At 35.3% G+C, this 214,941-nt stretch overlaps 7 protein-coding genes across 13 annotated transcripts; 3 read left to right on the forward strand and 4 right to left on the reverse strand.

Moving 5' to 3' along the window:
- Nucleotides 1–37,541: 37,541 nt before the first annotated feature.
- Nucleotides 37,542–80,460, reverse strand: Pcyt2 (Phosphocholine cytidylyltransferase 2). Of its 3 annotated transcripts, none has more exons than XM_069820404.1 (9): nucleotides 80,130–80,460; nucleotides 76,104–76,234; nucleotides 54,505–54,613; nucleotides 54,292–54,408; nucleotides 52,478–52,629; nucleotides 47,656–47,877; nucleotides 42,618–42,785; nucleotides 41,909–42,027; nucleotides 37,542–38,332 (listed from the first exon to the last, which is right to left on the reverse strand). In XM_069820404.1, exons 1-9 carry the CDS (start codon nucleotides 80,269–80,271, stop codon nucleotides 38,206–38,208), a joined length of 1,287 nt encoding a protein of 428 aa, XP_069676505.1. In that variant the 5' UTR covers nucleotides 80,272–80,460; the 3' UTR covers nucleotides 37,542–38,205. The 3 variants fall into 3 exon arrangements, with proteins under 3 accessions (XP_069676505.1, XP_069676507.1, XP_069676508.1); XM_069820406.1 differs by lacking the exon at nucleotides 80,130–80,460 and adding an exon at nucleotides 79,691–79,844; XM_069820407.1 differs by lacking the exons at nucleotides 76,104–76,234; nucleotides 80,130–80,460 and adding an exon at nucleotides 66,720–66,863.
- Nucleotides 80,461–94,293: 13,833 nt separating this feature from the next.
- Nucleotides 94,294–105,153, forward strand: LOC138695977 (uncharacterized). Its single transcript, XM_069820408.1, has 2 exons — nucleotides 94,294–94,548; nucleotides 100,300–105,153. The coding sequence occupies exons 1-2, from the start codon at nucleotides 94,364–94,366 to the stop codon at nucleotides 100,436–100,438; spliced, it is 324 nt and encodes a 107-aa protein (XP_069676509.1). The 5' UTR covers nucleotides 94,294–94,363; the 3' UTR covers nucleotides 100,439–105,153.
- A 3,227-nt stretch (nucleotides 105,154–108,380) lies between these two features.
- On the reverse strand, nucleotides 108,381–143,618 carry LOC138695978 (putative inorganic phosphate cotransporter). Of its 2 annotated transcripts, none has more exons than XM_069820409.1 (9): nucleotides 143,414–143,618; nucleotides 140,960–141,171; nucleotides 135,314–135,547; nucleotides 133,424–133,511; nucleotides 131,731–131,942; nucleotides 122,369–122,521; nucleotides 120,076–120,208; nucleotides 111,436–111,677; nucleotides 108,381–108,894 (listed from the first exon to the last, which is right to left on the reverse strand). In XM_069820409.1, the coding sequence occupies exons 1-9, from the start codon at nucleotides 143,616–143,618 to the stop codon at nucleotides 108,769–108,771; spliced, it is 1,605 nt and encodes a 534-aa protein (XP_069676510.1). In that variant the 3' UTR covers nucleotides 108,381–108,768. The 2 variants fall into 2 exon arrangements, with proteins under 2 accessions (XP_069676510.1, XP_069676511.1); XM_069820410.1 differs by lacking the exon at nucleotides 143,414–143,618 and adding an exon at nucleotides 141,755–141,805.
- A 3,607-nt stretch (nucleotides 143,619–147,225) lies between these two features.
- Nucleotides 147,226–174,268, reverse strand: Ctps (CTP synthase). 3 transcript variants are annotated; one of them, XM_069820411.1, is made up of 14 exons: nucleotides 173,863–174,268; nucleotides 171,980–172,150; nucleotides 169,012–169,097; nucleotides 168,799–168,930; nucleotides 168,329–168,493; nucleotides 168,057–168,211; nucleotides 166,225–166,357; nucleotides 162,450–162,538; nucleotides 161,962–162,099; nucleotides 160,717–160,877; nucleotides 160,500–160,607; nucleotides 159,882–160,094; nucleotides 158,683–158,744; nucleotides 147,226–151,792 (listed from the first exon to the last, which is right to left on the reverse strand). In XM_069820411.1, the coding sequence occupies exons 1-14, from the start codon at nucleotides 174,026–174,028 to the stop codon at nucleotides 151,658–151,660; spliced, it is 1,914 nt and encodes a 637-aa protein (XP_069676512.1). In that variant the 5' UTR covers nucleotides 174,029–174,268; the 3' UTR covers nucleotides 147,226–151,657. The 3 variants fall into 3 exon arrangements, with proteins under 3 accessions (XP_069676512.1, XP_069676514.1, XP_069676513.1); XM_069820413.1 differs by having other exon boundaries at nucleotides 147,226–147,852; nucleotides 158,652–158,744; XM_069820412.1 differs by having other exon boundaries at nucleotides 147,226–147,852; nucleotides 173,863–174,267.
- Nucleotides 174,269–174,413: 145 nt separating this feature from the next.
- On the forward strand, nucleotides 174,414–179,445 carry Rpe (ribulose-phosphate 3-epimerase). The gene is made up of 4 exons (XM_069820418.1): nucleotides 174,414–174,978; nucleotides 175,068–175,175; nucleotides 175,314–175,535; nucleotides 179,206–179,445. The coding sequence occupies exons 1-4, from the start codon at nucleotides 174,739–174,741 to the stop codon at nucleotides 179,326–179,328; spliced, it is 693 nt and encodes a 230-aa protein (XP_069676519.1). The 5' UTR covers nucleotides 174,414–174,738; the 3' UTR covers nucleotides 179,329–179,445.
- LOC138695980 (putative methyltransferase C9orf114) lies at nucleotides 179,336–186,874 on the reverse strand. 2 transcript variants are annotated; one of them, XM_069820415.1, is made up of 3 exons: nucleotides 186,448–186,874; nucleotides 183,387–183,631; nucleotides 179,336–180,024 (listed from the first exon to the last, which is right to left on the reverse strand). In XM_069820415.1, the coding sequence occupies exons 1-3, from the start codon at nucleotides 186,745–186,747 to the stop codon at nucleotides 179,463–179,465; spliced, it is 1,107 nt and encodes a 368-aa protein (XP_069676516.1). In that variant the 5' UTR covers nucleotides 186,748–186,874; the 3' UTR covers nucleotides 179,336–179,462. The 2 variants fall into 2 exon arrangements, with proteins under 2 accessions (XP_069676516.1, XP_069676517.1); XM_069820416.1 differs by having other exon boundaries at nucleotides 186,826–186,842.
- Nucleotides 186,875–188,561: 1,687 nt separating this feature from the next.
- Nucleotides 188,562–214,337, forward strand: LOC138695981 (uncharacterized). Its single transcript, XM_069820417.1, has 3 exons — nucleotides 188,562–189,177; nucleotides 189,287–189,732; nucleotides 194,116–214,337. The coding sequence occupies exons 1-3, from the start codon at nucleotides 188,976–188,978 to the stop codon at nucleotides 194,278–194,280; spliced, it is 813 nt and encodes a 270-aa protein (XP_069676518.1). The 5' UTR covers nucleotides 188,562–188,975; the 3' UTR covers nucleotides 194,281–214,337.
- Nucleotides 214,338–214,941: the final 604 nt, after the last annotated feature.

Raw genomic sequence — 214,941 nt, forward strand, 5'->3', positions numbered from 1 at the left:
TAAACACAATTGTTCGTTTTGTCTCTGGTGTTTTTAGTGAACAGTTTGAAAGTAATGGCAATAGAATTTTGAAAGATGATAAATATTATCGCCGCGGACTCATGCTTAACATGTCGGCATCATACAATAACGTGCGGTGTGCTTTTAAAACAATTTTGCCGACCGATTGTTGCTCTGTAGGTTTCACTCTAAGCGTCACGTCTACTTCCTCGATAAGAATAAGCACTAGTTTGTTATATTGTTAAATGGCTATTATTAGTATAATTATTATATCATATACGAGTACGCTGGCTTTCTTAACTCTTAATAATAACTCTTTAATAATAATTTTTAATCACATACCTTAATGTTCGTCCTCAGCACAAGACATTGCAACCTCGGTTTTAGTCCACGTGGATTAGACAAGTAAGTGTCATTTAATAATGGAAGCAGCTTATTGGTTGCAATATTGAAATTGAGACGAGTGATTGGAGCGGCGACACAAGAAATTGAAAACAATAATGCAATTAAATTTCAAAGACCTGCCGAATGTTATGCACGAGGCCGCTCAAAGACCTGCCGAATGTTAACCACGAGAGCGCGGCGATAATACTATCCCTGTTTAATTTTCCAAGCCATTTGCAAAAGGTACGATATAATATTATCTCTGTTGTTACAATATCAATATCATTAAAAATCAATCAGTAGTTTACGACAATAAAGAATACTTATCAGACTGTAGAGAAATCCCACTGGGTGAATTATTTAGACTAACACATCAGATGTTAAAACATTAGTGGAAAGATAAATTTTTGTTTTTATTATGTAAATGAATTTATCTGCAATATTATAAACTTTCATTCAATATCCATAAATGGATAAATAAATATACAGATAATAAATAAATAAATAGCTATAATAGCTAAGCCGTCTTTGTGAACTTATGATTCAGAGTTCACCTATAAGTAACTCTTTTACATTTTGCCGGACATATATTTTATTAACAAAAGCAAGGAATGGCATTTTATTGATATTACATATGTGCATAAAAATTATGTACCATCACTCCGCACGCAATTATAATATATCTATTTTATTTATTTAAAATAAAAATACAATACCGATATGTAAAAAATCCATACATGAAAAGTATGTGGTTTTTTTTATCTTGCATAAAGTGATTGTTTAGTTTTTAGGTCTTCACATTACCTATTGTTTGCAATTTATTAGGTACCGGTACCGATACTTTTTATAATTGATAGCATTCCCTTTATTAATTGAAGAATGAATTCAATGTAATTTGGCTAACTTCGCACATTATATTTTGCCAGATTACCTAATGTTCTGTGGTCTAGAAGTATCGGTAATATAATTTTCGATTCTCTAAAACTTAACAACAGGTCTATACTGATTATCACATATTTATTTCACTTAAGAATTTGATTATAATAAAAACTTGTGTAATCAAGGTGCATATATTTATGTCTTGTGATCTAAGAGTAATGTATGTTAATATAATATTAGAGTCTCTGAAACCTAACAATTTGCTGATTATCGTAAAATTATACAATCTATAAGTTTAATGTGTATTGTGTAGGCCTATTTATGGATGTATGAGTATGTTTTCTATAAATTGCTGCGTACGTATTTTCTTTTCTTTAATGTTCTAATGCATATCAATGAAACTTTGAAAATGTTTATTTCGTCCTAATTTTACGTTAAATGTCGAAAATGGCCATAATCTGTCAATTTTAGATCATCACAGCATTAAATTGCGTGATTTACGTACTAATCTTATGCGTCTGCTCTCCAACAAATGGCGGCAAGCGCAGCGTTCAATTTGCCCCGGTTTCCTCGTTTCGCGCAGCCGAGACTGTAGGGGCTTGGTGTGATAGGGGCTGATATTTCTATATTGTTATCTATTGTGATTCTGTTGTATTCTAGTATATTTGTGATTATGCTCGTGAGGTAGTTGTTTGGCCACATCATTTCTGCCATTTTGTCTTTTACAATCTTCCGGTCTATTAGATCGAAGGCCTTGCTATAGTCGATGAAGACTGCATATAGTTTTCCCTTGGGGTGTCTTAGTTCATTCTGGATGTCAGCATTTAGGTTCGCAACAGCTTGTAGTGTCGATCTACCTTTTCGGAAACCGAACTGTTCTTCCGGGATAAGGTTGAGGTTATCGGCTTCTTCATTGAGTCAGTCCGTGAGCATCGTTGTAAAGAGCTTGAAAACTGTATTTTTAGTGCGATGCCTCTGTATGAGTCCGGGGCCTCTGTGCCCCCTTTTCCTTTGTAGATGACTTTGACGGTCTAGGATCTCTATCCCGTGGGGATACTGTTTGTTTCTATACATTATTGAAGAGGCTGGGTCATAATATATATCCGCTAGTATTTGCGCCGAGTCTTTCAGTTGTTCATTTGGTATGGAGTCCGGGCCCGCTGCTTTCTTTGGTTTCAATTTTTGTATTGCCATTGTTACTTCTTCTTTTGAGAAAGCTTTGAAGTTCTGCATCCCCATTTTTCCCCCACGTTGTACGCCTTGTCCCCGCTTACTTTGTTTAGGATATTCTTGAAATGTGTTTCCCATTCTTCTATTGAGCGTGTATAGCTACGCAGAAGGCTACCAACATCGAAACACGGACGAGTCACGTGACTTTGGAACGGACGGAGCCGATTTCTGTTGACTGACATAGGCGAGAAAGATTTTTCATAGGAAATATTGTGATTTTTTTCGATCTAGCAAACTAGGTAGAAATATTACGTTGTTCCTATTATATAATGAAGTTCACTGATTGTCTAAACTCCCGCTATTCGTCCGAAAATGTATTAGCCTATTTATTAAACTATGAATGCCCGCGCAAGATAATTCGGATTTCAGAACTGGCTATTTTTCATATTAAATTTTCTCTAGCTTCGTCCATCCATTTCCTCCAATTTTTTAATCATTTTGCTGCCACTGAGATCGCCCTTGCTCCTATGTAAGTGATTCTTAACATCAGTATGATTTTAGGACTAAAAATATTTGGGATTATTGTAAAAGCGAAAAATTCACTAAGTACATTCGTACAATAAAAAAAATGCTGTGCTCTATCAGGGATACATAGGCACGTATAATACATCACCTAGTCTAGAGAATAAAACTAAATTTATTGGTTTTGTTGGTTCTATTGGTAAAATTGTTGGTTTAAATTTTATATTTTGTCTTTGGTTTACAAATGGAAGGGATTTATGCTCAGTGATGTCCATTTTGAACTTATAAATTACAAGAACTAAAGAAAAATAGGGATCAAGGAAGATTAACTGCAAAAAAAAACAGATAAAGACCTTCAGAAGTGGAAGAAAAATCAGCAATCTTTTAGAAAAGCATCACGTAAGAGAAAAATAAATTCTAGTATAAATTCACAAAGAACTATAAGAACTATTAAAATGAAGGATAAATGATTATGATAAATCATTTAGTTTATGTGAGAACTAGAAACTAGTCTTCAATATGAAATTTACAAGTAAGGTTACGTGTGTGCAATATTTTAAGAATGAAACGATATGTTTCTTCCTTTCACGTATTTTTCTTTGTATCCAAAGCAACAGCAGTAATTTGCCATCAAATCGGTACATAATAGCTCATTAATTATTATCTTACTTTGAATACATTTAATTAATAAATCACAAGCAAAATACCACGTATAAAAACACTACAGAATCGTCTGGAGCATACCAAAGTCACTGACTTACGTTTCCAATGTTGATACCCTGCGCAGTAGACCAAGAGCTCTCTATCTGTAGTCTACTTACCTTATGGTCCAAACTCACCACACTAACGCCCGTCCATCTCTGTTTCGTCCGTATTCACCGATATCCACCGTCACAAATAGGCTATCCGCATCTGCTACTGCTAGCAGTACTACAGAAAAAATCCTTTATAGTTCACAAAGGCAGAACCTGAATTTGGTGGCGCTTTCATTCGAATGTGCTTTCCATCTATACTCTCAGTACAATTGGGTAAATTCCACAGTGTGTAGAAACCTTGAGCTATGTCCACCCATATCTCTCTAGTAGTGTAGGAATGAATTCTGCCTGTAATTTGTCCCAAATAACCTTAGAGGTTTCATGCACAATGTTTCGTATCGTGGAGTGTCCTTTCGGAAAATAGAATGATAATGCTGTAAATGAACATCCAGTCACATAGTACCTGCAAAGGAACAAATTATTAATTTAATTATTTACTAACACATTTTAAAATTTTAAACTTTATTGATGTGTTATTTTGGCAAATTGATATTTAAATTATTAATTGTCGATTTCTAAGTGGATTGCATTTGTTTTCAGTAAGCGATTGCAAGGAGCGCTGGAAAAATATTAGAGGACGGTACTCCAAGTATAATAAGAAAAGAGCTCAGCCCTCAGATTCTGGAGTTAAACCAGTTAAAGAGTATTATCTGGCACCATATCTGCAATATTTGAACAACTTTCTTAAATCTCGCCCTTCCAAAGGCAACAAAATGGCAAAACAAATCCAAGAGAAACAAAACGACGAAGAAGATGACCATGCAGTCTCCCACGACGACGACGGTGATGATAATGATGATGATGAACATGAACATGATCCGTTGCCCCAATCTCCTCTTCCAGCAACATCATCTCTTTCTCTTCGTATCGATCCTCCTAGAAAGCCGTCTCCACCAGTAGCCAGTGATAAGTATAGGAAGAAAAGGACACGAACTTTGAGTGATGTAAATGATGCCGACTATGATTACTTTGAAGACAGAAGAAAGAGTTTGTTTAACAAGAACTTTACCGAACATGACCCAGATATGGCATTCTTACAAAGTGTTTTACCAGACATGAAAGCCATGAATTGTCATCAAAAACGGAAATTTAAAATGGGAATCCTGCAATTAGCAGAACAAATTCTTGAACAAAATGCATCTAACTAATCCTCAGACAACTGTTCTCTTAGCAGGAAAGTGATCACTCCATCCAGGTGTAGCGTCATAAGTTTGGAATGAGTCAACGCAACTCCAACATATACCACTTCATCAACATCGTCTGCAAACAGCACTGCTTCAGGTCAGTCACCAAAAGAGGCACCGATTTCTATGAGGGAGAATATGGCAGAAAATAGTTTCAATTGAAGTGAATTTTTAATTTATAAACAATAAAACAAAATACCAGTAAGAGGTGTGACAGTTTACTCCTCAGGATATTTGTTTCTTCCAGGATGTTCCAAAAAATATGACGTGAGACTTATAATTTGTAGAAGGTGATATATTCCGAAATATGCAACTTTTCTTGTCAAAAGAATGGAATAACTAAAATAAATATTAGGCTGATAGTAATATAAATATGTTAACTCTTATAGTAATGTTTTGTTTAAAAATTCACACCTCTTCCCAAACAAATCTAGAAACTAGGAATTTTACCCATCATCTTCCTTAAATGGGTTTTCAAACGTTTCTTGTATTCATTCATATGTAATAATAAAAAAATCTAAAAATTAAGGGTTCTGTTTAACTTACTGTACCTCATTGTTATCAAACTTCTCTCCTCTGGACATATAGGCTGTCTCCAATTTGAAGCTTTTTTTTTAGGCTCTCCTTTAATTTGTGTAATATGGTATAGAAACATTTATGGGACGTTCTATAAAAAATTCCAGAAACGGTCCGGATACATGTTCAATTCTTTCATCACTTCGAATACAACATACTTCCTTCCCCTTTTCAATCATAAAGGGTGCACCTAAAAACTTAATTGTGTTTGAATATTTGGGAGTTGTACGAGAGCCAAGGCATCCTCATCTTACGAAAGCTGTGCGACGCGCAAGTGTCACAAAGGTTTTTTTACTCTTCAGTATGCTTTGCTCACGTCATGTCCGCGTCATGTCTCCGCCCGACATCCGAGCCCCGTCCTGTTTACGTCTTCTCTGTGTGTATTGCGCCTGCAGGGATTGCCAAGTCAGCCCAATTATGGAGTCAGTCTTTGATTACGTGAGTCCAGAGTTACAACGCAGGAAACTAGTGAAGATAGCAGTGGCGTATTACTCATTCTTTCTCTCTCCCCAAATACTCGATAAAACACTTGTCATACCCTGTTAATTTAATGTTTAATCAATATGCCAATTACATACAGGACAATAATTGCCAAAGATGCTAGTGTTCTCGATTTTAAATGAAAAAAAAAAAAAAAAAAAACTATCCATAATATACAAAGAACATCCTTTTTGAACTTAATATCTCTCGTTTACGAATATAACACAGAATTAAGACGGAATTAAAGGAAAATACACAATGTAATAAATTGGAATATGTGAACTTAAACTGACATTTTTAAATTGACGACATCTACCAACCGGTAGATGAACCGGTTGCCTGGACTGGGCACGCTCTTTCCTCGGGAAAAATTGACACCTTTTCCCTAACACCAATGTATCCAAATTAGGCTTCAACACGTGTGATATAGAATCTCTCATAACTTCATAAGACTACAAATATGTTTAAAGCTTTTGTGCTTTGTTTTGTTCGAATTCATTACCGAGAAAACTTGTTCGCACAGATGTGGAAACGAACTTAGCTAGTATAATCTTTGCAGCAAGTTTATTAATTTTATGAAACTCTGTCGAAAAATTGAAAATTACAATGACATGTGATATGATGTGACGCATAGGCGGAGAGAAAACCGTTTCCTTGGGGAGTCAAAGCAAAACCACAGAATCCCGATATAACGAGATTATGGGGGACATAATTTATATCCTCCCCCCGTTATAGCTTGACCTTGGTACAGTATGTCGGAATATGATCATTTAATAAAGGTATTGTAAAATAAAATAAAATTGTAACAAAATATACAGACAATTTTACTTTTTTTTTTTCCCTCTTGTACGGAGGAGGGACCTGAAGGCTTGCACTGCAGCCTGAGGCTTATTGTGCGTACCATTCTTATTCTGGGAATGATTGGATAGCCGAACGGCCACTCTCTTGTACAAGTACAGCACGCCGCACCGTAAACTTAATCCAGCCTATTGTATGGATGATATGTAAATTAATGATGGCGAAATGAGTCCGAGGTCCAAAACCGAAAATTACCCAATAATTCTGCTTCAATTGGTTGAGGAAAAATCAGGAAAAACCCCAAACAAGTATCTTGTTGCAACGAAGATTTGAATCTGGGTCCACTCGTTTCATGGTCAGACGTGCTAACCATTACTCTACAGCGATGGACCAATTTTACATTTACTTTATTTGTTTATTTAAAAAAAGCAAGATATCGTACGAAATGTAAATTCTGATTATTTTATTTAATCTCGTCTTTAAGTTTATAAATTATACCGGGATCACTTTCCTTTTTTCTGCATTGTTTTGCAGTAGCCTATGTTATTCATATTTCTCTAAGTGGCTGCTTGGACACCTGTAGAGTTTTAACACATCAGTACAGGCTGTTACAAAAAACATTACAGTGCTTCCATTCCATAAATGAGGCATAGAAATTCTTATACATTCAGAAATTTAAAATAAGTATTACCCTATAGTCCAGACACATGGTCTGAAGACATTAATTCGTCAATTTAAGCACAGAAGCTTAATCATAAACAAAAGCAAGAAAAATCTTTTGAATTCAATGCCTAGGTGTCATGAGACGGTAATAATAATATATTATTATTGTTATACTAATATTGTTATAATATAATAATAATGTCCTGTTTTTAATCCCTGAAGCAAATCAAGTCTTTCGTTTCCAAGTACATGCCCATATTCAGACTATCATAGAGGAAGAAATTTTCGGTACCCTTTATAAAACGTTGGTCAATAATTATGGTGGACATCATCGAGGATCAGTGACAGGTTAGGTTGTTGAGGTTTTTGGTATGCCTACCAAAATACGTATAATATGCAAATACGTAAAATCTAGTCATAACCTGTCTTCTAATGTAGGGCCCCAAGACGCTCAATTTAGTCATTTTTCAGTAAGATGTTCACGTATTAATAATTCTATCGCGATACATTTTAATAATGTACAACTCCTACGAAATTACAAAAATATTTCCATGAGTGCGAATGTTTAAGAAACGAATTCAAGAACATAAAAAATCATCTCTATCATGCCATAATATAATCTCGAGTTTAAGCAACTTCAAACTGTTCTTTCATACCAATAATTTCTATACAGTTACAGTATAAGTTAACTTTTAATTTATTATTACTTAACAAATAACAAACATACGTATAACACAACTACAGTACATAAGTCGTCATAATTAGGCCTACCTTATCAAATCCAAGACCTGTTCTGCACCACACACCAACAAATCCAACTTTCTTCAATCCGCAAGAAACGTCAAGTAGGCACAGAGCAGTCAGAGTTTGGGCACATTCATTCAATTGGAATGCATGTGGAACTGCGTACGAGTAATAAAGACCGGTTTGCATTAGGATAGTGGTAGCACAGTCTAGTATATACAGTCACGAAGCTCGAGTTGTGAGGGTGCTAGGAACGATAGACTGTGCCGGAACTATTTCGCATTGTCTGTAATGACGCGATAGTAGCGATCCTAGTGGTTAGTAACTATCTATGGATGCATATTTATTACGTATTGACCTTCGTGACTGTATATATTAGACTGTGGTGGTAGAGTACATTCCACCTTTTCTCCATAAAAAAAAGAGAGAGCAAGCTTTGGTTGTTCTTCCACAGTCCACTGGCATTGAATGACGTCTCCATAATCCGTCCATTACCATGTGGCAGATTACGACAAATTGGTGTTTAAGAACAAAATGACGAAAATAGGCCTATATCCTACCACAGTAATAATTATACGTTATAACTAGACCGCGGAACTTTATGCACAAAAAAAAAAAAAAACAGAAAATATGCATTTAAGTATGCAGTAAAAACTATTGAAATATGCACTAAAAATTGAGGTTAGCCTATGCAGTAAAAAAATGCACTTGAGGTTTATTTAGTCTGATAATTAAATATAGGACTATAGTGTAAAATAATAATTGTCATCAAGTCATCACTTTTATTAAATCCAATTTTTTTTCTTTCTTCAAATGTACTAATTACTAATTGTACAAAACTATTTGAATTCACATAATTTTAATTTTCCAATCTTTTTAAACTTCGTTTGCCTTTATGCGTGGAGCATTTAATTTATTTTTTTCCAATAATGATATATTGCAAATTGTATTGGCACTCTCCCACGAAGGCACAAGATGCGCGTAGAAGAGCAAATTAATGATAACGGACATTTTCGCGAAATAGGTGCCCACTTAACATTCCGCGTTAATGTCGGTAGGACATGCTTTCTTTTAATTAGGTGTGGTCTAAGGCAACAGTTCTCAACCTTTTTCGACTCGCGAACCCCTTCCACAATGATCTGAGTTGGGCGAACCACTGACTTTTAAATATACATACAGTAGACATGCATAAAATTTAATTCCAAGCAAAAGGTTTAATAACCTTAAATTAACTTAACCCTTAACGGTTAAAACCTATAGTTACTCTAGTTACGGCTTAAAAGTTACACAACGTGTAGGCCTAGTTGCAATAATAAAAACAAGTTTTCATTGTAATTACTCACCTCTTCCTTGGAATTCAGTGAGAAGGATGCGCCTGCTTTCCATGGCACAGAGCTTTGAAGTTAGGAACAACAGAAGTTAAAGTCTCAAATCACTTTCAGCACAAAGTCTGTTTCTGTATTTATTTTTTAAATAGGCATATGAAGAAAACGACTTTTCACACAAATATGTGGATAAAAGGGTAATAAAGCCGTTATGGCTTTATTTGCTAATACTGGGAACTCCTTTAAACTCAACCAAAAACCAATTAATGACAAAAATTTATAAATTTTCCGTAACTGAAAATCGGTGGAAACTTCAAGAAGCTGCACTTTTTCATCTACGCTTAATGTGGATTCTAAAATTGTTGACTCTTCGAAGGGATTGCGAATCCAATTGTTATTATTGGACATAGCAGGGAAATATTCTCTGAAGGTTTTTCCAAGTCCCTTCAAATGTTCTTTAACCATGTTCTTGATATTTTCGTCCAAAGATGATTTTCCACCAGGAAGTCGTGAAGGGTATCAAAGCACTCTATTTGATTGAAACAAGTTTTCCAAAAATTAAGTTTTTTAATGAATGATTCGATACAGTCTTGCATAATATAAACGTTTATATTTGACCCCTGGATAGATAAGTTCACTGTTAATTTTTTAGAAAATGTCTGCCAAATAAGTTAAAGTCTGAAGCCAAATTTGATCTTCCATGCAATTTGCTTATGAAAGGCATGGCTGGTGAAAAAAACTTAAACTTCGTTTTTAAGCTCATACAGTCTGGAAATAGTTTTACCTCGAGATAGCCACCTAACTTCAGTGTGAGACAATAAACACTTATAAATGCTTCCCATTTCTTCACAAAGCACTGCAAAGATGCGGGAATTTGTAGGGCGAGTCTTAATGAAATTAATTTTCACTGCATCGTCCAGCACATATTTCAATCCATTGGGCATGCGTTTAGAAACAACAGCCTGTCTATGAATGCAACAAATTGTCCAAGAAGCATTCGGCACTACAGATTTCACTTTGGCAACAAACCCAGCCTAACACCCTGTCATAGATTTCGCACCATCTGAACAAATGACTACACAGCGAGTCCAGTCTATTGAATTTTCGCGAAAGTGTTCGTCGGTGAACTTAAATACATCTCCTCCCATAGTTCTCTCTTTTAAGGGTTTGCAGAATAGTAGCTTCTCTTCTGAAGACTCCCCATTAATATAACGGACGAAAAGTAATAAAATGGCTAAATTGGCAACATCAGTCGATTCGTCAAGTTGAATCACAAAAGGACTGGCACAAACTCTTTCCAAAATGTCATTTTCGACATAATTTGTCATGTCTTTAATCCGGCGGTTGATCATATTGTCGGACAATGGTACCATATTGACTTTTTTTGTGAAATATTCTCCAAGCATGCACTGTACTACATCATTTATACCTGGCCGCACTAATCTTCAGCTATTGAATGAGGTTTTGGAGTTTTAGCAATTCTGTAGCTAATGCGATAAGACGCTTCAAGAGCATTCTCATTGTCACTGTTTGCAGCAGATATAAAAGTAGTTAATCATTTTTCCACTCATTAGCTTTTCGTGTAAAAAATCAGCAGATTTGTTTACGTGGGTGGGATGTTTAGTTTCTAAATGGCGTTTAAGTAGAGAAGGTTTCAGACTACTGCTAGCAAGAACGTCGCCACAAACAACACACTGTGGTCTTGGACAGTCCTTGTCACCTATATATGAAAATCCAAACCTAATGTAATTATCATCGTACTTTCTTTTCTTTACACAAGGTTCACTTTTGTCGGATTGCACACATCACTAGAAGCTGAATGACCTGTTGACACAACACTAACTTGCGATTTTGTTAAACCCTGTTTCCCTTTCAAACTTCCACTTTTCAACCAGTTATCCATTTTAATGTGAACGGAAACGATTCTGATACACAACTGACAACTTACTGCATTTGCCACAAGGAAAGAAGAAGTAGGCTATTGTTGAAAATACCAAATTAAATATAAGTTTGTTGAAATTCCACATTAATAACTAAAAACAAAGGCCTGACCACCATGTAACCATTCCTTAGTCGGGTCGCGGTACTGTTGTTAGTATTGTTAGAACAGAAAGAAGCTGGCAGACTAAATTTCCATTGTAGTGAAATCAAATGCATTCCTAATGTTGTTACATAATTGTAAATCAGGCATTCGCGGTAAATATTAATTTATTGTGGAAATAATGTGATAAATTCCCGATGTTACACATATGTAACAAGGGGCATTATAGGGTTAATTTAATTTAAAAATAATAATAATAATACAATGACGCAGAAATGAAAGAAAAAATAATAGGCCTAACCTCGAAACCCGCCATTACGGAAAAGTTTTGGCAAACCCCTTGAAATATTTTGCGAACCTCCTGGAAAACGATGGTCTACCTAGGACTCGCGTTACAAAATGCACGCTGGTTCGAGTCCTCATGGGGAAGAAAATTTTCTCATAAAATTTCGGCCAGTATATGGGATTGGTGCCAACCCAGCATGGTGATGCACTTGAGTTAGACTAGGTAATGAAATCCGGTTACGAAAACCAGTTATAACGGCGAGGCGGGATCATCGTGCTAACCATACGATACCTTCATTCTAGCTGGATGATCGTCTGCCTCTGCTTCGGCATGTGGACGTGAGGCCAGCAGCCGGCTAGTCGGTCTGGGCTCTTAAAGGGCTCTAGCGTGATTATTATTATTCTTGATTTCCAGTTCACTCACATCAATGTCTATTATTAGAAAAACTATTAACATAGATCTAAGGAGATCCAAATTCTCTATGAAACCGGGGGAATATAAGCCTACTGTCCCCTAGCGTAATTAGATTAGTCTGAATTTTGTATTCCTGATTACATTTCAAATTTTACACCATAGTATAAAGTTCTCATACTGCGTACTGCTCAGCTTGTTTGCGAATATTAAGCCCATGGATGTTGTGAGGGCAGTATTATTTCCTGCCTGACACTAGCTTCAGTTGAGTATTGAAAACTACCAGTCTAAGCCACTATTTCTCCTTCGCTATCTCGGCCTCTCTCTTCCCTTTCCCAGTCATAGAATGCCCGCTAGGACACTCAGCTGAATCGAGCTTCAGTAGCAATGTGAAAACGCAGATTTTAAATTGCCACATCTGTGTGCAGTTTGAAATATAGTATAAAGGAGCTTTTGACAATAATGCTTTTAGTATTTAATGTTTATATTTAGCGGCAATTACTGTGAAGCAAAGCTTCAGTAGCTTCATCCTAATGCTCGCCACTGGAAGCACAAATAAGCACTAATGTGGAAAAATTATCTGCAGACGAAGATAAACAATTAAAAAAATAGAAGTATGTTCTGAGATTCATTAACTTTTCCTATTAGGCCAAGGACTTATCAATATTTTCTCGTATTATCCTAATTTATAATATTTTTCTATTTACCAAAACCTGCCTTAAGAAGTGTGTTGTTGCAAAGTCAACCATTTATAAGACTTTAAGTATAATTGCTTTCTTTTCATTCGAAAACTTGAAGAACTTCTGCGAAAATTCATTCTCGCAAAACAAAGCTGTTTATAATACAGGCAACCAATAATAAAAGAGAAGGGTGTACACCTCTACCTGTTAGCAATATGGCTGCAAGGGGTAAAAATTATTTTAAAATCGCAACGAAAAATAGAAAATTATATTGCACAATAGAGCGTCAGATAATTCTACATATTTATATCACAATTTTTTTTCGATCATTGACATACTTGAATACTTATACCCGAGTACTATCTTTAGGGATTTCGAACAGTTAACGGTCCAGCAGGATATTTGCTGCAGGAATTCCACAGACTTAGTGTCATTGGAGCATGGTTAGCAGATGACTACCATTAATCATTAATCATTAATCGGATCATTAAGGGGAAATTCGACTAGAACTATGTGCAGTGCTGTCTCTTGAGATTGCTGTAAGGGCATGGGTTACTGTAGACCAACTCAGCTGCTCTTATGAAGCATTGTGTGCACTCACGAGCAAAAAAAAAAAGCAACGTTAGCTGCTTTCACATACTGTTTGTGTGCAGCGAAGATTGTCTTTCACAAAGAGCATGAGTTGGTCATCAATGTTGTAGAGCAGGAGCCCACCCCTCATTGTCTGGAGGATTAGTGAGGTCTTAAGAATTCTAGAAATGTATCAAGCTGCTTTCCCTAGGCTCTCATTCTGTCTGTTAGGAAACAAATTGCACTGGATTGTCGATTTTGAAGGTCTTTTTATATTTTCAGGTACGGGCTTTCCAATCTCGAATGCTCTCAACACATACCGTCCACTTTCTGGCCTCTTGGTAGCCCTTTATCCACGGTAACATTATTGTATACAACGGGATGTGGGTTTGATAGCAGGACAGGGAAAGAGCAATTAAGCATTACCACTGTTTGTATGAATAGTGTCGGTTATTAAAACTGAAGCTAAGCACAAGAAAGAATAAACTGAATATACTAAATAGAATACACAACACATTTATTTTTTTATCATCATTTCAAAATCTAGTACAAGGCTTATCAAATGTGAACAAATACGTTTTTTTCATCACATGATAAGCAGGGCATGTCACCAATCCATAGGAATGTCACCTGCTTCTAACAATTCTTGTGAAGCATCGAAACTTCAAAATACATGACAATATTATTCTATGCAAAGGAAGAAAATACCGTAGTTATCAGAGAGACCATCTGCATTTTATACACCTCTTAAAGCACCTAATTCCCACAAAGAATCCCTAGAATGAGACCGAGGGGGACATACAAATTGAGCAACTGTAATAATACTATGTAAATCAGTCAGTCTCTGAAGAAATGTTCAAGTCTACTACATTAAACAATTAAGTAGACCAATTAATAACATAAGTTATAATGTGAATAAATTTCATTAAAATCTTATATGCTTAACAAATGCAAAGTTTATATAGGGGAACAACTTACAAAACTCCGTTGGTCTGCACATGAGTCAATCTTAAAGAGTGACACAATATACTATTCACCTCCTCCTTCCTAATTGTCAGCCAATAGTAAAGCGAACTGACAGAAGTGATGCATAAGATGACTTGTCAATCAGTAGTGACAATGGTTCAGATTAATGAAGGGAAAGTCCAGACTCTGCCTCCAGCAAAGCGGTAAGGTTTAATAACCTCCTACAACAGAGTTTTGCCAGTTGTTAACCTATAATATGTCTTCAACTAAAGTGTACAGAACCAAATGTACCATATATAAAACATATATGCATAACTTTTTATTGCAAAATATTAAGCTGAGGAATGAATTAAATTAAATATACTTGTGTGTGTCTGTTGAGTATATCACTGAATGTTTACAGAACGCATCTTATTATCAGTGTTTTTAGAAACAGGGGCATCTATCATTTACTGATTTATATGGTGCAGTTTCCTTTCTTGATGGGGAAATCCTCTGCATTACTTTTCACTTTAATTTTCATAATTTAATGAGTAATGCATTCACATCAATCTTGACACGACATTTTTAAATGAAGGTAAGATTTACATGAAAACAGAGGGGGGGGGGGGTAGCAGAAAAGTAGTACATGTAGCATACATGGTAACATTAGCAAGCTCAGCAGAAATAATTGTACATGGCATTCTGTTAATATTATTTAATTTAATACCAATTTATATTGTTATACTGTACCTGATATGCATAATGCAAACTCTTCTTTGCCATAATGCATGCCACTATGAAAGTATTAAAATTATTGTATTGTATGTCATTTTGAAATTAATTAAAACAATTTACATTTATGTACACAATACAGTTAAAAATTTATGTATTAGATTACAAATGAATAAATTTTGATAAATAAAAGTTAAGTTACTATATCTTACAATTATTATTATTATTATTATTATTATTATTATTATTATTATTATTATTATTATTATTATTATTAAGATTTATTTTAATCGATTTTACTGCAAGACAGTGTACAAAAGTGGATTCAGTATGTGTTATATTTATTTGTGGTGGAAGTGGGAACTAATCCGGCATTTGTCTTTCTAAAGAACTAGAATCCTAGTTATTTATGGTCGAGGAACCACTGAAAACAATCGTATTGGTTAACCCAGGAATTAACCCAAGATCTTCCTAGTCTTCTACCACTGAGCAACCATGCTCAATAGTATTTATCTTTCTTTTTTAAGAAGAAAATTATTAGGTTTCAATTTCAGTTAAAACTTTGATAATATTCACAATGTGGACAAAAGAAAAAGCTAAAAACAAATATTAATTGCGAGCAAATCAGCTGACCAGTGCAAAGCATTTTTCAAAAGGACACTGTATTTCATAATCTAAATATTTCGTGTTAAAAAACAGCCTGTATCCCTGTTGAGTCCAAAGTAAAGCACTGTATTTTTCATCCTATAAGACGGACATTATTTTCCCTAAAAATCTGTCTCAAAAATAGGGCATATCTTATGTAACAAAAGCCGAAATTTCGGCAGGAATTTCGATCAGCAGAAGTTTGCTAGTCTGTGTTTATATAAGTACTACCAGTATGTATGATAAAGAGTCTTAGTGAACATTGAAATAATGTACATCTGTCAGCCACATCTGTAGCTCAAGTGTTACCACACTAGACTTTCATCCAGGCAGCCCGAGTTCGATCCTCTGCCAGGTCACGATGGAATCTATGGTGAAAAAATCAGATGTTGCAGAGGGTTTTTTAGGGTACTCCCATTTCACTTCCCTCTCATTAAAAAATTATGGTTTATTTAACGATGCTCGCAACTACAAAGGTTATATCAGCATTGCCGTTGTGCTGGAATTTTGTCCTGCAGGAGCACACTTAAATGCCATAGACCTGGACCAGGATCGAACGCGCAACCTCGAGTACAGAAGGCCAGCGCTATACCGACTATGCTACCAAAGCTGACCCTTCCTCTCATTTCAGCTGTCATCTGCAATATTAAAAATAGTCTGAGGTGACGTAATGGGGGTAGTATGGGCTTCTGATGATGATATAGGAAGGACAGCACTCCGGTCCCCTGGGGCTTATCAGGCTACTCGAGGGCACATGGGACTCGGTTCTATCAGGGACTGAGGCAAGATGGCCCATCTGTCAGCACTGGCTGACCAGGAAGAGCTTGGGGCTCCAGATATATGGGGCTTATCAGGCTACTTGTCCGTGAAATGTGATCTGACTCTATCAGGGACTAAGACAGGCTAGTCCACCTGTCAGTGTCGGATTCATAAATGCCACCCAGGCCACCTATCAGACTCGGACAATCATCGCACAATGGCCAAAGCATGTATGTGTATGTGGACCTAAAAGCTAATCCAAAAAGCCAAAGTGCATCAGTCAACCAGTGGTAAGACCCTCATGCTACAACCAATATTCGCCTCTGTGAACACTCAGCTTCACCAGATTAAAACTTAGGTACTACATATTAAATAACACAATTCAGTGCTCATCCTCCTTACAGTAACTGCTGGAAGTGTTGCCCATTTTCTCTGAAATTACATAAGGTTTTAATTTTAGTAATTTTGTTGTTCGTCCTTCAGAGGCTTTAGAAATTCCTGTATTCTATGCTAGAAGTGTAAGGGGACTTTCACGAACTACATTTCAAGACAGCTCCTTTCATCAAGTTTTTCTTGAGTAAGCACAAGAGGTTATTCACAGAGACTGTTTTGTTAAATCAAGCTACTTTTTTTTTAACACAAATGAACTGTCAAGAAATTGACGTCTAAGTTTTTGCCCTGCTTTGCGACACGATTGCTTTTCTTTAAGTAAGTTTTGAAACTGTATACACGTTCATGCAGTGAATATGAAACCATTGCACAACAAATCAGAACAGACGAAAACAAACTGCACATGTCTCTACCTGCCAACAGTACAGCTTGCAGAGGCAAGCACATATGCAACGATCCACCTGCAAATGTACATTAGGTCAAAGTTCGCAGACTCTCTTACAGTATACGTACACTAAAATTACCTTTTTCTGAGGGGGTGGGGGGGGAAGGCCATGGGAAATGAGAAGCATACTATATGTCAATGCCTCTTATAATATTCTGCACTCAGAATTTCTGTGTTCAACTTGCAATGTCTCTATTTGAGACAGCTATGCTCGAAATCTTAAGTAAAAAAATCCTTAGTGACATAATGCTTGCAAATCAATTATTATCAATGTAGGCTGTATAAAGTGAATTGTTTTTTTTTATACATACAGTAGGATGGAGCCAAAATTCTTGCAAGTCCTTTCCCTCAATGGAAATGCTGGTAAGATAGAAGGAAACAGAAATTATGAGTGCAGTTCTAAAATTGTAACTCCCATGTCGAGTGACTCTTTCTTCCGTCTGTCAAAATGAATGTACCAAAAATGTGTCCCCCCTTCTAAAATGAACTGGTCCAAACATCTTTACATCTTGTATGTTGTAAACTCATTTATCAATAGAACCTAATACTCTGAAAAGGAAACCAAACATCTCTTTTCATCCATAATTGTCATGAAATGCACTCAAGAACCAGCATTTCTTCAGAATGCTGTGACTTAATGCACAGAGTAAAGCACTACCATATCAGATCAGCCTTTTTATCATTATTAGTTACTGAATGAAAAAAATTATTTACTATTGAAGAAATGTTCTATTTGTCTTAAGTGCACTATGAGATAAATATGATGGACCCATGTAATATACGATGATATTTTCCCATCTGGCACGAAGGCAGGCTGAGCACAAAACAAAACAAGGCATCACAATGTGCACTTCAAATTTCAAAACTAAGGTAAATGAAATTGGTAATACAGCTATTGGGCAGAAAGTGAACATTTGTCACTTGCTTTATACGGTATAACCACTAAACTATGCATTCATTATAATTAATAGTTACAATAGTAAAACATCTGATGCTGTTACACTTCTAAGTGACATTATTCGGATGGTAATTTGTTAAGGGGAGAGGATGGTATTTTTTTAAAACTTTTTTCCTATTTGGTGTAAAATATTAATTTTTTGTATGTAGAGAGTTCATATTGTGGCAACTCAACCAAATAAAAATATTTTGAAAAAAAAAAAAAAAATTATTTGGCGGCCCGAATTTGAAAAAAAATATACCCAATGCAGAATTGTACTAAAACCAATATATCTAAACCGTTTTTAAAGATAGATTCAAACAATTTTTTGCAATGTACTTGCAAAAGCATGTTCTACAAACTGTCTGTAACAGAATTTTGATATTAGTCCCTACGTTAGTAAAATAAACAATTAAAATGTAATAACAATTTTCTGATTTCCTTTCTTGCAAACAAACGGACGTATTTTTAAAATGAAATCAATTAACAAAATTCTGTTACAGAGAAAAGTTTCCTAACAGTCTAAAGAATGCGTGCTTTAAATTTCATGCATGTATCTTTAATAGTTCAGAAATTATATCCATTTTTGTCTGGCAATGTAGCAAAAAAAAAAAAAAAAAAAACTGAAGTTACTGGAAACCGATAAAAGTGGGCGTGTGATTTAAAAATCCATAGCGCAGGAAGTTTAAAAATGACGTCTCAACATCCGATAAGGACACAAATACCCACAAAATGTTATGCAATGCATTCCACACATATCAAAGGGTATTTTAAAGAAAAAAAAAAACTTTTTTTTTTTAATTTAATTTACCGGAAACAACAATAAAATTGGCGAGTGATTTAAAAATCCATAACGCAGGAAGTTTAAAAATGGCGACTCAACATCCGATAAGGGCACAAATACCCACAAAATGTTATGCTATGCATTCCACACATATCACAGGGTATTTTAAAGAATTTTTTTTTTAATTTAATCATTTTTCACCAAAAAATACCATCCTCTCCCCTTAAGTTAATAAAAATCGCTGTATGATTACTGACGAACCCACTGTAGTAGTGGAGAATTAAAATTAAATATGTACAATCGAATACAGAATTATAGAAAAGCTTGAGATTTTTGTTCAGGCAAAACATAAGACCAATGAATGTAAAAGCCTGGTTATGTTTGTCAGATCTCATAAAGCTATTATAATTGCGTGTGAAAATAATAGATTTTTTCCTACACTTTTACAAGACCACTTCTTCATCTCTGGGTGCCATCTTGCAACCTTTTCGTGACACTTCCCCCTGGTCCCATTTACAAGATCAAGAAAATATTTATAGAAATATACACATGAAGTAGATTACAATGTCAAAGGTAACTAGGCAATAGAAGAGATCTAATTGTCATTTAAAGCCAGAGAAGTGTGAGGTTCCTACTCTCATCAAAAAGTACAATGTAAACCCAAGTCAGCAAACATAGAACATTGCCACCAAGCAGAAATCTACAAAAATATATTCTCAAATAAAAGCAACATTATTATCACAACTGTATGTGCTCCAGACTAGCTGCAAACACAAGAGAGACGAGTCTTTGTGCAGCAATGGAAGTAATCACACAGAGTCCAGTCACTATACAGTCAACTGCAAAGTTCTCAGCCATATTCTCTTTCAACTTAACATACAGAGCAGAAAAAAACCTATAAAAATAAACTATCTCAATATTTCTGCTGTTGCCAAAATAAGAGTTATTTGTTACTTTTGGACGATATAAAAGGTAAATGATCCGGAAGTTCGATTTTTGACTGTCAAATGCATGTCTACATTTACACAACCCAGTTTCTCATATTTAGCAACTCAAAACTAGCAACTTGCAAAGGGATTCTTATTTGACAATTTTCATTCGATTGCAGTTTTGAAGCAGCAGAAAAAAATCTTCAATCTCTGTTAGTTTAGTTTTATCAATTTTATAACAGAAATACAACAGAATAAAATTTTAAAAGTTTGATTTTAAAGCTATTTTGATAAGAAGGAGGTACTGAATTTCTGAGAACTGCTTTACGATGAGTTTGTTACAACAGTTTTCTTTTTAACATATTATAGAAAATAAAGTTACAAATGTCATATACAAATCAAATTACAGAAACTTGGAATATAAATTCACATTAACTTCAATCGTAAAATCTCAACTTGTGCAAAGCTCACACAATAATTAAATTATCTAGTGAAAATAAAGAAATTACTTAAAACTGTTCCTAAGCAAACTGCATATCCATAATGACTTGTGAAAATAACAATATGATTTACTATTACAACAGTGTAAATGAAAGGATGACCTAGGAAATAGTATAAACCTGAAGTATGCATTAACAAAATAACAAACCATACTTCACAGTACCTCAACATTTCATCATCACAGCAACTTCCTAGCTCTACAATAGTCTTGCCATTTCAAAAATGCACTAAAGGCTCATTTATACAAACTTAGCATGGCATTAATTTTGGGGCACTGTTTACTCAGAGCTTACAAATACATGTGCTATGATAATAACCTGAACCAAGAGAGATAAGAAAAAAATATCTAATGAAGATTTATATGCAAATTCATTGGTTATATATGATTCCATAAATATAGAACCATTGAAGAACTAATTTACAGTCTAATATACGAGACGCGTCCAAAAAGTAAGTTTCCACGGGGACATTTAGAGAAATAAAACACAAATTCATAGTAAGATTTATTGGAACAGATACAGCAATTGTTGATCTATTTGCAAGGAACTGAGACATTTGTCATACCGTGGAATCAACTTTTGTATCCCTGTGTCATAGAAGTCTGCTGCCTGGGATCTGCACCTCTCTGTCACTGTGAAAATGCTGACCAGACAGGAATTTCTTAAGATGTAAGAAAAGATGATAATCGTTGGAAGTGAGATCTGGGCTGTAAGGTGGATGTTGAAACACCTCCCAACAGAATTCCTGCAGAAGACCTGTTTTGTACCGAGCCATATGTGGCCAAGTGTTATTGTACAGCAAGACAACACCGACACTAAGCGCCCTGCATCACTTGTCACAGTGACAAAGAAGTGCAGACGGCTGTCACACACTGGTTCCAATCCAAGGCAGCAAACTTCTACGACACAGGGATACAAAAGTTGATCCCACAGTATGACATATGTCTCAATTCCAGTCGGGAATATATTGAAAAATAGCTCAACAATTGTTGTATCTGTTCCAATAAATCTTTTCTTGAAATTGTGTTTTCTTTCTCTAAACGGCCCAAGAGAAACTTACTTTTTGGATGCGCCTCGTATATCATCTTGGCCCTTGTACAAGTTTTGGACCTGATATCACTTCTGATGTACTTCCCTTATGATCATGTCTATTGCACAAAGTGAAAGATAAACACTCACTATCGTGTTACATAAAGGTAAGTTTATAAAAAAATTAAAATTCCAGTGCTCTTAGAGTGCACTAACTTTATATAAATGAACCTCAAGTAATCAAACATTATTGGTTTAAAAGCCATTTTCTAACCAGCCTGATGTAAGAAATACAGTGGAAGCTTCCTGGTGGCATGGGACAATTTATACAGTTCATACATCACCATATAACAATTTAAATTATATAATATCCTTTTCACAGCCTGTTAGAATGGTGAAAGAATTTTTAAGCACATTTTCTACAGTCACCTTATGTTGGACTGCAAAGAACATCGGTACTGCTTCAGTGATTTCCAAGTTCTTTTAATATTTTCTTAAATTAAAACACTTACACAATGTTTAATTTTTTTTATAGGAAGGGATGCCAACACAAATACAGCTGTTCAAGTGATAGTTACAATGGTCTGGGTATAGTACATGCCAAAAGACTACAATGGGCAGGTGTGCATGGATGATAGCAGAAGTGTAAAGAAGGCATATTAAAAGAATTTCAAAAGAAAAAACCCTCCAGGAAGACCAAGGAGTAGATGGAAGGATGAAATCATGAAAGAATGTCTGAAGATGGTGTTGACAACTGAGATGATCTGGCCATGGACAGAACAGAATGAAGGTGCTTTGTGAAAATGGCATCGAGTCGAAATATTCCATAATGTCGGACTGATTAATAGATAGATATTGCCAAAAGCAATTACTTCTCCAAGTTTATTTGCAATTGAACTTTTAATAATTATATAAAATATTGGTCTTACACATAAAAATGAAAAATATTTAATAAAAAAGGATCATTTTAGAGGAATGATGTATTTTGTTTCACTGAGAATCTGAGAACAAGCTTATATCTGTGGTATATTCGAATCTGTATACCAGGCTGAGTTATAGTAAACTTCCATTGTACTTACTTCATACAGCCCATGAGAAAAGATATGGCAAAGAATAATGTAAGCAAGTTAAAACTATACGCTGCGGCAAACTTCCTGCATAAGGTGAGAACCAATAGCAGATAATGTGATGTTATATCACTGTCTTTTAAGAGAAAGAGTCGGAGATAGATAGAGAGAGAGAGACGGATAAAGAAATCAGTTCCCCATTACATTGTATGACAGCATTTTTAATGTGCTGAGACATGCAATTCATAAGATTCATATGAAGCTGTTAATAAGCTAAGATAAAATGAACATACCTGACCATGATTACTTCAGAGGGAGAGCTAGGGGCTCTTCGTCACTTCCATTGTCACTGACCAAACTGCTTTCGTCCTCTGTGTCACTATCTTTTAAATTGGTTCTAAAATAACAAGTCCTATAGCTTTTACGAAATCACCTTCCTGTAATTGTTCTGCATGTTTTACGCAGGAAGCTCATTGTTGCTGCATTGCATTGTCAAGTTTTTCATGAACAAGTCTTTCAACATGCACAATAATTTTATTTTAAATGTACTGTTTCTCATGGAAACTTGACACTTTTTAACACACACGCTCAATGGTGCTGGATTGACAATGGTATGAAGTTAATCATATTATCTGATGGCTTCTTTCATTAGCAAGTTTGTCCAGCTATTAATCCTTTGTGAATTTTTGAACAGCTGTATGTATAAATAACAGCTCAAATTTAGTTTCCCCTTGTAAAAGATAAATTCATTTTTGTTGTAACCATTCTTGAATTTCGTTTTATCTAGAAGAGGTATTCCGAATTTTATTAACAATTACTGAATGATAATTTGCGTTGTCCATAATAATTACACTTCCTTATTCCAAATAATGAATCCATTAAAAAACCAGTCTTTAAATGTAGATGCTGTGTGTGTGTGTGTGTTTCTTTTCTTTTTTCTTTCGGTAAAATGGCAGGGCTATTTGCTCTGACTATACATGCGTGCACATAGATGTTACTAGTGCTGAGAAGCATAGACCACTTAAGCCCAGTTCCCAAAGTGCGTTTTTCTGTGATACATGATGGGAGTGCTGACGGCAGTTCTGCATGCTTGCTTGCTGGAAATCCTGCCCACTGCTGACTGCTTTGATAACTAGCTTGAATTTCCAGGGTAGGTTCCTTGTTATTTTCTGTGCATGCTTCTGTACTACGTCAATGTTACCAAGTTAGTTGTTTTCCAATTAAATCTGGTTTCTTTTCTATATTTATCAATATTTATTAGTTTCTAATAATATAACAACCAAATTTAGGACTTCAGTTGTTTCACACTTCTTATTTATTTTATTACAACATTTACTATTGGTAATGTAGAGCTTCAGTTGTTTTCCATTTATGGTTTAGTTTCTTATTCATTTTGAGTAGGGTCCGGATTTCCATGCACTATCAAATCTTAAAACATGCATGCATTCATGCACTATCATATGACAAAACATGCACAATTAAGCGAAAAACAGTAAAAATATTAACCATTAAAACTGAGTTCTACACTGTTACATTTTTATTTCATTTTGACACAACTAACTACAAGTAATTTCTCCAAATTTTCTTCACTCGTGTATTCATCTGAAGCACGTTCTGAACACAGAAAATGGCCTTTCTACATCACAAAAAGTAACAGGTGCATATTATGTGAAGAAATTTGGGCAATTGTAAGTCTTCGACATTTCCACATACCATGATCCCATCAGGAATCGAACCTGCAACCTTCTGACTTTCCAGTATTACGCTTTAACCATGACACTATCTTATGCCCCAAAATACACATGTACTTCGTCGCACCAGTACTATACTGCACTATCTCAAAAATCATGATTTCAAGACATCGAGAGAAAACACTTTGTATTGCCTCAAACAAATATTCTAAATACAATTAGAAATTAAATATGTGTTTTCTCTCGATTTCTTGAAACCAAGATTTTTGAGATAGTGCAGTATATTACTTCAATAGTGAATGACGAAAACAATATCGAGGAAGAAATAAACAATAGAACTGTTATGGCAAATAAAGCATACTTTGCAAATCTCAACCTATTCAAAAGCAAATACGCATCCAAACAAGCAAAATTAAGACTATATTTAACAGTAATAAGACCAATTGTAACATATGCAAGTGAAACCTGGACCCTAACTAAATTGTCTAAGCAAAAGCTCCTGGTTTTTGAAAGGAAAATATTACGGAGGATATTTGGCTCAATAAAAGATGCAAACGATGAGTGGAGAATTAGAAATAATAAAGAGTTAAATATTAATACAAAACCAACACATAGTAGACTATATCAAAGCGCAAAGGATGACATGGTTTGGCCATATCAATTGTATAGACGAAGGTAAAACAGTTAAGAAAAAATATAAATGGAACCCCATCAATAAAACAGCAAAAGGAAGACCAAAAAGTAGATTGGAGGAAAACATAACCAACGATTTGAAAACACTAAATGTAAAGAATTGGCCAAATCTTGTTCATAACAAAAAAGAATGGCGTAAATTAATTGAGAAGATCAAAACTTCGACGAAGTTGTAGCACCTACTGAAGAAGAAGAAGAAGAAGAAGAAGAAGAGCAGTATATTACTGGGGCGACGACTTATCTTTATTACAGCAACAGATACATTAAACTATATTACCATCAGTCTTTAGAATTTCCTTCCCTCAATCCATTCTGATACAATATCTCTTCTTGCAATCCTAAAAGGAGCTATAGCAACACTTTGCAATTCGACACAAAAGTATACTAAATTGCAGTTTGCAAGCATGCTGCTTCTACCTTGCTTTCTTTCAATATTTTGGCCTCTGGCTTGTAACGAGTGAGAGTTGGAGGCTGGAAATTCCAGTGTAACAAAGGAAGGCTTTAGCAGAAAGTTCAAAGACCAGCTGACAGGTAGGATGCCATGAAACCATATTAACAGTAGCTTCCTTTATATATTTTTTTCTCAATAGACAAATGTGGAAATATCAGTTTCTACGAAGTAACATTCATAAAAGGAACTACTATGCAACTTAACATAATATATGTACTAAAGCCAGAAAAAAGGATGTAATATACAATATAAAAGTCTAAATATGTGCTATTTTTTATTTTTGTAGGTTATTTTACGATGCTTTATCAACATCTAGGTTATTTAGCATCTGAATGAGATGAAGGTGATAATGCCGGTAAAATGAGTTCGGGGTCCAACACCGAAAGTTACCCAGCATTTGCTCATATTGGGTTGAGGGAAAACCCCGGAAAAAACCTCAACCAGGTAACTTGCCCCAACCGGGAATCGAACCCGGGCCACCTGGTTTTGCGGCCAGACGAGCTAACCGTTACTCCACAGGTGTGGACAATATGTGCTATTAAATCTAAAATCTTTAAAATATGCATTATACATGAATTTACTCCCAAAAAAGGCCAAAACATGCATGAAAAAAGTACGGTTATTTGGAGTCAGTAAGTCATAAAACGAATATGTGCAAAGTTTGAGAGGTGTAACGAGCTGATGAATTGGCACGGAAATCATGAGTGTTGCCTACACCGTGCTGGGAGTGAAAGAACAGCAGAGTAATATGATATTACAATTTGAGCAGAAGAGAGTAACTGAAAAGTTTTGATTCGAAATGAGTTATGGATATGGATGGACCAAAAATCAATTAGAACTCTAATTGAGGCATACAGGAAAGAATCTTGTTTCTATCACAGCTTCCATGTTTGATGTTTACGAAATTTCATGTCCCAGCATGCAAGACAGCCTACTCTGTATGAATAATAACCGTAACCGAACCAAACACAGGAGCCAACAAGGAAACGCACACCATGGGCTTTAGTTTGTCAGAGACTATTCAGAATGCACCATAGGCTGTGGATCTATGAAGAGCTGTCATTTCATCATGATAATCTGACGTCAATTTAGATCAAATACCCACTTGCTTTCTAGTGAAATTACTTTTTTCCCGAACCTATATGGCACACAATAAGTCGGCTCCCCATCCCTATTGATACCTTTAATCCACCATTTCTTTAGGAGTCTTGCCAAAAATATTTTCATATGTGGTTTTGATTTATCTACTGTAGGTTTCATCTCAGCAAAATATTCGGCTCGAATTTCGTGCAATATTTGAAATAAAGTGTACCTTCAGCAACAATACCATTCTCTCCATAAATAATTTCTGTCTTCCCATCATTTCTCTAAGTCTTAACTTTTCAATATTCCCGAGGTAAAAGTAGTGGAACATATATCAGAAATTTTGTCCCATAGAGAATAAGTAATCTTTTTAGCAGTTGAAAATTCGCCATGATCATAAAATTGAATAATAGTTCTACATACTACATCTTTCTCAAAGTCGTCTTCAGGAGCGTACATACATAGCGAACAAACAACGAATGAATGATGAAGCAAAACTTCGTTGTTCGTTCACTGTTCGGAGCAACGTACAAATCATCAGCAAATGGTCAGAGAACATTCACGTTTGCTGATTATTCACAGTAATGGCAGACAAAGATATAATTATAGCAAGTGTAACCACTGTTATTATAGGCAGTTTAACAAAAAGAGTTAAAAAAACAAAAGGTGATGGTGGCAGACGTCATTCTACAAAAGCTGCAATCGATATAGAGGCACTGACTTGCTTCATGATTTACGTCGAATTGAATCAGGACACAATGAAAGAGTAATGGAACGGAGAAAAATTCTCTCCAGCGCCGGGATTTGAACCCGGGTTTTCAGCTCTACATGCTGATGCTTTATCCACTAAGCCACACCAGATACCCACCCCAGCGTCGGACAGAATCGTCTCAGATTAAGTTTCAACTCTTGGGTTCCCTCTAGTGGCCGCCCTCTGCACTACGTCATAGATGTCTATGAACGCAGGACTGAAGTCCACACATGTGCTGAGGTGCACTCGTTATGAGTGACTAGTTGGCCGGGATCCGACGGAATAAGCGCCGTCTTAAATCACGAAGTGATTTACGCATATCATATTATTTTAAGACGGCGCTTATTCCGTTGGATCCCGGCCAACTAGTCACTCATAACGAGTGCACCTTAGCACATGTGTGGACTTCAGTCCTGCGTTCATCGACATCTATGACGTAGTGCAGAGGGCGGTCACTAGAGGGAACCCAACAGTTGGAACTTAATCTGAGACGATTCTGTCCAAAGCTGGGTGGGTATCTGGTGTGGCTTAGTGGATAAAGCATCAGCACGTAGAGCTGAAAACCCGGGTTCAAATCCCGGATAGAGAATTTTTCTCCATTCCATTACTCTTTTATCGTATGATGACGCAGAATATCTGCATGGAAATATCATATGTACTTCGGTACATTAAAATAATATATGAATCAGGACAGTTTCACAACTTTTGTCGCATTTCAGAACAGATCGAGTTTCGACATCCTGTTGGTGAAATTAAAATAACTGCTGCGTTTTGCTACGAATTACAAACAAGTGGCAAATCCGGTCCATGAAACCACTTCCTTTGATGTACCGACAAGCAAGAGATCACTACCGAGGGCAAACCGAGGGCCTTTGCTGCATCATCCACATATTCCGATTTCAATCAGCAAATGCATTCATTTGTCGTTCATTCGTTGTTTGTTCGGTACATGTGTATGCATCTTTAAGTTTGTCAATCTCTTAGTACATTTTTATGTTTTCTAGCTGACAGAAAAATTGGAACCCCTGGACTAAATTATTTTGCTTCTGAACATATCTGGGACACTGTAGATTGGTTCACACCACATGCTTCTGAAGTTTAAACCTGACACTTTTTGAAGTCACGTTTAATTCTTTGTTCAGTGCTGAAAAATTAAGTACAAAAAAAACTTATATGCTCTAAATATCACTTATCGTGCATGGCTGTGTAAAACATAAAACTTTGTGTCTCTTTTTTACCACTACCACTTGCTTTATTCAGTGACATGCTGTAACAGAAATATTCCTTCACACGAGAAAAAACGTGCTAACTAACACATGCCAAGCTTCAGGTACAACTAACAGCAGGGACCAAACATAACAGCGAATCACTCAACTATGTGTATTTGTTTTTTTATAACTAGTACATATCTGGTTAATAGGCATTCTAAACAATAGTGCTCTTGTTTTGGAATGTGATAAACCTGAACAATGTGCTACAACCCCACATCTTTGTAATAACAATTGTACAGAGGAAACGGTCTGACCTATTCACTCCCCCAAAAGTATACTTAGAAATTCATTCTCTTTACACCTGAAAATTACTGATTTCAGAATTAAATGCCTGAGCGCCAATTCCCCCCTTGATAGCAATACTTCTTGACTAGGCAATACTGTGCTCCTATGATTCAAGGGAGCCGTGAAGACATAGAAGCTCATATGCAGGAGGTTTGCCGCTAAGTATAGTCTTGTTTCTAGTGCTGATAAGCATAATTATGCTATATTTGTAAATAATCTACTACCACACATAAACACCCTGAAAAGGCCAAGCAAAACAGATGAATAATGTAATGAGAAGCAAATTCACAAACCTTTTCTTAACTCAACATTGACCTAAAACGGATGCAAGAGATACTTCTTAAAACTATAGAACTTTACACTTAAGCTGATTACAAAATAATTTTACCACATATGCTCAACACAAATAAGATACATCACATGAACGGAGTGATGAACTGTGTCAGTCAGTACTGTTGTCATTAACAACTGCAGATAATGGTCATATATAGTATGAAAGATCCTAGTGTGACCTAAATGTCTGCTTGTTCTTATATTTACAAGTGTATAATGTACAATGGCGAAGCTCTTGAGAGGCTTTTGTGGTTTAGCATATAATTAAAGACCCATGTATCGTACACCAGTATAAATTTGTAATATCGGTACTGTAACACTTGGTTTTGCTGTAATCCTTCCTTAAGTTAAAAGCCTTGCTCACTTGCAACTGTGACCAAGCTGTCTTTATTGTGCAATGGGATATAAGAGAAGCTACATTCATTCTGCTGAGACCTTGAAGCTAGCCACAACAGCTGGAGAAGCGTGCTGTTGCTGACGCGATTTTGTGATTCGTTGAATGTTGGTTTAGCAGGTTTATTTAATTACTGTAGTTTAAAATTTTATTATTTTGTATATAATGGCTCAAACTGAGAGAACACTTACGTCTTTATTTAGTAAATTTAATGAGAAACCATGTTCATGTTGGTCTTACAAAACAAAATCTGCTTACAAAGATAAGAGACTGTCACCACATTTAGATATTAAAATAGCAGATGGAAAACAAAACAGGAAATTTCAGTTTTCTTGGTATAAGAAGTATCCATGGCCAACAAGAGTGATGTGAGAGAAATCATATTGTTGTACTTGAATTGTGTATAGGGATAAAAAATACAAAAAATACATTAGGTTCCTACAGAGTATGTGTGACAAAAAATTTTGATAGAAAGGCCAAAAAATATCAGAGTTCAAGAAGGGACCTTCAAGAAGAAGAGAGTTTTCACTCGTTAGGTCGTGAAAGAATTGAACATTCAATTTCTGAAGGAGCTACACTTCAATCCATAAAACATAACGAAATTATGAAACAAAATAGGTCTGTAATTTAGAGACTTAGTGACTTTTATGCTTCTTAGGTAAGCAAGAAGCTTGCTTTCAGAGGTCACTTTGAAGATGAAACTTCTGACAATGAAGAGAATTATCTTGAGTTATCGGAACTTCTATATAGACAAGAAAAATTTATTCGTGATCTGCCGAGCACTTCCAGCTTTAAAGGTATATCCAGCACCATTCAACATAAGCCAAATGAATCAGTAACCGATGTTATTAATGACCACATTAAAGAAGAGCTACGTTTGCAAGTTTGTTAGTGTGTAAGCAGACGTAACCCTTGATCTTTATTGTAAATCACAAATGAGGATTATTCTAAGGTTTTGTATAGAAGAAGGTCCCAAAGAATTGGTTTTTTATGATGTTTCAAATGACTACTACACTTTTACTACGTCATACTACCTTTGACCAATAAAACGGTAGGAAAGGACGTCTTTCAACCAATCATGGCTGTTTATTTTACAATTTTATCACTTCCCTAGCATTTGTTTCTTTGTTTTCCAACATTTCAAAGTGCAAATTCTTTATGGTACTATAAAACATGTTTTGCGATCGTCACTTATTTCCCGCATAGATAGTCGACTGAAAATGGCGGTTCCGTTCAAACTTTTTGGTGAAGCTAACATTAGTGAAATATAATTTTAGTAAGTCAATTAATACCTATTTTATTGTATTAGATTACTTTATTTTTTCTAATCTTTATATACTTTCTTCTGTTTTTATCATCACCTTAGCATTTTGTTTCTTTGTTTGTCAACATTTCAAACTGCAAATTCTTTATGGTACCACAGTCTAGTACATACAGTCACGAAGATCAATACATAGGGAATATGCATCCAATGACAGTTGAACTTACTAGCCACTAGGATCGCTATGATTGCCTCATCACAGACCTCTTCCCTAGCAGATGACAATATGTATTATAATTTCGTCATCATGTTCCTTTGGAAAAATTAACACCTTTCTTCTACTATTGAAATATTAAATACATAAGGTTTATTTATTATTTTCATTAAGTATACAGTATGTTTTATAAACTCACCTTGCTGAATCTTTAGGAAGAAGAATAACTCTGGCCTCTTTTCCTTTCAATTTATAGCAATACAACAGTCTCCTCCTTGTCCCATATTATTATTCCAATTATTGTATTTTAGCCATTAACATTTATTAATCCTCTGATTGAGATTCTGGCTGATATGTACATCTATTATCAGGTAGTACATCTCACCTGACAATATGTGTCAGAGAAAGAACAATTGTTTGCATGCATCTGAAGTTTGACTAGTGTAATATGTAGCTAGTGGGTGATGTATGCAATGGAGGGAGAAAGGAACTAGCCACCCTACCCCATTATCTTCTGGCCTACTTGCCTCATAAGTGGTGCCTTCTTGGTATCACTTGTGAGGTTCAGACCTGTCTTCGGACAGTTGACTGAACAAAAACATTTATTACAACTGATAACGAACATTTCACAGTTTACACAAATTTTCTTTTTTTTTTTCACAACAATGCGAAATACAGCACAGTCTATTGTTCCTAGTACTCCTAGTCACTAGCTGCTTGGAGCGCTATATCACGAGAAATTAAAAATAAAATCACCTCAAACTTCGTGACTGTATGTACTAGACTGTGACAGTCCTATAAAATATGCTTTGCGATCGTCATTTGTTTACCGCATATTCAACTGAAATGGTGGCTCCGTTCAAATGGCCAACATTAGTGAAATAGAATTTGAGTACTTTAGTTCTTCTAATCTTTATATACTTTTTCTAATCGTGTAATAGTAAATTAAATCCCACTCGAGTTTTGATTTTCTCTAGATAAATCAAAATCTATAGCGAGATTACTGTTGATAAAACAGCTCCAGGCTTATCAGAAAATTATTATTAATGTGTTTAATTCTTGGGAAGTTACTGATAAAAATAGTGAGCCAAACTTATGATGAGGCCTCTGTAACAAATGGTGATTGTGGAGTGTCAAGCATTTTGTTAAACAAGTATGTCCATGAGCAGTATTTTTACATTGTTCTGCTCATAAACTACATCTATTGCTCAAGAACTATCGAACAAAGATCTTCATTTATAACTTTGCAGGTTTCAATATATTTTCAGCAAGTCCTCAAAGAGAACACAATTCTTAGAAAGTAAAGGATTCAGTTTACACCAAACATGTGTCACTGGTCACTGGAATTTAAATTCTCGAGCTGTTCATGTAATTCATGTCAAGTACAAGAATATGAAACACATTTTCCGAAATATTACAATGATGAAGACTGGAATGCAATCATTTAATTGTGCTTCTGGCCTACTTAACATCCTTAATAAAAGTCAATTGCCTTTCCTGCTTTGCCTTTATAGATATATTTGTATATATTGACAATCTTTTTCAATTCTTTCAACATAAAACTATATCTGAAGGAAATACTGAAATCAAATATTGAATATGAGATCAGAAAAAACTGTGACCTCTTGTGTTTAAAGCTATAAAACATTTTGCAATGGAGTGACTGTAAGTGAACAAGATGTTCAGTCTCAAATTATTGATATATGAAATCCTAGATACTCTGATTATGCAAATGGAAATGAGTTTTGCAGATCTTTAAAATATCCGATTTATTGACCTGCTAGATCGAAATAACTTCGGAAATTATAAATTAAATTTCCCATCCATGACATTAAATTACATTCTGAATGCTTATACTTTCTTCAGCAAAGAGCAATTGGAAAATGAATTAAGAAACACTTATTGTGACAGACAAAAATATTTATCTCCTGCAGATCTAATGAAATTCATCATAACAACGATCTTCAGAATATCTAAAGACAGGTAACAAAACTTATCAAGTTGATTCTTAATTCCCTATCACTACAGCTTCATCTGAATGAAGTATCAGCAAACTGAAAAGGATAAGAAATTGTCCTCGTAATTCAATGACAAATGAAAGACAAAGTTCTCTCAGCATATTTGGCATTGAAAGAAAAATGGTTAAGTAACTTGTGAATAACCAGAAATTTAAGGAACAAGTAACTGACAATTCTGTAACGAAGAACAATCAAAGCATAGAACTGCTGTATAATAAAATATAAGGTAAGCAGGAAAATTAATTTTAGCCTACCCAAAATTAGCCCATTAGCTTCGCCACTGATAACATACATCACAACACTTTGCACTGCAAAGCTGAAAATAACACAAAAGTATGACAGAAGCCGAAATATCTATTTAAAAATACTTTGTGACAAATATATTCACTCAACATAATTAAAAAATACTAACAAGAGTCACCCATGAAGTTAAAGTAAATTGCGTCAAAAGTAAAATTAAGTTACACTGCACTCTGTTCATTATGGAGTGTGAACTTAACACATTTTCTATAAAATCTTCTAGGTTTTGATCACAGTCAATGCAGAACTTAAAACAGCTTGGTCACTTCACATCTCCGGGTATCATCTGCAGTGGCACTAGTTATGTAAATGGTAATGACTTATAGCTGGTCGTCGTCGTTCTTGTGGTGCTGAAAGTTCTGTCATATCCAAGTAATTCGTAAATGTATATGTGGAATATTTGAGCTTCTACTTTTTTTTAAAGAATGTTTGTTTGTTCAGAATTTTGTTTTGCCATTGAAATTTTATTCCCTTTTCAATGTCAATTTCCTTGTAATCCAAAATGTGGAAGTATCCATTAACTCTATGTTTTCTACGGTAGACTTTTTAGTGTTTTGATCAGTTTTCTTATTTAAATTGTCACTTAAACCCGAGTCACACGGGGATAGTTTACAGGAGTCAAGTGCTTGAAGCCTCTAAACTTGATGCTATATTTGTGATCACACGGAGACATTAAACTTGAAACCATCCAAAAAAAAAAAAAGCGCACGCTGAATGTTGTATTCGTAGTGGTGTTTGAATTCTTGTATTCTGTTATAGTTAATAAAAATCAATAGTGAACTGGCATTTTTAGTTTGGTGAAACTGAAGATGCCACCAGCACTTATTCAAGCATGTGTGCAGCTACTTGGCGCCTTGTTATTGTATGAATTACAAAATATTCTTGAAAAAAAAGAAAAGAGAACATTGGTTAAGAAATGGATTCATAGAAGAATTATGCATGGTGCATCTAATACCGTATTTGCTCACGTAATTTGCGCAATTTTTAATTAACTTTGGCCACTGAAAAATTGGGGTGCGTAAAATATGCGGATTTTTCAAATAAGAGGTCCTGTTCTGAGTTTATCTCAATTAGTATATGTATAGGTAAGTATTTACGGTAGGGCTAATTTTCTATACTGGTAACTTGTCTCTACAAAGGACAAGCATTGTTAAAGTAGCGGGACTTTGGGGTTTCTTTCTGAAGCAGGTACTTCAGTTGCTGGTGAATGACCTACGATGGACTGTAGGGAAGGAAAATCCCTACTACACTGGAAAAAATATGTACGTAATCTCTACTACACTGAAAAAAATATGTACGTAAAATATGTGCGCAAAATACACGGAGCAAAAATAAAGTTTAAAATAATCCCTTAAAAATTAGGGTGCGCAAAATACGCGGGGGCGTAAATTACGCGAGCAAATATGGTACCTTGTTGAAAGAATTAGCTGAAGAAGGTCCTGCAGAATACAGGAAACATCTCAGAATGAGTCCTGTTTTAAGGGTTTTTAACTTTTTTCGAACCACTTCTACATCTATGTTTTCGAAACCCTGTTCCATGAGTTCATTGACTAGTTTCTGGAATAATAATTCCCGCTTGTTTTTATTGAGGTATTCTTTGTCACGCATATTCCACAGAAGTTCATACTTCTCATACACTTCCAAAAACTTTATACCGTTGGAATTCCACTTAGGGGAGCTCATTATTAATTATTATTATTATTAATTTACTTCGACAATAGGCCTAAAACTACAAACTTTCTACTTGCCAAGTTGTTACAAGTTCGCATTCACACGCGGGAAGTGGTGGAGTCAAGTTGGTCACGTGACGGGAAAGTGGACACAAAAGTTGACAGGTCATCAACTCAAATTCTGCTTGACCGCCAAGTCACAACTTGACTGTTTCGACCATATCACACGGGGAAAGTTGAAGGAAAGTCGACTTGCTCCAAGCACTTGACTCCTGTAAACTACGGTATCCCCATGTGAATTGGCCTTTATGTAGTTTTGCTAGTGTGTGAGGTTATAATTGCCTTTGACTGTAACAGAATGATGACACTGTTAAACTTGTTTGTTTTTTTTTTTTTAATTAGTTGCTTTACGATGATTTATCAACTGCTATGATTATTTAGCATCTGAATGAGATGAAGATGATAATGCTAGCAAAATGAGTTCAGGGTCCAGTGTCGGAAGTTACCCAACATTTGTTCTTAATGGGCTGAGGGAAAACCCTGGAAAAACCTCAACCAGGTAACTTGTCCCAACCAGGATTTGAACCCAGGCCCATTAGTTTCACGGTCATATGTGCTAACCATTACTCCACAGTGGTGGACAAACTTGTTTGTTCTGAGTGTATGTTTTATACAGGAAAAAGTGTGGCATCCATTTGGTTTTGCTGTGTCCTAGCTGATCTGTCCATCAGGAAAAGATTTCTTCTAGTTAATTATAAATACAAGTATAATATGATAGAGCTTATGAACTGTTCTCACAAATCAAGTTATTTAAAATATTATCCTTAATAGATGTATTCACTGTATTTACAAGTTGCATAAATAATGCCACTACGAGGAAAAAAAAAAAGAGTAGGAACAAAAACATTGCTTAACATGGGAAAGCATTAAGATTGACTAGGCTGTGTTAAGTTGTAGCTGACTGTGTAAACACTGTATATTGTTCGTTATACAGTATAGACAATATATTTTCTGATCTAAATGAGGGGTTGGAAAGCAATGGTGGATCATTAATGTTTAGGTGAGGGGTTTGGACTTTTTCCATTGCTGGTTGTCACAATCAAAAAATTAAGACACAACGTTTCGAAGGATGGTTCTCCCTTCGTCTTCAGGTGGAAAGGAGGAGGAAAGGAAAAAACCTACTGTTGGGATCGTTACATACAGCTATTCTGTATGACTGATCGATTGATTCCTGGCTTCGGTGGAGATTCTAATTAAGAAAAACCCAAAGTCATTAGCAGTATGTTGGCACTAAACCAAACGGTTTGTCTGCTACCGCTAGGTGGCAGTAGTAGTTTTTTATCATGTCCTTGTTACTAGTTTTTTTCCATTTTTACCTTCTTTTATTTTCTATCGAGGTATCATAACACTTGTTCATTTTTGTAGTTCCCCGCCCCCTCCTTTTGTGTGTCTTTCATCAATTTTTTAGCCGCTTCACGCCCATCTTTTTTATTCCGTTTGGTTTAGTGCCAACATACTGCTAATGACTTCGGGTTTTTCTTAATTAGAATCTCCACCGAAGCCAGCAATCAATCAATCAGTCATACAGAATAGCTGTACATAACGATCCCAACAGTAGGTTTTTTCCTTTCTCTCCTTCCTTCCACCTGAAGACGAAGGGAGAACCACCCTTCGAAACGTTGTGTCTTAATTTTTTGATTGTGACAACCAGCAATGGAAAAAGTCCAAACCCCTCACCTAAACATTAATATATTTTCTATAAAACATTATGTTTTCAAAGAATAATATGCAAATCCGGCTTTCAGGTATAGCTCATTGAGAAGCTGACTACAATAATTTCAAGGGAAAAATTGTTTCGGGATCAGTCATGGAACCCGGGACCTTTGGCCGAGTGCTCCAACACTCCACCGATTGAGAGCTACCCAGGAACTTTACCAGACACCGGCTCTATTTTTCCCCATGTCGGGTCTCTGACATCTTGTCAACCCACTGGAGGTATGTGTATATAAAGGAAAAAAATTGAGTCGGTGTCAAGTACAGTTTCTGGGTAGCTCAGTCGGTAGAGCATTGGCGTGCTCAGCCAAAGAATAATATTTTTACAGAAATGTATGTGCCATATATAAATATGACAGTTTAATATAAAATTCATGGAAACTGTCTTACACCTTAAATGAACACTCAAGATGGTGTAATAACATGTCTGAAGAGCACCAGCAGCCAACTTGAAGATTTACTATGTCAAGTGTTGGAGTTTTGACATAATCTTAAAATAAATATCTACAATGACTTGCAACTCATGTGCCTTTCCTCTTGCAGCATCAACCTTTTCACAGTAAACAAGCAGAATACATGACAACGAAGCTGTACACACCCATCGAGCACGCCTTATGTCTACAACACACCCTCCTGTGCATGAATATAGCAACATCAACATCTGTACTAAAATAAATAATGTATTTACATATCACTACATTTACAACATGGACAGTTCACTCTGTCCTTAGGCAACAAATTCCTTTTGTATAGGAACAAAATAAAATTAAAAACGCAACATGATAATAAAACAAAAGTATAATCTAAAATTATAAGTGACTCAACAATATATCAATAAATATATTTCATAAATATGAGAAAAGAATAAACCTTGAAAATAATGTACAGACATAAGAAATTTCGCATTAATATCATGCTCGTATTGTGTGAAGTCAGTTGCGGATTTAGGACCTTTTACAAATTGATTTCTAAATCTCTATTATAAAATATTTTGAGGAAATCTTTGATATAAAATTCCAGTTGTGCGGGAAAATAAGGCCATAATACATGGAAACCTGGGACAAAAAAAGGAAAGTATTACTCATAATTTTAAATGCACTATTGTGAATATGTCAAATGTAAATAATAATCCTAGGAATATCTAGCTTAATCAGAAGCAGCACTTTATCCACGCTACTCCTCCGTGCCATCAAACATACTTAATTTAAACCAATCGTAACTTTTGTCTTACACCAACTGCAGAGTTGCTGAACGGGTTTATGTTACAAAGTTCACATCCTGTGCTGATCCCATACAAATTCTTGGTCTGAGCTCAATGAGCCGCTCACTTTGATTGGCGCTCATCATCATCGTCATCAGAAAAGTCTTCTGGGCTGGCACTGTTACTGAATTTGGCATTGGCTGATGAACTCGGTGAAAAATCATAACGTCCAGCCTTTGGTGGGGGGGGACTGCAACAGATTTCAGTCAATCACACTGCATAAAATATACAGCACACTTCTCTAGCATATATAATTGGTGATTCTGGATTTCATTAAGTCATTTTTACAAATTTATTTCAACTGTGACATAATATCGAGGGTATATGCATTGTTAACAAAAGTGTTGCTGAGAAGCATTACTGTGATTCAGCTATACAGATAAGAGTCATGCAATGTTCGAATATATGAGGGAATATCAAGATATTACAACTTCGCCCTACTCCATATGCATCCAACAATACATAAAGTGAAGCATGTAAACTATAGTCGCGACGATGTTATTCCCGACGTGACTCCTCCTCTTTGCTTACATCTTAGGAAGTGGAGGCTCTATAAAGTCTAGGTAGGTAGTATCGTTCGCCATTTTTGTTCTTTCGTTGCCGAGTTACCAGACGAGGAATCTATTTGCCACACCGTTAAACATTATCATGTCGTACCTCCTATGATAATAAATCAAACGTAATGTAATTCAGCAAATAACGTCTTCGTGTGCTTTCTGCGAGCGCCAACGAAAGAGCCAAAATGGCGGGCGATTATATTAAGTATTTATCGAGCCTTAGGAAATGCATAACGTCTTCATCAGCAAATCACAAGACGCAGACGTTTAAATGTAGCCAACCTGCAACGTGATTGGCTGCCGGAAATTAGAGTGACGGGACTATAAAATAAAGGGCTTTGTTAAGAACCAGTAAATGGCCTTATGTTCAGTTCATATTTGCCAAGACCCTGTAGAACCTTTCCCCTTCCTAATGTTCGGTGCCTTTCTCCTTAGTTCCTCTCCTCCTGCCCCTTTATACTTTAGCTGCATAAGAATGTCAGGCAGATATCTTGCGAAGTGATGCATAGTAAAGAGTACAAGTAATTTTTGTTGTTATTAATATGATTAACTATTCACAAAAATATATGTATAAGTAAATCGAGAAAAAAATATCTTTTTAAACATACATATGTTCCATTCTCAAAATGAGAGTCCAAATTTCACAACCATACAGAAAAACCGGTAATATAATTGTTTTATAAAATCTAAGTTTCAGTTTCTTTGAGAGCAGACTGGATGACAAAAGCTTTTTAACCGAATAATAACAGGCATTTTCCATATTTAATCTGTGTTTAATTTCCTCTCGAGTGTCATTTATATTTGTTACTATTGCTCCAAGGTACTTGAATTTTTCTACTTTTCAAAGGATAAACTTCCAGTTTTTATATTTCCATTTCGTACTATGTTCTGACCATGAGATATAATCATATATACTTCGCACGAAAACATGACGACCTTCCCTCATCCCCTTCACCAGTTAACTGCAGGCACGCGCAAGGGATAAACACTTAGCTGAGTTGCCAATTCTTGAAGTCATTGTGATTTGCGAACGTTTTTCAAGCTCTGTTCCGTGAAACCGCAATTTTCAGCGAGACTATATTAGTGAATATACCTTCATTTATAAATTAATAAAACAAAATTGGTATAAAAATGAACAAACTTATTTTAAAAATACTTTATATTTATATTTTCACTAACATGTTTTGCCTAAATAAACAAAGAAATGCAGAATGATATAATAAGTGTTAAATTCTCATGTTATTGAAGTTCCAGAATTTTATACTTAATTAAGGATGTTACGCTGGTAAAATTTTCGGAAACTGTGATCATTGAATAGCAATTTATAGTACAAGAGAGTAAAATTAGATTTTATCCGCTTCGCCTTGGGTGATAATTTCCACAAGCAATTAAAATGTTTACTCTAGTGTGCTATACAATATTTTATTCATTACTGGTATGTAAATTTAATTTTAAATTGTAGGTCTTTTCTTTGTAATGTGTTGTTGGCAAAGAAGTTCGTATATATTCATTTTAATTAATGCTAATATGTTGGTTGTCATATAGAGAGTGATTTAAAAACATTTAATTCACTGCTGTAAGTTAGAAAACTTTTAAGCACTGCTGTGAATAATGTCATTATTTAGGTTGCTAAGGACGGTGAAATAAAGACCAGTTTAGATACCAGTCATGGATAAATGTATTCCTTTTAGATCATTTTTTCATAACACGAAAATCATATTAAAGCACAAAAAAGAATATATTTGTTTCTCTGCCAGTTTAGTTGCTGATTCGATGCAAATTTTCTGTAGGCCTAAGGAACGTTATAAGATACGAAATATGATTGAATTAATTAAGGATGCATATACACTTCTTATACCTTAAAATTCTGTTATGTAAAATATAGGCGTAAGTTAATATAAAATTTAAATTTCTACACCAACTATTGAAGTTCATTCAGGTAAAACAACCTGTATTAGTTTTTTTAGTTATTTAACGACACTGTATCAATTACTAAGTTATTTAGTGTCGATGGGATTGGTAATAGCAAAATGGTATTTGGCGAGATGAGGTCGAGGATTCGCTATAGATTACCTGACATTCGCCTTACTGTTGAGAAAAACCTCGAAGAAACCCCAATCAGATAAATCAAAGGGGGAACTGAACCCACGCCTGAGTGCAACTTCGGATCGGTAGTCAACTCAGCCAACTGAGCTACGCCAGTGGCTCTGTATTAGTTCTGAAGTTATGATTTTAATGTAAAGTGCGGCATTGGCTATAATAGCTGTTAAGTGGAAAACGGCATGAGCTTTTTTTTCCTCTTCGCAAACTATATTCCTTAAAAACCCTTTTCCTGGTAATTCCGAAAGTGCTGGATAGAATCGAATGAAATTTTTTCTGTATTCTTAAACACAATGTACAAATCAGGCCAGAATATTTCCGTAAGTTTATTTGCTGTTGGCGATATCTTTTTCGCGTACTGTTCACATACTGTTCGACGAAGTAAATCACGTATAAAATCGTCTATCTTACCGAATTCTGTTTTAGTTTATTTTCTCTTCAGTTGGTGAATCGTAATTCTTAATTTATATGCCCCATATATAATTTTTTTACCAACTCCGCCGGTTGCGTCCGATGTTAAGTGATTAAGATTTGTACTTATCAAACTGCCTTAACTTTCGATTACAATATGGATAGAATTTCTAACGTTAGAATAATTTTAACACTTTGTTTTTTTAGCTACACTCCTCTACAAATAAGATATTCTGTTTTTTTCGACGGTGTTATTTGTTCTTGTGATGGTCCTGGATCTTCAGGTGAATCAGGAGGCCTGGCTGCAGATCATCTGCTACAACACTCATTAATCATGGCCGGAATAAATAGACATATTGAAGCGCACAACGGTATAAAACAACACGTCGACAAATGTCTAAAAAGATACTGAAAACGGGTGAAACCCAACAGGTAGAGGCAATGACTGCTAGATTTGGCAATGCTGGGATCTATTGTATTCCTGCCACGCGGCTAGGGGTTGAGTAGAGGATGGGGGTTTATGAGGGATTACCAATTCCAAGAAGAGAGGCCGTCATGTTTTCGAGTCAAGTATACTTCGTTTTTTCGGGGTTTACTTCCAAACCTAACTTCTTACTTGTTTCGAGTACAATTCCCGGTTTTCCCTGCAATATATATATAAAATATACACAGCGTGTGCCTACTTCAATGCAGCTCACCTGACTGACTCATCATGGTCATTGCTATTGGATGAAGTGGGGCTTCCATCTCGTCGAGGACTCGCAGGTGGTGACAACGCTTGCATTAGCCGTCCTTTTCCTTCATTCCATATGTGCGACTGTAAGTATCCAAAAACGTACAGAGATTATAAACCTAGAAGCATTCGAGAGATGGAGGCACAAACATAAAAACAAGAAAAAAGTCAATTTCTGTTCCGAAATCATCACAACCTGAAGGCTATTGGTGGATTTAGTGATAACGAGATTGTATCTGGTGAGATAAGTCGAAGGATTCGCCACAGGATTACTTGACATTCATTTTGCAGTGGGGGTAAATCTTGGAAGAATGCAACCAGTTAATCAGCCCAAGTGGGGTTTGAACCCATGCCAGAGTACAACCTCAGATCTTGAATACAACTTGCTACTATAAGTTAATAAAATAAATGCTTATTTTAATTTCAGGGAAATATGATTATATTCATTGCAGTAGCAAAAATCATATGTATTCATTTGCCATCGTTTCTAAAACTGACTAAGATTTGCTCAAAACTTCATTTTCTTACTTAACTCGTTAGTCCACCCATGTCCTTAATTGTCAGCCGACACATTTATGTACATAAAGTAAGTTGATCAGTGGAGGAGGGAAGGAGGCATTAAGTTTTTTTAGTTTCTTTTCAGCAAAAGACGACCCTGCACAAATCTAACTTACCAGACGACCTTCCCTCCCAAAGAGCAGCAAGAAGGCATCAATGAAGTCACGGGACTTCTCTTCCCACTTCTGGATCATGTCCACTCGTTTTTCTCCAATGTTCTCCATCACACGCTTTCCTTTGTCCTTCAGTTCATCCATTTTATTTTGTAGACGGAATTTCTTCTCCTAATAAAACAAATTGTGAAGTTACACACACAGAAATGTAAAACAAATGAAGTAATATTTCGTTTAAAATGTAAACAACAAGCAATCAACTAGTGATGATGGAATGAAAATGGGAGAAGAAACAGAAGTATTCGAAAAAATCTAACCTGTAGCAGTTTCTTACAGTAGTTATCAAGACTCAAGCCTTGACCTCTACAGCGTGAAGTCATCAGCTGACTCAATTGCTTGGATATTAATGAATTCCAAGAATCAAAATCAATTATATTTAAAATGAATATAACAAGAATGAAGTGAATACAGAACAGATAAAACCATAAAAGACAGACAATTAACATACAGTATGACAATGATGCTAATGGTAAAAAAGTGGAAAAAAAGATAAATAACCAACGACATGTAAGAATGATTCAGGATAAAGCACGCCAGAGTGAGATTATTCCTTAAAAAAGTAAAATGCAAAGGTATTACATATATATATATATATATATATATGCAACAAAGGCGCTTGGACAGCACGCTTTCTTGACCTCAGCACTAGAATGAGGTGATGTGATTAGCACTACGCTCCAACTACCTTTTACTCCCTGAAAAGACTCGATACCCAATTTGATAGGAGGCTGAGTGAACCTTTAGAGCCAGTTTTGGCAATGACAAAATATGTCACCAACAAGCACTGAACCCAGGACCTTCCAGTTCGTAGCTAGTTGCTATACCAACTGAGCTATCTAGCTTCCCAGACTATTTCTTAAGAGTTACTTATATTGGTGTACAATCTGTGCTTCCCAGACTATTTCTTAAGAGTTACTTATATTGGTGTACAATCTGTACAATTAATTTCCCTTCCTGTGCGCAATTCTTGTGGAAGCAAAATATTACCTAGCTAAGCACAATGTCTTCAGAAACAAAGCCAAAGCATCGACGTGACGAAGGGCTCTATTCAGAATTACAAGAATTTGACTGTTCAATTAGCATGCTATTTTATGGTAACTGTACAGTTACATAGTCTTCAACTTTGCCAACCCTTACCACTTGCTCACAGCACTCTTACATCTCTCAAGGGACTGAATGTTAATGTGAAGAGGCAGTAGAAGCTAGAAAGTTACAAGGATGTAATCAAATTGCAAGCATACATATGTTAGATTTTTTAAGTCCAGAAACAGACAAATTATGAAAGAAACTGGAGAATCTGCCTAACAGAGGATAATGAGTGATGTAAAAGTTTTAACTTCACTTTACGAAGAATATGAATAGGTAGATACTGCAGTGTTTTCCGAGTTACATAAAATGAATCAGCAATTCAGGTCATGCCATAAGTGAACAAATGAGATAAATCTTCAGCAGCCTATCATTAGAAGAATCAGGTGAACAGGAATATGGCAAAGAGAAAGGATAAGACAAAGAGGAGGATGAAGCAAATAGTAAGAAGGATGAGTCAAAGAAGAAGGATGAGGCAAAGAGAAAAAAAAGAGGACACAAAGAGGAAGAAGCATGGGACAAAGAAGAAGAAACATGATGCAAAAAGGAGGAGTATAAGACTTATATTTATACTTCTTCCTTTTAAAGTACGGATTATCAGATTCTTTCGATTAACCTTTCATAACCACAGATAATAGAGGTTCTACTGTAGTTAACAAAAATTTCGGAAAAAAAAAAAAAAACAAACAAACAAACAAACAAACAAACAAACAAACAAAAAAAAAAAAAACGAATCGGGTTTTATCAGCCCAAGCTGGATTCGAACTCATGCCCAAGTGCAGACTTGAAGCCCAAGTCAAACTTGCTAAACTCTAGGCCTGCACTCCGTTACAGAAAGTGTAAAATATCTGATTCTCTGGACTATGTCACAGCTTCAATCAGAGGAGAGGGCTGTACAGCTGTACAATGCATAATGAAAACATTAACCGTATTTATTTAAAAGAAGCACTTTACAAATTTGATTTATACTCAGGTGTATACACACTGGTGCACTACAGCTATAGTGCAACATGGGTCGAGCAGAATTCGCCATGGGGTCAAGTGTGAACGGTGCTTGAAGCACGTGCTGTGCACCCTAAGAACTGTCGGTTCTTTTGACGAACACAAAGGAATTTACCATGTCAGTTTGGACGTGGTCAGACATACTTGTACTTCACAGTAAGTGGATGATAAAATGAAGTGGACTGGGGATAACATGTTCAGCTTGTGATAAGCTGTAATTATCATAGAACCACTGCACCAAAATACAGCTTTGTTTTCCTCGTTGCACAGGACGAACCCGAGAAAAGCGCGCACGCACACACATCGAAGACAAAGTTGATGCAGGAGTAGCAATATATGTAAATACAATTCTGACAAAGAAATTTAAGTACAGACTATATCAAAATTGCTCAAACAATCAAGTCGAGGTTATAACCATTTTGAAGTCCCTGGAACAGCTACAATCTCTCCTCAACTGTACTAACAACAAAAAAAACAGCAACCATTCACACTGATAGCATTCACTGAAAAATAATGTTATACATAGCCCAATTATAGAAGATATTCGAAGGAAGATTCGTCAACTTAAGGACCTCAACTGGACAATTCACTTTGGATGGGTAGAGGCACATATTGGTATAGAAGGCACCGAATTTGCAGACAGACTTGCCAAAGAAGCAGCCAAAGATAGTGAACTACCTATAATCTATAACAGGAAACCTGTTAACATCAGTCGTCACTGAGCTGACGAAAGAATGTCTTGAAAAGTGGCAGAGTCAATGGCAAAACACACAGGTGCTACATGCAAATTATTCTTTCCAACGATAGAACGACTAAAACTCAAAATCCCCATATCACCAGAGTTCACAGCACTTGTTACAGGGCACTACACCCCAACTCTGGCAACTAGCAACAGGCATCTATAATGAACATCGATCAAAATACCCCTCATTTCTCGTGAAAAACAACAACTGAATAGACTACAGTGGACTATAGTGGACTTTACTCGTATGTTGTCAGCAAACAACTGGATACATTAAGAAGATTGATTGTTACAGGGCACGGGAAAACAAAAGCTTACCTTCATAGGTTTAAACTAGCAAACGATCCATTGTGCCCCTGCAGTCTAGGAGAGCAAACTACACACCATCGCATCCATGAATGCAAAATATTGGAAAGACAACGGAAAATTCTGAAGAACCTGATTGTATCTAGCGGAGGGAATTGGCCAACCACCTACAGTAACCTCATAGCAAATTATACAAATGCGTTCTGAAGATTCATTAAATAGATAAGACTTCGACAAATTGCAGTAATACCAGGAGTCAGATGAGATGCAAATATAATATGTGTGTGTGTGTGTATGTATATATATATATATATATATATATATATATATATATATATATATATATATTTTATATTTTATTTGAAGGCTGTAGAATTAGCATTTCAATATAAAAGAAAAAGACTCAACATTACACTTGTATGTAAGTACTGTATGGTGTATATATATATATCAAATGATAACTGATGTAAATATGTTATAGTTTTACTTTTACTTTATGGGATTAGACACATATATATATATATATATATATATATATATATATATATATCCATAAATTAGAGAAAGATTAGAAAAAAAAAATCAAACAACATCAACAATAAGTGAAAGTCTCAGGAATCTTCTATGTCACATCAATAAATTTAAGAATGCAGTTATATTGTCAGACTTCAAAGCAGCTATTCTATCAATCGTCTCTAAACACACACCTTCATCTCAAACAGCAGAAATAACTAAAATGCTCTCTCGATTAATATCACTCAATAAAAGAATTGTATTCCAATGGATACCGTCCCATTGTGGAATCCTGGGAAACGAGGATGCGGATGCTTTAGCAAAGAAGGGCAGCACTGCTACTTACAGGCCAGTTACTAAATCTACGTATTACGCTGTGAAAAGATTTATTAAATCTACATACTTAGACTTCAACAAACAAAATTTGATAACACAATCTCAAGGGAAAAAATGGAACTCTCTGCATCAAAATCCACAGTTAATTCCCGATTTACCACGAAAATCGTCTGTAGCTGCATTTAGATTGGCAACAGGCCATGATTGTTTGGCCAAACACCTGCATAGAATTGGAATATATCAGTCCCCTAACTGCCCATTGTGCAACTCAAACCAAGAAATGGATTCGGAAAACCTCAAAATCTGTGTTTCAGTGGCTGGCCATGATAATATCTTTGAAAAATATTGGAGTGCAAGAGGTCAAATGACTTTACTGTCAAACGCCTGGCATTAGAAAACAACAACATATCAACATTAAATAAATCAATCACCTTCATCTTCGAAAATGAATAAACTTTAACCACTTCTGGTAAGCTAGAACATACAGCTAAAAGAAAACTAAAACATGTAGTATTACTTTGTAATGGGACAGAGAAGAGGACATGGAGATGGAGCACCTGGCTAATTGTGAAACTCTTAGGACATTTGTGGACCTTCCACCAAAATATTGGGAAGCAAGAAGAATCTCTCTCTCTCTCTCCCCCCCCCCTCTCCCTCTCTGTAATGGGACATGTTGTGGGAAGAGGAAAAAAAACGCACGCATGCACTCACTCTTCACTCAGACAAAATCCGTCTGGCATATATTACCAATGAAAGCAACTGCTTCTCAATTGGGGTCGATATACAGTATTTAGCTGAATCTCTCATTCATCACAGTTGCTTAGGACTTAAACTTCTTGTGTCTACTCCACTCCCATGACAAAATATTGATTAAAAGGGAGTATGAAACAGATGTAAATCAGTTACCTACAAAAGTATTTCCATAAACAGAACACTTCCTAAGCAGCGGAATGTAAACAACTACGTAGAAAGAGAGGCATAAGACTGATGACTTACGTTAAGGAATGAAACATTCAGATCTTTAGCACTGTAGCCTCTTGCCAGGTTGCGACGGACATAAATGTCATAGTCTCGAACAATTCGTGCTACAATGTCTGATGTTGATACGCCTTCTGTGCGTTCAGTGGCTACGAACATGCCCTTTGCTTTGAGCCATGCATATACATCTGTTCCTTCATCAGAGATGTAGGGGATCTCGTCATGTGCAACAAAGTCAATCTGCAACAGTCAAAGATTTCAGCATACACATGAGACACACACACACATACAGAGAAAATTTGCAAATTATTGCAGTTCTTTTGGAAAAATATTATATCTTTTGATGGGGTAACTAATTCTGCCGAAATACACCCAGTTTTCAACATTACGTATGTCCCTATGTTATAAGAAAATGCACAGAACATTCATAATATCCTGGTTTTCTAATGGAAGTCTTATTGTGTGAAATTACGCTCCTAATTCTTTTACAGACAAATGAAATTGTAGAACTGTTAGTAAAAACATTAATTTACATAGTACTTAAGTGGGCCTTTAATAATTGAAATTGGCTTTACCTAAACTATCTGTTCTGGCCCACATAATATGCATTACTTTCCATTATCATTTGTTAAAAAGAAATAAACTTCATTCTGAAGTTTTCTGCGAGTATCAGAGTGAGGAAAGGGATTTAAATTGCAGACACCAATAGCAATCACCTCAGTCTATTTAACAACTTCAAAACAAATGCAAGTGCTTCAAAGGTTTGTTGAGCGCAACACATCCATGTAAAAAGGATATGTCCTAGATTTTCTTTTTATGAACTAAACATCTGGCACTGATATGTCGAATATTACGAGTATAATGCATTGATGGTTTGTGTTCAATATTAATTCCTAGAATTGTACAAAAATAATGCCTTACATAAAAATGGATTATTAAAAAATATAAATATCTAATATTTATATAAAATATATATTACTATTAATAAGTATAAAGTTTTCATTACATGGGTCTGAAAAGCACAATTTACAATGCTAGTGAATTTAATTTCTCTCAGAGTTATTTGAAATTTATTTAGGAATTTTCAATCTAAAAGACTAATCTAGTTTTATTAACGTACTATAAAATGTCTCTTGACATCATCAGGTTTCACATTGGTTTTATAATATGTGATACATAATAACTATAGTACAAAGCAAAGAAATACTTCAAAACATTTTACATCTTATACATTTAAATTTATACAATAACTAGAACATTAATACCAAATATGGAATGTCAGGGCTAATTACACATGAGTTCATCACTTTGTATTGGTTATGATATGAAGTGGGTGTACAATCATGAATTTGTATATAATTAATTAAATTGATGATCATCATTATTTTGCTAAAAGAGGAAATAAAATTGTATTATTAAAATCAGTTAAGTTGAAGAATTATCTATGGACAGAGCCGGGTAGCTCAGTTGGTAGAGCAGCTGGCTACGGACTGGAAGGTCCGGGGTTCGATCCCAGGTGGTGACAGGATTTTTTCTCGTTGCCAATCTTCCAGAACGGCCCCGAGGTTCACTCAGCCTCCTACAAAAATTGAGTACCGGGTCTTTCCCGGGGGTAAAAGGCGGTCAGAGCGTGGTGCCGACCACACCACCTCATTCTAGTGCCGAGGTCATGGAAAGCATGGGGCTCTACCTCCATGCCCCCCAAGTGCCTTCATGGCATGTTACGGGGATACCTTTACCTTTTTTTTACCTTTTTCAGAGATAACATTTTTAAGATATAGATAGCCATTAGATATTTGAATTGATATAATAATATACAGATTGCATAATCATGAGATTATCAAAGCCTGTTTATCTGATCTTATTAAATGTTGCGTGTTACTCTTGACCCTATTAATTACGATAACTATTGAGAGATCTATTTAATTAAATAAACAGAGATTAGTTACCAGTATTAAAAACAACTGGATAAAAAACTAAGATGTGCTATCATCAACTGTTATGGTTTTATGATATATATATACCGTATTTGCTCGCGTAATTTGCGCCCCGCGTATTTTGCGCCCCCTAATTTTTAAGGGATTATTTTGAACTTTATTTTTGCTCCGTGTATTTTGCGCACACATTTTACGTACATATTTTTTTCAGTGTAGTAGGGATTTTCCTTCCCTACAGTCCATCGCAGGTCATTCACCAGCAACTGAAGTACCTGCTTCAGAAAGAAACCCCAAAGTCTCGCTATTTTAACAATGCTTGTCCTTGGTAGAGACAAGTTACCGGTATAGAAAATTAGCCCTACCGTAAATACTTTATTTATACAGTATTTCAAGATGGGAAAGAAAAATAACAATTACGGTACACCGCGTCATATAAATTGAAAGTGATAAGTTTCGCGGAACAGTTCGGCAATCGTGCAGCTCAGAACTCAGAACAGGACCTCTTATTTGAAAAATCCGCATATTTTACGCACCCCAATTTTTCAGTGGCCAAAGTTAATTAAAAAGTGCACAAATTACGCGAGCAAATACGGTATATATATGACTGTTCTGTTAAGTTGTTTGTTGTCTATGTCTTGATGTATCTCATTTTTGGCATATACAGAGTGTAACTCTTGCCCCTTCTTTTTGAAGTTATATAGTGCCGCACATTCACAGTCAGTGTAGTAAATACGAAACTGTACTCCTTGAGCCAGTGTGTGTATCACTTGCAGAGGCAGTTTCGTACCTACAACTAATTGTTTCCTTGTTTATCAAAATCATCAGTAGAGTAGGGGTAAAACATTTTGATTGTGTACAGGGAGATTTCCCTATACAAAGGTCACCTGAATTCCCATGGCACCTCATTAAATACAGTGTTGCCTACATTCCAAAAAATAGAAGCAAGAGATACACCTGGTATATGCAACGCCTTATGTTATCTATTTAAAGTTAATTTCATTAATTTCACAGAGGTACATTTAATAAGCTGGTGAACGATGTATTATGGTATCTAGAATTATATAGTTTTCGATGGGTTCTTCCAAATCAATGTGTTAATGTCGGTATGCATATGTAATTGAGGTGGGTTCTTCACAAATTGACTTGTTGTTAATGTCGGTTATGTATGTCCTGTGATGTGCATGTTGTTTCGTTTGCTATTCGACTCTAGAAACTAGACGCATTTGACGAAAGTGTAGTGCGAAGAATATATGATTTATACATCACCTAGAAATGCGTTCCAGTAGCTACTGCATTAAGTATGAAACTGAAAGACGCAATTGGCTTTAATAGAGGCAATAATAGTGTTACAATACTGCTAAGAAAACTGGAATTTTCACAGAAGAAAAGGGAAACAAATAGGTCGTTATTAATTGAAAAATATGATATTAGGCAAGAGAAGATATCTGAGACGAATTTCTAATCGAGCTGTAAGAAGAAATAATGTGTATCTCGGTGATCATACATTTTGTCATCCCATCTGCACAGCAAGTCTTGGAACAACGACTCAGCACACGGACTTCTAGCATCAGCATCAAAGGGACAGCGTCTAATAATCATACACGCTGGAGATGAGCGAAGGTTTGTTTCAACTGCCCTCCTACTTTGGAAAGCTCGGCAGAGATCTGGAGATTAAAATTCTTAAATGCATCAAATTGCCGTTCTCTTTGTGAAAATGTTAAAATAAAATTGAAAATGATTATATGGAATGCAAGTTCTTTTCTGATGATGTCATAGACCTCGGTGATATCAGTGATGATGATGACGATGATGGTGATTCCAGCTGTGACAATGAAATGGATAAGATGGCAGAGCTTGAGGACTCTGACTGTGGTAAGAGTCCATGTTTTCAATGAAATGTTTAATGCACACCTTTTGTCATTTTCACTTAGATCACCCCTTCCAAGTGACGTCAACTAGGCTTTCAGATCTTCTGTGCGAACTGTACTTCATTTTTTCCAAAAGTAACCAAGAAAAAAAAAATGTTACATTACTTACTGAACATCTCTCATATTATAAATAACTAAGGATGAAAATAACTAGCACATTCTTGCTTTTGAACAATTACAATCCAATAGGTTAGGATTAAATGGGTCCATCTAATGCTTATCCATTAATATTGTATTGATATATTACAATTTATTAATGGATAAGCATTAGACGGACCCATTTAATCCTAACCTATTGTACTTTGCTTATCGGTCAAACTTCAACAAAATGAAATTACAATCCAATTTTTTTTTTGTAACAGATGTTTTTCATTTTGTTTGTTTTTATGCTTCTTCTTTCCAATCCTTTCTATCTCTCTCTCTTTCTTCTTCCCTCCCACTCAGACATGGAAATACAGAAGCAGAAGCATACACATGCGCACATACACAAAATAATTAATTCTTACATTGATAATATGAGCAGAAAACTTTCGCCTTCATTTCCAAGTAACTTTTCACAATTTAAACCCTTTAAAATACGCAACTGTAACTGTGTATCATACAAAATTATACAAGAAGACACAAATACCAAACTGCACAAGTTTTTTCATCATTCCAGGTGTCTTATTTGTGTGCACAGTGGAATAAAATATATAGAAAATTACTTTTTATATATCTTAAAAGCGTTCTAAAACTTAATGATGAATTTCTGATTGATAATATTTTCTCCATGTTTTGAACAGAAATAAATAAAGGTAATATGCAAAAACAAGCAAATTGGAGGTGGGGGGAGGGAATCTTGCAAACTTATTTATTAAAAGCCATTACTAATCTACGAATTTATTTAATTCTTTTTTTATGGGTTCTTATTCTGGCTTACTCAAAAATATCAAGTATTTTAAGAGAATCAAAGGTCTCATGCAGGTGAATGCTTACCTTATGTCGACTAACAAATTCCTCATCAAGCTCCCAAGGGGCTTCTCTCACAACCTCATCGACATATCGACAATGCCGAACTGCTTCATACCTCTCTGAATCAGTCATGACAGTTCTCCCTTTCTTGCTGTGCGTCAGGGCATCGCTGCATACTAGATAACAGAACACAATACTCTTTAAGTTATGCAGGGCAGTAAAGTGAAATGTAATAACAAACTCTGACACTGACTTTTAATTATCTAAACCCCTATTCCATTATACTAATTAGAAGAAAAGACTGATGTCTGATACAGTATGGGAAAATGATTCTAAAAAAATGTACGATACTGATGAAAAATAAGCAATTAAGTATTACATATTAAAATTAAACTAGAAATTATGGTTAAGACTTTCTTCTCGTCTGGTTACTCTCAACCAATTCCATAATTTTATCTGATACGAAATTCTGTGCCATAGCATCATGGTCTAAAGCATCATGCCTAGGACTGGCTTTATGGAATGCATGCTGGTTTGAGTTCTTGTGGGAAAGGAGTTTTCTCATGAAATTTCGGCCAGTGTATTGGACCAGTGCCCACCCAGTATCACGATGAATTTGGACAACTACAATAGGTAGCCAAATTCAGTTATGAAAACCAGCTATAACAGCTGGAGGATCAATGTCCTAACCACACTATACCTCCAGTCTGATTGGATGATTGTCCACCTCTGCTGAGGCATGTGGAGGTGAGGCCAAAAGCCAGCTGCTCAGTCTTGGCCCTTACTGGGCTGTTGTGCCACAGATTTAAAAAAATGTATATGAAGACATCCAAAAGTAATGTACCATATTCAACACAATTTTTTATTCACAGCTTTGCTACTTATATAGTGTGTAGATACATCCTTCCTGCTTCTTTTCCAATTTAATTCATCCTCTCCATGCAAGAGACGCATTGCAGTTCTGGTTCAAAATGGCTGCTAAATGGTAGGAAATGTTCATAAGAGGTTACAGCAAAAGTACGGGGAAGAAACTGTCAATCGCAATACAGTTAATCATTAGGCACAAAAAATATCAGAGCAAAATGGACGTGCTGATAGCTATGATTCACCTTGCAATGACAGTCTATGGTCAATGTGACCTTATCATGTGCCATGGCTATATAAGATCACAGGTATTTTGTGTAATTCAGATAACAAAAATTCATGTTTGGATGCATATTAAATGATTATATCTGCATATGTCTTTGAATAATAGTTAAAAAAAAAATGAACTGTAAATGATAATTTGTAGCATGATAAAAGAATCGAATTGTCGCAAAATGTGTAAAATGTACGTACACCTAATGAGACAGTATGTCAACTTCATAACACATTTTTTAATTGTTTAAAAAATATATGAGAAATATACATGATATTGTTTTCATAAACAATGTTATTTTTAAATATCACCAAACCTCCATACAACATAATTATGATGATATCAAATTTTTAAGAAATTGTATGTAACAACAACAACTATTCTAAAATGGCGTTTCATTTCATATGCATCTATCTTTGTTAATAAGTTGATTAAATAACTATTCTATTTACGAAAAAAGAAGTTTGTCACAGAACACTTTCATTTTCTGTCTCTAAACTTCTGCAAGTTGACTTTCCCTTCAGTTACTTGCAACTTACTTTCAACATAACAATAAATATGTACTTGATCATTATAATATCACAGAATTTCCGCTAATTTTCTCAACTGCAAATGAGCTCCCAAGTGTGGGTTTTAGGTTCTGAGAAAAAAATATGACATTGTAACACAACAGATAAACTACATAATAAATATATCTCACCTCCAACTATGAGGTAGACGTTAGGGAACAGACTCTTAGCTTGCATCAGTTGTCGTGCATGTCCTTGATGAAACAGATCATAAATTCCATCTGCATACACCCGAATTGGTCGAGGAACTGCAACAAGCACAACATACAGCACATATAAAGCAATTTTACAGTGTTGTAAAAATATGTGTAGATGTGTAAACAAGAACGAGAAGCCAATACTACCTCTTCCTGACTTGGCCAGTTTGTACGTAATGCGAGAAGTGTAATCACAGCGCTCCCGTTCCAATATGGCATCGGGTTCATCGCTGAAGGGTGCCGCCTTGCAAATAGACTGGAAGTACAGAAAAACAAGTTCTATGGTATATGCCATATGTAAATGATTTGTAGTAAATTGGAATCAGTTTATAATGCTAATAGGCCTTACCACAGTTCGCAAATGTGAACTGTTTTATACAGAGTGAGTAAGCCAGGGCTAGACTGGCATCAGCGGAAAGTCATATGCATAGTAACTGCTGCACCATCACAATGATCGGACCTCTTGCTCGCGTACGTTTCGTGTTTAGTTATGTAAACACGTTCACACAGTGAGGGAGCAGCTGTATACCGTACATTTAGAGTGCAGTAGTGTGTCCATTATGAAATACAGCCTTGAACAATGAGTGTTTATTTACGGCAACTTTGTGAAATACGAATCCTGGAGAACAGTTTTAACAAAATTTCGTCAGTCATTCCCTGATTCGCCAGAGTCTTCTAAAGCAATTATTTACAACTTAGTGAAGAAATTTCGTACAACTAGATCAGTACTGGATAAGAAACGAACATATGTGAAGCATGATCTCACTGAGATCATCATCGTCCTTGCAGGTATTAGGCCTAGTGGCCTGTTATGGTCTCCGTCCATCTTTTCAGAGGGCATCCCAAAGATCGTCTTCCATGTGGTATATAGCAGAGAATTTGTCTTGGGAATCTGGAACGGTCCATTCTATTGGCATGGTTAAGCCATTTTTGTCTATAGTGGTTGAGATGTTCATAAATAGGTGTAATTTTCAATTCTTTTGTAATTACTTCATTCCTTTTGTAATCAAGCAAGCTGTAGCTGGCAGTCCTCCTTAGAAATCTCATTTCCGCAGTTGTTAGGCACATAAATGTCCTACTAATCGGTTGCTAGCTGAGGAGTAGTAAGTTCAGTGGTAGGGTTGCCATCTTATAGCCTCTGAACCGGCTTTGGGATCTCACTGAGATGTTAGATGAAATTGGCCACCAACTAGAGAGAACTCCTACAACATCACCCCACCATGTAGCTCAGCAGGTATGGGTGTCACAGTCTTCAGTGATAAGAGGTAACAAACAATTAAAATCAAAACCTTACAAAATTTGTGTAGTACAGAAGTTAACGGAATCCGATTATTATTAGAGCAGACTTAGGTTTTGCATGTGGTTCCAACAGTCAGAGTATGATGGACTACTTGATCCCACCTTAATTTTTTATAGCATGGTTCTACCTCAGTGGTTAAAAGTAAAAAGTAAATAACTCATATTCACTTGAACTCAAAATATCCTGTACGAAATTTGGGCCATTTCGGACAATGAACTGCGGCAAGTTGTTGGACATGTATTCAGGAAATGTACAGCCTGCCAGATATCACAAGGACACCTTTTCGAACATGAATTGTGAATTCGGTAAGTACATAATTACGCAATACTAACCGCAAAAGCGTGGAACAAATCCTCCACATATGGTAGCGTCGTTACATGTTAATCAGCCACCGTGAGTGTGATTAGAAATCTAGCCCTGGCTGGTTTACCCTGTATCAGCTCTTTTTACAATAGGCTATATTCAGATCTGTACAGTCGAATTAACAAAGTGTTGGTCTCCCACAAAGATAAGCTGCAAGACTCCCTCACCAGTGCTTTCAATAACACTTGTGTAAATAACAAATGACATTCTTCCAAACAACAACGATGATGATGATGATGATGATGATGATGATGATGATGATGATGAACTAATTCTTTAAACCACAAGGAAGGAGAAAAATGTGGACACACCAAGACTGAGATGGTTAGACCAATAATGTTCCAATGGGGACAGAATGGACCAATTGGCTCATGTTCTGCTAATAATGATGATGATGTTTAATGGTAATAATTTGTCTCACTATCATCCCAACATCACTGTAAACAGCTGATGGATAAACACCATATCTGTACCTTCTCTTCTGGTCACATTCTGTCTCTTCTTATAATTTATTGTAAAAATTTGGCAGCTTTTTCAATGACACTTGAAATAATTATTTATAATGCCCTAACAAATGACTTAAAAAATAATAATGTAATGAACAGTACACCAATGTATGATCTCTGTTAATAACCCGAAATGCGAATGGAAGTCATCCCAGATCTCAAGCATTAGAAACATCACATATTTTATAAATATTACAGACTTCAGAATAATACTTTTCGACTACAGAAATATTAGGGTGTTCTGTCCTTCTTAGACCAATTTATTCAAGCTGGCGTCCTGAATGGATGAATGACTGACTTAATAAACAAGATAGAGTGGAAAACTTCTGTCTGTTCAATTCATTAACATCCGACTCTTCTAACAAACATGTTTCATGTGTTACTACAGTGTAATGGTACTGGATGTCGTGATCCTCAGGTCACAAGTTCAAGTTCTTTAGAGATAAGTGTTACTCTTATCATAAAATTTGTCACTACAACATGACAGAAATTTCTCATGGACTTTTTAACCCTTTATCCCGACCTTTAGTAAGAAAGGAAGCTATTACCAAGTGAGACTTAAGTCTACGAAGCCATAAAATCAGTTTTAAAATCACTTTCCTAAGTATTCTGATACATGCATTGTGTGAAACTTCCGGGAAACTTTACCTATTCCACACGCACAGAAAGAGGAGTCAGGTACATCATATGAAGTTAAAGGCGTATTCAACAGATAGTAAACACGTGGCTATCGTAAACAAGTATGAAAACAAATGTCATGCAGTGTACACAGTTCTAAAAATTCACCTGTCACCGTGGAACCTGTGCCAAGACAACAATGTAACATTGTAAACATCAACAGGCGTAATACGCGCATTAACCCCCATTACCAGTGCACCACACGACTTCTGCCAGAGGTCAAACACACAAACAGTTAAGGCACTAGTATTTTTAATTTGTGGGATGAGAGGTCAGTTCGGTAGGGAGAGCTTTTAATCAAAACGAGTAGTTTCCTTTCTTCCTTCCTCACACCACTGAAATTCATTTCGAAATTAATTTTATTAGTAGAAAAGAAAAATATATACACAGCATACAATTCACTTATATTTGTGTCCCATCAAGACACCAAGTAAACATACACAAAATGAAAACGAAATTTAAGAAATTAATTCTAAAAAATAGTCAGTTTAACAGTGACAAGAGAAGTTGTGGAGTGATTGCTAAGAGAAAATTGTAAGCTAAATATAATAATTAAAATAATGAGTGAATTGGATTGGAAGTAACCTGAAACGAATTTAGTTGGATTTTCAATATTTGTATTGGGAGGGAGTGGCAGAAGAGTGACAACTTTCATGGGCCCTAGTCCATCTTATAGAGAAATTATTTTCTACGAAATAAAGTTTCAGGATAATTTTTAAGAACACAATCAAAGCAAATGCCCATTCAGCTTTTTAATCTGTCAAGTCATTCATAAGACATAATGGCTCCTACTTGGTAAAAGGTAAAGTTATCTCCTTTAGACGCCATGAAGGCATATGGGGACATGACTTCGGCACTAGAATGAGGTGGTATGATTGGCACCATGTTCGGACAGACTTTTACCCCTGAGAAAAACTCGGTATCAGTACTCAATCTAACAGTATAATGAATGAATCCTGGGCTTATTCCGGAAGTTTCGTAAAAGAGAAAAATTTCGTCACTACCCAATATTGAACCCAGAACCTTCCAGTGCGTAACCAGATGCTCTACCAACGGAACTATCCAGTTGCCCCTATTCCGAATATTACTATTTATTTTTATTGTGAGGAACAAGTACTAAGAGACTAATTTTGTCAAATAAATTTTTATGTCTGTACTTTGTTCATACCTTGCATAGTTGATTATCACTAAACGCGGAACTTCATGCAACTGCATGTTTTTATTGATTTAGCATAATGAAAAAGTGATCATGACTTTAATGTTTGAATGAAGCCAACTTTATTTTGCATAAATGCATATTTCGAGGGTGTTCCCTTTTAAATGCATATAATAACATCTTTCCTTGTTTTGACCGATTTATCTAATTTCAAAATTTCTTTATGATAAAAATAAGAATAATTTCCAAGAAATATAAAAATTATCAAAAAGAAAACCAATAATTATTTAATTACTGTTGAGGGCATCAAATTGCTGCGCTAACAATGAATACTTGTCCCTAGTGCATAAGTTGGGTCGTTTTCCACTTCAACATGAGGCTGGCTGCTCTCTATGTACATACTAGTCGTGTTTTTTTTTTTTTTTCTGGAGCTAGAGCAAAAGTACACATCGCCTAGATGTTATTCAGACTTTTATCACCTTTTACTGTGATTTAGTATAACTAAAAATGAATGTATTTTTATACACCTGCGATAATAAAGTCACGTATTGTTGAGGTAATGGAACTGCTGCTAAGACAATGCGCTCTGCTTTCATAGAAACAAAACTGAATGTATTTAAACACTGCGACAATTAAGTCTCGTGGAGTGTAAATAATAAACAATAAATAATAAATAATAGACAATAAAGTCACGTATTGTTGAGGTAATGGAACTGCTGCTAAGACAATGCGCTCTGCTTTCATAGAAACAAAACTGAATGTATTTAAACACTGCGACAATTAAGTCTCGTGGAGTGTAAACAATAAATAATAAATAATAGACAATAAAGTCACGTATTGTTGAGGTAATGGAACTGCTGCGAAGACAATGCGCTCTGATATCATAGAAACAAAACTGAATGTATTTAAACACTGCAACAATTAAGTCTCTTGGGGTGTAAATTTTCATTTCAACAAATTTTTCTGCACAATCAAGCAGAGAACCAGTACATGATCGATCTGCTTACAAGTTTAACTGCCGACATGCCAAAGGGAAAAAAGTAGCAGAAAAGATTTATTGAAGAAATGGGCTTCTGAAGACAAATGTTCCGTCGCGCGGGGTGACTTTGTGCCATGAGGGTGACTTTGTGCCATTCGCGCATTTCATAAAAAAAAACGTAAGGAAGTAGTCTTTAAAACCGTCACAAGGTTTTAAAGACTACTAAATGTAAGGAAGTAGACCTTAAAACCTTGCCACGGTCTTAAAGAATACTTCCATACGTTTTTCGCGAATGGCACAAAATCACCCTCATGGCACAAAGTCACCCCTCACGACGGTTTTTCTATTTATGGGAAAATTGTCTTCTGTGCCATATGGCTTCTTAACACGTATTACTTTAAATTATTTTCATTTATGATGTACTATTAAACTCCTACTGCATATACTTCAATTTTTAGCGCATATTTTAATAGTTTTAGTGCATAGTTGCATGCATATTTTCAGGTTTTTAGTGCATAAAGTTCCGTGGTCTAATTATTACATTTGAATGTTCCTATATACAATTTCTTAAAAATTTCACATCATCATAATTGTTGTATACAATATCATGTATATTTCTCATATATTTTTTAAGCAATAAAAAAAATGTGTTATGAAGGTGACATACTGTCTCATTAGGTGTACGTACATTTTACACATTTTGCGACAATTCAATTCTTTTATCATGTTACAAATTATCATTTACAGTTCATTTTTTTAACTATTATTCAAAAGGCATACGCAGATATAATCATTTAATAAGCATTCAAACATGAATTTTTGTTATCTGAATTACACGAAATACAGTAGAGGAGGCAAGATCTGTCCTGTGACCTTATCATGTGCCATGGCTAAGATAAGTTCTAGACGGAACTTCCGTGTTGGTAGATTCGTATAATATTAACCTTCATGAAACAAACTCTTTCTGATAGCTCATTTTTTCTCCTCTCGTACAGTTCACACACCAGGTCTCGCCTCCTAGCTATATATTATTATGCATTCTTTACAATCCCAAAATTAAGACATCTGACTTATTATACGGAGTAAGTAGACGAACATACATAATTTTTTTACAAATTAAAAGAAAATATGAAAGTGAGACAAGATTATAGGTGGAATCAATATTAGACAAAATAATGTCAAATAATAGGAGATGGAGTGAACATTTAGAAAGGATGGCAGAAAATAGACTATCCTCAGCAACTATAAGATACACTCTGAAGGGAGAAAATGGATTTGGTAGGCCCAGGAAGAAATGGACATTGGAAAATGCAAAGTAGCCTACACCTTGAAGAGAAGATGAAGAAGAAATACTTTGATTTTTAAAAATCGGAATTTAAAAGTGATGTAAATATTAAAGTGTATGAGTAACGTACTGAAATTCCTTCCATTCTAAACCTTTAACACCTTGCTTCAGTGAATCATCACGCATAACAAACATGTTTACAAGATATGGCAAATCCCTGAACAATGCACACTCTTTTCCCTGTTCCTTAATGTAGTTGCTCTGCTATATAGACTCGAGCTTTAAAAATTTGAAAAACTTGTAGCAAAAATAGAAACAATTCTATATATAATGCTTCACTTCCCTTAGCTACAAACTTTTCCACTGATACTAAGTGATTCGTCTCATTTATCAGATTATTCTATGTACTATAGTCACGAAGAAAATTGTCTGACGATTATTTCACTGTGTACTATGATAAAAAAGAGAGCCATTCACTTTTTACTAAAATTATTCCATGTAAGTTAGTGTAAATCATTCCCAGATATGAACAATGAACATGAACAAAATCCATCCAAAAGTTTATGAGAAACTGCTATAGACAGACACATATCCAAACAATTTTTTCAATGTGGCATGTTAAAAACGCGTATTTCCGCAAAAATCTCAAACAGATTTTTTGCAGCATCACAATATCTCTTCTTACGACAAAAAAGACTAATATAGCACATCAAGTTCTGTCAAAATTAATTCTATTGCCCATGATCAATTTTATATGTAACAATACATGGAACGTTTACTAAAATAAGAAACAAAGAACTTATTTAAAAAATGAAATTAACGCCACAAAATGAACAAGTTACTGGAATACAGTAGCGGAATTTGAAGTCATCATTGGTAAAATAAGCACTTCTTCCTCTGAATGATGCACTCATATAGAAGCCTCCCCATCCAATTAACACTGATCAAGGCCAAGTGCATAAGTGACGTGAATTTACTGCGTCTCGTCCATAGCCAATTACACCCTGTCAGAACATCTGGACGTTAGTGAAGGCACAATCGCTTTCTGCCCAACCTTATAACAAATGTGTTCCTGAAAGACTGTGCGGACATTTGTACAAAACGGGAATTTTGAATTCAACTACATGCACCCTCTGCAAAAAAAAAAATAAATAAATAAATAAAATAAAGAATCCACTATGAACAAGGGTCACCTACTGATATGTGAAGTTTAACCAAGCAGTAGTGACACCAGCAATCTCATTTTTTTTTCTGGGATGGGAGGGATATTCAGGTGTGCAAAACTTCAACAAGATGGTCAAGCACAGTGACATTACATGGGTGAGAATGGCCCACAAATTTTACATGAAGTCCCCTACCAGAGACAGAGTCGTCTTCTTCTTCTTCTTCCTCATCGTTTGGACTATTTAATCAGTTCCGTCTCCATGTACTCCAGACCATCTGTTCTTTGGCCTACTCAGGTTTCTTCTGCCTTTAAATAGATATTTTTAGGCCATTTCAGGGATTCTCATTTCCTTCATCCTGTCTATATGTTGTCAATTTTTCCTGTTCTTGTTCATTATTTCATTCAGTTCTCCTATTTCTAATTCTTGTAGAATATTGCTATTTTTTTTTCTCAAGTTTTGTATATGTAGATTTGAGGTATCTCATTTCTGCTGGTTGTATTCTGGATTAAGTTCCATGTTTCTGATCCATACATAGGAGTTGGTATTACCTTAGACATTTTTTTTAACTTTGTTATATAACGACATTGTATCAACTACGAGGTTATTTAGCGTCGATGGAATTTTGCGAGATGAGGCCGAGGATTCGCCATTGATTACCTGACATTTGCCTTACACTTAGGGAAAACCTCGGAAAACACCCAACCAGGTAATCAGCCCAAGCGGGAATCGAACCCGCGCCCGAACGCAACTCCGGATCGGCAGGCAAGCGCCTCAGCCGACAGAGCTACGCCGGTGGCCATTACCATAGATTTATAAAGCTTTACTATAGTCTTTCCTTGCTTAAGGTTTAAGTGTGAGTTATAATGTTCCTGTTATGTGATTAAATTTACTTATTTTATTATTTAAATCAATTTAATTTTGGTACGAAACACTGCACCCTAAATATTTTTAATGTGACACCTGATCAATTGAGTATCTAAGACACAGGCCTCCCATATTACTTCTCTAGCAGAGGACCATCCATTGTCTTCGGTTTGAAACCACAAACCTAAATTTCAACAGTCAGCATGGTGAATGCAAAACTATTGAGAATAATCAAATTGCCTCAAACTATAAGCCTGATGCCACTGGGAAATAAACAGTTACGATGAAGAAAATGTATAAAATGTTCATATTTTAGTCTCAATCACTCCCTCAAAAGGAAACATGCAACATTTTAGGATGCTTCTCTATTATACTAGGGAGACTATTGTTGAAAATAAAGTTATTTCAACTCCATGATGAATGTTTATATTCTAATCAAAGCAATTCAAGGTCATAAGAAATGAAGATTAGAGATCATTCAATGCTAAAATTTTTAAAATTAACACACAGAAACAAGATGCCGGAGGGAACTATATGTACAGATTCAGAAACAAAATTTGGGCCACTTGAATATTTCGAAAATTCAGGTGACCCAAATTTTGTTTCTGGATCTATACAAGGACTCTTACTCTTTTTATTCAATATCATATTTCTCATGTTAGTGGGGTTTCATAAGAAAGAAAATATATCTTCAGCACAAACTATGATCATGTTTAATATATATACAGAGCATTAACAACATCAAAATAACTGTTTTTACTACTTAATGATTTTATACATAGGTAAAACCAGGAGAGACCAAATACGAAATGAACGCATCAGAGAGGAATTGCAACAAGAACCAGTAGTCAAAAGAATAGAAGAACAGCAGTTGAGGTGGTATGGACATGTCCAAAGGATGGAGGAAGGAAGGAAGACAAGGCAGTTTGCAGAAGCTAAACCCCAGGGAAGTCGCCCGAAAGGGAGGCCAAGAATAATGTGGGAAGAAGTTATCAAGAAGATAGTCGAAAAAAGGGGAAAGTCAATTGCACAAATAGAACTTCTTACAGCTGACCGGGATCAATATAAGAAATGGATCAGAGGCAACCCCTCCACGCTGCTTAGGCAGCAATAAGGAGGTAGTGAAAGAAGAAGATTTCATATATATGACAGTGCAAGAACCCAAGAAGTTCGGAGCATATTTAATTAGTTACGTAAAAAAAAAAATAAATGTACCAAATATATTATAAATAACTGACAACTTCTGGACACACATCATTAGTGGCATTCAAATGCCAGAAAATAATACGACTTTTAAGAGAAAAAAATAAAGGTTACTTCAACATGTTTCTGTTGCTGATATTTAAAATTGTATCACTGATGTTATGTGTCTGAGGAAGAACAATATTGTTACATACCTACATATTAAGTCTGAGTAGTGAAATATGTTACTATGTATGCACTGGAGGGGAAAGAAACTGGCCGAACTACCCGATTATCTCCTGGCTCAGTTGCCTCACAAATGATGCCTTATTGGTGTCACGAGATTCCAACCAGTCTTCAGACTGTTGACTGAGCATACATGTTGATTAAATGAACACTGATTTTAACTATATCATTCATTTCCTGACTTGAACGAGGAAATGTGCAAGGTAGTGGTTGCTGATTATCTGAACATTTGAACCTCATAACCTTCAGAATGGTCGGCCTCAAGCGACTAGCCTTGAACCTCATTAAAAAAAAAAGCAAATAGTCTGCCACAGCACAGATGTTTCACTAAAATATGTTAGACATACTTTCTTATTAATTTATTTTAAAATAAATTTAAAATTGGAGCACTTTTTTAGTCTATTTCTATCAAGCAGGCCTATCAGACAACTGTTTTACAAAAGACCAAATAAAATGTGCTGATAATGCATGTTCTGTCTGAAAATTAAAATAGCCTATTTTGAAATTAACACACGTTTATAAAATGTTATAACTTCTCTTGCCTTTTTTCTATAATTCTACTATTTGATGTCGTCTTTGGTGGCGTAACAGTTACCATGCTAGCTGTTGAATCCGAGGTTCATGGGTTCAAAACTAGCCAAGAGTGATGGAATTTAATGTGTGATAAAATCCTTAGCATGGCTTCTAGGGAGGAAGTAAAATTGGAAGTCTGTATCACAGATTTACTGAATAACCTATGCAGTTCAAAGTGTCATTAAGAAACTACAACCACCACTATCAATAATTCTGCAATGCTTGGGAAGAGTGGCATAAGTCAGTTTCCGCAAACATTTTTTATTAATTTATTGACAACTTACAGAACATCTGCTCGTTTAGGAAAAGAAACATAAGTATTTCTCCCATTAAAATAATTCATACAGAAGAAAATCAAATCGACATAAACCAGTGTGAAGACAGTTTTTTTCCTTCTCCTGTAAAATTAACATTTTTGACTTGTGCCACTTTTCCCGAGCATTACAGAATTATTCTTTAATATGATAAAGTATTTACTGTATCTTAATTTTATTCAGCATGTTTTACACTCTTATATGCTCTACTGAAGAACCTGTTGTTTAAAAACATACTATTTTATTTTATTTTATTTTAATATATAATAATATTTTAAACTAAGAATTTCTTAGTAGATTCGGCCTACATATATTATTCAAGACAAACTGTAACGTGAAGAAAAATGCTGCATTGCATTACTTTTGTCTAACAACTTCAAAGTACTGATACAGTATGAGCAAAAATTCTAACACGTCGCTGCATATTTCCTGATTAAATGATTTCAGAATACTGAATACAAGTCTACCAAGTAGTTTAGATGGTATGCCGAAATTTTCAATATCAAGGATGATAAAAGAGTGATTTCTATCAAGTTCTCGAAATAATTTACTTTGCAGCATAACAGATATGCTACCGGTACTTTGTCGTCGTCGTCATCATCATCATCATCATCATGATCATCATGAGCCGTCATGTATTAGACCCCAGTGAATCTATTATGGTCTCGTGCCAGCATTCTTTAGGTTATCCTAAATTTCTTCGTCCTTTTGGAACATAAGATTTGTTTAGGCCATCTGGTACAATTCATCATATTAACATGCTCTTTCCATTGGAGCCTATTTTGCTGTTGATAATAGACGATAGGATCAAATTTAAGTTCTTTGAGGATATCTTCATTCTAACAGTGGTCAAGTAATGAACATCCTGCAGTTCTTTGCATGAAACACATTTCGGCTGTTGTTAATCATCTCTCATCACATTTTCTTATCATCTATGCCTCACTGCCATAAACTAGAACTAGCTCTGCAAGGGTTTTATATATCTTCAGTCTTGTATGTCTCTGTACTTGGGACTGTTTGAATACACTGTTAATAGTTCCGGTAATTTTTACAAATTTAGAAATTTTTAATCGTATCATTATCATTTATATATGATAAATTATAACCTAAATAATTAAATGAATTCACACGTTCTTACTTATTTATGGTTTTTAAGGAACCTGGAGGTTCATTGCCACCCTCACATAAGTCCACCATTGGTCCCTATTCACACGTTCTACTAATGAATTATTTATAATAATTATGCATGGAATTGAAACTTTTTCTAAAAACGCCATCACTTTACTTTCTTCAGTTGATATTTCTATGTTCAATTTTGAAGTGGTTATCCGTTAGTTATAAACTGCTCATCTTCTGATTTGGCAATAACAACTTGGTCATCAGCAAAAAGTAAAGTATCGAGACAAGTGTATCAGTTAAGTTGTATTCCAGCATGATGGCTTTGCCTCCAGATGTTGAGAATGTGGTTCATATATATAATAAACAATAGGGGTGAGAGGTCATAACCTTGTCGAACATCTTGATTTATCGAGATCCAATTAGAGAAGACTATAAAATTATTTATAAAAAAATCTTAATGTTCCTAACAAAACTGCATAAATTCCTAAATAAATACCACACAGTTGAGATTTTTATAGTTAACACATTTTTCTGTTAAACTACACGAGATTGACACATGCAAGACCAGGTGCCCATTAAACTGAATAACACAGTAGCTACGTACATATAGTGATGATACCCTAAAGCTTACCAGCAATCTTACTGAAGCTGCTCTCTTGCAAGGTCTCCTGGACTCGACTACAGAGTTATGCATCTTCAGGGACATTATCTTGGACAAACTATCACACCCACTACTACAACCCTTGCACACAGCATAAGTGAAACAATTCTCTGTGATAGCTGAGACATCTCTGGCCCCACCACATCGTCAATCAGAGGAGGGGCAAGATGAGTAAAGTGTAATCATATCACCATGCACTTTGACCCAACCCATATCTGTAACCACTGTTAGGGGACAAGCATATTATTTGCAATGACAATGTCTGTAAGGTAAACAATTAATAGGCCTTTAAAGTATAACCTTTCACCTTAATTAACTATGTGATTACTACACTTATGTAAACTCATTACATCAATATGCTTGGAATACAAAACTTATATATTTAACTAGTTTTCCTCCCATTTCTCTCCCAGATCATTTAAAGTAGCTAAAGTCTTGAAGATAGTAGAATTTCCTCCAGAACAGATTCCAAGCCAGGCAATCTAGTAATCGAGCTACATCTTATAGTATTTAGATAGATATGTCTAGAACATTTCCTCTATAAAAGTAGAACAGTTATTTTGCTGAGATTAAAGACTTTTAGCCTTGTTAGTAAACATCACGTAGATTATTATCACGTAAAGGTTAAGGTTGGAAAAACAGGGAGAAGGGGTTGTAAGTAGAAGTTGCCAGAATTTCTAACGCTCAAAACAGAACACTTAAAACTTCTTATACATTTTTTCACACTTATAAGCTTTTTCTGAAGTCCCAGCAAAATTCCTATACATTCCATGTTAATTTATTTCGGTTATATATTTTTCGTTTATATGTTTCTACACTTATACGATCGCATTTTAAACCCAGGAGATACAAAACACCAATTACACATTCTAAACTAATTTTGTTCGAAATTAGGTCTGCCATGATAATGTAAGAACGCGGAAATACAGCAAGATACTCTATTTTATTTCAAGGAGTGCAGTTCGGTGGCTCCTTTGAACACCCACTTACAGATGTATGACTTCCTACATAATCACCTCTGACAATTCCATCCTGTCCCCTCGTCTCAACATTGCACAGTAGCCAAAAATTCGCAAATGTCTGATGTCGGTAAAGCAAATCTAGGTAGGTACACTGGATTCCATTAATGCCATCTCGTTCTTAGCCGTACTGACAACGAAATTATATTCCCTATCTCCACCCCTACTGTGCACAAGTGGCTTGACTCGCCAGACTTGAGTATTCCAGTTTTCAGAAGTGGTGTTCATGATAGAGTAGTAGCTACACTATTGAGCTAGTTTGCGAAGTATGACAACATTTTAGAGTGCCACTGTTCGTAGGAATGTCTGTGTGGCTGTTGTATACATACTTACTAGCATAGCAATGGAAGGGGAATGAAGTACCGTCTGTAAACGCAACTTCAAAACTTGACGGCATTAACGGAATTGACTGTACATAATACAGGGTGCGTCAGAAAGAATGGATGGATTTCACAGGGCAAGAAAATTGTAAGGATTCATGAAATCAAACATTTATTGTTATCAACGGACTCACCAATACGCGCAGTTTATTTATGAAATACATCATCCATATGATGTCCTTGGCTTTCGATACAGGTATCGAGGTGTTTTCTGAAGTTCGCCATCACTTTCACAGTCATAGCTGATGGGATTGCCGCGATTTCTTTGCGAATCTCCGTCTTTAGTTCGTCCAGTGTATGTGGTCGATGTTTACAAACTTCCGCTTTCAAATGGCCCCAGAGAAAGAAGTCGCAGGGGGCGAGATCTGGCGAACATGCGGCCAAGGAATGTCGCCACGATGCGAGATGTGCCCTGGAAAGAGCTCTTGTAGGAGATTTATTGTTGGACACGCGGTGAGAAGAGTAGCCCCAACATGTTGAAATCAAATATCCTCATCATCAACAGTAAGCTTGTTCAAACTTGGTTGCAGGAAAATTCTTAGCGTATCAAGCACCTGTAATGATTACTGTACGGCCGTCGTCATCCTAAAAAAAGTAAGGCCCCCAAACACCAAATTCTGCTACAGCACACCAAACCGTAACTCTCTCACTGTGAAGAGATTTTTCGTGCAATTCATTAGGATTGGTTCCTGCCCAATAACGGAAATTCTGTTTATTGACACAGAAGGAGAGGTGAAAATGGGCTTCGTCACTGGTCAACAGAACGGTGGTAGGAGTCACGTTCGATAATACGCTAACAATAATCAACACGGTTCTTCCAATCTTCTGCATTAAATTGCTGCACAGCTGTCATCTTTAAAAATTGTGAAAATTAAGGTCTAGATGCAAAATGCATCTCACCGTAGTATTGAACAATCTCAGTGCAATAGCATGTTTGCAGGCTGATCGTTGAGGTGTCCGGACAACTGACTGTCTTACTGTCTCCACATTTGCAAGTGTATACGTGCTCCGTGGTCGTCCAGGTGATTTATTCTTTAATGTTGAACCTGTAGTACGAAATGAATGCGCTCACTGCAAAATTGTATTCCAAGTTGGAATCCTAGCGTGAAGTCCGATCTCGAAATGAGTTCTGAGCGGCGGTCACAGACTCTTCATTTTTTAAAAAATGTCTCTGCGATGAACGCATGTCGTACACAAGACCACTCCATGTTCTCAACTGAAACTGCATTCTCTTGCTGACATAACAGTCACAGTACCGTCCATTCCATCCCTCCCCTCGCTGAGTATCGATAGTTTTAAATCCATCCATTCTTTCTGACGCACTCTTTATAAGATTAATACTTGAAAAGGAAGGAAATTAGGGGAGGGGAGAAGGGGAAGATGGATTAAAGGGAGGACATAGAGGTTACTATACGACAAACGGATCTGAAATCTTGACCCAAATAACTTAGCTGTCCTTAGCAAACCTACTCCACACCACTCATACCCCACCCTTACTCAGCTCACTACAGAGGTCTAAAGGTCCTGCCAAGGAAAAGATAAGGACACCAAAGAAATAGGTGTTGTCACATTTCATAACTTCAAATTCTCACATTTATTCTGAGCAATTCTTAAAATATAATTGTTTTTTTTTATTACTAATGAACATATATTTTACTAATATTACATACAGATGCACACACCACGGATTCATAAGTGACATCAAAAGTGGAAGATTTAGCAAATTGGCAATCACTAAGTAGTATCTCAATTTGTGAACTAAACAGATAGTCAGGCTCAGGAAGGAGGTGGTGGTTCTGGATGGGGACAGTTCAGGGGAAGAAATGGTTGCAGAAAAGGAAGCAAATCAAGCAGTTTCGTTCACATATTTTCCAGGGTTTCAGATCCGTTTGTCATATAGTATGACGATGATTCACTTTCATTCACATCTGACACCATGCATTAATATGTAGTAATAAGTATTAATTTAGTGAATATTTCTTTAAAAAAATCTCCAACTGCAACAATATACATATATCACAAACACAACTCTCATAACAACCATGGTCATCTCTGTAATCTCTATAGTCGTATTATTATTATTTTATTTATTCATTAAAGACATCAGCTCAAAGAATTTGAGTGACCACAAGAGTCCTGAATACAATAAACATTTACAGTATAATGTGATTTGAAATATTAAAGAAAAAAGAAAGTTAATTGTTGAAGGCAAATAATATAAGTGGATTAATTGAAATAAAGATGAAGATGTAATATTTGAAGAGAATCCTTGATAATATTTATAAGAATAGACATTACATAATCGAAAGGAATGTGAAGTTCCTTAAGATAATTTCATGTGAATTTTGTAATTGAACCTCTACTGCCAAACAGCAAACCAATGACAGACCATTATTTAAGAGAGACATTGTACTTTTGAGAAAGATACGGCAGACAAGGTTTATATATAGACTTCTTCTCAATATCAACTTCGGTGGCTTGATTTAGGTTCCTTTCGAAACGGATAGTAGGGTCAAGAACAAGAGCCCCATTTTAAGCGTCCATTAATAGCAATAATGTCTGACCATCTGAAAGAACCATCTGATGATACACAATGTACTTCCTCATGAATCTCCCAATTTAAAGTTTTTAACGATGTTGCCAAAGCATGTCATACATGATGATGTCTAGCATTGATCAGCAGCTCGCCGTTACGGCATTGTCCAAGAACGTGTCCAAGTGTTTCAAGCTCACTACAGTCTGGATGACGGAAGCGGGTTGTGCTTAGAGTTCTGCCCAGTATTACGCGAACCGCCATAATATTGCTTGATATTTTTAAAGCACTGGTCCATTCTGAGGAAGATAGGCCCTTTCGATTGCTTACCCATGAGTTAGCTTTGGGGAGATCACTATAAACAATAACCCCTTTACTACGCAAGGTATGGTTTGTCCAAGCGTGGACTGCTTCATTTCTTAAGTGTTTACGAATTTTACGACCTGACCAGTTGATAGCATCAATAGTGGTGATATTCAATTTTGACAGAGCAGAAACTTTTTCGCTTACAAGGTCCCTAACGATGTGGAGATGGCGGTCATCAACACGAAGAAGAGTTTATTATTATTATTATTATTATTATTATTATTATTATTATTATTAGTGTTATTATTATTATTATTATTATTATTATTATTACTACTACTACTACTACTATTAACATCGTCTTATTTTCTATATTTCCGGTATACAAGTAGATATTTAGCTACCTTGGCTAGCATATGCACTTCCCAACCAAGAAGTATGTGGATCGACTCCCAATACAGGCAATGGAAGGGATTTAACTTCTGTTCACGAGACTGGGTGTTTGTCCCTTGTCATGTGCTGTCCTGTGTTGTCTCAGAGGTGGCCCTGTGTCATGGTGGTCACACGGACAAGGAGGCCCATAATGTGTCTTTCTAGTATTGGTCAATATATTCCCTCTTCTACATCGCACTGCATTGTAAATTGGTACGGAAGGAAGAGGTGAAATATGACGAAGAAAGAAAGCATAAGGAATATGTCGTCTTGCTATGATGGCAATGTCAGTATCAATGTGACCACTCAATATTCAAAGCTACTACTACTATTACTACTTAATGAGTCGCACAATATTGACTCAATTGCATGTCATCGCAATGTCTGACCTCCAGAAGGTCAGCACTTCATTTGATTGTGTGCCCTAGTTCATCAAAGAGCAACAAACTCGCATATCAGAGCATCAGTTCCACTACTGTTCTCAACCCTAACCATCATTCATTAACCTCATAGCAACCAGCCAATTTCAACACAGCAGCAGACAAATAATTGTGTAAGCACGAAAGGAAAAATTAATCATCTTGGCTATTTTCATTGCACTTAGGGTATTAGTTGAAATATCTGAACTGAGTTCTTCAGTAAGAATGTACGTAAACTAACCAATAGTCAAAATAAACAGTCACTTTTTTTAGTATGCCCATAAACCATATTCACCATCACCATTGTCATACTCGAAAAAAAAAAGTATGCTACATAAAAAACTTCAAGATTTGACAAACATTTCCTGTATTCAAGCAAGATAGTTTACAAAATAAATACAGTAGAACCTCAATTATCCATCACCCTATCAACCAATTGGTGGATTATCTGACTCTTTCTCTCCTTCTTTCTTTCTTTTTCTTTTTTTGCTGTAGAACAAAATATGAAGTCCTGTAGGCCTACATCATTAGTATTTTTTCTATAGAGAGATACTGCAAGCCTTTACTGTTACAGTCCACACCTGTGGAGTAATGGTTAGCGAGTCTGGCAGCGAAACCAGGTGGCCCGGGTTCGAATCTCTGTCGGGGCTAGTCATTTGGTTGAGGTTTTTTCCGGGGGTTTCCCTCAACCCAATATGAGCAAATGCTGGGTAACTATCAGTGCTGGTCCCTAGACTCATTTCACTGGCATTATCACCTTCATCTCATTCAGACGCTAAATAACCTAAGATGTTGATACAGTGTCGTAAAATAACCTACTAAAAAAAATTACCGTTATGCAGTACATGTACAGTAGTAGAAACGCTTTTGCCACTAGCAAGAGAAAAAGTTACTTGTGGGAGTGGGTGTTTTTCCCCTTACCTGCTTTCAAAGAAAAGTCCCAAGAACTTCCACACAATTGCAAATCCATGTACCATTCAGTCCTTATCCTTTGGACGTACTGTTTAAATTCTACGCAAAATGTCTTTCAAGATTGTCAGAAGAAAACATGTTGTGCTAAGTATCGAAAAGAAAAGTACAAACAATTGAGAGATTTGGAAAAGGAAAAACTGTGGCTCATGTCGCATCACAATACGAGATTTACAGTACAACTGTGCGCAATTTAATAAATAAATAAATAATAATAAAAAAAAAAACAAAATAAAGTTTATAAAATAAATAAATCTACAACAAGAGAACTCTACTAGTTCTATCTTTCTGCAGACAACAATCACAAAGACAACCAGATATAAATTAGTGAACTTCTGATCCAATACCTAGCATGTTAAACACAAGAACACGAAGGAAATTACAAAACTGCAAGCCTAGGTAGTATGTGCTTCATTTACGAAACTGGTTTATAATGCAGCTTATCCGATTTTTCCAACTAACCAATCAGTCCATCCCTTTCATTACCATGGATAATAGAGATTCTACTGTACAATTTATGGATAATCATATTTTTATTCTTCAAGAACTTTCACTATGCTCGATCAATGGCTGCCTCTGCCTTTCTCCAGTGTGTCAACCCATCATGTTTCTGTCTTCCTACATTCCTTTTGTCTACTGTCGAATTCCATGTAGTCTAGTTAATCTCAAAGTCCATAATTTCTGATTCAATCGTCGCATATTTAACAAGCCTACTTCACAATGTCCAAACCATTTCCATTTCAGATTTTTGGTCAAATTAACAGAGTCTTTTGACCTCTGTTCTATTTCCGACTTCATTCATTATTTAATCTAGTCTTTTAATGATTTACTCAACATTTTTCTCTTCATTTGAAATTTGTAAAATCTTAATATACAGTAGAATCTCTCTTATCCGGCACCAAAGGGACCAGGCTAGTTCCGGACATGAGATTTTGCCAGATAATTGAATAAATACCGGTACATACAAAAAAAAGTTCGTATTTCATGATGCCAAATGTTGAAACTCCAGCCATGTGAAGCTTATTTCTCTATCACTTACTCATAACTGAATAAACAAAAATTGTGTGTATTTTCCTTATTAAAACAAATTACACAACACAAATAATACACTAATTTTAGGTTCGAATATTCTCTGAAAACGAAAATTCGGGTGAACTTCCTAATGTGGCAACAGTGACAGCCCGAACATAACTAAATAAACGTAAAAACTATGTGGATTTTATTAATTAAACACATCATAGGCCTATAACACAAATTAATGGTAGACTGATTTTAGGTTCGAATATTCTCTGAAAACGAAAATTGATGCGAACTTCCTAATGTGACAACACTGACAGCCCGAACATAATCAAATAAACATAAACACTGTATGGATTTTTTTATTAAAACATATCACATAGGCCTAACACAAATATTCACTGAAAATATGAAAGTTCGTGCAAAGTTCTTAATGTGGCAAAACTGATGGCCCAGATTGTGGCAACATGGCAGATTTAAACTTTTTTTTTTGACCAGCCAAAAGTGCCGTTGTTTTGGATTGCCGGTTATTTGGGTACCGGTTATGAGGGATTTTACTGTATTTCGTTCCTTCCATGTTAGGAAAGATTATCTCTGCTTCATTCAAGAGAACAAAGAGGATGTAATTGTTCATGCCTTGTCCCTTAATTGTCATATTATATTATGAATCTAAGAATACAGAAATTTCTCTCAATAATTTTGGCCCAAATGCTGATATTCATATTCTTATAGGCCTAGACAAAGTTGATTACTATTGTGATTTCAATTCCTGCATTGTTGTTGTTAATGAAGAATTTTAAGTTTCTGTGGATTCGCATATTTTCATTACTGCAAATGAGACATTTCTTTCCTCCCATATACAGGGTGATTCACGGAAAGGTAAAAAATTTAGGATGTGAATTCTGAAGTCATTCTGAGTCAAAAAGTTCATATGATTATAGGTCCGTTTTCGAGTAGTTACGGAGATATGGCTCTTTGATTTCACAAAAACTTCTGGGATTCCATTGTACTAACTCGCATTTAGAGACAGATAATGGGCAAATTTAAAGTTTATATTCACGTATGCATCCTACCTAAAATTCTAGACGTCAGGGGTCGATGTTTTTGCACATTTTCAAAGGTACCTCCTTCTGCTTCAATGCATGTTGCGCTCGGGAGTGAATCGCGCTCGTTGCTCGGAGTCGCACGTGGCTGTTCTTTATGCCACATCCAAAATATGATCGATTAGCGCCTCTCTCGTTTCCCCCTTCCTTTGCTATACGAAGTCTTTCATCCAATCCCATAGACAGTAAGTACTCTTCGATATGGTACCCTTCTGTTCGGAAAGCATCGTTCATATTCAGCGATGGCACACAAGGAACTTCCATCGCACAAACCATAAACGTACACAATATCGGCATATTCTGTAGTCGAAAATTTATAAGGCATCTTGAAAAACACAACTTAACACTTCAGATAACTGTACGTGTATAACTACTGTATACTGTAGGTAACTGACTGAACTGTTGTCAATTAATGATAGTGTATTTGTGTTATCTGCGGGTTCTGTGTTATTACATCAGACAAGGGCAGGCGATTGGACATTTGTAATGCCCCACCACCCGGTTTCTTTCTCTTATCTACATCGCTCACAATGCAGATTCCAATGTTACGTCATTCATTGCGATCAGTGACCTTGTCTTACGTTCTCACGTAAGTAGCATATGGTAACGTCTGATTCACATTGGGGCGAGACGTTTTACCAAAAAAATGCATTTAGTTCCGCCATTGTTAGAAAACGGACCTATGTTCATGTGAACTTTTTCACTCAAAATGGCCTAAGTATCGTACCCTAAATTTTTTACCTTTCCTCGTGAATCATCCTGTATAAGAAATCTTCCCTGCGATAAGTTTTTAGAACTGGTCTCTCCATCCTTCATCTACTTTTCCGCATCCTTTCAGTTTATAGAACATTGCTCTCCAAGGATATCCAAAAGCAATCATTCTCAAAATGTGATCTTTCTGGACCTGTTTTTGATAACACTGCCTAATCTGTTGATGGTTGGTTGCCTGTAAAACGTCTTCAACTGTTCACAGCTCACATAATTACCATTACATTTCTTAAGATTCGAATTATTACAGTACTGCAATTAGTGAGAATCGAACCCACGTTCACATGAAGTTAATTACGTACTAAAATTAACCCAAAAGTAAGTGCAAATGTAACGCCATGAATCACTCTGTGTAAGAATGTCAGAACCCAGCATTGTAGTACACTACTAATTACATCAATAACTCACCATTTGTCTGAACAAAGATTGAGTTGGTGAAGGTGGGGCACAATCGTCGTCGTCTTCTTCTCTAGGACGCTTTCTCGACATTGTACGAGTATTCACTGGGGGCTTCCATGCAGACTGCTGAGGAGAAGTACCTGCAAGAGAACCAACACCATTTGAAATGAACAGCAGCCTACTACAAATTGTGTGGGAAAGGGAGTGACGCTGTAACACAGCATATATGCCTATACCAGTGGTCATCAGCACTCGCTGAAATGGGTAGAGTGCATGGAGGGTAAGGAAATAAGCTCCGTCATGCACAAGGGATAGAGGGACAGCATACCCGCCAACAGCCACGAATGCACACTAGGGCAGTGTCTTGTCCGCAGGTAAGAGATGCTAGCCTGAGAATACAGTGTTCTGATGACCGCTGGCCTATGCAGTTATGAGAGATAAAATAAAAAAGTAGTGGACAAACAAACATGATAGATCCTACAGTTTCCTTAAAGAGAAAGTAGGTCTAGGCCTATTTTTACAACCAATTTACATAAAACAATTGCAGATCCAATGATTCTCATAGCTATAGGTAGAGAATTGTGTAATAATTCAAACTATAGTCCTGTCACTCTTATTTCCGGCAGCCAATCACGTTGCAGGTCAGCTACATTTAAACGTGTACATCTTGTCATTCGCTATTGATGATGTAATGAATTTCCTGTGGCTTGATAAATACTTAATATAATCGCCCGCCATTTTGGGTCTCTGTTGGCGTTCGCAGAAATCACACGAGGACGTTATTTGCCGCTCAATTATTTGCTCAATTACAGTGCGTTTGATTTATTATCATAGGAGCTACAGCACGATAATGTTTAACGGTGAAACAAATAGATTCCTCGTATGGTAGCTCGGGAACGAAAGAACAAAAATGGCGAACGATACTACCTACCTAGAGTTTATAGAGTCGTCACTTCCTAAGACGTAAGCAAAGGGAAATAACAGCGACACGACTATAGTACCTAATTAATAAAGAGGAAATTTAAATTTAAATTTTCAGATTTCTTCTACCCATCTTTTTTACATATTTGGAGAAAATAAAAAAAAGTGCTTCTCAGATATTTTTTAAAATTTAATTGTTATTTAATTGATTATTTTACGACGCTTTTTCAACTGTTATGGTTCTATATCGTCTGAATGAGATGAAGGTGATAATGCCAGTGAAATAAGTCCAGAGTCCAATGCCGAAAGTTACCCAGCATTTGCTCTTATTGGGTTGAGGGAAATCCCCTGGGAAATCCCAACCAGGATTTGAACCAGGGCCTGCTCGTTTCATGGTCAGGTATGCTAACCGTTACTCCACAGTGGTGGACTGCTTCTCAGATAGTTATACTGCAAATCATCATCATCATCATCATTGACTTAACAGCCCTAAGCGGGCCGCAGCCTCCCTCAAAACTGATTTCCAGGCATCACTATCATTGTCATACTAATATGTGACGCAGTGCATGAGGGTAGGCCACTAGAGGGAACCAAAGAGGTGGAACTTAAATTGAGAGGATTCATTCCGACATCAGGATGGGAATCCGGTGTGGCTTAGTGGCTTAGTGGATAGAGCATCAGCACGTAGAGTTGAAAACCCAGGTTCGAATCCCGGTGCCGGAGAGAATTTTTCTCTGTTCCACTCATCTTTCATCGTATGATGACGCAGAATTTCTGCACGGAAATATAGGTACTTCGGTACATCATTATAATATATCCCTATCCCTGGCGACCTGCCACCAATTCCTGATCCCCAACCATTTCACATCCTCCTCGACCCCATTCATCCATCCATCCAAGTTTCGATCTCCCAACAGCTGCAAATAATAATAGTAGCCTAATAGTGATAACACCGTACAAATAATAATAGTGAGTAGAAATGTCGTCTATTAGATACTGAGTGGTAATTCTTTCAAGGTTAATACATTATTACTTATGATTATGCTTGATCTATAAAACTAAAAACTGCAGATAAAGTAAGTCTCAGTCATCCCAAAAGACTTCTGTGGCGAAAATTAAGTAGGCTACTTCCCTGATATTACAAAAAATACTCGGAAAAATTATTTCACAATGTATCCTTTATTCATTAACCCTCTCTTTGGATTATCAACATCGAATTCTCTGAGTAAGCACTGAGCTTGCGCAGTATGTTATAACTGGAACTTGGAAAATTCAGGTGGCCCAAATTTTGTTCCTAGGTCTGTACTACTGTTACGCTACCTTCATGGCATACGTATTTTAAATGGTTGTAGGCCTATAATAAAGTTGGCCCTATGTTGCTGTCTTTCACTTTCTCGTAATCACTGTCATTAAATGTTACATGCTTCCTGTTCAGTCCCCTCTAGTCTGAATATAATTATAAACAGTAGACCCAGACTGCTTACAATTACAGTAGTTTTAATTGCAGAAACTTTGTCTCTCGTGACACGTAACACCTATTTCGTCCACACCAGCTGAGTAACGGTTAGCGCGTCTGGCCGCGAAACCAGGTGGCCCGGGTTCGATTCCCAGTCGTGGCAAGTTACCTGGTGACCCCCGGACTCATTTCACCGACATTATCACCTTCCTCTCATTCAGACGCTAAATAACCTAAGATGTTAATAAGGCGTCGTAAAATAACTTACTAAAATAAAAAAACACCTCTTTCATTACTATAGATGGAAACAAATCAGTGGTATAATTAAAAAAAAAAGCAGTGCGAGCAGATCTCTGAAACATGGGATAAAAATTTTCTGTTCCAGTTATTTCTTATTGTGGGCTTTCTAGATATGAACTAAGGGTGTGGTCACATGTCCTAATACTAGGTCCATTCTTTCTGTGAAATTACCAACTCTCAGATCCGGAAGCATGAATCATTCCTATCAGTAAATAAAAAAAAAACAACAAAACGATTTAAACAATTACAGACAACTCTGCTCTGGAGGAACTTGAAATAATTAAAAATGATGAGACGCGGATACACATCGATTTGTCACATTTTGGGGTTATTCTGACAGATAAACAAGTAAACGGCAATTACGATTAATCGAGAAAAAGAGAAAGACCACACTTATAACCTCAAATTGTTACAACTACAGTATTATACCGCATATACTATTTATAATGATTTTATCTCACACAATATTATCTTACACAATATTTCTGAAAATGTCAGTGGAAGATTTGCTAGTCCAGATTAAATATAACATGAGAATTTGAAATTCTTACGAAAAATATATGAACGAGTGATAGAATCTTGCACAAGCAAATTACAACGGTTCAAATTTATTTTATTCGCTCAGAAACATAACCTAGTATCTTCTAAAATATGTTTACATTCATATTTTTAAACAAAACTAATGCAAACAGGCAATTACAGCTGTTTCTACTACATGTACAATGACAACACAACAAACCTCATTACTTCATAAGTAATAAATAATTTACTTTATCGAACAGCTAATCGTTTATTATCTTAAAAATTACCACAATTTAATTCCCAACCCCAACTATTAAATACCATATGCGCAAAAACAAATGCACATGAATGTGCCAACGTAGAATATTTCCAGTATTGATCATGCAACAAAACCAACCTCCAAGCCATTAAGCATGTCCAATTATCTACAACCACAACCCATGTTTATTTCACAGTCCATCAGCCGGCCGGCAAATATAGAGGAAAATTACAGATTGTTTAAATCACTTCATATCAACAACATTCCTCACATTCCATGTAACAGTTAGTACTACAAATTCAAAACAGGGGGCAACATTGTAAGCATCGCATGATGCGCAATGTACCGTTGCTCATATGCATGACAAAAACACGTGTACTTCGTACACAAAGACAAGTTACGTCACATCGTACGATGGTGACGTTAAGTGACGTGTACGTCCGACAAACAGTGCATGAATATTTAACTAAATATTGTAAATTATGTAAATAAACAATTAATATACACCGTATCCAAGTCAATTCATACAATATAAATGCATATAAAATAGCGTACAATTTATCATAGAATAAATTACCTGATTTAGGATTTATTTCATGCTTCTCACCGATGTTTTGGAAATAATCTGCAAATTCCTTCACGAGGTTTTCTTTGTAAACACCATTGATTTCTTCAATCCTTCGGCTTTGCTTTGAGGATACTATTCCGTTAGAAGACATGTTTTGCGTCTCAAATGCGCTTTAGAATTGCCAAAAATATCACTCAGATGTGCTTTTGTGGACGTGTGTTCTCACGCGTACGCTGCGAAGCAGTGTCGAGTTTACTGTAATCACATCACAGCTGGTTGGTGGGCTGGACCAATCCGACCACGTGTCAATCGACTCACGCGGACTCACCTGATGCATTCGAAAGGGCGAACCTTTGACGATCTATGGACTGAATAGACTTTTTGATTGCACTGTTGCATTACAGAATAACTGTGGTCATAGCTGACGATCAGCTTCATGTCTTTATTTTGGGGACTGTCTTAGCTGGCTCATACCGTGCCCAGCAAGGACGAATATAAATAAATCCACCTTCGTTTATGTTTTTTTTTTATGTATTTTAAATTTAAACGTGTGATAAAACGAGGATATTAATTTCAGCAACCACATGAAATGAACCCAATATTTAAGTTTTAGTCCCAGTATTAAAAGGTATATATTATGATCAATGACAACAGTGCACATGAAAGATTTTACAGAAATAAAAATATACAGTACGTACTGTACTGTATATACCGATACTGTATAATTTTATTATTCTCCTGCTTTGATCCACGTTCTTCAGCGCTAAATCTGTAATCGTTTCCATAATCATATGTTTTGTACTGGCCTACTATCTTTATTATGGAATTATGTATGTTACAGTAATTTAGGAAAATGGAATCTGCGCCGCATAAAATAGTATAACGGCAATTTAAATATAATTAAACAGGGTGCAAAATGACAGGGGGGATTCCTGGGATCGTCCTTCCTGGAGAATCTGTTATCCCTTGCTGAAAAGGTAGTAATTTGTCCGTCAGAGACAACATATTTATCCCCTTCATGTGCATAATTTATAATAACCGTATTTTATAATTATGTTATTAATGCAGTGCTCAAGAACTCTTCTCATTTCTTATTTAATATAGTCGAGCGCACATTACCGAGTCAGCCAAAACTGCAAATTATTATGCACAGTATTTTTATCGGCAATTACAATTTTAATATCCTACCTCGGAGAAAATATTCAATTCGCTCCTAGGAATTAAATAAGAATAGGTAAGGCTATGTCGTTCTTTTTTCCACGGTGACTGCAATTTATCCTTCTTTTCATCTTTTCATCCATGTTACATATCTATACTAATAATAAATCTGTAGCCGAAATTTTTCTGGTAATTTTCGATTTTCCAAAAATAATTGGTCCTAACATATATAATTAACCACCCTGAAACCGAAAATCGCATTTTTGACATTTTTGTTTGTATGTCTGTCTGTATGTTTGTTACCTTTTCACGCGGTAATGGCTGAACCGATTTATATAAAAATTGGAATATAAATTAAGTTCGTTGTAACTTAGGTTTTAGGCTATATGGTATTCAAAATACTTGATTTAAAAGGGGGGTTATAAGGGGGCCTGAATTAAATAAATCGAAATATCTCGCTTATTATTGATTTTTGTGAAAAATGTTACATAACAAAAGTTTCTTTAAAAATGATTTCCGATAAGTTTTATTCTTTACACAATTTTGATAGGACTGATATTTAATGAGATAAATTAGTTTCAAAATTACAATAACAACGCCATCTAAGGCGATGTAATGAAATAAAAAACAAATGACTTCGTCTATAAGGGGCCTTGTACAACAACAATCGAAACAGGGGCCTTGGACATCAACAATCGAAAGCTATTAAACATAGCCTACAGAGAATGTTTCTGTGTTTGTATGAAGTAATATCAGAAGCTAAATTAACCGATTTGTATAATTAATTATTATTTCACCATTGGAAAATGTAGTTTCTCTAGATGGACATAATGCTATAATGTTATTACAGTAACGTCTGAGTAAATCGAGGACAGGTAAGATTAAAATAACTTCTTATGCACAGAAAATTTGATAGGCTATTTTGTACATTCGTTTTCTGTATTTCTTAAAATAACATTTATGTACACTCATTTTAATCTCAGAGAATTAACGAACAACATGAGTGTATTGATTTAGTATGCAGTAATAGTACGTTAGCTTAGCAATCCATTATTTTATAATTCAAATTTTAACTATGCTCAATTGAATCGTGTTAAAATACATAAAATATATATATGCAATAAATGCAATGCAAAAAAAAAATTGGGTAATGAGCGAAGCAGATTATCTTGCGCTGTTGTAAAAGTTGTTCCCTGGATCAAACGTCCTATTTTAATTATGTAATTACTTTATATTTATTTCTAACAGGTGCAGCGGAGCGCACTGGTATGGCTAGTAATGTAATAAAGATTTCACTAACAATAATGCTGTCTTTCGGCTACCCAATCATTCACAGAATAGGGGTGGTAAGCACAATAAGCCTCAGGCTGCGGTGAAGGCTTTCGGGTCCCTCCTTCATACAAGAAAACGTTCTTGTGCAAACACCACTGCCTGCTGGAACATATCCTATGCCTGCTTACACTGCCTGCCCAATCAACTCTTATGTGCGAGTAAAAGCTAGGCGGCAGGTAGTAACTTTCCATATACCTGAGAAGATATTCTATTCTCGAAGCCGTATACTGATATTTATTTGGTGGTGTCAAGTGCCAGGTCACATGGACCCTTGCCTTAACAATATATATATATATATATATATATATATATATATATATATATATATATACTGATAACATTAATAGCGGTGGACACTGCCTCCCATCTAGCGGCAAAATAACTTTGATTGAGTAGGCAGTTTACGCAGCTACAGGACGCGATCCAGCAGGCAGTGGCGCACGCAAGCAGTGCACGCACGCCCGCCCACAACAGTGGCTTACTGACGGAGGGTTTAGAGTTAAACCCCTCCCTCAATGGCCAAATAGAAAAGAGGAAAGAAAGAAAGAATTTAAATATTGATGTAGTCCACTGCTGTGGAGTAACATTCAGCACATTTGGCAGTAAAAGGAATGGAGTCGAGTTCAAAACCTGGTTAGGACAAGTTACCTGGTTGGAGTTTTTTTCCGGGGTTTTCCAATTGAAACAGAATTACTGGGTAACTTTCGACGTTGGACCTCGGACTCATTTTGCCATAATTAATTCACTTATCAGCATCATCCATACCATAGTTCGGGTTAAGTTAACTGTGCAGAGTGTTGTACTTGTACAAGAGCACAGCCATTCGGCTACCCAATCATTCACAAAATAGGAATGGTAAGCACAATAAGCCTCAGGCTACAGTGTAAGCCTTCGGGTCCCTCTCCTGTACAAGAGAAAAAAAAATATTGATGTACCTGATTCCCAAATTTGAGTTGGGAACAACCCTCAGTCAGAGTAAAAAAAATCGGGGTAGGTTGTATCGGAGACACAGATGCTAGTCTTATTCGTGAATACATCGCTGATCGAATTGCTGTCAAGGTAAATATCAGCAGTGACAATCAACATCTCTTTTTACCAGATACTGTATCTTGAAAATCCAGTATATTTTTGTTGTGCTGAGACTCCTGGGAGTAGCCATCTTGTATGCTTGAAGAGTAAACATGTCAGTTCAGCTGTAGCATTTGCTAGAGCCCGATTGCAAACTCGTGGCACCTGCGCGAAAGACAAATTGGCATTTACATGGACTCGCCCAAGAGTCTTGCTGGGGCGATGTTTGAACAGTTGCTTGCCTATTGTGAGAGGAGTTGCTTGTTGCTGCACACACCCCACTCTGTTCGCAGCAGAAGCCTCAGAAAGAAGCTCGCGCATTTTGATGCCACGATTTTGCGATTAGGCTATACTTGTTGCTTGTACATCCACTCCCATTTGCACTGCATATCAATATGCCTCGACAGTGTGAGTTTTCTCACGAATTTTTTCAATTTAACTTTCGACTGCTGATTACTGCTTTTGAGATCATAGACTGGTTCGTTACGAATCGTTTGGCACCACTGCGAACGTTCTATAGCTTCGCATTCTCAAGTTACACTGCCTCGGCTTCCATGCAACCTGCCAATTCATGGCTCAAATGACCCTCTCCCACATATCGTTAAACGATGCCATCTGCTGGAACTCAAGGTCACGTTGGATACATTGATCCTATGTCTGTCAATTGCCGTTTGCTTCGTTTGATAAAAATATGTTATAGTTTAGAAATTATAGGCAATGCTGTCATTCAGTTGGTTTGCACCAATTCATCCTGATCCATTGTTAAATTTGTCGCAGTTCATAGAACCGGTTATTAAATGTTTTAAGTTTAAAAATTAGCTTTTGTATAGAAAGGAATAACATTAATATAACACGAAATTAACGAAATATAGTAGCTTTTAATATTGCAGTAAACATAATGCAAAAATAAAGAATACAGCTCGATGCATTCATTATTATTTATTACATTACTATAATATGTTGTTTCCTGTTCAAGTGTATAGGCAATCAGGACAAGAATATGACATGCCTGCTACCTTGATACTCATTTGTGATTACTTCAGCAGTTGTCTACCCTTTCTCTTTTCAATACTAATATCGCATACACAACAAAGAAAAGTAGTACTCAAAAATCTAATTAAAAAAAGTAAATGGACTTTCAACTACAAAATACACTATTAAGCATATTAATAAACTTCGTTTTCCTCTTTCAATATTCTCCCACTCTCCCTATAATTTCTTATTCCATTTGAATGAAATAAATGGCCAAGCAGTAGAACCATTGCGGAGTTCAGGCTATGTACTGGACACGATTGCCTGGCGAAGGACCTGCACAGGATAGGAGTATACTCTCAATCATCGTGCCCTCTGTGTGACTGAGAGAAGAAATGTATAGGAACCGCTTGATGCGATGTTCAGCACTGCATAAAACCACTGTAACCTACAGATACTGGGAAGCTAGAGGCCGACTTATAGGCTAATGACTGTTGTCACAATACCTGCCATTTATTTAAATAAATACTTTTTTTTTTTAAGAGCAGGCATAGACAAAACCCCAAAATTTTCAGGTGTCAGACCCTTTTTTTTCAGGAGGCACCACATTTTACCCATACATGCAATGAGAAAATAATTTGAGCTAAGATAAATATACTTTACTAAAATATGTTAAATGGTACTTATTTACTTACTTATGGCTTTTAAGGAACCCGGAGGTTCATTGCCACCTGCCATCGGTCCCTTTCCTGAGCAAGATTAATCCAGTCTCTACCATCATATAATGTCTCCCTGAAATCCATTTTAATATTATCTTCCCATCTATGTCTCAGCCTCCCCAAAGGTCTTATTCCCTCCGGCCTCCCAACAATAGTCACGACGCTGTTATTTCCGGCGTGACTCCTCCTCTTTGCTTACGTCTTAGGAAGTGAAGGCTCTATAAAGTCTAGATAGGTAGTATTGTTCGCCATTTTTGTTCTTTCGTTGCCGAGCTACCATACGAGGAATCTATTTGCCACGCCGTTAAACATTATCATATCGTAGCTTCTATGATAATAAATCAAACGCACTGTAATTCAGCAAATAATTGAGCAGCAAATAACGTCTTCGTGTGCTTTCTGCGAACGCCAACGAAAGAGCCAAAATGGCGGGCAATTATATTAAGTATTTATCGAGCCTTAAGAAATGAATAACATCTTCATCAGCGAATCACAAGACGCACACGTTTAAATGTAGCTGATCTGCAACGCGATTGGCTGCCGGAAATTAGAGCGACGAGACTATAACACTCTATATGCATTTCTGGATACATGCTACATGCCCTGCCCATCTCAAACGTCTGGATTTAATGTTCCTAATTATGTCAGGTGAAGAATAAAATGCATGCAGTTCTGCGTTTTATATAACTTTCTCCATTCTCCTGCAACTTCATCCCTCTTAGCCCCAAATATTTTCCTAAGCACCTTATTCTCAAACACACTTAACCTCCGTTCCTCTCTCAAAGTGAGAGTCCAAGTTTCACAACCATACAGAAGAACCGATAATATAACTGTTTTATAAATTCTAACTTTCAGCTTTTTTGAGAGCAGACTGGATGATAAAAGCTAAATAATAACAAGCATTTCCCATGTTTATTCTGCGTTTAATTTCCTCCCGAGTATCATTTATATTTGTTACTGTTGCTCCAAGATATTTGAATTTTTCCACTTCTTCAAAGGATAAATTTCCAATTTTTATATTTCCATTTCGTACAATATTCTAGTCACGAGACATAATCATATACTTTGTCTTTTCTGGATTTACTTCCAAATCTATCTCTTTACTTGCTTCAAATAAAATCCTGTGTTTTCCCTAATAATAATAATAATAATAATAATAATAATAATAATAATAATAATAATAATAAATAATAATAATAATCTATAGCGCTAAAGCCTGTGAAGGGCCTAGACCGACCAGCCAGCTGCTGGCCTCACGCCGCATGCCGAAGCAGAGGTCAACGATTATCCAACCAAAATGGAGGTATCATGTGGTTAGCACGATGATCCCCCCCCAGCCGTTATAGCTGGCATTCGCAACCGGATTTTGCTACCTATCATAGCTTCCCAAGTACATCACGATGCAGGGTAGGTATCAGTCCCATACACTGGCCGAAATTTCATGAGAAAATTTCTTCCCCCATGAGGGCTCGAAGCAACGCGCATTCCGTAATGCAAGTCCTAAGCAGGATGCCTTAGACCACGATGCCACGGCGTGGGACGTTTTCCCTAATAGTTTGTGAATTTTCTCCTAACATAGTCATGTCATCATCATAAACAAGGAGCTGATGCAACCCATTCAGTTTCAAACCCTCTTTCTTATCCTGAACTTTCCTAATGGCATATTCTAGAGCGAAGTTAAAAAGTAAAGGTGATAGTGCATCTCCTTGCTTTAGCCTGCAGTGAAATGGAAAAGCATCTGACAGAAACTGGCCTATACAGACTCTGTTGTACGTTTCAATGAGACACGTTTTAATTAATCGAACTAGTTTCTTGGGAATTCCAAATTCAATAAGAATATTACATAAAAGTTCTCTCTTAACTGAATCATATCCCTTTTTGAAATCAATGAATACTGGTAACTGATGTACTGTACTCTTATACTCCCATTTTTTCTCCAATATCTGTCGAATACAAAAAATCTGATCAATAGTCGATCTATTACGCCTAAAACCACACTGATGATCCCCAATAATTTCATCTACATATGGAGTTAATTTTCTCAAAAGAATATTGGACAAAATTTTGTACGACGTCAACAAAAGTGATATGGTGTTAACTTTTAAGAGTAACAAGAATCTGTGCTGATTATCTCTCACCCAATATATTGTAACGAAATCAACGCATATGGAAAATATACAGTAGGCCTACATAGTCGTCCATAATATGTTTTAAAAAACTATAATAATATACTAGTATTAAAAAGTAAAGAAGTCTGATTTCTCAGTAGGAATGATTGCCTCTATTGAACCTCCCTGTGGGAGCTCCTAAGTCAGGGCCGGCTCGTCCATAAGAGCTGCGGAGCTGCAGCACTCCCTGCTTTGACAGGAAAATAAAAATAATATTTATTTTAATTTTTAGAAGAATTGTTACAGCTTTTATTGGTAAATTGCTTTATATTTCATCTGGCCGGGAATATGTACTATTATCTTATGCATAATCTTTTTGCGCGTCGACTGTATTGGAATTGACACTGCATTCAAAGTCGTCCTGGGATCTGCAGGTTGGGACAGCTCTTAAGAGAGTGTGTCTTGAGGGTCGAGGGGTAGAGAGGTGAAGGGAAGCAGAGGGAAACTGCCGCTGTTTAAAACCCATATTTCGCTGCAGTGGCTTGCAGAGCCAGGCCACAAGGGAAGACCTTTCTTCCCCTCCCACACCGCTATTGTAATGCTGCGTCAAATGGATTCTCTATTCCCTTGAAACTTAATGAAAACATTTTTATTTTCTTTTCACATACTTATTGTTGTAGAATCTTATCGAGTTAATGTAACGAAATTAATATTCTCTTTTGCCTTATTATTACGTATATAACCAGCCTCCAGCAGAACCTAATATTTGCCTTAACTCAAAATGATTGCACGAGTAGAATCCTTTTGATATAGGACGTAAAATACGAAAAAGACTTATTTTCCAGTTTTAGAAAATTGTTGACCATCAGTATATCTGAGTGTTGCTTTGGTGTGATGTCTCAGTACCGTAACTTAACTGGTGCAAATTTGCAAGCATGAGTGTGTGTGAATTACAGAATATTCATTTTATTTTTCTCAACTTTCCCTTGCGGAGAAGATTGATGTAATGAAGTGAAATTAAAGGGTCGTCCGTTACCCGACTTAAATCTTACTCAAGCTTCATCCAGCCGAAATAGTACATATATGTAAGGAAGTATAACAATGAAATTTACACTAAACATTTGTGGTTACGTGGATGTGAACAAAAAAAAAAAAAATCTGTATTTTGTTTTCCTAGCCTCATCTTCGGTGGTGATGCTGCATGGACCATAGTACAGGCAGACTCAATAGGCGGGTTTTTGGTTTGGTACGGAAACAACTCACTCTACACTTTCCCTAGCGGTTTATGACCTGAACAAAGAAACCTTTCTGTCGCTCCGTTCGAATGTTAGTTATTGACAAGTGCTTGTCTGTGATGCTACTGTGCTACAGTTTGTTCGTAAATACAATATATCTTATAATAAACAGTATTTTTAAACAGCTACTAATCATCCAAGTACTGTAATCGCTATCATGTCTCAATCGGGCCCTGATATCAGAAGCCTTAACTAAAGGTGGTGTTTATCAACTTCACTGTTTCTTGAAAGAACTGTGAGGACATTAAAAATGTCCTATCATTAATGCAGAGAGTCACTGTTAAAGGCCAGTGGCGCTTCTTTACGATCGGTCCAGAGAGTTTATGCAAAAGGGAGACGAATAGCAGTAAAACTATCATCCTATGGAGCCTAATTTTACATATATTTATTTAAAGAATACACGGACAAATGTAGGTAATATGGAATTTTACATTTAAATTAATAATATTTTTTATGGATATTGTAACATTTTATTTTATGCTATATTAAGTTGCTTATTTAAGACATTAACAATGAAAAATTGTTTCATTATTTAGATTGTTGAAGGCCATTATTTAGTTAATTCAATTTTTTTAGAAATTGTTCACGGAATAAGGTAAATTTCTTACTTGATATGCTAATTATATCTCTGTCAAATGGAGTATTATATTGTAGTCTACTACATGTTCTTGCTAAATTTTTAGGAGCTCCACTGTTAGTTATAATTAGGTAAAATATATTACGTTTGGGAATATAATATTATTGGGATCATAAAATGAAATAATACTTAATAGCTTGTAAATAATACATTAACTTGAGTAGATATAACTGTGACTGGCGACTATTTTATCGACTTTTTTCATTGAATATATACTATTTCAACACTTCTTGTATAGAATTGTTGATGGACTTCAATAATACAGACGCATAAATAAGACTAAATGAAACTCACCGCATAGAATCAGAATCGTGATGAGTGCCCAATTTATGAAACGATTTTTTGTGTCATACTTATTATGTTACTTATTTAATTAAGCTAAGCCATTCATAAGTGTGCTTTCATTACGAAACTCGTTCATGTTATAATAATATACATATTCACAAACAGTAAACATACATTAATATTTTGTATTCCAATGTTTAATTTTATCGTGATTTATAAAGTTGGTAAGTATACTGCATAAACATTATTTAGTATTTACTATTTCAACACAACATTCTGAAAATACATATATAAAAAGTATTTATGTAATGATAAATATTTGATTTATATTAGATTTACATTACACTTTATTACATTTGTGAAATGGCTTAACTTGTAAAATATTATAATGATAATATTCGGTAAAGAACGTAGGCCCTATTTGTAATTACTACAAACCACGTTATTATTTTATTTATTTTCTTAGTTTTCCTGTAGTGAAAAAGTATCAATGGAGGAGAAAGTTATTTGGGACAGGGCCATACACCAAGCAGATTCTGAGGGGTGTAGGAGTCGGGGTAGAGAAGTAGGGGTTTGCCAGACCCGCCGATTTCTTCTGCCTCTAGTATAGGAGTGGTGTGACAGATTTAGGACATTTGCCCCTAAAAAGCAAAATGCACGAATCTTCGCAGTCTCACCTGAAAAATGTTGTTCCATTGGCTATGTTACGCAAAACTAATATTACTGTGCAATGAAGTGAAATGAGCAGAACAAACATTCTCAAACATAATCAAGAAGTGAGAAAAAATCCTGAAATTATTTAAAAAAAAAATTGATTGTATCAAATTTTGTGGCCAATATGAACTTCCCCTTAGGGGACATGATGAAAAAACGATTCGAAGAACCCTGGTGTATTTCGTGGGTTGCTACAGTTCGCGAGTAATCTAAATGAGCCTCTCAAAAATCATTTGGAACATACTACTGTTGAAAGGTAATTCTAAGACAATTCAGAATGCACTGGTAGATTGCAAGTTGAGTATCTGCCGATCTGAAATTCAGACTGAAATCGATGATATTAGTTTTTTTTAGCAATTAGCAAATGATGCCACTGACATCTCCCAACTAAGTCAGGAAGTTTTGGTTTTTCGATATATAGTGCATTTATTTTTGTCCTATACTTATTAGTAATGGTATCAAGAAGTGAAATTTGTATGTACCAAAATCTAATGCAGCTCTCCCAATCCACAAGTTCACGAGCCACCACTGTCCTAAGTACATAAAAATATTTAAGCTACCGGAACATGAAAGTGGGATAGAAATTAGTACTACGAGTACAATAATTGAGGCAGCTGTGTAAACACCAATGTTGAACTCTCAGAGAAAATAACAATGATATTTATATTATCATGTCACAACTTACAGTTGCCAAGCAATGCACAGTGCTGTGTTACAAATTTGATCAAGAATGATTAATCGTTAAAATGATTAGTAAATTACAAGTTTCAATTGAAATTAATAGTTTTTAATATTCTGTTTAGTAAGTTGTTCAGTTGATAACAATTAGATAGTAGTTTGCTGAAGAATGCTAATGGGATACAACGGAAGTTCTGAAATTTTATTTTTTGTATCACTGAAAATATAAAAATGTAAAGTCATCTTTTCCAATTCACATATAGAAATACAAATCCTTTCGTTTTCTATCCTGCTAAGATGATTTATCCAGTGACCTCTGTATTCTTAATTTACTTTTAATGATAGAAAAGATAACTTTCTTTGTATCATCATCTTTGATTTTATCCATTATTAAACAGCTTCTTACTTTTAGGAGGAATTTCATATCAGTTGCTTTCATTCTTTAGATATCTTTTCTTCTTGTCATCCACTATTCACACCCTTATAATAAAACATGAGGTGATATATCACCATAAAACGTTTTTATTATAAACGCATACATAAATTGTAGTTTTAAAATATTTCCTTCAGTACGATAAATAGCAAAGGGAGATAATACGAATTACAAATTTCTATTACCGGAATATACAGATGATAAGAAGGACTTTCCATCACTCAGAAAACAACCTTCCTCTGCTTACATAGTGCTTGTTGTAGCAAAGGAAGATAATTCACCTTCCTCATTGCATTTTCTTAGGAACGACTTTGAAATTATTATTATTATTATTATTATTATTATTATTATTATTATTATTATTATTATTATTATTATTATTACATATTAATCAATAGTCAATTTTTAGGACTACACTTTCCAGTCTTTACACTCCCGTTTTGTGTTACATGGATACATAGCCTGTTTTTTATGTTGTGCAGAGAAACTGAAAGGTAAAGTCAATTTTCTTCTGGGAAAATAAATAGCACACTAATTACCGGTATACATCAATTTAATAATATGTGGAATATTTTTGAGAATACTTACATTTCAGTAACTACCATTCTTACAGTTAAATACCTACCTATTTGGAAGGAAAGTTCATTAAAACTGTTGTAAGTAATGTGTTGATGGAATATAGTTTTGCAAGTTTTTATTTAAGTAAATATGAAGAACAGATTATATTATGTAGGCAGATACATTATTTACGTATAACCTATATACAGTGCATATATTTCATCTTTCCACACTTGAGGAAGTAGAGTGGAAGTGGCAGTGCACAGCACATCTGCCCACACATGGCCAACTGAATGCTCGGTTATGAGCAGAGCTAGGAAGTTCGTACCAAAGCAGTAGATTTCAGTTGAGTACAGCGAGGAGTATACGTAGATATCACCCACGCCTTGTCCTGCTGCCACTCGCTACAGATGATACACAATATGTTCACATAAACAACGCATAAGGGCATTCTGTGGATCTGTGTAGAGTCGTGACTAGTTTGAAGAATATTGTTAATTTATATTAATATTTTAGGTTCTGAACAAAGTGAGCTATTCTATTGTATTATTTACGTAATATGAATATTATGCAGGATTCCAAAAAAGTAAACTCATCTGTTATTAAATAATTATGCAAACAGGAGTGTGTAACACGTTTATTTTTTTTCCCCTCCGATTATTCTTCGTTAAATGTTGAGGTCTCATGCTGCTATGCATTCTGTTGCTTTACAATCCAAGTTCAACATCAGAATTATGATACGAACTTCCTAGCTGTCATTACAATAGAAATTAAAAATTTTCTTGAAAACAATTATGGGTTTAATATTATGTCCAACATACAAGATACCGGTACACTATTAGATTCACAAAGTAGTTATTCACCTGATTATACTAATAAATACTGTATCATATTTCAGATTTGCTCCAGTAACGTCTTGTGACGTAGAACGAATATTTTCAGAGTACAAATATTGTTTTTTTTTCGAACATAAAAGGAGTATTTCTTTTGATAAAATGAAAATGTTCATTGTTATTTGTTATAATGAGGCTAGAATCATAATTGTATACTTTGCATGTTATTTTTATATGTATGGGCAATATTATTTTAGTTTGGGAGTTACGAAGTTTATAAATACAAATCATTGTTTTTTTTTTATATTATTCGTTTATTATTTTCTTGTTCTAAGGCTGTGGACGATTGGAGCACATGTTTGGTTACCACCTGGCTGTACATGTTAGTCGTTCTGCTTCACTGACACTGAGAGACGCTCTATTACTTTTCGCTCGGTAGAGATATTGTCCAAGCTCACACAACTTAACAGTTTTGGTACGAACTTCCTAGCTCTAGTTATGAGCCTAGAACACTCGAATAAACCGTAGAAGGGATAGTTTTTTATAATTTGAATTGTGTACAGGACCAGAGTCAGCAGTAAGTAGCTGCCTGCAGTGCCATTCAAGGACATGAATAGTCAATAATGAGATGGTTGTCTGTTATTGTGTGCAATGTTGACTTTTATTTCTCGATTTATGTCTGTTGCTTGAGTCACGGTTCGGAGGTTTAATACAATAACTTAAAAAAAAAATTAATGCTCAGTGTCATAGAAAATTTCAAGAACGTTTTCCTGGGATTGATCCACCGGAAAGGACTAGAGTTCATAAAATCGTGAATAAATTCAAAACTACAGGGTCAGTATTGGACTAGAAAAGTGGACGAAGGCATCATGTTTCAACAGAGAAAAAATTGAATGATATCAGTGATTGACTAGAACAACTGCCGCAATAATCTCTCTCAAAGTTAGCACAACAAATGGAGATCAGTCGTACATTAGCACATAATGCTACAAAATTACTAAAAATGGGAAGAACTGGCTAATATTTCGGAAGTAGAGCTGTAGTGTATGAATCAATGTTTAGATGCTACAATATCTATCTTGCAACAAATCAGGAACACTTTCAACATAACTTTTGAAAAGGTAAACATATTTTTTTAAACACTTTCACAATTTCAAATCAAGTTGTAAAAAAAAAAACTGTCCGTTCTATGGTTAATCTCGCGTGTTCTAGACTCATAATCGAGTGCTCAGCAGGCTGCACATAGGCAGCTATGCTGCACACAGCCACTTCCACTCTACTTCTGCTAGTGTGGAAAGATAAAATGAATGCACTGTATTTCTTCTCATACACTGTAACCCGTTCTATATCAGTCATCTGTATATTTTGTGTAATGAGAAAAAAATTAAACCCAGAATCTTCTAAGAGATTTTATTAGAATAAAAATGATTGTTTGTTCAGAGATGACAGCAACATGAGGGGCGACTGCAAAAGTCCTCATGAAGGGTCATTTCTATTTCCACGTACAATCAATTTGGTGACAGAAGCTTCCCAAATCGAGTCTCCAACCTCCACACAGATTGGAACGTCGCGCCCTGTAACCAGAATGAACGGGAATTCACATCATCACCATCTCCGCCACCAGTTAAACCAACGCAGGTAATGCAAGGCTGCAGCTTGTCATTAATATGCGAAATAATTTAATCAGTTTAGTTATGTTTAAGGGCATTTGACATAGGTCGTGTGTGTGTTATTTAGGTTTCATGCTTTTATTAGCGCTTGGTGTTAGCAATTCCACCCACGAATTCACTATAGTATATGTAGGAAAATAACAGCAGGCTTACACAAGGACGAACGCCGAATTGTTGCAATCACTTCAAATAACGTACCATAACTGTGTTATACACTAAATACAAAATAAACTATGACATCTTCTAAAATATCTTAAATAACACAATTTTTTCTTTATTTATTACTAAACTATTTACTTACTGCGTGTGTTTCATAGAACTTAAGCTTATGTATCTGTTTTAGTGTTATTAAACAATATATAGAGTATTTCAAAAGTCAGTTCAAACATTAAACTGCTATAACTATTGTAATATTTGAGATAGGGAAAAAAACAAAAACATCACAGTGTTAGGCAAACAACGGAGTTTACGAAACATTGGGAAAAAGTCCGCAGTTCTCTTGTTCAAAGTACAGCATTCTGTCTGCGACACCATGCACAGCATTTTGTAGATGTCTTGGAATATTGGCAATTTCTTGCGAGATGACATCTTTCAGTTGCAGTAGGGTTGTTGTATGTGCCAGGAAAACTCGTTCTTTAAGATAACCCCACAACCAAAAGTCGGCTAGATTGAAATCTGGAGATCGCGGAGGCCACATTTTTTTGGAAAGTGTCTACTGATGACTTTGGTCGGAAAACGAACCTCAATTACGCGTGTTAACCCAACCATTAATTTTTTAATAGGTTATTTTACAACGCTTTATCTACATCTTAAGTTATTTAGCATCTGAATGAGATGAAGCTGATAATGCCGGTTAAATGAGTCCGGGGTCCAGCACCGAAAGTTACCCAGCATTTGCTCATATTGGGTTGAGGTAAAACACCGGAAAAACGTCAACCAGGTAACTTGCTCCGACCAGGAATCGAACCCGGGCCACCTGGTTTCCCGACCAGATGCGCTAACCGTTACTCTACAGGTGTGGATAATAATGGAATAAGACAAACTGTTGCAGTAAACGGGGAGTGCTATTACAGCATGTTACAGAACTTCGTCATCCCTAGACTGAGGAATCACGATATGGAAAACATAATCTTCATGCAAGATGGCGCACCACCCCACATTTTTATCCCTGCAAAACAATTAATTACGCAGATGTTTGGCGATCGTGTCATCAGTAGGCACTTTCCAACAGTGTAGCATCCACGATCTCCAGATTTCAATCTGACCGACTTTTGGTTGCAGGGTTACCTTAAAGAACGAGTTTTCCTGACACATCCAACAACCCTACTGCAACTGAAAGATGCAATCTCGCAAGAAATTGCCAATATTCCAAGACATTATCTGCAAAATGCTGTGCATAGTGTCGCAGACAGAATGCTGTATGTTGAACAAGAGAATGGCGGACATCTTCCCAATGTTTTGTAAACCCCATTGTTTGGCCAACACTGTGATATTTTTGTTTTTTTTCCCCCTACCTCAAATATTATAATATTTATAGCAGTTTAATGTTTGAACTGACTTTTGAAATACCCTATACATTCCAATCCATCAGGCACCAACATCATCACAATTTACAAGAGAAGAGAGTCATTGGAAGAGAAAATAATCCTGCAAGAGCATTTGGTTTAAAAGGCAGTATTGAGAATGGAGAACAGAATGGAGACAACAGCAGCAACTCCTCTCTGCAGGGCAGAAATGTGACAAGAAGACGGCGACCAGCAGGCATGTTCAGACATTTCCTTTGGAAAACATATTACATAGGTCACCATCGCCACTGCCAATAATAACAGCAAACTGTACACCTATATTAGTTCTTATTGTCTCTTTCATCAAGGCTCAAGGTGTTGTCGATTGTAGCACCTATTCGTAAGTCCGTAAGTTGTTTCAATCGAAATTGGAATGCTAGTCTAGGAAATATATTCTTGTCCATGTAATGTGACCAGAATTTTTTAAGCTCAAAACAGGATGCTTACTAATACTACTACTACTTCGCAGAAAACTCTCTTTCCTGATCATATAACATTCTGTACCGGATAAAGAAATTTAATCCTTTAATTTTTTTATTGGTTGTTATATGACGCTTTATCATCTGCTATGGTTAGGTATCTAGCATCTGAGTGAGATGAATGTGATAATCAGTGGCGATTTCTCTTAAGGAGCACAGGAGCAGTGCACCACCTCTTCAAATAACGCATGTGTTTTAATTTATATCAATGGGCTGCAGTAGACTATGTGAGCGACAATATTCTTTATTATAATACTATGTAAAAATAACACTGCAAGACTGTGTACTGTTCTTGTTTACGCCTGTGACTTACCTTTACCGCTTGACACTTGCGACACACTGCTCCATTCGAGCATGCGCAGTAGTACTGTTTCACTGGCAGGCTTTGGAGCATGGTAGGGAGGTTTATACAGTGTGCGTAGGAGGGGTTAGGAGCACTTTCAGATGTGTTCTCAAGCTCGTTCCATCATAAATGTTACTATTAATAGTGTGATAAATCTTTTAAATGTGTAATTTTCTATAAGACCTTTACACGAAAAGATCAAAATAAAGAAGATGGGTAGACCTACACATGAATTAAAATTATAAGTGACGAAGAACAGTAATAGAGAAGTGACAAGAAAATTCAACATTCTGACTTACGAAAAATGCAATATGCGGCTGCAATATAAAAGACGCTGTATTTTGTTTTCCTTGCCTATTGTTCGACGGCGAACATTTATTGGCAAAAATAAGTACGTTTTATGAATTTTATTTATTTTTCTGTTTGAATTTAGGACTGTGCGTAGTAACTACGTAATTTTTATTATCGTTCTGCAGATATGATTGATATGAAGCACATGAATGAAAGAATTTAAAAACACGATTCTTCAGCTGCACACATCAACAATAATGTTAAATTAGCAGTGTTGGGTCAAACAAACATACAGACACAATTGGATTCAATTGGATTGTTGAACTTCACAATGATAAAGTTACCAAGAACAGATATGTGCGTGCGGTTTTGTGGAGCTTTTGAGTTGGCTTTAAGAGGTCACGAAGACGGAAACTCATCTTTAAACGCTAGTATTTTTCTTGGTCTAATCAATTTCAGTTCTGAATTAGACGCACTCTTAAGGAACATTTGGAAAGAGGAACAGTGTTTAAGAGCACATCAAACACTATACAGAACGAAGTCCTTCAAGCCATTTTGATGTATGCCATGATGAGATTTCAAAGAAATAAAAAAAGCTGCTGACTTTTTAGCAGTTAAGGCTGATGAGACGACACACATATCGAATGCTTGTGATCGTGTGAACTGTGTTATAAAACGCAATATAGCGAAAACAATATCATTTACGGTGTGCTGCAATAGAAATTGAACACTTTGCTATTACTGGACCTACATAGGAAACTGATTAACTGCAATTTCTTGACTAAGAAAATTATGTAAATCTATACCTACGTAACATATGTTAATAGTTATGTAGTAGTTAGTACCTATAATAATAATAATAATAATAATAATAATAATAATAATAATAATAATAATAATATGATAATCATAATCATAATAAATATCTGTGCACCACCAGGATTATTTATCACCACACGCCACTGGTGATAATGCCAGCGAAATGAGTCCAGGGTCCAGCGCCGAAAGTTACCCAGCATTTATTCTTATTGGGTTGAGGGAAAATCCCAGAAAAACTTCAACTAGATAACTTGTCCCAACCAGGACTTGAACCCGGGTCTGCTTGTTTCATGGTCAGGCATGCTGACCGTTACTCCACAGCAGTGGACAATCCTTTAATTTAAAAATAATGTGAACACAATGTAGGCTTTAAGCCTGTTTTAATATTTATCACACGCACGCACACATGCATGCGCACACACACACATAAATTGATGTAATTGAAATACAAAGCTTTCTTGCAAATGTGTTATGAAGTGCTTAAGAGAGGGTGATGAATTATTATAGCAATCTTTTACTCTACCCTCCTGTCCTCAATAAACTTCTGTATAACCTCTTCATAAAACGTCTACTGTATCGAATTTTTAAATCAACAAGTAAAGCTTTCTCAATTGACAACACTACTAGCAAAGATAATCTTTCTTTTCCTTCAGTTGACCTGCAGTACATTTTTATCCTCCGCAAAGCAGAAAATGTTCCTTCAGCTGTAGGTGTTATAGTAGGAGTTGTGACAATCAGTTTAGCAAATTTCTAGGTACATCCTTTTTAGTCCTATTTGCAGCTTTTTTTCACCCATAAACTTAACCAATTCAAAAACAGGCTTATCTTTAAACTCTTGCGAATAATAATGAACAGATAATTCATTCCTCAAATGGATGATATCAAAAAATGTACCACACTGCATCTTCCGGATTTTTTAAATGTTTTCAGAAAAATGTTTGTTGTGTTTGTCATACATATTACTATTCAGTAAGCAGAAGAAGTTAAGTTTTCCCATGGGCTGAAATTTATTCTTTATTTGAATTAATAGTACATTATCTAAAATCTCCACGAAGAGACATTTGTATTCTGTGACATCTTGTGTAATATGCAACCAGAGCTTTTTGAGAGGTGAATCATCATCTTCCTCTCTTTCTGTGACTTCTTCAAAAGCTTTCCAGCCACGAGCGTAGCTCAGTCAGCTAAGCCACGTGCTTGCCTATCCGGAGTTGCGTTCAGGCGCGGGTTCGATTCCCGCTTGGACTGATTACCTGGTTGGTTTTTTCCGAGGTTTTCGCCACCTTAAGGCGAATGCCAAGTAATCTATGGCGAATCCTAGGCCTCATCTCGTCAAATACTATTTCGCTATCACCAATCCCATCAACTCTAAATAACCTAGTAGTTGATGCAGCGTCATTAAATAACCAACTAAAAAAAAAAAGCTTTCCTGAAATTATGTTACCTTATTTCTTCCAGTTTCTTGGTTGTTTCTTCCACCTTTTAGCACAGTGTGTAACAAATATACATGCTTTTTGTATGGAAAATATTGGAGAGATCATATCATCATCATCATCATCATGAACAGGTTCGTTTTAGGTCAAAATGGTCTGTGACGGTGAACTTAGCGAAGATGGTCTTGGTCTTTCCACCGATGTTTTGGTCGTCCTTGATCTCGATGTCCTGCTGGAGCGTACTGGAATGCTAATTTTGGGAGTCTAGTTCTTTCCATTCTCCGCAGATGCTGTTTCCATTCTTGTTGGTATCTTGTTATCTCCTCGTTTAAACTGGGTACTCCAAGTTTTTCTGTTGGCAGTATTCCTTTGGTGGTCTAATCTAGTGACTCCTAACAATGCTCGCAAGAAACGCATTTGGCTACTTCAAGTTTACGAGAGTTTCTATTATTTAAAATCCAAATTTCACTTCCGTATTTGAGCGCAGATTTTGATGTAATGTTATGTAATCTTAATTTAGTGTCTGTCATCATCTGTTTACTAAAATATCTTTGTATTATACCGTTCAATTTATTATATTTTTGTAATTTAATATCAATATCACTCTTATGTTCTGCAAATACACTTCCTAAATATGAAAAGTCAGACACTTGTTCAATAATTTTGCCATCAATTTCAATTTTCACATGTTGTATATTTTTTCCACACATTGCCATTGTTTTGGATTTTGATGTAGAGATTTTCATATCATGAGATCATATTATGTGAATGAAAATACTTGTGATATTGCAGGCGTGACGCATGTGGAGCTTGTATGGCCAAAGCAATACCCACGACCACGCACGCGCACAGTGAGATTGATGGTCTGCCTGCTATGGTGGACGGCTCACGTCTTGGACTGGCTCTCGTTGCTCAACCTGTGGCCCAGTGACAGCACGCTCCTCTTCAAAAGCATACCATGGAACGTGGTCCCTCCAACGCCTCCTCGACGACCAAAGTACAACATCATTGAACCAGACTGGTGAGCTTCTCTCAAATGTGTTGTGTACATGTCTGAGCATCTCCTTCTTAAGGAATTATGTACCGTACTTCATCTTTAAGGAAAATCTAATCTCATCTATGATGAAACACTGCAATAGTTTATAACACTGATTCAACTGGAAGAATTTGTACAGTACAAGTCAACTCAGCACATAGGTGTGAGTTAAATGGCATATAATCAAAAAATAAACTATTTCAATAGTTCAACTTTTACTGAGTTATACAGAATTATTCGAAAGAGAAGATACTTTTGAAATTGCTGAAACTTTGTTCGAAATAAGATGTACATACAAACAGTGAGGGAAGTGAGACGGTATGCGTCGGTATGGAATACCACCACTGGTTTCTATGGCCAGAAGATATCGTCGCCTGAATGCAAAAACTCGAAATTTGCGTTTTTTAGTTAACTCTTTTATAGCATAGCAAAAATCGCACAAAATGTAATCCAGGATCTAGGTAACTGATCGAACGATACCAGGGACATATATTTTCCAATATAATATATAGGTAAAAGAAAACGAGACGTATTCCTTAGAGGAATAAATAAGTAAATGGGCAATGTCACAAAATATGAAAAATCAAGTTATCTAGTTCTTGCATTCAGGCGACGATATACTGTTAGTGAAAAATTACATACCGTCATGAAAAAAATGTGATCCATAAAAATTTGTTTATACATTTCTTCACAACAAAGGGTACTATCGGTCTACTTCGTAAATCTAAACCACAGCCTTCAGGAACTGTAGTCAATGTGTATTTATTTATTTGATAAATCAACCCCTGGAATGTTTACAAGTATAGAAGGCTGTGGTCTGTAGTTTGTGGTGGCCATTGTTGCCAATTTAGTGAATGTGTCATTTTTGTTGTTGCACTTTTTATTAATAATTAAGTAAGGCACTTTGAAGTTTTAACATTATTTTAAATGATAAGTCTCAATGGACATTGCAAAATAATCTAGTAAATAACTAAAATTACTTGAAATTATTTTATTAAGAAATTTAATGTGTTGCGTAAGCTTCAAATATTTACGTTGCTGACTGCACGAAACAATTTATTGCATACATCATGTATGTGTATATTATAAGGAAGGGGGTATGTCTTTTTTAAGTCGAGGTATGCCAGGGAAAAATCTTGGTGTAACATTTTGCCTCTGGTTTTTTCCCCACTTCCCTTACTGCATACAAATAAAGACACCATTTCATTCAGTGATGATTTCAAGGAACAGTTTGGACAGAAAATTTCCTCCAATTTTTGGGGAATTTTAGGGGCATATTTAAGCTATTTTTATAACAAGTATAACTGAATTAAAAAATACCTAATCCCTTATCTTCAGTCATATGAAGATGAGCCTAAGTAATAGAGATTCTCTCTTACAGATAAGAGGCACTATACTTTACAAACTGTGTATGAATACAAGATGATCAGTTGGGAATGAGTTCATGGCACAGTGTTTTTGCCCTCCATATACATTATAATCTTCGTGTACTGGGAGCCATCTGATACGGTGCTGATATTCTAGAAATAGCTCTGCGCAGCAAATAACAAATAACTTTCATTTGATCTGCACCAATTACCTTCTAAACACAATCTTTAGTGCCTGACCTACACTAGCAATATGAGTAAGATAAATTTCAACGAGTTCTGATAATACTTGTTTATGTTACTTTGATATAAGTTAAGAAAATTGAATTGTTCTTTCAGTTAAAAAAGAAATGTGTTCATATACGATTCCTACATACTGACAGAATCTGCCCGAGAGGTACGAAGGCAATTTTAGCAACAATCCTGATGTTGATGTTCCAAGTCATTCAACTGTTCATCACTTAATATACAAATTTCGGGAGAACTGAAGTATTACAGGCAAAAAATCCAACAGTCTAGGTCGAGTGCTTACTGAGGAAACTTTGGAGACGATACTAAATTTCAATTAGAAAATTCTCATAAAAAATCTTTTATGCAGCTTTCTTAGTAAACAAATCTCCTATGGTTTATTCAGAAAGTAACAAGCCACTGTCGCCACCACCGGCATCGCCGCCGCTGCTGCCACCACCACCACCACCACCACTACCATCACTACCACCACTACTGTATCGTGGCAAGACAAACAAGCATTAGCACCTTATAAAAATCCTCACAATACATCAACGTAAAGAATAATAAGGAATAAAATACCAGTAAGAATATTTTAATAATCTCTGAGCTAATCATCTATAAAATTCGTATTATTAAAGATTTAAAACTAATTGACATTTTTTCTTCAACTGATTATACTGGTATATCATTTTTAAAGATCTGATATCACAATTGTTTCTGATAACTCTCCGACCTTGACATACAAGTAGCTATATGTGAAGTGGTATTCTTAATGAAGCACCTCTTAAAACAGACAAGTACCAGTAACTATTTTCTATCATGAGAACATGTCGAACTTGGAGTCAGGCCACAAATGGAAAAAAACACTGGAGGAGGGGGATTCGATCTGGTGCCGTGGATTGGACTTCAGTGTAGCTCAGTGGTTAGAGCACTTGGTACATAGAACCAAGGACCCGGGTTCGATCCCTGGCACTGGAAGAAATTTTTCTCCTCTAATAATAATTTTCACTGTACTTGCTTTTGTATCTCTAATCTCAGAACTTATTTTGGTCTAATAATAAAGAATGTTATTAAGGAATATGTCTTATATAACATATTTCACTTATTTTACATCTCAGCTTCTGTTTCCGAGTCTGTAAAATATTAAATACCAGTAAGTTATATTAAAGGAATGTTCAATAAATAAAAACTGCACTAAGGAACGACAACACTCACATTGTGCATGCAAATGTACTGGTATTAAATTTCTCTTAATAACACTTATATAGGATATGCATAAAAAGCTGAACAATTAAATTTATACAGGATTGAGACGTTCCTGCACACATCCATGAAATTTTGTTGCACTTGTATCATGCTTTTTGTCTCTATAAATCACTTAACAGGCCTTCTTTTGTACATTTGCCAATTTGTAATAAAATAAAAATTGAACATCTCTGCGTGTTGATGACTCAACAGCAGTTGAAAACTACCAACTCTTGTGAATATTATGCAGCAAACAAAATAAAAATATGTTCAGTAGTTGTCATATTATTGTAGTTAATTTTTTTAATGTTACTTTATAAACACATTGTAAGTATATATTTCTGAGGTAATGAATAATGAGGACCGTTTTTGCAAAACTTGCTAACTGAAAAAACTAAATTTTACAGGAGAGAAAAAACATTATAGTAAGCAAGTTTTGCTGCATCTCTCACTTATAGCAGAAAGCAAGTTTTGAAAAAACGATCACACTTTGACACACTACAATGAAGACAAATGACCCAATTTTACTAACACACTTTGAACATCATGTAGAGGCCTGCCTTATGTTAACGAATCCATCAAAATTTGCAGTTGGCAAGTTTTGCAAAACCAGTCCTCATTATTACAAGATAGAATAAAACCCTACTGAACCAGTAATTTTAATATCTATTTGGTAGCAAAAGGTCTAAAGTAGTTCTGAAATGAAGTCTCAGCAAATATAAGGACAAATTCCACACAGGTAGAGAATATTTAGTGATTTATTTATTTTCAATATAAACGCACTTATTATATAACTTCTACACAATATTATTCGTACAGTACTGTATTCTTTAAATTATACTAGGTAGGTACCATTAATATAAAAATATACGGTATGTTATTAAATCTATGAAACTAAATATGTTCCACGCAATCATAATATCAAAATATCCTTTGATTATTGTATTCCGAAGATTTTCAGATAGAAGAAAATTGTGTGCAAATATACAATAATTCAGTTAATAAAAATAATAACATGAACAATATAGTCATATGCCATATACGAAGTAATATAATAATAATATAAAAGTACCTATGAAGAACGCAATTCTTTTTTTATAATAATTAAAGATTCTGGCAGGAAAGCATGTTTCAGCAACCCTGATAAGTGTGTCACGCATACTGTATGTCACATAGGTCTACATAATATTTTACTAAATTATAGATGTATGTAGGCCCTACCATGGGAAGTATGCAAATACAATGCCAGAATGTTATCCTAAAGCAATGACAGTCTACTTGACACTCTTAGATAAATAACAAGGGCACAAAATAGTGCTTAGCTCAAAAGGACTTCAATATTTTCTCTTAATATTTTCCTTCTTTCTTTATTTTTATGAAAAAAATAAAATACTGGTATGAAAATGTGTGATTTACCAACTATAATAACTGTTAAGTGCTAAACTAAGCCTCAAATTATAAACAATTTTTGGAGAAAGATTTTATGCTGTAAAAAATATCACCTCGCAAGAGGTGGCTGGACGATAGAGAACGGAACAGGTGATATCACCTAATCCTTGAAGAAGAAGAAGAAGAAGAAGAAGAAGAAGAAGAAGAAGAAGAAGAAGAAGAAGAAGAAGAAGAAAAAATATCACAAATTATTTGGCACAATATAAAGTTAACTGTTTAAGAGATAAAGCAAGAATAATAAGGTTAGTAGCACAATTTACCCAGTTAGTAGAAAACTTTATAACTTTGCTAATAGTACCAGTATCTTTAACAGCCTCTCTTATTGAACATTTCATACAAATTTTGCTGAAATAACTCTTAATACCAGTACATAGTGTAAAAATGTAAAATGTAAAACTGGCTATTGTGTACTCAATGGTTAAGAAACAGCACTGTGTTGCAGATACAGTCTTGAGTTGTCTGTTGTTGTTTTCTAATAGTAATTTGATCTCTTGCACTCCAATATTTTTCAAAGATATTGTCATAGTCAGCCACTGAAGCACAAATTTTGAGGTGTTCCGAATCCATTTCTTGGTTTGAGTTGCACAATGGGCAGTTAGGGGATTGATATATTCCAATTCTATGCAGGTGTTTGGCCAAACAGTCATGGCCTATTGTCAATTTAAATGCAGCTACAGACGATTTGCATGGTAAATCGGGAATTAACTGTGGATTATGACGCAGAGAGTTCCATTTTTTCCCTTGAGATTATGTTATCAAATTTTGTTTGTTGAAGTCTAAATATGTACGTAGGTTTAATAAATCTTTTCACAGAGTAATACGTAGATTTAGTAACAGGTCTGTAAGTAGCAGTGCTGCCCTTCTTTGCTAAAGCATCCATATACTCGTTCCCCAGGATTCCACAATGGGATGGTATCCATTGGAATACTTACTTACTTACTGGCTTTTAAGGAATCCGGAGGTTCATTGCCGCCCTCACATAAGCCCGCCATTGGTCCCTATCCTGAGCAAGATTAATCCATTCTCTACCATCATATCCCACCTCCCTCAAATCCATTTTAATATTATCTTCCCATCTACGTCTCGGCCTTCCCAAAGGTCTTTTTCCCTCCGGCCTCCCAGCTAACACTCTATATGCATTTCTGGATTCGCCCATATGTGCTACATGCCCTGCCCATCTCAAACGTCTGGATTTAATGTTCCTAATTATGTCAGGTGAAGAATACAATGCGTGCAGTTCTGTGTTGTGTAACTTTCTCCATTCTCCTGTAACTTCATTCCTCTTAGCCCCAAATATTTTCCTAAGCACCTTATTCTCAAACACCCTTAACCTATGTTCCTCTCTCAAAGTGAGAGTCCAAGTTTCACAACCATAAAGAACAACCGGTAATATAACTGTTTTATAAATTCTAACTTTCACATTTTTTGACAGCAGACTGAATGATAAAAGCTTCTCAACCGAATAATAACAGGCATTTTCGATATTTATTCTATGTTTAATTTCCTCCCGAATATCATTTATATTTGTTGCTGTTGCTCCCAGATATTTGAACTTCTCCACCTCTTCAAAAGATAAATTTCCAATTTTTATATTTCCATTTCGTACAATATTCTGGTCACGAGACATAATCATATACTTTGTCTTTTCGGAATTTACTTCCAAACCTATCTTTTTACTTACTTTACATCCATTGGAATACAATTCTTTTATTAAGTGTTATTAATTGAGGCAGCATTTTAGTTATTTCTGTTGTTTGAGATGAAGGTGTGTGTCTCGAGACTATTGATAGAATAGCTGCTTTGGAGTCTGACAATATATTGATGTGGCATAGAAGATTCCTGAGACTTAGTATGTAGCATACACACTTATGCACTTTTATTATAAACTAATGTGGTGTCTATCTCCTATTTTTGTAAGCACATTTTGTTTCATACATCCAACTTGAAAATGGTTTCTCTTTTAATTCAACAAATAATTACCTCAATGTTCTCTCTGTATGAACCACTTTACACAAAATTAGTAACACACGCATGCACTTTTATTATAAACTATAACACTTAACAATGCCAATATAGCGCTACGTACATATTATAGTTTATGGCCCGCCTGGCCCCACTTCCTACTACTGAGTCATAGTGAATCAATACCTCCTTCCTCCATCAAGCTTGCGAATACTGCTGTTTATGAGCAAGGCCGTCACTATGAGGCTTTTTCAACAAGCCTCGCACTGAAATGTCAACACTGGAATGACTACCAACAGTGAATTTAATAAATGAAAGGATCGAAGTAAAACCAAGTGTTACGATACATCATTATTACGAACTTATATTGTTACTAAATATAATAACTCCATTTTTTTTAGTAGTCTAAGCCTCAAAAGCCTCTTAAGAGCTTCGCCACTGGTATCAAGGCAATACACCTAGCACTTGAGCCATATAAACATTACCAGCATGTAAGACGTGTGTGATAATATTTACTACCAAGACATTTCTTCACCTCTGCTGAAGCATATGGTCGTGAGGCCAGAAGTTGGCTGATTGGTTTTGGTCTTTCACAGATGTCGCACTATGTACTAAGACATTCTGTGTTGTGCAGTGTTGGCCAATTGTGCAATTGAAAATTCTTCGGATAAAATTTTGTCACTAACATTTTCCAGATGTCGCACTATGTACTAAGACATTCTGTGTTGTGCAGTGTTGGCCAATTGTGCAATTGAAAATTCTTCGGATAAAATTTTGTCACTAACATTTTCCATTTTCATCCAGGATTTACTTAAGAATGTATAGAGGATCATTTTTGGAATGATTTCCTCAAATTTGTATGCTATGTTCTGGAATCACTCATTTCCATGGAGAAATTTCGTTCACAACTAGAGTTTCAGCAGTGAGTGTGTCTGTGATATAGATGGTATTTCTTCTTTGTTTATTTTATAGAAATTACACAGGATATTATCTGACAGTTTGAAGAACATCTGAGATCAGGATGAGGCTTGCAATTTTAAATGTATTTTTAGAGCCTTTTGTAATAGGCCTACATAGTGTCCGATTGGTTGAATATTACATTCAATTTCTAGGGCAACAGTTGATGTGGTTTTTGGTACTCCTAGGCATAATCTTAAGGCTGAGTTTTGAAGAACAGAAATTTTTTGTAGATGAGTTGCTGATACTCCTCCGCATTTTTCACATCCGTAGGTCAATTCTGATCGTATATAAGAACCTATGGATCAATAATTGGCTCTCTTCTGACAAAGGAAAAATTTTACAGTCTGTACAAAAGAAACCAAATGACCCGGAAATGTACAAAAACTTGCCCAGACATGTTCAAACATTTTTAACAAGAGCCAGAACAGGTCACATTGTCACACAATTGTACCTACACCGATTTCACCTTTCTGATAATCCTACTTGTCTGTGGTGTAATAATCATGATGAAGATCTGGAACACATTCTTCTATACTGTCCATCCATAAACCACAAAAGAAGTAAAATAAAAAATCATTAGTACCAGTTGCAGAAGACACAGCCCTGCAGTATATATATTGACTACATTCCAACTCTGGCTACTAGCAACAGGCATTTATAATGAACACCGATCAAAATACCCCTCATTTCTCATGGAAAACAAAAACTGAACAGACTATAGTGGACTACAGAGGACTTTATGTTGTCAGCAAACAGCTGATACATTAAGAAGATTGATTGATTGATTGATCCAAGATTCACATGATGTAGCATGTGTGCCCGAATCTTGGGGCAACCTGTATATTAACAAAATAATATATCACACATTATTAAGGAAGTAATAATGCAATGCCCGCATTGCAGTTTTAATATTCCCTGAAAAATTGTTTCGTATCGCTAATTCCAAATCTGAGCTGAATAAATCAGGCAAAGAAGTCTTGCGTAATATAGTGAACTACATTTGATGTTATGTTACTGCAGATCAGGTTTGTTCCAAGGCTGTGACTCCGCTGAGCCGAATATCAAGAAGACCACATATGTCGCCAGTTTAACGGCAATGGAGACATAGAACACCTTATTCCACTGCGTCAGTGTTTCCTGAAACAGAGAAATTTGTTTTCATGCTTGTGATGAAGCAATCAGGCTTATTTTCCTGGTAACTAATGAGAATGACTAACTTATGTAAGTAAAATATATTTTATTTACTGTATCTTGAGAACTGCTCCATGTTACCCCAATCAGAAGTATTATCAATGTTGATTTTTGCTTTGCTTTATTAGTTAGTTTTACTATTTGATGGTTCTTATTTAGTTTATTATCGAGTTGTATTGCTAGATATATAGTACCTTGTACAGTATTTTCACATTTCTGTAGAGATTTATTTTGTTTGATCGAATTGAAAATTTTATTTTGATTTTTCAAAGAAGTGAACTGATAATTTATTTTCGCTGGCTTTTATTTATATATTATTATCGTCTCTTCATTTTTTTTAGTTTTATTAGGGCTTTATTCATCTTATTTTCTAAGCTAATTTGTTGGTTTTGTTGTTTATTTAGTCATATGACTATAACCATGCATGTATTTATATCATCTATTAACTTAAGTTGTTTTGTTAGGCCATTTATATAAACATTAAACAACGTGGTGCTTGATATTGCATCTTAAGGAAGATTAGTTTTTGTTTGTTTATAAGATGAAATATAGGCCTACTGATTATATTTCGTTGAAATCCAGTGTTGGTTTAGGAACAGTTTGAATCACTGTAGCATTTTGTCTTTGATGTTAATTTCTTTAGCTTTTGGTCCTCCAGATTTTGTCGTATGCAAATTTTGGATTCACAAAAACAGCCAATATACTCTCAGGCCTATCGATTTTGTCTGAATCCAGCTTCTTCTTTTGTTACTAATTTTTGTTTTTTCTAAATATAAATTTAGTCTAGCTGTAATAATTTTTTCTTGTACTTTAGCTAGCACTAAGGTTAAAACAATTGGTCTGTATGATGATATTTCTTCTTTGTTTTTGTTAGGTTTCAAAATAGGACCTATTATTGGTTTTGTCCAATTAGATGGAAGATTTTGAGAGCAATTCCAAATTGTATTATATACATTGTGACTTTTATTTCCACTTTAACCACCACACCCGACAATAATGTGACTTTTATTCTTAATAATTCTCCCTACAACAATGGGTATTCCACTCAACACAGCAACACAATAGTCGTTATTGCACTCCACACGATAACAATGGCAATTCACGACGTGTATTATTGAAAAGAACAATTTCAATGAATGTTTTTTTTTTTAATTTTATTGGGTTATTTTACGACGCTGTATCAGCATATAGGTTATTTAGCGTCTGAATGAAATGGTGATAATGACGGTGAAATGAGTCCGGGGTCCAGCACCGAAAGTTACCCAGCATTTGCTCGTATTGGGTTGAGGAAAAACCCCGGAAAAAACCTCAACCAGGTAACTTGTCCCGACTGGGATTCGAACCCGGGCCACCTGGTTTCACGGCCAGACGCGCTGACCGTTACTCCACAGATGTGGACCTCAATTAATGTTCACAATGCACTATGTGCAGAACAAAACTGTCAGTTCTCAGTTCGTTTGCCTTGGCTAGTTCTTCTAGCTCACTGTTCAAGTTCACTGCACATCGAACTCAGGTCTTCCGAACTACATCGCACTCGCCTGAACACTACCATAGTTACGGACTCACTCAAGTTCACTGCACGTCGAACTCAGGTCTTCTGGATGCGTCGCATTCGCCTGGACACTGGCTCAGTTACGGACTCACTCAAGTTCACTGCACGTCGAACTCGGGTCCCCCTTGCTCATTGCTGTCCAAGACAAGACTTGAAGACTGACTTACTGTCTGCCACTAGCGCTTTTATTTATTACATCATAACTTCTGGAATCTTCGATTTGAGTGGCTTTCAGAATCTTCCAGAGAGATCCACTTCTCGATGCTTCCTTACTTCCCCTCAATCATAGTAGCTTTTCTCCCCCCTCGCTCAGTACCACGGCTAGTGTCAGGGGTTCGTGTTTCCCCGCATCTCCTTCTTGCTAGATGTGTGCGCAACTCCCTGACGCAACGAGAACATTCCAAATGGCGCCACAATATTGATAGTAATTTGTTTAGGGCATTTCCTCCAAGGTTGTAAGAATTCAGAGAATATTTTATCCGGGCCAGACATGTGAAGAATAAATACTATATTAATACCACAGTCTAGTACATACAATCACGAAGCTCAATACATAGGAAATATGCATTCAATGACAGATGAACTTTCGTTGCTAGCCACTAGGATCACTACTATCGCACAGTCTATTTACCTAGTACTCTCAGTTGCTAACCATTTGGAGCATTGTATCGCGAGAAATGCAAAAAAATCACCTCAAGCTTCGTGACTGCATGTAGTAGACTGTGATAATACTATACTATACTAATGCTACTCTACATTAGACGACTAGACCAGATCACACTACACTACACTAACCATACCATATTACAATAGCACTGCATTAATTTTCACTTGCAACCCCTGTTGAAAGAGAACTTAAGAGGTCAGCATTTCTGGTGCAACATGAGAGATGATTATGTTCGACTTATTTTGGGCAACTCTTTTCCTGCATTCACCTGTCCATTTATGAAGAGTCCTGCAACAATGGGTGTCAGCATACCAGTCATGTTGGTGAATGTGTGCATGAAACCAGATAGTGTGCCAGCATAGTTACTGCCCAGATCCAAATAGTTCATGAGGCTCCCTCCTGCATAGATGCCATCAGTTGCCATCAGTAAGATCATCAGCAGTACAATGATAATGGAGTCACAGCCAACCAGTGTCACACACAATAGGCAGATCGCCACGCCAAATGAGTCTATGCAACAACCGAAAGCTTTTCAGTACTTGTGCTGTATAAAAATTAAATGCCATAGAGGAAAATACCTCCAACTTCTTACAATTCTTAATTCCATGTCCAAGGAAATGTGTCATATGTATTGTAATTGTCAATTCATTACGTAGAAATAGTAATCTACTAAAATGGATATCTTAGGGAGAGTTGTCAGGAATATCTTGGCATAACTGACATACTATTTTAAGATGACTAAATGATGATGACAATACATGTGACGTATTTCAATCATTTATATTTGTCTAAATGTATGTATGTATGTATATTTATTGTCACCAAAATTATATACAATGTGATGTGTACCATTTGTTAATGGTGAACCTGTTTTCCAGGAAACCATTCTTAATTGGGTCATTCTATACAAAATTTTGAAATTTGTAACGTCAAGTTCTGGATTTTTTCAATATTCTAGTAAATGCATGGCATTATAATAAATAGTTAAATGGCCTAATATGAACTTCATCTCAACAATGGTTGAAAAGTAATGAAGGGTGAAATATTCGGGGAGTTGATATGTAGACTATTGTTAAAAATATTATTAAAATAACATGCTTCATTGTATCAACTTAAAAATTGTGCCAATACAATGATGACTCTATATATTTAAACTTACTTCTGAGTTATTATGGATTTTTACTTCGAGCATGTATTAAAACTTACAGTAAAATAAAGAAATGTTAATTTTTTCAAATCGAATATTTTTTTACTATGCTCTGTTTTCTACGGTGAGATAAACAATTTCTTAATCTATTATAAAATTTTATGATGGGATCTCTAATACTTTGGGAAATATTAAATAAACCAGAATTGCAAATGTTGCCATTAAGGATCAAAGTCGCGTGCAGTGTATTACGTCACGTGCTCATACCAGACACCCACAAGCGTGCTTAGCGATCGATATGACAAATGCCAGATGTTGTAACATCCGCTCAATGTTACACTAAAAGATTCCACGTGAGAGTTTGTTTTTCTTCCTGTTATAATCTCAGCGCAACTTTTTCCCTTCAGTTTAGAGGGTGATTTTGTTCTGTTCTGTCATTGTAATTTTTTCCCTTCAGTTTAGATGGCGATTTTGATCTGTTGTGTCATTGTAAGTTGTAAGTGTTCAATATGCCTGAATTAAAGACGAAACATTGGAGTCATCTGTGGTGTTACAACACTTTCGGACTTTAAAAACATTCGTCAGAAGTCTGTAAAAGAAAAGTGACAAGTAGCATGTATAAAAAGGTCCCGCATTTAGTGGTAGGTGGTACTATTTGAGAGCGCTTTTGCCATAAGAATTAAAAAATTGAAATAATTAGTGAAGTTGCTGAGACTGAAAGTAAGGTTGACAAATCAACAAGCGAAGAAGAATGTTTACAAACAGAGGTGGTTTCAACAAGTGAAGAAGCATATGCTCCTGAATGTAAGGACCTATAAATGTATCTATCAGAAATATTGACGTCATTGTTACAGAGAAATTTAGTACAAGGAATGGACGACAACTGACAGGACCAATATGATTTTAGTGAAATGTGACTGTGTAAATTTCATTAATAACTGCATTGGTTGGTTTAAAAAATTCAAGATACTGTACACAACTTCATTGCAAAGTCCCAAACAAATTATTTAAAGTAGCTGAAAAATGAAATAAAGCCCAGTGAGTTCATTATCATTGATGATTTTTCAGAGAATTACAGTTTAATTATTCAGGATGCTGCACAAGGTCATCACTCGAGTACTTCTCAAGCAACAATACCCATTCACAGTATATTATAGAAATTAAGTTCATGGTAATGTAGAGAACCTTTGTTTTTCAGTAATTTCGGAATGCTTAGTTCACGATAGTGCAACAGTTCATGTTTTTTAAAGGAAAATGATAGAACATCTGAAACAAACACATACCGAAATATCTCAAATATATTAATTTTTTTATTTTAGTAGGTTATTTTACGACGCTTTATCAACATCTAGGTTATTTAGCGTCTGACTGAGATGAAGGTGATAGTGCCAGTGAAATGAATCCGGGGTCCAACACCGAAAGTTACCCAGCATTTGCTTCATGTTGGGTTGAGGGAAAACCCCGGAAAAAAACCTCAACCAGGTAACTTGCCCCGACTGGGAATCGAACCCAGGCCACCTGGTTTCTCGGCCAGACGCACTAACTGTTACTCCACAGTGTGGAATCTAAAATATATGATTTCAGTGATGGAGCAGCTAGCGAATACGAGAACGAAAAAACTCCGTTAATCTATTCAATCATGAACACGATTTTCAAATACCTGCGGAGTGGCATTTCTTTGGAACTAGTCACGGTGAAGGGCCCAGTGACAGTGTAAGGGGTGCAATTAAGCGAGTCGCTGCAAAAGCCAGGAACTCTAATTTCAACTCCTAAAGGACTGTACAATTGGTCAAAATGCAATATACAGGGAATTATTGTGTCATTCACATCCATTGAAAAACATGAAGAAGTAGTTACAAAATCTAAATCCTCAAAGATTTGTCGGCCTCAAGACTGTTACCGGAACAAGAAGTGTTCACTGTGTGGTTCCAGTTAATGGAAAGTTAGCAATAAAACCCTATTCTGCTTCATCAGAAGTACCGAAACTAGTTGAAATCGGACGTGTGACGCGCACCGGTCGTCAATGCAGAAACGCTTCTCACAGTGACCAGCAGCAGTGATGGCGCATGGTGCAGGGGCATAGATCACCCTTTACATGGCGAGTTGTTTTAATTTATAACGTCCTTATTTTTGAAGATCCCATTATGAAAATTTGACAGCCTAATGAAAATGCTCAGTAAATTGTCATTTATTTTTTTTATGTGAATTGAAATATTCGATTTTATGTAATGGCGTTTTTTAAAATATGTTTTTGAATTTCTTTAAACACAATTTTCAGAGCTGCACTGAATTATAGTATCTTAATAACCTATTTTGTAAGCTATCTAACGATATCTTAAAAAATTTTTTTGTAATTATTCTTATGGTCAGAAAACAAATTTAAAATAGAACTATGTGCTCAAATAAAAATATTTTAACTACCCATTACATATAAATGGTAGCTGTCGCAAACATAATTTTGTACATGATTAATATATACGACATACAGAGGTGAATGTACAATTTTTAACAAATTTGGAGATATGAATGTTTTTCGTCATACTGTTTTGCATGGAATTACCCAATTGCATTTTACTCTTCATAACTATTACTATATGTGCTATACTACATGTAATCATTATATTTATTTATTAACAAAAACTCTTTCCATTTGATGAAAGAGTAATGAAACGGAGAAAGATTCTCTCCGGCGCCGGGATTTGAACCCAGGTTTTCAGCTCTACGTACTGATGCTTTATCCACTAAGCCACACCGGATACCCACCCCAGCATCGGACAGAATTGTCTCAGATTAAGTTCCAACTCTTGGGTTCCCTCTAGTGGCCGCCCTCTGCACTACGTCATAGATGTCTATGAATGTAGGACTGAAGTCCACACATGTGCTGAGGTGCATTCGTTGTGAGTGACTAGTTGGCCGGGATCCGATGGAATAAGCGCAGTCTTAAATCACGAAGTGATTTACGCATATCATATATATTATTTTAATGTATCGAAGTGCGTGGAAATATCATATGTACTTCGGTACATTAAAATAATATATATGATATGCGTAAATCACTTCGTGATTTAAGACTGCGCTTATTCCGTCGGATCCCGGCCAACTAGTCACTCACAACGAGTGCATCTCAGCACATGTTTGGACTTCAGTCCTACGTTCATAGACATCTATGACATAGTGCAGAGGGCGGCCACTAGAGGGAACCCAAGAGTTGGAACTTAATCTGAGACAATTCTGTCCAACGCTGGGGTGGGTATCTGGTGTGGCTTAGTGGATAAAGCATCAGCACGTAGAGCTGAAAACCGGGTTCAAATCCTGGTGCCGGAGAGAATTTTTCTCCGTTCCATTACTCTTTCATCGTATGATGACGCAGAATATCTGCATGGAAATATCATATGTACTTCAGTACATTAAAATAATATACATCTTTCCATTTGGTTAATATTTCTTATATACATATGTTCATATTTTAAAAACTTAAAATCTTAAAATTATTCAGTCAACAAAATAAAAAGTGTTAAAAATTTTTTAAAAAAGGTTATACATCTTGGACAAACGGCCCATTTCGATGCGATGTTGCGTCTTCATCAGTGTCAAGATCAACATTAGTTCGTGGGACACTGATGAAGACGTAACATCGCGTCGAAATGGGCCATCTGTCCAAGGTACAGTATATAACCTTTTTTAAAAAATTTTAACACTTTTTAACGTGTTGACTGAATAATTTTAAGATTTTAAGTTTTTAAACCGTTAACGTGAACTAGAATCAATGAATTTATATTTTATACATCTTTATTACACAACTTTTAACACTGTATCACTTCGGAATATGTATGATAAGAACTTTCTTGTGTTAAATATTAACGTACCTTGTTAACATGTTTCGACCTATTTTCGGTCATCTTCGGAACTGATCGTTGTTGGTCTTGGCACCTCTTGTTTCCTATGTGGGTGCGTTCGTAGTGTAGAGTCAAAGAGTGTATGTGTTTTGACAGATACACGAAAACACACCCCAATGATATTCTCAACACACAACTCAATTTCAAAACACATACACTCTTTGACTCTAAACTACGAACGCACCCACACAGGAAACAAGAGGCGCCAAAACCAACAACGACCAGTTCTGAAGATGACCGAAAATAGGTCGAAACATGTTAACAAGGTACGTTAATATTTAACACAAGAAAGTTCTTATCATTTATATTTTAGTTTTCTCTTCCCATTTTTTTTTTTTTTTACTATATACAAAAATTTTCCGAGTTCCCTCTATTTTCTTTCGTTTACTGTTCTATACAATTTCCTATATGTCATTTCTACATTCAGTTTTAGTAATGCTTCCTGAATAAAAGTTTTTCTTGTTCTTTCATTTTCTGAACAAGATAGCAAAATGTGTAATGCATCGTCTTTTCAATTACATAAAGGACATAAGTCTTTTCCTACGTCTCCTCTTCTATTTTTTAGCTTCCAAATTCCCAATCTACACCACGCTAGTCCCATCCTTTCTTCCCTGTTGTTAATTTTTGTATATTCTTCCTGTCCCCATATGATTTTCATTTCTTTGTAATTTATTAATGATTTTAAACTATTTAAATTATTAAACATTTCCTATCTCTCTATCTCGTTACTTCTCCTCATTATAATTTTACCTATCAAATTTATATTAATTTCCCCAATTTCTTGCCATAACCAATTTAGTCCTAAACTGCTTACATTATTTTCTAATTCTTTACTTGCAGACTCTCATTCAATCCTGAACAGATGGAAAAACTATTTTGGGCAACTACTAAATGTACATAGGCCAAATACAAATGATCAGGACGAAATTCAAATACAAACTGCTGAGCCATTCATACCGGAACCCACACTTTCTGAAATCGAAATTGCGATAGAAAATCTGAAAAAGTACAAGTCTCCAGATATTGATCAAATTACAGCAGAATTAATACAAGAGGGTGAAAGGGCATTATCTAGCGAAATTTATAAACTTGTACTTGCAATTTGGGAAAAGGAAATTGTACCAGAACAATGGAAGGAGTCCATAATCGTACCTATTTTTAAGAAGGGGGACAAGACTAACTGTAGTAACTTTCGAGGAATATCACTTTTGTTGACGTCATACAAAATTTTGTCGAATATCCTTTTGAGAAGATTAACTCCATATGTAGATGAAATTATTGGGGATCATCAGTGCGGTTTTAGGCGTAATAGATCGACTATTGATCAGATTTTTTGTATTCCACAGATATTGGAGAAAAAAATGGGAGTATAAGGGTACAGTACATCAGTTATTCATAGATTTCAAAAAGGCGTATGACTTGGTTAAGAGAGAAGTTTTACATAATATTCTTATTGAATTTGGTATTCCCAAGAAACTAGTTCGATTAATTAAAATGTATCTTAGTGAAAATTACAGCAGAGTCCGTATTGGTCAGTTTCTATCTGATGCTTTTCCAATTCACTGCGGGCTAAAGGAGGGAGATGCCATTAGGAAAGTTCAGGATAATAGACAGGATTTGGAGTTGAATGGGTTACAACAGCTTCTTGTCTATGTGGATGACGTGAATATGCTAGGAGAAAATCCACAAATGATTAGGGAAAACGCGGAAATTCTAGTTGAAGCAAGTAAAGCAATAGGGTTGGAAGTAAATCCCGAAAAGACTAAATATATGATTATGTCTCGTGACCAGAATATTGTACGAAATGGAACTATAAAAATTGGAGATTTATCTTTCGAAGAGGTGGAAAAATTCAAATATCTTGGAGCAACAGTAACAAATATAAATGACACTCGGGAGGAAATTAAACGCAGAATAAATATGGGAAATGCGTGTTATTATTCGGTTGAGAAGCTTTTGTCATCTAGTCTTCTGTCAAAAAATCTGAAAGTTAGAATTTATAAAACAGTTATAGTACCGGTTGTTCTGTATGGTTGTGAAACTTTGACTCTCACTTTGAGAGAGGAACAGAGGTTAAGGGTGTTTGAGAATAAGGTTCTTAGGAAAATATTTGGGGCTAAGAGGGATGAAGCTACAGGAGAATGGAGAAAGTTACACAACGCAGAGCTGCAAACATTGTATTCTTCATCTGACATAATTAGGAACATAAAATCCAGACGTTTGAGATGGGCAGGACATGTAGCATGTATGGGTGAATCCAGAAATGCATATAGAGTGTTAGTTGGGAGGCCGGAGGGAAAAAGACCTCTGGGGAGGCCGAGACGTAGGTGGGAAGATAATATTAAAATGGATTTGAGGGAGGTGGGATATGATGGTAGAGACTGGATTAATCTTGCTCAGGATAGGGACCAATGGCGGGCTTATGTGAGGGCAGCAATGAACCTCCGGGTTCCTTAAAAGCCAGTAAATAAGTTAGTAAGTTTATCCAATTTGACTTAGTTTTCATCCTTCGTTTATATCTTAAATATCTTTTCAAGATATCATTTTTTCTTTCTCTGCAATATAACCCAAAAATTTAATTTTCCTAACTAATATTGTTCCCCTACTACCCTCCACCCGCATTTCCATTCTGGCTGCTATATTTTAGGCATTCCATGGGATCCCCAAATATTTCTTACAAAATTTAGATGTTATTCCGGCTATATTTACATCTGATAAGTAATGGCCACATATCTCAACATTATATAATACCTTTGCTTCAATCATGGCTCTGTAAATATCATTTAATCTTTTGCTATGTTGGGCCATTTATTTAAACATTTGTCTATTGCTGTTAGTGCTATCCTACGTTTCCTTTATTGACCGTATTTTCGTTTTGTTCTTTCCAGTCTCCTTTACTATCTAATATTACACCTAAATATGTAAATTTGCTCACATCCTCAATTTGAATATTATTTAGGTACCACTTTTCTTTTTTACTCCGCACTCTTCCTTTCTTACTTATCAGCACTTTCGTTTTCTTCTCGTTAATTTTCAAGTCCCAATTGAAGCAAAACTTTTTAATTTTGTCTATAGCCTTCTGTAAACCTACTATGGAAAATGACCCTATCGCATAATCATCAGCAAAAAATTTGTCTAAATGAAGAAATTCTGAACTTTTAAGGCAGTTTCTTTCCTTCCTCACACAATTTAAGCACCTAAAATTCTGCAGATATTCAATGTTAAACCTCATGGACATGATTTGCATCAGCTGTCTCTCTTGTTGCTGTTATTTTTATTATAAAATAAAAATAGGCTTCAGACAATGAAGAATATCACTTAAAAACTAGTCAGCCAGGTAAATTACTCATATTAACACAGTAAAGAAGTTACAAAGTTCCAAATGTAGCTTTCAAGTAAAGCTCCCTGTGAAGCAGATTTGAATAATTTCAAGGGAAAAATTGTTCCCTAAGACATCCATTTCGATCCCGGGATCTTTGGCTGAACGCACCAACGCTCTTCAAATTATTCAAGTCTGCTCCACAGGGAGTTTGCATAATACATACGTTACTGTAGGTATGTTCACAGAAAACCACAATCACAAGTCACACAGAGTTTTGTGTGCACTTGATGTGGGTTTCTGGCATCTTGTCAGCCCACTCGAGTTATGTGGATATATAGGGAAAAATTGAGACGTGTTAGGTGAAATTCCTGGGTAGCTCAGTCGGTAAGAGCATTGGTGTGTTCAGTCAAATGTTCCGGAATCGATACCCGGCCCCCAAACAATTTTTCCCTTAACATTATTCAAGCTACAAAGTTAATCAGTGACAAAATAAATGTCTTTTTCAAGCTAGATTGCAATTATTACTATGTGTCTCAAACTTACGGACAGTATTAAAGATGTGGTATGCCATGAGCTTTGAGACGTAGCCCTTGGTCTGTATCCACTGTGACAGTAAGCTACTGCAGACTTCAGTGATTATGAGAGCAATGAATGGCAGAGCTGATGAAATTCCGCTCTAACAAACAGACAACATTTCATTAGGAATTTATAATGTGTGCCATGTCTTCACAACAGAAGATGCAAGATGCTACCACAGTCTAGTATATACAGTCACGAAGCTTGAGTTGTCAGGGTGCTAGGAACAATAGACTGTGCCGGTACTATTTCTCATTGTCTGTAATAAGGCAATGTTAGCGATCCTACTGGTTAGCAACTATTTATGGATGCATATTTATTACGTATTGAGCTTCGTGACTGTGTATACTAGACTGTGATGCTATTCCTACATAGAAAGACCATTGCATCATGTAGAGGCTTCAATATTATTTCTGATGCTAATGACAGAAGGCAAAGCACATAAAAGTTTGTGATTATTGAGACAATATAATAATTATGTAATGTTTTGCAAGAGGAACACACTTGCGCATGTTTATTAAAATAATATATTCTTAAACATAAATTTAGATACATAGGATTCACTCAGCCTCCTGTAAAATTAAATAAATTATACATCTGTTGCTACATCTTTTTGGGGGACTATACAATTTAGTTCATGTGCCTGGAATCCACTTGAAACCATGGTTTCTGTAATCAAAATTTGTTCATAAAGTTAACAATCACTGCACAATTATGGGGGGAGGGGAGGGGGGAATCAGTAACGTCGTGAGCCTTCAATTACGGAAACATCTTATGGATTCACTGTTGACATTGAAAGACATTATCTCCCAATGCTGCATGTTGATGGGAATTTGAGAAGGAAGTAATAAAGGTAATACATCTTGATTACACAACTTTTAACACTGTATCACTTCGGAATATGTATTAATGACATTCTTGTGTTAAATTCTATCGTACCTGGTTTACATGTTTCGACCTGAGGATGACCCATAATAGGTTGAAACATGTAAACTAGGTATGATAGAATTTAACACAAGAAAATCATATAATACATATTTCGAAATAAAGATAACTCTCTCTTGACAGGTTCGTAAATTCTGCAAAATAAAATGAGGAAATAAGGAACATTATAGTAAAACATATGATGGGAGAACTATTTGAAAAATTAGAAGGTGGAGAGTTCATCACACAGGAAAGAATAGCAAGCGATGGAATGAACCAGTGAGCGAGTAACATGAACCAGGAAGAGAGATCAACGACCAGAGTAATGCATAGCGCAGCAACAGCAGCAGACGAGGAGGTCAACAAGCGATTAAAGAAGAAACAAGAGACTTGCACTAAAATTATGATGACATCAGGTAGACAAGGGAGAACAGAAGGACGGCATACATGAGCTGAGAGCAGCAAAAAGAGTTCAGTGAATCCAGCTGGAAGAACAAATATGGGTCAGCAATTACAGAAGGGATCGAGAGATGAAGAAGATACCAAGATAAAAGACAAGATTCTGCAAGAACTGGAAGGGATGAAGTAACATTAGTGACACCGAATAGAGGTTTGTCAGTGGGAAGAAGTGAGGGACAGAAAACTTATAGCTTAAGAGATTGGTGCATGAGTGACAAGACATAGGAAAGTGATAAAGTGAAAATAGTATGCATGAGTGACAAAACGTAAGAAAGTGACAAAGTGAAAAGAGTGATAGTGACAGAAAAGACGGTAAGGTAAGGGAATAATAGTGAAAAAGGATGAGATACAAGTAATAACCAGAGAGTGATAATAAGTAAGTAGTGATACAAATGTAATAACGAAAGTGGGAATGGAAAGATAATGAAACTGTAAATACTTCCTCGTCTGAAAATATACAGATTAGATTAATGGGAATTAGTGGTTAGTGAATGTTAGTGATTCAAGTGAATAAATAAGTTAACAACTATGGAAGAGTTCAACAAATATAAACAATGTTCGGAACAATTAATAAGAGATTGAGAGAAGTCACTGTTTAGTTAAATGAGATTAGTAAGAATAAGCTAGATAACTAGGAAAGGGAGGGGTAAATATAAGAAGAAGGAAGGGAAACAGAGGTGAGGGACGTGATAGAAAAGTGATCAGAGTCATTTATATGTAATAGCCGGAGGTTTAGAAAAAGCGTAAGCAGAATGTTATGTATCCAAGGGAGTGATGGCACTGTATACAGAAATGTGAAGGGCATCACTACCAATGTAAGCTGGTGGAATAAATATATCATTATCATATCATAATTCTGCATAATAAAATTACTAACTTGACTCAAATTGAAGTGTAGGACATTGGAGAAGTACGTAGGAAGCTGTGTAAGGACAGTTTCACCAATCCAGGTAGTGCCCATCATCATAATAGTGTTAGCCCACATGGGCAATGATGTCAATATTGCCAGCCAAGGAACAGGGAGACTTTTCTGCAACAATATCATGATCATATCTCGTTAACACTTGCTACGTTCTTATTATAAAGAGTCGCAAGTACTAATGATGTGTTTGGATTTATTATACTGTTTTTGAGCATTCATGCCATGTTGAAGGAAAATCAAGCTCTCTAAATTTTCATCTTCAATTATGAGGCTTTTTTATTGTGGAATTTAAAGGACTAATTTCAGTACTTAAAGTCATCCATGGAATGTTTTTTACACATGTTTTTTTCCTCCTAACCTGTTTCTTTCCTGTTTGTAGTGATTTAATATTTTAATGTCATACGACATATGATACCAGTACTACATATACAGGGTGTTTCAAAACTACGGGGCATAATTTCAGGTATGTATTTTCCACATGTAGATAATCAAAATAGTTCATTACAACATGTGTCCGGAAATGCTTCATTTCCGAGTTATGGCCTTCACAACATTGAAATTCACCAGAACGTTTTTCTTTCCGCAGGTCGTTGTCATTACAGAAGATGTTCAAAATGTCCACCTCCTGCTTGAATACAGACTCACATCGATGTCTCATTGACCTGCGAACACGATCCCAAACTCCAGGAGTATTGCGTATGTCCTCAGAACATGCCACAATTCGATTCCAAAGGGATTCCAAATCAGGCACCAGAGACGAATAAACCAATGATTTTAAATGGCCCCACAAGTAGAAATCGAGAGGGTTCAGATCAGGTGAGCGTGGAGGCCAAGCAATTGGGCCACCTCTACCTATCCATCGATCAGGAAACCTTTGATCCAAGTACCGGCGAGCCGTACGACTGAAGTGTGCAGGAGCGCCATTATGCAAGAAGTGAATGTGTTGACGATTGATCAGTGGAGTGTCTTCTAAAACATGAGGTATGGTGTTTTCCAGGAAGTTTGTGTATGCCTGCCCCTTAAGTCTGTTTGATTTGAATACATGTCGCACAGTCTAATGCCTACATAACAATAAATGTAACCTTCGCCTCCGAATGAACTGTCAGAGTGCCCTCTTAATGTCTCCTTTGATGGCAACGACTTGTGGAAAGAAAAACGTTCTGGTGAATTTCAATGTTATGAAGGCCATAACTCGGAAATAAAGCATTTCTGGATACATGTTGTAATGAACTATTTTGATTGTCTACATGTGGGAAATACATACATGAAATTATGCTCCGTATTTTTTAAACACCCTGTAGAGGCACAGTACCAGTACATTAATATTTTCATATCAGTGTTACTTGTCATGCTTCACATTTGTCCCAAAATAGCTAACCGGACAAATAACAGGTGTACAGTGAAAATATAAAAGTAAAAAATTTTACAAGGCCATCACCGTAGATAGGAGGTCCGTTTGTACACTGTTGTGTGGTACCTTAAAAATGGTATTGTATACAGATTCAAAAGATAAGGTCAACCAGCGAGGAGGTGATTAAGGATGTTATTTGGAGCACGTAAGTACAATGGAATAATAGTTTATTTGCAGATAAACAGGTAGAACATTTCATTTGAAATTCGTTACAGCTTGTGTGACTGAAGGTAATGGTACCAGATAAATCGACACGTTCTAAGTTTGGTCCTGAATCTTATGTAAAAAGAATTACGTACCAGTATGTCAGAGATTATAGTTGATAACTAGTTGCTTACTGGCGCCATAGATTCTTTTGTCTTCTGGTTGGTGTGCACTTTCATCTCACTAGAGTATTTCAAATGGCTACCAGTCACTATGGTATAGATATTCACGTGCATGTGTTGATACGGGGACCATTTTAACTGAGAACCAGGGTTGGGCGAATAAATTACCTGTATGTATTTTACATGTAAAATACGTAATGTAGAAAACTGTTTTATACACGGAGTAATAAACTATTATTTATTGATTTTGACAATCTGAACATCAATTACAGATACTTCATTCCTTTTAAGTCCTGATAAGAAAAATGTCTGTTGCAACAGAAAAAAATAATATTTTTTTTTGTGATTTTATACTCTAGTTTTTAGTTTATAACATTTGTTCATCTTACTTTCATTCACTCTAATACTATTTACTACTTATTGGTTTTTAAGGAACCTGGAGGTTCATTGCCGCCCTCACATAAGCCTGCCATTGATCCCTATCATGAGCAAGATTATCCAGTCTCTACCATCATATCCCACCTCCCTCAAATCCATTTTAATATTATCTTCCCATCTACGTCTCGGCCTCCCCAAAGGTCTTTTTCCCTCCGGCCTCCCAACTAACACTCTATATGCATTTCTGGATTCGCCCATATGTGCTACATGCCCTGCCCATCTCAAGCGTCTGGATTTAATGTTCCTAATTATGTCAGGTGAAGAATACAATGCGTGCAGCTCTGCGTTGTGTAACTTTCTCCATTCTCCTGTAACTTCATCCCTCTTAGCCCTAAATATTTTCACTCTAATACTTAGAAAAATAGCAATGTTTTGCTTACTTTCAGTTTGTTTGTTGGAAAAACTCCATAACATCCTAACTAATTAATTTTTTGGAAGACTTTATACATATTATAAAACACAACTAATAATGAATAAACCTAACATTTAGTAACTAGTATCATTTGTTAAATACATTTTGACAATAAAAGTAAAAATAATTAAACTAAATAGTTTTTATTGATTTCCCGAAAGTTTTGTCACTTGTGGGGTTTTAAAAATAAACGTTCTAGCAATAAAGGCCTTTTTGTAGTATAACAGTTTAAGATAAATATTATGATTTGAACATAATAACAAATTAAGTGTAATAATTTTCCAAATTTTATGTGGTAAATGACTAATCATCAAAGAGTTGCGGGAACCATGGCTGAATAGACTTTTTGTATGTCAGAACATTAATGAACTTATTTTTTCAATCTTCGCTTCTGCTGGCATTACTACCTTCGTTGGTCGTAGGCCATGTGTACAGTTCTGTGTAGAAACCTTTGACTTCATCCAGTATGAATTATAAAATCTTCTGAAGGCTCCATTTTTTCAACATTAATTGGTAGCCTCGAGTTATAAGCTGGGTTGTTTGGTAGTTCAAATGGTAAATTTTCATCACAAACTGAACGAAGAAAGACTAAAAATAAAAGTTCTTAGATATTTTTTTACGTATTTTACGTTTATTACGTTAATTACATATTATTTAAGCTTACGCGTATTTTACTGTAATGTACACTTAGCGGCAAAAAGAATGGGCCGGCCGACAATTTCTAAGTTCCAGAGACATACATTGTGCATGCTCGTCTTGCCAACGCTGTAGTTCACTAGGTAACACATAATTAAACCATTTAAATTTGCTATATTTTGTTTAAGAGGCTAAAATATGTAATAAAATCGAATGGCGGGTTGATTCTAGATACATCAGGGCCCTTGAAGAGTGAAATAATAATAAAATTGATAAATACAAAATCAACCGGAGCGAATATGAACAGGAAAACCATGTATTATGCCCAACCGATATAAACAGTTACAGTAGCGTAAGTTGTTACGGCATTGGTATATTGAACAAGTTAGTAGTAGTAGCTCAAGGTTCGAATCTCCCCCAATCTTCATTTTTTTTATTACAAAATTGCCATTATATGTGTCTCGCAAAGCTATAATTATGTGGCGATATCTCTTAGAATATGTCCAAACTCTAATTAATAATAAACCTCCCTCTCTCTTTCAAGCAATACTGCTATCTGTTAATACAACGTTCTGTCTCATCATTACGCTTGAAGATGGCACAGAAACAATAACTCATTGCCCTGGTTCGCATAGGTTATTCTGCATATGCTACTCTCCGACAGGACTTCGATTGGAGAAATGTCATTTTCTCCGACGAGGTAATTGTCTCCAATAGCAATGATAGTACTGCCCTAGTTTATTGTATGAATGACCACCGATACGCTTCGCGTGAGGGTCGCGTGTTGGGTGTGGATGTCATATGATGGAGCAGGACTTCTGGAACGCATCCACGGTCTGTTAACGGCAGAAGTCTACGAACACATTTTGCAAATGTAATGATCCCTTCAGCCCGAAAACGATATCCAGAAGGAACACTTTTCTTCCAGCAGGATAATCATCCAATACACACCGCCAACCGGATTCAAAGATGGTTTACGAGGAGGCGTGATGTCGACCCAGTCGACTGGGCTCCAAATTCACCAGATATGAATCCGTTTCAAAATTTGTGGGCTGCAGTCAAAAGGATCCTGCAGAACAACCACCCATTCGGACACCTGAGGAATTGTGGGACAGATTTCTAGATACGTGGGAGAAGATGGCCAAGAATTTAGACCTGTTCCATAACCTTGTAGAATCCATGCCGCGTAGAATGAGGGTAGATGTTGATGCAGGTGGTTTGTGGACGAGATACTAGTCCCCACCACAGCCTTGTTTTGTTAATATATTAACAAATTGTTTGTTTTTGTTAATTTAATTATTTATTTGTGTTTGATATGCGTCCGTTTTTAGGATGTGAAACAAGTATTTTTGTTTATACAGACCAGGTCTCACCTATTAATAGCCCACAGGCAATAATATTTTTAAAAGGCAGGCATAACGAAGTTTGTTAACAAATGCCATTTCACATTTAAACTAATAAATTAAGTAAAAGTTGAAATAAAAAAAAAAAATAATTTTACCGTACCAGAAGGCGAACTCACAACCTCTGGCATGGATGTTAGGCTTCTTACCACTGGGCCACATACTGCTCGTAAGGTTTATTACATTATAGACGGATGACTTTAAATGAAGAGACACCACAGCAATGCCTTGCACTGGGTTACGTTTACACAAGTGAACCGCGCGATAGAACTTAGCATTTCTATCGACCAAGAGTTGGCCCATTCTTTTTGCTGCTAAGTGTACGTAAATAATCTTTTTTTATGCATAAAGTCCCAACCCTGCTGAGAACCAGGGCTGGGCAAAATACTGATATCCAAGTATTTCAAATACAAATACAAAATACTTGAAAGAATAGTATTTGAAATACAAATACAAAATACTTTTAAAAAATTAACCAAAATACATTTGTATTTCAAATACTCAAAATACATTTGTATTTCAAATACTCGACACAATATATAAAGAAATAAGAATATTACTGAAAATCTAAAATATTATATTAACATTAAAAAGTATTTCTATCTCGAAGTTTCATATAAACATTGTAACTGAACATTCTTCCTTTTCCCAGTCAGCAATGAAATTATGCTACATATGAATAATTACTGCTCCCTTTCAAAACAACAGTTTCTCAAAAAGTTCATCAGATGAGGATCCCTTTGCTGGTGAATGAATAAATCTTTCTACAGGCGCAGAGGAACACAAACTTGTATTATACTTTATAAAAGCTTGTTTCACTCTTGGGTAATTCTCTAGAGTCCACAGGGTTGTCCCTTTGCCATTGAAGAATTGTATGAGCTCATCCTCCGCAGTAGACAAGTTCTTTTCTTTTTGCTTTTCAAAGTCTGTTGTACTTGAGTTAAAAACATAAGAATTGTTTTCATCGTTTGAACTGACCAAAGGTGTAGCAGAGAACTGGCCAGCTGATTTCACGTACATGTTCTGTGTCCTCTTCTTATCATTTGGTGAGGAAGTGTCAGGTAGCCATCCATCTTAAATGATGGGTGGAAGCAAACTGCCAAAATAGCTCAATTTGCTTCTAGGGTCAGATTAAACATCACTTTAAATCTTGATGAAAGCAAACTTATTAGGGCTGGAGTTACTTGCAGTAGGTGGCATAGATTACTAGATAACAGAATATGTAACCTGTTTTTGAGGGAAATTAATGTGGGCAAAAATTGACTATAATAGCACATCTTCTCATTTTGCATTAAATCAAGGACTATGGCAATAGGTTTCTGAACTGCACAATATTCTTCAAGGTACTGAAACTCAACATCTTTGAAGGTTGGAAATTCCAGTTTTTCACATATACTGTTTATATCATGTTTGAATTGCAATATTTGAGAGATTGAGTCATAAAGAGAATTCCATCGAGTTGGGCAAGGAAATTTTAATGAATATTTCAAGACAACTGATATAATTTCTGAGGATTTGGATCTCCTAAACGCATTCCATAATGCTGAACATTTAGCAAGTGTGGGGAGATAGATCCTTGATGCTGTTGGAAATTTATTTATGTCATTAAGGAAATCAGTTGTGGCAAGAAAACTAAGTGTATGGCTATCACTCTGAAATGGATAGGCAAATAAGACAAAAGTTCATTCTTCATATTTAAATCTTGAAGGACAAGAAGAAGAAAAAGAAGAAAGTATTTTGAGTATTTGAAATACAAAATACATCAATTTTATATACTTAAATACAAAATACTTTCGAAAATCCTTACAAATTACGAAATACAAATGTATTTCAAATACTGCCCAGCCCTGATGAGAACAGGCATAAGTTCAGTTTCAACGTAGTAGCTCAAAAGTGGTTTGAAATGTTTAATAATGCAGAGTATCAAACAACGCATTATGTTCAAGGGTTATGTGATGGTAATGCTGCTGATGCTGAGAGAAAATATGTGATATGATTTCCATATCAACAGCAACCTGAACAACAGTGTTTTCAAGCCTTGCACTGAAAGCAGGGAGAAATAGGTATGCTATAACACATCATCATCTTGGACGTCCTTATCATCCTGATGGTAATGTGAATCAGAAGATCGAACTTCTTAATACTGATCATGTAGAGTCCTCAATTATTACTCAACACAACAGATTTGTCACAATCATCAGTTTGGCATTTACTGAATTAACAAGAATTACATCCTTTTCACGTATATTCTGTGTCAAGAACTTGCATAATTTGCATGTATGGGCAGGTGGAATCCTCGTGCTACACAATCCTCCTCATTCTAGCACTGATTCAGTATCAAAATTTAGGCAGGAATTATTGGCTGTAATTTAATTGTTCCATACCTGTTGCCAGATAAAATATGAGGTATCCATTATCTCCATTTCCTTCAAGAAACACTGAACACATTGATATACGAGGCGTATCCAAAAAGTAAGTTTCCCTAGGGCCATTTACAGAAAAAAAAACATGATTTCATGGAAAGATTTATTGGAACTGATACAGCAATTGCTGAGCTATTTTTCAACATATTTCCCACCGGAATTGAGACATTTGTTATACCGAGGAATCAACAGAGAGGTGCAGACGGCGGTCACACACTGGTTCCAATCTTAGGCGGCAGACTTCTACAATACAGGGATACAAAAGTTGATCCCACTGCATGACAAATGTCTCTTTTTAGTGGAGAATATGTTCCAAAATAGTTCAACAATATTACTGTACATGTATCTGTTCCAATAAATCTTTCCAATCAAAGTGCGTTTTCGTTCTGTAAACAGCTTCAGGGAATCTTATTTTCTGGACAGCCCACGTATGATGTACCATAAAATATGCGTCAGGACATGTGATATCAACTGAGTGATGCACCGACGTATTTCACATGCCCGTATGTCAGTGGTCGCATGATTACTATCCAGATAGACTGTATTGTATTCATTTATTTATTTATATTCCATGGTATTCGAACATTGCTTCACAGCTAGAATATGGAATATGTAAAAAAATCTTAATAGTACTACAAAGTTTTAATTATAGTCACAGTTTAGTTGAAATATATACAGAAGAGTTTTACAATATAGTCTACTAGTACAACACAAGGAGTTAGTATCAATACTTAATACAAGACAGAAATATTCATATTGTTGAATGTCATAAATTTACTTACATAATAGAAGGCATTAGAAATTAGGTACTTCTTTAATTTGGTCTTAAATTATCTTATGTTTTGAGTTTGATTTTTTATATCCATGGGAAGGTTATTAAAAATGTTTACTTCCATATAACACACTCCTTTTTGATAGCACGATAGACTTGCCAATGGAGTATGAAAGTCATGAATTATGAGAGAAGGTTCTGCAGCTTGGATGACACAGTACCCTGGTTTAATGCCACTGGACTTTAGTTTTATGGGGCTATATAAAAGAAAAAGTGTATCGGTATGTCACAGAGATTACCAACATAGATGTTCTACTGAAACAAATTGATAGAGCTGCATCAAACATGGGCAGACCGGACTATTGGAAGTTGTGCAAATTGCTGCTAGAGGATGTGCCCTGGCATGCTTGTGTGCACGAGGAGACCATTTTTGAGCATTTGTTACATTAAAGGGCATTGAATGTCAAGTATTGCAAAGAATAACAATACAAAGACTGTAAATTCAGACGAAATTTTTGACTTACTGTATCTGTGATATAGTAGCAATATACTTTAATACCAATGTTGTTGTTGTTGGTGTTGTTGTTTTCTAATGCCAGGCGTTTGACAATAAAGTCATTTGACCTCTTGGACTCCAATATTTTTCAAAGGTATTTTTCATGGTCAGCCACTGAAGCACAGATTTTGAGGTGTTCTGAATCCATTTCTTGGTTTGAGTTGCACAATGGGCAGTTAGGGGACTGATATATTCCAATTCTATGCAGGTGTTTGACCAAACAATCATGGCCTGTTACCAATCTAAATGCAGCTACAGACGATTTTCGTGGTAAATCGGGAATTAACTGTGGATTATGATGCAGAGAGTTCCATTTTTTCCCTTGAGATTGTGTTATCAAATTTTGTTTGTTGACGTCTAAGTATGTAGATTTAATAAATCTTTTCACAGAGTAATACGTAGATTTAATAACAGGTCTGTAAGTAGCAGTGCTGCCCTTCTTTGCTAGTGCATCCGCATTCTCGTTTCCCAGGATTCACAATGGGATGGTATCCATTGGAATACAATTCTTTTATTGAGTGATATTAATTGAGAGAGCATTTTAGTTATTTCTGCTGTTTGAGATGAAGGTGTGTGTTTAGAGACTATTGATAGAATAGCTGCTTTGGAGTCTGACAATATAACTGCATTCTTAAATTTATTGATGTGAAATAGATTCCTGAGACTTTCACTTATTGCAACGTAAACACCAATGTACTTTTGTCCTTTGAACAACATAATCAATAATACTTGTACCTTCTTGTCGGTTAACCTTACCTATTGAATCATTCTGTATAATACTTCACACACCACGAAAACTTCGGAGCTCATAACATCGCCCATGTCCTAAATAATCTGAAATCTAATTAAAAAAAGACAGTACGTATAATACAAACACGCCTTCAGAATGACATCAATAGTCATGCATGGCATAAGTCCTATGAGAAAACAAAATTCCAACCTTCTCTTGAGATCCAATGCTAGCTAAAATGCTGGACTTCTCTTCTGTAGATATGAAAGGATGTGATTCGGGTGTGTCATATACTATGAATATCCAAGGGATGCACCACAGCACTGAGAGGCCTCCAAAAACATAGAAAATCATTGGCCAACCTCCGAACTCTGCCATAACTCCAGACATGCTCTGAGATATTATAACGCTCACAGGCAAGGCTGTAAACAGGCAAGTATGGCATTATTATTATGATTATTATTTTTATTGTTGTTATGATTATTGTTTTTATTGTTGTTGAATGGATGGAAATTTCTTTTAGTAAATGAGATCCACGGAGTGAACATTAAAAAGCAAGTTCTTTTGTATTTAAAATAATATTTTATTGGTATGTTACGAGGGTTTTTCAGATGCCAACCTCTGATTGACTGATAAAAACCCATTGCCATTGCGACACAATGCATGTATAGTAACCATCAATAAATCATATTCCATTGTACACCAACCTGCCACCCATTTGAATGAGTGGTGCATGAGTAGTAATTGATAAAAATTGAGCCTATCACTACCAATCCAGCCAGCTGTAAGGTGCATGCTATGATTTTGTTTCTTTCAAGAAGGACTCAGAACCATGGAAATTCATGTACCAGGAACCAATGTCCTAGGTTATTATGAAATGCTGAAGAAGCTTTGAAAATTGATCCAAAACAAACTGCGCAAGATGCTCATCAAGAGAGTCATTATCCTGCACAACAATGCACGGCTCCACACCACACTCATACAAAGGCTTTATTGAACCAGTTCAACTGGGAGATTAAGACCACTCCCCTTACAGCTCAGACTTAGCACCAAGACGAAGTTCTGGCCGGCTACCTAAGGCTTTGAAACAATGAGGATCTGATGGATGAAATCAACAACTGGCTGGGTATCCTCATAGTGCTGTTCTTCGATGAAGGTGTAGGCCTAACTGCCTGAATTTGGGTGGCGTTTATGTAGAGAAGTAATGTCTGTATGCAATTTATTATATATAACTTTGAAGTTTTTCACCAGCCAATCAGAGGTCAACTCCCGAATAGCATTTCTACAATTCTGTAGTAAAACACAACACCTCAGACAGAGATTCTTCCTCTCTTTCTTTTATCAAGAAAAGTGAATGCTTAATTTAATTTTTGTAAATTTTATTTGAAGCATTTTTCTAATTGAGAATTTATTTAAATAAAATTGGCAACATTAAAGTGGGTAGTTTTACATCTCCTATTATTAGTGAATGCAGATACAATGAGTGGCTCAGTGCCAGTGTTGCCTAACCCACAAATTTTTAAGCCTCTGATTTCTGTACAGAATGACTGTAAATTATCACTTATATGTGTGCCAAAGTACTTGTACTGGATAAATATTAGATGATGGTAAAGGAGAAATAATTTGCAATTGAGAGCCCTAATTTAAAAAAAGATGTCTAAATTTAGACTTCAATAACTTTTTTCAGTGTAACTGACACTGAGCCACTCTATCTGAAGAGCTATCTCAGAATTCTTGTTACTTCATAAATCTAACATTTTTCCATACAAACTCAAAAAAGATAATCTGAACAAAACTCCTTCAAACTGAATAAGAAATAGGCTAAACTATGAAAGAAAGCTCTATTCTTTGAGACACATGCGGACTACTCATACACTTATTATACAACTATTCCATTACTCACAAGCAATGATAATGCCTCCAACTAGAGTTCGTTCCTTCACAAGCCACCATTTCGCGACCATACCTTGTACTGAAGGAATAATAACACCCTGTAAACGAAATATTAAAACATATTAATCTCATTTAACTCTACTGTTACAAGTCAATAGCACCTTTGGAGGTATTTCTACAATTAGATGAACATAGGGTACCATTACTTTATGTTTAATAATAGTTCCCGCATATCTAAGTCAGATTTTTGTACATAGTAACGGAAGGTTGAAAAATTAACAACACAATTAGAAAATAAGAGATTACAATGATTTGGGCATCTTAACAGAATGAAAAGAGAAAGTCTGCCAAAGAGAATATTAAATTTAAAAGTGAAAGGAAGGCAACCAATGGGAAGACCACGTGAAAGATGGTTAGATCAAATTCAGAAGAACTTACAAGAACGGGGATACAAGTGGGATGAAATAAACAAGCTTGGGAAGACAAAGACGAATGGAGGCATATTTGGAATCGATCTTTCGAAAGGAGGACACGATATGATGATGATGATGATGATATAATGATGATGATAACGATGATGATGAATTGAAAATTATCAGTTTTGAAATTACATTAGGTAACAAACTGTCATAACTCTTCACAATTCAAGACCATGATCCGCTTTGGCATACAAAAAGAAATTATCTGTTAGATGTTTTATTGTCTTCTTAGTCTTCTTTTTTCCTCCAGGTTGGTAATTCAAAATTTGTAGACGGATTCTGTTGTCATCCATTCTTAGTATATGTTGTATGGTAATGATTTCTACTTGTTACATCTACTATACTTACTTGAATTCAATTTAGACAAAAAAATATATATATATATCTAGAATGAACATGTAGCCTATCTTTTGTCTGTAATAAGTTGTCTTGAGTTTTGTACATTCTTCGGAGACTTGTGAATTGTGTAAGTCAACAAGTTATTATGAATGTATATTTTGGTCTTTTTCATTGCCATTTATTGTATGGTGTACACATCTGGAGCCATTCGTCTTGTGCCAGCAAGATTTTTATATTGCAGTAAAGAGTCTTATGTATCATGGCAAGTAAATTTCATTTTGAACATTGTAAAAACTTATTTATTAATTATAAAACATTAACTTTTCCTGGAATTTATATCTTTGCTTGCCTGAATTTTATAAGATAAAATGTGGATAAATAATGCAGTAGATCAACCATTCAATGTAGGTCATGTGAGGATTTGAACAGAAATAGAATAGAATTTGCAATGCAAAGTGCAAAGTGCAAAGTGCAAAGTAAAAATTGCAATGTTTTTTTGATAGAATGTTAAATGTTATGGTTTATTTAACGACGCTCGCAACTGCAGAGGTTATATCAGCTTCGCCGGATGTGCCGGAATTTTGTCCCGCAGGAGTTCTTTTACATGCCAGTAAATCTACTGACATGAGCCTGTCGCATTTAAGCACACTTAAATGCCATCGACCTGGTCCGGGATCGAACCCGCAACCTTGGGCATAGAAGGCCAGCGCTATACCAACTCGCCAACCAGGTCGACTTGATAGAATAAGGTCTATGTGTTTTCACATTATTACTTCCTCAAGTAAGTCATCTCTATTAAAAAAAAAAACTAACCAGTTTGTGTAAAGAGTTCATGTATTTATTTGTAAAATAGTAAGGGTTAGAAAATGATCTTTTTTTATATAATTCTGCAATCTGAAGAACACATTTTGTTACATTATAGATAAACACACTAGTTTAAAATTTAATTATTTTCGTCTAAAGTGTTCCATGCAAGACTTGCCTAACACATCGTAATTCTTACATCCCGCCTTTGTCCCTCTACTTATTAAGAACATCCAAGGATGTAACTCCTCAGCACATGCAATAGGCTAGAGTCTTACCGAAGCAGCTCCAGAAAGTACGCGCATGATGATAAAAGCAACAACGTGCAACCTCGCAGCCACAGGGCTCAGCAGGGACAGCATGCCTGTCAGGAAGACTCCAGGTCCCACCACGATCTTGGAGCCATACAGCTCACTCAGTCGGCCTCCCAGGAGCTGAGTGGCCACATACCCACAGAAAAATGCTGTCATGATGTGACTTTGAGTTGCCTCATCCCAGTCAAACTCTCCGTTCTGTAAGTTGCAACACATATACTCAAAGGACGTTTAGCTTCTAATGTTTACATTGCTGATGAAATTTAAGAGAGGAAAGTCTCAACAGTTGGGTCAGTGTTGCCATGACCTACTCACGAATATCAGGAGAAAACCATAGAAAAAAGCAGGAGATTACATTAGATTAATTAAACATTAATTTTCTCTTCTTATTACAATATTAATTACAAAACAGTGTATACTGTAAGAAAGAGTTTACTGTTTTATTGCTATATAGCACATCCCTAACCAATGAAATGGACCAATTTTGCTAAACATTACTACTGTCAACTTTACTCAGCGTATGTAAGTAAGACATGCAATTTTGTTTTTACACAGTAATGTCTCATTGACAATGTTTCGCATTAAAATATATTAATCAGGAGTTTTTGTATATTGACAAATTATTTTCGATAGAACGGGATTTATTTTAAAGATGATATTAAAGACAATACTGCATTAGCTGCGATTACAACAGACGAAAAATTATCCCTTTTCCTGTTTTTGCATAACTACCCTTTAAACTGTTCATAATATTCCCACTCTGATTTATAATTCTGCAGTGCTCGGGAAAAGTGACATAAATCAATTTCCACAAACCTTTTTTGATAATTTATTGACAACTTACACTGGTTTATGTCGATTTGATTTTTTTCTGTATGAATTATTGTAATGGGAGGAATACTTATGTATTTTTTTCCAAGCGAGCAGATGTTCCGTAAGTTGTCAATAAATTATCAAAAAAGGTTTGTGGAAACTGACTTGTGTCAGTTTTCCCGAGCACTACAGAATTCTGGGAAGGAGTATTTACTTTTCTTTTTTGCTGGGACACTTTCAATCATTTTAAAAGATCACTGTGCACGATATGTAACACAAAAATACCATTACCTACACTTCACTCTCTCACTGTTTCACGTGTTCTTGCTCTTTAAGCATCATTGTGGCGACGTGTTATGAGCAGGGAGACACAACGAGCTAGGAGAATATTCTTACTTCTAGCTCGTTGGGGAGACGAATGAAAACATTGTTTGACTTGTGTATAAGATGCAAAAGTAAGACATGGAATAATAATAAAAAACTGTAATAAATTTAAAATCCGGGCATAGTACCAGGTGACTGCAGCATGCCAAAAACGAAGGAGAAATTCGTACTTTTGACAAAAAAAGAAGTAGAGCAGTAGATTCAAAGGAAAAACAGGAAATCTCCTGCTTAATCAGTAGGTATGGCAACATTTTATTTGGAAGAAGTTGTTTTATTGTGCTTATAATAATGGCAGATTAAAATTAAATTACAAACCCCAGTTGATTTATATGGTACCTTTTCCAAGAGATCCTATTTCTTCCTGTCTGGGAAGAACAGTTCTCTATTTTTCTTTTTCTATAGTTCTCTATTTTCTCTGAATATATAGGGAACAAATAAAAACTCGCATTTCCTTCCTTCTTAATAGTAGAATCTGACTTACAATATGGCATATAAAATGCACCAAGTACGTACTTTTATGAAACTAGTTTCAAAATAATTACATTAAACGAAAACTTCATGTAAGTGCAATAAAATATTTTTGTGCGAGATCGTGCGTATTTGCTTGGTTTCCGTACAAAACCAATCCGCGGAAAGTCTAAAATTCCACATTCAGTATTCCCAACTGAACACACATAACAATTTCCCTCTTCTTACCGCTTAAGTGACATATTGATTTTACTGCTTTAGGCTTTTAACATATTATTTTTAGAGACGTTCAATATAGTAATAATTATAAATTGGAAACTTACCACTGCAATTTCACCTAAATTGCACTGTTAATTATTGTTTTTAAATATTTGCAAAAATTAAGTAAACTCTACAACTCCACTAAAGTTACTGCATTCGTGATGCAAGTAACATTAAGGAAGCCATGAAAAAATCAACAAGATTCCATAGACTGGGGGAAAAAAAAGACAGACGTATATCACGGCCTGCTGGAGTACAGTAAACACAGAAAACATTTTAAACCAACAATGTTGGAGATAGATATTTTTGTTTTGCAAATTTGCCGTCATTGAACAGAAACCAAGATGGAGATTTCATTGCAATTAATTAGAAATTCCTCTTTCAGGTATGTAATAAACGATCTTCGCACAAAATAATGTTTCGCTTTTTCAAACTTTTCCTCGAACATGAAAACTTCAACATACCGCTCTTGTAACGCATATTACTATTGTTCGTTATGTTAACAAATTATAGTCTTGACACTGAATTGCTAGCTATTGATGCTGCTCTTCAGTGTGTTACTCAAATTTCTGAAAAATCTATTTGCGTACTTACCGACTCCAAGGGGACTATATTTAATATAATTAAATATGTACCAAACTTATATGCACATAGAATTATTCCAATTCAGAAACAACTATGTAAACTAAAAGAACTCCAAAAGGAAATAACATTTTAATGGATACCTAGTCATTGTGGTATACCTGGAAACGAGAAAGTCGATAATATTGCAAAACAGGCAACATATTTGCAACCAAGACCTCATCAAGTGATATCCCTATTCAGTACTTTTGCTTCAGTAAAGTCTCATTTTACAAACCTATGGATCAACAATTGGCTCTCTTCTGACAAAGGAAAAATTTTACAGCCTGTACAAAAGAAACCAAATGACCTGGAAATGTACAATAACTTGCCCAGACACGTTCAAACATTTTTAACAAGAGCCAGAACAGGTCACTTTGTCACACACACCGCTTCACCTTTCTGATAATCCTACTTGTCTGTGGTGTAATAATCATGATGAAGATCTGGAACACATTCTTATATACTGTCCATCCATAAACTACAAAAGAAGTAAATTAAAATCATCAGTACCAGTTGCAGAAGACACAGCCCTGCAGTATATATTGACTATGCACCAACTCTGGCTACTAGCAATAAGCATCTACAATGAACACCGATCAAAATGCCCCTCATTTCTCGTGAAAAACAACAAGTGAAAAGACTGCAGTGGACTATAGTGGACTTTATGTTGTCAGCAAACAGCTGGATACATTAAGAAGATTGATTGATGTTAACAAATTATAAATAACTACACTATACATTTATATCGTGAAACATGGCGACAATTTTATGAACCCATGAGAGAAAATTTCTTAACTGAAAACTTACGCACCTTTCCTGGCCTTCTATATCTTCTAGACAGCAATCATGCACATTTCCATTAAATTATGATATAATGTACGGTACCAGTATATTGTTTCATGCACATTTTAATGATAACAAAAGTATAATTATTTTACAACACAAATCAATTAGAATAATCGCTAGAGTTTCGAACATATAGTCTTGCTTTTTCAGGAAGTTCAAATTCTTTCATAAACATGTGAATACATTGTCATTAACAATCTTTCATGGCGAACTACTCAGGAACTCATGTACCACCGTTCATAGCTGAAGAAATTAAGAAAATTGATTTTTCCGTTTATGAAGAAGTCCATGGCCTTGTCATTAATGGTAGTTGTCGTAGAATCGACATAACCACTTTTTAAAGAAAATAGTTCTAAAGGATATATCCTTGACTCTACCATTACATCTGAACATCACAAAGGTCAGCCTAAGGAAGTGAACAACAAGAAGAGCATTTATGAGCTTATGTTGGACTACTGTAAAGCCAAATAGAAGCTAAGCGAGATACAGGTGTTCGGATTTATGGTGGAAGCACGAAGCACTATACCACACTATTGTGTGGACATTTGGAAAAGTCTCGGACTACCCACTAACAAAATTAAAGACATTATTATCATTGTAATTAGGTTCCTTGCATATATTAAAAAATAATTTATATAATAATTTTAGAGGTAACATTTAAATGTTATTTTCATCTCTGATTTCATATTTTTTCTTCAACATTTATTGTATGTATACACTTAAATCCTATAGTCGTGTCGCTGTTATTTCCGACATGACTCCTACTCTTTGCTTATGCCTTAGGACATGAAGGATCTATAAAGTCATAGGCAGGTAGTATCATTCGCCATTTTTGTTCTTCTGCTGCCGAGCTACCAGTTGAGGAATCTATTTGCTGCACCATTAAACATTATGATAATAAATCAAACGCACTGTAATTGAGCAAATAATTGAGCGGCAAATAACTTCCTTGTGTGCTTTCTGCGCCACCAATGCAAGAGCCAAAATGGAGGGCAATTATATTAAGTATTTATAGAGCCTTAGGAAGTGCATAACGTCATCAGCAGCGAATCACAAGATGCACACATTTAAATGTAGCTGACCTGCAACATGATTGGCTGCCGGAAAAAGAGCGACCGTTCTATTAAGTTTTTATTCCCATTATTATTGTAAATTTTGTTTACCTTGTTTTTTTGGCAACCTGTAAATTCAGGAGATTGTTTTATAATAAACTATTTTATTAAACAAATTCCTCAATTCAGAACTTTGAGACACGACAGAAAAACAACTTTCATTTGTCAAATCTAATCTTAGGTGTTACCAGAAAGGGCATATATTATGCTGAGTTAAAGACATTTAACAAATTACCAGCTCACATAAAAAAATGTTAATAACAATTCAACTTAAAAGTATGTTTCAATAATTAATTATACACAAAAAGCATTCTATTCTCCTGACGAATTCTTTCAAGCAGGATGAATTTAAAGTATAACAAGTTACCAGCTCACATAAAAACATTTTGTTCATAAGAAAATGGATTTCAAAGTATATCTGAATAATCAAAATATATATATAATATGTACAAACAATTTCTAGCGAGAGGAAGTGGACACATGTGCACAATTATTTGCCATGTACTTTCATCGAAAAAATCCCAAAAGGATATGTAACATTGACGTGACTTCTCCTTGTAAATTTAACTCAGAGAGAGTCATCAACACAAGATGTGTTACTCGGACTTGAATCAAGAGTCTTATTACATGTTTAGGTGAGGGGTTTGGACTTTTTCCATTGCTGGTTGTCACAATAAAAAATTAAGACACAATGTTTCGAAGAGTGGTTCTCCCTTCTTCTTCAGGTGGAAGGAAGGAGAGAAGAGAAAAAAACCTACTGTTGGGATCGTTACATACAGCTATTCTGTATGATTGATCGTTGATTCCTGGCTTCGGTGGAGATTATAATTAAGAAAAACCCGAAGTAATTAGCAGTATGTTGGCACTAAACCAAATGGAATGAAGAAGATGGGCGTGAAGTGGCTAAAAAATTGATGAAAGACACACAAAATGAGGGGGTGGGGAACTACAAAAATGAAGACGAAGGGAGAACCACCCTTCGAATCGTTGTGTCTTAATTTTTTATTGTGACAACCAGCAATGGAAAAAGTCCAAACCCCTCACCTAAACATTAACGATCCACCATTGCTTTCCAACCCCTCATTTAGATGAGTCTTATTACATGAAAATATGATGTGATGTCTGTGCTCCTAATGGGACAAATGTCCAGCTTCTCCATAGTCACATTGACAGTGTGATAAGGTACATATGTGTGGCGGACCATTGCAACAATGGCAACTGACATTGATGCCTTCAATGAGTAGTTGAGAACAATGCCAGTGAAACACATGAAACACAACAGGTACCGCACAGGAAAACATTTCAGGAACCTCTCTGCAACAAACAAAAGAGGGGAGTCATGATGTGTTTCAATCAGTACAAAATTTCAACAAAATTACAATATCAGATGATAGCAGCCACAGGCACCATCTTGTAAAATTTATTGGAGTGTGCTCATTCAGGGAAGGAAAACCACACATTGAAGTTTAATATAATTTATGTTGGAACTGTTGAAAGTCCTTCTTCATTACAACAAACGACATTGTTAATTGGTAAACATAAACACTCTGTTTATAATCTGTTTAATCAATAATTATTTCATTATTAACGACATTATCTTTTTCAAGAGGATTATTAAAATCTTAAACTGTTGTACAATTAATTCAGTCAAAAACATTATAATAAAGATTTTGAATTATCATTCTAAATGAGGGAGAGCTCGAAGTTTGAAATAAATATGAAACGCAAATTGTATCATTATTAGCTCAACTGGCTTTAAAATCTAACTGAAAACATAAAATCCAAAAGAATTTCAAGAGTAAAACGGAATGAAAGATGTAAAAATTCCTACTCAAACTGCCAAATTGGGCAGGAAATTAGCCTTCTTTTACATTCTAGAGTGGAGTAGTATACATACTCATTTGAATGGATCTGAGTTGAATTAAGAAACGTGCACCCGCTGGGAGATATGAACAGGAACTGTGGGAATTGAGTCCATAATGATAACTGAATTTGCATACTAAGCATACACAATAAGGATAAGGAAATCCCACATGGTCAAGGCCTACGTATAACAACTTATCTACAACCAGAATAGAATGTTATCTTAGCATTAAGATATACTAAAGTAGTACCTCACAGAGGGACAAGGGTGGGGGGGGGGGGGAGGCTACCCCAATCTAAGGATGGGAAATTTTATTTTATCTTACGTGACTTAGCCTTACACGAATTGGAAGCTTGGGTATGTTTCACTTTGTTTCTGGAAGTACCGGTAATGCATACAGCATAAATTAAAAACTAATATATATATTTTTTTACAATAATAAATTAAATGTTTGCATTCCGGACTAGACAAACACAGTTGTACTGTCAGAATTTCGTTCTGCAACTGAGAGCGTACAGTTCGTGTCTGAAAATTTTTAGCAGTGTTTGATTGTGGTGGTCTGGTGGTAGGAAATAGAATGCATCACTGTGAAATCAAAAGGTGGGAAGGCAAGTTCGTCACAGAAAATAAAAGTTTTTTTAGTTCACCATTATAGTTATTTACACAACTAGTGGGATATGAGCTTTATTATACATCATGATTACACAACTTTTAACACTATATCACTTCGGAAAACGTATAATGTGTCTTTCACGTGTTAAATTTTATTACCTGTTAACATGTTTCGGCCTCCTATTGGTCATCTTCAGAACTGACTGTTGCTGGTCTTGGCGCCTTTGGTTTTGTTTCCTGTGAGGGTGTGTTTGTATAGTGTAAAGTGGAGTCAAAGAGTGTGTGTGTTCTGAAATTGAGTTGTGTGTTGAGAATTTCATTTGGATGTGTTTCTGCGTCTCTGTATATTTCGTATTGTTTTAGTGTATTTAGTTTCTGGCTTTTTGGTTGGATGTGTAGAATACAAACTCAAATGTAACACCCGCAACAACTTCTACATAGGACAGACAGGCAGATCATTTCAAACACGTTACAAAAAACACATCACAGCCATAACAAAATTACAAAACACTTCCACATATGCAGAACACATCACAAATGCTAACTACACTTACAGAGACATCAACACAGACATGGAAATTCTACACATCCAACCAAAAAGCCAGAAACTAAATACACTAGAACAATATGAAATATACAGACACACAAAAACACATCCAAATGAAATTCTCAACACACAACTCAATTTCAGAACGCACACACTCTTTGACTCCACATTACACTACACATACACAACCCCACAGGAAACAAAACCAAAGGCGCCAAGATCAGCAACAGCCAGTTCTAAAGATAGCCAATAGCAGGCCGAAATATGTTAAAAGGTAATAAAATGTAACACGTGAAAGACAAATTATATGTTTTCCTGAGCTTTATTATCGCTAGAGTGTGTTTTGCAGAACAAGGCAATAACTGAGTTCTGTAATTTCACGAGAGCTGTAAGCTCATCCCACTAGTTGTGTAAAATATTTTATCTGTGGTCATTTAATAATGCTGCAAATATGTCCACAATATCATGTGGGTTTTGGTGCCTGGGAGACAAATTGTTACATGTATAACAGATTCCATTATAGGTGAACGTACCTTCATCAGAGAATAGTATTACTCGAATCAATTGACTGATATGTAACCAGAGATAATTGTAGATGCTTGGCATTGTTCCCTTTGTGAAGATTTTGCACTTGCTATAGGTGAAATTGATGCAGTCTTCCGTCACGCTGTGCCAGAACCTTGGGTCGACAACACTGTAAATAATTGTCAAGCGGAGACCTACAATACAGAAGCACATGTTTGTGTTAATGTCGATTTTCAGTGTAAATTAATGTTATAACTTAAGTGTGTCAATGAAATTATTTTCGCGGTCATACCAAACATTAATTGCTTATGTATTATAAACTAAATGTGTATTGGCGATAAAAACAAGACAATAAATGAAAATAAAATGGCTGCGGCATTTAGTAATTTTTACAGTTAATGATGACAAAGTAATTTAGATTATTCTAGATAGATATAAAATATTTTATAAACTACATTTTTATAGTCTTACTTGTGATTTGAGATCCAGCCAAACTTAGGATCTCGCCTGCGATATGTACCAATAAAGTTACTCACCTGATTTTCAAGGTGGTTCTTTGTAAACACCTATTTTGTGAAGTGTTGCAGTTCTGCTCAAGATTCGAAATACCTACTACGTATCAGAACCATCTATAATTTCAAGATGCACAGACTCACACTGTTGGTTTGAGTTTAGGCTAATTGGCACTTGGCCAGGGTCAAACCAAAACAGAAAAGCACGACATATAATTGAACGAGATTAAAATGTTGTTGTTTCTAATGCCAGGCATTTGACAATGAAGTCATTTGACCTCTTGCACTCCAAGATTTGTGAAAATGGCAAGTTGTAGCCAATAATAGGGCAATGCGAAGAAAAAAAAACACACACGCACCCCCCCCCCCCTTCATCTCAAACAGCAGAAATAACTAAAATGCTCTCTCAATTAATAACACTCAATAAAAGAATTGTATTCCAATGGATACCATCCAATTGTGAAATCCTGGGAAACAAGAATGCAGATGCTTTAGCAAAGAATGACAGCACTGCTACTTACAGACCTGTTACTAAATCTACATGTTACTCTGTGAAAAGAATTATTAAATCTACATACTTAGACTTCAACAAACAAAATTTGATAACACAATCTCAAGGGAAAAAAATGGAACTCCATCATAATCCACAGTTAATTCCCGACTTACCATGCAAATCGTCTGTAGCTGCGTTTAGATTGGCAACAGGCCATGACTGTTTGGCCAAGCACCTGCATAGAATTGGAATATATCAATCCCCTAACTGCTCATTGTGCAATTCAAATCAAGAAATGGATTTGGAACACCTCAAAATCTGTGCTTCAGTCGCTGACCATGATATCTCTGAAAAATGTTGGAGTGCAAGAGGTCAAATGACTATTGTCAAACACCTGGCATTAGAAAACAACAACATTTTCGTACAAGTAACATTTCTTTATGTATTTATTTAGTTACTCTTGTACCATCAATGAAAAACATGTATGCTTTTAATTTTTTTAAGTTATTTTAAGTGGCACAGTCTTTGTAAGTAAGTACTTACATATTCGGAAACTCAAAATACCATTTCAGATTAAATAATAAATCACGTACATCAGTACTCTGAATCTTGATCATATCCACTTACTTTTCTAAAATTAATGTCGAAAATGTACATGTGACAATGAAACCCAAGCACTACAATATCAAACCTCGTGTCTTATTTTGCATCCACTCAGCGTTGCCAAATGTATGCATGCTCCGGCTTGTAACTGAAGATGGCTCTGGCTCTGCTCATCATACACACGTTCGTGATACTTTCAGATGTGCAGAAATTCGTTGTGTGCTAGTAGCAGAGCTATGCTGGACCACAGTGATATTCCCTTCTTCCTCCACATTGTGTTGACGTCCTCATTCAGATGACACATGAGCACTGAGAACATTCCCAGTTTCACGCATGTATTGAAAACTGTGGCAAACACTTCACAATCAAGAATTTTGCAATTTGGAAAGCATAAGTAATATTCTTCTACAGCAGTAGAACTACAATTGCAGAAGCCGTACACAATCAACAAATCCTATGCTTGAGTAGCATCTTAAAAAGCACGTCTGCAATGTTATTATCATAATAAATGTAAACGAGTTTCCATGGCAATGCAAAGCCACTTAGAATGTACTTACATCGGCAGTACCAAATTCAATATACTGTACAGATTAAGCTTTACATTCAAACAGTTCTATCTCGACAACCATTCAGTACAGACCATATATTTATGAGTCTTCTTGTTCAAAATGATCAATACTACATGGGTTGATTTTTTAGTAGCGGAAACTATGCTGCAGCGTTGCCGTGCAAAGGAGCCAGGCAATATCGTTTATACCACAGGTTGCTTACATGCCTCCCCTCCCTCAGAGCTAATGAACTCGCCCTCCCCCCTCCATGTCAGTTCACAGTGACAATAATAAGACGAGCAGTTGTGAGCAAGCGGTTGCAGAATACAGTTGCAATGTTTTCGAAGGAGGAATAGAGAAGCTGGTTAAAAATGCAATGTGCCAGAGGTCGCACAGCACAACAATGTCATCAAGGACTGCAAGAGGCTTGCGATGTGGCTGAGTCACCTTATCGAACGGTAGCAAGGTGGGTTAGTGCCTTCAGACAAGGACGCAGAAGTGTGTTGGACATGCCTCAATCTGGTCACCCATCAGTACAGTAAGTGACGAACATGTGTACAGACTGTGTCTGCGTTAGTGGAGACGGATTGGAACTTAACGATTCGTGAGTTAGTGCAAGATATAGGATTGCACCTTCGACTGTGCTTCACATCCTGAAGAACTGCCTAAAAATGCGGAAAATTGCCTCAAAATGGGTTCTGCATGATTTAATGGACATGCAGAAATGGCAGCGATATAATGCTTCTCGAACTCTTTTGCAACACTATGAGACTTCTTACAGCGTATCATTACAATTGATGTGATCTGGGCCAGATCTTATGAACCTCAGCTGAAATATCAATCGGATGAGTGGCGCCATCACAGGTCACCACGAAAACTACAGTTTGGCAGATCCCACCAATGTGAAAGCTATGTTGATTCTTGCCATGATTGGGATGGTGTGATCTTAAAGCATACCGTTCCCCCAAGGCAGAACGTTAATGCGGAGTACTACTATTCGTTTTGCGAAACAATCTGCAAGCAGCTCTGAGAAGAAAACAGCAACACTCTGTGGATAACCCACCCATCGTTCTGCATGACAATGCTAGGTCACACACAGCAGGCGTTGTGTCTGAATTGTTCAATCGCTGGGGCTGGGAAGTGCTCTATCACCTGCCATATTCTCCGGATTTAAGTCCCTGCGACTTTCATCTAATCCCTAAGATGAAGGACCCACTTCGCAGGATTTGCTTCCGAACAGTTGAAGATGTTTTACAGGTAACCGACCGCTCTATTCGCACCATCAACAGATTAGGCAGTGCCAATGGGATCCAACCGCTTCCGCAATGCTGGTGACTAAATTGAAGGTTTGTAAAACTTAGAACCATGTTAAGTATGCTATGTATCGAGAGAAAAAAAATAGTTGCCAGAACTAAAAAGTCAACCTATGTATAATCTCTCAGAGTACTGACCTTTCCTCCTACAATACTCTGTATGTGTCAAAAATTGTAAATATCAAGTGTTACTATACAATTGCTACAAAGGTTTAGGCAGTCAAAGGATCCAATACTTGAAAGGATGAAGAATAAGAGATGGTATTGCAGGAAAAATTAGAATATAGATCAATTTTGGAATTGAAAATAGAGAGAATGGAATTCAAGACACATTGTATTAAAAAAAATAAGTCGAGACTAATGTTTATTTCTGGGTAAAAAAATTTGGATATACATATTTTGGTTAGGTACCTCATAAAGCATCTTTTCCGAATGGAATTTTTACATAGGTAAGATAAACTTGTACCACAATTTGTGCTTCAAAGCTAATAAACAATTACTTAATCAAATGAAAATATAATTACAGTTGACAATTATCAATTATAAGTAAGTATAGCCAAATACTGTAAATTCATGCTAGACAAAGACGAAGATGGGTATTGTAGATTTAAAATAAGAACATTAACCATAATAATCACAGAATAATGCTCTCCTATTACATATGCGTCAATATTACAGGTGTGCCATGATTAATACTCTGGCATCACTATAGCACACATAATAAAATCACAACTTCTGCAGACTTATCACTCTTTAACAAGTACAATTTCTATACTGCGCACTTGTAACATGACAGCCAAATTATTCTAATTGTATCTTTATACCACAAAATACCAACATCACACGGTATTAAAATCTATACGTAAATATATGGCCATTATGTTTTTGCAGGCTGATGAAGCAATCTGCCTCTTACATTTTCTGAAGACGAGTGAAAATTTGCACAGGAGAGAAAAGACATCCTTCTTTTACAATTTCCTGCAATACAGACAGAAGAATGTAGTAAAAGAAATGTCTCAATTATTAATTAAACCATAACATGCAAAATAACTGTGAAAATAAAAATTTCTAACTTCTCTTCCCTCCTTAACATTTAAATTCTTACCTAGTAAGACTGTGGTATCATTACCACAGCAAATCAATAATACTTGTAACATACCCTCAGCATTATTATATTGCTAATATAACAGTATCCATATTAAGTAAACATTTTAATTATCAGTATGGATTAAAGCATGCATGTATGAATATTTCGTTGGTGGCTATATCATAAATTTCGAGTGTCAAATTTTAGAGGAAACATTTAAAAACTTAAAACAGCGTATTTATTTCAAGTTAGCAAAAAGGCACAAGAAACAAAAGTTATGCAGAGGTAGTTTTAACTCCAAGTTCTATTTGAAGAATTATTATTTCTATTCAGGAAGAATAACTAGTAGAAAAATAAAATTAATTTATAAATTGCAATGTGCTTTTCCTTCTTCATTGACCACAGTCAGGAGATACACCAGCATCTCGTCTCAATTCAAACCTGTGCTCTGTGATTCTTTCATATGTTAAGAGTATTTTCAAACATAATTGCACTCTACATTTCTCTTATAAAAAGTAAACAAACAAAAAACAAAAGCACTACTTAATTTCACAACTTAAGTTACAAGAAACCCCATGGATTCAGAGCAAGGGAAAATATTGCAGTATATGAAGTAGTATCAAATGAAAAAAGTGATCTCAATCCTGTACTAAAATTGAAGGAAAACATTTTACTGTGGTCTTGAGATTGTAGTAAATAACCAAAATATGGAAGAATCAGCAGAATTTAAGTACCTTCATTTTCCATTGGCAACTGACTAAAGAGAGAGAAAAAAAATTTCACTTCAGATTTGTTCTGTATTTTATCAACATCAGAAAAAATATCCATCCAAACATCTTTTAAGTCATCATTGCTTCTCTCCTATTTAAATTACCTATGTTTATTAAATACAGCATACCCATAAATCTCAATCCATTTTTGCATTAACATCAATATTTTTACTTTGTTACAGGATAATCTCTGAAGATGCTTGCAATAAAAGAAAGAAGTGAAATTGTTTATGCAAGATTGTTTGGTTTAAAATATGCGTTGGTGGGAACAGGATTTACTCATAAATTTAGGAAACATGTATCAATTAGAGCAAATCCTCATATTCTCGTCACAAAGTTCAAGAGGACAGGAAATATTGGAGATAAAACACGCTCTGGTAGACCTCTTATGGTTCAAGATATTCGAGAAGCCATTGAAAAGAGCCCACAAGTTTCAACTTATCATCCACGTGCTAAGTTCTAATATCAGTGTGGAAAATTTTGAACTTCACCCTTAAAAACGCGCCTACCATGTGCAGAGCTCCACAGATTGGAGAATGAGGATTATGCAGCTCGTGTCAACTGTGAAAACCTCATGGATCATAACTGAAGGGTTCAGAACCATAGTGGGCTAAGCGCCATTTACTAAAACCGTAGAAAACAAGGGTTAAAATGAAGTTATTTTCATTAAACTATGGTATTCACTTAACTTTAACCCTTGCTTTCTCCATTTTTTAATAAATGGCACTTGGCCCACTATGGCTCTGAGCCAGTCAATTATCCTCTTCAGATGAGGCGAAATTTCTCACTTGCAGTACAGTTCACAGACACAACTGTCACATATCGGGTGATCAGCTGCAATGAGTGGCAATTGTGAATGTATGCATTAGTGCAAACACTCACTATCCAGAAATAGTACCTTAACAACAAATTTCCAAACAGATGGGTAGGCAGAAATTCACTCAAATTTCCGAACAGATGAATAAGACAGAGATTCACTCAAACTATGGGCTGCACATTCACCAGATTTAACCTCCTTTGCTTTTTCTGCCTGGGGATTTATCAAATCAGGTGTACAAAACTAGGATTAGGGATCTATAGGATCTAAGACCGCATTCTACAAGCAAAGTAATGAATTTCAAGAGATATGCTTAGGAATGCATTTCGACCTACAGTTGAACACTGGAAACAATGCTTCAAAATGGAGGGAGGCTATGATTAAAAAGCAATAAAAACATGTATAATGCACAGTAATAAACATATATTCATTCCATTAAAGTATGTGCATTATTTCTTTAAAATAGATCGAGATTTTGTGAGCATGCAGTATGTTTCACAGTTACTGGTGTATTAATGATGCATAAAATACAGTGAAACACTTATCAAGTTCTTTTACTTTCCTGCAACCTAAGAGAAACAGATATAAATTTGTCTCAGAGATTCTATGAATTTTTGCGACATTAAGAAAAAAGTACGACTATTTTTGGGACACAGAAAGAAGTGTAATCAACTTTCACTACATGTTCAAATGCATCAGCAATGTCATTTACTTTCTTTCCTCTCAACAACCATGGTTACATGTAAAGCTTCACAAAAATGTAAGATTCGGTGTTCTGAATTTGAGAAACAATTTACACTTCTCATAGAAAAAATTCACTACTAAGAACAAGTGATATGTAAGCTGTTGTAATTTCTACGAAGATAACATACTACAATATTCTGCTTATACTTGGCAAGAAACTATTCATATGAGTGCACGTTGCCACAAAAATTAGTTAACAACTTTTATATTGCTTGCTGTGTTGGAATGGAGCCAGCATATAATCTATCACAAAAGCAACTCCTACTAAAAGAAGCTTACTATTGTGCTTAAACGTGAAGATGCACCACATAATAAATATACAAAATCTTAAAATCCTATAACAACTATGCCTTTGCTTGCTACAATGCAGGTGGAGCCACCTGAAGAGAGCACCTGGAGTCAGGCTAAACAGACAAAAGAGATCATGAAACAAGCAACACTGTAAACTGGTGATATGAACACAAATATAAAAATGATGTTAAAATGCAGATAGTAGAAATATCTGTTCACTGGATGTGATTCTCATGATTTCAGAGTATCTACATAGACTACTGACATACGCAATAGTATATACACAATACTGTGATGCACATTCTTTACTAATGTCACAAAATGTCAACATTTGCGTATACTGCAAAGAAATAAAATAGTGATTACTATACCATAAAATTGGGTAACTTTGCACCATTTTCTAGTCAAAAATTTGTTTTCAGTCTGTATGTAGTCTTTAAATGTCCAATTCTGAGGTGGGTATTTATTTTATATGTTCTAGGGGTATGCAGGAATGTATTTAGCCAGTCATATCTTCGAAAATAAATGTCTTTTAAAATTTATAATCTGCCAAAAATTTGGTGCAAAGTTACCCATAGTTGGGGGTTACTTTGCACCGCCAGAGTTTTAAGAGGGGTGGTGCAAAGTTTGCCATTGCTGGTTTACATTGCACCATACACGTGTTTGTATCAGGAACAGAAAAAATGGAAACACAGATTCAAAAACTGCTATAAATAGTAACACAGACAAAGCTTTTTTGAAAAAAACTACACAAAATTTCAATATAAGTGATCACATTCTTTTAAAATGTTGTTTCAAAAATATTTTCAGTTCTTTCGAGTGACAAGTCGGGGCAACAGGACGTGAATAACTGTAAAAAATGATAGGTATTAATTTGGGTCAAGTTCTGGAATGGAATATAAGCAAGCCCTTTCTTGATACTCTCTTGGGTGGATTTAGTCTCCCAATTACATCCTACCATTCATATTCCATAATATCGTCCCTTTCAGGTCAATTGGAGGATTTCCGTCTCTAAGTCTTGCAACATGGCCTCCCCACTTCCATTTGGTGTTTGTGGCTTGCAGTGCTGGATCTTCAATTGCTGACATCTTTTGGAGCACTTCCTTTGGAACTCTGTCCCTCAGTGAAAAGACTAGTATTCTTCTCAACATTTTCCTTTGGCATATTTGGAGATTGTGACGAAGTTTGGCAGTGAGAGACCGTGTATGACTTTAATATGTAATAAAAAGAAAAACAAATTCAAGTAATTTACCTGTAACACAAAGTGTGAATTATAGTAAGCGATTTTAAACTTCATGGAAGGTCCTCAAATCAAAATAATGCAATTAAAATTTTTTAAAAATTTTCGTTTTGTTAAGGTGCAAAGTAACCCCAATTTAGCCTCAAATTCACCTTGATTAGAAAATTATTCTGTAACACCATTTGCCGACAAAAAAGCTGCACAAACGAAACTAGAAAGTCTAAGTGGATGAATAAGGAACAGATAAACGTATAACTTATCTTGAGATTGTGCACACCATGTGATGAAAGATAATTAATTTGATCTATATTTCAATCAAATTATGCACACGTTCTGTTGTTAAGGTATAAAAATACAATAAACAAATTCTGTGACCACAAACAGTGGAAAAATACTGTACACATATACCATCTATTGGTGGAAGTGGTGAACAGATAAATTTGGTTCACGTAAACACACCTAGACCTATATAAAACGTTTTTCATAGATGGTGCAAAGTTACTCCTGCAGGTGCAAAGTTACCCCAATTTACGGTACTTGAAGATATGGATATGTTCCTAAGGTATTTCTGGTAATCATTTTAAAAATAAATTTGATATGCCTTGAATACAATGAGACACGTTACTGAACACTGAAAATGTTCACTGCCAAATCTGTGATGGGAATGTCAAATTATTCTTCTGTGATCACAATTGAGGAGGTGGATCAGGAAAGGCGTGAGTGAAGCTAAAATTTGATTAATCCTTATAGCAAAGAGTATAGTTCTACGAAATTTCAAATCGATATCTCAAAAAATGAGTGCAATATAGCATACAATTGACAACACTACAGACTAAATACTGCTTTGGCAATAATATTATCTTGCCATTGTTAAGTTGGTCTTTTTCTTTTTTATATCACTAAGTACTATTGTCCAGTCCATCTCTTAAGTATTGTTTTCATTGTAGAATATAAGTAAGCGGTGTGGGTGACTAAAATAATACCGTCCCTAGAACTGAAACAAATGTGAAGTTTGTGCATTGTATTAAAATGGTACAAAATAGAATTAAGTATGAAAATAGCAATATGTAGTTATTTTTAAGCTGCATTGCTGCAAGAAGGGCTTTTTTATTTTATGGCTTAAATAGAAAAGTAAAGGCTCACCCCCACTTAGTGGAATCAAATCAAACAGAATTTCTCTTCACAATGTATTTAAATGGACGATAGCAGAAAGCGGTGCGTGGAATTGAATCGAATCGAACAGAACAGAATTCAGGAACTAGAATATTTATTCCACTGCTGGAACAGAATTTCTTGTTTTGGGTATGATTGTAAGTTCTCGTGAAGCCTTCGTGAAAAAACAAACGAATCGTATCCATTTATTATTGAAAGTTATTGCTGAAATAGTACGTATACAAAAATCACAATTTAATATGAACAAAGAAAAATTAATAAACCTTGTGTAGATTTATCCTCTTTTGATCACAAAACACAAAAGTACTGTTTGGTTCAATTCCACTAGATGTGAGCATTAGCAGACATTTCATTTCGATTCGGTTCCATTCCGCTAAGTGGGAGCGGACCTTTATTAAAGTATTCCAGTTTTCTATTCAAGATAGTTAAGGGAATATATTAAATTTCAATTTTAAATTTCCTTTACTAATATATGAAGTTCGCATTACCAATAAAGCTCATAACAAAACTAACCACTTGTTTCTTGGAACCATCCATAGCCCTCTCACAATCTTCTTGCATCCACCTGCTCAATTTATGTATTAAATTGCTAGAGCCATCTTTGAAAGGTAAGAACACTAGTGATAATTCTTAACAAAGTGAGTGTTATTTCTTATGTAAATCGCATTACTTTAGGTTATACTAAAACTACAAACATGTCCATATATCTAATAATCACTTTTACTTCAACTGTTTTCAAGAAAGCCTATAAAATTTACAATTCTGACATTTGTGAGAATAGAATCTTTCTAAGAACTTCAAATTATGTTTCGTACATGAGATAGAAAGTGTTTCAGAAACTTCGCCATGAGATATTTTAATTTTGATGTTATTACATTATAAATACAGTATAAGCAAAATGCACAAATGTAACTTATGACAGAAATGTTGATAGCTAAAATTACATGGAAAGTAAAATATCATGGATGTAGAGAATACATTCAGTACTAAATTAAAATTTTCTAACATACATAAAACAACAGCTACAATTCTTACGTATCCTGAAGAATACACATAGTCTGAGATATATGTACTGTGTTAGAACATGAAAGATATTGATGAAGTCTCCTACCAGAACTGATAAATCAGAAATGCATCTCGTTATGAGAAAGGAAAGCTCACCTCCAAGAGTGCTAATGCAGAGAACATTGCACTATGTAACAACACAACAGAGCACTGTACATGGTACATACAAGTTACACAGACATCCTGAGGCTGAGCAAATTAAATCTGGAGAGTCTTATCCAGTACCAGCATTTACAAATTAAATGTTCCCAACAGTGCCTCAAGCATAAACACTACCAGGGTTGCCTTCACAAGGATATGAACTCTCCTTATACTTTAACAAGCAATAAAAGTTTGTGCAATGAATATGCAATTGTAATGAGCATGAAGTTTGTGTTCTGAGGTAACTATGAAACAATTTATAAAAATACCTTTAAAATGCAATATAGTAACTTAGAACATAAAGTACCCGAGACCAATCTGTTCTATTCAATACATAATGGACGACATGAAGTTATACTGGCAGTACAAAAACGGAATAGCTACAAAATAATTCTATCGCTGTCCATATTTTGTAGAAAGCTTTATATTGCTGCCAATTTTATCTTTAAAACAGAACACTATCAGTATACAAAAACAGAATATTTCACAGAAAATTTCTTGACTGAGGTAAATGACATATCTTTTGCTATATAAGCCAAAATGAAAGAGGCAAAATTCCTCATTGAATGATCATTGTCTGTTAATCCCATATCACTAAACTGAAGAATTTTAAGTATAGTGACAGGTATTAACAGGTCACTGTTGCTTGAAGACACCTACAAACTATGTTAATCATTAATGATAGAACACGAAACTCCTGCTAATGTTGCGAATTGGATGCAGCAAGACATAAATATATTGGGAACTGATCCTTAGTACAGAGGATCTAATGGGGATTAAAGCAGTGAACCTACACAAGTTCATAAATACCTCTGGACTGCTTATATAATCCTTGCACAATAGGCCATCTTTCAGACCTTGGCATTTTACATTGCTTGTAAGTCATCACATTAAATATGAAAAGAAAATATATATACGCAAACCAAAGAAAACATTTGCTTCCTTTCAAATAAATTTCAATATCTTCTGAAATAATTTTTCTTCTAGCATTCTTGCTGATGGCAATGTAGATGGATCAACTTCCTTGGTAAACAAGCTGTCTGTATGAAATTACATTTCTTTTCACAGTAGATATCAGCAAAAAATAGTTGACAATAATATCTAAAACAGCTTGAAAATCATCAGTCACATAGTTTTAGAATTTACATATTTCCATTCTAAAGAAACTTTTATAAATTTGTCTCTTACATTTTCAGATTTCTTTATAAAAAGACAGGACAGTGACAAAAAGATCAGCTACACCATTTTGATCGCAGGTACATTATTTGTATTTTTAATACATTACTATTTCCTGTGCTAATGCAAACTTCCTACTAATTTATCTGCTACAGGAAGGAGATTTAATTCCAAACAAGCATGTCAAAGCCATTTGCAGATATTCCTGGTGGTAATACAATTACAAAACATCTACACCTTATTACACAAGCAACAAATCAGACCTATTGGGCTAATATCTTCAGAACTGTAAACCACAGCATGGGTAACAATAAAAATGCCCCACATTTAACAAATCTCACCAGCAGTTCAGAGTTTTTCAGAAACGTGTTACAATGCTAACATTAAGCACGTGAATAAATAATATATTTACTTTCAAGACTGCAATCTAAAATGGAACAAGTAAGTCCTCTGAAAATAACTATAAAATCTATGAGATTTCATGCCTTTAAGGCAATAGGATTGTAAAAGAGTTTTTTGGCGTTATGTCTATGCACTGAGATTTAATTTCTCTGACATTTCAGAACTCGTTACAGGTTTCCTTACAAGAACGTTCTCTTTCAAAATCTGTAAGGGTTGCCTATTCCAGCGATATTCAATCTTTTTTGCTAGCATACCCCCCAAACTGCATTGCAATTACATAAGAATTAACAAAAGACATTATACAGTAGTTACTGATGCAATAATAATAGTAATGATTTACGTAAAATTGTATTCAAGCAAGGAAAAACAAGAGTTGATATTGCAAAATGAACTATAAAATATAAGTACAATATAAAAACAACAATGAATTGTATATTAATGTATATTGTTACTGTCCTTTGTTGGTTTTTTAAACTTAATTTTGTTTGAAATTACTAACTTAAAAGGTACGGCATAATTTTATAATTTATTTTACATATTACACTGCATAGGAACTAGTTCAGCAGGTTTATATTGTATCAAAACAGTATTTAAACGTAACAAAATTATATCTAGAATCAATTAATACCTCTGATTGAGGTTCTGGCTGATATGTATATATATTATCAGGCAGTACATCTCACTTGACGATATGTGTCAGAGAAAGAAAAATTGTTTGTATGCATCTGAAGTCTGATTAGTGGAATATGTAGCTAATCGGCGATGCATGCATTGGAGGGGGAAAGGAACTGGCCACCCTACCCTATTATCTCCTAGCCTAGTTGCCTCATGAGTGATGCCTTATTGGTGTTACTTATGAGTTTCAAACCTGTCTTCAGACAGTTGACTAAAAACAATTGTATAGGAAATTTGTTATTAGGGAACATTTCTTCTGAATACATGTATTCATATTATGTATATTGTATAATTTGTGTATTTTTTTTTTTATATTCTGTGTTGGTTGGTTGGTTGGTAGCCAATGCTCTGATATCATGGCAATGAAACCATCAGCCGTCTGTGTAAAATTTGCAAATTCAAATATGAATTAGATTGTCAAACAACAAACTAATGCAATAATTACCAACAAGTATAAGATAAATATGTCAGCATTTTTACATACATCATCAGTGGGATGCATACCCCTTGACACAACCCTGCGTACCCCTGGGATTATTCGTATCATAGATTGAATACCACTGGCCTGTTTTGTCTACGTATTAGAATAGTAGAAGACAGAAGACACCCAAAATCTCCTTCACAAAAGTAAATCTACTCTTAAATTCACATCCAGAGTTCATGAATGAGAAGACATGCATGCAGTTGCCTTGAGTTGTGTGGTCTCTTGTTCTGATAATGGTGACCACAATAAAAAATACCTGAATGATTTACAATTAAAGCTCAATCATCCACAAAGTTACGAAAGAATGTTAACAAAAATTCTCTTCACAATATGATGTCATAGTTGCACATACTACAAACCACTGCCCAACTAACAACAACCAACTGTGACAAAATAATGCAAGATCGTCATTGAAAGGTCTGCATACAGGGCGAGTCTGGAGGAAAGGTACATGGTTTGAAGGGTGATAATACTAGTGATTCTGAACAAAAAATTTATATGAACATGTCCTGTTCTTAACGGTTTCAGAGAAAACTAATGGAAACAATGGGGAACACGAAAAGTGCAGATAATAGTAAATTAAAACATTGCTACCTTATGTTCTGTTTAATTGTGTACTTTTCTTTAAAGAACATGTTCAAAAAGTCCACAGTCAACTTCAATGCACTTTGCAGTTCTTGGAGACAGCTGTTTTGTTGCTGTTCAGCTGATTCGGACATTCCTTTACTTCAGCAAAAGTGTGTAAAATGCGAGCGAGAAGTAAACTTCGCTCTTAAGCCAACTCCATGCACAGGAGTAATGTCGGGTGACCTCGGTGGCCAAGAAATGACTCCACCACGACCGATCCAATGCTCAGGATAAGTTCCATTAATCTTACTACAACCTAATGTCGTTTTGGTTGTGTCTGCATATGAGTGCTGATGAAGAACATGAGACTAACACAAATGATTTTCAAACAACTGTATGTCAGATTCTGTTAAGAACAGGGCATATGTTCATAGAAACTTTTATGTTCAGAAACACCAATATTATCACCCCTCACATCATATACCTTTCCTCTTGACTCACCCTGTATACATGCTTATGGGTGTTGATGATGTTCATTCTTATAGTAAGAAATAAAGAACACAGACTGAATGTGACTGTTGCTTGTAACACAAGCATAATAAAGTTACTTCAGAACATGACGTGATGCTTACTTATGTAAACAATCTAAAGCTGTCTAAATTCCTCAAATGTGTGTCAAGCATTGCTCTTATTTCACCAAGTAGGTTTAATTAAATGGCTGAACGAAAATGACAGCTGCAAACTACATGATCCACACATACATTTTACATTGGAAGACAGACCAACTTTGCTCAAACTCGATCCCATCATGCTTTGTTTTATTAATTTCCCTCAGACATATCTTGGCAAGGACAACTGTGTCAATAATTTCGGAGCAAAGGGATAAATCAAACACACAACCTAAGCAAAGAGCTTACTTCAATAAGCTGTATGAAAGAGAATATATGTTTGAATCATTTTAGAATTCAAAACGAAGACCTCTGTGAGATTGTCTAGTTGACTGATATTCTCTGACATTACCTCCTTGCTCTAGTGCGTAAGTGCAATTAGGAACAAATCAATTTCTTCTGGCACAATATTTAAACTATTCTGCTCAGCCATCTTTGAGCCTGTGACACTTATCTATTGAGTACAAACTCCCTCACCAATTTCAACATACTAAGAGCTACTGCTTACATTGCCACTATCTGGCGTAAGCAGATTGTCTTTCAGCATTGTTGGAGGGACGTCATCATCATCTGAAACAAAAGGATACACAATTTCAAAAGCACAAAATAAGATATGGTTGCCTGACTTCTAAAACCTCTAGATTGGAACACAAAGCATTGACGGACATCATTACTAGATTAGTGAAACCATCATAATATTTAGGTCGGGCTGATTATATTATGAAGTTTAAATGCAGAAAACAAAGAAGAGATGTGGCGAAATTTCCCTTTGTAAATTTAATTAAGGTGACTTGTAATTACTTAAGTTACAATGGTTTGATTAATAGAAATAAGTTTACTTTTGTATATGTATAATTTTATAGCAGGCACTATTTATACGTAGTTTAGGCTTTATTTATAGTCTCAAGGGCCCCATAACGTGATTTTTTTTTCAGTCGCTAGTTGGCAGTATAGTGAAACTGATAAAAGTTGTTTCCTTGAAAGTCCATTGGGCTGATCAATCTCTTATATGTGATCAGGATTTAACCCCGCAGCAAAACCTCAGCCGGATTGAGATCTGGAGATTGTGGAGGCCATATTGTTAGAAAGTGCCTACTGATAGCATGATCGCTATGATCACCAAAGATCTATGTAATTCATTATTTTAAGGAGTGTTCTCCTGTAAAATTTCCTTTCACGACTTTAGGTCCCTTTCCGTGTAACTGGTCACAAATAAGGCATTTTTTGGTAACAACTGCTAGATGAAAGTACAGTTTCTCCATGCAATTCCATAAGAGTTATAAAGTTACATTATTGCATTTCTAGAATTATATAAGGATTTTAAAAACATGATGCAGGAATACAATATGGGAGTAAAGTGAAGATGAGGATCGCAGAGATAATTTCAAAGTTAACAAGAAATGACCAATAGATTTTAACTGGGGGCCCCTCATTCAGGGAAGTTATCTATAATGTACTGTAAATTTGAGACAGGTTTTCTTTCCCTTCCAATAGAAGCCACATTTAAGGACTTTTATCATCTTAAAAATTTATGACACTTTGTTGGATTGAAACTCTGAACCTTGGATCTAATGACTAGAATGGTAAACTTTCAATCATCCAGAATAACACAAAATACAACACAACCAATACAGTTTTTAGAGTTTTTCTCTTTCTCCTTTTAATCCCTCTTCTCTTCTAGAAAGAGTAGTTATATAGTTAACTTACCAGAATCATCATCAGACAATTGCCTTGGAGATAAACGACATCCACGGGCCAAGTATGAGGGCAGCTTGCCAACTGATGATAGAATCAAACCAAGGAATGGTGGGGATGGCTTTAGTGGTCTGGAGAGGTACTCTGGATGGTACTGTGTTGCCACGAAGTAAGGATGGCCCTCCAGCTCGAGTATCTCCATACGAATCTTGTCTTCATCATGACCTAAAATGGTTATATCACATTTGTAACAGTCTTGTCTGTAATAATATTATTTAAACCCATGTTAGCTTTACTGTAATATGTTCATTTCAGCATGATACCTTCACACATTTAAATGTAACAAATAATGCCTTGGACGAGACTTAAGGGATAAATACTGTTTTAACAGATTACAGTAATGCTAATTTCAAATTATTTTCCTTAAAATTTATTCAAAGGTGTCTCTCGTCTTTTAAAGAAAGATGCAGAGAAACACAATCTAACATTTAATCTAGCTATGTAACAGTTTTGTAATATTAACATAAAAGGACAGAAGAATCTTGTTTTTAATTACATTTTTCTTCTTTTCCCTTCATTAATATAAATTATGTACCTGTTGCAACAATACTACAACTGAAGATCACTTACCTACAAACTTCATTCCAGCTGCCTCCAGTTCAGGCACAAATTTTGGGTTAACTTCATATCGATGTCTATGTCTCTCTTCAATTCTATCTTTTTTTCCATACATTTGTTCTGAAAATGAAATATGTGTACTTAAGAAACAAGCACACAATAGGTTGTTTGAACAGTATATTTATTGAAAATATCTCCTGCCATGAAAGTTATCAAACAAGGAACTTACTGAGTATGGAATTGCTCTCTGTGAAAAGTGTGTAGCGCTTTCCCAACCTCATGGTGCCACCCATTGAACCAGGGTTATATTCTGGCATGTCTATTACAACTGGATTTGGTGTGTTTTGTTCGTTCTCTGTGGTGTCAGCATCTGGCAGCTTCAGTACATTCCTGGAACACAAAGCACCATCAATAAGTGATTTATTGTGACAGCTCACGTGCAATACTACAAATCTAATATGAAGTTCAACAATTACTGATTTTGAATCGTTTTAGAGGTCCCCTTAAAACGATAATTTGATTCCATATGTTCTTTCATTCCAGTATAAGAAACAAAATCCAGAAATCGTAAGAAAACAATGAGGTTGCCTTCATCATAGCAAAAAATTTAATACATTTCGATACAGCACGTACTTTTTCTCTTATGTTTCATGGTTTTAATTTTTTTCGTCATGATACACAGCACTAACAACGGAATCCAAAATATTATTTTTTGTAAAGGAGTTTTCTGTGATAACACAGTTTCCTTAACAAGATATAATATATTTTTTTCTCCAGTTCTCACGATCTAGCCCATCTTCATCTGTTAGGATTTTTTTACTGCATAATCTTCTTCATTTCCTTTGCCCATGTGGGTTGTGGTCTATCTCTAATCTTTCTTTCTTCTGGTTTCCCTATTAAGTCTATTTTCTCTTCTCATAATATACGTGTACCATCTTAGCTGCAGTTCTTTTATCACTTTTACAATATCTTTTGTAACACCCATTTTCTCTCTTATCGTAGCATTTTTTATTAAAATATTATAATTTTTTTTTTTTAATTATGGTTTATTTAACAATGCTCGCAACTGTCGAGGTTATATCAGCATTGCCAGAGTACCAGAATTTTGTCCCGCAGGAGTTCTTTTACATGCCAGTAAATTAAATGACATGAGTCTGTCACATTTAAACACACTTGAATGCTATCGACTTGGGCAGGGATCGAACCCGCAATCTCGAGCACAGAAGGCCAGCGCTATACCGACTACGCTACCCAGGTAGACTCAAAATATTATATTCATAATATAAAGTGTGTGTATAGACGCGTGCTCGCGCTCACAAAAAGCCTTACAAAATGTCAAGTTTAAAGTTTAATCCATGTGTCTATATTTCTAGACTCATTTTGGAAAAGCACTTTATACAGAAATGTGATTTAATAATATAAAACAACAGTTTTGGTACTGTCAAATAACATAAATACTTTATTTTTATCACACCTTGAGAATTCGATGACTGCTGCTTGTAGACCGAGACAAATGCCCAGGAAAGGTTTCTGAGTTTCTCGGCACCATTTACAAGCTTCCATTTTTCCATCCATTCCACGCTTTCCAAAACCTCCAGGCACAACAACACCACTGGAAATTAACGAAAATTGAGCATCTCACTATATATACATCAGTGATTATAAAGTAAGTTCTTACAGTCAAACAGAAGAAGGAATAAGTTACTAGTTAATCCAGAATCAAATAGAAAGCTGACGATAAAGGTTTGAGTTTGAGAAAATCTTCATGATAGTCTTAAAAAAAACTGACAATGATGTAAAGAGAAATGTTCAAAGTATACAAGTTTAGTTTGCAATAAGTATTTCGAAATTACTTCTTGCACAAGTAGTCTGGTATTACCACTAACCATGCTATTTTACTTTTCATTTAAATAGGCTACATACTGATAAAATTCAATGAAGTATTATAGTTAAGACACTTACTCACTCTTACAAAGCTGCTGCCATGCTTCATGGTACTGGACAGGGTTTTCCATTTTTGTTGCATTTTCTAAATTTGCAGCTTCAATATACTGAAATACATCAAGAATTTCTTAATGGTATCAATAGTGATAGTGACTTGAGATTTCTCTTGCAGTAAATAACTGTAAGAAAAAGTGGTCTCTATTCATTGCAGTATTACAATGGCCTAACAACGATATATAAAAAAACATAAATCAGCCAAGCAAATACTTAATATCACCAAACACGACAGCCAGTACAAATGTATTACTCCATCGAAATACTGAACATCATTCACTCTACTAGTGCGCGAATTATCACGTGCATACTGGTTGGAGAGATAATGGCAAAGTGTAGTGATTGGTTATGTTAGCCTCAGTCACGATTTCAAGTACTCGTCTGAATAAAACTACAGTAATTTATTTGTGAAGCTGTTGCCTACAGCTAAATACTACAACATACACCATGTAGCAAACTGTGATTAGGAAGTCGCTATCTTCTCTTCACAGCCATAATGAACGAACTCCTGTGTTCCTTGTCTAACAGTCAGCCAGATCATAAGTATGCTGTATGCTGTAAAAACAGTACCAAACTTCTGAATTTTTTTCTCAATAACTGCTGAAGAGTGTGCACTGATAGTTCCAAATTAGAAGCTCAAAGAAATAGTGGCGCTAGAGTTTACTGCAAGGAGTTTGCATGTTACATACAAATAGGGGAAGGGAAAACAGCCTTTGAAGTAGAAGCTAAGCCACAACTTTACACAACTACAACATAACTGTGATCTTCGTAGATTCAAAGGCAGCAAAAGAAGCAAGTTGCATCAAACAATATATCAAAAGTTCCATCGATTGCTGAAAGTCACAATTGTTAGATTGCTTGGCAGACAGCAATATCAGCGGCAGTTCCTCTATATGAGCACAGGAGCACGTGAACACCTTAAAAACCAACAATAACCGTACGTATTACTGTATTAATATTATTACATCTATTACTTTCCAATGTGCAATGACGTTCCTACATATTTCGTCTCGAGAGAATGTCTCGTTTGAGTGTCGTGTGTCTTTAAACCTCCATTGGACAGGTTGACAGCAGCTCGCACAATTTTTCTCTAGCAGGGTGGAATAGCCTGAGGCGAGAATATTTTCTGGTTTGTTACAATGGTTACAATAGCTCTGGCTCGCACAGGTCTTAACGTGCTAATGACAGAGAAAGAGAGATGCGCCATCTCTCTTGGGTCTGGCATCCTGTTCCTTTCTCCCTCTTTCCTCGTTTTCTCTCTTTACTCTTTCTTCTCAAAATACCGATACGCACAGGGGCTGATTCTGTTGTCTTTTGTTCAGCAAAGTAAAGAAAATACAAGCTGCATTGATGCGTATTGAAAGTTGAAACAGTAACACTTGAAGTTTGGAGTGAGACGGTTGTAAAATTGTGTGTTAAATTAAAAGAGGATTAAAATATTCCTCCGTAACACAATGACAGAAGACCAATTAAGTACATTGGCTATGTCGGCAGTGGAAAAAAAAAACTTGTTAACAACATTAGAGTTATTCATAAATTTGCATCTCTCAAAACTAGGCGCATGGAGTTTCTCTACAAATAAATCTAGATCTTCAACAACAGCAGTGAGTCCTATAGTTAATTTTACTCTACTCTTGTTTAATGGTTTTAATTTTGGGTTATATGCGTAGATTTGGTACATGCATATTAGAACTCGTTTATCTCTGACGTGTGACTCAGTTATACGAGAATATATCAATGTGTTCATTACCAATATTTTTTTTTGTGAACACCCATCCAAGAAAGGCATGAGTCGCCACTGAGCAATATGTTATTGTACTTATTGGTAATAAGGTGGAATATTTCTTGAAAAAATGCTCCCAAAAATCACAGAAAACTAATCTATCAAAGTCATTATATACTGTACAGTAATATATGACATGAAGAAAAGAAAACATATCTGAAATGAATTAAAACAAAATATCATGACAAAAAAAAAATGGCGATTGATGTAATAAGAAAGCCCTATATTCTTCAGATTATAAAGAAGCTGTTGCAAGATTCAGAATCCTTTCTAGCTATAACTGCGTGGCACATCATTTGAAAAGAACAAATACAATGATAACAGACATTTGTGTATTGTGTAACAAGAATGAATGTTATTATGAATGAAGACCACCTGTTTCAGTGTCGTGCTCTCAGCAAGGATAGAGAAAAAGTAGAAGATACTGTATCTCCAGCCTATATTGAAAAACTATAAGAAAAATGGCGTAAAAACCAAGATCTCTACCATTAGAAAAACAAAGATTATGAGACTACAGTAATGAATAATTCTGGTGTAGTCTAATCAACTACCTATTCACCTGTCAGTACCGAATGTGCAATGCATTTTTCACATGCATACAAATCAAACATACTAGTGGCCTGTGCAGCAAATGCTGCAAACTAAGTTCATTAGACGTTCATATAAAATTTTTTCAGATTTATTTTCAATGAAGAATACCAGCATTTTGAAAGTTATTTGCTTCCATAAGAATGAAACATACTCCCTCTCAATGGTTTTTTTTATGCCAAATAGGCCTACTTTTTCTTGAACCTGTCCACCTTCAGTTTTTGAGTTTCAGCGCGTAAACGCAAGTAACAATGTCAAGACAATCAATGGGTTTTTCATGTGGAAGTAAAGCAATAGCTATTTCAGGTCATTGTGGATTGTAGGTGAAAGTTAAAAAAAGTCAGGTTTGCTATGCTTTCGAACAATATACATAGCATCTTGGTATAGCTGCTTTATGAAGAGCTTGAAATGTACAGGATAAAATCATTTTATCCTGCTAAGAGATCTTGCTGAAATGATCAGGAGACTACAAAATTTTGTAGGCCTCTTATTTTATCAGTAAGTAATACCTTTTGGTTTTTCCTTAACAACTGTAATTTTTGCGCTCTCTCGAGACAATACTGAAGAGAATGACACATATAAATATCTACACCACACCGCCATTAAGTATATGAAAAAGACCCAACCCTACTTGATTAATAACTATAAAAAATTTGATTTTTAATAACAATATTATTATCTTACGTAAGTTTTGTAGTTTTATGTGTAAATAATAGCCGCCACTCAGTAAATTATAGAAATGAAGATCTAATTTAAGATATTCTCTACATCTACTTATATAACCCAAAAACATTTCACTTTCATATCATCAGTATCGCATTAATATGTATAATTAATGAAAAATAGTCACATCAAGGCATTAACTATAATAAAATTTCATTTCTAATGGTAATAATGTCATCAAACCACCTCGAGTTTTGTAGATTTTAATATCCAATACACAGCTGTACTCAGAAAATTACATACCGCAGAATCAGACCTGTAAAAATTTTTAGAAAGTCTTGCAGTTTTTAATAACCAATTGAATTTGAACTCTAAATATGTCAGCAATCCTGCAGTTCATGGCCTTCGTGTAAGAGCCTATTGTTTATTGTAGTGTGTGTTCTGTTTTATTCTGAAATGCAATAAATTAGTTCTCAAAACTGACGAAAGATGGATTTTGGAAAATAGGAAAATAACATAGAAAAATTGACATTTCACTGAAAACTACTATTTTTCTGAAAAACTTTGTGTTCAGCAGTTTTCCCGTAATTTCCATTACCAGTTTAAATTATATATAGGCAATTTACAGTGTTGCCGTATTTCATTTTGCAATTTCTCAAGCTCTATAAAAAAAATAAAAATGCAGAAAGTGCTCTGAAATCATACCTTCACATTGAGCTTGTATCCAGCTGCGACAGAAGCATGTTGCAGAGCTTTTGTCACTGACGCATAGGAGTCCTCCAGCTTAGTGTACTTCCCTACAAGGGCAATTGTCACATCCTTACGTAGTGTATCCACTCTGTAAATTCATAAAAATTGAGCTTCAACATTATGGACAATACATTCACATTTGGTATTGAGAACAGAGGACTTTTTCTCATTTCCAGTTTTTCAAAGTCACTAAAATTAAATATTAAGCATGTCATATGGTCTAATGGTTACTACCTTTCTCGTCACTGAATCCACGGTTTGTGGTGATGGGGTTTTAAGGGCAATAAGAATTCTCAGCAAGATTCCTTGAGAAAGGAAATGAAGCTGAAAGGTCAGTGCCATATATTTGCAGCTTACAGCAACCTGTTCCTGAATGAAATGGCCTCCAGACAAAATTAGTCTCATTCACGTGTAGGCAAATGTCTCTGCAGATCTACAAGATTGCTGCAATCTTTAATTTTTGTATCATAAATACAGTAAAACCTCGATTATCCAATATAATGAAGGGGAGGAAAGGAACAGTTAATTGAAAAGAATGGATAATTCGTTCTTTTTGATTAACTGTTCCTTTCTATTCTGTTTATTCTTGCTTTATTTGTATGTTCTTTTAAAGAAGTCCGTCACTTTTCTCTGAATTTTACTACCAGTAATTTTTTTTATCTTCAGTCTAACTCTCCGAAGTAAAACAATGTCTGGGAATGAAGTGTCATCTTTTTTCTCAAAAAAACCTCATGAGGGTTTTTTCTGATTCAAGTGCAGTTTGTAGTGGAACACGTGATTCAGGCACCGCCAGATAATCCGATGTTCAGTTAATGGTGAGGTGGATAATCGAAGTTCAACTGTATAGAAATCAATTCCTAACATTGTTCAAAACTTTCTATAACAAGAGCATCAAAATTTATGCAAGGTGTATAACTGATTTTAACAGTTTTGAGTCTCCTGAGGTATACGAAATGCCAACATGTTTATGTACACAGAGTTTTACCTCTTATAACTAACATGTGCCAAATATAACAGAAATACAATGTAGTCAAATGAATCAATCAATCTTCTTAATATATCCAGCTGTTTGCTGACAACATAAAATCCATTATAGTCCACTGTAGTCTATTCAGTTGTTTTTCACGAGAAATGAGGGTATTTTGATCGGTGTTCATTATAGATGCCTGTTGCTAGTAGCCAGAGTTGGGGTGTAGTCAATATATACTGCAGGCTGTGTCTTCTGCAACTGGTACTGATAATTTTAATTTACTTCTTTTGTGGTTTATGGATGGACAATATAGAAGAATGTGTTCCAGATCTTCATTATGATTATTACACCACAGACAAGTAGGATTATCAGAAAGGTGAAATCGGTGTGTGTGTGACAATGTGACCTGTTCTGGCTCTTGTTAAAAATGTTTGAACATGTCTGGGCAAGTTTTTGTACATTTCCGGGTCATTTGGTTTCTTTTGTACAGACTGTAAAATTTTTCCTTTGTCAGGAGAGAGCCAATTGTTGATCCATAGGTTTATAAAATGAGACTTTACTGAAGCAAAATCACTGGATGATATCACTTGAAGAGGTCTTGGTTCCAAATATATTGCCTGTTTTGCAATATTATCGACTTTACAGAGACAAAAAAGAAACACATATGCAAAACAAATTTTCAATGAAGGTTCTCTTATTTGACATATGAAAAACATCCTATCTTGAAGAGGTTTAGAACCCACAACTGTGACTACTCAGCAATGTTAATCAAAATAACCAGAACTACTTAATTTCTTTATTACTTGTTTGTACTAACCTTTCAGCTAGATCTTTCCATTTCTGCATAAATCTTCTTGGAGGTGGCATTGGAATATTTAGTTGCAGACGATCATTGAAGAATTCTACAATTCCCTGGCTCTCCATCAGGATTGGTACCCGGTATATGGACGACAAATCGTGTATGCAAATCACCTGCAAAGAAAATCTCTTTACTCACATAATAAAATAAGGTAAACTACATTAACTGAATAATATTTATCAGGCATCAGGCTACATTTAAAACATGTAGAAGTTTGTGTCACTACTCACCTGTTCAGGTGCAACATGGCAGAAGTTTGATATCTTCTCCTTGACAGTTTGACCAATGGGGTTCTCACTGCGGCAAACAATAAGGTCGGGAGATAATCCCAGACCTCGCAGTTCCCTCACACTTGCCTGTGTTGGTTTTGTCTTGGGTTCCCCTGTAGCTCGAGGCTGCAAGTCATGAACGAAGTGTAACCTCAGTGTCAAACTCTTTGTACTCATTCAATGCCATCTTAATGTGAAAAGCTATTTTTCAGTGTAGAATGTTGCTTAGTTGATGTCTAAGGCTGGGGTGCACACAGAATCAGATGTGACACGGCTCTTTGGGACAAGATATAAGTCTGGGGTGTGCCCAGGATCGAATCCAGGTCTATAGGATTATGAAACAAGCAGTCTAGCCACTGGAATGCCGCGGTGGCTGTTACAAACAGAGTGTGAGTGACTGTATGAACCATTTTAAGCAGAGATTAACGTACCTGAGGAACCAAAGACACATGTGCACAGCAGAAATTCTCCTTCTTGACCCGGAACTGGAACTGCCTGAATGCTTCAACGAATGGCATGCCTTCAATATCACCAATGGTTCCACCCAACTCGACAATGCACACCTACACACACAACAAGGTCTTGTAGTTGCTTCAGTATCAAACATTTCAATTCAATTCAATTCATAACAATCATCAATAAACCTGTGGCTTTGTCCCATCTTGGCTAACTGGCTGGTTTGCAACTCTTTCAACCCATTCCTGGATTGCATCTGTGATGTGTGGCACAACTGCAACCAAACAAAAATTATGGCTCACATAAATTATCCTCTAATTTTCACACAAATCACAAACAACGCAGTTTTACGTGTGTGCATGTGTTTTTTAAGCAATTATTTACATCACGTTCCATTACAATTAAAGTAATACTACATGACTGGCTGATTATTACAAAAATGTTTGCTTACAATTATTTTATATAACATAACTTCCTCTATATCCATAAGAGATTTGATATATTATAATAAATATGTTAACTTATCCTATTCTACATTACTTCTTAGTTTATACCAGTTCTATTCCTAATATTGTTCTAGTTTTAGTTATATTTATATTATATACAAAGTCTACCTACTAATTACTACATACATATTTGTTACAATTTTTACAATGATTCAAAGTCTACTGAATTTACAAATTGCATGAATTTTTTACAGTACAATTTTATTACATCAAATTTATTAACTGGCCATTTCTCTTTCTTTCTTGAAATTTTATTCCTGAATATGGCTTGTTGCGAGTTCAGTTTAGGGCAGTCATATATTAGATGTTCAATTGTCTTTCATTTAGGTTGCAGGGACACATAGGTGATTTCATAATGTGTGTGTGTGTGTGTGTATGTGTGTGTGTGTGTGTGTGTGTGTGTGTGTGTGTGTGTGTGCGCGCGCGCACGCGCGCGCGCGTGTGTACAGAGTGAACTATAAGTAATGTCATTAATTTCAAGGGGTAATTATTCTTTGAGATATTTCAAACAAGAAGTTAATACAATTTTGTTTGATTTGCATCCTTTTCGAGATAAAAATTGTTTTATATGAAATATTTCATAGCGTGTTTTGGGGAAGCCTTTGATTTAATTCCCAATTTGCTCAGTCAATTTAGAGCAGTGTATTACAATAAATTACTGCAATGATTTTAGTTTTGTTCTTTAAATGTGCAGAAATTTGATCTGAACAAATGTAACTTTTCGTTCTGAAAAGAAATTTTAAAATAAAATCTCGACATTCTGTGTGTCTATATATATATATATATATATATATATATATATATATATGTTGTGTTGTTGTTGTTTTCTAATGCCAGGCATTTGACAATGAATTCATTTGACCTCTTGCACTCCAATATTTTTCAAAGATATTATCATGACCAGCCACTGAAGCACAGATTTTGAGATGTTCCGAATCCATTTCTTGGTTTGAGTTGCACAATGGACAATATATGTATGTATATATATATATATATATATATATATATATATATGTATGTATGTTCAGCCTATACTAGTTTAATAATAAGAAATGCGCACAAATGTGCAAGAGTTGATTTGTTGTTATTCTTTGCTGCATTCGCTAATTGACTTGATTCTGTTCTTGCATTTTATTATGTGATATCTTTCGCAAAGCTGATCACAGAGTTCGCACACACATTCCAGGCTAGGAATGTGGTAGTGTTGGGTCGTCAAGTTTTAGTATTTAATATACTTGCGGCCGGTGGCCTTGTGAGCCGTAACTTGCTAATCTCTCAACCACCAGACTAGTTTAAATTGTTGTTACATGTGCATGACCATGTAGATCTGTAGGACGTGCACAGTTAGTTACCAGTCGGACACTTCAGCTGCAATGCCTATGTCAGCTCATGGTCGGAGAGTACACTGAGACCAGCAAGTTATACTTTCCCCTAGATTTCACATGTTGGGCATGGCTGCTTTAGACTCTTATTAACCTGTTACACATTCATTTCATTTTTTTAAAGACATTCAGCTTTCCGCTTGGTTTGGAAATTTATAATTTCATATGGAATTATAGTCTGTCTTTCTTTCTAAGTGTACAGTAGAACTTGGTTATAACGACATAGAAGGGACCTTAAACATCACGTTGTTATAAACGAGTGTCGTAGTAACCGAGATTCACATTATCAATCTAGTGAGGTGGAAAATGAAAAATAACAAATTTAATTAGACTTATTTTAGATTTATGTATCGACTTTTAAGCCTACAATGAACATAATAAAATACACGTAGGCCTACAATTATAAATACAGTATTCTGTATTAAAACAGTTTGTTCAGTACTCACCAAACTACTTTACTTAGAAGTGAAGTAATTAGTCATTTTACTCTGTTGTCTTCTACTTGCCCAATACACACTTTCTAGGGCTAAATTACGTTCTATGTTCATAATTTCAGTTGCAATTTCACTGCTCCCTTCCCTAGCTTCATAGAACATGTTCATAACTCTAATGACTTCTAAAGTGTCACTCACTTCTTTTAGTGGCCATACTGTATTAAAATGCGTCCACTTAGTGAAAACTTCCTGTCGAAACTGATCTAATACTGCATGAATTCGGGCAGGTTACAATGGGGTGGGGAATCCGCCTGCATTCCAGAGGTCTGTGACAGAAGGAGACTGTAAAGAATTTGTCAGGGTCAGATTTCAACAAAATATTTCTTAAAATACTTTAGTTCTTAGAAGTTCTTATTCCAAACTGAGGTTGAAAATTACGTTATATGCGAGATAGACGCATATGCGTTTTTCGTATTAAGCAAGGTAGGAAAGCATATGTCTTATGGGGAATTAGTTGGGACCACAGAATATTGACGTTATAGGCGAGGTGTTGCACAAAACGAGGTCGCTATAACCAAGTTCTACTGTATTTTTTTTTCCATTCAATTCTGCATTTATCTGCATAGTCCCGAAGTGGTGTAATGTTTAATTCTCAAAGAAAGTCTGCATTTCTTTCTCTGTAAGATTTTAAAAGAAAGCAGAGGCAGCAGACCAGCATCACCATCACTACCAACAACAATATAATAATAATAATAATAATAATAATAATAATAATAATAATAATAATAATAATAATAATGTTTCTATCTCTTAGGCCATGTTAGTTCTTCTCACCTTGGACAGTCTGACCTAGAAAGTCACCCCTACGCTCCTTGCTGATGACATGCTGATATATCTTGCCAGTTGTGATATTATTGTCACGATGCAGTGTTATGTCCAAAAAACGCTCATAGTTACCAAGATCTAGGTCTACCTCTCCTCCATCGTCCAGGACATAAACCTCACCTGTAACAAAACCAAACAATATACATGGTGCATGAAACTGCTGTCTGATAATATTCGTCTCTTCTGTGACTATTTTTTCCATTGGGAAAAGTTCTGCCAGTCTGATAACATAAAACTGAGGCAAGGATACTACAAAATTAATTAACTCCATTGAAGGAAGCCAAGATGATGATGACAAATAGTCGAATTCAGGCTACGAATTATAAATGGTAAGTACATTCTTCCAGTTTCTTTTGTTTATTTTTTATCAGAAATGGAGTTATTTCCTTCTTATCTTGTACTAGACGTGACATGATGCCTGGTCCTTTCGAATAAGTTTTAATACGTTTCTTGGGATTCTTGCCTCATTCAAAAGTTCTACATGTTCGACTCGTTTAAGTTCATTTTATCTTTTTTACCATTGAATGTATGTTCAGGGGAAAATTTCAGTATACAGATTCCTCACTGACAATTATATCTTATAATACTAAAAAGAGCATATTTGTCTGAGTTTATCAAATGAGCATCATCATGCTTACGAAAAGGCCAATAATTTATTTTGTGTGCACAAGGTTGGAATTTTCAATAGGGAAAGAAAGGAATCCGTGTTCTGAAATTTAGCCGAATTTTCTTTATTTCTCGTCAAATTTCGTCCTGCAAACCTATGATAGGCCTACAATAAACAACCCTTACAACAGCAAAGGAGATTTGAAAGTGACCAGGTACACATGGTAACTGAAGAACCTGTGATACACACTAGTCGTAAGTTTAGTTGAGAATACATTAAAACGAGTTCAAAAGTTTAATTAAAGTAGGCCTACTTTACATATAATTATTCTCGGTTGTTGACATTATAGATAAATACCCACTCCTGCCTGCGAGCCAATATGCTAAAATGTCTTGTAACCCTCATCTTAAACAATGACACCAAACAAAACAAATCCTGGTGGTTGAGAGATGACTAATGCTTACAGCTTAGTCTTTTCCAAGTGGTCTGTGAGAGCACTTCTGCGCTGTATCATTGTTTTCGTGTGTTCCCCAGACTTTAAAATAGGCATACCACCAGTGCTCTGAAAGTTACGTTTAAGGGTTTACACAATTAAGAGCCGAGAAATTATATATGATTCAAGAAACAGAAAGAAAAGAGCTAATCATTATGTTATTTTGAAAAGATTCAGCATGTGTACTAGAGAGGACTTGGTGGTAACAAGGGTATCTGAAGAATCACTCATAGGATTATGAAAACCACACGAGACACGGGTTACAGTTGGAACTTCTGGAAAGGATCACAAAGTCCCAGTTAGGAAGTGTTATGTCGCGTACTTCAATTACTCTGGTTGTACTTGTATGGTGTTACACTTATTTTTCATGGGCAAAGAAAGGTTACGGAATTTATATTGCCTGTCTCAGTACCTAGGCCTATGGATTTTTTACGGGACAAAATTTAGTGTCAAAAAGATAAACAAAATATCACACATACATGTCGACCAATATTAATGTGAGTACACTTGAAATGAATTTGCAGATATTATGTATTTTAACTCAATTATCCTAACCCGGTATATTTGCACCACGTGTTCGCCAACAGATGTTCTGAACGTCAAACTAGTGTGTAAAATTAATTCCCTTGTATGGTTATAAATTTCACTGTCATATATTTATCCTATTTATTTTATGAAATATAAAATAAGTTAATTACGAGTATATACAAATAAATACATGTTATATATTACCATGTTCAAATGGAGAAAACGTGCCAGCATCAATGTTAATGTATGGATCTATCTTAATTGACGTGACATGGATGTTACAGCATTTTAATATAGTACCGAATGAACTAGCAATAACTCCTTTTCCTACTCCACTTATCACACCACCAGTTACCAAAATATATTTCATCTTTGGCAAGGCTAAAAGTTTCACACAAACAGTAATTCACACAAATAATGTGTTATGTCTCCAAACACGCGAGTGGCTTCCTATACGTCGTCTGCAAAACGACGAGACTGCCATTCGTGGCGCAAATGTAAATTTTCGTGTCGCTACTACTTTAACCAGAAATAGTAATATATTAAACAATTTATTATTATTATTATTATCATTTGCTTCGCTTATACATCAATTAGTCTCGTTATTATAGTTGATTTATTAAATGCGGACAAATATGGATTGTATCACGTGATATATATCACGCATTATAACTGGATAATTATTCAAAAGCGCGGGAAATAATATACGAATTACGAAAACTAACAAATTAAGCGTAAGCGTCAACTACATACGAAGAAACTTCAATCTGACCATAGCGTAAGGAGATAAAGGGACTGTGTTTATTTGTGTAAAATGCTTATTGTATTATAGAAATAACAATGAAATAAATTTTGATAAAAGTCATAAAGCCAAATACTATTACGGTCAACGAGTTAACTCGTCGATTACGGTACTTGTATCGATAACAAAAAACTGTAGTATTGCGGATTCTGCGTCAAATGCGTGCGCACGGGAAGGCGTGAAGCTTACGACGATAACCCAAGGTATATGGATTTACTATAACGATAACCTACATAACCTGACAATTGACATCTCTGCGGTCGTCGGAGAAGGTTATAATGGCGAAAACAGGCGTGAGTTGTAAAATCGGGCCGTCAGTCTTAAATGCTGATCTAGCTGAACTTCATAATGAATCCCAAAGACTCTTGGACAGCGGAGCAGATTACTTACATTTGGATGTCATGGATGGACATTTCGTCCCAAACATAACATTCGGGCATCCAGTTGTTAAATGTTTAAGAAAAAAAATTGCGGATGCTTTTTTTGAAACACATATGATGGTGTCCAAACCAGAACAGGTAAGTATAACATTTTTCATAGTTTCATCGGTTTATGTAGCCTCTGAAGTTTGTTACAGAAAATTGTCCAACGCAAAACTTGTTTTCAGTGGATTGAACCAATGGCTGATGCTGGCGTTGACCAATACACTTTTCACGTAGAACCCTGTAATGATGTTCCGTTTGTATGTCGTAAAGTGAGAGAAGCAGGAATGAAAGTAAGTCGCATTTCTCCCTACTAAAAACGTTTAGGTTCAGACTGCTACTGTATTGAACATCGTATTGGACTGAAGATACATTTCTCATTATTTTTGTACTACATCACGTATTCATAATTGAAAGATCATATGCTACAGGTGGGGCTAGCTCTCAAGCCAGGTACTGGAGTAGAAGCAGTTCAGCAGTACATCGACCAGGCCGATATGATTCTAATTATGACGGTGGAACCGGGATTTGGCGGACAGAAGTTCATGAAAGACATGATGGAGAAAGTACAGTGGCTGCGACAGAATTATCCTGATTTAGATATCGAAGTTGATGGTGGCGTTGGGCCAACTACAATTCAAGCTTGTGCTGAGGTATAAATAAAAATTGCCCGACATATTTTATACCTGTTTAGGATTTAGAAAATGTTGTGCATCTACAAAAAGATCATTAATAGATTATTACGGAAATGTATCAATCTTCACTCACACCTATAGAGCAATTATTTATGGGATGTCCATGTACATAAGTTAGTCTTTTGTCACAATGAATGAGTTTTACTCGTATTTAGTACTTAAAGAATTAATTGCAGTAGAAAGTATGCACAAGGAATCAATGTTTATTCGACTGTGAAATTTTTTGACGAAATTCGTTGGTCGCTGTTTCCTTCTTGCTTGCTTTCTTTAAATAAATTATTGCTTCGAATTAAAGAAGTTTTCTAAAATAGGCCTACTTGTTACATTCTGAGCCACAACTGCCATTTGTTAAACAGTGACTGATATATATATATATATATATATATATATATATATATATGAAAGGCAGTTACAACACCTGAGGATATCAAATGTGGAATCCCTAAGTTGATTCTGAGCTTTTATGAAAGCTTAAATCTTACCCAGGAAAAACCCAAAAGAGGATGTTACATAAGTTCTTACATGACGCAGTGACTAGAGACAGCTACAGCCTGTATAATTCTTTTGCATTTATATCCTAAACAGTGATCCAAATTAAAGCAAAGATAAAATATTTGGTACCATATAATGTGAAGTTTGTATAATAGCTGCCCATCCAACACATCTCTTTGATAACAGAGGTTCTTCCCAATGAAAGCAGTTTGCTAAATCTCCTCCTTCTCTCCCCACTTAGTTCGACAGAAACACACAACACTCGTGATGAATGTAATGAATAATGGAGAATTGTTGGCTTGTCACAGGGAGAGCTGGAGAAAACATCTGTGTTACCTGGACCATAGGCTTGCCCAACACATTATAAATTCAGGCTTATACAAGTCCAGCGATCTAGCACTAAGCCACCATGGCGGTAGTTTGCTAATATATAATTTTATATAAAGGCAAAGGTATCCCCGTAACATGCCATGAAGGCACTTGGGGGGGCATGGAGGTAGAGCCCCATGCTTTCCATGACCTCGGCACTAGAATGAGGTGGTGTGGTCGGCACCATGCTCTGACCGCCTTTTACCCCCGGGAAAGACCTGGTACTCAATTTTATAGGAGGCTGAGTGAACCTCGGGGCCGTTCTGAAAGTTTGGCAACGAGAAAAAATCCTGTCACCACCTGGGATCGAACCCCGGAACTTCCAGTCCGTAGCCAGCTGCTCTACCAACTGAGCTACCTGCCGCCATAATTTTGTATACATTTCTTTAAAATAAAGTGGATTCTTAGTTTTCTAACTAGACTTACAATGAGGAAATATGCAACACACAATTTCTGGGAAGGTAACAATTATTATTAGTGCATACTTTATACTCTCGTTAATTCTTTAAATGCTAAATACGAATAAAATTCGCTCATTATGAGAGAAGAATTGATTGTAATAGTCTCTTTGATAGTATCTCAATGTAAGTAAATGACAACCAGATTATTTCGTTTAGTGTTGCTCAACCTCCCGATTGCTTGAATAATGTTATTTAATCATTTAATAAAATTTTTTCTGCAGATTTGCAGCTATATTTACATGGTATGGGTCCTATAACGCATCTGTTCCTTTTTTTATGTAGGTATAAGTTAAAAGTCTAAGTACATTCTTTTACACTAGCAAGGGGTGCTCTGTCAGAAATTGCATTGTTCACTTAAGCCTACATCTGCTGGGAGATTAAAATGTATTGTAGATGATTCACGTTTATTCTTTGTATCTGTGAAGAGGCTGAGCTTCATATCTTGTATAACATTGGGAGGGAGGGGGGATAAAAGAGGGAGGAGGGGACACACAAATCAACCTTGTCAGAAAACTTAATAGATAAAATTACAACGAATATTCTCTGATAAACTTTCCAACTTCTTTAGTGTGTTAATATTTAGAAATTTTCCTGATGACTAGTTTCGAAGTGTTGTTCTCCACTGTCCGTAGCCTAGTCATTGTCCTCTAGGCTATGTGTATTTATTCACACTGCGAATGGGTAAATACCCGGTGGCAGTGGTAACTAATTACATTCAATGACAATAATAAATGGACAGTGAAGAACAACACTTCGAAACTAGTTGCCAGATAAATTCCTGAAAATATTAATACAGTAAAGAAGTTGGAAAGTTAATCAGTAATATGCAAGTGTTAAAAGTGTATATAGAAAAATGAAGAACGAATATTCTCTCAACATTTCCTCATATACATAGGTCTACTATACATAGGTGTGTAATAAAACTTTTTTTTTTTTTCACAATATCAGATAGGCATCAACACATAAAAGCCTTAATTTCTGTTGTTAATGGCCTAGTTATTTATGATATGAGTATCATATATTACAATACGAGATTGGAAAGTTATCAAATGAGACCGGCCGAGTTTGATAACCAGTAATACTGTAATATAAAGTTATGATAAGTATATCATATGTTTTATCCATTTTGATAAAAAATTAATTTTTTAATAAAAATAATTGTATTTTTATTAGTATTGAACATGACTTTTGTGGAGAGGTGATTGTATTATTATTAATTTCTTCCTACAAGAGGTGATTCGTTTGTTTTATTAGCTTTGAACACGATAGGTTTTTGTTTGTAAAAGAATAGCAATACTAGAAGAAATAAACAAAGTTTGTTTGTTTAACAAACAGTGTTAATATGAGTTCAAATGAGGATTCAGATATTGAAAATTCTGCATCGAAATCCCTCATAAGATATGAAGTGGAATATAAAAAAATTTGAAGATTGGTGTTCCAAGAAAAAATGTAGACATGTTTAGAATTAATTTTTATAATAAATAAAATCAATTCCATTTAATTTAATGTGTGGTTCACATTACGCGACTAGTTGCGTAATAGAAACATCATTACCTAATATAAAGTAAAAGTGTTAATATTTAGGAAAACATTTTTTTCTGAGAACAGAATTAATTTTGGACTAATATATTAGAATTTTTTTGTAGTACTCTATCCAAGGAATAATAAAATCAGCACAATTACATTACTTCCAGCTATATATCTGTCTAGTCATAATTACAGTAATGATACAATTGTAGCAAAAGATGAATAATTTCAGCTCATACGAGTGATACTTCGTGCATGCATATATTTCCGCAAAACAAACCACTCCTTCTCTCTTTCACATCCCCTGAATCTCTTATACAATGCTCTTTATTACACTAAAAATCAACTTTTTAGCATTATTTTTGTGATTTGTAAGAAAATCTTACATGATAAAAAAGATGGACGTACCATTCAATTTAGCAGTCGAAATTAAACCCTAAAGTCACCTCTCACATTTGAAACGGTATAAAAAAGTTTTATTTCGCAGGCCAGTGTAATTAATGTGCATAAATTTGAACTCATTATAGATAGAGAATGGTGATAAAAATTATAGAGATTGGTGATAAGAAGTCATTCCATTTCGAAGGATTAAGATTTTTTCCAGAAAGCTGATTTCTGGAAAAAATCTTAACTCTTAACTAACTCTTTGTGTTTGACTCAAAAGAGTGTGTTCATATTACTGAACACTGTGATGTAGAACCTGCAAATGTCCGAAAAAGACCTACATCACAAACAGGGTTGCTTTGTGCTTGAGTTACTTTTTCTTCCTTTCTTTGCAGGCAGGTGCCAACATGATTGTGTCTGGAACAGCAGTGATAGGAGCAGAGGACCCAGGAAAAGTCATAGCAACGATGAGGGATATTGTAGAAGGACAGATTCAGAAATGTCAGCTTGAAAGATAATATAAAATAAGACAATATATCTAAATTTATACATTTCAATAAACATTTTGAAGATCTCTTATATATGTTAAAATGCTTGACACAAGAACTGAAAAATATACATATATTTTTATGAAACACATTGATCTTTCCTGTTACGTAGTGCAACTATGCTTTGGAAGCAACTTAGTTCGTAATTCTGCAAGGCTGATGAGGACAGCCTCTTCAGTTCTAATGGTTCGTGAACCCTGCTCAGGACATGTGTTGAGGTAATGGTCAAACAGAAGAGCAGGGTCATCCACTGTCAGCACCTCATCATTATCCAATGCAGCCTCCAATCCCTGCAGTCCTCCAAACACTACAATCACGTGATGGTATTGCAGACTGTTATGTGCAAGTAAGTCCACTTTGTCTCCCCTTTCAGAGGTCCCGATTGTGAGGTCATAACCACCCACATATGGGGACTGTGAGAACACCTCACACAGCGACTGAGCAATGCGCACTGTGTAGCCCCAATACGTTCCAGTCTCAACAGATGGGCAGGATGGCGGCACTATTTCACCATGAAGCTTTTTTGAGCCTTCACGTTGGGGAAGAAGTCTCACAGTTACACGCATCCCTGGTGGTAGACTTTTATTCACTATCACATCATGGAGGAGTCCACAGTTCACAATACCTTTGCCAGCTTTGGCTGGCAAGTTGGTTGTCACACCTTCCCTGGAATTGATTCACACAGATGAATGTAGCCCTTCATTGCAAACAGATATTGGCATGTATAAAACACTGTTCTGGAAAGCTCCTAGCAGAATTCTTTTATATTCATGTGAAAATTATGAATAACACACAGGCTGCTGCTGTTAAAATACGTTATATTTAATGCTACAATGCCTCAGCTTGCTTACAGAAGAAAGAGGAAAGAAAGAACATTATTAAATAATTTATATCATAGTACTTTCGTAAGGACGAAGCAGCACTGGAAGGACAAAAAAAAATAGGATTAGAGACTCAACTAAGGAAGTTGGATTACCAGAAGTGATTTGCAACATGATGGAATTAGTATATCATAGGCGTCTGTTGATGGGGGAGGGAGTGTATCCCCCAATAACTTTCGAGCAAATAAAGTTGCATATTTCTGCATTATTCATTTTGCTTGCTATAAAAAATTCAATCTGTGACAGTCAAGTTTAACAATGAAGTTAATGGTTTCTATTTCTTATTCTTTGTAAACAAGGATGACTGTTAAATTGAACTAATGTTAAGCAGAATTTAAAATTGCATTTAATACAGCGGTATACATTTTCACAAACATTCGAAACCAACTTCATATACATGTAATCATGACTACTTCATTTCATTATAATACTTTGCATGTGACACCACCTGGTGATGTATGATTATTCACTACTGTTTGGGTCGAATTTTCAAAATGAATAAGTCATTATATCCAGGTCGTTGTAACCTTGCAGTTGACAGTTATTTGGGTTGGCAACCCTTCCTATGAAAAAACTGAAGGATTCTGTATGGTGACCTTCTGAACCAAATGTAGCAGTTTCTATCAGATGCTCATACTGCCACACACAGCACTGCTGTGTTGTCGGTTTGCTACATGCTTATGTTACATAGTATTCCTCGTACTATTATGTGCATAATTTATGTGTTAGTGATAAAGTCAGGTATGAATAATTTGTAGTACTGCTGTGAAATGTCGCGCAAAAAAAAAAAAAAAAAAAAAAAAAGAGAGAGAGAAGAAGAAGTCATTCATAAAATGATTACTCACCTAGTGAGAATCCTTCCTTTAATAATCAGAATACAGTGGACATCAAAAACTTTAGGCTTCAAGAGGAAAACAATAAAGAATAGAGTTACATAATAATTATCCATACATCTCGATTACACTAGTTTCAACACTGTATCACTTCGGAATATGTATGGTAAGACTTCCCTATGTTAAATTTCAACGTAACTCGTTTACATGTTTCGACCTATTTATGGGTCATCTTCAGAACTGGTCGTTGTTGGTCTTGGCGCCACTTGTTCTGTTTCCTGTGAGGGGTGTGTTCCTGTGGTATAGTGTAGAATCAAAGAGAGAGAGTGTGTGTGTGTGTGTGTGTTTTTTGAAGTTGAGTTGTGTTTTGAGAATTTCGTTGCAGTGTTTTTTTGTGTGTCTGTATATTTCATATTGTTCTAGTGTGTTTAGTTTCTGACTTTTTGGTTGGATGTGTAGTATTTCCATGTCTGTGTTGATGTTTCTGTGGGTGTGGTTAGCATTTTTGATGTGTTCTGCATATGTGGAGGTGTTTTGTAATTTTGTTATGGCTGTGATGTGTTCTTTGTAACGTGTTTGAAACGATCTGCCTGTCTGTCCTATGTAGAAGTTGTTGCAGGTGTTACATTTTAGTTTGTATACGCCTGTGTGGTTATATTTGTTTGTGTGTTGAGATGTTGTAATTTAATTTCTTGAATGAGATTGCAATTTTGTGTGTGTTTTTGTTTTCGTATGTTAGTGTGATGTATTTTTTGTGTTTGTGTTGTATTCTTATGTTTTTTTGTGATTATGTTTTGTCTTACGTATTATGTTGTCTATTATGTTAGGGTTGTATCCGTTTTCTTGTGCTATGTATTTGATTGTGTTTAGCTCTTCGTTGTAATCTTGTTGGTTCATGGGTATGTTGAGTAGTCTGTGTACCATTGTTCGGAATGCAGCTTGTTTGTGTTGTGCTAACCACACCCACAGAGACAACACAGACATGGAAATACTACACATCCAACCAAAAATCTAGAAACTAAACACACTAGAACAATATGAAATATACAAAAACACACCCCAACGAAATTCTCAACACACAACTCAACTTCAAAACACACACACTCTTTGACTCTACGCTATACCACAGGAACACACCCTCACAGAAAACAGAACAAGTGGTGCCAAAACCAACAACGACCAGTTCTGAAGATGACCCATAAATAGGTCGAAACATGTAAATGAGGTACGTTGAAATTTAACACAAGAAAGTCTCACCATACATATTCCGAAGTAACAATTATCATTTGAATTAACGCAGGGGAATAGCAAACTCGACGTAAGTTAAGTCTGCTGTTCTGTAGTAAGTGGTCACTGTGGCAACATCTCCTCTGTCATTACCAACATTATGCAAAGCTGTTAGGTGCAAGGTTACAATGGCCTGGGTATAGTTCACTAATGATTGCTTGGCTGAATACTACAAAAATGATTTATCACACAATACATAAGTTTGTTCAATTGTATCCAATTTATAGTCCAGTCGCTCTTATTTCTGGCAGCCAATCACGTTGTAGGTCAGCTACAATTAAACGTGTGTGTCTTGTCATTCGCTGGTGATAATGTTATGCACTTCTTAAGGCTCGATAAATACTTAATATAATCACCTGCCATTTTTGTTCTTTTATGACATTCGCAGCTGTACCAACCAATGCAAAATGTTTGAGTTTCCCTTTCATTTGACGCTACTTTCATGTACCTGAGTGTTATTTAACGAAAGTTATTAAAGTTTGCAACTGGAAAGATAATTTTTAATGACAATGAACAGTAGAGCGGATTATAAAGCCAGAAGAGGAGCAATCAACAGAAAGTGGTGCAAAACACAGAATCATGGAGCAAAGAAATGGGTAGTGCAAAGAACAGAATCATTCAGTTCGTAAGAGAATGAGGTACCAGTACTGGTATTTTAACTTTTATTACAATGTTCGTAACTGTTATGATTTCTGTTTTCATTTGATAACATGAAAAACTGTCAGAATATCTCATGTCTCTATGACAAACTTAGTTGTAGAAATTGCAGAAACAATTCTAGTTTGCTCAATCCCTCACTGGATCTGTTGATTAAACATATTAAAATTATGCGAATTATAGGTGTAATGAAAGCAAAACTTGTCATTCACAATAAATAACAAGCAAAAGGAAAATTAATCCAGATGGTAGCTGTTCTTGAGACAGCCCTCTGCAAAATACATATACACTTCTTCTCAATCTGCAATAATACAAGTTGTATCCATATAAAACATTTACAGTGTAACGCATTGAATGCATTAAATCTTACCGGAAGGCAAATTCATCATTCTGTCTCAGGTGGTGCGGAGTATCAAGTGGATTTAGGAGGCCTGCATATTGCAAGTCCTTGTGGAGAGGGAAGAAGTACTTGCGGAGGTACTGGGGGCATTCCAAGTACTGCAGAATCCTGGCCAACTGCACGCAGCAGCGTCTCACAGTCTTACCCTCATTGTCATCCTCCTCCATAGCCTTGTCGGCAATGTTCTTGTTGCCCAAGTCATCAAAGACAACAATCTGCATAGAAGAGGGTATACATTGCTCGTGAAAGAAATGTTTTCAAGAAATTGTTAAGACTTCAATAGTAAGGAATAGCCTCTTACTTTACTTATCTTTGAAGCTTTCATTAAAAATACAGGCTATTGCGTCCAAAGGTTAACAATTATTAAGTTAATAACATATATCAAAATATGATTAATTATTTATTCCGTCAAAATGGCTTAAGCATTGAATTACATATGAAAGAAAATATAGATGTGTTACATCCTATTTAATCAATATGTAATTCAATGCTTAAGCCATTTTGACGAAATAAATAATCATATTTTGATATATGTTATTAACACGAGGCTTAGCTGAACATTTTCCAACATGAATTGTAAAATATTAAGTTGTTTACTGAGAACAAGCAAACACAACATAACCGAAATAAAGATGCTGTTCTTTTTTTTTTTTAGTAGGTTATTTTACGATGCTTTATCAACATCTTAGGTTATTTAGTGTCTGAATGAGATGAAGGTGATAATGCCAGTGAAATGAGTCCGGGGTTCAGCACCGAAAGTTACCCAGCATTTGCTCATATTGGGTTGAGGGAAAACCCCGGAAAAAACCTCAACCAGGTCACTTTCCCCGACCGGGAATCGAACACGGGCCATCTGGTTTCACGGCTGGACGCACTGACCATTACTCCACAGATGTGGACTGCTGTTCTTTGTTTGAATGATCATAACTAACACTTTTTATTTCTCTTATAGCTGCCCATAACTGTACATAAAATTAACAGTGTTGAAACATGGTATTTACATCCTTTCCATTTTTTTGCACTTAGGTCTCCTTTGAAAGTCGTACAACCAACAAGCACAGAGTAAAGTGGTTATAATACTGCAACCCCTAGAGGAAAGAAGGCATGACTTTCTGACTGTGACTGCTGATTTTATTATAATTACTCATGCCAAAAACATTAATAACAATATGCACATGGAAATTAATGGATACTAATTAGGTACTTTAATAAAGTAACTGTTCATAATTTCTTACTCTAATAAGAACTGTAATTAATACTAGCTTAACTTCTCATTTCCTAAGCACAAGAGGAGATTATCAGCAACTGATGAAATCTGCATATATCTGTTAACGAATAGTATCGCTATTGCATCACATAATGTAGGCTAAGCATTCATATCACTACCATTCTTCCCCTTGCTGTTTCATCTCCCACTCTTCAACTCTTAACAAATAATAGCTCCGAAGTCTGCGAAAGGTAGCAATGTGTTTGAATCTGGCGTCTGTTATGACATTTCAAAATAAGACATTTTACTGAAATTTTATGGACGTAATCAAAGGTTTATAAATATGATTTATAGTTTGTAATTTAAAATTAGACCAAAGAGTAGTATGCCATTTTCCAACTTACATATTGTCGCTAAGAAGAAGAAGAAGAAGTTGTATTTACATGTTTTTCTTCACATAAATTAACTTTGCATTTTTAGTGTACCTAATCCTCTATATACAGGGTACAAGTGAAATAACCCTGCAGATTTTTAGAGCGAATAGCTCATGTTATATGTAACAAAAACTGTAATACCAAATTGGTGTAGAAAGTTCATAGTCTTCTCAGAAAAAAATGTGGTTCCCCCCCCCCCCCAAATGTTTAACACCCTCTTATTAGGTAACTATTGCGAATTGGATCGTGATTTTTGTCCATATCGATAGAAACTCTAATATAAAGAATCGTTTATCCCTCTGTCGTATTTCAATAACGTGGAAGGTTTTCGTGTAAATTTAATTTAAAAACCACTCATTTCAAACCACTGAACGATGCAATCCACATTGCAATGTTGTAGCTAAAGAAGGGAGCGCGAGGCAGTACACGTACGCGAGTATGTTGACTTCTTATCTCTATATTGCAATACGAAAGGAGACTTTTAGTGGCGAGGTTGCCAGTACGATTGCAGATAAGATGAAATGAGGGGGGAGGTGGTGTTAGGAGAATGACAGAGTTAAACGGGAATACCCCGAGAAAACCCCTCTGCAAAGTTTGCTTTGTCCACCACAAATTCCATCACGACCTGGCCGTGAATCGAACCTGGGCTGCCTGGATGGAAGGCCAGCACGCTAGGTTAAAATGGGGGTATTGTACAACAAATGACAGGACGACGGATCGATCATTTTTTACAATGCACATCAAGCTCCATCAATTACAGCAGTTAATTAATGCTTAATTAAAGGATTTACAATTCTTAGAATCCTGTCATGTGACTATGTCGTCAATGAGAGAGATTATGAAGAGTATGTTCTACATATTGCGTACTTTGAACACGAGTATCCCTGACATACATGCCAGTATCAGTGCGCAAGGTGCTTCTACATGCATCAGAGGACATTTCTGCTGCCTTTCTCCCAGACGTCGGAAGAGGTTCAAGAAACAAATATATGAACGTAATTATTTCCTTTAGCGATACCGTTTACTTGTGTAAGCAGCAGAATATACTAGAATTGCAACAGAATTCCCATCTTGGGGGGGGGGGGGAGGAGATAAGAAAAATCGAAAGAGGAAAATGGCAATTCCGATTATCCTATTAGCAAGGTAGGCCAACGTTTAAAGCCATCCAAAAAACAACATTTGCTTGTTAATAGATTGCAACACGCAGTATGAAAATAATATATTTCAAGGCAATCTCTAAGTTTCACCTATTTTTTTCGTATTTTCGGATCACTGTACATACTGTGTCGCAATGCTGCTTACACCCCACTCAAGTTACACCCACCAAATTCTTCAACCAAAACTAAAATTCTACGTGAGAAAGCATTAACAATGATCATAAACTTCTTACCTCATGGACTTTAAAAACACAAGCTGCTCTTGCTATTTGCCCAGCAAGATATGTACGGAGTTCTGGAGATTGCGCATTGTCAAGGATGGAACCTGGTACTGCTATGCTTAACGTAGAAAGCTCGGGAACTTTAATTTTCAAGTTTTCATTGGATTCCTCTGAAACTATCTTTTCGTCATTCTGTAATTTCGCGCGTTTCAACAGCTTCATTTCCTTCCACTCCTTCCTTTCCTTTCTCCGCTCTTTAGTATCACCTTTCGAGTGACTCGCATCTTTGTTGTTTACCTTATGCGGACCCATTGTTAATTTAAAATGTATTACACAAAGTTTTTGTTGTACCCCGTGAACGTCCCTAACCTATTCAATCTTACTACGAACCAGTGAGCCACTGCCATTGTGATCTAGATCGAGAAGGCATTAAGCTCACTGCTACCTAGATCATATATATGATCTACGAACACAAATTCAGTGTCGCCACAATAGACACTTAGAACTTTCCCTCCAAAGCTAACAAAATTCTCCTCCTTCAGTAAAATTTCCCTGTTTTTTTTTTTCGAAATTATGGTTAAACTTCGGTGACTTTCACCGTGAAAGTACACTCTCACTTATTTACTTACAAATGGCTTTTAAGAAACCCGCAGGTTCAATGCCGCCCTCACATAAGCCCGCCATCGGTCCCTATCCTGTGCAAGATTAATCCGCTCTCTATCATATCCCACCTCCCTCAAATCCATTTTAATATTATCCTCCCATCTACATCTCGGAAACCCTAAAGGTCTTTTTCCCTCCGGCCTCCCAACTAACACTCTATATGCATTTCTAGATTCGCCCATAAGTGCTACATGCCCTGCCCATCTCAAACGTCTGGATTACTTACTGGCTTTTAAGGAACCCGGAGGTTCATTGCCGCCCTCACATAAGCCCGCCATAGGTCTCTATCCTGTGCAAGATTAATCCATTCTCTATCATCATATCCCACCTCCCTCAAATCCATTTTAATATTATCTTCCCATCTACGTCTCGGCCTCCCCAAAGGTTTTTTTCCCCTCTGGCCTCCCAACTAACTTTCTGGATTCGCTCATGCGTTCTACATGCCCTCCCCATCTCAAACGTCTGGATTGAATGTTCCTAATTATGTCAGGTGAAGAATACAATGCATGTAGTTCTGTGTTGTGTAGCTTTCTCCATTCTCCAAATATTTTCCTAAGCACCTTATTCTCAAACACCCTTAACCTGGATTTAATGTTCCTAATTATGTCAGGTGAAGAATACAATGTGTGCAGTTCTGCATCGTGTAACGTTCATATAATAATAATAATAATAATAATAATAATAATAATAATAATGAAATAAGACCCACTCAATATATCTATATTTGTTTAGTCAACTGTCCGAAGACAGGTCTGAAGGCACCACTTACAGTATAAGGCAACTAGGCCAGGAGGTAATGTGGTAGGGTGGCCAGTTCCTTTCCCCCTCCATGCATACATCGCCCACTAGCTACAAATTGCATTAGTCAGACTTTAGATGCATACAAACTAATTGTTCTTCGACTCAACATTTTCTCGGGCTTGTTCTTCCTCTGACACATATCGTCAAGTGAGATGTACTACCTGATAATAGATGTACATATCAACCAGAACCTCACTCAGAGGACCAATATATCTATATAGGCTACAAATAAAAGGCAAATTTTAACACTTGCTTACCAATGTTGATTAAAATAATAATTCGTCAACCTCTGTCTTGATTACAAGGAAATCTGAAACGGGGATTCCTTAACATGGTACGGCACGGGCAGGACTGTTCAAAGAAAAAAGTAAAAACCGCCAAAAATTAATCAATTAAAAATGACAGCAGCTAAAAAAGTCAAAACATGATGTAAATCGTGATTTCCGTTAGAAAATCCGTCACCCATCAAAGCCATTGTTTTCCCGTCCGCTACGTTGAAATTCCGTCATTTTTGACGGAATACCCGTCCAGTTGGCAACACTGCTTTTCATCTCGATACGAATGACATCACTTGTCGATTATCGAATTTGAATTTCGTCGTTCGTTTATTTTCTTCTGACGTCAGTTGCTTAGTAACATATAAACATCATGGATGCTGTAAAATTATGTTGCATCTATGGAAGTTTTTATGTAAATAAAATATTTCATCACGTATGTACTAGGTGAAAGAAAATTAGACGCTCATTTAATTAAATTAATTCACTACCAATGTGATGTCTTCGTTTTGCTTTAAATGTAGTACTGCGTTTAAGAGAAGATCATCTTCGCTGCATACAGATAATCACGCACCTGCGTTACACAATGATCGTATCTTATTTCATCTATACATTATCTTATCTGGAAAAGAGGGTGATAAGTACTGCGATAAGCATAATGTTGTTCATGTCTGAATCGCATGCGTGTTAATGTAACAGTTTATATCACGTTAGTTGTGTAATTCACTTTTATATCCATGTATAAATTATATAAAAAATAATCAGAATTGAAACAATTGCGAATGATTATTTAGTTAAACAATGGATAAACATGGATTACCATCAGTGGAAAAGAAATCCAGAAGCAAATGGAGTAACCGCATTGCAATAATATGTGGGTGCTTGGCCCCTGTGTTTTTTCCACCCATCCATATAGGTATTTTGTATTATTTTTGGGAAGACTTTTCTCGCAGTGTTGACAAACATTTTTGCTCATGTTCTTGCTGGGATACAGTTTTTAAAGGTGAGTTTATTATTATTGTGGGCCTCCTTAATGAACATTTCCCTGTGCGAAATATTTCGATTCGACGTGTGACCAGTGCATTTATAATTGCTATTTTGTACATTTCCAGGGACCTACGAAACAGGAGTCGCAGCATACAAGCATCTGTACTTCAATGCTACAACAAATACGTTTAAAATATGGGTTCTAACAGTTGTTAGTATGATAGCCCTCTATGAATGTATACGATACCTTACACTTCTAGCAATCCAGAGACAGCTGAGGTGGTCAATGCTAATTTTGTTCCTCTCTTCTGTCTTTGCTCACTATTATTCGTGGTGGGCATACGTTAACTATTGGAACGATGACTACTATTCACAGTGGAACCATCAATTATTTTTTACGCTCACAGAACTTTTCTCTACTATTTTCGTCGTACACTTGGCATATTCAGACAATATCGTCACAAATCACAAGGCTCTGGGAATAATTGGCGTGGCACTAATTCATGTTGTTGCAGGAGGATGGGATCAGTTCATTGAAAATGTTGTCAGAGGCGAAGGATATTCACATCAGGTAAGTGATAAGTTCAGCAGAATCCTGTAACTGCGAAAGAACCGTCTCAAATGTATATAGCAAGTATTGAATTTACACTTGTACGTGTTTTATTTAACCATATCAATAGTCGTAACGAATTACCGTAAAGACAATGAACTTAACCACTGGGTCATTCCATGTGAAATCAATCAGGTGACCGAACCTTCTTGTCTCTGATTTTTATGTTCATTAGCACTGGTATATGAGTTGTCTCTGTGAAGCACATTAAAATATATAATTTCAGATTTTTAGACAGTTTTTTTTTTCAAACTGAATTTTTGAAAGTAAGGAAAAATTCCAAATTTTGACTGAACGAAGATTATGAAATGGTCAGTATTTCTGACACTATTGATGCTACTGACTTCATTTTAAAGCTCTTTTAATGAAATAAGGGTGAGAAAATGTTTTTGGAACACTAGGCCCTGGGCTTGAGGTGGGGCAGGGATGTGGCGGGATGGCATCCCAATTTCTTTTGATATGGCTTAAAATCATTCCGTTAACTTACTTCTTAGCACTTTTTAGTATGTAATGTATTTGTGTCTTTATTTTAACGCATGCTATTTAATACTGTAATATGTTTATAGGTCTAGATGAAACACAGAATGTACATACATGGTATATTTTCATATACTGTAAAATTTTATCACGGGATACCATTTGGATCATAATTAAAAACTCAGTTTTACTTCTTGCAATGTGGCTGCAATAAATTTCAAAATGCAAATAGACAAATGCTGATTATTGAATTTAACATTTTTGAGCTTTATTTATTTATTTTTTTTTGCTTATTTTTTCCTCCTTATTTCTACGAACTAAAGCAATATTTAAGTTTACATTTACAGCAATAACCCTTGAGTAGACTCTTAAGAACTTTGCAAATGCAAATTACTCGCTTTAAGATCTCAATAGAATTAGTACTGAAAATTTATACTGCTAATGTCAATCTTAATAATAAAAGATGTGAAAAACTTTTAGTGTCACTTTATTAAGAGTGTAAACACGTCCAATTGGAGTGACAAATTCTACTTTCGTAAGCACTGCTTTTGCGGAGATATCATGTATATCAAGGATCTGAAGGATGGAGATGGTCCCCTGAAATGGAGAAAACTGACTGAGCTTCATTCTCGTGTGAGCATTTATGCCTATATGAGTATGCCCTCTTCCTATAGAAATAACATTTTTTTTCCACGGCTTTCTACTTTTCTATCATTGTTGTGGAAGATTTTTACTAATGTTACAGTACGATTGTCAAGTGTTTTCCAGGTTTAAGGTCAAGGAATGACAAAATTTCTTTATGTGCCACAAATTTTTAAACTTCGTGCTGTGTAATTAGCGACACTAAATTTTTCATTAATTGATCAACTAGCAGACTTACTCGTGTTAATAATGTAAGTTTGTGCAGCTTACAGCTGTTTCGATGCTTCATCACACCATCCTCAGAGCCTACTAGATCTCGGCGTCATCTCGAACTTCTCTGCCTGTTATGTGGGTGCATTTGATTGTTGAAAGGTGTTGAAAAGTGGAGTCAAATAGTGTGTGTGTGTGTACTGAAATTGATCTGTGTGTTGAGAATTTGATCGGGATGTGTTTTAGTGTGTTTGTATTTCAAGTTAGATCAATTTCAGTACACACACACTATTTGACTCCACTTTTCAACACCTTTCAACAATCAAACGCACCCACATAACAGGCAGAGAAGTTCGAGATGACGCCGAGATCTAGAGTCCACGGCAATTCGGAAGGCGGTTGTCTGCTAGCGTTTGCGTCGAGAGAGACAGATAGAGAGAGCAAGGCAGCGTACAACATTGCCACATCGTACTGCACGCACGTGCAATACAAATAGCGCAGGAGAGAATTTAAATTATCAAACGACAATAATGACCTTAGCTGTTGATTACTGTAAGCATGACACCAAACAAACCCTCTTTCCTTCACTAACAATATTCTTTGCACGTTTCTCAATCCCACACCACATGCTTCTGCAGTCGTTTCTTGCACGTTGGCAACATTGCTGCCAGCATCAAGATGGCCAGAAGCGTTCTGCTCGTTAACGTTTTTATAATAATTATACACCTTAAACACTACTTTCCGCGCCTGCTTGTGTAATACTTATCTTTTTACAGTCTCTTCTTCCATTTATTTACCTTACATACACTTAGTAAATGTTAGTTTTACTTATTCAATGTGTTGAAACACTCGCACGTGAACAAACGAACTCAGGAAGTGCTTGTTATAGCCTGATTCTGATTGGTTTTACTGTATAAGCTTGTGACGTCACATACCAGAAATGCTACGGCGCATATAGAAGCTAACCACCTTCCGAAATGACGTCTAGTCTAGTAGGCTCTGAGGATGGTGTGATGAAGCACCAAAACAGCTGTAAGCTGCACAAACTTACATAATTAACATAAGTAAGTCTGCTAGTTAATCAATTAATTATATTCAAGTGTTAAAAGTAGTGTATGCAAGATTCAAAATGGACTAAATTTTTCTTTTTTATTTTTGTCACAGACAAATTGAAACAACACTGAGAGAATGGTTATTTTCTCACTTTGAGAGGAAAGATTGAATTTTTATTTCACGGAATTTGTTGTTTCGTGACATACAGATTCATCACTGCTATGACTTGTCTTCATCCTCGGACCTTGATGCTTAATATTTCCCCATGTGTATCTCGCGTTAACCCGAACAACACTTAGATAAATCCACGCTATAGGAGAGTGACCATTTTCCGCTTGAAGGGGTATACATATCAGCCAGATATGTAACCAGAGGTAATAAAAACCTTTACGATGTAATATTAAATATTAGAAATAAGAATGAAATGTGTATAAAAGGGTTACGTAAAATTAATACTGAATTTTTTAAATAATTTTTGTCACTTTATGAACGAAAGACTATAGCTCACTTACTTATTTTATCATGATGGGGTTTTAACATCGAAAATGCATATATCATAACCAATACACCACGAGGTGCAGACAGAATCATTCAATAAGAAAAGCCCTGTCGAAGCTATTAGTTAAGTAAAATATTAGCATTTTCACTTCGAAAAAATTTATCGGCTTTATTTGATCAGATATTATAATTAAAGAGTCCACTGCAAGAATGGTGGATGTCACTTTTTTGTCGAAAATGAACCAAGACTGTCAATGCATAGCTTAAGACATATAGAATGTACATAGAGAGTTACATGGCATTAACACTGATAGTCATTGTCCAGTAATGATCGGAAAATTACAGTTAAGCTTTAAGCGCTGAGCATTTCAAACTTTCAATCGCTTCTCCTGCAAAATGTATTCCAAATGACATCCATAATTCTTGCAGTGGACTCTTCAATTGTTAGTTTATATTATTCTATAGTGAATGAATTTTAATAGTACAAGTTCTTTTATCCAAGTTAAAATCTCGTCAAGTTTAAACACAAACTGCTAAATGGTTAGTAAATTGCCATACTAATAAGACACAATATGAGCAAAATGTTACAACAGCAACAATGGAATAAAATTGATATAACTTGAAAAAAAAAAATCAGACGTGGTAACTTTTGTTTCGTAGAACAGAGTAACTTGTGTTCTGTAGATAGTCAAACATTATACCAATGAGCAACTACCGGTACACACTTTTACACCAATCCTTTGCCAATGTCCTTTTCACATGTATGCACAGTGAAAATCGCGGGCACTTGAAAAATGATTTGTTTGTTAACTTCGTGTATTTGGAAGTTTCGTGAGTTACATTATTATCTAAAACAGATAATGGCAGAACAGGGTTAGGTTTGTTCTAAAAGTGTTTGACAGAAAACACTGAGTTGAATTGTAAAGATAGTATGATTCAAAATTTTGGTACAATCATACTGCATGGCCGCTATGAAGATGTTTCTAAGCTGGCCAATTTTTCTTCCCATGAGTGTACATGATAGAGAAAACTTTTCTGAATTTTTAAGTAATAATAAATATTCCCCTGATTGAGGTTCTGACTGATAAGTACATCTATTATCAGGCAGTACGTCTCACATGACGATATGTGTCTGAGGAGAAACAATTATTTGTATGCATCTGAAGTCTGACTGTAATATGTAGCAAATCGGCGATGTATGCAATGGAGGGGGGAAAGGAACTAGCCACACTACCCTATTATCTCCTGGCCTAGCTGCCTCATAAGTGGTGTCTTCTTGATATCACTTGTAAGGTTCAGACCTCTCTTTGGACAGTTGACTAAACAACAACAATAATAAATAAATAAAAATAAAATACATGATGTTCTATTAAATTGTAAAATGTTAATTTAAAACAATTATATTGACAATACAGTTCATTTAAATAATATATTGGTTTATAAAGTAAAGTGTTTTATTTGCAGGTGTTACGAGATTTGGGTTTCATGATACCAGATATCCTTCATGTGTGTTTACCATTGTATGAATTAAGACGTAGTCGGAAAGAAAGATCGAGACTTCGTTGTACAGACGTTGTTGGCCTTGTGATGTTTGTGTCTTTAGGATTTCTGATATGTTCTGTTCTTTAGTTAAAAGGAAAATTGATTGGCTTTGTACTCAATAGTGTCTCAGTTATTATTAATATCTGAGTCTCTGTTGGATATGAAGTCCTTGGATAAATTGTTGCTCCTTTGGAGTTATCCATAAGTTAACCGCAGTTAATATTGGGAATAATGCAGAAAAGACACAATATTTTGTACAAGTATAAACTTGATCCAATCGGTTTAAATTTATGGATAACACTGTAATTGCTGTGTTTGCCTTACTAGTTTTAAATCTGTAAGAGCCTAGTAATGGCTAAAGAATAATAATTTTTTTATTGTAAACTATTTGCATACAGAAGCTGGTATGTGGGTGTACAAAGGAACCAATGTACAGTATAAGGGTTATAGATGTGTTATAGAAGCTATCTTAACAGGGAACACCAATAAGCAAACTGGGAGATGATTACTGTAACGACTTGGCAGTCAGATTGTTGAAGCTTTAACGGCCTGTTTGCATGTATACTAGTTTTTTCTCCTGTACAGATGATCAGCTACTTAGTATTACAATGCATTGATGTCGGGGATCGTGATTTTATTTTTTGGAAAGTAGGTATCGTAAATATTCATTAAAAATAATTTTCGTTAAGCACTTCCATGTTGTTCAAGTTTGTATCTCTGTATTGCTTTCTCTCGGGAAAACTTGAAATTGAGTAATTTGCTGTTGTAATAACGATTTTTTAAATTATCAATAATTGTATTAATGTTTTAGTAATCTCGATTTAATACTTAGGCCTACGATATAGTGTAACAGCGAACATTATTTCGAATAATGCTGATAATATTGCAATTAAGATTCATTTAATAAGTGAAATGTGTGAAGTGTGGTGGATTTGAAAATTTCAAAGCTAAACTTGTAGAAGTATGGGTTTGTTATTTTATTTTACTTTATTTTTTATAGAACCATTATTTGTCTGGTATTTCACTCTGGGAAATTTATAACTATAATTTCTTCTACTCAAAACTTTAATGTTTCCATATATTGAATTGAAAATTATTAATATGAGCAACAGTTCTTGGAAGGTTGATATTTTTGTGCTTTTTTAACGGAATAAGAAATGGTTAAATTTATAATTACCTCTAGTGTGATTTGCAGAGAAAGACTGGCTACAAGTATTACATTGTTTTTATTAATTTTTTTTCTCATATGCCCTCAATGCAGATTACATATATATGTATTTCTCTTTTGTCTTTATCAATCATAGTTGATTTTCAAATGGCACAAATAGTAAACCTAACTAATGCGATATTATTCTTGTTACAATGAGTGACTACCATATTTACTCAAATTTGAAGATGTATTTTATTTAATATAGTATATTTTTTCTTTTTGTTATCAAAAGATCTGAAATTTTAAATTTGCTTATTTAGAAAACAGTGATTAATATTATCAATGGAACATTTACGATCTAAAACTAACTAACTTATAATTTAACAAATGAAGAATAGATACCTGTATGTAACTGAAGTAGGCTACTGGAATGTTATACACTAAGCCATAAAATATAAATTTTACACGAGAGCAAAATTAAGACTTGAAGAAGTCTGTAATTCAAGTAACTAACTTTTTATAGTTTAAATGCGGTACAGTTTGTAATTATTATTTGAATGGACTGAATTTAATATTCTAATAAGTTATTTACTTGAATGTGGATTTTATTAAATCTTATGTATGCTCTCTTGTAAAATTTACATCTTATGGCTTAGGACTACTGGGTGTTCATTTCAAAGTGTGTCATGACGTCACTGTTGTGAGTCAGCGATTTGAAGCGGATTTCAGCTTTTATGTCAGAAAAGTTGCCTATTAATCAAGGTGTTCAATCTGAACTTGAGAATATGTACGGTATAACTTGAACGTCGTAGCAACAGATGGCGGTCTGTAAAGTCTGTGTGCTACCATAACCTCTTTCGAACTGTGTTTTGTGCGGGCAAGTCGTACGCAAGGTATTTGTTATCGGTTGGGTACGGCAATATTCCACAATACAAATCAAATGCTCCATGTCCATGTTGACCGTCGAAGCTAATGTCAACAAATACGTACACAATCGTCTTAACTCTCTCCACATATCCCAACAGTAGGAAAAAAACTCACCTCAGTACGTGTTTCCAAACAGTTCACATTCCTGCCACTACTGGAGTTACCGTACATATCGGTAAGTACTCTTCAGAATGAACGCCATACTTGCTAGGCAACTTCTCAGGCATATAAGTAATACGCTTCTGTGGAAGTGTAGGAAGATTGAATTCTCTAGGCTCAAGACTAGCCATATGACGATATACAGAGAGCCATGACATACTTTGAACTGAACACGCAGGATATCATTCTCATCACTTCAATTGTTTTAATGTTTATTTACATAATGCTTATATTTCGTTATATCGAAATTTTCATTAAGTGATATTATTTGAAATTAACATTTTGTCCAAAGAACACATCAGAGAGAAGAACATTAAGAACAACTCGGCATACATTCTCGATCCCACCATCAGATTTGAGACACATGTAGATCAACCGCATGAGGTAGACAGTGAAAAGAAACGCATCTATGAACCAGGAATCCCGTTCTATAAAGATAAATATACCCTTTCCCACATTGATGTAGTAGGTCTGCTGGTGGGAACACGAGGTACCATACCTTCCTTCTTTGCCAACAAATGTAAAAACCTAGGCCTAACACACAGCATTGTGAAGGAAATAGCCATTAGTGCCCTCAAAGGATCGGTTCAGATATTGAGAAATCACTTGTATGGGAGTGATAATGGAAATTTCAAGTTATCTTAACTGATGGCTATTGATTGGTTTAGATATCTATATCAACTAATCCGTAGCTATTATTTTTCTCGCGGTGTATGTCATTCAAATCATTCTAACATAGGATCTGATAATACTACTATCTCTTGCTTAACTGAAAATGAGCATATATGCTACTTTGGTGTAAATTTTTCTGATGTTTTGTATATTCGACTCCGTAACTGTTTCAAATGTAAATTATTTTACCTTTTAGGTATGTTTCCAAATTATATATAATACGCTTTGTCAAATCTGGCACCCTTTTCATAAAGGAAGCTGAATTTATTACTATTACTATTATTATTATTATTATTATTATTATTATTATTATTATTATTATTAATACTTTATTAAATTTATATTATTATGGGATTGATTTCAGTTTAAGTAGCATTAGTTTTGAGAGATGGCGGAAGAGGCCAAAACAAAAAATTTTTGTCATACAACTTAGGTACAGAATTGCATTGTTAGCCTGCTAAACAGCATTAGAATTGAGAATGATAGTTTGTTACGCTATTTGATCCCATCTTCTTCCCAGCCCGTCTCAACTGCAAAAACCTTTCCCTCTTTACTGGAGGAGGTTCCCTTGGTAGTAAGGCAACACATGTGACTGCAGCGCAATATCCACTCGCATATTGCACACATAATGCTGGATTTCTGGACAGTGTCTTTCCAGATGGATTGCCCATGACGAACCTGTTGTTTGGTCACCAAGATCTCATGACCTCACTAGTCTGGACTTTTCCTTGGGGGCAGATGGGTATGTTAATGCACACCACTTCTGTAAATATGATGAGAACCTAAGAAACAGGATTTCGGCCAAGCAGATTTAGTACATGCTATTGGGATTTTTGAAAGAGTCTGATAGGCAATGGATCGTCTCTCTTTTCAGACTTAAATGATGCTCGAAGTGAGCACCACCTCTGACTGTGTTTAGGGAGGACAGGCAGCAGCTCTATACAGCAGGATGACGAGCTTTATGTGATGCAGCACTCCCAACTCTAATGCCATGTAGCAGGCTAAGGGTGCAATGCCAATTTTCAATATGTTGTCTGACAAAATGTGTTTGTTTTGGAGTCTTCTAATAACTGAAATTTAATACACGAACTTTTGGGACATACTGTATAGTTTTTATGCCCTCTTTTATTTTTCAGTAAAATTGTAACTAAAAGACAGATTCCCGAGAACTCCAAAAGCCACTGAAATTTGGTTGATCATCTTTTATTTGGGTAACATGGTAGTACTTTAGATCTCTATTTCCCCTGTGATATATAGCCAGTATTGTTAACGATTTTTGTTAACTTATGTTGTACAATGAGGTATTGTATGAAAGATGGTGTCAAAGTTCGTACAATTGTATTAATCATGGCATATGCGGATTCTTATCCCTTTAGTAAAGACAAATTTATTTCTACAGAGATGTCTCTGAACTATTTAATTACAATTAAACCGTAATTATAATATTACTGTTGCCTCTGTATATGTGTCTCAAAGGAAGCAGTAGACAAAGTAATTCTGTAGTACAGTACATAATTATATTATTTTGGTAGTTGTGACTGTCTTCTACAGTAGAAATGTGAGCACATATCAAATTTTGCAAGTTTTGAACCATTCCCAGAAATACGGGTGGTGATGTGAAGGGTATCTCAAAGTATACATAGAATTTCTGTATAATTTATTGATTTAGGCAAAACAGAAAAAATTGAAATCGTAGTATTTGTCTGCTTCATGTATGTCTCTGAAAACTGGTTCTATGACATATTACTACCTCTTGATAGATTTCAGTATCATCTTTCCTTGATCTTTATAGCACTTTGGCCGGTATGTTTTAGGTCTTATAGTGTGATATTCTGTCAAATGTAATTCCAGTATTGCTGTGTTATTCATTGATCTTAATCTTGCTTACGTGGGCTTACTTGACTTAATTTTGGTAAAAACTAATCATGTTGCACCATTTTCTAACTTGCATAGACATTTGGTTTAGCAATTATTATTTACCATTCTTAATTTAATTCTCTGATTCCAACCTGCTTTGAGATGCCCTAGATAATGTCAATTATATTGTAAATGTATTTAAGATTTAGTTGAGTCAACATGACATGATGTATATATACATGTAACTAATGATTTGTAAGAGAGATAAGTTCACAGTCCGTGTTTGTGAATGATGAATTCGAGAGTGAAATGACTATGTCGACTAAGAGTTTCCTAAACATTGGTCTAGAAAATTGTCAGTCTGGCACAAAGAACTATAGACAGAAATACACGCACTACTTAGTAAAATGAAGGAAACAGTAGGACATTACATTTTACTCTGTCGAATTTATTATCCACAAGGAGTGTAATAGTATCGAAGTCAGATGTTTTATTGATGTTAAATGTGCCTAGATCAGAAGAGTATATTTTGTTGTTTATTCACGATAAGTTTTACTTTTGTGGGACCCACCAACATCTGTTCTCATCATTGGTCTTGGTGGGTCCTTAGCAGTGGTGTTAATTCTATTGGGTAAATGCACCATTTCAGAAAGAAAGAAGATTCAAGCATTTGAGAACACCAAGTGCTTTGTTCTGAGAGGCAGCATTATTTTTCCTTATGATTGGTGTAAATGCTCAAGCTGTGTATGCTATGTTGGTAATGAATTCTTGATATATGAAGGGTTCAGAACCATAGTAGGCCAAGCACCATTTACTAAAACCATAGAAAACACGGGTTATTACCATAATTCAATGGAAACATATAGCAAGTAATATAAAGTATACACATTAAAACTAAATGATATGTCAATCTCCATTAAACTATGGTATTCACTTAACTTTAATCCTTGCTTTTTCCGTTTTTAATAAATGGAGCTTGGCCCACTATGGCTCTGAACCCTTCATATAAGCATTTATTAGATGCGTCCTATATGGAAACAAAATTTATCTTTTGTATTTCATAGCTACAGAACATATCGCCAGTCTATGACGGGTACATGTTGACCTCTTGCTCAGTCATTATGCGATCTCTCGGTGGGTGGAAACATGTATTAGGCTGTACATACAGCAGAAATACAGTCTTATTTCGAGTGTGGTTGAATGCAGCTACTTTTCTCATTTGTTGTGTGGCAGTGGTCAACAAAAATATTAATTGATGGAAGATATGCAGAGAGTTCCTATGCAGACCGGTCCCAGATAGTCATATTCCGTCAGTTTCATGATGGTAGTGAGAAGCGCTTGTCCCAAGAAAACTAAGTGGTTGGGATCAATCTGCGTAGGGAAGTGGAACCAGAGCTGATGGTGGTGATATTGTTGATGAAGGTGTTAACATATATACATATACACGAAATACAGTATAAAAATATAGGAGTGCAATTTGAAATTTCAAAGTAGGGGTGGCTAATGGTGGGGAGAAATCTAAAATGCAATTAAGCCTGATTTCAGGCTTTCCCCTCAATATCTAAATTGAAGTGTTTTTTGTTTAAATTGAATTCAATTTAAATAAGTTATTTAGACTTGGAAGTTTTGAAATGAAAGCCCTGTATATACTTGGAGCAAGGCTCTGTCTCCAATATCAAGCAGAACATTTATAGGACTGTGAGGAGGATGACTATCAAATGTTGTTATGTGTGCGTAAGTTTTAATCTGGTGAAATGCCGAGAGAGTGCAGTGGTGTGCAATGTCGAAGACTGTGGTAGCAACTTGGCAAGTGGCCATTGCTCTGCCTGTCATAGACTGATGAAAGCACTGTATTACTCGCGTTTTTTTAAATCAGTGGCGCTTTTTGTAAAAATATTTTGTGAGGGCAGTTCAAACTTGAAGTAGTCTTGCATTTTTAAATACGTATGTTGTAAATAATAGCATAATATTCATTTTTTAAAATTGTAAATAAATTAAAAGATTTAAGAAAAATTACTGCATACTTTCATGAAGTTCAAATGATTTTCTGCTGATCAGAACTTCGAATGGACACAAAGAAATATAAAGAAAATTAATTAATTGCATAATTAACCGTCTAGGAATGAATATTCTTAGATCACCATGATTGATTAAAGACTGATTGTTCATATGATCATGTGATTTCTCATTACTAATGGTAAGAAATACAGACATTCATTCTGCAAACAGAATTTTCAAATAATATTTCGGCCGAGAGAAAAACAGTAAGATTCATTTTAGTGTAGTTATTTTGGTATACTGATTAAATGGAAATGTTTATTCTTAATTTATTAACTACGGAAGAGTAAAATAACTTGAGATTTATGAGAGTGCAGGGCCCATTTACTGAAATCACCAATGATTTAAATTGTGTAGATCATTTTATAGTTATTTAATGTTTTATACAGGGTGTCCCAACTAGAACGCCGAATTTAATAATATTAATATATTCAATAAAACAGATAATGTAACAAATAACAGTTCCACCAATCCAACAACAAGACAATCATGCAATGTCCCAATAATGTTTTGTTGTTACTGGGTTGGCAACACTTGCCTGTTTTTGTTGCAGTTATTCATACTATTAAATCTGGCGTTCTTGTTGGGACACTCTTTATATTTTGCTTAATTAGGTGCTTGGTTTATTACTTCTGTGAGATCTATAGAGAAATATATGATGAGTATTACAAACAAGACACAGTGCAGGGGGAATTTTCTTATATCTATGCATAATAAATGTGTACGAAAGTAGAACATTTGAGCACATAATTTCCAATTGCAGTTTTGTGTGTATATAATTTCCGTTAATTTCCCCACTAGTAGTTGCTGTGATCAATTTATTTTACTTTTCTCAATTCACTTCTGTATATTTAATATGTTTGTTACTAACTATTTATTGTTTTAGTGATAAGCAGGAAATTATATTTTTTTAAGGGTTGTTTTTAAGAGTTGTCTTTCACAATAACAAAAAGTGGAGGAGTGTTTCTGCCACAGAATGTTAAAAAAGCAGCTTTGTGTTGAAAAGATGTGTGTTATATCTTAGAAAACCATAGTTATCTAGAGCAAGCTTATGTATGACTCAGGTGAATGTTTTACTAATTTAGACTTTAGTCTGTGCCATATCCAATGCATAGCATTCAAAGATATTAAGTCTGTACACACGGTTGAAAATTCCAAATTCTTACGTCTTTACAAGAATTTAAAAACTTTGTCACTAGAAATTCACGTCAATATATAGGCCTATTAATTTGTTTTAATTTCCTGTTTACGATGTAGTTTTCTTTTTGTTTTACAAGGTCGTTGGTGATGTCTTAAATATTAATGAGTGTAATGCAGGAGAACACCTTTCTGCTCAGTTCATTTCTGTGAAGTGATGCATTGTATTACAGGAAAGAATTCTGTTCACCTTGTTTTCATTTTAGCGTCTTATTTTGTTTGTTCCTCAATATTGTTTTCACACTCATACTGGCAGTTAACATTAAACGTACTTGTATGGTTATGGCAGATGTAATTGGGATGTGAGTTTCAGTTCACAGTTATTTTCCCGTGAATTTCACTCTTGTCAAGCATAACATCATAGTTGTAATTTTGGTAGCCTTTTGCGGCATTATATACACTGAACACAAGATATTTCTCTGATTATAAATATTTTTTTCTGAAAAAATATGCAACATGTGCTCCATTTATTATCTGGAGAACATCCGATACTCGATTCCATGTAATTTTTTCACCAACATCACTTAATTGTAGTTTTCTGATCATTGAATAGACAATTACTTAAAAAAAAAATAATTTTAAAGGTACAAATTTGACGAAGGTTGCCATAGTTCTATTTCAAATGATTAAACATCACGTATTTTAATGTAACACGATAAAGATAAAGTTGTTCCAACACCAACACTATCTTTTTCTTTCAAAGCACATAACGACTTTGACTTATTCAAGGCAGTTTTTCTACAAAAATTAGTATACGGTTGTGAAATATGAGTAATATATAATTTATATTTTGTTTCTGTTTAAAAATATAATGTAATGAAGTGTAGTAATATTTGTTCATTGACATTCTAAATATCACCATTTTTACAATAATATCATTTATTTCTAAAACTTAAACTTAACTCCATGTTGAATCTTTCGTACACTACTTTTAACACTTGAATATAATTGATAAATACATAGCACAAGAAAATGGTTACAACTCAAACATAATAGACAACATCATAAGGAAGACAAAACAAAAACTCAACAAACACAAAAACACACAAAACACAACACAAACACAAGAACACAAGAAATACATCACACTAACATACAAAAACAAAAACAGACACAAGATCGCATCCTCATTCAGAAAACAGAAATACGACATAGCATACAGAACAGAAAACACACTACAAAGACATCTCAACACACAAACAACACAAACAAATAAATACTGTACAACCACACAGGCGTATACAAACTCACATGTAATAGTTGCGACAGTTTCTACATTGGACAGACAGGCAGATCATTCCAAACTCGATACAAAGAACACATTAAGGCAATAACAAGAGGGCACAATACATCTACATATGCCGAGCACATAACTAATGTTAATCACACATACAATAACATAAATACAGACATGGAAATCCTACACATACAACCCAAAAACTCAACACACTAGAACAATATGAAATATACAAACACACTAAAACACACCCTGATCAAATTCTCAACACATAGATCAATTTCAGAACACACACACTATTTGACACCACATTTCAACACTTTTCAACAATCGAACGCACCCACACAACAGGCAGCTAAGTTCGAGATGATGCCGCGATCTAGTAAGCTCTGAGGATGGTGTGAAGAAACACCGAAACAGCTGTAAGCCGCACATGATTACACAATTAACACGAGTAAGATCGCCATTTAATCAGTTATTTAAACTTAACTAATGTCATCTACATCTTATGATTCCAATTACTAGATGCATGTTGACAGTACAGTGTTGGATGAATATTAATGCTTATTTCCATACTAAATATGATCACTTTTTAGAAAGATTATGGTTTATTGCTCTTATGTTTTCAAAACCTAAAATTTATTGCCATCCACGTTTGATTGATGCTTCAAATTATCAATTGCATGTAGACAATGCAATGTTTACAAAAACAATAGTATTAACATTTTTATCTTAGGGTGTTTGTTGTGGTCAGCTTTGTTGTTTGAATGTTGTGATCAAGCTACTCACTTTTGTTTGTGATGAAGTAAATGTTTTGTTCATTCTAGATTCTGTGGCTTATTGAGATATAAGGTTATGTTACATATTTTTTTGTATTCCTTGCACACTTAGTCAGGAGCCCTGTAAAGTAGTTTAAATACCTAACATAGGAAACAGCCTAAAATATTATGAGTGATAATATATTTAAGTAGGTCTTTAGAATTTTAAATATTTTATCCAATGTGGAATTAAAAAGTTAACAAGTCTCATCTAATATTTCATCTAATTACCTCTCTGCATTGCGATATATCAGTCAGTCATAGTCATCAGAAGACTTAGGAAGAAAGAAAACAAAAATGTTCATATACCACTTTGCTGATAACACCTTGATTTTTAAATACTTCTTTTTTACATTCAAGATAATCCTGTTGTAATTGGCTGTGAAGTTTGATGTGTTCTGAAATGTATAATTTTTTATCTGTAGTGTGTTTTATGTGAGGTAAATTAAGCTCCAATATGAAATACTTGTTTATGTTAAAGAGGATCCCATTTTTTTAAAATCTGCTGAAAAGAATTTGATTTATATCTTGAAAAATTTAAATGTGCCAGTACGGGGATGGGAGGAGACTTGAGGCTGGTTCACAATAAACTGGGAACGGAAACAACGAAAACGAGAACGGAAATAAAGTTAAAATAAATGTATTTAAATGTGAGCATTCACAATAATTAATTGTGAATGCTCACATTTGAATACATTTATTTTAACAATATTTCCGTTCTCGTTTTCGTTGTCGTTTCCGTTCCCGGTTTATTGTGAACCAGCCTTTAAACAAACGTATGCTTTGAAAGGTCTCGATAATTACAAAACACTATTTTTTTTTTCTTCTGTAACTGAAGAATTTCTTACTGTGTGCCATTTGTCATATGGCTAGAGCAGCGTTTTTCAACCTTTTTCGACATGTGGCACACTAAATTTGTAATTTAAAATCTCGTGGCACAGTCATATAATATAAAGAAGTAGTTCCTAACCAGGGGGAATATTTTTTTCCATAAAAACAAATAAAATACGAAATTTTTAATGGTTGTTACGATATTCTACGTTTACTGATCTGGCAACCCTGGCTTTTAGTCAGTCATTTTCTTCTCTGCCATTCTCACATTGTATTTACTGAATGTTGACTTGTCCTGCATTCTCTGAAAGTTGACTCTTGTAGACTTATATTTTACTACTCTTCTCACATTTATTTTTTCAATTTTCCCTACGACAAACTTTACCACCACTTTAATTTTCTCGCAGCACACCAGTTGAAAATGGTTGGGCAAGAGCATTGGCTTTTCACGCTGATAAACTGGGTTCCATTCCCTGTGAGTCCAACTGGAATTTGTGGTAGACAAAGACAGTGCTTGGTGGTAATTTTTGGCAAGATACTCCCATTTTCCCTGCCAGTATTCCATCATTGCTCCGTTAATCACATAGTGCTATGTAATTTGCTTTTTATAGTGCACCAAGGGCAATGCCTACAGGTGGCTGAAAGAACTATATTTTCTGCGCATTGCCCAAATTTGGGTGAATGACGTAAGTCAAGTACCCACCATTAGATTAAAAAAATCTTGCCAAAATAGTATATGAACATTTTTATTATTTTCTTTCTAAGAATATGCATCAAGTCGAAATAATGCTTTATATATGTGGAGTACTTCTCATTGATATGCTTGATGATGGAAACCATCAAGAATTTTCGAAACAACGAAATTTTTATGTTTCACCAACTTCTAATGCACCCTAAGCTATACCAAATATCAGCAGTTTAGTTCTCTTACATAATAGATCTAGTTTCCTCAACAGTTTAGTGGTCATTCCATTTATCCTCTACTTATTGGTTTGTATTTAAAGGATGTCAATAGTATTCTGTCATGTATTTTATTACATAATTGCTCCAAATATTTTGACCGATTCATTCCATTCATTACTTTGCGAAATGTAATAATTTATTACCTTAACTTCTCATTTATCTACAACAAATTGACACACTTTCCCTACCCAATAGTGTACGACCTTAGTCCTTTGAAATTTTAAGGTGTTTATTTTCTTGCCTTCACATCTTTTCATACATCTCATTAATATGCATGTAACAGTACTAATTAATATGTTATTAAACATTTCATTTTGATGCCTAAATAATGAAATACGATTTCATTTTGAATTGTAACTGTAGCTATGTTTTTATATACAGTATTTAACAGTAAAGTCAGAGTTTATTATTTTACGTCAGTATTTACAGAGATAAGAGAATATTGCGTGTCTTAGACAAATAATTGTCACACTTCAAAATGCTGTCAGAATTTATCATTACTCGTGGGAGTCATAGAAATGGAAGACACAATGTGTATTGACATCTATTTGTTGACCTGGGATATTGAAACATGTAGGCTACTCCTCCATTACATTAATTTGTTGTATATCAAAATTTCATATTTTGATCTTAAAAGTAATTTTTAAATGTTACCCATGCTTTGTGGAAATGTTTGTAAGCACTAAAGATTTGCTAAGTTTTTTATATAGATAACTTTTCTGTGATAATTGAAACTATTATATTATTTCACCTCATTTAATGACTAGTTTCGACTTAATATCCGCCATCTTCAGATTTATTAGCGAGATTGTGTCAAATAGGGTAACATTGTTAACCTTTTATGATAGTAACTTTTTTCATTGCCGTAATTACGTAGTTTGGAATATGAAAATATTATGTCCGCACTTTATATTTAGATATGCGCGAAATAAATATACAATTTATAAAAACATAACTTGAAACATGTGCTTATAAAATGAAATTCACCAATTTGTAGTGCTTGCTTAGCTATTGTAGAAGCATTCCTCTATCATTCAGCACTTCAGAAAGAGCTTTAAGTTTCACATTATGTTCAAACAGACCGTTAGTTCTGCTGCTACTGCTACTGTTATTGTTGATGATAATGACGATGACGTCTGTGATGGTGATGTGGTTTGTTTGGTATTATGAACTATAACTTCTGCATTAAGGACAGTCTTGCTGTGCAGACAGTTCTTGTAACTAACAGTTCAATGTATTATGTTAGTAGATGAGGTTTGAGGATTTCGGAAATTGTTTAATGGTGGAATTAGAATGATAAGGGGAAACCCAAAATGCTCGGAGAAAATCTGACCCACAGCCATTTTGTTCAGTATGAATCTTAAAGAATCTGCCAAGAATTGATGTGACTGGAATGAGTTATATCTGGCTCTTGCTCTAGCAAAAGTATGTACGCATGTCTTCAATAATCTGAATTTAGCAATGAATTCATTATACTTCTTGCTTCCTAATATCTAATAAAATATCCTAATACTTCTTCAAGCATGACATGTGCTGAGGTGTTCCATTATGGATCTTTTCTTCCTGTTGATATAAGACACAATTTGGAGATAGCAGAAAGTCAGCTTAATGAAAAGACACACCAGTAAAAGTAACACTGTACTTTGAAGACGAGAAAATGATGGAATGTGTGTGGATTTTAATGTAGACTTGTACCTTAATAGCAGCCTATGTAAGATAAGTACAGTTTGATGTACCGTACCTTCCCGTATTACATTCCTTTACCAATATGCCTCATTAGTCTTTTCTTATTAACTTTAAATGTACCTTTGTTCTGAGTGTATTGCAATTTCTTTCCTATAGTATATAGTGACTATAGACTTCATTGTTTTTATTTATCTTAACTCTTCTTTGAATAGTTTGATTATAAAAATTGTTAGATTATATAGAGTTATTAAATTTTTGTAACATTTTTTTTGTATATGAATCATATCACATGTTTAACTTAACAATAAGTACTTTATAAAAAATTTGTTTTACCTTAGAGTGAAATTTTATCAATAAGTAAAGAGTATAATTTAACTTCGGACTGATATTTATAAGTTTTACGAGATTAGCAGTGCATTTTCACATCTTACATTTGTAATGTTTTCGAAATATACTAAACATTATGGGCGTTACATTGAAGTTTCAGTATTTATTATTAATTTCAGGTTATGTGAATCCAGTAACGATAAACTTCTTGATTGGAATTCACGAAATGTTTTCATTCTTTTTATTTTTCTCATTTGTATAAAACTATTGTAAATCACTTGTTGGTGTAAAATTTTATTAGAACTTTATAGCAGTTTTGAGAGGGAAATTTTTTAAATTTTAGGTTTGTTACAATTTGAAGTTAAAATTACTTATAATTTTATGATGTGATATTTAAGAATTCATTTATTTTATATATTTAATCTTTTATAAAGTGTATGTAAAATTGTAATGAATTACTCTTTGCCTATGTTATATCAGAATCATTACTGTTTTAATGTTATGCCTGCCTGAGTTGCTTATGGAAGCCATTTTGTAAATGTCAAGACAGACTATACTTTGATTAAAAATACTTTGTGATTGCACCAAAATACGATCATAGGAAGTTACTACGGTTGCTATATGGCAACAAAAAATCTGTGACGTAGTAGCATTGTTGCTGGTTTTCATTTTATGAACAAAGCCATGCTTGTTTGTGTTTTGTCTGTTGTGTTGCTTGTGCATATATCAGTTCCCAGCTAATGCAAATGAGTTTATTCTATTTTGTTATATAGTTATTATTCATGGTGTTGTAGTTTAATTCAATGTTAAATCTGTTTGTTTCGTTGTCGTTATTGTTTTATTATTATATTACCTGTATTTATTTTGTAATTTTCTTCTCATTGCATGAAGTTTGTTTAGTATCGAAACACGACGATAGATTGCATGTGCACATCAAGTGAAATATATGGCAATATTGCTTTCATCAGGCTGGCAATCACAAAGTAATTTTAATCCAAGTGTAGATATTGATGACTTGATTGAGATACTGACTTGTTGTATTTGTGTAAAACAGTTTGCTCAATTATTTATTTTTATTTCAGTATGATTTTATTTAAGATGATGTAATAAAATTCATCTGGGCAAGATAAATGCAATAACCATATAAATAGTCTGGTACTGTTAATCATATTCCTGCTCTCTAATAACTGAAACATTGTAGTACAATCTTCGAAGATGCTAGAAATCCAGTACTGAATGTAATACCTTATATGTCTACATTTACTAATCACTTTGTATATTAAGTAAATGGTTTGTTATGTAAATGCTCCCGTGTATAATTCTAATACAGTGCTTTTCTTTCACACTGCGGCCAGAGCATGGCAGCTCGCATGCCGATCGCAGCATCTCGAACTTGCTCCAAAACAGTCATAATATTCCTGTAGCTGGGACTCCTGCTGTCCGTGCATAAGATTTGCGCATGTTTGTGGCAACAGCAGGTTCTGTGAATGAACAGCAGTCGCACCAAAGCCATTGTCTAGTTTGTTTCGTTCCTGTTCCATGCATGTATGAAACCATCGTCTAGTTTGTTTCGTACCTGTTTCATGCATATAAATGTACGAGTTTTAAGTGCTAGTTAAGTTACGAGTGTTATAAGTGCTTATGCAGTTTTCCATAATGCCTTGACACAATTACACATTACCACAAAGGATTTTTATGTACAACACATATGTGATGAACTTTTGTAGAGAAGTTAGAAGGCGATTTGAAACATAATTTCCCATACAGAGAAACCGTACAAAGACTTGTGAATAAATTCAGGGAAACGGGGTCTATTCGCAATGGAAAGCGAAAAGTAACGCAATCCCCTGATTTAACTATATGCAATTTTTATCTATGGAGGAACTTGAAGAATAAAGTGTAAGCAACAAACCCCCATACATTGGAAGAACTAAAAGAAAACATCAGGCGAAAAATTGACTCAATTTCGGATATTAAACTCTCGAGTGTGGATGAAAATTTCCTGAGAAGGCCAGAAATGTGTGGATAGAGAATGAAAACATTTCCAATGTCTCTTATGATAAGGTGTGTGCTTATTATCATTGTAATTGTAACTGTAACTATGAGAATGTGAAGCTGTAGCAGGGATATACATAACTGTTTGGCGGAAGTCCGAGATGCTGTGCCGACGTGTGAGCTACCATGCATTGGCTGCAGTATGAAAGAAAAACACTGTACTAATGGGGTATTTGCCAAACTTGTCTTTCTATATTTAATTCCTATTTTTAATTAAATTATAAAAGATGATTGATGAAAATCTATGGTAAAGGACTGAATTCACTCTGAATTACAATGGCCAATGGACAAAATGAATTTAGTTCTATACTTCTTTATGGGGGAGGAAAGAAACTGGCTACCGTACCCCATTATGTTCTGGCTTAATTGCCTCATGAGTCATGAGTAATGCCTTATTGGTGTTACTTGTGAGGTTCAAACCTGTCTTCAGACAGTTGACTAAACAACAACAACAACAACAAAAAAACAACTTCTTTATGAAAGTCTGAAGAGTTTCAAAATTATACATTTTTTCTTAAGAATATATTCTCCATTATTATAAAATTGATATGTTACAGTGTTAGTTAATAACAAGTAAATGAGATTTTCTTCAGTGCATGAGAAACAAGCTGTCAGAATCTTCATTGCGAATGTACGCATAATTGCGAAAGTGGAATTTTATAGTATAAATGCCTACTGAAAGTGATAACAATTCTTGGTGTTGCATCCAAAAGGGAAATAAAGTTAGAGATTTCATGTCATAGATTTATGGCACCTAAAAGAATTCTGTCCTGAATTAAGGCAAAATTTATAAACTTTTGCTGGTTTACATGAAAATTAAACTTTGCTAATCATCATCCTCACTTATCTTATTACCGAAGTCAATGAATTCTTCCTTAAAGAAGTGCCTCTACTTAAAAAATCAATGCAAGTCTGTCAGACTAACATCTAGTGGAGTATACAGAAACTTTTTGAGTTGACAATTGCAGTGCAGGAAACCGCAAGTTGCTGTTTTTAGTACTTTTTGCGTTGTTAATGTGTGAAATCGGTTAGAGACTTTATGAACACGGTGTAGTTCACTGGTTGTTGATTTGCACTCATATCAAAATTTGAATTTACAATATAAATATTAATTAAAAAATCTTCTACAGTAGAACCTCTATTATCCGTGGAAATGAAGAGGGTGAACTGAATGGTTAATTGAAAAAAATCGGATAATCCGTACCATAAAATATTTTATGCTCGACCATGCCAAAATGTAGTAATTATACACCTGGTAGCAGCCCTTTAATGGACCTCATTAAAGTACACCTATTCATTAAAGTTCAGGTGTTCCACCAATCAGAAAATACCATTGTAGCGATATGAAAGCGCAAGTATAGATTATTCTCGGATATGCAATCGAAAAACAACTAGCGCGAGACATATGTTTCTCGGAAAAAAATCAATACTTTCGCGTCTGCGCACCTCACAACTTACGAGGTATTGCACGAGATCAGTTCCGCTCCCCAGTCAGATAAGAATAACATGAATACTTATGAATAATTTCAAGTTAGAAATATTGTCAAGCATAAAAAGTCGTATGAAACTTGAATATAATGTTAATTAAGACGCTCATATGAAAATTATGAAACTCGCTTGCGCTTGTTTCATAAACATACTCGCGTCTTAATTACTACCATTATAGGCTCGTTGCATAATGTACTATTCATGAATTAAAAGCATAATAGTTTCGTAATTTGAAACTCCTAATATACTGCAACCACCTGTGTCTTCATACTACACATTACACTATACAACATGCTGGTTATAATAACTAATACAGTAATATGTAGCACTTTATTCGTGTTTCATTTTACTAAATCCCGCACATTTCTACTGCTACTCTCGTATTCTTATGTGAGATGAGCCACGGTTTTTCCTTTCCCAAACCGATAACACGTTTTCTTTTGACATTTTGCAGAGAATGATTAAATTATGCACGAGTTTTCAATTTTGTGGAAGTTCTTGGAGTAATTTCTTTAAAACAGTGGCCGGCAGATGCTGCAGTTATGACGTAAGAGCCAGTCAGGCCTCAAGAGCTTGGAAGAGCGAGCAGTTGAGTCGTATTATTGTTATCACGCACCAGCGCAGTGGCGTCAGTGCAGCAATGATACGACAGTTCTTGGAGATAAATTGATGGAATCACATTCCTGTATTTTGCTAGGGAATAACTATTCTGCGGTCATGATGGCAACATTCTTGGCAAATTCCCCGTCATTAAAAGAACGCATGTTCTTTGCAATGGCTAGTGAAATCCTATATCTTAAGCCATAAGCTTACCATTGATTCACTGACAGTGTGTTCCCTAGCTTCACTTAACAATTTATCTTTCAATTGCTGCACTAGTACTTGTCGATATTCTCCCCCATATTTGTCATAATCATTTGTGAGGCATAGAGAATAATGGCGTTGTATATTAAATTTCTTTACATGCTGAAACAGCTGGCCACAAATCAAACACTTCGCCATTCCTCCATACTCCATAACACAGTTTGATCTCGACAAAGCATTTAGCTTGGGCAGGATAGTAACACAAAGTGATGGTGTGTTTCAAAAGTTGAAATATACTTTGCATACTACTCACCAAGTTAGGGCCTATACAGTTCAATGTGTATATTGTGTAGGAAAATGTCTGTTAAAAACACTTGAACTGTTTTCAAGTTTCCGAGTAGACAAAGTGTTGTAGTACTGCTTAAATTATTTATTTCTATATTTGTATATTTATAGCAGTTTCGGAGCCTCATTTACATAATGCGAACGCTTCTGCAGCTGGCTGTATTATGAATTTCATATTATTATAAGTATATTAAATTTGATTACAAACAAAAATATTTTGTTATTGATTTATCACGGATGTACAATTTTGTTTTCGTACAAATGTATTGTAATTGTGCTGTTCCCATACTACCTCAGACGAATAGATTGTGCTCTGTCAGTGCATAGGCGCCATACCACCACTGTTCAGATGAACCTTCTCTCCTCGCTGTGCTCAGTATGCAGAGATTGCCGAGCAAAGAGCGTGGCGGCTCCGTGGTATGACGTCACAGAGCACGGAACATGCCGGTCACTGCTTTAAAAGAATATAGTGACTATTTTACAAGTTGTGAAAAACACTCCCTCCCAAAAGTAAATGTTTCTACTGCTGGTAACTACCATTCCTAATTTCCTGCTACATACTGTGTAACGGTAAAGGCTGGTAATAACCCTCTGTAGCAAAAACGCATAGGCATACTAACATAATAAGCTGTACTTCGCATTTTTCTGCAGAAAAAAAAAAGACAGTCGGATAATCCACTAATCAGTTAATAGAATGACGGATAATCGAGGTTCTACTGTATATCGAAAGTGTACTACACAATGTCTTGAAGAAGCTCATAATATCAAAATATGCTTCCAGTGTTTAATTAAAGATAAAAGCAGAGTTGTTATAGTGTTATAGTGATGGAGGTTTTTGCTTCAGGTAAAAAAAAAAAAAAATTCGTTCTAGCAGGATTATACCACAGAGCTGTATTGAATTTAAGATGAAAAGAAAAATGGTTATAAATTAACATGTCTGTTAATGAGAGTTAACTTTCAGCATTACAGAAGTTCATAAATGTTATCTTGTCACTATATTATTCCAACATGACATAATGTTGGACTTTGAAGGCGCAATCTCTACTACCGTATTTTTTTTTATCTGATAAGTGTTCTGTCCAACTTGACTTCTGACACTGGTTTACCACAGTGTGTAATACAGGGTTTGATAGAGAAAGTATATTCTGTATGCAAATGCACTGCTAATATCAGTATTACAATTTTGTTTCTCCATAGTACTCATTATTACCAGCTTATATGAAACATTTTTTTTTTAATATTAGTTGACCTGAGTACCAAAGACATTGTTATACAGGAACTTTATCTTAAAATACTACTGAGATAAACTTCCTGGATAAATATACGTCCTCAGGAATGTTGTATGTATTAATATGCTGTGCATATGAAAGATACTTTAGAAATATAACAAAGTGATGGGAAGATTGCTGTGTGGATATTGCCACACATCTACTGTTCATAACAAAGGCATCTTGTTTTTATTCTGATGTTAATTATTTAATATATTTTCTGTATCAGATTTGAATTAAGTGCGTACAAATACAGAGATGTGCTGGAGATTATGGAATGAATTAAAATGATATTAACCTGATTGTTTTGTTTTAATACATTCCTCATCCTTATAAGAACACTTACGATACCTAGAGGGGAAGGTAAGAGAAAAAGGAGAGGCAGAGGAAGAGGGGGAATGTTTATTACTATCAATTCAGTCTAATAACTTGGGAAACCTTGAATGTCAAGGTGCGGCATCATCCAGCTAACATCCTGCGAAATCAGCTGCAAAGAAGGATGCCACTACAATCAACAATGGGAACAAAGACATAGTTGGCTGGAATACAGTGAAGAAAAAGAAGGTGCATTTTGTAAACTATGCCAAAATTTTATAAAAATGTTGCAGAAGTTCTGCAAAAGATAGGTGGGGTATTCATAATCGTTCCATTCACAGCTTCCAAAAAGCTTTAGAAAAAAATGGGAAATTAGAGAAACATGAAAACACTTCAGCCAACACTGCAAATTTAGAAATGAAAAATCTCAGGAGGCAAACTAAGAAAATCCATTCAAGCTTATATTGTTAAACACACTGAAAGTGAAAGAGACAAATAGAAAGGCTTAAAATACTTTTGCAAGACTTGTATTTCATTGGTAAAGGAAGAAGTAGCTCACACTACTAAACAGAGTTTGATCGAAAGAACTCT

Source organism: Periplaneta americana, chromosome 3 (assembly GCF_040183065.1).
Source record: "Periplaneta americana isolate PAMFEO1 chromosome 3, P.americana_PAMFEO1_priV1, whole genome shotgun sequence".
Classification (NCBI taxonomy): Eukaryota; Metazoa; Arthropoda; class Insecta; order Blattodea; family Blattidae; genus Periplaneta; species Periplaneta americana.

Coding starts and splice junctions, on each gene's coding strand:
- Pcyt2 (XM_069820404.1), bottom strand. CDS start 80,271: ATGTCTTCTAACGGAATAGTATCCTCAAAGCAAAGCCGAAGGATTGAA. Junction 52,630..54,291: donor CGTCTACCTCATAGTTGGAG/GTGAGATATATT, acceptor TCTGTTATCTAG/TATGCAGCGATGCCCTGACG. Junction 42,786..47,655: donor TGAATGTTTCATTCCTTAAC/GTAAGTCATCAG, acceptor TTGTTTTATTAG/GAGAAGAAATTCCGTCTACA.
- LOC138695977 (XM_069820408.1), top strand. CDS start 94,364: ATGAGGGGCGACTGCAAAAGTCCTCATGAAGGGTCATTTCTATTTCCA. Junction 94,549..100,299: donor CACCAGTTAAACCAACGCAG/GTAATGCAAGGC, acceptor GTGATATTGCAG/GCGTGACGCATGTGGAGCTT.
- LOC138695978 (XM_069820409.1), bottom strand. CDS start 143,618: ATGTGCTTCTGTATTGTAGGTCTCCGCTTGACAATTATTTACAGTGTT. Junction 135,548..140,959: donor ACATCACATCATATTTTCAT/GTAATAAGACTC, acceptor TGCAACTTACAG/AACGGAGAGTTTGACTGGGA. Junction 131,943..133,423: donor TGGAGGCATTATCATTGCTT/GTGAGTAATGGA, acceptor GCCTGTTTACAG/CCTTGCCTGTGAGCGTTATA.
- Ctps (XM_069820411.1), bottom strand. CDS start 174,028: ATGAAATATATTTTGGTAACTGGTGGTGTGATAAGTGGAGTAGGAAAA. Junction 168,494..168,798: donor ATGTGTCTTTGGTTCCTCAG/GTACGTTAATCT, acceptor CATGACTTGCAG/CCTCGAGCTACAGGGGAACC. Junction 168,212..168,328: donor GCCATGTTGCACCTGAACAG/GTGAGTAGTGAC, acceptor TTTTCTTTGCAG/GTGATTTGCATACACGATTT.
- Rpe (XM_069820418.1), top strand. CDS start 174,739: ATGGCGAAAACAGGCGTGAGTTGTAAAATCGGGCCGTCAGTCTTAAAT. Junction 174,979..175,067: donor TGGTGTCCAAACCAGAACAG/GTAAGTATAACA, acceptor ACTTGTTTTCAG/TGGATTGAACCAATGGCTGA. Junction 175,536..179,205: donor CAATTCAAGCTTGTGCTGAG/GTATAAATAAAA, acceptor CTTTCTTTGCAG/GCAGGTGCCAACATGATTGT.
- LOC138695980 (XM_069820415.1), bottom strand. CDS start 186,747: ATGGGTCCGCATAAGGTAAACAACAAAGATGCGAGTCACTCGAAAGGT. Junction 183,632..186,447: donor GTGTTTTTAAAGTCCATGAG/GTAAGAAGTTTA, acceptor TCTTCTATGCAG/ATTGTTGTCTTTGATGACTT. Junction 180,025..183,386: donor AATGATGAATTTGCCTTCCG/GTAAGATTTAAT, acceptor AATCAATTCCAG/GGAAGGTGTGACAACCAACT.
- LOC138695981 (XM_069820417.1), top strand. CDS start 188,976: ATGGATAAACATGGATTACCATCAGTGGAAAAGAAATCCAGAAGCAAA. Junction 189,178..189,286: donor CTGGGATACAGTTTTTAAAG/GTGAGTTTATTA, acceptor GTACATTTCCAG/GGACCTACGAAACAGGAGTC. Junction 189,733..194,115: donor GCGAAGGATATTCACATCAG/GTAAGTGATAAG, acceptor TTTTATTTGCAG/GTGTTACGAGATTTGGGTTT.